At 39.2% G+C, this 288358-nt stretch overlaps 5 protein-coding genes and 1 long non-coding RNA gene across 7 annotated transcripts; 3 read left to right on the top strand and 3 right to left on the bottom strand.

Annotated features, from left to right (window-relative positions):
- Nucleotides 1–7701: 7701 nt before the first annotated feature.
- On the bottom strand, nucleotides 7702–62954 carry LOC111949093 (excitatory amino acid transporter 5-like). Its single transcript, XM_023965426.1, has 11 exons — nucleotides 62370–62954; nucleotides 48188–48267; nucleotides 24287–24502; nucleotides 18361–18403; nucleotides 16197–16428; nucleotides 15962–16061; nucleotides 15628–15861; nucleotides 14707–14901; nucleotides 10908–11042; nucleotides 10611–10710; nucleotides 7702–10510 (listed from the first exon to the last, which is right to left on the bottom strand). The coding sequence occupies exons 1-11, from the start codon at nucleotides 62508–62510 to the stop codon at nucleotides 10247–10249; spliced, it is 1740 nt and encodes a 579-aa protein (XP_023821194.1). The 5' UTR covers nucleotides 62511–62954; the 3' UTR covers nucleotides 7702–10246.
- A 36808-nt stretch (nucleotides 62955–99762) lies between these two features.
- On the top strand, nucleotides 99763–100442 carry LOC110016852. The gene is made up of 3 exons (XR_002292170.2): nucleotides 99763–99842; nucleotides 99911–99997; nucleotides 100083–100442. It is a non-coding gene; the product is annotated as an uncharacterized LOC110016852 (long non-coding RNA).
- A 3736-nt stretch (nucleotides 100443–104178) lies between these two features.
- LOC101174624 (membrane protein FAM159B) lies at nucleotides 104179–111052 on the top strand. Its single transcript, XM_004079073.4, has 3 exons — nucleotides 104179–105075; nucleotides 105460–105596; nucleotides 107834–111052. The coding sequence occupies exons 1-3, from the start codon at nucleotides 104768–104770 to the stop codon at nucleotides 108016–108018; spliced, it is 630 nt and encodes a 209-aa protein (XP_004079121.2). The 5' UTR covers nucleotides 104179–104767; the 3' UTR covers nucleotides 108019–111052.
- A 9395-nt stretch (nucleotides 111053–120447) lies between these two features.
- Nucleotides 120448–122745, bottom strand: LOC101174376 (transmembrane protein 125-like). The gene is made up of 2 exons (XM_004079072.3): nucleotides 122336–122745; nucleotides 120448–122257 (listed from the first exon to the last, which is right to left on the bottom strand). The coding sequence occupies exon 2, from the start codon at nucleotides 122207–122209 to the stop codon at nucleotides 121532–121534; it is 678 nt and encodes a 225-aa protein (XP_004079120.1). The 5' UTR covers nucleotides 122210–122257; nucleotides 122336–122745; the 3' UTR covers nucleotides 120448–121531.
- Nucleotides 122746–135123: 12378 nt separating this feature from the next.
- On the top strand, nucleotides 135124–269840 carry LOC101174135 (low-density lipoprotein receptor-related protein 8). Of its 2 annotated transcripts, none has more exons than XM_023964993.1 (18): nucleotides 135124–135287; nucleotides 135856–135972; nucleotides 184276–184398; nucleotides 196818–196946; nucleotides 232048–232434; nucleotides 234751–234873; nucleotides 236710–236832; nucleotides 243672–243791; nucleotides 244327–244452; nucleotides 250977–251148; nucleotides 252626–252853; nucleotides 255881–255999; nucleotides 256354–256493; nucleotides 261980–262121; nucleotides 263223–263375; nucleotides 263898–264188; nucleotides 265347–265415; nucleotides 267690–269840. In XM_023964993.1, the coding sequence occupies exons 1-18, from the start codon at nucleotides 135221–135223 to the stop codon at nucleotides 268010–268012; spliced, it is 2952 nt and encodes a 983-aa protein (XP_023820761.1). In that variant the 5' UTR covers nucleotides 135124–135220; the 3' UTR covers nucleotides 268013–269840. The 2 variants fall into 2 exon arrangements, with proteins under 2 accessions (XP_023820761.1, XP_023820760.1); XM_023964992.1 differs by having other exon boundaries at nucleotides 267672–269840.
- Nucleotides 269841–272196: 2356 nt separating this feature from the next.
- Nucleotides 272197–287374, bottom strand: LOC105356192 (KN motif and ankyrin repeat domain-containing protein 4). The gene is made up of 9 exons (XM_011486487.3): nucleotides 287169–287374; nucleotides 276463–277878; nucleotides 276008–276083; nucleotides 275329–275592; nucleotides 275123–275207; nucleotides 274144–274363; nucleotides 273923–274065; nucleotides 273561–273761; nucleotides 272197–272695 (listed from the first exon to the last, which is right to left on the bottom strand). Exons 2-9 carry the CDS (start codon nucleotides 277856–277858, stop codon nucleotides 272603–272605), a joined length of 2478 nt encoding a protein of 825 aa, XP_011484789.1. The 5' UTR covers nucleotides 277859–277878; nucleotides 287169–287374; the 3' UTR covers nucleotides 272197–272602.
- Between the last annotated feature and the right edge of the window lie 984 nt (nucleotides 287375–288358).

The raw sequence follows: 288358 nt of genomic DNA, 5'->3' as shown, positions 1-288358 counted from the left end.
CTTTCCACATAACGCCTGTTCCAAGTCTAACCATGAGTTGGTTTCTGGATTATTTTCTAACCATTTTAAGATGTATTGTAATCTATTTGCAAGAAAGTATTTGTGGAAGTTAGGTAATTCTAATCCTCCACAGTTTTTTGCAGATTTTAAAGTTTTTAGACTAATTCTTGCAGGTTTGTTGTTCCATAGAAAGCTTGATATGGATGAGTCTAATGTTTTGAACCATTTTAATGGCGGTTGTGTGGGAATCATTGAGAAGAGATAATTAACCTTGGGTAAGATTTTTATTTTAACCGTGGCTACCTTGCCCATAAGGGACAAAGGCAGGTTGGTCCAGCGTGTTAGATCGTCCTGTATGCTTTTCAGTAATGGGGTGTGGTTTAGCTGCACCAGTTCTGATAGTTTGGGGGAAAAGTAGATACCCAGATATTTGATATTTCCTGTTTTAACTGGAATTGTGAGTCTTTGTTCCATATTCCTGTTGAGTGGTAATAAAACAGACTTATTCCAATTAATGGAATAGTCTGATATGGAGGAGAATTCATTTATGATCATTGCTGTTTCATTTACAGAATGTAAATTCCTTAAAAACAGTAATATGTCATCCGCATAAAGACTAATTTTATGATGGCTGTGTTTGGTTTTTATTCCTATAATGCTCTCATTCTGTCTTATTGCTGCAGCTAAAGGCTCAATGAATATAGCAAAAAGAGAAGGAGAGAGTGGGCAGCCCTGTCTGGTTCCTCTTCCAAGAAAAAACCTGTTTGAGGTCTGTTTATTAGTTCTAACTGATGCATTGGGGTTGTGATATAATATTTTGATCCAATTGATGAATGCTTCTCCAAAACCAAACTTCTGGAGGGCAGCAATAAGGAACTTCCAATTAACTCTGTCAAAGGCTTTTTCAGCATCCAGCGATAGTACCGTCATTTCCTGGTTTTTAATGGTGGCAAAGTCTATTATATTAACTAGTCTACGGACATTATCATCCGAGTGTCTGCCTTTGATGAATCCAGTCTGGTCGAAGTGAATTATGTGAGGAGTGATTTTTTCTATTCTCTGTGCTAGTGCTTTGCAGATCATTTTTACATCTGCATTGATTAGAGAAATAGGGCGATAGCTTGAAGGACTAGTGGGATCTTTGTCTGGTTTTAGAAGAAGAATTATGTTGGCTGAGTTCATGTTAGGTGGCATTGATTGGCTCTCATTAATAGATGTGACAGTTTTATAAAATGTTGGTGCCAGTTGTTCCCAGAATTCTTTATAAAACTCAGCAGGAAAGCCGTCAGGCCCTGGTGCTTTACCATTGGGCATAAGTAACAGAGCTTCATGAAGTTCAGACGGCGAGAGCGGAGAATCTAAGTTTGTGATTTGATCCTCATTTAGCCTGGGTAGGTTTACATTATTAAGAAATGAGTCAATACTTTGCTCTGACGGATTGATCTGCGGTGTGTACAGGTTTTTATAAAAGTTTTCAAATGCGTTATTAATTTTGACCGGGTCATGGGTGACATTTCCTGTTTGGTCCATAATAGAGGTGATTGATGATTTTTCTCTGTTAATTTTAAGCTGATTAGCCAGAAATTTGCCAGATTTATTAGAGTTTTCAAATCTTTCAAGTCGTAGCCTTTGTATTTGAAATTGTGTTTGTTTATTAATGATGTCATTTAACTGCAGCTTTAAATTTTTCAGATCTCTCAGAATGTGTTCCTGTGCAGAAGCAGCATAAGCAGTCTCCAGGGTTTTGATTTTATTTTCTAATTCTAATAAATCTGCTTTCTCTTTGCGTTTTTTGTGCGTTGAATAAGAAATGATTTTCCCTCTCATGACTGCCTTTGCTGCTTCCCAAAGAACGCACGGTGGGATGTCTGGAGTATTGTTGAAGTCTAAGAAGGTTGCCCACTCTTTTTTAAAGAATTCAAGAAATTCCTGGTCCTTTAACAGAGACGTATTAAACCTCCAGGTTGTACCAGAGGGTGTGGATTTTTCCCTAGAAATGTTTACAGAGACTGGTGCATGATCACTGATAATAATTGGATGGATATTGGAGCTTTGAATATTTTTTAAAAGAGAGTTACTGATTAATAAATAGTCTAAACGGGAGTGTGAATAGTGAACTGGAGAAAAAAAGGTGAACCCTTTAGTGTTTGGGTGACATGAGCGCCACGCGTCGCAGAGACCCAAATCATTCATGTACTGCTTTAGAATACTTGCAGATCGCCATGTACGCTGATTTGCTGCTGTGCTGAGTCTGTCAAGTTCAGGGTCCAAAACAAGGTTGAAGTCTCCTCCTATAATGATTGTGGAGTCAGAGTGAACTGAGAGTGAGGTGAAGAATCTGTGAAAGAAGGAAGAGTCGTCAACATTAGGACCATAAATACTCACTATACAAAAGTCCTTATTCTGAATGGATATATTAATGATTACAAATCTGCCTTCTGGGTCAGTAACTGTATCCTTATGAGTAAAATTAAGATTTTTATTAATTAAAACAGCAACTCCTCGTTGTTTGGAGTTGTAACTGGCAGAGTATATAACTGGAAATTGTAAGCAGCACATAAGGTGATCCAAAGAATTTGATAAATGGGTCTCCTGCAGTAGAGCTATATCTGCTTTTAGACCATCCAGGTGATTTAACACTTTCAGTCTCTTTGGCTCAGAGCCAAGTCCACGCACATTCCAGCTAACGATGTTAAGACTGTTCATAACTGCTCTGACTGAAAAGGTGTAAAGCTAAGTAGTGCTTGTGTACCAGTCCGTGTGCGCGTGCCCGCATTGAGAAGCGCTGTGCGCGTGAACGTTTTCTGGCTATGTGAGCTGCGTGTCGCGTGCGTCCTATGAGAGCCTGTGTGAGGTGATTGCAGTATGTCGGCGTGTGTGTGCGGGATCGCATGTGCACGCCCCTGTGTGCGCTTGTGTGTGCGCGCGCCCGTTCCGTGCATAAATAAATACTTACCGAGGATGAGTTGCTTCCAGGTGATTTACATATAATGAGGGGGGAGAGGGGGGGGGAGAGTAAAGGAAAGAAAAAAAGAGATAGAAGGGAAAACGAAAACAACAACAAAACAACAATAGAAACATCAGTGGGACTGAGGTGACGAAGAAAAAAAAAAGACTGTTTTCCTGCGATCGAGGTGTGGATTATTGATGATCCGGTTTTCCATTCATTGAAGTAAGTTTAGCGGGTTTCTTCTGGGCAGCGCAGATGTTCTCAGCGCGGATCTGAAAGCCTTCAGCACAGCCAGGGGGTGATCTCCGGGTCCCGGAACAGCCGGCCGTCCACGTAAAGTTTGTCAACGGCCACAATCGCTCTCGAACCAGCAGCAAGATGCTTCCTCCTCAGCGGGAACAGGATCTTCCTTCTACGGAGGATTTCTGCCGGGAACTGGTCATTAACGCTGTAATGCGTGCCTCTCAGTTCCCGTCCGCGGCCCTTCACCAACTCCTTCTGTTTCTCCTTGCTGTAAATTCTTAAAAAAATGACTAAGACAAGACGAAACAGCAAAGAAAATCATTGATATATTTTCTTATGTTAAATCTTCCCTTTTTAGCCACTGTCTGAAATCAGTGATGCCAATATTGATGCTAACTAAGACATTTAAATAACTTTTCTAATTTGTATAGCCAAATGATCGTCCTGAAAGTTTTTAATGTTACATTGTTTTGACAAATGACCCCATAAAGGTTAGCACTTTCACAAAATTACTCAAAATACTAATATTATATTGACAATTATCAAACTATAAATATTCTAGGAACACTCTGAAATAGGAAAAAGTCAAAAACTCACCCATTCTTCTTCTTTTCTCTATCTATTGTTTACTAGCGCATATACAACATCTACAGTTGGAAGAGGCTTGGTGCAAATCTTGTGAATTTTGCTCCAGTTTTTTTCTTTCACTGCTCTATTCCCATAAATGAAAGACTTGGTGTCACAGAATTCCAGATGGGCACGAACTGCAATTAATAATTTCTCCATCACGATCAATTTTTCAAACGCTTGGCACTTGCGTGAATTAAAAGGGACACCAACCATACGTCGCTATCAAATCCGAGTCTCTGATCGTTCAAAGCTCAACTGACCGAGTAATAAACCTTTAGTACGGTAATTGAAAGCAGGCAGATTGAAGTTGTAAACTCTATTATATATTTGGGTGTCCGCATCGATAAGCAGCTGAAATGGACTGTTCATGTAGACTAACTTTGTGAAAAACTTGCCCAAAGACATTTTGAGATGGCTGAGGCTGTTAGGTGTCAGTTCCAAGATACTGATCACCTTTTTCCAATGCTGTACTGGAAAGTCTAGCGAGATACGCAATGGCAGCGTGGTTGGGGCACTTAAGTGTCAAAGATAAAACTAAACTTTACAAGCTACTCAACGTGGCTTTCACGATCTGTGGCTGTAGGGACCATCAAACATTGCAAGTGACATATCAGGAAACAACACTTCGGCTTGCAAAGAAAATAATAAACGACCCAGGTCATTTTCTGTTCCCTGAATTTGAGCTTTTATCTTCAGGCAGACGATTTAGAGCAGTCAAACACAAAGCGAATCGTTACAGATTTTCATTTTTTCCAGCAGCAGTCACCCTGCTGAATAAGAACTGATTAGTTCTTTTTGCAGAAGGAAATCTTTGTAGAGCAGTTGTCCTAGATAGAAATAACAAAATTGGCGTTCTTCTTACTTGTTTTAAGGAACATAATTATATGTATGCATTTATTATTTTGGGTACTAGTCCCTAGTTTTAATAATTGTTGTTGATTAATTTAGGTTTATTTTTGTGAATTGATAATGCATTTTATTGAAATTATTTTCAGCACTGTGGTTTTAAGGTTTCAATTAGATATTTAATTATTCATGTTCTTAACTGTGAGGGTCAGGTCTGGGGGAAATTCTTTTTAATTATGTATGATGTATTTGTTTTATGTACTTTTAGTATTCTCACTCTATGTATGTGATGTGTGTATGATGTTATACAGAGAAGTAGCTCTGTGGCCCAGAACAAATTTCCTCTTTGAGGACAATAAAGTTTACCTTACCTTAACTGGTTTAACTTTCATAGCGTTTTACATGGCCACACGTTTGTAAGTAGAGACAGAAAAAAAACAAAAAAAAGTACAATTAAAGTCACAATTTATAGAGTAAAAAAAAACCATAACTTTTAAGTATCCATGGATTTAATAAATAAATAGATAGATAGATAGAATTAATTCCAAACTCATGGTCCAATCAGTTATGGTGTTAATTAATGCCATTACTGCCATTTGTATCATACATTTGAACAAAGTTGACCAAACTGAGGCACGTTGCTTCTAGAACAGTAAAAAACACTTGTTCTAAAGGGATGTTCACATGGAACTCATATAAATAAAAGAACCAGATTTTTTGTTTATGTTCTATTAAATTTCCTCCATCCTGTCTGCTTTTTTATATGATAAATACAGAGACATTTCTCTTTTGGTTTTCTTTCAGTCCCGTTAACTTGGATCATGTTCTGCTTTCAGGGCTTATGTTTTCTCTCTCACTGTCACACAAAGGTCCAGTTACTAATTACCCTCCGCTGTCTTCATCAGGTTCATCATCCTCAGTGGATTTAAGTGTCAACTTTTCAGCTCTGTTTTGTCAGCTCATTAATTTTTATATTCTTCTGTCTTCTTCCTTTGTTCATTTTATTGGTCGTGCTTTAATGTTTTTTTTGTTAAAGGTTGAATTTTCTGCCTTTTATCCATCGTCCTGGGTCACGATCGATTATAACTGACACTTTTATTTCAACAAATAAGCAGAAACCATGAGACTAAAATCTGTAACATAAATGAAATAAAAAGAAAAAAAAGGGAATAAGTCTTCTTGAGGATTCACAAAATTCAAATGTAAATAAACATTTGGAGCTCCGGTAACTCTGCAAAAGAGCCAAAAAGTTGCACAAATAAAAAAGCAAAGCTTGACCAGTAAAGAATTTCCTCCTGCACACATAAGAGCATTCAATCAATCCAGGCATGTGGACATACACGTGCAAAAATGAACAGTTCATAAACCGAGACAAAGCTGAGAGTTCATGCTGCTAACTGTGTTATCACAGCTTTGATCATTTGGCATGCAATTAAATAATGTTTTAAAATATATGCATTTGACTTTACGAAACTATTAAAGGCATTAGTCAGTTATTACATTTTTTTTCTGTTGCACATTTACCTTTTTTTTAAAAATAAATGTATCTATTTGCATTACAGGGGGCTGAGGTGAAGAAGGTGCAGGAGTTTAAGTACTTGGGGTCAACAGTTCAGTGTGATGGAGAGTGTGGAAAAGAGGTGAAGAGGCGAGTGCAGGCAGGTTGGAGCGGGTGGAGGAAAGTGTCAGGAGTGTTGTGTGACAGAAGAGTGTCAGCAAGACTCAAAGGAAAGGTGTACAAGACAGTGGTGAGACCAGCTCTGCTCTATGGGTTAGAGACGGTAGCAGTGAGACAGAGACAAGAGGCTGAGATGGAGGTAGCAGAGATGAAGATGTTGAGGTTCTCCTTAGGAGTGACCAGGTTAGACAGGATAAGGAACAAGTACATCAGAGGGACGGCTCATGTTGCCTGTGTTAGCGACAAAGTCAGAGAAGCCAGACTGAGATGGTTTGGACATGTTCAGAGGAGGGATAGTGGATATATTGGTAGAAGGATGTTGGAGATGGAGCTGCCTGGCAGGAGGGCAAGAGGACGGCCAAAGAGGAGATATATGGATGTCTTAACAGAGGACATGAAGTTAGCTAATGTTAGGGTAGAAGATGTCCATGACAGAGTGAGGTGGAAAACGACGATTCGCTGTGGCGACCCCTGATGGGAAAAGCCGAAAGAGAAAGAAGAAGATTTGCATCAAAACCCCATCATGTTTATCATTTCACATTTGAACTCACATTCATTTTTAAAGCAGCTTTGATTCATTAACGTACATTTTTAGCATTATTATGCATAGATTTTATTTGTTGTGGTTTTTACCTCTTTTTGCTTATCTGTGGTTTCAATAAAACCACAATTTTTCAACTGAACAACATTAGGGGTTGGGATTTGTGTTTGTGTCATGTTTGTTGCACAAACAATGACAGACCCATCAGGTTTCGCAGTCAAGTAGCTTCCTCTTCCTATTTAAATGTCTCTGTATTCAGTCACGCCACATGTTCCATCTTAGATTCTGTCACATTTTAATTACAATTTTCCTCTTTCTTTAATGATCACATTTATTTATTAAAAATAGTTGCCAGATCTTTGTCACACATCATGTCTGACAGTTTTGTCATTTTCTTGCTTGAAAAAAGATTGAGGTTTCTTTGAGCATCTGCTTTGAATTCCTATGGGTTCTAATCGTTCACCTTCACATGTATCCCCAGTGCTATCTTAGATGACCCCACCCTTACATTGACGTGTTCTCCCTACCATGACAAAGGTGGATAAAGGTGGAAAGATTTCATGTAATCCATGGACACCAGTGAAGATCACAAATCATTGAAGAAAAAAGGTTCAGCGCACTGTCTAGTGGGGTCCAGATGACCCAACTCCCAATGTTAAAGGGCCTAGGGTAGCACAAGGGTTAAAAGTGCTATTTTAATAAAAATGACTATTAATAATCAAGTGTTGGTAAAAATGCATGTAAGTCAATTCTGTTGGACTTGTTTGTGTCTGTTGTGCCCCACCCCCAAAAAATGTACTACCTGAAAAAAAGTCCTTTCGATAAATATGTATATTTTTTCTTCACATTTCCCCACAATACAATAATGCATTTTGACATTTATACATGTATACAGTTTTGTGCTATGACTCTTTTTTTTTCTTCATACAAATACATGATTGCAGCTTTTGAAACACTCTAAAATGGTATTAAAACTACATAATGTACAGAGTATGTCACATCCTCTAGAACGGAGCTCAGTGTGGCCTGTTGTTGCTTCCGCTGGTCGTCTCGACTGTTATGGCAAACAGTGTGCTGCCCTCCTGAATGTTTCCTTTGGTTGTTTAAGGCAAAGACGGATACAGTGAGATTCAAAACAACAAGACTAAGTCGATGGCTCAGACACCCCTCTTTGTGATCGTCAGATACTTTTGATGGGAATCCATGGAGCAGAGGAACGACATGAGCTTGGAGAAGCATAAGCAGAGAAGATTGCGTAAGAAGGAGTGTTGTTGAAGGGAAATCAGGAGACAATTCCGTTTTTCACTCCCACTCTGCATGATTACTGAGCTTGCACCCCCTGTGTCATGGTGTGGTTTTGCAGATGATGCTGAATATAGTCGATTATTGTTCCAAACCCGCAACTTGTTGCCCAAAGATCTTCATAAAGTACGTGTTGTAACAATAAAAAAAAGCAAACATCCAGTCATGCCCAGGACACAACTTGCAGGAACATTCAGACCGTAATAAAAAAATTAATATTTTTTTGTCTTTTTTTAGTTCAAAAAAGGAACAAACAGAAAATGAAATTTGTCTTCAACTAAACAGACTCTCATTTTTTACAAACAGAGGTTTTGCTTGCAGCACATAAACTCACTCCTGCATCTGAAGTCTGCAACACATAAAACAGTGTGAGAAAGGCACACTGATGGGGAATTAATACATTTTTAACAAGGAATGGATATATAATAATCCATAAATTCCTTCATGTCAGAGATTGGCTCAAATAAACATGACAATAAAGAACTGGAGACCTAATTTATCAGTTAACCACTAATCATGGTCGATCTGGATTCTAGCTTTTTGCCTAAAATGTGGGGGTGTACCAGTCCTCTTTAGATTAAATGTAAGTGCTGAAGAAAGCACCCTGGAAACGTGTTATAATGAGCCACACTGCAATTGAACGACTGCACTTGTTCATTTTTATTGATCTAATTTGATTTAAAATCTGTTTTTATTTTGTATCTTGGAAACCGTTTTTGTGTTTTCAGCTCTAGAAACATTTATTTCTTTCAGATTGGCTTCAATAAAACAATAATTCTTGCTGTGTTACACAACTGGAGGAGAAATCTATGGCATAAATGAAAGTCTTAATTACGAGTATTTGGGCCACCATAATAAATAATTTAATTTATGAGAATAAAGTCATACAACTAGGAAAAAAACACGATAACATTATGAGTAAGACTTTTTCTTGTAAAATTATAACATTTATCTAATAATTTTACTATTTTATTCTCGTTCATTTATTTATCTTTTATTTTTATGGTGGACTTAATACTCCATTGTAATTAACTTTTCTAGATCCATTAAAAAAAAAGAAATGACAGTTTCATAGCAATTTCTGGTAACTTCTGACTCTCATTCTTATTTATTCAAAATGTTACATCAAGTGTAAAAATTTAGTAGCAGGTCCTGAACTTTCCACATACCTTACCATATAACGAACAAATTTATTTTTGTTTTTTTTAAGATTGAAAGATATTTACTGGTATGTGTATTAGGGTTTAGGGATCAAACTAGAAGAAGTAGGCCATAATCAGTTCAGATACATTCTGAAAAAAATAACATCATTTCAGGCCATCAGTAAATCCGCTGGTAGACTTTTGATTGAGATGTCTTTTACATTTGAGGCATTTTTGCGACTAATTTATGTTTGCCAATTTGCTTTCTTTCTAAAAAGTATTAACAAATCACTATTTACTTCAATAAAACTCCTTTCAGGAGTTTTCAGTTGGAACAAACAGCCAGGTGGTATTTTCCCCCCACTTTTAAGCAACCTGTTGTGTTTAAATTACAGTTTTCAATGGAAAAGTTCTTCAGGAACCATAGCTCTGCCTATTTTCACAGAAAAACTGCACCAGGAACTTTTAATATCCAATAAAAACATATTGGCAGAGGGACAGATTTGGGAAACCTTTGTTAAAAACATCAATACTTCATAGTCAAACTGGTGAGTTTGATGATAAACTCTGTCCCTGCTTGTTTGGAAATGTGTTGCAGGCTGGAAATGCAGGAGTGGATGCACATCAACCAGGTAAGAATAACCTCTAAGAATCCTTTTTGTTTGTTTGCATTTTTCAGGCATCCAAGCAATTAATATTATTATTTTTCTTAGTGGCTGTAAGTATTTACACAAAAGACAAAAGCAATAAAATGTGGGTTATCACATAAGGTTATGAAGTAAAAAAGAGTCTCAGTTTTGTTTGCATTTAACTTCTCTGGACCTCGATTCGTCTCGGAGGGAGGAAGCGTGGAAACTTGCAGCAGCTTTCCTCTCCTGCTGTTTCTGCAGATACGCTTTTGAAAGCTGCTGCTTTCATACGTTAGTCTCCAGGCCGTTCATGTCCACAGAACAGTGGTCCTTGTCCCTGTGCTCTCTCTTGTTGTGAGAGGCGTGAGCGTGCTTCTTCTTCTCCACTGGCCTGATGCCCTCCTCCAGCTGGATCAGACGAGCCACGTCAGGGGAGAGGTGGTCGTGCTTGCTGCCCGGCGGTGGCTGGTAACAGCCGTTCTTCTGGTTCTGGTACGTCATCATCTGCTGGATGCTTATCATGGGTTTTGTTTCACATATGAGTGGAACCTGGTGGACAAAAATACATCAAGAGGGACTTGCAAAATGATGAAAAGAACCACAGCCTTTTTCTTCCTTGCCCGCTGATTGAATTTTGTCTTCCTCTCACCTGCTCTCCTTCTTTAACAAAGTCTTTCCTGCAGATGTGAGCCATGATCCCCGTTGCCAGAGCGTCCCCCATCACATTCACCATGGTCCTGAAGCGATCCCTGAGTACAGCAGCACAAAAGACAAACACTCTTTTTTTGTCTGTTGACATCTTGATGTACTTTATTTAGTAACATCAGAAAGGCAGCAAGCTCAACTTCTCAGAAAAGAGCGGATCTGCTGTTTCGAGAAAAAAGTAACAGTCTCTGCTGCTTTTTTTCTTCTGTTTGGTTTACTTTAAACAAAAGCTTTTACTCACAAAGCCCAGTCGACGGCAATGATGAGAGTGATGTCATCGGTGGGCAGGCCCACAGAGGTCAGTACGATCACCATGGTAACAAGGCCAGCCTGTGGGATTCCAGCTGCGCCGATGCTGGCAGCCGTGGCAGTGATGCTAAGAAAAGAGAGAAGAAATTAATAGGACACACAGCACGACGGTGTGTTCCTTAAACTTTATGAGCCATTAGTTTTAAGTTACTAATAAAGGTTCTGGGACAACCCCAGGGTTATGCTAACTACACATTAGCTTAAGTAATTGTCAAACCAACAAGGGCTTTTTAAAAATGTCTTGATTAATTTGGAACATTTTTTTTTGTCAATCACTTGCCACTTTAGGAGGCACACCTGTCCAACGCCTCGTTAACACAAATTTGAATCAGCCAATCAAATCAACCATCTGTAGGTTTTACAGAGAATGCTCCATAAAAGAAGAAATATCCAGACAGCAACAGTTCTGTGGGTGGAAATGTCTTGTTGATACCAGAGGTCAGAGGAGAATGGCCAGACTGGTTCTAAAAAGACAGCAGGAACTCAAATAACCACTGGTTACAACTGATGTCTGCAGAAGAGCATCTCTGAACAAACAACACGTCCAACCATGAGGCAGATGGGCTACAGCAGCAGAAGATCACACCGGATGTCACTCCTGTCAGCTAAGAACAGGAAACTGAAACTGCAATTCACACAGGTTCATAAAAATTGGAAAATAGAAGATTAGAAAAACGCTGTCTTGTCTGATGAGTCTCCATTTCTGCTGCAACATTTGGATGGTGGGGTCATTGGATCCATCTTGCCTTGTATCAACAGTTAAGACTAGTGGTGCTGCAATAGTATGGGGGATATTTTACTATCACTCTTTGGGTCCTTTAGTCCCAACTGAGCAACACCACAGCCTACCTGCGTATTGTTGCTGACCATGTCCATCCCTTTATGACCACAGTGTACACATCATTCTGATGGCTACTTCCAGCAGGATGAGGCTCCATGTCATAAAGCTGGAATCATCTGCGTGATGCTATTATGTGAATATGGACAAAACTCTCAGGAAGGTTTCCAGTATCTTGTTGAATCTTTGCCACCAGAGATTAAGGCTGTTCTAAAGGCAAAAGGGGGTCCAACCCACTAGCAAGGTGTACCTAAAAAGTGGCCAGTGATTAGACAGTCATGGATGTGAAAGCTTTTTCAAATAGAAGCAGTTCTTCATAATTTCATGGTCCGATAATGTTCTTTTTTTCGTTTGGAGAATTTAAAAAAAATATCCCCTTCATAGTGTTTTGATTAACAAACCATAGAATTCAATATGATCCATTGTCCCTACGGGACTAAATATGATTAAATTCTGTCAAGGAGTTGATCATTTTACTAAATCGCCTTTAAGTTGTAGAACCTATTTTAAGAGAGGTGATCCGGGAGGAAAATCTTCGAAAATGGGCATTAACGTTTCCGATGTGGAACTGCATTTTATTTTTCTTCAATACAGAAAAAGAGATGAGGGAAGATGGAGTGGCTGTTCTTTTCAGACGACTTTCAGAGCAGACTGATGGTGTTATTCAGCAAGTTGGGGTTGAGGTTGGGTCAGTACACAGATGGAAAAGCGTACTGGTCAGCAGCCAAACGTCACGGGAACGGGGCACGGACACAGAAATTATTATAATTCTGCCGTGACATGAAAGATGAGCAATACAGGTCACATGGGATTTACCACCAGGGGATTATTCACTGGGGAATGTGCACAGACTGCAGCCACTGAGAAAATGTCTGCTCTCAATAATATTACAGTTGGGTCCTGCCACTGAATCAGATGGGGGTCAGGACTTTTTCTTAGAAATGGGTTGGGGGGCTTCTTGAGCTCGCAGCTGAAAATGTTGGTCTGCTGGTCGGGGGGTTCGTTGTTGACGTCTTGTCTGTTTGAAAACGCTGAGCTTCAGAAATCAGATCAAACTAAGCTCATGCGAGGCATAATCTGTGCGACATTTACATTTATGAGAATCTAGCTAATCCCATAATAGCTTTATTATTCAGAATTAAACTTAATATGCGAGGCGACGGTTTTCACATGTGGCCCTGATTGAACCTCAAGCTTGCTTTCTCTTTGGTTTGAAGTCCAGCAGAATAGTGAAACGTTTTCTTTGTCAAAGATTTGATTTCTTTCAAAATGATCCAGAAAATTGAAAAAAAAAGCTATTTCTCATAAATTGTCAGTATGTTCCTTTAATATTGCAGAAACAGAAACGCAGAAACTCATAACTTGATCCAGTCAGAAGTGGATTAGAACAACAATGCAAAAATATAAAATGAAATAACTCAGTAGGTGTAGGATTGTATATGTTCGCTTCTTGCCACTCCTTTTCATCAACAAATCAAACTCTGCTTGACTGTGGTTAATAATCATATTACATGACCCTAATGTGACCTTAGTGTGTATTGTATGCATTATTGCAATAAGTTCTATTTATGATTATAAGTAATTAAAGTACTTTTTTTTAATCAATGCATTTAATTATTTCTGTAATGGTTTTAATATATCTGTGGAATTTTTTTGTTGCTGTTTTGTCTACAATCAGTGCTTAAATTTAAACAATAATTAAATCAAATATTGTAGTTAATGTGAGGGAGGTGTCAATTATCAGAAATTAACGGACAACGCGGAAGCCTGAACCGTCCAACACGAAGCGCAAGACATTTTTTGTCCTTTATTCTTGTTATTTGTTCGGTTTCAATCACTTTTTCACAAAAAGCTGACTATTTGATACGTGGTGTGGCTTGTCATCATAATAACGATAACATAGCATCAGTACAGAACGTTCACCTCAACGCTTGTTTTTGTCCAGATGTTGAAGTAAAAGAGTTTTTTAATGAAGCCTGCGCAGTGATATAGAACATTTGAGCTATGCGATCGGAACTTCTTTTTTAGGTATACATTGTCACTTTCCATTATCACCTTTTATACCATGGTTGGGGTGAATACTCAATTCTGATTGGCTGCTGGGTGTGGATTAAAAAGTGATAATGCACAGGATGGTTCATGCTTCCACAGCGTGCATTCATTTCTGATAATGCACACCTCGTCGACCATTAACCCTTACTTAATCCACACCTAGCTGCCAATCAGAATCGAGTCTTCCCCCGGACCATGGTATAAAATATAATAAAGGCTGTATTTGCATTGCTTAACTGCAGTTAAAACATTTATGATTGTTTTGAAGTGAATTTTAGTGTGGGGGTTGAGGTAAGAAGACAGAAAAAGATGAAAAAAACTGTAAGTAAACTGTGCTGTGAAATGCAGTGTAATCAACAATGTTGCCACATCACATTTTTATAAAAATTCTAACACTGGTGCAACCAGTGCATAAAGTTTGTCTGGAGCCCCGTATGGACACCGCTAAAAATGTATGGAGCTCTGTTATCTTTTTGTTTCATGTGAAAGGAAAGGTCAGCATTCCCTCCTGCCTCTGTAGGCTAATATTCTCCCTTTTAAACTCCATTTCCACATCTTCACCCTGAATTTTTGCTGAACTCATGTACTACAATGCTGAGATGAAAGCTTTAGAAAACACACACAAAATAAACATCCATTAATGCGAATGAGAGACTGAATGATGGCCTGTAATTTCTTCGAAGGCTGTGCCAGTTTTTCTCTGTGTTTTTAGTAAAATGGTCTGAATCTGAAAGAGGTTTGCTTTCTTTACCCACATTTTTCTTTTTCATTAATATTTCTAAAAGGTACTGGGATGCAACAGGAACTAAAAAAGCTGTGTTTTCAACAGCGATCACCTCACCTGATGGTGATGATCTGGCCAAAGTCCAGTTCGTAATTGTTCACTTGAGCGATGAAGATGGCTGCCACCGCCTCGTAGAGAGCCGTGCCGTCCATGTTGATTGTTGCCCCGACTGGCAGCACGAAGCGAATGATGCGTCGGTCAATGTGGTTGTTCTCCAGGAGGCACTTGAAGGTGATAGGCAGAGTGGCAGAGCTGTAGAGACAATCAGCAACAAGCAGCTCAAAGACAGCTAAAAAAACGCATCTGTTCTACCATTATCCCATAATCACAATCAGCGTTTGAAGTCTCGTCTGGGTGTGAAGTATTGATTTCAAATCCTTCATCCCACCAACCAGTACCCCCTTATGGCCCTTTAGATCGTGCAATGCTTTGCATAAAAACCAGAAGATTCTATTTTAAAAACAGGATTAAAAACTTTCATGGTTCTATTACTATATTAGCAGCAGGCTGAATGCCAAGCTCTGACTGGCTCATTTGTTTTTTTGCTTTTATATCCCGTCAGCTGTCACCTTTTTGACAATTGTCACTAAACTTTTGCTCCCTACAACAAATACAGGAAGTGTCTTGCAGGTGGAGAAGAAAAAACACCAATCATTTTTCCTACACTACCGTGCTTTAAAAGTGGTTTAGAAGAATTTGTGTTTTCCAGAAAATGGGGCGCCCTGGGCTGTTGGCACACATTAAGAGTTTGTGTTTGTACAAATAAAGGACACAGTCTAAGATATTTACACACAATTAGCCCCAAACCGACAATGATCCTAATTTCATTTGTCTGGTTTCTCAGCATTTCTCGTAATTCCAGTAAAAACTGAAAAGGCACACTTTTTTATCATAACCTATTCGTGAAACACAACTTTTGATTTGACATCTAATAAGTTGTTTGATGTGCAGGAAAAGTGTTTTTCTGTTTTTTCGTACCTGGATGAGGTGGCCAATGAGATGAGCAGGGCCTGCAGAATGCCTCGGATATAAACGATAGGACTCTTCTTTGTGATGAAGAAGTACATGGCTGGGAGGATGAAGAGGCCATGTAGCACCAGTCCCATGACTACGGTGATCGCATAAAAGCCTAACTTCTTCCCCATGGCTGAGGGGTCATCCATTTCTAAGATCTTGCCAGCAACCAGGAACACAATGCCAAACGGAAAATACCTAAAAAGTGACAAAGAGGCAGCAGGCTATTTCAGAAACATTCTCTAAAGATCCGTTTGATAAAATGTTGTCCTTATTGGTTCTTGTTTGGGGCTCTTACCAAATGACAATGGCAACTATCTTTAGAACTGCTTCATTCAAACTCTGGCAGAAGTTTACCAATGCACTCCCATTGGGTCCCATTCTTCCCAGCATTATCCCTGAATTAAAAGGAAAAACGATAATCACATATGCAGACAGAATAAAAAATTGTACTCACAAACTAGCTGCACCATATAAACATGGTTTCCGCTATCTGTACTTTTTTTCTTTTTTCTGCTGCTTCCATGACATACCCATAGTGGCTGAGAAAATAACAATTCCCAGCACGTTCATGCCTTCGCTGGTACCAGGCGAAGTTTTCACAATGACATCAGGAGGCGGCGTCAGGTCCAAGGAGAAGTTCTGAATGTCTGTGCTGTTGTCGTCCTGGATGCCATAAATGTAGACCCTGCGCGTAGTGGTCTCATCCAGGGTCTGTGCCACTGTTGGTTTGGGGATGAGTTCTGCAACTCTGTGCGTTCGGTACTTAAAGCAAAAAGAAGCCTCTATGAGTAACAGCATGACAAGAAAAACGTGCAGTCATTTTAAAATGTGTAAAATTTAAACAGGGTTAATTAAAAGTGTTTGTGTGCCTGTTTGTATTTAGCTATATTTGCAGTTATATGTGTGCATGTGGGTCTCTGAAACTGAAAGTGTGCTTATTAGAGAGGGAACCGGAGTATAACGGATGTTGGCTGCACTGAGCGTGGTAATTAGTTTGGTACAGGGCATAGGGGTGAGAATTTATAAGGCTTTTATTTCGTCTTACTCTCTTTCAGATATTTCTTGTTTTCTTCTTCTTTTTTTTAAAATCTTGTCCTATTTTTCCTTTAAAATATATGTCCAAAATAAAATCCCATATTATATCATAACTACCATCTGCACAGAACAAGGCACTGTCTCCACATAAACAAGAACTTTCCTAATTAATAAAGCCAATAAGTGATGGTTGGAAAAAAAAGTAAGAACTTGCAGAAGTTCTTCTCTAAAAAAAATAGTAGCCCTGGAAAAGACTTACTATGCCATACTTTACACCTTGGTAACTTGCACCCACATGGGGGCTTGACCCGTATAGGTGCTGTGCATTTTTGGGTCACCGGGCTCATGAAGGGTCATAGACGGTACACATCTTAAGCTAGTGTGTCTTGCAGTTACCTGGAGGTTTGTGAGGCCACCTAAAGGGTTGGCATGAATCGTTAAGTACCGATATTCTTAAGGATAATGTAAGTTTCAAGCACTTTACAATGTACAGGTGATGCTGTTGCCCTTACATGGTGCCCTTACACCGCACTATTCTAGTTGTTATTAAGGTGCGAGTACTGGCACCATACTGATGGGATGTGAATGCTGCATGCATAGGCTGTGCAGGTGATTCATCAGTGCCCAAAGGACGCCCATGCTACCTACTTTTCTTATTTTTAACACTCCTTGCATGCAAGGAGGCCACATGTAGCCGCACTTATCATGTGAACAGTACTCCACAGGATTGGGGGGTAAAAAAAAGAAAAATCTTTATGACACACCTGCTTCTCACCCACTTCACCCTTACTTTACCCTTAGGTGTTGTATGAGTTCTCGCTACAATGCTCAAAATATGTCCATAGCTCCATAGGTTCACTGAGCGGTCCATGACCTTGATATTTTCAACGGGTTACCAGCGTGCCCCGTACAGGTGAACAACCACAACATTTGGGGTCTGTTACTCGGTGTTACATGTATGTCATCATCTCATTTTTTTTTGGTTTTTCATTCCTCAGGAATAGGTGTGATGGAACAATTTTAAACAATAAATAAGACATTATACATTCAAACTGTTACGCAGGTAGTTGTTTTAACTGTTTTTTTGTAACTGTTATTTTGTTTTTTTCCCTTTTGCTTTGTCTTCTTTATTTATGTGTCAGCAGATTGATCATAAAAAGCCGAGCTGTAAAACCTTTTGCTTGGACAGAACCAAGCATTCAGTTTTGCTGCAAATCTAATATCACATCATCTTTTATCTGGACCAAAATTGAGTCATACTTTTTATGAATTTGAGCAGAAATTACACTCTACAATCTCAGACCAAATTGCTCTCTACTTTCCCGTCCGTGCTCCTTTTATACAAACCTAAATGACTCTTCACTCAGCTAAATACAAATGTAACAATGCCACATCAGGCACAGAGATAATTATAGCATGGTACCCCCATCCAGTGTGTGAATGTGTGTGTGTATGGGTGAATGGGACTGTGACTGTAAAGCGCTTTGGGTCTTCGAAGAAGGTAGAAAAGCGCTAATAAAGAATACGCTATTTACCATTTATTCTTTATAGCAAAGCTGATTTACTTTTACATTACATAAAAGACAGCTACTAAATAAGTAAAAATCTAACTTTCCCTGTTTTTTCCCCAGCCTGGTTGTCTTTAAGGCTGCAGCTTACCTGTTGAAAAGTGGCCTGGACCAAGTTGGCCGGAAACATGTTGCTGTAAAAGAGAATTTGAGGTAAGTTGTTAGTTCAAACATTTGGCCTCATTCGTATAACGTGTCTGTGAAGGAATTTGTTTTATTATTATCATTGCTTAAATGTATTTGGTTAAATGTATGTTTAAATGTTAACTCAGATTGACCTTTTTACCTCTTCTGAAAACAGTTGTGTGTTTGTTCATCTGCTTCTCATCTCCCACCCAGGATGAGGGGTTTACGACACACTGTCCTGAGCTGATAAGGGATACTGTTTGAAGTTAGAATCCAACCAAATGGGTCATTATACGACACCCCCTAATGAACTTTTCCTCTTTGTCTTGAAAATGTTACCTCCTTCTTGTGTTCTTAATAAAAGGTGCACAGGGAGAGGCAGACCTTTGAGAAGAGAAACGTGGTGGACCTTTTCCAACACATTTGCTCCTCTCCCTCGTGCATGAGAAACTTGATTCTTGTTGTGGTTTGTTGTTTATAATTGTGTTTTTCTTTAATGTCTAGATGCATTTATCTGACAGTGTCTAAACTCCAAAAGGTACTTTTTTTTTTTAATACATAGTCATGGCTATGGGCTGCATGGTGGCGTAGTGTAAAGCGCTCTCGTCTCACAGAGAGAAAGCCCTGGTTCAAATCCTGGCTGGGATCTTTCTGTGTGAAGTTGGCATGTTCTCTGGTGTGGGTTTTCTCCAGAAACCCTTCCACAGTCCAAACACCTGCTAAATAACTGATGATTTGAAATTGTCCCTAGGTGTTAATTTGTGAGTATGTGACCCTGCAACAGATTGGTGACCCATCCAGGGTGTATCACATCTTCACCCAACAGCAGCTGGGACAGGCTCCAGCAACCCCATGACCCCAAAAAGGATTAAGTGGTTTTCAGAAGACGATGGAGGGATGGTAAAGACTGTTTCTGTATCTCAAGCATGAAACTGTCTTGTGAACAGAAAGTATTTCTAATTTAAAATAAATGAGCCCACTGTGACTTGCCAAATCAATAATCCCATTCAAGCTCCTTGTTCAAACAAGCTGAGAACTCCTGTGTTCTCTTCTTGGTAAATAGTATTGATTCTATCACTGAAAACTGGAGAGAGACCTGTCAAATCTTGGTAAAGAATCTTAAACATTCCAAGTGAATGGATAATGAAGTATCTTCATCAAGAACGTCATAGTCACTGCTGTGGAAAATAGTATGTAGAACCTTGATCCCTCCGAGGCCATCCTTCCCACCTCCAATGAACTGGCTCTTATGTTTGTATTGTTGTCCCCTGCTTCTCAGCTCCCATAATAATTCAAAACCTCTAAAGAAATTTTGTTTACAATGCGGCACACATTAGACAGAATCCTACATCTGAAGGCAATTTTTGCAGGATTTACGAAAGGCAGACGTCCTTGAGGTTGTTGGTAAAATGATGGCAAAAGCGTTCAGAAATTACTTCTATTGTTGAGAAACAGTCTTAAGCACATCTTTGGAATACTCGCTGCAAAACATAGTTATATAAAAAGAAATACCTAGGAAAGAAATACCTGCAAGCACGCTAATGGAGTGGGTTCAAGTTGTGTTCAGATTGGCTGTAGGTGAGTGTCCGCCCTAAAACTGGAAGGTTATGAGTTCAAATCCAGGCTGAGTCATACCAAAGACTCTAAAAAAAGGACCGCTTGACACTCCGCGTGAATGATTTGGATTGGGGGGTTAAACCACCAAATGGTTCACATATGTTCTCAATGAAAGTCAAATTTGCGTGTGAAATTCGCTGCTGTGTTCATAAACTTGATGCCCCAGACGTGTGTGGGAGGAGCTACTGTCAGCTCATCGCTTCATGGAAGATTTGACTGGTCATCTCATATACAGTCAATGTATGGAAGACACAAATGATGTTGAGGGATCAGGTTTATTTATTTTGAAGAGCTCTACAGCATTGGTAAGCCTTGGTAATCACGTCTCCACGTCTGGGTTCATGAGATCATTCAGACATTCCAGTACGATCAGCTTTGTCATCTACTGCAGGAGCTGCACCTGAATGACAGCCACTTTCAGCGTTAATTCCATGTCACTGTGACCTAGTTTGATGATTTAATGTCCCGTATTAGTGAGAGGAAAGAAAAGATAAAAATAAGAATAAAATTAAACTATCTTTTTGTATTGTTTCATACAAATAAGAAAAATGTTATAAAGTTCAGGAGGAGAATGATCTGAACCAAGGCTTTGTTCCTGATTGGTTGATGTGGCTTCTTCGCCAAAGCTCAGATATTTGAACAATATTTCTAAAACATCCTTCCACAACGCTCAAAATGTGCTGTGGGACCTGATATCGTGTCTGCAAATTGACTTAACGAAACTGGACACCCGCCGATGCAGAGATCGTGTTCGGTGTGAACATAGCTTTAGGTCATAAAGTAGGACCTGACATTACGTTTAGTGGTCTTGCAGTAGAGAGTCCGACCCAAGAGTGATCATGACTTCAAATCCACGCAGAGTCATACCAAAGATTATAAATGGAACCCAAAGCCTTCCTGCGTGACACTTTAAGGGCAATTCTATGATTTTATGAAAAAGTAAAAGTGCTTAAGTGTTTTTTTTAACCCTGAAAACAACTATTAACGTCAAACTATGTACAGAAAGGAACGATTATGAAAGTAAATTAGAAGGTCATCAAAAATGTGTTTGTGTCAAAAGACAAACGTAAGTTCAGAACACGGCTTTATACGATTATGGTGCCTGTTCATCTATGGACGAAAGACATGGCCTGCATGAAATGTTCATCATACAAAGATGAATGTCAAACATCAAGGTCAGCCCTGTATTAAACCTGACTTTAAATCTCATCCAGGGCAGAGCTCACATCACAATCGGAAGGAAAAATTGCACACTTTCGTGCACAGAGATTAAAAAAACATATTGTGTTTATTGTGTTCTACGGACAGAGCATTAAGGAGCTGCAGGTTTAGGCCCTTTAAAAAAAATGGTGTTACTTTACAAGTGACCTTAGTGATTGTTGTTGCCGGGGGAAACCCCCTGACCTTCAGCTCCGTGATAAAAACGACACATTTTATCACAGAGTCATTAGATGCAACTCTGGCATGAAATCATGCAAACAAACACACTTGACTGCAGATGGTGGACCCATTTGTGACTGTAGGACTATGGATGCATGATAGATGAAGGCTGTAAAGAAGCTTTGCAAGTTAAATCCAAAGCACAGCTGTGCTGTGGATACACACACGCCCACACACACACACACACACTCACGCACATGATCAGTACATTGCTGGATTTCCAAGAGCTCGACCATTTTTATAGTAACTCTTTTTCCCCCAATTTTTTTTAACCTTTATTTCAAGTAAAGTCTAAATGTGAAAATTTTGAAGAATATAAAATATGATGAATATACATATTAATTTTTTACTGCAATACTTTTGGAGTTTTGTATAAAAATGTCATAGAATCTTCTGACAGGAGTCTTTTTTTTGCAACCTCTTGGCTTTGACCATCAGACTCACAACATGCAGGAGAGACCCAGGTTTACCTTTAACATTGCAACCCAGTGAGGATCTTTAATTAGCTTAGCACCATAACCCACTGGCACGTAAGGCTTCAGGATTTAAACATTGATCTCAAGATATTCACTCAGCTGTCTTGACAAATGTGTCTGAACCACTTCATTTGTTATATTCTTTATTTTTCACTTTACTTTTCATTTCTGCTCATTTTTTAGCTTTGTCATGTGAGACATGCTAAGTTAGGTTCACTGTTCAACTTTGAAGATAATTTTTTCAATTGAAACACGCTTTCCCAAATCCCCTATTTCATTGGCATGATCCAAACTTTCCTTAAAAACCAATTTCTATATAAATTGGTTGATGTTGTCTGCCCATGTCGTTCGTCATCATTCCACTAGGGGCAGTAGAAGTTTTTTTTTTCTGCTCATTTGAAAATTGCTGCTTCCATGTAATCTCCAAAACACTTTTGACAGGAAAAAGTTTAGTGAATCTTTATGGTTAGAATAACTAATTTATTGTTTTTTTAATGACTTCTTGGTGTATTGAAAGAATGTAACATTTGTTAATAATTAATTTTATATAAAACAGTTAAATTCAACATCCCAATGAGAAGGATTAAAAAACAAAAACATTTAATTGAGTGGACACAAATCCAGCTTTTGTGTGTTACTGTTTGATTCCCCTTTTTACTTCAGGTTTCGTTTTAAAAATGATATCTCCACCCTTTGAATACATGTTCCCTTCAAGTTTCTTTTGTCCCAGTGATAGATGTGCTTACGCTTTTGGATTTTATCTGCTGTCGTGGTGTCTTTTGTTTAGTTTGAAATAGGTTAAGTTGCTAAGCTGCTCGTCCATCTGCCTCCTGACTGTAAATCCTGCATTTGGGACCTCGATCAGCCACTCGTGACAAACCCTTTTCAAACACCATGCATGTCACATGAATGACTTCATTGACTATCAGAGGCAACGTTTCCTTTGACTGCCGCTGTTTAGGCAGACAGCTGTGGGTTTTTCCCACAGAGGGATTTGACAAATTGATCAAAGTCAGTTTTAGACTGTAGTGGAATCACTGGCAACGTTCTCTCTTTGGGGCTGTCAACATTATTTTTAGTTGAGCTATATCCGATGTCAAAGCTAGTTCTATCTAAACAGTGGTAAATGAGTCATTTTAGTTTAATTCCAGTTAAACAGGTTGCATTCACATGGATTTTATTATTCATTCTGAAACAGAAATCTCATAGAAGTCCCACAGTTGGGACTAAAACAGTGACTTTATTTACATTATATTCAGAAGAAAGAGCATATTCTGAAAAAACAAAAATATGATTTTTGTGAGCAAATAGATTTGCTCACATTGAGAGAGATTGTTAAGAATTCTTCTTAAAAAAACAGCAGATTCTGTCAGCAGTCATAACTGTGTTGATTTTTTGCAAAGACCAAGCACTTGCTGCGATGCGTCCATTGGAGCAACAGAATGCAAAGCATCATTGACAACTCATTTCTATAACAACTAGCCTTCACATTTGGTTAGGTACAACATTTAAAGTGCTCTTAAGTCAAGTTACCTTGAAGAAAATAATCTGGTGATTAATAAAATAAGTATCATTAAAACATCCAACCATTCACTTTTCTTAATCTGCTGTATACAGTAAGGGTCAGAGGGCCATTGGAGCCTGTCCCGGCAACTGTTGGGCAAAGTAAGGGTACTTTACCATAGAACCATAGACTGTATATATCACTGGACATACTGACCCTTCCCCGTTTGAGTTCCACATATAAAGTACATGCTGACTCCAAGAAGCCAAAATCCCATGGACTTCTATTAAAAAAACAAACAGCTATAACTCAGTCATTCTATTTGTCAGAATACCCGTTCTTGCTCTGATAGCTCTTTCTTAACACCTTCTTGCTATTTCAATTTTTTTTTCATGATATTTCTTCCTTATTGCCAGTTATGTAAGTTATAAACTGGTAAATCAGATGCCTCAGTAGAATTTGTGGTGCTCGCTGGCCCCCACTCTGAACGTTTGATTGACAGATTCTCCCTAGTCGCTTTAAGTGGAAGTGGTGTAGACTTGGAGCAAGCTTACTCATAATTGGTTTCACTTCTTCACCTACAAACGTGACTCAGACCAACTCAGGCCAATCACTCTTGTTTGGCTCTAAATGGCGAATGAAGTCATTTAATTTCGCTGGAACCGCAGGTAAAGCATTTTGTATAGGTGACGTCAAAACCGTTTTGTCCAGTGGTACATGTCTATGCCCTGAACAGGTCGCCAGTCTGTCGCCTGGCCAAACTTTTATATTTATATGTAGACATTACAATGACTAAATCATTCAATGTGACCCTGATGTTACAAAATTCCCAGTGGTTCTTGAATGTATCTTACCGAATGAGATCCAGCAGGGCGTCAGCTGAGCTTGTCATTGGTTTCTTGCTCTCATCTGAATCTTCCTTTTGGGCGGCTCCGCCTGGGTGGATGATGTACACCATGAGGATGCCCACTACCACCGCGACAAAGGTGGTCCACAGGTAATAGGAAATGGTCATGATGCCCAGGCGACTCGAGCATTTTGCATCAAGGGCTGCGAGACCGGACATCAAACTGAAGTGAAGAGAAGACAGCAAAGGAAATAAACAAGTTAGAATGTCCAAAAGAGAACGTTTTGTGGTTTTAAATATGTTTTGGACTGGGGCACATGCATTCCCCCAGAAACAGAGAGAAATGAACCTATATGGTAGAAATTGATCATTCAATCTTGTAGACATTATTTCCTTATATTTCTGTTCATACATGAAAATAAAAACAAAATTATTCTACCAAACTGCTTTATTCAAAACAAAAGAGAAAATCCACATGGGAAAAGAAAGTATTTGATCAAAGTCAAGATTTGTCTATCAAGATTTAACAACTGAACTCATTAAGCAGTTTCAGAAAAAGAAAGTGTCTTCTGCCAAACGTCTCCTAAGCCTCTGAAAGCTTTCAAGCCTCCCCCGTGCTCAGGAGAAAAACAACTTTAACCACATGAGAAACAAAGTGAACACATTTGCATTTAAATAGGTCGATGCTTGAGATGCTTGATTCATTGTAGCAGGAATGACACTGTTACTTCAGCTTGAAACTAAAGGCCCGTACACACCGGGACGAATATTCGCCAGGCGTTATTCGCCAGCGTTTTTCGCCACGTTTTTTGTGTTCACACCCAGGCGATTTTCGCTGACGATGAGTGGAGTGAACATGCAATTTCATTCCCTGACATTAGATGGCGCTTAATGTAAAACAGAAATACTCCTGTACACAAGGTGGCGCTGCGCAACTTTACGCTTCTGAAAGTCGCTTTTCACTCAGAAGAAGAGAGCAAGTATTTACACGCTTGTCAGAATCAAACAAAGAAAACATGAATATTTCAAGCACCAGTAGCTCCAACTGGTGCTTGGTTCGGGGATATTTTAGAATGTCCGTCATTATTGTTTCGCGGCTGTGTGTAGACGCTACTTGGCGTCTATCTTCTTCGCTGGTATGTGTGCTCAGCAAGGCAGTTTTGTGTTTGAGCGCCCCCAAGTTGTGTTTTACTGTAACTTCAGAAGCTCCAGACACGTGAGCAAAAGCGCCGTTCTCATTGGTCGAGTAGATTTCGACGCGACGCGTCGAAAAAAAAAAACGAACCCGAGGCGTTTTTTTTTTTGACGCTTTTCGCGTCGGTGTGCACACTCTCGTTGGTGCCCTTTGTTTAGTCACGAGGCGTTAAACGTCGGCGAAAATCGCCGGCGAAATTCGTCCCGGTGTGAACAGGCCTTAAGGAACGCAAAAAGGAAGCTATCATTAGCCGCGTTTACATGGGCAAAAGTAATCGGAATGAACGCCTGATCGGAAAGAAAATGCGTCATGTAAACGCGCCGTTCGGAATACTCTGCCCCGGTCAGACTCATTCGGATCCGAATTTCTTTCCGATCGAGATAGGTGGGTTATACCGATCGTTTATCCGATCGTGGAGCATGTAAACGGTCATTCCGATCGTGTGTCACTGCTGCTCTGGTTTACGTCACGCATAGACGGTGTTTCGCTGAGAGAAAGTTTTGGGGCGCATACGGGACCGACCAGCTCTGCGGACGCCCCGTGAAAAGCGCCGCTCCGCTCTCGCCCCGCTGGCTCTCCCCTCTCTTACACCCCTCACGGGGGAGATTCGGAGGAGGAGCGCTTCGTGCCCCCTGATGCTCACTCGGTCCACTGGCACCCGAGTGAGCAGAGCAGCTGGATTAATAATTTTGTGTCGGGGGGGGGCTTTTTTACGTGTGCGTTTTGTTGTTTTGTTATGTGTGGGAGAATTCCGACTGCGAGCCGTCCCGCCGCTCTGGGTTAGCGGCTGCAGGACTCAGGAGGAACCGTGTTCGAACAGAGCTCGGGCCGCTAGCCCACAGAGTGGCTTTGGGGCGGTCTGTGTGAACTTTCAGAGCAGAAATAAATGTCGCTCAGTCCTTAGAAAGCTGCAGATTGCTGCGTTTCTTGCACGGTCCTGGATTTTGTGTCCATCCATCAGGCTAATGATGTTAGCCCGTGTTAGTCTGTCCTAAGCTTTCGTCCAGCTTAATTCTTCCACAAAAAAGCACTGACCACACAGATTAAATATAACGATGAGGGGACTTCCGGAAATGGCCGGTAACTAGAAAGTCACGCTCGACTCTGCTCTCTAACAAACACTGAACTATCCGTTAAACAGACGATTTGAATTGCTCCAAACAGCAAGATAGATCTGTGAAAATGCCCGCCACAGGCAAAGGAGGTAAAGACAAGCCAAAGCCATCCGCACAATCTAAATTGATGGACTTCGGGTCGCCAATGACGGAAAAGCTAACCGCTAGTGCTAGCACAACAGCTAACGCCGCGTGCGAGGAGGAATCTGCTACAGTCACCAGGAGAATGGCGACCGCTGCCGGAGGAAATAAACCGGGCAGCTCTGCTCAACACCAGATAAGCAACGACCAACTTTTTGCCTTCAAAGAGGAAATACTTATGGAAATATGGGAATTATGGGATTAAGGTCCGAATTTTCCGGAAGGTTTGACGGTGTTATGAAAGCCATTGAAGACACACAAAGGCAAGTGACTGAATGCACGGGGCGGATGGATGAGGCAGAGGTGCGTCTCTCTTCTGTGGAGGATATACAAACAGGCATGAATGCTGAAGTTGTGAAGCTGGTGAAAAGCAACAAGTATTTGGAGGAGAAAATAATTGATTTGGAAACAAGATCACGGATAAATAATCTCCGTCTTGTTAATCTGCCTGAAGGTGCAGAAGGCTCCAACATATGTGGATTTTTGGAAAGCTGGCTGCCTGAAGCCCTGGATATTGCTCAACTGCGACAGCCTCTAACCATTGAAAGAGCACATCGGGTTGGGCCGAAAAGGAGTTCAGATGCACCCCCAAGAACGCTGATTATGAGGTTTCTTAACTTCAGTCATAAGGAATTGGTGTCCAAAGCAGCAAGATCCAAAAAGGAAATCCTGTATAAGAACCAGCGTGTGAGAATCTACAACGATGTCGCAACAGAACTACATAAACAACGTAAGCAGTTCGACACCGCACGCCAGCATCTGCGCCAGCTTGGACTAAGGCATGGGATCCTATCCCCAGCTACACTGGTGGTCACGTACAAAGACGCTGTGCACAAATTCACCAACGCAGAGGAGGCCCAGAGCTTCATATCCAAGATCCAAGAAGACAAAGGGGTAAATTAAAGAACTACTTAATGGAAATTTTGCCTCACAAAGTAAATATACGGTAACGGCTTAATACATAGGATAAGTTCATTTTTACTACTACCACTCTTAACTAAAGTGTAAAGGAGACAGCTGGTTGAAGTAATAAAAAATACAGCTTGACCTTAAGTATTAAGAGTGTGGACTTGGGTTTGAAGTTTATTTTACCATGTTTGCAAGTACAGGGAAAGATATTACTATGCAGGAAAAGTTATTTTATGTTAAAACATTTGTCAACACTATCCTAAATACATTTAGAAAACTATAATATTGTATATATGTATGTATATATAATAATACTAACAATATACTTCACACAAAATTGTTAAAGGAGCAGTTGCATTTCTAAAGGATAGAATTTGCTCATAAAACTAGCAGAGGAGGGTGGGGTTAGGGGTTTGTTTCTACAAACAAATAAGTTCGTAATGGACTGCGGCTGGAAGCAGAATGTATCGGGGGGGCGCCCAGTTAGCTGGGAAAAAAGGGGTTTTGTTCTCTATGTTGTTCATCTCCTAGGAGATATTGTCCATGTGTTTTTTTTTTACCTCTCAGACCTGTTAATAAATGCAGCAAAGTTTATCTAACAGCGCTTAAGTGACACACAACTTTGAAATTAAATGCACATCTTGGAACTGCAGGGGCTTGAACAAAACAAACAAAATTAAACAGGTTATGAATAGGATAAAAGATATTGGGTCCAAAATTGTTTTCCTCCAGGAGACTCACACTCTGGAAGAGGATAATGTCAAAATAAGCAGAAGATGGCAGGGGTCTCTATATGCAGCATCTCATATCTCAAGAGCACGTGGCGTTATCACACTAATTCATAAATCTGTTCCTTTTCGAGTCCTAAATGTTATTAAGGACACACTTGGCAGATATCTGATTCTCCAGGGTTCCATCCTAAAAGAGACTATCAATCTGGTGAATGTGTATGGGCCTAACACAGATGATGACAAATTTTTTACAAACCTTTTTTTAACCATTTCTTCACTCCCAGGAAATAATATCATAGGAGGAGATTGGAATTGTGTCTTGGATCCCTCTTTGGATAGATCATCTGGATGTGACCAAACTCACCAAAGAAGTAGGAATATTATCCAGAATTTTATGAAGGAATTAAAAATTGTAGACATCTGGCGCCACACAAGACCCAAAGATATCGAGTATTCCTGTTATTCTAAAACTCACAACACATACTCTCGCATAGATTACTTTCTAATCTCAGCAGAATTATTATCCAATATAAAACAATGTTTTTTCGATAGTATAACAATATCAGACCATGCCCCATGTAACATCTTATACTCTCATAATAACCTTAAAATGGATCCACCCAGGTGGTGTCTGCACCTAAAATGGCTTAAAGATGAAAATTTTGTTGAATTTATAGGTAATAAAATCGATGAATATTTTACTATAAACACTACTCAAACTTCAGCCAGTGTAAGATGGGAGGCATTTAAAGCTTTTCTAAGAGGGCATATAATTTCCTTTACGTCATCAAAATCAAGAGAATTGCGCAAAAAAAGAATACAGTTGGAAGAAAAAATAAAAGCAACTGAGGAGAAAGTTTATAAAGAAAAAGATCAGCAAGCTCAAAAAGAATTAGAAATTTTGAGAGCTGAGTACAATAAAGAAACAACAGATCGTGCAGCCTCGGATATCTTGAGGTTGAACCAAACTTTCTATGAACAGGGAGACAAACCTGGAAAGATCTTAGCCTGGCAAATTAAACAATTGGAGGCCCAAAAAAACATAACATCAATAATTAACAAAAGTGGCATGACCATAGTGGACCCAAAGGAAATAAATACAGAATTTAAAAACTTTTTCTGCAATCTCTATAACTCTTCTGATAAAGTAAACCATGAAGCTCAAAATGCATTTCTTGATAGACTACCTATTCCGGTAATTCCAGGGGATTTCAAACAGCAGCTAGAAGATAATATAACTGTAGAGGAAATTAAAAAGGCCATAGAAAATACGTGCTCTGGAAAGAAGGCTGGACCGGACGGGTTTCCAATAGACTTTTATAAAACATTTCAACATAAAATTCTAAAGCCAATGTTAGACATGCTTCAAGAATCATTTAATAATGGAGCCCTTCCTAAATCTATGACCTGTGCTCTAATCATCCTACTACCTAAGCCAGGAAAGCCAAGTAATAAATGTGAAAACATGAGACCTATAAGTCTACTAAACTCTGATTTAAAAATAATCTGTAAAATTTTGGCTATGCGTCTGCAGAATACTCTCCCTCATGTTGTTCATAGGGATCAGAATGGTTTCATTTTAGGACGCCAGGGCTTGCACAATGTCCGCAGGGTGTTAAATATCATCCATGGACTGGAAGACACTGCAGACCAGGCCCTGCTCTCTTTGGATGCAGAGAAGGCCTTTGATAAGGTAGAATGGCCTTTTCTTTTTAATGTGTTGCCAAAACTCGGCTTCGGTGAAACATTCCGCAAATGGATTCAACTACTTTATACAAATCCAACTGCTGAAATTTTAACAAATAAAAATATCTCTGCTCCTATTGAAATTAAACGTGGGTGTCGGCAGGGATGCCCTTTGTCACCTTTGCTGTTTACCCTCGCAATAGAGCCACTCGCCATAGCAGTGCGTGCTCATCCAATCATCTCTGGTATTAAGATTAATCACGTGGAACATAAATTGTCACTGTACGCAGATGATATAATTCTATATCTCTCAAACTTAGACTCATCTATACCTGCTCTACTGCAATTAATTGAAGAGTATGGTCACATATCTGGCTACACCATAAATAAAACTAAATCGTCCATTTTATTGCTGAACGAGAATCAAAGAGAAGGGCCACCAACAGTAATAACGCATTTCAACTCAGTCCAAACGTTTACATATTTAGGTATAAACATTTTTCCAAATATAGTACAAATAGTTCAAAATAATTATGATTCCATAACAAAAGAAATAAATGACAGTATTAATAGATGGATGCAACTTCCTACGTCACTAATCGGTCGAATTAATGTCTACAAAATGAACATTTTACCAAAACTACTGTATGTTTTCCAAAATATCCCTCTGCCACCTCCTGACAGTTGGTTCAAAATTATAAAACAAATGATTCTGTGTTTTATATGGAAAAACAAAAAACCTAGGATACGGCTATCACTCCTCCATCTGCCTTACAATGAAGGAGGACTACAATGCCCTAATATAATGTGGTATTACTGGGCTGCACAGCTTAGGTCAATAAGATACTATTTTACAAAAAAATATGCCCCACAATGGACAGAAATGGAAAACCAAACTTTAACCCCACCCTTGCCTCTTTTTATATTTTCAGACTTGGAAGCTAACTTGAACAAGAAAACTAATAATCCAATGGTTAAAAACATGATCAATGTTTGGTATAGTGTAAAAAAAGCTATAAAAGAACAAAATACGCTATCACAGCTTAGTCCTATTTGGGCAAACCAGCAATTTACAGCGGGCAAAGCAGATGCAGTGTTCAAACAATGGGCAATGAAGGGTTTGGAAAAAATACAAGATCTGTATCCAGATAACTCCTCAGACATGATGTCATTTGAAATGCTACAATCAAAATATTACATTAATAGAAAACACTTTTACAAATACCTACAATTAAGAAACTTTATTAGAACAGAACAAAGAACCCTTTTAAAACCACAAAAATCTCAACTAGAAGAATTGGTTACCAAGGACAATAAGAGAGGAGTTATATCAGAATTTTATAATTTAATACTTACTAACTCAAAAGAAAATGCAAAAATGAAACTTGATGCATGGAGAAAAGACCTAGGAACAGATATATCAGAAGAAGAATGGCAAAAAGCCTGCACAAAGGCACAAAAGCAAACAATTAACTCAAGATTGAGGCTATTACAGTACAAGTGGCTGATGCGAGTTTATATTACGCCTGTTAAATTAAATAAATTCAATGCCAACATACCAGACTCCTGTTCAAAATGCAATGAGGAAAAAGGTACACTTTTTCATTGTATATGGGACTGTAGAATAATAAAGCAGTTCTGGTCTGTAATCAGAGAAACCATTAAACAAATTATCTCAAAAGAAATATCATTGGAACCAGCCTTTTATATTTTGGGAATCTATCCCAAAGACAATAGATATACCAGATCAGAAAAATCACTTATAGACATGTGTTTACTGCAGGCTAAAAGATCAATAGCAATTAACTGGAAAAACTGCTCAGGACCAACACTAAAACAATGGACTAAACTGATGCTAACTGTACTGCCGATGGAACGCATAACATTTTTCATAAAAGGAAAAAAGAACTCGTTTGAAGCAGTTTGGAGACCATTTATTACATTTGTTGAGGGGACCGATCTGTCAGACAGTGATGATTGAAACTTTAGCTTGTACCCTGTACTGTGAACTATAAGCTGAATTACTGTTTTATTACTGTTTTACTTTCTTTTTTCTGGGAAAGTCTCTGCAGAAACATATCAAGGTTTTGTGTTTAAGTATTCAAACTCATATTGAATATGTTATAAGACTAACAGCCTACGGTGTCTGAGAGGAAAATGTTTATTGTTTATTTTATTTTTTTTGTCCTTATATATTTTTATTTTTGTCTTTAATTTTGTGCTAGTTTGTGTTTGAGTGTGTTGGAATGTAAAAAAAACAACAAAAGAAAAAACAATAAACATATTGTTGGAAAAAAAAAATATAACGATGAGCGAACAGGCAATTCATAATATTCATGACATTAAAAAAAGCTCGTTTGGAAGATCGTCTCGTATGTTACCGAGCTGCTGCATAAATGTCTGGGGCAGCGGTTTGTTTACAATGGGACCTATTTCCGCATACGGATGATTTTTACACTACTGCGCATGCCCAGATGATTCATTCCGAACGAGAGTGTGCGCCATGGGAACGTTTGTTCTAATCGGAAAAAGGTTTTCTGTGCCCATGTGCACGGGTGAATTTTAACCCGACCATTGATCCGATCAAGATATTCTGCCCATGTAACCGCGGCTATTCAGATCAGCCGCCTTCTTCCAAGATGGGCTGACAAATGACACTTGAGAGGAAAAGATGAGAAGAGAGGGGAAGTGCTCCACAGGATAAAGGTCTGGCATGAGGAGAACTAGTGGACAGAGGTACATAAGCTTTTTCACCCACCGACTGACAGGGGTGTTAAAACAATAAAACAATACCCATGCCCATATTTGTGAAAAAGAGAGAAGGCAGGTGGGTTTAATGAATGTGTGCCTCTTAGAGTGTACCTTGATCACATTGAATGCTCCAGCAAAGGCAGGAGGCTCGGCACCCCCCAGCCCAGAGTCAGACAACCACCCTCATGTGCACCAAACTCCCAACATGGAGATAAAGCTGTAGTACTAGACCCGGCAGCCCCCCAGCAGAGGAGTAGAAGGAACAGATTTGAATGAATGCAGCCAAATTTCAGAGCCGGAGCCCCCGCCAGGGCAGGGACCCTCCCCACTTCAAGGCGATCCAGGGCCAGACCCAATGCCCTGACCACACGAGACTTAAGCCGTGCCAGATGAGAGACAAGGCACCGCCGGGAGTCATGAGCCCCACTGTCCCAGCTTTGCATGCTCCTAATCACTCGTTTTATTCTTGTCTTACAATCACAAAACATGAAAATGCGGCTGAGACTTAAAAAGCGATCATTCAGGACTGATAATCCATTTTGGGGAATCTTCTCATTGTTTACTTGTCATACTTGTCCAAGTTTCCGACAAATTTAAGACACCATGAGCATAAGGTAACTAGGAATCTAGTCTATAGGTCACTTCACACAGCCACTATGTACCTTTTGCGCATATTAAAAACTGATCATATGTTAATATACATGGAAAATGTGAGAAATTTTAAATCCACAGAAATATAAATAAATCAAGCAAAGAACATGTAAATCTACGTAGAATGTGTCTGATTATTGCGCTTTTTATATGCAATTTATTTGTGATTTGTGCATCAATTATGTAATTTCAAAGTAATACGTGTGCTGGGTATAAGATAACAGTGGTGGTACATGTATGAAAAGTCTGTTAGACATTCATGGAACCGTTGTGAAAAACCACAAATCTGCGAACGCATCTTGCAAAAATCCTGCCCAATTGCGTAGGATTTACGTGATAACTGTCCATGAACTACGTTAAAAACGAATAAACTGCGTAAGAACCCCTCAACGGACATCTGCACACATCGATGAATGACAAACGCAAGAAACACTTTTACGTAAATCACGCATTTATCACAAAACAAAACAGACTCACACTCACAAACAATTTGATTCGTGGAAAATACATAGAACGTACGTTATTGTTGGTAAGACTTAGGTGTTCAAGTCGAGCTTTTTGACGCTAACTCTGATAAACAAAACCTGATGTAAGAGGGTGTATCTGCATCTGACGTCCACAAAAAACATTCTTTGAGATTTTATTGAAACAAATTATCCCTATTATTTTCACTTTAATTCAATCTTATTCATGCAGCCCAATATTACAACACAACTGTCTCAATAAACTTCACTAACTGTACAAAACATTTTATAATCACTATTATCCAAAGCAATGTAAAATTGCCTCAAAAAACCTCATTTGAGAAGGAACTATTCACTTTTCCATAAAATAAACAAACAAACAAAGAAACAAAAAAACTCTATCCCCCATCGTCGCTGCATTTAATATTCAGTAGACCTCACTCATTCAGTGGGAGGAAACCCAACAAGCACAGGCTTGGAATGCGAGCAAATCCTTCAAATGGGACCAATTAGTAGAGAAGCTGCTCAAGCTGCTGTTGAGTGGCTTAAAACACCCTGGGAAGCTTGTAATGGATTACTATATATCTTCAGAGCAAAAGGGCAACAGGCTTTTTTGCTGCACGTGCATGTGCAAAATTATATGACCACCTTGATGAAGTTAACCTTAAAAAATCAATTAGAATGAGGATTGAAAATTTAAAAGTCATGTATTCTTGTATAGAAAAACATCATCAGGTTTGTGCCAGTCTGCAAACGGATGACAATTTTCAAATATGCTTCTTCTTTATAGTAAAAACCCACTCTAATGAAAATAGTGTATTGGTGTATTTAACATGTTCTTGTTGCATTTTTCTCATGGAGGGCAAAATGACGAAAATTAAGCTGAAAATTGCGTTTCTGAGTACTTTTTTCTTCGAGTTTAGGTGTATTTCTTATTCAAACTTATTCCAAGCTGGCATATGGCTCAAAACTGTACGGCTAGATGGCTTCAAAACTACTCAGCATTTACGTTGCCCTTGTAATTTTAGATTGGGGTTGTAAGGGGCTGTAAGCAAGCTGTGAGAGCGCGCCAACAGATGGATGACGGGAAGTAGGAGCAGGGTTACTCTGCACCAGCAGCCCTGCCCACAACTCAGACATGAATTTCTAATGGACTCCTGCCACTCTGCTGAAAAAAAACACACGTTTTGATTTAAAAAAACAAAACAAAAAAAAAAAACAACTTTTAAAATAGATCAAAAGATGATCAGAGTGGGGCAGTATGGGAAAAGCTGTGAGTAGACAGAAAAGGCCAGGCAGGCATCACCTGAGTCTCACCTTAGTCAGAGGGAGATTCTACAAGAGCAAAGACAAATAAATACTTATTTGAAACCACTGCAAAAAGAAAAGGATTGCTGAGGTAGAGATTTTGAAACCACAAGGACAAAATCGCACTGAGGATGAGCGAGAGGCGGGAGCTATATGAAATCTGCAGCAGGGTTAATCTAAATCCAGAGTGTACAGTCAGGGAAAAAGAGGCCATGTGCATATGACAGCTTGGACATAGATGATTGTTTTTGTGACAGTACCAGTACCCTAGTTATTTTTTCTATGTCACAGGCAAACACTTCGGTAATTTCTGGCACTTGCCACGTCAAATTGTTTGTTTATTTAGCTAATGTGCAACTGTATGTGGCGCTCACAAAAATAAACATAAATTTACATATGAATGTTTGACACCTACAGGTAAAGGAGGGTTTCCATATTGGCTTTTATTGCTGTAAGAAATGGTCAGTCACGTCCATGTGAGTCGCAGTTTAATGAAGGGGGGGGGGGAGTGGAAAAAAACAGAGATAAGCTTTTGCTGCAATTTAGCCTTCATGAGTTTTTGAAATTCATTCAATAAATAGTGCATGGAATAGATGCCTGCTGGCGTCACTGTAAAAGCCCCCCCCCCCCACACACACACACACAAAAACAAAGGTTACTGCAACAGATAAGCAGGCTGCAGCAGACTGCTTTCAATTTCATGTGCTGCACAGCGTTGATGGATGTAGCTACATGGAGAAGAAAAATGAAAGCGGCAGACATTTTATTTGTTACTTAAGGAGTACTGAATGTAGTGAGGCAGTTCATCTAAATTATGATCGATGCAATCAGCTTTCATTTCCACTGGCGTGGTAGTGAAGTAAAGGCAGAGGTATATTTTCATTTGAGCACAAGCAGTGGGTTGAAATAAGGAACATTAAGACCAACTTCACTGAAAATTTTGCTTTTCATGTTCTAGCATTGTTCTCATTATGGAGAACATAGAAACGCAGTTTTAATCTTCTTCATACATGTTCTCCGTGATGCATGTACATCTTTGTTTTCCTCGTCTAAACTGGCATCTGGCTCAGAACTGTACCGCTGCATGGCTCTGATATTGCTCGTCATTTTTGTTGCACCGCTAATGTTAGGTTGGGAGTGTCAGAAGCTAGTAGGAGAGAGTGTAAAAAATAAATCAAAAGATGTTCAGAGTGGAACTTTAATTTACATGTGTGTGGCTGATTGGACCAACATGCCAGATGTGACTGAAATTAAAGTTCTCAAGGCTCTTGCTGAAGGTCGTGAACCTTTGAACCTTTGAGATGTTGAAGTTGGGTTCAGATATAATCTCAGAAATATGCTCAGATAGTTTCATTGGGTATGTGGGACAAAAAATGACAAATGATTGCAACCATGACATCAAAGGGGCTTTCCTTTAGCTGATCAAGGATTAGATGATGCATGGAAATTAAGTATCCTGCTGGTGGTTAAACTGAAGGGAAGACAGGAAAAAATAGATAAAACTGTTAGACTTATTGCAGTTTCCTCAAATAAAAATGGTAAAAGCTCTGGGGTAAACTACGTTTTGTTAAATTTCAAGAAATGTGTTTTTAACAAGCCTAAAAAATGTATTAAAAAATGAACCCTGCAACCTATTTTTCATAATCCTGTTGAAGTGAGTGATCAGAAAAACACTACTCAAAAAGACTTGTGGAAGTGTGGGATGAGTATGTTTCTGTAGAACTAATTGCATAAAAAAATTATTAGAAACAAGACTGAGGTAAGGGAAAAAAGTTGTTTTTATTCTCCCCTGATTTTGTTATAATAAACTAAAATAACTCAAAAATAGTCAATTTGGGTAAGCACCTCTTTAACCCTTGTGCTATCCTAGGCACTTTAAGATTGGGAGTTGGGTCATCTAGACCCACTAGACAGTGTGCTGAACCTTTTTTTCAATGATTTGTGATCCTCACTGGTGTCCATGGATTACATGAAATCTTTCCACCTTTATCCACCTTTGTCATGGTAGGGAGAACACGTCAATGTAAGGGTGGGGTCATCTAAGATAGCACAAGGGTTAAGAATCTCACAAACTGATCCTCAGCAGGTGTTTGGACCTTTTTCAAAAAGCCAAAGCTTTATTTGTAATTCTGGAGCCTCCACAATCCCAACAGGTGAAGACATCCGCCATGATCTTAGAGAAGCTTAGACGTAATTAGGTCAGGAAACCAGAGACTGTCTGGACACAGGGTGACAAAGCAGAAGGGTTATTATTATTTACAATTGTGGTCTGAGAAGAAGCAATGCTAGCAAGGAAGGTTGTCCAAATGTAAAACTTAACAGTTTGGGAGAGCAAAATACATTATTATTGATTAAGTTAATGCTGGTAAAAGTTGATTCTCTTTTTTGATTTAAATGTTGTTTGCTTATGTTGACTATTCTTCTACAGAAATCATATTTTCACGCATATAGTTATAGTTTTACACATGACTGATTGTAAACTTCAAATTGAAGGAAATTAGCAAAGCTTAAAAAAAAGATTCTGCCTTTTTTTTAAATCGTTCCTTATGAGAATTTAAACTTCGCAGCTGTTTTGGACCTTTGCTCTTTCCATAGATTTTTGCAACAAATAAAATGCAAAATGGAGAGATTGAGGAGCGGCGCCTGACATGTGCCACCGCCTTGATCTGCCGCAAGATTTTTAGACCATATGGAGCTTATGGTTCTACCTTTGGCAAGCAAGAGCATTACATTAATCCCACACCATCATGAAAGAGAGAAGGTGGAGGATCCTTAGAGGAGCTCTGAGGAATGGCTGTGTCCTTTGCTTTGGCTTATCAGAGAAATCTGGTTCAAAGAAACACCCTTCTTTAATACTAGACCAACTCCTGTGTCAGTTCATGAGCAACAACAACCCTTAAAAGAAAACAGAGTAACCGTAAGGAAAAAGGCAGCGGATGAAGTACGGTGGAATAAGTTTGTGTAAATCATCATTAAAGTAATCATTTCAAGTGTTTTTGCTTCAGCGTCCTGAGCCAAAAGCTTCACAAATGCCAGGAAATATAGGCTTCAGGTGAGGCGTGTACCTTCTTTTAAAAGTTTTTTTAATAAAGCTGTTCAAACAAAAAATAGCAATATTGTATTTTTGTGTGACTGTAAGGCAGTTTAAAGGAATTAAAGATTAGTGATCCTTATTTTGTTGTTGCGTTTTTTTTTCCCCCAGAATTTTTAACACTGAAATGCATTTGTTGACTATAAATCTTGTGGGGTTTTCGCTTTTAAAATTTCACTTTGGTTTTTTGCGCAGATTTTCCAAAACAAAAGATTTATAAAAAAATATATTAAGAGAAATGGAAATACAATACGCAACTGATTATGCTTTTAGAAAAAAAAGGATTACAATAATAATAATAATAAACTTTATAGCACTTTTCAAGATAAAAATCACAAGTGCTTCACAGTAAAACACAGTAAAACACAAAAAAACACAATAAAACACAGTAAAACACAGTAAAACACAGAATACAGAGAATATTAGGAAAAAGCAATTTTAAAAAGACAGGTTTTTAGCTGCATTTTAAAAGAAAACACTGAGACTGCAGATCTGAGGCTGAGAGGAAGGGAGTTTTGTGGCGATGCAGCCACTGCTGCAAAGGCTCTGTCACCTTTAGTTTTTAACCGGGTTCTCTTAACAACCAGCACACCCTGGTCACATGACATCAGGGACCTGCTGGGAATGTACGGCTGCAAAAGGTCTTTTAAGTAGACCGGTGATGGCTATTGAGAGCTGTGTATGTTAAAACCAGGATTTTAAAATGCACACTGAGTTAGCGCTCTCGCCTCAGCGACAAGTTCCCTGGTTCAAAATCCCAGCTGGGGATTTCTGTGTGGAGTTTGCATGCTCTCCTTGTGCATGCATGGGCTTTCTTCTGGCACACCGGCTTTCTACCACAGTCCAAAAACATGTTTAATTGATGATTCTAAATTGGTTCTAGTGAATGTGAGTGTGTGTGGTTGTGGGGCCCTGTGACTGACTGGCAACCCACCAGAAAATGGATGGATGAATGTAACATTGGGCTAAACTGCAAAATGCATACAGTATAGGGTTGGATGATTAAAAAAAAAAAAGAACTTTACTTTTTTTGATTTATAAGAATCACAGAGATACTTTATTATAAAAGATTGAGTCAAAGCAAATTCAGCCAGTTAATCAGGAGACAAAAACTGTGTTCCAAAGTTTTAATCAGAGCACTGCAGGCCTTTTCTGTCTGAATATGACTGTCTCTGATCGAGTCTTACTTCCGGGTAGGAAATAAGCTGCGAAAATAACTCAAGATTAATAAAAAATGTGTTCTTTAGTATGCCAAAGGTAATATGTTTTCATAAATATGGATTTACTTTACTCTGAACGGCTTAGGAAAGCATGTTTTATGCAGAAAAATACTTTAAGCTAGGGGTGTCCACAGTTTTTTTGGCATGTGAGCTACTTTTGAGACGAAAATTGTCTTAAAGATCTACCTATGTATTTTGAGACTTAAAATACTGTTTAATAAACATAGAATAATGAAATATTGGTACATAACATTGTTTATGTACTGATAATTCAAAAACTACACAGTAAGAGTACACAAATCTTTGTGAGGAGATATTTTAGTATTAACAAATGAGGCATTATATTAGAAACACAGAAAGCAGTGACTATCATATTTCATGCTCTGCTGTAAACTGTGCAATGGGGGGAGCATGACATTTCTAAAGCACTGCAGGCTCCATGGGAAGCGCGTGCCACAGGAATACACAACTGCTTCAGTAAGCTCGGATCCATCGGGTGGGAACTGTGGAGGCACACAGGGCGATCCGGGCCTCAATAAACACTCCAGTGGGTTGGAGTGGTCTTCTGCCGGGGACTTGACGTGCCGTGGGGCAGGTAGCGACTTTCTGATGACGGACAGAAGTTGCGCTCAGTGTATTCAAACAGGCATGTGCAGTGTTTGAATACATCCTCTGACGTATGTATCAGGGGATGATCGATTGGCCGTTCTGCATGTCAATCAAGTCACAGTGAGGATTTTGTTTAGCTGACGGATTTTTTAGAAATATATTTTAAAGACTCTCGATAGCAGTCAAATCAGGCAATTTCAAATATCTAGGTATTTATTCTTCCCCCAAATGATCAGAACTAGTGCAGCTGAACCACACCCCATACAGGACGTTCTAACCTGCTGGGTCAGCCTGCCTCTGTCCCTCATGGGCAAGGTGGCCACGGTTAAAATGAAAATCTTACCCAAAGTTAATTATCTCTTCTCAATGATTCCCACACAACCGCCACTAAAATGGTTCAAAACATTAGACTCATCCATATCAGGCTTTTTATGGAACACTAAACCTGCAAGAATTTGTCCAAAAACTTTAAAATCTTTAAAACATTTACATTTACATTTTGTTAAACATTTATTAGCAGTTAACAGTTAAAAAACAGGACTGTTTCCAAAGTATTAATACAAACGCCGCTTTAACAGTCTGGTGGGAATTTCTCAAAATATCAAACTCGTCAATTCAACCGTGCGAAAATTACACCCATCTGGAACAACCCGAACATCCTTATAAACAAAAAAATGATACACTTCCCAGCTTGGTAAGCTGGGGGCGTAACACTACTAGAGCACCTAATTATTGATAGAAGATTCATAACTCCCCAGGAATTTCAAGACAAACATGGAATAAATAACTTCTTGGAATATCAGCAACTTAAATCTATTATTACAAAAAAGTTTAAATACAAAGACAACAATTTAAATTAACCAGAAGTAGTTACCTCTCTGGTTAATTTTTCAATGAATAAAACTCTCTCCAAAATATACAAAAACTCTTATGAAACCTAGATAATAACATTTCTTCTCATTTTACAGATAGAACTATAAAAAATCTTTTGAAATTTTCATGCAAAATCAGATGGATGTTGATTCAGACTGTTTTGACGCAATCTGCTTTTGTCATCTAAAAAAAAGGACCTCTGCGATAACCCAAAGCCCACCATGAAAAGATCTTCATCAGAATTTAGCAGTTGCAGCAACCATTGATTCTGCATGACGCATTCATGGGATAATCTGGTTTCCGCTCTGGCTGGCGCACAGATGGCAAAGGGAGAGGGAAAAATGGGGACAGACAGGCTAAAGGGCCAGGGAGCATATTCACCCCGAGATAAGCCCTACTGTACCACGTATCATGTCAACAGAGCGTCCCGGCTTGATCCAGCCTTTGCTTGTGTCAGAGCACAGAGAACAGCGTCATTCTCCCCTGCTGCTTTTCTTCCTACTGCCTCATTGGTGCACATTTTATCAGGAAGAAGAGGAAAAACTACGAATGATCTTAAGCAGAGTGAGAACAGATGGAGCATGATTACTCTAAGCACAGCAACTGTGTGGTAGCAAGCAACGCCTCTCACCTTCATTATATATTATTGTCTCTATAGATGGACACGAGGAACACTGAACATTGCATCACCTCCAACAGCCTGTTGCAAATTCATCCTGATTGCTGTGATTCATGTGCTGCTGTGAAACTTGCTGTAATTATCCCTTCTTCCTGTAGGTGTTGCATACATTTAGATGTAGTTGGTGGTCACACAGGGACAGGTTTCTGGAGGGAAACACGCTGATTCCCTGATTATGGGAAACCTTATTCGTGGATTGCGAGCACATTGTAATGTTTCTGTGACCAGCTTGTGCCTTGTGGATAAATTGAGAAATAAGAAAAAAGGCCAGGAGAGGAAATGTAGGAGAAGAACGCACACGAAGGCTGACGGAGATGCTGATTGAGAGGGAGACAGACAGCCAGGCACAGAGTGAAGAAGGATTAACTTCTCATCCAGTCTTTGCTGTTGCATAGATTGTAAGTAGCTTATTGCACAAAGCACCCTGCATGTAACTGGTGTGTTTGCATGTTTTTTTTCAGGGTGTATTTTGTGTTCGAGAAGTCATTGATCTAATGCTCGCAACCAATAGCTACCAGCCTAAAATAATTAAACTTTAAAGTCTGGTGGGCTGGGCTCTCTTGAGGTCGACAGCTTTTTCCACAAAAACACTGGAATCCTTGATAATAAAAAGAGGTAATTGAACACAAAAACCCATCTCCTTCACTTTCTTCTACTGTTCAGTTTGGCTCTCTGGCTTAATAACTCAGCACAAAGACAACGTGATCAAAACTGCAATCAGAGATGATTGGCTTGCATGCTCAATCTGGAATAGTCATTTACTTTTCCAGATTGAGAGTTACAATTCGTAGAATTGGGCTGTTGTTTATTAGACTTTCTGAGTTACTTGCATGCTTGGACATGCCTTTCATTTCTTTTTAATTGCTGTTTAATTCCTGTTTGAATTTCAGTCATGTTTTGGACTTCAGGCAGATTCTATAAAATTATAATTTCCTTTTTTCTCTTTGTAAAACGCTTGATCTATTTGCTCTTTCATTTTTCTTTCTTTCCAAACATTCATATTTAGTTGATTTACAATAGCTTTTTCTCCCCTTCAATGATTCTATTCTATCCATATTACAATAAATCCAAGACTTCAGGTAACGTTTCACGGAAATGTGGTTTTATTTTACATCTTAAATATATATTTTTTTAATTGTTGTATAGGCAATTTATTTTTCTCGTTAAAATGACTGTTTTTAAAATACATTTAGAATATAATTTCACGACAGTAAAATTAAATCACGTTTTTATAATAGATTAATTTAAAGAGAAATTTGTTGGGTTTTTGCAATTATAGGGTAAGAAAATTATAAAGCAGCTTATCCTTTTTTTATGGGATATGAGAAGCAACACACTGGCACTGAATGATAATATATGGACTTCAAAATAAATTATTAAAAATATATTTTCAGCCCCCAGCAATATTAATGCAGAGCTGCTGTGGTTTTAAACCAGGGACTATAATATATTTTATATCTCACATATGAGATGTGTACTCATGAGCGACGTTATGACTCACCGCACATTTCCTGGAAAGGGTATCTGCGATTCCAGCAAAAAAGGAAACAAGTGAATGAGCAGTATATACTTTAAGGGCTCCATGTAAAAGAAATTGTTTTTATTTTTAATCATTGTTTAAATGTTTTTTAATGTTAACTCAAGCTGTAGCTTACAGATAACTATTTTACCTTTTCAACCACACTTCTTCTGGGTTTCATTGCCTGCTTCTTACCCCAAACTTAGATGAGGGGGTTTTACGACCCCTTAGCAGATAAGGAAGGATGCTGCTTAAACTGAAAAAGTTCATTAAACGACACCCCTACTGAACTTTTTAGCTTTATTTCTCCTCTTGTAAATTGTGGCCTCCTGGTTGTATTCTCAATAAAAGCAGCACTGAGAGCAGCATTCCTTGGAGAGAGAAAAGGGTGTTTCTCCCTTTGTGCACAAGAAGCTTTGCTTGTTGGTGTGGTCTCTTACTGTGTTTTTCTTTTTTTTTGTCTAGATGAAATTATCTGACACTCCATACACTGACAGGTTTGATTCTCACAAGAGTTTTATTTGATTCTCTGCTTCACTTGGCAAGTGTGAAAGCTAAACCATGGTGCAAATAAAAAAGTGAACCCTGGTCAACTTTGGAATGAAGGTCTGCTTTCGATTCCACACAGATTTTGGGGTGTATGATTTGACACTGAATGTGTCACGGTTTTTCTGCGCTCTAGAGAACAGAAGAAAACCTAAAAAAAGGCAACGAGTTTGTGTGCAATAGAAGTATAAAAAAAACCACAGCAACAATCTGTGCAAGTTAAAATCTTTAGAAAGTTTAAAAATGATATCTAGTGCGTAACAGCGGTCAGACCCAGTTTGACCTTTTATTTTCCTTGGTCAGACCGATCCAAAGATCCTCTCCTCCTCTTGTGGGGATGCAACTTTTCATCATTTCATTTCTAAATGTTTGTGAACATCCACTCACCTGCCACTTAATTAGGCACACCTGCCCAACTGCTTGTAAATGCAGATTTCTAATCAGCCAATCACATGGCAGCAACTCAATGCATTCAGGCATGTAGACATGGTCAAGATGTGTACCAGAGGTCAGAGGAGAATCGCCAGACTGGTTCCAGCTGAGAGAGAGGCAATAACCACTCGTCACAACTAAGGTAAGAAATGCAAAAGTGATGTGTTGGGTATTGTGTACGGTAATAGTTTTATGTTAAAATGAAGCCCAGTAATATCAATTTTTGTAATTAAAACAAACCACTTTTGTATTTAAATTGCATCACGATTATTTAAAAAAACAGCAACAACAAAATATAGTTGATTCAAATTCAACGTAACTAGTTCATTTCAACAGCTATACTGCTTTGTTTCAAGAAGTTTGTCCTAATAGGCTTGTTGTACTCCTAACTCTGCACATGCCCGGTGTAGAAATATTTGCCCCTGCCTTTCGGAAGTCTTTTTGGAAGTCTAGTGGCATTTCTTGTCAGGAGAACAGATTGAATCTGCTGCCATCCACCGATAGTTTGGTAAGTACGATATTTAAGATGGATGATAAACTTATTCTAATTTATATTGGTATTCAATGTTTTTGATATTATTTTTGTGGATTTAGTCACATGTCAGAAAGTGTTTCACAAAGGTATCAATTTTTTCTTAATCAGGATATGCTATACGCCCTTCCAACTGTTTTATACGGGAAAATAAAATGTTTTACGTCATTAGAAGTACGGATAAATTAGCTTATTGTCAGGAATTGTCCTGTTATTTGTGTTGTAGTTGAGCATTTTTCTAAAATCCTCTAATCACCAGGGGCCTCATTTATAAACGTTGCGTACGCACAAAAGAAGGCGTACGCCACTCTTTACGCAATAGTTGAGATTTATAAAAGCAAACTTGACGGGAAAATGTGCGGTCCTCCACGCAAGCTCTGACCCAGGCGTGGACACAAAAACGGGTGAAATGAGAAACGGCGACGCCGTCGGCAGATGGAAGAAACACATGAAAGTGAAAATGACAATACTGCCTCTCATAAATTACATGACGACTTCACAAAGCAAGTCTTACAATTAACAGCCTACACGAAGACCCGTTTGATCGATCAGCAGTGAAACAAATAAAAAAAAAAATCAAACGAAAATTACAACAGAAATTCAAATGAACACTTATTTGGAAAAAGAAAAGTTATATATGTTCTACAATATTGGCATGTTGTGCAATTCATCCTCATAAATAATATATTTAACAGAACGAAATAATGTAAAACACTGATATTCTCGTCAGTGTGTCCGTCTGGCGGAGCAGATATAGGTGCGGGCGTGCGGACGGACGGACAGATGTACTAATTGTCCACTGGGGAAAGTTGTTTTCATATTAAAACATTTCTTCATAAGCAACAGAATTATGGTATTCATGCATATGCCTTTAGTTTGTTTTATTTTTGATAAAACAATGTATGGCGTATGTCTCAACCATTCAGAAAGCAACAAGAAATTACATTTGCGCTGATCAATTTCCCATTTCCACGTCGATTATTACCGACATCTGTAGCTTGTCAGATGTAATTTAATGGATGGAAATAAAATGCCCCATCACAATGCGTAATGACGCACAATGGCTGATCTTGCGCTCTTAGAAGATGTGGCAAATGGAAGAATTTGGAGTGAACGCATCTTTAGACAGCAAGAAGACTTGCTGGCAAACGAGGACGAGTGGCTTACTAGCCGGTTCCGACTTCCTCGAGCCGTCCTGTTGGACCTCTGCGGGTTTTTGGGAGTGTGTCACCCGGTGCATCTGGTGCGTCGGTGTTCCCCCTGCGCCTCAACCACCACTCCACTTAAGGGATTCCCCAATTATTGCCGCCAGTCTCTCATCAAGAGGGGTCAGCTCCAGTGTCCCCCCCCCCCCGTAGCAGACACACTCTGGCGATGCAGCGCCAGAAGTTTTTTTGCCTCGACTTTGATGTCCGACCATTTCTTTTTTATTTCGGCCACGGTCCGAGGTTGTGAGGCTACAGCATTTTCGGCGTCTGCCACCGTTTGCCACTCACGTGCCTTTTTGGCATTAGTAATGCCCACACTGTGCCCTCCAAACAACATTTTCTCCTCTATTCCACCTCGCCAACGATAACTTCTACTTCACATTAAGTCAAGTTACGTTTTTTTGATTTCCTCTCTGTGTTTGCCATGGTTTCGCAATTAATGAATATTCATTTGTGGGCGTTTCACGGACTATTTATGGGCAACTATGGGCGTGTCATGAAGCCGCAAAAGCTGCGCTCCATTTAGAATTGGTTGTGATTTATTAAGGGAAAGATGCGTAGGATGTGCGTGCGCACGGTTTTATAAATCCAAATATTTCTGTGCGTACGCACGTCCTATGTTTCATCCGTACGCCACTGACGCAAATCTTACGCAAAGTTTTATAAATTAGGCCCCAGGACATGGTAGCCCCTGCTTCCTCAGTTAAACTTGCCATTCCTTCAAGTGATTCTTCTATTCAACAGCATCCCCAAATACTTATCAGCCTTTTTATTCATTTGTGTTTGGTCTTTCATATAGATTTCATTGTTTTCTTTTTTTCTCAATTAAAAACCTATCTAATGTTTAGTCTTTTGTCTCCAACAGAATTCCTGCATTTAAGAGAGATGGGACTGGAACTTTGCTGTCTGTTTACTTAAATGAAAGCCCAGATTTCCAACATTGAGTCAGATGGGCTACAGCAGCACAAGACCACACCGGGTGCCGCGCCTCCCACAGTAATGGGAAGCGGAGGCTACAATTCACACAGGCTCACCAAAACAGGACAATAGAAGCTTGGAAAATACGTTGTCTGCTCTGAGTCAGGTTTTTTTTGCAGCAACACCCTACCTTGTATCAGCGGTTAAGGCTGCTGCTGGTGGTGGTGTAATGGTAAGGGGGATATTTTCTTGGCACACTTTGGACCATGTTGTGGAACGAGAGATTCATCCAAAAAATCTGCAGTAACTGCGTGATGCTGTCATGTCAATATGGACCGAACTCTCAGTACCTTAATGTTTCCAGTACTTTGTTGATTCTTTGCCACCAAGGATTAAGGCAGAACAGGGTCTAACCTACTAGCAAAGTGTACATTCCTTTTAAATGATACACTCTTTGTTATTTTACCTGGTTCTTTTTTATGAACCATTCTACACATTAGCTGATTGCTTTCGCTAATTGATTTTTGTTGTTTCCTTAAGCTCAGTTAAGACATACTAAGGTCTGGATTTTTTGTTTTTGTTGACCTTTTTCCTTTAAAATCTGATGTTTTGATTAAACTGGTAATTAGTTTGAGTTCTTACTTCCTATTTATTTAAAAAGTAATGACTGTTTTCTGATTGAGACATTTTTGAGTAACTTTTACTCAGATACAAGTTTGCATCACCCCTGAGTGCATTGACATTCTCAGTAGATATGAGGAAATCATAGAGCCTGTAACTCTGAAGTTTCGCTGAACCAAACTACCTTTTTTTTTTCAGTTTGAGCAGTTTTCACCATTACACAGGAAAATGAAGGACTCCACACCTCATCTCAATAATAGTAAACAGAAATCCGTGTTGTAATTCAGTGCACGCGGCCGAGTGGCCTTCTGGAAGCGCATTGTTTGCAAATGACAGCTCTCATTACAGACTTTCAGAGCAGCCAACTGAAACCCCCATCCAAACACCTTGACGGACACTGGCTTTTTATCAACAAAACTGCTCCCAGAGACTCAGATGTCTCTCAAAGTGCACATTTTAGAAACATCAATTCCTGTCAGAGGCTACAGCATCATGACAACACTCACTTTAGACCCTTAAAAGCACAAACAGCATTTATGTCACTGTTAAATGGCATGTTTTTGACTTCCCTTATTAGGCATTTTTCTAAGACATATGCAAAACCTGCACAGACGGCAACCAATTAACTCTTCGGACGTTTCTGTGCGGTTTCCACCGGGTCGAAGGTTAGCGTGCTTTTAATGTTGTAAACACTAAGAGCTGTTCTTACCTGGAAACAACGAGAGGCAGAATCAGCATCTTCAGCATCCTCATTAGCAGCTCTCCGGGAAACTGGAAGTACTTCACCTCCTGCAAACAGCAGAAAAAAACCCAGGATATTAATTTTTTAAACGGCTGATAATCAACAAATGAACAGGGAAGTCCACAGACCCTTGTGTTCCCTTTAACAAAAGCTTGACAGCACATCTGTAGAATGGGCTTAAAATACCCTGAAAGAAGTCCTCCTTTCATGCATTTCTCCTCTGATTTTTAATGTCAACTTCTGCAAGAATTTGTGTGATAATGAGGTAAAAAATCCAAACACATTTCCATCTCATAAGTGCTGCAGAGCAAGTTTGAGACTTAGTGAATTAGGAACTTTGTGTATTTCTGCATGCATTTAATTATCAGATCATTTCGGAACAATTGCTACAAAGCCAATTTTCTAGGTAGTAATACTTGATTGAGTCATTTGTCTATCGAGGTTAAAACGTCAAGAGCAGTTTCAGGATACAAATGCTGCAAACAAGCTTGTGTGCTTTTCATGAACTCCCTTGTCATAGGACAACTTAATTTCTGGAACTTTTCCTCCATTAACTTCTTGTTTTTGGCCTTTCCACATTCATTCTTTTATATCAGGCATGAGGCTTTGACCTAGTTATCAATTAATTACTATACCTACTTCTTATTCTAAGCTGGGTTTTCCAGCTTTCAGGGACTTGATTAATGGTCTCTCAAGCTGGTTAAACTTAAAAAGAAATGCTTCAAGAAATTGAGTATTTTCAGGAACTTTGGCTCCTGACTTCCCTTATTTCGCCTTTTTTTTAAAATTTTATTTACAATGTTTCCTGTTTACGTTTATTTAGGTGTCAAACTAAATGTCTAAAAGGGTCTAGATCAGGGGTGTCCTACCCTTCTGGAAAGAGGGATAGATTTTGTGTGGTGAGAATGTATCAGGGTCAACCATTCAACCATTAAATGCAAATCAACTATTTAATGATTTTTTTTTTTTATTGCAATGGATACTTTTCAGTACTTCACATAGAATAGCAACACATGTCAATACAGTTTTACCAAAATTACTGTGAATTTCTGATTTGAAGTACAAAACGCTGGTCTTCACCACAGAAACAAATCTTAAGGATCTTTGCTCAAGTTCATATCATTTTCCACTCTTCTCAAATAATTAGGTAAGTGGCGTCAGAATGCGCTTTGACGCAGTTGACATTTTATAAATGAGTTAGTCACAGAAGGGTCTCGTGACGGTGATGGCACTGGTTTACAATGGATAATTATGTTGTTAGCCAATCACAATTAAGATATCGTACATACAGTTCCTAGAAAGGGTTGGGGTCCACATATTGATTTTTTATGACGGGAGCCTGCGGGTCGGTGGAGATTTGAATTTGAATTTGGCTCATGGGCCGGACTTTGGACATGCCTAGTCTAGATTTTTAAGCCCAGACGCAAGTTCATGAAAGCACTTATTTCAAATCAAATCACTTGTGGCATTAAAACCACAGTGGAACATTTTTTATATATCATGTCCCTGTTATTTGTGGTTAACATGTTTATCTTCCTAGCAATGTGGTCAGAATACACGGGCGTTTAATTTGAAATGAAATGAAACGGGAAAGCAGTAAGTCAGCTTATGCATAGGTACCCTTGACATTAACCTGCTGTTGTTCCACTGTTGTATTTTTTTTCACTCAAAACAAGGCAAGTTCCATAGTTCTGCAGACAAAAATCCTAAAGCCTTAGCTGTTGGCGTTACAGATGAAACCATGAAGTGCACAGAATTTGTCACAGCTGAAATGCCTCAAAAAACCCACTGTGGTCGGTATTAAGACTCTGAGACAGAAAGTCAATAACTGAAATTGCAGCCATAATGTCAGACTTGCCCTGAACTGAACCTTTTCTTGTTTTGTACTTTAAGCAACAACAACAGACAGACTGATGGTATAATTCAGAAACCCTGCCTTGTATTCTGAGAAAACCTTTATAACTGTTTGACTAAAAGCCAAGCCATTTCCTCTTTCAGAAAGAGATGTCCACTTCTTTCATGCCATGAAAAGAGTTTTTTGTGTGTGTAAGAGTCCAAGTCAAAGTCAAAAGCCAAAGTCAGCTTTCTTGTCAATTCTTGTCATGTGCATCACATACAATGAATCAAAATTTCGTTTCTTACTCTCTCATGCCTGTCCAAGAGAAAAAAATAAAATAAAATAAAAATAAATGAATAAAAAGAAAAGACAAGGAAGACAATTGATATTGAATAAAAACTCCTCTCTGGCTAGTTCCAATTCCCCTCCATCAGGTCTGCAGTGGCTGTGATAATCCCCCTTTCTTTTCAAGAAAATGTGAAATATTTTTATTTTTGATTTGAAATGGTTTATTTCAAGCAATCAAATAAAAAATGCACAAAACAATACAATCAGCAGTTATAAATTCATACAAAGATTTATCAAACTTAGGATACTTAGACATTAAATCAAAGATTGCTTGAAAGGGAGAGGAAGGAAGTGAATTTATATAAACCCACCCCAGTTCAACAGTACCATTTTCATTACATTATTTATCATTATCCAATTTATAACTTCTATCAGACAGAATTAAGAATTCTGAAGTATTAATAATTCACATTACAAAGATTTATTACTTATTATGCAAAAATAGACATAACTATTTTTAAGAAATCAACATAGCAACTGTAGATCAGTTATCTAAAATATATGCAGATTTTATTCATTAGAAAAATCAGGACTATGATTAAAAATAACACTATCAGAAAAAATAGACATAACCCTGTTTCAGAAATCTTCATAGCATATGCAGATCAGGTATCAAAAGTTAAAAAGATATGGAAATTATTTATTGAAATATAAAAACTAGTTTTTCAAATCTTGCAAATTTTTAATTTCCAGCCTGTTAAGACTGTTAAGGCTTCATATTTGAGTGTCGTAATAAGTGCGATGCATCTCAATTTGCATAAAACCTTGCAGTGAAGCGGAAGGCTATCTGCTTTCTCAAACACGGTATTGACACAGCAGGATCTTTTGTAAATTACCCACTGTGCAGGTTTATTTTTCAACAGGACAATGACCCCAAACACACCTCCAGGCTGTGTGAGGGTTATGTGATCAAGAAGAAGAGTGATGGGGTGCTGCACCAGATGACCTGGCCTCCAAAGTCACTGAACCTGAACCCAATTGAGATGGTTTGGGGTGAGCTGGACCACAGAGTGAAGGCAAAAGGGCCAACAGGTGCTAAGCACCTCTGGGAACTCCTTCAAGACTGTTGGAAGACCATTTCAGGTGACTACCTCTAGAAGCTCTTGAAGAGAATGCCAAGAGTGTGCAAAGCAGTAATCAAAGCAAAAGGTGGCTACTTCGAAGAACCTACAATATGACATATTTACAGTTGTTTCACACTTTGTTGTTATGTATATAATCCCACATATGTTAAGTCACAGTTTTGATGCCTTCAGTGTTATTCTACAATTTTCAGTCATGAAAATAAAGAAAACTCCAGCTCAGAAGGTATGTCCAAACTTTTGGTCTGTTCTGTATATATATGTGTATATATAATCTTAATAAACATTTGGACAAAGGTTCTGGCCTCTTTACTCTGTTACAGTGCTGCACAGTTGCAGGTGCAACAGTCAAGAAACGCAGCTTTCTAGTTCCTGAAATATTTCAACGCCAAAAAAAAAAGTGTCAGGGTGCAATTCTCACCAAAAGCGCAACCTTTATTTTTATTTTTTCACGGAATTTTTTAAATTTATTCTCAATGTGATCTTTAATATTTGATGGTGTGCTTTGCACTTTAGGGCCACCGTACCTGATTTCTTAAGGTGAAAAAACAGAGGGTATAGTAAATAGTTCAGGAACATTTAAATAGTTTGATGAATGGATGCAGAATGGGGCTCCAGGCATCAGGTTTAAAGAGTAAGAAAGTAAGAAATGTAAAAATAGCAATGCAGCAGAAAATATTGGACACTGCAAATTGATCTTTGTTTTTGAATATTTTACTTGATATGTAAATCATTTTACCATCATTTTTTTAAATAAAGTAACATCAAACTCTATCTATATTTGCATGCCTCTTTTTTCATTGGCTGAGTATTATTAGTGTTGTCTTTGGGACCGGGAGAAGAGAAGAATGGGAACTGGGACAGCACCACTTTCACGAGACGACAAAGAAAAAGAAGAAAAGGTTAAGATATAAAAAAGAAAAAAAGTAAATCAGCAATACTGCACTACCAAGATGACCTCCAAATGCATACAGAGCACTTTGCTAAACCTAACAAATCTTTAATATTAACATTCTGCTTCTTTCACACACTGAAACCTTCAATTTCAAAGGCAAAGAGACTTATTTTGAACACATTCATTACTTTGCTTCAAAGTCATGTTTGACTTGTCAATTTAGAACTTCAGAGTGCTTGAATTCAAATTGGGGTGCTAAAGATTGAAAGTTAATGTTTCTCAAGGTCAGTAGTATAGTTTTTTTTTACAAGGTTTACAGAAAGTTGGTTTTGAATGTATTTGCATTGGTGAGGAGAAGGAAACTAAAACCTTAATATGTAAAGTGTTGAAAGGGGTTGCAAGAGCACAGGATTCATTTAGTGCCTAACGGTTGCCGTCCATTTTATGGATTGTCTTGGAAACTGCTCACCGTGCCTACATTTCAACCACATACATGAAACACCTGTACTCCTATATATCCACTTACTCCAGTGCTTCTCAATTATTATGAAGAAATGACCCCCCCCCCCAACAACGTTCTGCTGCAACTATCTTCAGTATCATTAATCAAGTTGCTCAAGTTAAAAGTGTTTATCTGCAAAGTATTGTTTCCTTATCATTAAAGACTGCAAAAAGGAAAAAAATCCATGGATCAACTTATTAATATTGAAAAAGTTGATTAACATTGTTTTCAGAATCTAAAAGCAAAAACAGACACATTTTCAAAAAATAAATTGTAATTTTTACATAAACTGAATTTTTTTGTCTGACTAATTGAACCATTAAATATAGAAAAATAAGACTAAATGAAATTTAACATGTTAAAACTTCAAATTGCATTAAATGTTGCAAATTTGGCGTCAAGATTTGGATGTATCATTGTGAAGAGATGCCATAATTTATTTAACTTCATGCTGTCCACTGTCAAAAGTTTTAGACAAAGAGACCGGTCTTGCCTAATTTCCCACCACAGTCACTGTAAATGCTGTATACGCTTTGGCGTATTTCCTCGTAATCGCTTTCGGGAGAAAAGTAAAGCAAGGGAAGGAATCAGAGGAGATCAAGCTTATGTAGGGTAAATATAGAGCACTTTTAAACCCAGGTAATAGCTAATTATTCTCGACTGTACCAACCTTAATCTCTGTAAAGTTGGGAAAAGTTTAACCCAACTGAAGTTTGTGACTGCTTACTCATTAACATAAACATGGTGATTCCAGCAGCCTTTTGCTCAAAGTTTGTTGCAGATTGAAGGCTACTTTGTGCATGCCTGTGAACGTGTCATGCAGTACATTCTTTTTTCAAACATAAGCTTCCTGCTTGTATCTCATGTTTTTTGAGATACCCTAAATTCCTTTTGCAATATGCAAAAGAAAACAGTGTACAACTACTTTAATGCATTTTATGGCTTAATTTTTTATGATATTTTATAATGCTAATGCATGTAAAAATTATGATTAGGAAATTCAATATTTTACAATTTTCTGGCATAATAGAGTTTGGACTGTGGTATTATTATTATTATTTTGATAAAAATAAGCCTTCTACAGTTACACAAAAATGGTGCGCATGGGAAGTTGGGACACTTTGTGTCATAATAGTGGAAGCACTCTATTGTTATGATTTTTGTTTCAGGCAGCAACATTTTTTGGTTCTTAGTGTGAAGTGGTATCTACTCTAAAAGCGTTCCCAGTGGTCTTTTAATTAAGATTATGCAGTTTTTTCAAAAATGAAAAAACAAAAAAAACAAAAAAACTTTTGGTTTCTTGGACATTTTTCTGTAACACTGCAGTAGTTTGTTAGAAATTTGGTTCTGAGTTGCGGAACTGTTGGTGCTCATTTTCCATCATCCATCTGTTTACATGCTCTCCTGCTAGCTTAGTCATTCACATCCCCCACCGAACATTATCCAGCATTATCCGTTATCTATCGCCGTGCTCCACATTGTCCTCAGCTGTGCCGATTTTTCTCACATCAGATCAAAGTCTTCACATTTCATTCAACCTTTGCTGTATTTCATGTTCCAGTCTCCACGACCCTCATCAGAACATTTCTGCAGGTCCAATGAATGTTTGTAGCAACGTCGACACAGCAATTAATGAAGCAAAACAAAGTAGAAGACTTGGGATTCATGATTTCAATTTAATACCCAACATCTGTGCGAGGAGATGAAGGGGGAATAAAAGCTATTTGTTCTGTTCCGGAGCAGGATAGCTTTTAGACCAAATGAAATGCATGTTACAATACGCGGGGTGCATGAAAAAATGTGCTCATGTATTCCTGTGTCCTTGTCCGAAGTGCGTGTGCACGCGCATGTGTCACTATGTCATGGCATTTGCTAACTGTGCTGGATATTTGGCAAATTCATGTAGACACACCAAACCCACATCTGTGCAGACTTTATTAGACATTTAGCTTCATGCACACTCCTTTGACACGAATGCCTTCAGACTTTCATTGAATTTTTTTATTTATTTATTTGGTCTTTCATTGAGTTTCTGTCAGAATAATTCCACTGTGAGGAACATTAATGGCTGTAGATCATTACATGGCGGCCCTCTAACAGCTTTATCTGCCTCAGCAAGATTTAGAATGTGTGGCACCATGGTCATTTTATTATTCATGTTCGGACTGATAATAACTCACATTACTTTAATAATAGCAGGCACTTAAGCAACATTCAGTCTTTAGATTCATTGGTGTTCAGTAGATTATCGCAGCTGTGACAAACACACCCCACAGGTACAGCAGTGTCAAAGCACAGAGACTAATCAGCATGTATTATTTAATGGTTAATAATAAAAAGATTTTTCATGAATTAAAATTCTGAGCTCCTATTTGGAGCCTAACTTCCTCCACAGCTTTTTTTCCACCCATTTAGTCAAACAATCTTTTTACTTTTTCAAAAATGTTCCTTTTTTCTTATTTTTTGGTGCACATCATGATGTGCTGCTGATCTTTTGTCTCAAAAAGATGAAAGGAAATGAATCTTCATACTTAAATCATCATGTAAGTATGAAGCTTACAAAGGTTACATTTGTTTATTTAAAATTTTTCTTGTTTTATGACTTTTTGGGAGAAATCTCACAAAAGAAAGCTGTGTAGACAAAAACAGCAAGCCACGGTGTTACTGACATGAATGTGTACTAAATGTGAACAACAGCTTTGCTGTTTCAAAAAGATAAACATGTTTCAGTGAGCTGTTATGCTCATCACCTTTGATGGAACCATTGGAAGGACGGTGGGAGTGCTGTCAAACCTCACATCTTCAATCAGTTGGATTCTCTTTCCCACGTGACTTTAACACTTTAAAAAAAGATGACGGAAGTGGGCCAAACTGCCTGCAGTAATCCTGCAGGTACAACAGTTGTTCACATGGGGGGAAGGGGTGGCTGACACAAACTCTGATCGGGATGAGGAAAAAATTCTTAATAGGAAAACTGGCTGACAGGCCTTACTGCTGCCTCGCTGACTATAGCCTTAGTCATTGGTTTTGGCTTGTCCAAGCCTGTAGAGGGTCATAGACAGGTGTGGCCGCATCTTAAAGGGAGCACAGGTGTGTCTTCCAGTTTACTTGATGCTTATTAGGTCACCTCAAGGGGCGTCACTAAAATGGAATGTACCATTGTCGCGCGCAGGATAATTGTGCCGTGAAGTATTTGTAAGGATAATGCATTTTGCAGGCACTTATGATGTACGGATGATGCTGTCATATGGTACCCTTTATATAACAGTCCAGTCGTGAGTAGGGTGCGTACTGGTTCCTTGTTGATCGTGTTCAAATGCTACACACACAGAGGTCTGCACGTGGTATGCAAGATGTTCATAGGATACTCACTCAATTGTTTATTTTTTAAAATAATTTCTAACATGCACAGACAGAGCGAATGTGAGAGGACAGCACACATCACTTGAACACCACTGAGAGGCCCTTTGCACAGTACGCAAGGCTTGAGCAGGTTGAAATAATGCCTGCATCCACCAACTTCACCCTTACGTGTTACGTAAATGTTTGCAAGACTTGTGGCCCGTCGCATGATTGCTTCTTTGGGCAACACCAGACTTCTGATTGAATTTTACCTTTTTTCACACAATTGGATATTTGGGTAACACTTTATATTAAGATTCCTTAACAAGCTCTGTTAACACATTAACGAGCATTATAAATGAATTTATAGGGTGTTAGTAAGACATTTATTAGTACAATAAGTCTAATAAGGTTTATTAAATTACTTAGTTAACACATTTACAAGCATTATTATTAGGATGTTTTTAAGATGCTAATGATGCATTTACTGATATTATAGGTGCTAAACAAATGTGTCAGTGTTAATAAGCTTAATAAGATTTATTAACAACCTTTGTTAACAAATTAAGAAGTATTATTATTGTTTGGGGTTCTAGTAAGATATTTATTAGCATTGTAGACGCCTGACACAAGCCTAAGTGTTCATAAGCTTAATAAGTTTTATTAATTAACTTAACAAATTAATAGGCTTTATTAATGTGTCAGATGCTAGTAAGATATTTATTAGCATTATAGATGTCTTGCAAATACCTGAAAGTGTTAATAAGATTTATTAACATCTAAAGTCAGACCATCGTCTTTTAAATCCATATTACTAAACTGCTTATAAGCTTTACAAATGTATTAATTAACTTTGTTAATAGTTTATTAATTGTTTTGCAGCACCTCATCTAAAGTGTGGACGTATTTTACCACAAACAACCACAAAGCATAAAGATTGTAAAAAGAACTTTATGACATTAAAACAGACTAAACATACACAAATCGTTCTGTAAAAGATATATAATAATTTAATTCAGACAAATAATTTTTTTTTAAACATATATACTGGTGTTGGATGACTAGCATCATAGCTAATAGGATAAAGTATTAGCATCTATCCTGAGTGAAACATTCATTGCAAATCCCATCACCAGGAGACAATTCTCTGCATTCAATGCCAACAGCATTCAACCACTGTTGCCTTGCTTCAAAGTCCACAAGAAAGTTGCACAAGCCAGTAATTTTAGAAGACCGAAGACAATAAACCAACAGGAGCCATGCTAAAGCTAACACGCTAACCTGCCCAGGTTAACTAATGTCACCATTGGCTAATGAATCTGTCAATCAAACTCATCAGCAAAACAGGCGTGCTCACTTTCAGCCAATTGAATGGCCTCTTAGACTTTGCTTTCACACAGGTGACGAAAAAAGCCCCGCCCATCTTTGATTCTGTACCGGTCGGTCGTTAGCGTGTTAGCTTTAGCATGGCTCCTGTAGGTTTATTGTCTTCGTTCTTCAAAAATTACTGGCTTGTGCAACTTTCTTGTGGACTTTGAAGCAAGGCAACAGTGGTTGAATGCTGTTGGCATTGAATGCAGAGAATTGTCTCCTGGTGATGGGATTTGCAATGAATGTTTCACTCAGGATAGATGCTAATACTTTATCCTTATTAGCTATGATGCTAGTCATCCAACACCAGTATATATGTTTTTTTAAAAAAATTATTTGTCTGAATTAAATTATTATATATCTTTTACAGAACGATTTGTGTATGTTTAGTCTGTTTTAATGTCATAAAGTTCTTTTTACAATCTTTATGTTTTGTGGTTGTTTGTGGTAAAAAACGTCCACACTTTAGATGAGGTGCTGCAAAACAATTAATAAACTATTAACAAAGTTAATTAATACATTTGTAAAGCTTATAAGCAGTTTAGTAATATGGATTTAGAAGACAATGGTCTGACTTTAGATGTTAATAAATCTTATTAACACTTTCAGGTATTTGCAAGACATCTATAATGCTAATAAATATCTTACTAGCATCTGACACATTAATAAAGCCTATTAATTTGTTAAGTTAATTAATAAAACTTATTAAGCTTATGAACACTTAGGCTTTTGTCAGGCATCTATGATGCTAATAAATATCTTACTAGAACCCCAAACAATAATAATACTTCTTAATTTGTTAACAAAGGTTGTTAATAAATCTTATTAAGCTTATTAACACTGACACATTTGTTAAGCACCTATAATATCAGTAAATGCATCATTAGTATCTTAAAAACATCCTAATAATAATGCTTGTAAATGTGTTAACTAAGTAATTTAATAAACCTTATTAGACTTATTGTACTAATAAATGTCTTACTAACACCCTATAAATTCATTTATAATGCTTGTTAATGTGTTAACAAAGCTTGTTAAGGAATCTTAATATAAAGTGTTACCGATATTTGGAGAGGAGAAACTGTGGTGCAAATCAAACGGGGACCAAACATGTCTTACTGCTCATGAAATGCCCCTGGACACGTCAGGGTTGCAATTGTGCAATTGCAATCTCTGAATACTCCCAAAGAAAATTACTTTCGTGGAAGCGAGGAAGATTTCTTGTTTTACTTTGTAAAGAGGAAAGCTGGGAAATAACCACCGTTAGGAATTTGTTCAGTGATTTTCACTACACTGTCCATTAAATCCCCTCTGTGAAGTTAGCAAGCATCTCAGTATCGCCCACTCATCGCCAATTTGAGGCAACTTTTGAGGCCAAACCTATGAAGGTAAAAATGCTCCAAAAAGAACGCACTTGTAGATTTGATTTGAGAACTTGTAATATAGAATGTGAAAACTTGTGCATCAAAAATCTGCATCTGTGTGTAAAAATCTTCTGCTGTGAACTGACAAATTTCCATTTGCATGTGTTCATTTAGAGTTACAACTTCAAATCTGTGATTAAAACTGCTCAAATGTGCCTCTGCGTGTGCTCGAATCTGCTGACGCAAATCACAAGTGCGCTACAACTGCGCCCTGAATTCTGACACATTCCTTGCGAGAAATTCGTGTCAAAAGTGATCTGTGTCCGATAATGGAACAAGGGGGGGAAGGAGGGTTAGAGGAGGCGGAGTCAACCAATCAGAATGCAGGACTTAGAGTACTTGGTAAAGTTAGAAAGATCTTCACAGATTCGGACTTCCTGCTTCAATAATTCTTCTAATTGACGTTCAAATGTGACAGCAAGTTTCCCAATCATTTTGTATTAACATGGAGAGTGAACTAAAAATGCATTTCTAAAGAAAAACACTCTGTTTTTCGTGCTTAAATGAAGACATGCAGCTAGACGGCTGCCAACAGGAAAATCATCTTTGTTGTAGCAGGACAATAGGGCCAGGGCTATTGAGCATCTTTATTATAAGTCATATGGATTAACATTTGAAAAAAAAGCAGATTCAAGCACACGCAGAAGCACATTTGAGCAGTTGTAATCACAGATTTGAAGTTGTAACTCTAAATGAACACATGCAAATGGAAATTTGCCAGTTCACAGCAGAAGATTTTTACACACAGATGCAGATTTTTGATGCACAAGTTTTCACATTCTGTATTACAAGTTCTCAAATCAAATCTACAAGCTCGTCCATTTTGGAACATTAATACCTTCATACAAACCTGACGTGGCAAACAAGCCGATGCTACTGGATCTTAAGCTCTGTGCAAACAATACAAAATAGGCAAATCTTTAATGCAAACATTGTGTCTATGGTAAATGGCATAGACTTGTATAGTACTTGTCTACCTTCCTCGAAGACCCTAAGCGCTTTACAGTCACAGTCCCATTCATCTATTCACACACACACATTCACACACTGATGGGTTAAGAGTCTTGCACCAAGGAGACTTTGACATATGGCAGGCAAAGCGGGAATCGAACCTGCAATCTTTTTGAGGCTCATTAAAAGTATAAAAAAGTATTTGTTGTCTGTGCTTTGGGCCAAATACACACCTGTCATTCATTGAGCTGGAATTCTCTAATCTGACTCCCCTTCACTATTATTTACCATCAAAGCCACGAACTTTTGGGTTTGACATACTTTTATGTAAAATAAAATAAAAAACCAAATAAACTGAAATTCAGGCTTTCTCAGATCGAAGGTTGAAATGGCAAACATAAAAATAAAACTTCTCACTAAGTCACTTATGGAGAAGCAGAAAGTACTGACAGACATAAAGATTATACATTCCTGTCTGTTCTTTTCTTTAACAGAACTCTTTGATCTCCAAATTATTTCAATGTAATTTCTGCAGGATGAGACATGAAGACATAAAAGGAGCTCAGAGCCTCTTGATTTAAGATCTTTGGATTACTGTGACATGAGGTAAGAATCCTTTTGAGAAGAAAAAATCATCACCATTCTACCTTTTTTCCCAGTGACTGCTAAACCTCTCATGTGCTAATTTTCTACTACTTTCTTAGTTCACATTCGAGAGCACGTGTATCAGCTGTGAAATCCTTCCACCTGACAAGGTTTGGAGAAACAAACACTATTTAACTATGTTTTCCGTGTCTAAACAGTGAGAACTTTATGTGTATATATATATATATATGTAAAACTGCGTGACATCTTTTGTAAAAAGGCCGTCTTGACATTTGGATTGGAGTCTGTTCGCAGCGGTCTCTAAAGTATTTCTCTAATTGTGGCTCTGTATTCTGCAGGTATGCACCCACAGGAATAACAAATTTAGAAACTTCCTCCTGAGGCTTTAGTGACCTTAAGCACCATGTGGTTGTGAAAATCTTAGATTTTTTTTCAGTGGACTAACAAATGTATGCTGTCTTCGAGCATGGCTTTGTTTCAGAATAAAGTGCGCAGCCAGCAGGGCATTTCAGTTTTATTTTTCGTCTAAGGCAAAAATATTCCTCTCACAAATTTTGAAACCTTATGTTTTTTTAGATGGTCTGATGGGTCGTTAGTTCCTTGCCTGCTTTAAGGTTAAAGCACTCTTTTATAAGGTCAGTGAGGCAGGACTTAAGCCTGATAAAAGTTTACTATGTTTTTGTTCTTTTTTTTGAAAGAAAAGAAAGCATTTTGGCTTCATTTTGTTAATTTTACTTTTATTTTATACGTATACAACCCTAATCTAACATTCTGCATTTTTGATCACTAACTCAAAAGCTAAAAACAGTGCAGTACATGAGCTTTTTTACCATCAAACAGTTTTTTATCTATGAGCCATTTTCATCACAAAATGTAATCTTTACACATTAAATGTACTTTGACCCATTTTCCTTTGGTTTTCAACTGTTTAGTTCCTTTTTTCACACAATGTTTGTTAAAATCGAAATAACTTTAGTTTTAGTTTTGCAACTGACAAATAATCTCCACTTAAGCAACCTCTTTTTATGGACTTGCTGGAGCGTTTGCAATTCAAATGACACATGGTGCACATGGTCTCACAGCCAATTAAAAAAACAAAACATGCCATAAAAAAAATCTTTTCATTGGTACTGCTTTTATTTCTTTGATGCAAGCAGATTTGATTTGAGTCTGAGTTTTAATCAAGTAATAAGCATGTCACAATCACACTGAAAATCGTGTGAATGAAGCTCCTTCAGGGGCTTTTGATTGTGCGTGTTTAATACAGCAGTGGATCTGTAGCATAAATAAAGCGCAGTGGCAATCAGTGCAGCCTGCTGTTGCAGCTCCTATCTGAAAAAAAACATCAGTCAATATGTTGTTGCAAAAAAATCTACTTTAATTAGATGGAGACAGAATTTCTTCCAAAATAAAAGTAATTTTGTGCATATTTCAGGACACATTTTTTTCTCATTCTGGGGTTAAAACCAACTTTTTTGGTTTGACAAATGAATCCTGGGTAAGGGGAATTATTTTAAGGCCATGACAACCTTTAAAGTGTGTGTTTTATGAGCCTTTTGTGGGAATGTTGGTGTGCAACACCAAACAGTAATTTAAAGCAGGGAACAGAGTATTCTCCTTAACATAAGCTATGGTGTTTGAATTCATCTCAGTGTTTAAGGAGACAGGGATCACGCTGAGAGGATAAAGGGGTAACAGGGCAAGCAGATGGTTGGGGAAAATGAACAATTTTGCAGGGGAAGCTGGAGAAGCGTGGGGTGGGCCGTTGGAGCACCTATCATTTGAACCAACCTGCTCGGAGAGCTGCTTGCCTCTGAGGAAGAATCCCAGCAGGCAGCCGATGACCACAGCCAGCACAGAAAGGATGAGCAGTCCGTTCTGCTTGCAGACATTCTTCACGCGGCCCCAAACTTCTTCCAGAGCCACCGCCATCCTCCTTCTCCGCCTGCTCCCCCTTTTTGTCTTAGTCTTGACTGCAGCTTTAGAGAAAACCACCAGAGCTGCCCCCCCCCCTCTTTTCACCACTTATTTAGCCATGTAGAACCAGCACCACAGCTGCCGCCAAACTGCAGCGGGATTCAGACTGTGGGTGCTTTAGTGGGGTGGGGGCTGGCTGGATGTCTTCTGATGATGGAAGTGGTCCCTTGAGAAAGAAACCAAAAAAGGAACCCCCCCCAAAAAAGAAAGTGACCACACAAAAGAAAAAAAAAATGTAACTGATAAATTTTGGAAAACTGGAGACACCGGTCTATAAATGTATAGAAAATTTCAGCTTTGTTTCTTTTAAGCTTTTCCTCTCTTGTTTCACATCAAACCAGAAGCATCTCATCTGTGTCTCTGCTGGTCCGAGTCTCCCTCCTCGTTTAGCCACTCCGTCCTCTCCCCTCCCAACAGACACACTTCTGCCAGCCGCCCACAGGGGGCTCTGCGACAGCTGGTGGTATTGTCGTCAGGGTTAATACTGCGATCCTATTAGGCTGCGCTGCACAACTCGGATCTGAGGCAGGATTAGAGAGCTCTCTGAACAATTGGACTGCAGGTTGTTCAACAGCGCCAGAGAGAGGAGAGCAACAGAAAAGGAGAGCAAAATAACGTTTAAAACTCCTGATGGGAGGGGAATAATTGTGCAAAACAAAACCACGCTTTAATAACCATGAGATGAGTCTTTGATTTGAGTAGAAATTCCCAGAATTCTGTATTTAGGACTACTGGGATCAATCCTATTCATTCAACAGGACAAACATTCACACTGACTCCTGCAATGATTTGGGACGTCCAATCAACATAACAAGCCTGCTTTTGAACCACAGGAGGAATAAGAGTACATAAGAAATACTGAAGAAACATAATGGGGAAAAAGGCAGTTAGAAATAACACTCACAGCAATTGCTGTGTGTGTTTGCTACCTGTTTGTGTGTGTCTGACGGCACAGGTGCAGTGAAGCGGCGCAAAGCCAATTTACAAGTTACAAGGGTGTACAACAATATTTCTCTAATAACGACCACACTTCACTGAACAATAGTGATTGCTTTTATGCTTTCTTTGCCACTCAGGTGTTTTCATAAAGTCTGTGACAAACTTAGTTTGGTATGAGTTGAGATCATTGACTGTATAAGAGAACTGGACTGAGTGACTCGTTAAAATAAGAAGTACCCTCATAAGGCCAAAATCCCAATAACTTATTACTATTAAGAAATAACCAGCTGTAACTCAGTCATTCATTTTGTCAGAACAACCATTCTTGCTCTGCTACCTTTTTCTCAACATGTTCTTGCCAATCCTGTTTTTTTTTCATTACTGCATATATTTTTTGTGGTGCAAGTTATTCATTTATAAACTGGCCAATCAGATGCCTCAATAAAAGTTTTTTTGTAGCATTAAATGAGTGACATCTGTAGGTGTCTCAGCTGGGAACTGCCGCTGCACATGGACCCGCCTCCCTCAACTGACACTCATGATGTCCACATGGACCCTTTGGTCACATAAAAGAACTGTCAGCTGTTAAAATATGTCCAACACAAGAGGCCTTCAGCTCTCATCTGTTTTCCCAGCTGTTGGACAGGACAAAAAAAAAAAAAACTGTCAGTGCTGTGCGAAGGCGGCAGCTTTTGTTAAAGTAGATTTCATGTTTAACCTGCCCTCTGTGTGACTGTGTACCATCTCTTATCCCCTTTGTCGTGAGTCGAGGCACTTGAAAAGAACTGTTAGAGGTTTGTTTTTGTGTTGTACTCTGTGCACTCTGTACCCAGGGTACCCAAGGTTCTACAGACTGAACATCAGAGCCTGGACCTTCAGTTATTCCTTTTATTTACTGTGAACTGCCTTTTTCACTCTTATGTTTTACACTTGACAGCTCATTCAAAGCTGCACTTTGCCTAAGCCTCTCCTGTGCCCAAGCCTCCAGCTCCCTAAGCCTCTCAAAATGATAAGGGAAACATTTGAAAATGGGGGTTGTGTGCTTCCATCTCAGAGTGCATGTTAAAAGGCAAAAAACACAAAACAAGAGTTTTAAAGTAACTGTAAGCGATTGAGTGTTGATTTACCAATACCACTTCGTAGAGCATCACAGTACAAATGTGTAGATTAAAATCTGTATCGCTGAATCAATATCTTTTATATTTACCTGATTTCTTTTTAAAACTTGTCCATGAAGACGCCAAGGATGTTTGCTGCTGGTCTGAAATTGAGTTGCCAATAGTCAAGAGTGTTACGGCCCCAGACAGGCAAACCTGTCACAGTCTAGAGGAAAATCACAAAGGGGCCAAAACATGGAGCTAGTGGTGCACAATATGCACATCTGTCTTTGCAAAAGTTCAGATGTTGTTTCTTTTTGTGGGCGAAACGCAGACACCCTGCCGAGGCCGACTAGGTTGACACCATGAAACGGGCAGCAGGCACAAGGAGCTAAAGCCAGAGCCTCAAAAAATGGATGTGGTTTACTGTAAAATGTTTAAGAATAGCATGATAATGCCCTTTAAGTTCAAGCCACTACCAGCACTTGATTTTGTTCAATCTCTGTTTTTAATTGTGTATTAAACACCCAGACTGTCTCATTAGCAAAGTATTAATTATACATCTTTTAGGAGACTGTGCAATCCTGAGAGTCTCCAACTTTTACTTTTCTGGTGGCCCTTTTCTGTTTTGCGAATTAAGGATCTTGCCTGTGACAATCTTGGAAAAGATCACTGCTGAAAATGTTCCAAGTCTGTTAAATAACTCATGGGTTTTAATAAACTTGAGTACAGAAGTATTTTTGACATCTGGCTAGAAGATGCAAGGTATTTTTTCACTGTAGTGCAAGGATTGATAACTGCATTGAAACATGTCAAGAACCCTCTGCTTATCTAAAACTGACTGTAATGGCTTGCAGACTGATTTATTAGCATGAAACCACCACTTACTGTTTTAAAAAAAGTCATATTATGTAAATTAAGACAAAAGAAATGTATTGCAAGAGTGAACAGAGGCTGCCAGAAATGGCAATTATTGTTATTCTCTGTGATAAATAAGCAATTTAAAAAAAAACACTGCCTCACTCAAAAATTCTTTTGTAATGCTAATCTTTTGTGTGGTTGACAGTTGATAAAAAATAAGACCTGCAGGGTTTACAAATTGCAGACAAGTTCAAAAAAGTTTTTGTTGTATATCATAGAGAATTGTGGGTGCCACCTCTGACTGCTGTCTAAAAAAAAGTGCAAATACAGTATCACAATTGTATAGTGACTTAGAAACAAGATTCTATGCAAATCTTTAACCAGAAGGTCATGTACATACCGCAGCCACTCTTGTCTGTGGATGGGCATTCACAGGAGAGTATATAGTCTATACTTTAGTATATTAGTATATTATGCTTTTTACAGACACTCTGCATTGTTAGGCCCTTGAAAACGAATCAGAAGACACAGCTTATGTTTGACAGATTTGAGACCCACTCTGATCATCTTTTAACCTATTTTAAAAGCGTTCCCGCTGGTCTTTAAATCATGATCATGCCATTTTTATCATGACATGGTTTTTGCAGAGTGGTAGTAGGTCATTAGAAAGTTTGCCTCTGAAATGTGCCCCCCCCGCTCCCTGTTGCTCCCAGGCGCTGTGCTGAAAGCTAGCTCTCCAAGCTTACAGCACTCCAACCTAACATTACCAGTGCAACAAACATGGCGAGCAATTCCACCCGTACAGTTTGGAGCTCAGATTAGGAAAACTAAGGTGGTTTGTTCAGCCACTGAGGAGAAGAGATTGGCTCTGTGGTGTTGTGACCATCACTACCATTTGCTGGCAGAGTGCAGTGGGCGAAGGGGTGGTAAATTGTTAAGGGTAAAAAGGTGCTGTGGAGGGAATAACTCTGTAGGCGAGGGTCAAAGCTTTGACACATTGAAAAAAAACAGACACATTTATTCTGTTTATAATTTCCTACCTCCCACTTAACTGCTCCTGCACCTCTAATGACTTCATGTTCCAGAACCAAAGCATGTCGAGGGAGCATATTTAGTTCTTGAGTGCACTTGCATCGAAAGGAAAGGAAATGACCTTTGAAGCATGCAACCTGCAATTGGATATACAGCAAAAGGTGGGGGGTCTACCACCCCTGTTGTGGTCTTCCTGGGCTTAAACTCATCATAGAAAGACAAAACATGGAGGAGATGTAATCTGGGTGCAGATGAGTCCATAGAAAATAATAATGGATGAAAAGGGTTTCTGTTACAAGACCATCACTTGTTATCATCAGCATTGAGAGACATCCATAAAAAGTAGATACGTTTTTCATGATGTTGCTCTGGGGGTATTCCAAAAAGCAGGTTATACTAGTTACCACGGTAAGTTTGAGGGTAAGGAAGCGGATAACCTTGGCTTTCGGTTCCAAAAACTGAGGTATGTTTAAGGGTATGTCAAGTTGCCATAGCAACTCATGCTCTGAACATAACCTGGTCAGGAGCAGGTTTAGTTGAAGGTTAGTTGGTTCCAGAGATGTGAAGCAGCATAGTGTGCCCATTTGAAGATGATTTAGTGGATGAAGAAGCTCAGATTATACTTTTTCCACCGTAAGAGGGTGATAAGACCACGTATGGATGTTGGAAACTTTTTTACATTGATCTAACTTAATTATTAACATCAGTTAAGATATATAATTTTTTTGAGTTCAGTCAACCTAAAACTAACACAGTTATTAGACATTTATTTTACTTTCATTCAAATTAATTAAATTAAGTTGGTGTAACTTTGGTGCTGCTGTTAAATCGGCAGTGCAAGGAATTGTGGGATACCAATCCCTTTGCCCGTCTGGACGGATTTGGGTTCAAGTGTGGGTTTTTGACCAAATGCGCTTAGTTGTCTAGCTGTTTTACTGTGTTTTGCCGAGTTATTTTATTCTGTTATATTTAACTATTTCTGCAGCATGAGTAAGAGGGAGGGAGAGGATGATGAGTTTATTTGGCAGCCCTGGAACATTATTATATTAAAAGCACTGAAGTTAATATCAGAGTCATATCAAAGAAATCTGTGTTTCATGTTGCTAAGTCACATTGTATCAGTCATTTGAATGTCATGAAAATGAGAATATTTGCAGCCTCAAACTTAGACATATGAGAGTTCAAGAAGTACAATAAATTAAAATGGAAAAACATTTAATTGAATTGGAGTCATATGACATTTAATAGTTGAATATGTAAACTTGAGTTGTATAAACAATTATTGAGTTGAGTAGACATAAGACATTAGGTTCAATAAATTTAACTCAATTACTTGTTACCAATTGAATCAATTCATTTAAGTTGGATAAGTTCTATATACATATATGCGTCACAATGAAAATGAGATAGAAACTCTTGCGTTTACTTTGTCCGTTATTTTTCTCCAAGCAGAAACTCTTTCTTTTGGTGATGCAGCCGCATTACTTTTTTTAGGGGGGTAAAATCTTCATAAGCCATCATTAAAATCTCCGACTCCGTCACACTGAAGTATAGTGCTCTCTTTTATTCTCTACCCGTTTCCATGGTGATTCCGGAAATCTGCGATTCATTGAGAATTTATGTACTTGCCGTGCACACGCATTAACCCAGGGTTACCAATTTGAGCGTAATTACGCTAACTCATATCCGGTCTTTTGGAACTGACATACCCAGAGTTAGCAAGTTCAGGCGGATTTCAGCCAGAGTTCAGTGTTAAAGTCAGGGTAGTTTAAACATGCTTTCTGGAATACCCCCCTGGTGTGTCCAAGTACTTTAACCCACTGTTTAGAGGAGAAAAAGGCAATGGCGCCAAAGGAAGGGACAGTTGTTGCATGCAAGGCGTTCAACTTTACCTGTGCAATAATAAAAAACAAAAACAAGACATGTAAGCCTTGCAGCATGGAGTCATACTACTTGATGTTGTAGCATGATGTCCTCACTCAATTTGTAAACCCTATGTTTTGCATCCGCAAGCAAAATTGCTTCAGCTGAAAAGAGAAAGTGCAGAATAATTTTTTGATTTTGCAAACCCAATTCAACCTTGTTTTTTTTTTAAATAAGCACGAGAGCAAGATGTCTACAGCTGTAAAAATGTTTAGCAAGAAAAGATTTTCTGCCTTCAGTGTTTTTTAAAGAGGGCATACACACAAAGATCTGCAACCAAGTTCAAAAACCTTGAATGTTGGATGAGAAAATTCCATCAGCTGTTCTGCTGTTGATGTATCGCCTTTCATGTGCCAATCAGACTGCAAAATGTTCCACTGATCAATTCAGACTGATTTTTTCTTCAATTTTCTTAGTCAGTTTTTGTCACCAATCATCATCAGATGTTGCATACCATCAAAACAAAACTGTTCAAAAACCATCTTGGGGAGAATCTACATAAACACCAACACTGCATTATCAGGAAATGTTCTTTTGGTGGAGTCAAACAGGAATAGTTTGACTCTAAAAGGTCCTTATGTTGAGAAAAGTTAGAAGTAAAAACCCCTGTCATTGAGCTGTTGCAGAATAGGGACAATTATGATCCACCTCCAACTGATTTGTAGTGACACTACCCCATAGGCACCCCATGGTTCCTGTTTGCTTCACGCATTTTTTCCCCCCATTTCCTTTTTAACGATTAAACACTTTTAATGCTCCTATCAGTCTAGAATTTTTTTATAAGGAAAAAGTTAAAAAAGATAGGAAGCTGAGAAAAACTGAATGTTTTGCTCAGACATGAACCTCACCATGTTTGAAGAAAAATCCTGGAGACACTTGACTTCCTGTCAAGTGAAATTTCCCAGGCTCTTAAAATGTGGGCGGATGAATTCAGGCTCAATAAAACTACTTTTAATGTGAAATACATTCATGTTTTATCTACAATCTATTTGAAATAAACACTTATCGAAGTATCTTCATAGCCGTTGTTTGCTTAGCAACCACCTTGCAGCACGCCTCCGCCGTGCCGAAGTAGCAAGTAAAAAGTGTTGTACCTGACCTCTGATACAGACGTTCAAAATTGGTCAGCGTAATACAAAGTTTGAATAAGCGAACTATCCCAACAAAGATTCAAAAGTGTAGGACTTTCATTATTCATTCTCTCGTTGTTTTGTCCCACCCTAATTATTCCTGGCCAATGAGTGAAGAGATCTTTAGTCACATGGAAGCAAAGTCCCTTTGACGGGAGTCTGAATACAGACCAGACGCAAGGTTCAGGAGTCAATCTGGACCAAATTAAGCAGACTTGGTCCGGATTAACAGACTTGGTCCGGATTAACAGACAATCTGAACACACCCTTAGATGTCATCCCATTCCAACTTACCAGAGTGCTCCCGTTTTGCCTCTGGGTTGCTTTATGAGACAACCTCTGCATCAGAGAGAAAAAGAAACGTTAGACTGTTAAAACTGTTAGACTGCTCAACTCAGTAAAGTTGAGCAGAGGGCACAAAAAAGATGCAATGGAGGGAGGCATCTAGAAGTTGGAGTCTCTACTTCTTTTCTTTGAGAGGAGCCAGCTGAGATGATTCAATTTTTGACAAAAATGTCACCTTATTATGCACAGCGTTCAAAAAAGCAGCTTTTTATGTGTCTTTATAATGAAAAGAAAGTTGATATGTACACACAACTTTAAAATTTGCATGGAAATATGTGGTAACGTGTGGAATTTTTCTTTTTCTTTCTTTTTTTTTTTTTTAATAACATCCAAGCTTTAAAGGCATAATCTAACCTCAAGGGGTCTGCAGTTATTTTAGCAGCATTTCGCAGTTTCAGTCTGTTCAGTGAAGCTGACAGTCTGGGCTGCTGCAATGCATTTTTTAAAGAAGGCAGCAAGGTGTTATTCCCTGTAGTACAAAGCATGTATGATGCTTTATGCCTCAAATCTGCCTTCTGCTTCCTCATCCTGCCAAATCCCCACCCATTATAATTCTCCTTATTGCTATGGGATAATGTTTTCACTTCGCAATCTTTTCTCACTTCATCTATTGCGCCATCCTCCTTTCTCCCTTGCACAAATCCCCCCTCTGTCCCACTTCCACCTGCTCCAAAACTTTTTCCTTGTTTTGATCTGCCGTGAGCCGCCGAAAGTGCAGGCGACATTTGAACGTTTCTTATTCAAGGCTTGAAAGCGTAGGTCCACGCTTTTGATTGTTTCTAACCCTCAAAAGGCACAGTCATTTCACAGATTGTCGCGCGATTTCAATCAGTGTGTTTTTAATCAAACAATCCTTGTGTTTGCTCTCAACACCTCTCCTTATTAAAATGGCATTAAGTATCCAAGCCTCACAAAGCATTTCCTTTCATTGTCATTAGCTGTTGGTTTGTCTGGCAAACGTTTACACTCGTCCGGCAAACGGGTTTTTGACATTTATGCAACAGTCATTAGCTTGTGTCAGAGTTTCCTGACTTGACTAGCATTTGAGGAGGAGCAATCTTCATGAAAGGTACATGTGCAGGGGGACTGGCGATAGACCTCGTAATTTCAGTAGAAAATTGTTGATCAAAGCTATTAATGAGATATTTCACCAAAAGACAAATTCTTTGCTTTGTTTCAGAAGTACTTTGAGATAGAGTTCTAATGCTGCTTTCTTCTGTCATGCAGCCTGTAGTGTTTTTTATGATACACCCTTTAACATGCAAAGCATGGCTTCTTGAATATGCAAAGCCACTGTAATTTTTTTCTTAATAACTGCGGCTTTGTTGTTAATTTCACACTGCTTTATTGTGATCACAGAGTAATTGTGTACCAGGATTAAAGAAACCCGCATCCCTCACACAAAACTCTTGTTATATGCTTATTATTACAGATTACACCCATGCTAAAAACTTGTTTCATTTTTTAAACAGTGGAGACAATTTAAAGGCTGACTTAAGAGACTTTATGCAAAATGCAGCATTAAAATGAGTTGTTTGATAAAATTGTCCACTGTTAAGTAGCAGGAATTGCCTGTTTTTTTTTCTTCCTTTTATGTTATGGACCAAGGAAGGACTCAAACAATCTAATAGAAGAGAAGAAAAAAAACAACTTACATTTTTGTTGCTCCTTGAAAAAACTAACTGCCTCCACTGCTGCCTGGTGTAACTATTCTTCAGGATTTAAAAAAGACTGTAATCTTACTTAACAAATTTAATGTCTTTTTTTTTTTCCTCTCCAGCAAATGAACACACAGATTGCAGCGAGAAATTTAAGATGTCTGATGCCTGAAAGTTACGCACTGGGTATGTGATCCGTGTTCAAGAATGCCCTGAATTCAAGTTCTTGAAATCGCTTTTAGCATAGTGCATAAATGCTGCATTTGGCACAAAGCATCTTCAATCAGACTTTAAATCGTCTCCACTGTTTAAAAAAAGGTAACAAGTATTGTGCATGTGCATAATCTGTAATAATGAGCACTGTAACCATGCATTTGTGTGTAACAAGAGTAATATGTTAGGGATGCGGGTTGCTTTAATTCTGGTTTACAATTACCCACACAGGTCTGTTGCTTGTCAAAACTAGTGGAAACCTGCTTTCTGAAGAGGCTTGGTGCAAATGGTCAGGTTTTTTCATTCATAGCTTTATTCCAAAATATGAAAGACTTGGTGTCATGTAATTACAGTCCGGCACAAACCACAATTATTCATTTCTTTTCCATTATTAATTTCCAAACGGTTGGCACTTCTGTGAATCACAAAAAAGGGATTTCCATCCATACATCATTACAACATCCAAGTCGCTGATTGGTCAATGTTCAACTTGTTTAACTTTTAATGTTTGGTTTTTGTACAGGGACCCCAAAACAATCTTAAAAACGTACATAGAGTTTTTGAAGGTGGAAGCACAAAGTGTGCATTGATGCCAACGTTGACTTTTCATTGGAAGTAGCTTCTTTAACGCATTTTGCCGAGGCCGGTGTGAACATAGCATTAGCGTTCCTCAAAAGCAGCAAAACAGACTCCAGATGAATCATTGGACCAACAAACAAATAAACTTTTTTTGCTATTTTAACCCTTGTGCTGTCTTAGATGACCCCACCCTTGCATTGACGTGTTCTCCCTACCATGACAAAGGTGGATAAAGGTGGAAAGATTTCATGTAATCCATGGACACCAGTGAAGATCACAAATCATTGAAGAAAAAAGGTTCAGAGCACTGTCTAGTGGGTCTAGATGACCCAACTCCCAATGTTAAAGTGCCTAGGATAGCATAAGGGTTAATGCCCTGTGTGGCTTTTTCAGTTAATATCAGTCAAGGATTTCTCGACAGTCCTTAGGAAGAAACTAGTTAAACTGACACAAGGTGGGGAGGGGGAAAAAAGGCTCGGAAAGAAGGATTTACATTCAATCCCGCTGCAATTTCTCAGGCTTCACCTCAGATTTAAATAGGTGGCTGTATTTAACAAGCTGTTGGAGTAATTAGTATCAGTTTCCTAACAAATTATCGGCTCATTTAGTCTTGATTCAGGGCAAATATTTCTTGCAAGATCATGACATTATGAATAGTTTACTTTAATAAAGTGGTGAATATAAAGAGTTTTCAGCTGGGGTTTATGCAACACAATGATTTCAGTTTGAAAAAAACATTTCTGCTGGCAGAACATAAGAAGTACAAACAGGTAAAGAGTTCAAGGAAACAGTTATGTTGTTTATTAATAATCCATTTATGAACATGAAAATAGAAAAACAAATATAAATTGTCAAAGCAGGGCGATAAAATCGTGTGGTATTAAAATGTTTATTTTATTTTATTTTTTTCAGGATTAACATCAGAAACACTCATTAAAAAAATTACAGTATAAAAGGGAAAATTGTTATAATTTAACAAACAAAATCCCTCAACTAAAGGTTATTTATAATCAGCGATCCTTTTGTCCACCAAATTATTCCGGGAGCAGCATAATTAAATCCTTTTATTCAAATTTATTGCTGGCAACTGGCATAGATAACATGCAATAATATGAATGAATTACCATATAATAATGAAGACAACAACTTCATACACTGATGTTCAGGGAATTGATCTATCTTATATCAGGTGCCAGACAAAACAAAACAGGCAGACGGCTGGTTCCAATTGCAGCAGGTTTATTAGCTCAGCTACAAGTTCACGAAACGAAACCGGGGTCAGGCAGGCAGAAGTCAATAACAAGCTTGGGAGCATCAGAGAAGAAACCAGAGTAGTTAGGATCCAGGCGAGATTCGGCACAGGCGGCAGGCAGGCAAACGGGGTCAAAGACAAAACAGGGTCAGAAACAGAAGATCAGGTCAGGATGTAACCCTCTGAGATGCACTTAAGAGTGGCTTAAACAAGACTTCACACTGTTTGAGGCTCAGTGCTTAAGTGTGAGTGATAGCACATGAGAGTCAGGGGTGTGGCATCCAGAAACTGTGCGCTGGGATTGCTGGGAGATGAAATACATTCAGAACTCTGCAGACGGCCTTACAATGAGGCTAAAATCCAATTTAGTATTCACAAATTCCTTGAATAACTTGAATTTAAATGTGATCATTTTAATTTATGGCTTAAATACAAGTTAAAACTCACAATCTATAAAAGATTAAGATGTTATCTTTTAGTCCATTATTTGGAGATAATTTGATCTACCTCCTAAATCATAAACATTATTGAGTCCTTTTAGGTTAACAGGTAGTAACAAAAACAACTTAGAGTACACGCTAAAACAAGACTTGTAAAAGCATTTCTTGGTGATGAGGAAAAACATTATTCTATTTTTGACTGAGCCTTTGAATATAAAAAAGCCAAAAAAGAAGGAAAATCTACCATTTTTTATGTACTCACTGACAGTATTTTGGATCAGCTCAAGAACTTTCTGCTTATCATTTAGAAAATCAGCAAACTTGATGTTATTGAAACTGAGGCTTGATGTCAGAAGGGCAGTTTTTAATGGAAAAGAATGTTTTGAGCATTATACATGTTGAGCAACTTCAGGCATAAGTAAAATCAATTAATACCAAACATGACTATTGTGATTTCTGGTGGTAATAATGTGAGCCACAGGTGTGCCAAGTACATGTGTTAGTTTTATTATTATTTTTTGCCGTTTGGCAATGCCTTCCTGTTTATTTGAAAAATAAGAATGCAAAAGGAGTTTACAGGTCATATCTAGGGCAGATTGCAATTTTAGTTGGTTACAGTATCAGTCCTGCATGATATTTCTTTATTAGCTTTGTTTCTACATGTATTGAAACTGTTAGTGGGAGTAACTAGCGGGGCAAAAATATATTTTTCACTTTTAAATTCTTCAAGTTGTTCTACTTTGTGTGGTAACGGGGGGACTGTCGAGAAATCCTTGACTGATATTAACTGAAAAAGCCACACAGGGCATTAACCCTTGTGCTATCCTAGGCACTTTAACATTGGGAGTTGGGTCATCTAGACCCCACTAGACAGTGCTCTGAACCTTTTTTCTTCAATGATTTGTGATCTTCACTGGTGTCCATGGATTACATGAAATCTTTCCACCTTTATCCACCTTTGTCATGGTAGGGAGAACACGCCAATGTAAGGGTGGGGTCATCTAAGATAGCACAAGGGTTAATGAGTTTGGTCTTTGATGTTCATCATAGATGCACTTCAACTGTAAGAATGCAAAACAGAATGTAAAAAAGTTTCAATAAAATTGCATTATATCATTTTTAAAGAATGACAACAGTGACTCATGTAACCACTGGTTACAACTGAGGTTGGCAGAAAAGCGTCTCTGAACGAACAACAGGTCTAACCTTGAGGAAGATGGGTACAGCAGCAGAAGATCACTCAGGGTGTCACTCCTGTCAGCTATGAACAGGAAACTGAGGCTACAATTCACACGGGCTCACCAAAATTGGACAATAGAAGATTTAAAAACCGTTGCCTGCTCTGATGAGTCTCTATTTCTGTTGCAACATTTGGATGTTAGGGTCAGAATTTGGTGTCAACAGCATGAAAGAATGGATCCAGCCTGCCTTGAATCAACGGTTCAGGCTGCTGCTGGTGGTCTAGTGGTGTGGGGGATGTTTTCTTGGCACAATTTTGGCCATCACAGCCTACCTGAGTATTGTTGCTGACCATGTCCATAGAACACCATCTTCTGATGGCTACTTCCAGCAGGATAAGGCTCCATGTCATAAAGCTGGAATCATCTCAGACTGGTTTCTTGAGCATGCCAATGAGTTCATTGGACTCAAATGTCCTCCACATTCACCAGATCTCAACCCAATAGAACACCTTTGGGATGTGGTGGAACGAAAGATTGGCATCATGGCTGAGCAGCCGACAAATCCACATCAACTACGTGATGCTATCATGTCAATATGGGCCAAACTCCCTGAGGAATGTCTCCAGTAGCTTGTTGAATCTATGCCAGCAAGGATTAAGGCAGTTCTGAAGGAAAAAAGGGGTCTAGTTCTATACTTGCAAGGTGTTCCTAATCCGGCATGAATAGATAATCATGTTTTTATAGTCTAAACTGGCTTAAGCTTCGGTTGGATCCTCAAATTCTGCCACTATGCTTTTTATTTTTTTACCCATTTGTCACTTCAAGGGATTTTATTCTAAGAGTCATGCAACTTAGTACATTTCTGAGACAGTAATGTTGTAAGATAAGTTACTTTTGAACAACATTAAAGAATCATCTCTAACATATTTCAGTATGGAAATAACTTGCAAGACACTGATTGCAACATTAGTTTTGCGAACATGAGCACATTCTGAAAAAGGTCTGCAAGGTCCCATCTAACATCTCAGCAGGGAAAATGACCATCATCTCATTTTCTCTGTGTTGCATCAGATATTTAGTTATTCTGTCCAACATAATTTTACACTGACTCAAAAGAAACTGAAGGCATGAAGCTTGTTAGAGTAGCTTTGGGTTTAGTTCACGAAAAACACTTTAAATGAACACCTTTGAGTTTATGAAAGCAGAAAAGATCTGCACAAATTTAATTCTGCAAATGCTAAAAACCATCAGAAAACATACTGCATGTGAAACCAACTGCAAGGGCATCGTGCTTTGGCGTCAGCTGTTTTAAGTCCAAAACTTGATCTGTTGCCAAGTATTTCCTTTTTTTTTTTAATACAGTCTCCAAGCGATCCAGAAAATTAGAAATGGGACAAAGTCTCTAAATTGGTAACACTCCAGACTAAATGCACTGGGTTGATTATACAAGAGAGGCAGGAATTATACAACACAAAGGCTTGATTTGGTTATATTTATGGAATGCTTAGTAAAAAATAAAGATCCACTTTATTTGACAATTTCTTTGATTTATTCGACAGAGATATGTTTTTGAGTATTTGAAGCTCCACCAAAGGAAAATATGTCAGAGGGAGGAATAACTATTCATCAGCTAGAAACAGTCAGAAACTGTCCTCAGATTTGGACCAAAGTCCATCATCAGAAACCCCATAAACTGTGATGTTTTTTCCTATGGTGACTGGAAATGTACTGGAATGTATCTAATGCTAGATTTGTGTAAAGCCTGCCTTTGTCTCCTCTGTCCACCTTAAATGGCTAAGGCCCCTCCTTTAGACATTAGGATGCTATTGGCAGGAAAAAAATGGAACACATTAACAGAAAATTCCTGTCATACCCCTAAAAACTCCCCAGTGTTTCTTTGCTAATGGTGTTAACCAAAACTTGCCAGCACAAACCTTGTCAACTGATTTCATCATCCCATTTTTAAAGAAATGCAGACCAGAAAATCAGTGTCAGGTTTGGTGAAAACAAAATTAGATGGATTGACAGGTTGCTCAGCATAGCTGAATATACCACAGTATCCCTTTCACATACTTCAGGTGCTCCTGTCAGGTGCTGTTAAAAATAACAACATCAAAATATGCTGCAGTCAACCTCTGGCACAGGGTTCAGGTACCTGAAGTTAATACAAATTCAACCACTCATGAATAGTTTAGTACCAAGTGAGAGCATCAAATCAGCTTCCTTCCTCAGGCCTAAAATTGATGTAAAACTCGTTCCACGGTCTGCTAGAAGCTCACAAGGAAGATTTTCCTCAGAAAAATTGCAAGAGACATTGAACATTGCTCTAGCTTTTTGCTGATTACAAAAAAAGATGCCTCAGTACTTTGGGGCATATTCGTTTCTTACCAGTGTATATTGGATGCTTTGTTTGCTTTTCTCCACTGAGTCACCGCTGCTCCAACAATGTATACTACAATACTATCAAAAATGTCCACACAACCAATAGCTTGTCAAGCCCGTAAGCATAGCTGAAGTTGTGGGGCTCTAAAAGCAATTTCTGCAAAACGAAACAATATGCTTATACAGGTTAGACGGGCAGCACTGTGTGTATCCGTATGGGGTCATAGATAGGAGCAGATGCATCTTAAGGGGAGAGTAGGTGTGTCTTGCAGTTCCCTTGAGGCTCGTGTGGCCACCTCAAAGGATGTCATGAAAGTGAAACGTAGAATTGTCGAGCAGGTGGTTTTTGTATCAAGAAGAATTTGCGAGGTTGCCCTCACTATCACATACGGGTGATTATGTCATACAGCGCCCTTACGCTACACTTTTGTTGTTAGTAAGGTGCGAGTACTGGTTCCTTATTAAGTATGGGGAGACGCTGCATGCAAGGGTTGTGCAGGTGATTTGTAAGGATGCCGACACAAACTACACGTTGTCTAATTTCCTAATTTACAACTTTCAGGCTGTGCAATGGGTGCGCTGTCTGCAGGGGAAAAAATGAGCAAAACCACTGCGGGGCACTTAAGATCGATAACCAAGTGAGCTTTTAAGGTGGAATTGTTCACACACATCTTTTCCACGGGCATGCTGAGGGTGTCAGGTTATAGTAAGCACTTAAGTTACACCTAAGGGTAGGTAAGGGTGAGACGCAGGCGTGTCCTAGAGATTTTTACCTTTTGTCTATGCCCCCTGAGCCCTCCACGGTAAGCAGGGTGCCCGTTATTGAAGTTCAAAGGCAAGGCGCATGCTCTTTGCGTGCATAATGTGCACAGCCTGGCTGTTAGAAATGAGGAAAATTAGACAGTCGGAGCATGGTTTGTGTGCTCGAGGTCATTTGTCATTTGCTTGCGGTCAGGAGCCAGTGGAAGCCCCACACTAAAAACTAGAGTGCAATGTAAGGACACCGTATGACAGCATCACCTTAATGTCATACATGTTTGTATCTTACATTATCTTCACACACACTTCACAATACAGTTATGTTTCATCTTCATGACGTTCATTGAAGCAGCCAGACGAGGCTCAAGGGAGCTGCGAGAAATACCTGTGCTCTCCTTAAGATGCAACCACATTTGTCTACAACCTCCCACGGGCCCGGATAACCCAAAAACCTGCAGCATTCGTACAGGTCGGTACTCCGTAGGGGTGCATGTGATTAAGGCTTAAGTCTTTAATGTCCAACCCAAGGACTGCAAAGTCTTAAAGTCTTCACAATTGATCTGACTTCTTCAGGAGCTGCATGTTCAACCCCTGCTGTGAAAAAAAGAATCCTACTATGCTGCAAGTTTTTAGCAATACATCACAGCAGCTGTAAACTCTTCAAAAATAAATAATAAGTAAATAAAAGTAAAGAGGTACGCACAAACGCTTGTGTTTTATTATTGTGAAGTTAATATAAAACATTGCCCAAAGCAACGTCAATCATCTGTTACTTTGGCATTTCTTTGATTCATGAGAAGACTACTCATAGAGAAAGGATCAGGATGTGCTTCCCAAACTGCACTCTAGCTCAGTTTGCAGTTAGTCTTTTGAACTCTAAGTGGGCAGTTTTGCTGTTTAACTGCATTAAGACCAAAGCAAGTTTCACAACTTCCATTACGCTTTGAAGAAATGTGGACATCTTATAAATCTGGAGTGCAGTGCAGTGCAGTGCTGAGAGCTGAGAAGTGTAGCGGTGGAGCAGGGAGTTAAACGGAAAGAAATATTGTGAATCAAATTTTTCCAATGTTTAATTATAAAATGGAAAAAGACAAATATGAATTCAACCTGATCCAAAGAAGAAATCTTAGAAGCATTCAAGTCTTTGTTATCAGATGTTGGGTGTCCATGACAACCAATTTACAACTGACCTGCACACAAATGTCATTGAAAGGAAATACGTTATTGGAAATTGGAAATGGAATTATGAAGGCAGAAAGATGAGAGTTGGATTACAAAAGAGTGTGTTTTTTTCAACTGCATTAGTCTTTTGTTAAATAAATGTGAGAAAACGGCTTTGAATTACTTCCATTTATTTCTTGAGTCAGAGTTGGGATCAGACTAACAGCTCTGACTAACCCGCACTGATCTCAGACATCCACCATCACAGTCAGCGTGAGTGCCTCAAAAGCTTCATTTCATTAGCATTAATGACCTGTATGAGACACACAGAGAGAAAAAAACAGAGGCTCCAGTCATTTTTGCATAACAAGCTTTTAATTTGTGTGATTTTACGATAATTATAATCCCCCAGGACACATCTGCTGCACTGTGTTTATATAATCTGTGTCAGGGCTCAGGGTGCGCTGCAGTTAAACATGTCAGTTGCAGAAAATATGCACAGCTGCATACCTGCAAAAAACTGTTGAAATCTCAAGGGCAGATCACCTGTGACATGCAAAAAAAAAATCACTCCACTCCACCCCACTCCACTTGAGCCACTGTTGGGGGGAAAAAAAGGAAAATCAAAGATGATCCTTTTTTAGTTTACAGGAAAATGAGACATCACATCAGCACTGGTTATATGAGCTATGGGAGACTGGGACTTAACTGGAATTAAAATGCAGTATGTGATGCACACAAGATGTGAAGCAGTGACAACAGAGTATTATCTCTGCATTCCCTATTTATATGTAATGATGGGCACTAATTATTAAAGCATAACAAACATCTATTGAGTGGTTTGGTTGCTTACATTCAGCAACACAGAAACTGATGCATCTGAAAACATGCAACACCACAGTCGACAATGAGAAACTAAAGGTGAAGAGATGTTGTCTGTTTCCTTTCATCATCATTTCTTCATTACATAAGTAAAGTACTTAAGGCAGCATACCGCAGCTTCGCGAAACACATCTATTTGCTAAAACCCTTTTTTATCCATGATCTCCAGAGTGGGGCACATTCCTGTGTTTTAATTAGAATGAAATAAAGTTTTTTTTGTTGTTTGTTTGAATAGATTTTTCCATAGAGGCAGTTCGAAAGATTAAAAGCTGTTGTGATGGATGTGGCAGCTTTGCAGAATCCAAGCGCGGACACAAAAATGGAGTGGCGAACAGGGTTTATTATGTGGCAGAGGGGATGAATGGACGGGAGGAGAACAGGCCGGCAGGTGAGCAGACAGGCAGGAAGGCAGACAGGCAGGAAGGCAGACAGGCAGGAAGGCAGACAAGCAGATGAGCAGACTGGCAGAGTTTGCTGATAGGCTGGGAGGCAAATACACGGGCAGGCAGATTCTCACTCATGAGGCACAATAATCTGGCGTTTGCCGACGGCTCCATCTCTGAATAAATAATCTCTGTAATGAGCTGCAGGTGACGAGATGATGAGAAGCAGGTGAGGAGTAGTCACTGCGGAGGCACGCCCACGGAACCACAACAGGCAGTGCCAATCGATGGGAACATCAGGAGAAACTGGAGAAATACCAGAGACTCAGAGAAGAACTGGAGAAAGCATGGAAAAGGGAAAATGAAGTGGTGCCTGTGGTAATTGGAGCACTCGGGGCAGTAACCCCAAAGATGGAGGACTAGTTACAGCAGATCCCAGTCCAAAAAGCGAAGGCTAGGAACAGCTAAGATACCGCGCAGTACCCTCGAGCTCCCAGGCCTCTGGTAGAGGACACAAGCTTGGGTGAGAAACCCAAGTTATATTACAAAGGGAAAAGAGAGGGATAAAAGTTTTTTTAAAAATTGAAGTAATTCTGAGCTGCTTTCTCACATTTATTAATTTAAATAGGTTATGATTTTAAGCTTCATAACATTTATACCAGACCTGCTGGAAAAGACAAATACTACATCCTAGAGTGAAAATCTGAAAATCTGATCAGTGGAATCTCGTGGTACCGGGCGGCAACCATTAGCCTCGTCACTGCAGGCCAGGCCCGGCGCCCAACCCAAGCAGCCCAAAGATCTGGACGCAACAACAGCCCTCCAGCCCTCCCCACTCTGCAAAAGGGGAGAGTGAGCCCCCAGCCCTCTTACACACACACACACACACGCACACACTTCTGGTTGCCCCGTTACCACACAGTAACGCCGACGCCCAGCCACTGCCCCGGCCAACAGAATCCCGACAAGCCAGACTTCCCTGAGAGGACCCAGGCAGATGAAAACCGGCCACCTCTCCCCAATCCCACTTATGTATTGTGGTGTGGGTGTGCAGTGTGTGTGCTGCAGGTAAAATGGGGGGTCTCCAGTGGGGTGACGGGCCCCCTTACCCTGGAGTCTTTCTGTATGTAGTGTGTATTTGTTGTGTGTGGCGTCTAGATATGATTTACAACATTTATGCTGGATCAGGTAGAAAGAAAAATGTTACATCTAAGAAGGTAGATGTACGTATGTAGCTGTGTCTCCTGATGACACTGGACCCCTGGATAGCCTTTTAAAATGTATTTTAGATATTAAAATGTGGATGGGAGAGAACCTTTTGCACCTCAATCAGAACAAGACTGATGTCTTGGTTATCGGTTCTGAAGCTGAGAGAGATAGGGTCCAATTTTATCTGTCAACCCACTTTACGAAGATATGTGATACAGTAAGGAACCTCTCTGATTTTAGATGCAGATCTTAGCTTTGAAAAACACGTCAATCAAGTAACTAAGACTGCATTTTACAATCTCAGAAATATCGCCCGAGTGAGACCCTTTCTCTCTAGAGCCAGTGCTGAAATCTTAATTCATGCTTTTATTTCATCAAGATTAGATTACTGTAATGCCCTCTTTTCTGGGGTAAAGAAAACAACTCTTAACCACCTGCAGCTAGTCCAGAACTCTGCTGCACGCCTTTTAACGAGAACCAGGAAGAGGGAACACATTACACCGATCTTAAAATCTTTGCAGTGGCTCCTTGTCAGCTTCAGGATTGATTTTAAGATTCTTTTAATAGTCTTTAAGACTGTCCATGGCCTTGGTCCTTCTTTTATATCAGATTTGCTTTTAGATTATGAACCTCCCAGAGCCCTTAGATCCTCAGGCGCGGGCTTGCTGAGGGTCCCTAGGGTCAGGACAAAAAACCACGGCGAGGCCTCATTCAGACACTACGGACCTCGTCTGTGGAACAGCCTGCCCGAGGATGTGAGGGCCTCATCAACTGTTGAGGTTTTTAAAAAGAAATTAAAGACTCATCGATTTAACTGAGCTTTTTATTAGATCTTATATGTGGTATCTTAACTCTTATATTTTATCACTTATTTATTTGTTTAAAACCTTTTAGTCCTTTTATATCTTAACTTATTCTAATTTATATTTTAGACTTTTTTATGCACTAAATCACCTCATCTTATTTTATTTTAAGTAACATTTTCATATTTTACCTGTATTTATATTTTAACTTTCTTATTTTATTACTTTTACATTTTAGACTGAGTGTTTTCTCACCCTTGGCTGGGATGTTAGTGTTCGGGCTCCAAGAGATTTTGGCCATAATTGTCCTCTGGCATCTCTTGTTTCGGGTCCTCCGGGCTGCCGGGCCTGGTGTTCCCATGTTGGGTGCACTGGTCCTGGGGGTTGGGGGTCTCTGGGGCGGGAGGTGCTGGGGATGAGTTGTGCTTGTGCTGCATAGATGCTGACACCCCGGCCAACAGGAGGACAGGGCGGACGGCGCCTTCTGGGTTCTCTTTTCTTAAGCTCTGTCATTTCACTTGTGCTTGTTTTTGTGTATTTTATTATGAGGGGCTTATTTAATTATTTTATTACATGTGTGGGGATTGGTTTTATTGTATTCTTGTTTTTTTTTTTTTATGGAAAGCATCTTGAGCCGTCTGTTTGACATGAAAGGTGCTTTATAAATAAAATTAGTTTGAATTTGAACAAAATTCTCACTCAAGGACGAACTTTTATAACTGACCGATCTAATGCATCCTTCACTATATTCTGGGTTAGGAGTGAGGGATATAACAGACAGGAAGCAGTGTGACAGTGTGCACATGCAAGTGGGGGGTGAAGATTTTAGCACACTGGGGGGGAGACTCTCCGGACCCAACACCCCCGGGGAAGGGAGCCATGCACCCTGAGTGAGGGAGACCGCTGTTGATCCAGAGCATTCCAATCAGGAGAGCGAGCAATCAACATTCATAAACCAATAGACAAATGAAATATTAAATATCAAAAACGTCCCAGGAGACTGAGTAATTGTTCTGCATGAAAACTGTTTTTTTCCCCCCTGAGATCAGTAATTATGTTCTCAAAAACAGAATGACTGTAAGTCATTTCCTGGTTGAGAATAACTTTTGTTCTGGTCTCCAAAATATGCAATTACACACATGATAAACTAGAAGAGGTGTCTCTTCTTTCAGGTAGGGAGGGCTGGTGAGCATGAAGGACCCAAAATGCAGGAAACCTTCAAAATAAAGCAGGAAACAGAACTCAAACATGACAGTGACATAACGGATGCAAAAACTAATACAAAGAAACCCAAACCATGACAGTACCCCCCCCCCCCCCCGCCCCTCAAGGAACCGCACTGAGGTTCCAAAAAGTCAGCCAAGTAGGAGGGGGCCCGGAGGACGAATTTGTGTGCCTAGCCACAGGCTGTGCACACCAGCAAGAAAGAGATTATGAGTTTGAAGGACGGCTGGGAGGCTGTACAGTCCTGCATGGGGAGTCCTGAGGACGGCCGGAAGGCTGCGCTGTCCGGCGTGGCAGACGTGGCGGGTCTGGCATAAAGTCTGGGGCTAGCGGGGCCAAATCAGGGTACGTTGGCGGTGTTGGGTCAGGCATAGAGTTCAGGGCCAGCGTGTCAGGGTGCGCAAGCAGGTCGGGCCAGAAGTTGGGCGCCTGCGGGTTGAGCCAGTTGTTGGGGTCAGTTGGGTCAGCAGTCCATTGGGCAGGGGGGGTCAGGCATAAAGTCTGGGGCAGGTGGGTCAAGTCACAGTCAGCTGGCTGGTCAGGCCAGCAATCGGCCGGCGGGTCAGGCCAGTAGTTGGCTGATGGGTCAGGCATGGCAAAGTGAGGGTTCGGCCAGTCTTCGAGTTCTGGCGGGTCGGGCCAGTCGTCGAGCTCCGGCGGGTCGGGCATGGAGTCAGCTGGCGGGTCAGGCATGGAGTCAGCTGGCGGGTCAGGCATGGAGTCAGCTGGCGGGTCAGGCCAGTCATCAGAGTCAGTCGAGTAAATGGCCAAGAGGGCAGGCGGGTCAGGCATGGAGTCTAGGATTGGCATGGTAAAGTCAGGGTTGGGCTGTGGTGCATCCGGGACCACCACTGGAACAGGCTGTGGTGCATCCGGGACCACCTCAGCAACAGGAATGGAAAGTCGAAGGGGGCAGCGGCAAAGACAACGACCCGCCCTCATGGCAAGATGACTCCCCTTCATGGCAAGGCTACTCCTCTCGTTAGCAGGAGCGGAGAACTGGAGTAGGTCAAGATCCCAATATGACCTGGTCCTCTCAGCTTCCAGGTAGTAGGTCTCCAGCAACCGCATCCCCAGCTCTGCTGGGTCCAGGAAAAAGTATGGCTGGTCCATTCTGTCAGGTAGGGAGGGCTGGTGAGCATGAAGGACCCAAAAATGCAGGGCAAGGGGTTTAAACTAACAAAAAGCACTGCAGAGCAGGGAAACAAAACTAAACTTACCATGGGCAAAACATGAAAACATGGCAGAAGACCATGACAGAAGAGACGGTATGGACCAGCACAAGAGGAAGGCAGAGACAGAGACAAGACCTGTATACAGACAGGACTGACAAGACACAGGTGACAACGATCAGGAGAGATTGGAACCAGGGAAGTAAAACTCAAAAACATGACATGCAGAAATCTTCAAAATAAAGCAGGAAACAGAACTCAAACATGACAGTGACGTAACGGAAGCAAAAACTAATACAACGAAACCCAAACCACGACATCTTTGTGTCTGGGAGCTCCTAACAGTCCATTCATCACATGTAAACATGATATTAAAACCAACATTAATGTTGTGTTTTCAGCTTCCAGGAATTGTGCAGATCCCAGCAACATGGGACTGTGAATTGACCTGCTGTCACATGAGAGGATGTTTCAGGATGAAAGGTACAACAACGGCATGTACAAACACCAATAATAAAAAGGCATCTATATTCATTGTTCATGCTATGCACCTCTCATTGCTATACTATATCCCCACCTACAACCGCTTGATTCATGACTTTGACGTCAGTACACTGCTCACCCACACAGCGCTAAACATGCTGTCTGCCACCTCCCCTGCACAGTGAAATCAAGAAGAGAACACTACTTCAAGGTGCCAGACCACATCGAACGAATGTGCTCCTGCAGCTTAAGATGGGCATGACCTCATGCATGCAGATGATCTGTCTTAAAATGGTTTTTGACTGTGGAGTAATTCTTTGACTAAGTTAAATTGTTAAGTAGATTTTTGCAGTGGCTGTCAGTGTGGCTGGGCACAGGTGATCCTGAAAATCAAGATAGGGGCTGTGGAGATCTGGGACAATAAGTCAATCTGACTTGTAACTTTGTTCGATGGTGGATGAAGAGAAGAGCTAATTTAAAAAATCTAATTTTATATTTAAAAAAAAGACCCACTGCAATGAAAATTGTGTTTTTTGTGTTTTTATCATATTCTTGTGACATTTTTGTCATGATGGGGGACGTATATAAAGAAAATTAAGCTTAAAATTGTGTTTCAGAGTATTTGATCAAATTGTTATCGATAAGATCAAATGCAGTTGGAAAAACACCTGTACCTGTGACATAGGAGCTCCAATCGGCGGGCCACAAGCTCCCTGCTCCACTTCATTCCGCATCCACTTGCAGACAAATAGATCCATGTACGTCTTTGTTTTCCTCGCGTGAGCTGAAATCTGAGCTGTGGTTCAATGTGTCCAGCAGTAAAATCCAAATATTTAAGTTTAGGGTTTGAGACAAGTTACAGGTAAAGTTACATATTTTTCTTTATTCTTTTTCTGCGAAAAAGGAATTCATTTAAAAGAACCTATTTATTCTAGAACTCACAGCAACCTGTACTTGTAAAATAGAACTTGTGTCCATATTTAATGGGGGAAAAGCCACAGATTTTTTATCTAATAAAAAAATATTATCAGCTGGATTAGAAAATAATTTTTTAAATTTATGTTGAAAAGGGAGAGTAGTTTCAGTTTTACAAGCCATTTCAATTTAATCTTCAAATTTAAAGCAGAGCTGAGAGGCATTTCAGAAATTTGAAGCAGAGCTGAGAGGCATTTCAGTTATGGAGAAAACAAACTTAATAGAGGGGGTGAAAGTTTCTGCACCTTTAAGCTGGAAGTAGATGTACCCTCTGGAACCACATAATGAGAAGCTATTGAGCTCTTCTGCTTGTTAAAATGAGGCTCCACCTGAACATGTTGTTTGCAGTGTGACCACTGTGTGAAACAGGCTATGGATTGGAACCATCTTTTACAGTGCCTTTTCTGGACAAACATATCTTAACATGTTTGCAGAGGAATTTTTTTGCATATTATGGAGTTTGTTCCGTAGATGAAAACAGTTCTGGTATGTTGGTTTTTACCTTTTAACTGCGGTTTCTATCAGAAATATGCATTCTTACAGACAAGACTGAGTGCTTGAAGGTGCTTTTACAGATCACAAGCAAAGACTATTTAATACCTAAAAATATTTGTACAATTCTACGAGAGACTTACCTGCTCTTTCTTTATTCCTGTCTACAAAGAAGTCTTTGTGCTCTGCTATATTGATACTTTCAGTCACATTTTAAGATTATAATTAAATGTATTGATAGGGCTGGGTAATATGGCCTAAAAAGAAAATCTGTGGTTTTATTTTTTTAAATTAGCTTTCCAATTTTTTTCCCGATCCCCCCCCCCACGTAAGAAAAGCAATAAGTACAAATGGCAGACAACTTACAGCAAATTTTGCTTATATTTAATCAGACGCAAGACGCAAAATAAATGAACACACTCTTGGAATCAAAGTCCCAGCTGTGTTTTAAATCACACTTTGTAGAATAAAAGGAGACAAACATTCACCTTGAGAGTAGCACCATTTTCTAAAGGATTAACAATACAGCTCATATCTGGGGTCTAAGGTTTTACTTAACTTACTAAACCCCGTGTTCTCCACGGTATATATGGGTACCATGTCTTTGGCTATATGCAAAGCGACTGCTTCTGTGATTGTTCTCCCCCGTGCCCCTTTCCTAGGGATGGGTACCGAGCCCTGGTATTGAACGATCCCCGGGGCAACATTCTTCAAGACCGCAGTATCTGTAAGATCTGACCTCCACGGTTGTGCTATCGGTACTGGAGAAGTCGCATTTTTTTGTGTGTCCCACAAGATATAAACTAGAGCTGTGACGGTGTGGGATTTTTGATCACCGCGCTGATGAAGCAGCAGGAGTCGCAGTAGACGGCCAGCCAGGTGCCCGAATGCCGGCAAGACAAGTTAAAGAGCTCTGCGGCGAAGCTAGGTGCTATGTCCGGAGAATCATTCATTTATCTTCTTTTTCTTTTTCTTTTCTGGAACGTATGTGGGTCACAGAGACACGCTGAAAGCGACTTTTGCGGTCGGATGGAGAGCATATCCGTGTTTATGAATGACTTCTGACGTGAACAATTGTTTCGTTCGAACCAATTAATTATTCCGAGGGACGAAATAGTATTTCGTAGAAACGGAATATTATTTCATACGAACAAGATATTAATTTGTGGGAACAATATATTAATTTGTGGTAACGAGATATATTTTATTTTTTTAATGTCAGGACACGGGTTCAGTAGGTTCCCCCAGGTGTTGGAGTAGGTTTGTGGTGCTGCTGCCTTTTACTGTGATGGGCTTTAGGCAAATGTTGCAGCGTGGGGTCTCTTCCTCCACGTCTGTGTCAGCAAACCCATACCAGTTCCAAACAACAGATGATTTTATTCCTTTCTTGGGATCAAACTTCCCACTCTCAACGGTAGCCATGTTGTCGCTTGCTGTTTCGTGTGTGCTATGTTGTTTTTGTTTGTCGCTTGCCATACTGCAGTGTGAAACTAACGCTACAGAAGCTCTGGGGAGCCAAAAATCCGCCATTACACAAAAACTCGATTTAGTTATTTTTTAAATTGCCTGTAACAAAGAATTCGAATGAATTCATTCAATCAATTTTTCACCCAGGCCTACGTATGGAAAGTGTTTTATGCTTCTTATAATGGTTTTAGATTTCTGCACTTATTTGGAGAATAAAAGTTTAGGAGGTTTTATGATGGTGTTTTCACTTGGAGCATGAGTTGTTGAATTTCCACATCAAACTCTGCTTTTTTGTTTAAATACAACTCAACCATTAGTTTATAATAAAAAGAAACAAATTAAATGTATTTATAAATTTGGCACATGTTTGCTATGTTTTATGATTGTTGCCAGGCAGCGACAGTCCACTGAGTCATGAGTGGCAGAGAGCACCAGAGAAGCAGTTTTTAAAAAAAAATTTCATTAGACTGACGCAAGAAAGACTAAAAAAGGCGGGTGGTGGATGGAGGGCTAGATTGAAAGGATTGCCCTGCTGTGATTACTTTCTTTTCATAGAAGCAGATTCAGGAATTAGGCGTTATTGAAAGAAAGTTGGTACTAAAACAAGGGTTAAGCATGGATCTTGTGTTTTGAGCACATTTATTTGGGGGGATTTCATTAGTTGTTGCAAAAAAAATGTGTATTTCTCCATTCCATATTTGCTCCCCTTCTGTCAATAATCCCGTCTTTAAATTTTTGCTTCTTTTCTATTTTTTTGCCATTTTTCCCCCACTGCCCCACACAGATAATCCCGGATTAGTACTAGCAGTCAGAAATGGTGTCCTCAACATTGGAGGTAGACATGTTTAACATGCACAGGTCTTCTGCAGAGAGCTTAAATATATTCCTTTTTTTTAAGTCCAAAATTAAAAGCCAGTCAGTCGCTTAACATAAAAATGTTGCAGATTAAAAGCAAAACTGACAGTAGCTGCAGTGATTCTGCAATTTTGGACATTTATTTTACCCGTTAACTTCAATTAGGCAGTATTTTTTCAGGCAAATGATAGGGCTCTTGTCTTTCACTGATGCTGGCTGATTTAAAATGCAGCAGCCAGAGTACTGACAGAAAATGACGAGAAACATTTTTTTCATTTCCTCTGTAAAAATGAACTGTTTGTTTGCTTTGTGTGAAATTCAATATTGAATTCAAAGCCTCTGTTTTACTGACAAAGTCCCTAATAATCAAGCAGCATAATTTCCTGAGCATGTCATTGTCACATTTTGTCCCATCAAAACACTTTATTCTCAAGCAGCAGGTTTATTTTCCATAAAGACAAATATTTTCTATCTTAGATCAAATTTCCCATTGAAACCTACAGCTCACACATCCTGTAGAGATGATGCGAATTTATTTATATAGCAGATTTCAGCGACACAGCAGTTCCAAATGTCTTTTTTTTACACAGTAATGAAATCCACCATCAAAAGTTGTACAATGCGCACAATTCTAAACCACTATGGAAGGAAGAATGAAAAACATACTAAAAAGTACTAAAATGAGGTTAAAAGATTTATAGACGCACTAGTATGTTTGCACAGTGACTTGATGCGAACATTAAAAAAATACAATATACATATATTTAAAGTCATGCCAGATAAGAAACAAGTACTTAGCTGACCAATACTTTTAATTTATTCATAGAGAGAAAGAAAACGTTGCTTTTCTTATGACTACAATATGGTAAAAAGTTGTGAGATAGTATAGAAAATGTCCTGCGACAGACTACCCAGGGTGTACCCTGTTTTTGCCCAACAGTAGGTTGGACGGGCTTCATCAACCCCAAAAAAGGGAAACAGCGGGTTAAGAAAACTGAAATATTTGTTATTTTCTGGAATTTCTTTTCCTACCCGGAAGTAAGACAACTCGGTCTCTGAGGCACCGACTTTCCGTCTGTGTTGGTGCTGTCCTGTCATGATTTCAACCTGGAGTCGGGCGCGGCAGCTTATCTGTGTTTTGCCCACAAAAACAAACAACATCCAAACTTTTGCAAAGATGGATGTGCTTATTGTGGAGTCTTACTAATTGTTTTGTCGATCACATCAAAAATGTTTATTTAACATGATTTAGGCACTTTAAAATATCCAAGCAATGTTGCTGTAGCTATTCAAAAGTTGCATGGCAGATACAACTAATGAAACTTTAAACAACAACTAAATAGATGTACGTCCTACAGAAAGAGAGTACACTTATTCCACATGATCTCAGATTGCAGGATTGTCTAATATTTGGCAAAAAAAGTATTTTTTTCAGAGCCAGTTAGTCCTGTATGAATCACATTGAGCAGTAAAGTTTATTGTCTCGACACCTGAGTGGTTTGTAATTGCTGTCCAGTTTTGATTGTCATTTCTGGTTGAGGTACATATAAAGAAAAACTGAACAAACATGACTTTCTAAATTCTGTTAAGACTGTTTACCTTTGATATATATTGAAAATGATTGCAGTTTGACTTTGTCTCAAACATTACTGAATCAAGCTGTTCAGAATCTTTCTATTGCGCTTGTGAATCTTTTCAATTCAATTTTTTTTTTTTTACTTGTCCTGTCCAACAGCTGGGCAGGCAGATGAGAACTGACGGCCTCTTGTGTTGGACATATTTTACTTTAACAAGAGGGGTTATTAAACTTCAGACAAACCAAAGATATGTCTGAATAAACCCCTTTTGTAATTGAGGCCAAACTTTATTAATTTCAATCATGTTTGAAAATCTTTGGTGTTGGACCAGACGGAAAAGGAAAGAAAGGAAGAAGAGAGAGGAATGTTAGAGAGAGGGGGGGATAAGACCATGAAGCAGCATAGAGCAGCAAGTTTACTCGTTGTTTATCGTTACGGTACGGTTCAAATGTAGTACAAAAAGGGCGGGGCCTGTCCACACACACACTCAAATGTTATCAACACACCTGCTGGCTGAAAAAATGTCCACATGTCAACATGTACCCAAAACAGATAGTGTTCACACACGCATACTTATGCCTTAAAACCAACTAGTGTGAAATATTTCATTCGTTCAATCATGCAAACTATTAGTGCAAAGGTGAGCTGTGCTCAGGTGAGTGCTTATGTTTTTCTAAAATGGATGGTGGAATGTGAAAAGAAGGAAGGAGAGTGCCCAGCCATCCCCACCCCAAGACCCCCGACGCAGCAGCAGCGGCAGCCGGAACCCCCCAACGCCACATGGCAGCAGGCAGGGAACAACCGCCCCCCGGGCGACCCAATCCGCCACCCAGGCCACAGCCAGCAGGACCGCCACTAGGCCCCCAGAGCCAGAGAGCAGGGAGGCACGGGGGGAGAGAGAGCGCTGCCCCAGCCCAACCAGGAGAGCGCCCCCCCCCCGCCGCGCCGGGAGAGCTCAACGCAGGGCCCCACCCGAGAAGGGCGCCCACAGCCCCAGACGAGCAGCCCATCCCCACCCAGGAGTTCTGGGCATCCCCCCGCCCCCAACCCCAGGTACGATCCAGGACCCCCCAAGGGAGACCCGCTCCACACCCCAGGCAGCCACCCACCCGGCCCACGGTTGGTCCAGGGAGGAGCAAGGCAGGGGGCCAGCCGACCCGCCCAGGAGGGGAGCACCCCGGGGAAAAAGGGGGCCCACCAGGGGTGTTGTAAACTTGGTCCGACCAGACTCGGCCAGAGTTGGAAATTTGGTGGGGCCCAGCGCTCAAGGGCAAGGACCAGAACCCACCCCCCAGGGACACGGGCACCCCCGGCTCAGGTGTAATGTGAACCCCTCCCGTGCGGAGAGAGCACCGCCGGGCCCAGGAAACCGGCACCCAGGGGACACGGCCGCCGTTGCCAAGGGCCCCGTACCCCCCACCAAGGAAGGGGTAGGGGACAGATAGTCCTAGGTCCCACCTTCCTTTCAAAATGTGTGTGCATGCATGTGTGTTTGTGAGGGTGTGTGCATGTGTGTGTGTTTGTGTTGGAATGTATATTTTGAGGGGGGAGGGGTGTGTGTACTAAGGGGGGTGCAGTTAAAATTGGCGGGGAACATCTCCTTATTACTCACAGTGATGTCCCCTGACCCTCCCCACCAAGGGGCCCTAAATGTCTAAGGTGCGGTTAAAATTGACGGGTAGGGTGCTAGGAGGACATCTGCTGCTTGCTGGCAGTGATGTCCAAGCACCCCCCCTACCAAGGACCCCACATGTCTAAGGTGCAAATAAAACCGAAAGAGGGGGGGGGGGCACTCCATACAGCAACCATGGGAGGGGGGGACCACTGCCAAGTAGCCCCCCCCCCCCCAAGGCACATCCCAGGCTAAGCCCCCCACCCCCTCACTCTAATATGAGGTTATATGAGGAAGGGGGTAAGTTGGGGACAGCTGGCAGACTGTCCCCCGGTGGTCGAACAGCTGCCCCCCAGCCCCCCCCCCCCCCCCCCAGCCCCCCCCCAGCATAGGGGCCCGGCCCCCCAGACCAGGGGCCCCATCCCCGGAGGCGCCGACACCCCAGGCCCAATTTTTTATATAACCCAATATTAACCCAATGTTACAACAATAGTCGTCTTAATGGGCTTCATACCAATAATTGTATGATAAACATGAAATCATAAAAAAACAAGAAGTCATAGAAATCAATAGGTTACCTTTGTGTCTTTTTAAAAAAAAAAAAAAATTGTCCTTGTTATGTCAGGTTTAGTTATTTAGGCATAGAAGAAGATTTAACTGAAGACAACTGTTTTTTTAAAGGGTACTTGATTCCATTTTACCTATCTTCAGGTTATAATTATTTATCTATTTTTTAAGTGATCTTGTTGGTTTTCTTACTATATACTATATAATACTATATATGCTATTTGAATCATTAATTTATCTTCTTCCGTTTGTCCCTTTCTGGGTTAAGGGGCTGCCGGAGCCTATCCCGGCCACTTGTGGGCGAAGGCAGGGGACACCGTGGACGGGTCATCAATCTGTCACAGGGTCACAATCACACACCTATTCACTCTGACAATTAATAAGCATATTTTCGGACGGTGGGAGGAAGCCAGAGACCCACGCATGCACGGGGAGAATATGCAAACTCCACACAGAAAGGTCCCCCATTGATGTTCTGGTTCAGGTCCCCCAGCCGGGACTTGAACCAGTGGCCTTCATGCTGTGAGGCAAGAGCGCTAACCACTGCGGCAACACACCACAGTGCAGCCGTATTTTGCAACAGGAGTGTATTATATTTGAATCATGTAAATGTTAATAAGCAGAAGCCCCAGACTTAAACCTTGTGGAACTCCATCTGTAATTTCTGTCGGCTCTTTTCTGTTGTAATTGTAAAACACTAACCAACATATGGATCAGTTGTCAAAAAATTCCACAATGTGTTTTTGTCTTTCAGTGAAAAGAATTGATCTCTAGAATCAAACAAAGTACCACTGAGGACTGAACGCAACAACTGGCGGTTGTTATTGCTGTTGTGATTGATTTTGTGATTAATCCAGTGTGTTAGACGTATGTTCATTTATTTGTTGTTTAAAGTTTCATTTTTTTGTATCTGCTGTCTATCTGAACTTTTTGATAGATCTATTGGCATTGCAGAATTTTCTGCTTTGTGATTTTAAAGGGCATCCTGTGTCAATATTTTCTATCTTATCTTATAACTTTTTTCCACATTGTTTTCTTTGTATTTTGATTTTGTATTCCACCTCTTCTTATTTATAGCAGGGGTATCAGTCTCCAGGCATCAAGGGGCCAGCATCCCGCTAGTTTATGAGAAATGCTGCCTTGTCAGGTGTGTTAACCAATAAAGAGCTTCAATGGCAGGTTGGTTAGAAAACATGTAGGACACTGGCCCTTGAGGCCTGGAGTTGGAGACCTGTGATTTATAAGGATAGACAAGTAAGATGACAGGAAATCTATTTTGTTTTGCAAAGCCAGGAAGTTTTTAGAAAAACACTGACTCACAGCCGTGTCTTAACCCTTGTGCTATCCTATGGGGTTGAGATGACCCAATCCTTACATTGACGTGTTATTCCTACCATGACAAAGGTGGATAAAGGTGGAGAGGATTTCATGTAACTCATGGACACCATCGAAGATCACAAATCATTGAAGAAAAAAGGTTTAGCGCACTGTCTTGTGGGGTCTAGATGACCTAACTCCCAATATTAAAGTGACTACGATACCACAAGGGTTAAAAGGGATGCTTATCCTTAAGTAACTTGAATGTATTATTAGATACACCATCTACTGATAACTTATGGAGACTTGACTTAAAGATCATGTAACATTTCACGCCTCTGATGGTGTCAATTAATGTAGACAATAGGATCTAAACTCTTTGATATGATGACTTATTTTATAAGCATGTGGTTATTAAAGGGCTAAACACCTTGACCTTGATTTGAAGAGCTCATTAAAACTTTGCGACTCAGACCACTGCATCATTTCTGACATGAGATTGATATCGACAATAATGTGAGAAACCAATATGTGACCTTCTATGTCTTCCATCTATTTGGAATCTGTCCGCCCCTCTAACCTTTTCATAGGAGACTGCTTTTACCACTGTTTCTAAAGTATAAACATTTATCTCTGACCCTTCTTTCTTACATGTAGTTTCAAAAGCTGTTGCTAAACTTCTTAACTGTGTCCCCACAAAAAACTTTCAGCAGCAAACTTACTTTCAACAGCTCTGACAGATTATATTACAAAAGAACACAATTTATTGCATTTAATACATTTCTTGCTGCGTGCTTCAACCACCCACACGTCTTTTCAAGAAAGTTTCTTTCTACATCCTCCATTCTCGTTCAACAAACCTGTTGCACCTGCTTTTGCATGTTTTGAGACACAATTTCTGTTCACATCTTCAACCAGCTCCTTCTTGTAGGCTAGAGATGCTGTCAAGAAATAACAGCTGGATGAGTTCAAACCAAAGACCCACATCCATTTTCTTCTCAGGTTTCATCATCCTAACTGCTGAGAGCTTAAGCAAAAGTACTTATGGTAAAAGACCTGAAATTCCAAAATAAAGAGGGGCTTTCATAAAATACTTAACGGCTGTGCGAAAGTGGTGTCATGATCCCGCCTCTCTAACTACCTGCAGCACCTGTCAGGTAACCTAATGGACCATGGCCACCTGCGTCACTCTTATTTTAAAACTGAAGGTGAAGGGAGGGAGGTCGGGTACTATCTTGCTCAAGTATTCATCCACATGTTCAGCTGTCATTTCACCTAAACATTTGAACACTTGAGCTTCACTGCCGTTGTATAGATGTAAATCCTGTTGAACACATTCTCAAATAACACTGCAATCGCTAAGTCCAAAAAAAGGTGTCTGTGTTTGACACAGCAGCCTTTTAGCAGATCAACCAGAACAGTGAAATACACCCCACATTATGATGCAAATCAATGCAATGTTAAAGTCCCTCAAAAAAGGGACTGGTGAACAGCCCAGAGGTGTTGTGCATAATTTCTACCTTTCAGCAGCAGCCCCAGTCTTTAGGTAAAAAAAAAATTAACACTTTAGACAGAAATGTACAGTCTGGCAGTCACAAGACGAAAATTCAGCCACCACTTGTTCTGTCTGGTTAAAAATAAAATATAAAACAACAGGGGACAAACAAGACAAATAACTATGCCTTCTGGCTTTGATTTAAAACAAGCTACCATTATTCTAAGATAAATACTTTTGCAGAAGACAGCTGGAGAATATGGAGGGGATCCCTTTTTGGCTGTGTGCTGCAAGCTCTTCATGTTGCAAAGTGTTAACTTCAGTTCCTGTCGTTGGCTCACATCTGAGTTTTGATCCATGCACTGGTGTCAAATCACAGGTGAAATAAATTGTTGTTGTTCTCACGCAGAACAGAAGTTACTTGCTTCATCCAAACCAAACTTCCGGTGAGCTTTCAATCTTGTTAATCAAAGTTTACTGCCCAACGTATTTTTTTGTGTTTTTTAACATGTTCTTGTAGGGTTTTCCTCATAATGGAGGACAAATATAAAGAAAATTAAGATTAAATTGCATTTCTGAGTATTCAAATTGTAAATCAGGAGCAGACAAAAAAATGTTGTCTTCTTTTTCCTTGTCTGAGCTGGAATCTGGATCAAAGCTGAACGGCTGGATGGCTCCAATATTGCTCGCCTATTTTGTTAGACCCCTAATGTTAGCTTGGGGTTATAAGGGGCAGTAAACTAACGTAACGAAAATCACGTAAACAAAGTGATTATGTGAAATGAGTGAGGGATTAATCCCCGCCAACATTACTGCCCAGAACTAAGAGGCGAAATTCTGATTAACAATTTTCACTCTCCAGAAACTAGAAAACGACACAGATTTTTAAAATTTGCCCCAAAAACTGCATAATCATAATTAAAAGTCCACTGGGAACGCTTTTACAATAGATGAAAAGATGACTGGAGCGGGACTTCAAACCGTGACTGTCACCAGTGTTTACATTCAACTACATTCTACTACTATCGCAACTCTTCATCTGTCTACAAAAGTAATTTCATCCAAGCAGATACTTAGGTAAAGAAAAGCAGCTTTTGCGCTGATATACCACACATCATCAAAGTAGTGAAGTGCTTAAGAAATTAACGTAAATCTGCTGATTTCAGCAGAAAATCGACTTTGTACTTTTATGCAACATTTTACGTTGCGAATGTGTTGCATACCAGTGCAAAGCTGATATGAAAAGCTGCTTCTATGTCATGGTGGCCTCTGTCAGTGCTCCTCCCCTCCCCTCTCTCTGTGCACCTGAGGATTGGAACCAGCTGTGGACACTCTGCTCATCACCTCTCTGCCTTCATAAGGAGATCCAGCCCAGCAATCATCGCCAGTCCATTGCCTACCTCGGTGCATGTCTGAACCTCAGTTCTTGCTCTGATTCATGTTCTGGCCTTTACTTACCCTGCTTATCGATCCGCCTCCAGGTTTCCAAATCCACAAGTGTCCACCTGGGAGATCTTCAGCTCGCTCCGCTCCGGTCTCGCCACAAGTCACGCCACGCTCCTCCCTCGCCACGGGTCCCAAGACATCAGGCAGTGCGCAGTGATCCTCACGCGCACGTCTCGCTCCGCTCCAGCCACGCTCTCAGCTTAGCTCCCAAGACGCTACGAGCTGCTGCTACGCTGACACCCCTCCAGAGCTCCAAGCTAGCAAGAAGTAACTAAAACCTGAACTGTTTATTTCCTGCTTGGAAATTAAAGACACTTTGTTTATTGCTACTTGCCTGAGTTTCCTTCCGGGGTTTTCAGCCTCTGGGTCTGCCTTGTCCAATTCGCCATGACATTCTATCCACATCAGAATCAGCTGATTTATGTTGATCACGCAAACAGTGGGAGTTATGACCTGTCAAAGAGTGTAACTTCGGTGTCACCGGCGACATCTCCAGTGTTAAAGAGTTAATTCCACCACGTTTATATTCCAGCTCAATCACGGCTTTGTGGTGTCAGATGCAAACGGTATGTGAGGTGAAAATCCATTAAATGATTTATCAAATATTCATTAAAACTCTTAACAATTATTAGGGGAAACCGTGGCATTTTTAGGTCCTAGCCGCCGCCCCCCCCCCCCCCCCCAAACCAAGTTTTTTTTTTTTTAAACATTGTTTTTCTGTATTATATAGCTAACCAAAATTTAACTACAAAAACATGGTTTAATTTTTCTTATCAACTCTGTTAAGATATATACCAAAACCTAAATTTAAAGGAAGACCACTTTTGCACCAATAGGTTCTGGTATTTTTTTGACACAGCTCTTGTGAGGGCAAGAATCTCAAATGCAGGCAACAAGGCCAAGCCTGCTGTCCATTGGGGAAACAGAAGAGGCTCAGGCTGTTTAAACCACCAAATATGTAGCATCACAAGAGAATTTGGAGAAGACATTTTAAAACTGTTCTGTTGCTAAATCGTTGATCTTAACAGGCTCAACAAAGGAGGCACCGTTCCTGCACCCAAGCACTCAATAGGCAAAAAAGCTTGGATATTTACCAATGAGTTGCTCTGAAACCAGTACAAAGTTACATTCTGATCAAAACGTGTTTTGTGTTTGACCCAAAACACAAGACCAACAGATCCACAGCGCATGGAGTCCCAGAGATTCTCCACAACCTGAAAGACCTTAAATCAACTGAACTGAACTCTCTTGAACTGCATGGGAATCCTCTGAGCTGGAGGATCAAAGACATTTGAAGTCACACACAGCTACTGCTGCAGGCTGTAACAATCAGCAAAATGAGATCAAAATAAAACTGTTAATTAAACCGTTAAATTCCAAATAAAGACATCCTTTTGATGCAAACACCACAACCATGGTCGATAGGAAGTTTCCCTCAGGGATCATCTAAGTACAAATAAGAGTGAAAAGCACTTCAGGAACAGTTTGTTAAAATCCCAATTACATAAAACAACTATTTAAAAAAAAGATTAGTAATGCAAGGGCCATACAACCCCTTACTGTCAGTTAAACTTGGAAAAAAGTGAAGAAAAAAAACTGGTTATGTGCAGAACAGGAATGATCATTTTTTTCCAGGCAAAATAATGTGTCTCTTTCATGGCTTCAGTTGTTCATAGGTCTGGAGTGCATCTCCTTCTGTCATGGCACCATGCTTTCACAACGGGTGAAGATTAACGTTTAGCACTGACCTGCTGAAAGAGGCGTAACCTTTCTAGGAAAAATAAATGTTGCACTGAAACTAGAGTAAACCTTTTCAGCATTTATATTTTCTGCTACTCTGCCCTGCACTAGCATCCCTCATTTTTATCAGAGATGCATTGTTTTCAGCTGAACTTTGACAACAACCCGGATGATCCGTCTCTTACTCCAAAAATGTTCCAGATATGCAATCTTCTGACCTATTTTCCATCCACCTATCTGAAATGAGCTTCTCCCAAACAGCTAGCAGAAGCAGCGGGGTTGTGTTCACATATTCTGTTTCATAAAATGGTGACATTCCCCACATTCAGTACCTGTTACATGGATTTTTGGGAGGGAGTTAGGACTTGAAAATGTGTTAATGCACCTATTCACTATCAGAAAAAAATCTAACAGTGTCAAGAAATGAAAAAAAAGTTAGTCAGTTTGTCTCCTGGCAGTCATTTTTCTCTCTCAGAAAATCCTATCTATATCTATATGTAGCAGGATGATGCTGCACAGCTGCAGGCAATCCCTACCTGGGAGCAGTTTAAAAATGGTTTGGCCCATCACTTGAGCACTTGGTGTGTAGTGCTCAAACCCTGCCCATTTCCTGGTGGCAGCCCTCTGTGCTTCCTGGTAAGTTTGGTGGTGCCGTCTCTGGTGAATCTGCTTTAGGCTTTACCTAAACAAATTGTGTTCTTTAGCTGAAAAAGAAAAGAGCTCTGGCATCCGGATCTCCCCTCTACGCCCCATGAGCTTAAGCCGTGGATGAGTTTCTCCTCACTGCTCAGGTGATCATCAGTTTGTTTGGTCTGAGCCTCTGCCTGTTTTTACATTTTATTTATTGTGTTTTAACAGATTTTTGTTTGTATTTAGTGGCAGCAGAGGCACACTGCTGCTTTTGTGTTGCTTTCCTGATTTTTAAGCACACAGCAAGTACACTTTGCTTCAACCAGTGCCTGCTAGCTCGTCTAGGCCTCGGTGCTCCAGCTCCTGCCAGTGGGCTTCAGGCCGCACTCCGAGCCCGAACTTTCATCTTCTTGGCCTTTGCGGCAGCCAACAGAGTGGTGTTAAGCCCTCTTTTTCTTCCATGGTCATTGGACTGAGGACCTGCTGAGAGGTGTTGCGCCCTTCCCAAGGGCCGCTGCTGTGTTGTGCTGGTTTTATCTGTTTTTTTTTATCTGTTTTTATTGTGTTTGTTTGAAGGTGGGCATTGATTTGTGTTTTTTTTTTTTTTTTTTTTTTTTTTTTTTGGGGGATTCTTTCAAACAATCTTGCCAACCCTTGTTTTTTTATATTTATTCACCCCTTCTTTTCTTGGGGCCAAGTGCAGGGACGGAGCGTATCGGGGGACAACAGTGGAGGCTCAATTGTGGCGTGTTCAGATTTAGTTTATATTTTGTTTTTCCATGTGTGTGCATGCCGTAGAGTGGGGTGTTTTGTTCTATTTTTTTTGGTTGCCAATCTCCTCCACGTGGGTCGGCCCAGCGCTCCGTTGGTAAGCCTTGGCCCTCGAAGGGTCTCCTCCCATTTCTCCCTCCCCAGTATGATTGAGCCCTTTGCTTTTAATACATTTTAGTGTAAATAAAATTACTTCCAACTGGTACCACGTCTTGGCCTCATTTTAAACGATAATCTGCGCGCCTGTGTTGCAGCGCTTTGGGTTCCCCGGACCCCATACCCTGGGTGGCGTTGTTGCTTTGTTTTATCTGCTACGACCACTTGCCACACATATTATACCTTTGTTCTTCATTCAGCTCCGGTATCTGAACTTGTGAAGGTCGTCTCGACCATATCTGTGTGCCTAAATGTACTGAGTTGCCGCCGTGCGATTGGCTGATCATACATGTGCGTCAGCATGCTTTTGAGTAGTTGTACCTAGCAGATGCAAGTGGATTTGAGCGAGATGTTTCGGGCTGTAGCATGTTGATGGACACAGAGGCTATTAGTTTGGACCATTAGCTCCGTGATTCAACAATGCAGCAATTTTCAAAGCAAAATTTCTCATCAGCATCTCTGTGCTGGCAGATGTTTTCTCTGATTTAATTTTGCTCTTATGTTTGCTGGGAATAAAAAAAAATCCTCAAGCCTTTATTTGGTCAGTCAATATCCTTGTATTCCATGGATTCTAGAAAATGTCTCAGTAAGAGGAACTTTTTTTTTTTTAAGTTTGGTTTTAAGGCTGCATCCCACACACTCCTGACATGAATTAAATTAGTCAGAAATGTGTTTCTAAACAGTGAACTGAGTCCTTAAAAAGCAATGTTTGGCGCACAAATAGTTTGAGTGAACTGTTAAGACCATAATCAATATGTTTGCTTTAACTGTTTTTTTTTTTTTTTTTTTTTTTTTTTTTAATGCAGTCCTAATGGGTTAAAATGAGCAAAGAATCAATTGAGGACTTGTGCCTAATTATTTTCTCATGATCCTTTTTAATGAAGTTTATAAAAACAGACAATCGCACAGAGTGCGTAAATTGCTCAATTTACATTCTCCATTTTCTTTTACCAGATGGCTAAAGATAAATAATGAATCATGGTCTTTTTCTTAAGGACACAAACTTTTTGAAACTTTTACCAATTTTAATAGGCTTTCACAAGGATATGTTCTTTCTTCTCTGTGCTTTGTTGTTGAAATTGTTTTCTATTTTACTTTTTTGCTCAGCAACTTGCAGTCCCACCCACCCGTGATTGTCTCATGCCTTAAATAAAAAAAATACACAGCCACCCTGCAGCTTTCCTCTTTGTAGCCTATGTTGAAAACAACTCCTGACAATCACATCGACACCAAACCGGAACAATGGTAACTTGTCAAACAGGTGTACTGTCAAAGGCTGGACGGTGGAGGCAGTGTGACGCACTGTTTAGTTATTGATCAGGCTGAAATATCATGCAGACCCTGTCAGAACAGACAGCCAGAGGAAGACGGGAAGGTTGCAGGCTGACCTAAGCATCATAAAGCATGGCATGGGCTGCAGCTGTAAGAGGATATTAAAGCTAATTTAAAGTACAGTTCAGGCTTTATCAGCATGATTTGGATTGAATTGGATTATAAAAACTTTGAGTCAGTGGATACCATTTGGTTCTAATAACTAATGTTTTTTTTATTGAAGAAATATAACTTGTAAAATGATGCTAATTTTAATTTGAGACCAAATAATCCTTTTTCAGAAAAATATTTTTTGTTTACTAAACTGCTTTATGAGTTAAGTAATTGCATCTCAGAAGGTAAGGATACACTTTCACTTGACTTTGGCTTAAACCCACAACTTAAATATTGGAATTTCATGGCAGGAGACATTGAACCAATGACAGATTTGAACAGAAGCAACAACCATGTGTTAAGCATAGTTGGTTCTGAGTAAGCCTGTCCCTACTTATATCCATCTGCTTGCATCCTCTCCCGCAAGCTTACTGCCCTCTACAGACGTGAGCTCTATGCCTTTTTTATTGGTCTTTGACGACACCCCAGTTAAGCAAAATTAACCGCTGTGGTAATATTATCCAAAACGTGATGTCCACAGATGTGGGGACCAGGGGCCTCATTTATAAAACTTTGCGTAGGATTTGCGTCAGAAGTGGCGTACGGATGAAACATAGGACGTGCGTACGCACAGAAATATTCGGATTTATTAAACCGTGCGCACGCACATCCTACGCATCTTTCCCTTTATAAATCACAACCGATTCTAAATGCAGCGCAGCTTTTTGCGGCTACATGACACGCCCATAGTTGCCCATAAATAGTCCGTGAAACGCCCACAAATTAATATTCATGGCTTGCTAAATCATGGCAAACACAGAGAGGGAATCAAAAAAACGTAACTTCACTCAATGTGAAGTAGAAGTTATCGTTGGCGAGGTGGAAAAGAGGAGAAAACGTTGTTTGGAGGGAACAGTGTGGGCATTACTGATGCCAAAAAGGCACGTGAGCGGCAAACGGTGGCAGACGCCGAAAATGCTGTAGCCTCACAACCTCGGACCGTGGCCGAAATAAAAAAGAAATGAAAGAAATGATCGGACATCAAAGTCGAGGCAAAAAAACGTCTAGTGCTGCATCGGCAGAGTGTGTCCGCCACGTGGGGGGGGGGGGTGGGGGGGGGACCGGAGCTGACCCCTCTTGATGAGAAACTGGCCGCTATTATTGGGGAATCCCTATTAAGTCCCCCTTATCGGCGTCCTCCTCCGCCTCAGTCACCTGACTGAGACGGAGGGGACGCCGACGCGCCAGGGTCAGGGTGACACAGGTAAGAGAAATAATTAAAATGAATGCAGTCAAGTCACATGTATGCAGGCTACACAATTACAGATTATTAATATAGAACAATTTTATTTTAGTTGCTGGGTGTTCCAGCGGGGCCAGTGGTTACGATGCTGCAGCTGAGCAGCCGTCTGGCCCCAGCGTCTCCACGGCACGCGGCTCTCAACCCTCCAGCAGTGGGCGAGTCCTCACCGATGCAGTCCTTGAAATGCAGAGGGAAGTCAGTAGTTCAATCAGAGAGGTGGCCAAGGAGTTGGGCGAAATCAAGACCGCACTGACTGAAATAAACTGCACGATGAGGGAATTCTTAAATAAATAATATTTTCCACACCTCTTTTTCTTTATAAGCGACGCATCACTTCCAAACGCTGGCGCACAGCAGCAGCATTTGGCTCAAATGCGTGGGGATGGGGTTCAGGGTCGGGGCCAACACAGCAATCAGCGCCAGGGGGTAGAGGCACGTTTTTAAGCTGTGCCACATTGTGTAGCACAGCACATGCCAGCACGATTTGGCACACACTGTCACTTTCACGTGTTTCTTCCATCTGCCGACGGTGTCGCCGTTTCTCATTTCACCCGTTTTTGTGCGTACGCCTGGGTCAGAGCTTGCGTGAAGGACCGCACATTTTCCCGTCAAGTTTGCTTTTTATAAATCTCAACTATTGCGTAGAGAGTGGCGTACGCCTTCTTTTGTGCGTACGCAACGTTTATAAATGAGGCCCCAGATCTTACAAGGTAAAATGTAAACTGTTCACTTCCCTTCTGTTCATAAACATTATTGAGGAACTTCACATTATGTCTTTTTATATGGATCACATGTTACAAATATGAGTCCTAACCTTATTTGCTGCATTCGTTTTAACAATAGCTGAATACATTTCTAGATATGCATGTGTCACATTTGCACAAGTCTTACACTAATGTTTCTTTCTTTCCAGAATTTTGCTATTAATTGTTGCATCTAAAATATTAAATTTGACATCATGAAAAGTGGGGTGCAAAACTGTTTGTCTTTTATTGACAGTGTCGGATTTGAACGGAATGTGAATCTCTAAGATAATAACAGCAGAGGTGAGACAGAGTTCAGGATCACATGGTTCCATTTTCTCTGGGGACATAGACCAGCTTCACAAAGTCTTTTGTCTAATGATTGAACTCATTGTAAAAAAAAAAAAAACGGAAAAATTGAAAAGTACCTAAAATAGGTTTTGAGCCAATGAGGTTTAGAGAGGGAGAGAGTTGCAGCTTTCTTTTTGATTCTTTCCTCCTCCTCCATCTCTCGCCGCGCGCTCATTCAGCTGATGAAAACTGGAGGAGCGCGCGCGCGCCCCTCTAATCCGCGCGGCCAGGGACCCCGTTCCTCTCCTCGCTCCGCTGGTCAGGAGCGCATCATCTTTGCCTTTTTTTTTCTTGGTTTCCGCTACAACATGAGCGCTGATTGCAGCAGTTATTACAACTCGGACGGAGGGTTTGTGGAGGGCTTCTCCTGCCCCAAACCGGGAAATGCTGCGTTTGCGGTCTACTGCTGCGGATTTAACGATGTCAAGTACTGCTGTGGTGACCCCAACAGCTTTTTCCCATACGAGTACAGCTACATGTGGTGGCTGAGGTGAGAGCAGGGCAGGTGTGGCTGCTGCTATTTGTATTATTTTAACGGGATAATGGGCTATACCTTTTTAACCTCTTACTTGGATGATAAAAAAAAGTTTAAAACATGTTTTAATGGGAATGAAATGTGTTCAATGTGTGAGTCAACTTTGTACTACTTTTAATAAGGTTCTAGAAAAATAAAAGAAACTGTTGGTTCTTTTGTAAATAATAATAATAATGTAACTAATATCTTTTTAACCTTATTTTTCCTTTGTGTTTTTTCTTTAAACAGGTCTTCTGCAGCTTCTATTCTTTATTTTAATGAGTGTAATCTCTTGAGTTAAATGCTAATTTTTTATTACATCACCCAAAAATCTGATGGTTTCCTGTCTTCTCCTCCCAGTATTGGAGCTCTGGTTGGTCTTTCAATTGCTGCAGTTGTGCTTCTTGCGTTCCTCATCACTGTGTGTGTCCTCTGCTACCTCTTCATCGCCACCAAACCCAGTCGCCTGGACAATGGCCTCCCCCTGAGAGCACCAGGTCAGGCTTCCACGGGAGGGTCTTTTATTCTTGGGAAGTCATTATCCTGCAAATGCATAAATGAAAAATATAGGGGGTGGGGTGAAAAGGAGGGTCACACTCAGTAATGTTTTTTTTTTGTAATAGGTGGTTTTAATTTTACTGACACTTAGAAAGCCTGCTGATATTGTGCACAGACAAAAACGTCAACACCTTTGTGTGCGGCAGAACTCACCACCAGAAAAGGATCACATTAAAACGCTTGTACAACAATGGCAGTAAACGGCTTTCACGTCAGGCTCTCAACTAGCATGTTGGCATTTTAACCCTTTTACACCAGGGCTTTAGCTCCAGTGTTTACATTCTTTGAATTACCGTCATTCTTCAGTTGTTTACGCTATGAATGTAAATCAGCTTATTCTGTTGTGGATAAAAGCAGCCTTTTGCTGATATACAACACTTTAAAGTAGTAAAGTGCTTACGTAATCAACGTAAATCAGCTGAATGTGTTGCAGAGAAACGTGGCTTTGCGCTGATAATACTTCTGTCGCTGCAAAGCCGATATGAAACGCCACTTTTCTCCGTGTCAGAATCAGATTCACACTGGTTGCATAAACGGTAGAAGAGTAACCTTGTGTCAAAGAGAGTGTTTGTTATTTAGGTGTTGCCGGCGACTTCTCTGGTTTTAAAAGGTTAAAAGCATCGCCTTGTCTTTTTTACTGTTTGTATCCAAACGCCCAACTGATTTGTGCATGAGTTCGGAACTGAAAAAACAGGAACCTGAATTATCTTATCAGCTGTTGATTTTTTGCTCCATATGTTTGTGTGTGGTATAAATAACACAGTACTTCCCACCATTGTTAAGACCCTTGTTATACTATATTGATCACCATTGACTGTATATGAGAACTGGACTGAGTGACCCTTCTCCCCCCGTGTTCCAAATAATAAGTGCCCATTGGTCCCAAAAAGCTGAAATCCCATAGAGTTCGACTGAGAAACAGACAGCTATTACTCAGATATCCTTTTTTTCAGAATACGTTATTTGCTCTGCAACATTTTTTTAGCATATTCTTGCTAATCCTAATTTTTTTATCACGATTTTTTTGCCGTGGCCCAAGTTGTTTAAGTTATAAACTGACCAATCAGATGTTTCAGTAAAAGTAGAAGCATCATATCGAATGTTCGAAATGTTTTAATTGACAGATTCTCCTGAGTCAGCTTTGAGTGGTAGGGGTGTGGCCTTCTAACAAACTCACCACTGATTGGAGAGAGTGGTTCCTGTAGAAATGTAGACTAAGACCGACACGGACCAATTACGGCTTACTGAGGATGTCTTGTCCCAACATGGTGATGGATATATAGCAGAAAAATGGTGACTAAATTGAAAACATTTTGTTGGAATAACCAGAAACTAAGTCATCATATTAGTAATTAGTGACTGAATTTTGTTAAAAATCTAGATTTAACCAACAAGGCAAGCATGGAAAATAAGGTTACACATGAAGAAAGACATGTCTTTATATTTGTACCAAACTTGTCATATTTTTAAGTGGCTCTTGTTAAGTTGAACACAAGTCAACAATGTTAGCAGCTGGAGACAACATGATGCTCTTCCATTCAGCTTGAAATGTGGTTTGATAAACAGCCCTTTCTCTATTGACATCTCACCCCATAGATTTTCTGTACACTGTTTCCACACTATATCATGGTTCATCTTTTGCTGTCTTGCGGATTTTTTGGAATGCAACTTTGTACATTTTATTGAAACTACATTTATAAACAGTGTACTGTGTTCTGCATCCTGATTGCTTTTTGATCTTTTCAACCAATCACTTCCAAATCTATATAAATATTTTATCACTATCTTTGTTTTCATTCTGCATTCTGTTTTCAATACTGGACTCATTTTTCTAAGAAGGTTTGAACTTTGAGGTTTTAAACAAGAGAGAAAAGTGTGAATATGTCTGCCTGGGAAAAGTATTTAAAGTGTGTAGTGTACAGCCTCAAAACATCTATAATCCTATTTTGTGGATTTTACCTATCTTATATTATTTATGGAATTTAAAAACAAGGGAAAACTGTAGATTAAGATTTATTTTTTTGAAGGCTGGGACACAATAGAACAGGCGTTTTAGAAAATGGGCAGGACAGCAGAAAAAGACCCATGAAGGGGTTCAGAAAAAACAAACCCAACAACAACCCAACTTGGTGTTTTGCAGCACAGCATTTTGTAAAAGTGCCTGTCTGTTTTTCAGCGGCGGACCCCAGTGACGGACCCAGTCACGTGAGAGTAACCAGTGCCTCTGGACCACATGGAATCCGAAAACACCTGATGACTCGAAAAGTGGACTCAGATAACGAACCGTCAGAGCCTGAGCGCCTGTTCCAGCGGTGCTTCACTGCCACAGTTACTGGAGTGAAAGTGGAAAGTCCTTCTTAGACCACTGAATAACTTTTAATCAAAGAATCAAGCCTGCTGTGTGCAATTCAGGAAGACTGTTAGACTAACCAGTTGCCAGAGTTTCCAAAGGGGAGTTACAAGTGGGAGGAGAACAGTAATTGCTAACGTGAGGTGTGGTCAAATGGAGTAGTCCGGTTGAAGTGGAATAACTACTATGTAATTCTTTCAAGTGGTGGAACAAACATCCAGAATTCCAATGACTACTCAGACAAAGAGCTTATTATAAAGGCTTGGAAAACGTTCTGCTCCTCATGGCTTCTGATGGGTGGAAATTAATTTTCTCTGAATGAGAAAACATAGTGTGCATGGAATTACAGACACATAGTCACCAAGGCTCTGCTTTAGGGCAGACTGAGTTTGTGTTTCTAAATCCAGAAAAGTGAGTGTGATTTGAAATGCAACAAAAACCAAGTATTTTGTTCAATTTCAAACTTCATTTTAGTTGTGAGCAGCTTGACTGTTATTAGAGGCAAATCTAAAGTACGGGAGGGTCATTCAAGCTCACAGACTCAGCATTCATAGAATCACGCTGCTTATCTTGTCCTGTGGAAACAACAATACAGCAAGCAGGAAGTGATTCCATGATTGTAGCTCCTCTCACATTCTTGGTGTGTTCACAAATGCTCAAGTCACATTTATGTTACCTCATTTGCAGCAGACACGTGCTTAAGTGGTTAGCAAACCACTCTGTGGGCCGCACAGTGCGACTGGAGGAAACATGGTTCAATAGGTCTGAAATATGTGACACCGCATTGAAATTGCTATGCAATCAAAAGACCCCAGGAAACTCTCTCTGACACTGACATTTTAAGAAATAGCCTTGACAAAACAAATTTTGATTCAAGTCAGTGTGATCTGATGCAGTTGGTTACATCTGTTTGAACAAAATGTGTTATTTTCCATTAGAATAAAAAAAGAGCCATTTCTATCAATAGTACAAGACATGGGTTTTCACATGAGTCTGTTTGAAATACATTTAGTGCAACAAAAGTATTTTTTGCCACAAAAAACATTTATAAAAAATAAAAGGAACAATAGCTCAAGGGTATCCTATATGTTTGCTGTTTCCACACCTCTTTGATAAATGACGGAAAGAACTTCACAGAATCTTAGACAACTTAAACAACATCTTAAACAACAGTTTTAAAACTTGGAAAATATATGTGAACCAGCAATATTAAGACAACTGACACTGTAATTTATCACAATTGATCTGACTCTTAGTAGTAATGTAGAAGTACCTTATTTGACTTTCATGCAGCGCTTAGCAGAGCTAAAATCAATGCCTGCAAAACAAGCAACATGACTTACTCACTGTGGAATACAAAGAAGACTAAGTTGCAGAATGCATAATGTTTGCTTTTGGCCACGTTTTCTCTTGGTTTGTCTATGTGCTTACATGCACTTTGTCATTTAAGTGTAGTTGAGGATAATTTAAAGATAATTGATTCAAGCTGCTCTGTGTGCATTTAATTAGGAGCAGTTTGAAGGGGTTTTGAATTTAAATTTAAATTCAAATTTTACCTGTAACTTACCCATATGACAGTCATCATGAATGTACAGTAACAAAATAAATAGAACATGAAATAAATTAGAAAGTGTAAACTAGTATACATATGTATAGGGATCAATGACAACCTGAAGGAGCAAGCTGACAAAGTTGAAAGAAAATTTGACAAGATTGTGGAAACTGCCAAAGATTTGAGGGTTGAGTACGGGTTGAAGCTCATGGATGCTTCTTTTCTAGCTAGTCTTGATGCCCTCACAGATCAAACATTGATCTCATGCATGTATTTAGGTGTGCTTCAGGTTCTGAACTGCAGGTTTGAAAGAACAGAAAGCCATGTCGTGTGATTCTGTTAAATTAAGATTCAAAATAAATTGAACATTTTAAATATAATTTGCTGCATTTCAAAAGGTAATTGTAGAAAGTGTCATTTTGTGTGTTGTAATGATGGGACATGCAGCTGTGTGCTGCATGAGCGTGGAGCAAAGCCGTATTGATCTCATATTCTATCTTATCTCAGGGACTAAAGAGAATGAACATAAGAGTGAAGTAAGACTTGCTTAAGCAAACATCAGTGTCAGTACTTTGAATGCATTGAATGACTTGTGATTACATTATTTCTACCAACATTTTCATGCAAATGTTCCGTAATGACTGGAGGCTAGATGCTTCCTGGCGGTTCTACTGATGCTTTGCATCTTTTACCAACTCTGCAGTCAATTTTCTTTTCAACGTTTCCATTACTGTTAATGAGGCTGGTGTTGCTAAACAACTGTGACAAAGCATCTACCATGAGATGCTGATGTGAGGAAGCAGCTGATAGTGTGGTGACTGACTGTATACCGGTGATGTATGAACGGATCAGGAAGTTGGCTACACAAATACTGATTAATGTCTCAAAGAAAGCACATGAAAAGGTTGAGTGAAAAATGAGCTGCCAAGGTCTCATATTTTATCATTATCCAGCAAGGTACAGACATGAGAGAACCTGGTCATTCGTCATGGTTCTTTGAAATACTTATGCTGTCTTTTTCTACATGTTGAATCACTTGTTTTTACTGTTTAAAAAAAGGGGAGGTTTGATATTTCTTTTTGAGTCTAAAGTTGTAACATTGTGGTGTTTATCTGTGAGGTTTGGACAGTGCCTTCAGACTTTAATATATTCCAAAGTTTGTAGATGAATTGTATTTGATGCACAAGCATAAGAAAGGAAACGGTCTCTTGGTGTCTATGCTGGAAGCTTATGGTAAAAGCCAGCATTATTTTTTTTTTTCAACTAACAAGTTGTACGAACAGAAATATGACATGAAAGGCTTTTCTTTGGTAAGTGAAATACAGATTTGTGCCTCCTTTCAATCACTATTTAGAGATCAATACTCTATGACTATTTTTTTTTTTATTAAGTTACATTTTAATTTTGTGCAAATTTGACTTACAAAAACATTCCACTGTCCCAGCAGCAAGCACGGAGGTGGGAGTATAATGACTAGTTAAAAAAAAAAAAAAGATGTTAAAAAGCAAATGTGGTCCAAAATATTTACACAAAATATGTAAAGAGCCTTGACAGAATGCAATCTAGATTAAACATTTTACTTAATTTTGTTGCTTTCAAACAACAGACCTCTGTTATTAATATGTCCGATACCGAGCTCGTAGTTTGGCTTTAATTTATTCAGTATTTTACTCTGTTCAGATAAGAAATCATGCATATGGAAAGAGGCAGCACAAATACAAACCACTAATCATTAAATGATACGCTGGACTATAGGATAAGACTTGATCTTCTTATCTTATCTTACCTTAATTCTGTGTCTCTGTATGAAGCTGTTATCTAATTTTACTTACACTTCAAAGACTGATTAAAAAAGGAAGAAAAAACCTTCAATGAAATGTTATTATTGTGTGTGTTTTTTTTCTTCTTTTTTTGTCATACAGGAGCATTCCATGAATGTATACTGTGATGTATTTACACAGCCCCACGGAGAACATCAATGAAAAATTCAATCAAACTTGATTCTTTATGCAGTGATGCTGCCAATTCCTGAGATCAGAGATTTCTATAGAAAGGAGGTTCAATACTGTGGAGTGATTCAGAAATTAGTCTTACCTTTGGTTTATATGTTTCTAATATTAAAAAAAAAAGGTTCCATAGTAAATACAAACATTTATATTTTGTAGTCACAGAACTGTAATTGCTTTTTTTCCTCTTTCATTTGATTATTTTCTTGTTTTTCAAGGATGCACTCTCCTTTTTAATCTATCTTTATGCCACAAACTCTAATATGACCCACCTTACTGAAATTTTCTTGTGTGTGGGGGGTTGAAAAATGATTCACTTTCAAATGAGACATTTGAAATTTGTCTCTGGGTATTTTTCTGTCCTTTTGAATAAATGTTAACTAAAGTGTAATCACATGTTGGGGCTGTCAGCATCAAGATTCCTGCTCAGATTTTTTATTTATATCTTAACATATAAAGTCAGAATAAACAGGCAACGAAACCAAAGTGGAACACAGGACGCTTTTCACAGAGGACAACTAAAAACAAAAGATTCATTCAGGTTTCCACTCAGCGCTGTATAATCATGGGACTGAAATGCAAAAATAACTAACTGGATTGGATAATCATGCCATTACTTTAATTCTAAATGTTTGTCAGTTTCACAAATTCAGCGTTTGACTGTCACACAGAATTTCTGTCTTTTTTATCTTCTTTCTTGCCTCAATCCACATCTTCTTACAGTTCACTGGATGAGTTATTGAGCTAAATCCCTCGTGAGAATTTGATGTTATCAGAAAAGGAGATGAAATGAGTTTGAACAGCTCACTTCAGTGCAGCAACGAAGATTTATCTGCTGTCAAAATTCCTCCTTCTCCACTGCACATCAGCTTTACAATAAAAACAGTCTGTCCCCTGTTTGCAGTAAATAGCAGTTTAAATATCCAATTTTATTTATATTTTCATTTGTTCTTTCCAGCAGATGAGCAAACACATTGGAGCTTAAGGCTTAAGAATAAAATACCTACCAGAGATTGTGTAAGACAATAAATGTGGTAAAGCATTTGCGCTTTAAGATAACCCTGATGACAGTTTTAGCTTCCCTATAGCTGAAGTTAAGTTTTATTCATACTTTGCACCTCCATCAGGCTTTATTCTGGCTGCCAAATCCTAAAATCCTTGCCTGACATTTTTTTGGCATTTTTTTTCTTGTCATGTTTGTGTAGTGCTACGGTTACTTAGACTCGCGTTCTAGATTGTCTCAACATGCATTCTTGAATTAAAGGGGACATCATCCGAATCTCAGTGCCTGATTGGTCAAAGTTCGACCTGGTTTAGCTTTCAACGCGTGTTCAATGGACACGTGGTCTGGATGTAGAGCCTGAAAACAATTGTGGAAACTTGCTCAGCAATGTGTGAACACGAGAATTTTGAACAAGGGGGAAAGATGCATAAACAGGGGTTTACATGGACTTTTCATTAGAAGTGGTCACTTGAACGCGTTGTCAAGGGGTGGTGTGAACGCAGCTAAATGAACTAAATCAAACCAAATCATTTTGTCTTGTCCAAGACAAGAAGCCATGCTTTTTCACTCTGTTTCAAATGTGTAATGTATTTCAGCCAACGGAAAAAACACAGTAATTTCTCTGTGTTTTCTACCTCAAGCTAACCAAAGTTAGGTTAACCAAAAAAAAGCCTTTCTGCCAGGTTCCATGACTGAGGGTTGGGCCACCACAGCACCTGCCTTTGACTGTCACCCAAATCCCATTGCATCGGCCACTCCTGAGCTCTCTTGCAGGTGAGGGATCCCATATAATCCCTTTCTTTATCCATTTCTTTATACTGTACATTTTCTTGAATATTTGGATATTTGAACATTGTTTGAGCTCCTTACTTATTAACCCGTTGCTAAGTTTAGTGCCACACACAGAATGTTTTCTTTGAGGTTCTTATCAATTTATGTATATCATATCAACAGGTCGGCTGACCTGAGGGACCGAGAGGGGGAATAAAGGTGAAGAAGTTCAGAGAGGTATGATGGGGCAAAAACGCCCCCTTAGCGCAAATCCTGGTGACGGCGCAAAGGAGAATTGACCGCGGAGGATCACAGCACAGTTAGGATTGCAGGCCTGCAGTTGTAAAATTCGGTGACGCTCGGGTAGAATTGCGCCTGCGCGGTTGTAAGGTTCTTCACTCAGTTCCTGAATACGCCCGCTCAGTTGTCCTTACGCCCTTTCACTTTATGGCAGAGATGAAATGCCATACCGTTTGCTGCTTCATTGATGTTATAGCTTTGACCCTTCTCATCTGTAAAGTAATCTGGGTATGTTAGCTTTTTTGTCCCATTTTTAATGATGTTATTTAATATTTCCCAAACTTCTTGGGAGATATCACGTTGTTTTTATTTTCATTCAGTAGATTACTGAAGTACACTTTCTTACCGTGCCGTGTTATTTCAGTTAATTTATTTTTATATGACTTGTGTCTTTGTTTAGTTTCTCTTGACTTTAGTTTCAAGAATTTTTTTATAGAGGTTACTTTTCTTTTTACAAGCATTTTGTATGCCGGTAGTTAACCAAGGGCATTTGGCAAATTTGTTCTTGAATTTATTAATTGGACAGTTCTTATTGTAAAGTGAGCAAAAAATTTCTTACAAAAATTTATAAGAAATGTCCACATCTTCGTATTAAGAGAATTAATCGTTTTTTTTTTCCATTTCTTAATCCTTTGTAGACTTTCATAAATTTATTTGTTTTCACATTGATGTGAAATAGTGCAAAAACTGGTAAATGATCAGTTATGTCACATATCATTAGTCCACTCATATGAGTGTATTATATTGTATATTGTGATATGTTGTATTATATATTATATTATTTGTAAATATATTATCAATAGGAGTGGTACTTTAAGCAGTGATTTTGCTGGGCCTTGTTATGGTTGGATATAAACTCATACCATACATTCTGCTGATAAAGTCGTCGGTTGCTGTATGTTTGCTGGGGTTTATCAGATCGACATGGAAATCTCCACAGATGTATAATATATTGTCATTTTGAGAGTTATATACAGTATATTTTCCATCCAGTCACTGAACACTTTTAAGGTTGACCCTGGCGTTCTATATACACAGCTTATAATGACATTTCCCCCTGAACCGTTACATATTTCATTTGTAACATATTCATTTGATTTGATTTGATTTGTAATGGTTTATTTCAAGCAATCAAACAAGAATAATACACAAAGAACAAAATACATTCATACAATGACGAATCAAACTTAGTATAATTAGACATATTAATAAATATTGCTTGAAAGGGAGTGGAAGGAAGCAAACTTATATAATCCCACCCCTGTTCTACCATAACCATTTTATTACAAGATTTATCATTATCCGGTTCATAACTTTTATCAGACAGAATTAAGAATCTTGAAATATCAATAAAGCACATGCCAAAAGGAATTACTTAATTATAATGTAAAAAATAACTTTTAGAAATCAACATGGAAGAAATTTGTATAGCCACCGTCAGCCCCACGCGTCCGTGCTGTAACCCGGAACCTGAAACTTTTCTATATATTCATATTCATGTTTTCCATCAACTACCACTGACAATTTATCAATTTTTGTAATCTTAGTATTTCTTTTTTACCTTATATTGCAACTCCTCCACCTATTTAGTTTACTCTGTTCACATAGTTCAGTTCAATGTTTTCTAATTCAAAGTTGGTGTCCTTGTTGCGGCTGAACCAAGTTTCATACACGGTTATGATATAAACCATGAATGCGTCCCTGACCTTTTCTGTAAAACTTTAGGAAGATCAGTTGAAGCATTGCTATTGTATCACTTTCAACTGATTTCCCAGCAGCATATATATCCTAAATTGTTGTATTTTACTTTAGTAAATAGTGTGGCGCTCCTGTATTCACTCTGAGAGTTTATTCTTTTCAAACAAACACTTGACTTTAGCAGTAAGGCTAGAGTGAGATCATATGAATCTTTGTCCTCTTTGGCAGCTTTCAAACTGTGCAATATGCGTGAAATATATTCACAAAGCTGACCTGCAAAACCCCGGAACAGCACAACAGCTATTAGCATCTGCCTAAAAGACAGTATATTGCTCAAGTACCAACTAAATGCGATGAGTGTGGGTGATGCAGTCATAATGAGACAAAAAAAAAACATGAAATACAAAAGTGCAGCAGGATTGTTTCTACTTTCAAAGACAGGAAAGGAAATCTAATCTTCTGCATTTGTGCTGTTATAACTCTTCTTTTTGGATTTCATTCTTCCTCTCTTCCTGTATTTGCACCATTGCAACCAATGAAGTGGAAAAACTCCCCCCTGTCACCAAAATGCATCAGTGTGTTATCTAACTGTAAATCTATGGCAAAATTATCCAACGTAAAGTAAGTTTTGTAACAATGAATGAACTTTTTAAGGGAAAAAGATATTCAAACCCCAATTTGCCCCAAATCAATGTAATAGTTAAATTATGCTAAATTACAAATAGACTGTAATTAATTAGATTTTTTGTAAAGGTAATATCAAATAAACTTGCCATGCTCAGGCCTGTTCATTATCAGACCTTTGAAAAATAAAAAAACATCACACTAGAATCTACAAGAAAAAAGTGAAGCAGTGTTCTTTTTTAAAGCTACAAATTACATTATTCTCTGCAGCAATTAGGTGATGAAATACAGGTTCAGGGTATTTTAAAAAAGCACCACAAATTAGATCTTAGCTTTTTGGACTTCAGACAGCCACAATGAAAGCTGTTCTAACAAATGAAGAGAAGTTGAAAAACTGGAACATTTTTAGGAGGAACTTCAAAAAACAAACAACAACATGTAAAGAACTGCAGGTATATTTGACCAAACAGAAAAATGTAGAACACGTGTGTCTTGCTCAGTAGAGTTTTTGTAGTGAGTCAGCCAAAGTGCAGACTTTTGCGTGATGCTTTTGTTTAATTTTGAACAGAATGTTTTTTCTTAAAAACATGATTGAATTATGACGTTGTCAAGGCGATGCTGAGAGAGTTAAACAGGAAACATGTGTATTGTGCTGACATTCAGGAAAACTTTATTCATAAATTTACACTCAGGGACATCTTTACGTTTTTTTTTCACTTGTTTTGTGACTGTGAAATGAAAAAAATAAGTCTAAATTGTAGCAACATTTGTAGATGTTAGACAGAAACACAAGAAACACATTGATGCTTGTTAATATTTTGATGTGACTCTGAGACCGCAGAAAACTTTTACCAAAGTTACTTTTTGTATTAGCCAGGTTCACTTTTTAAAAGTGTAAAACATTAATTATTGGCGTTTGAAAGAAATAGGGAGAATGTAATCTACAATGCCGATACATTTTTTCCATGAAATGAGAGGATGCCGCAAGTAAAGCCGAACTGAAAATGAACAAGAGTGTTAATTTTACAGATCACACGTGTTGCTTTGAAGTTAAAATTGTCCATCTGCAGTAGAACTTTATACCAAATGTGTGGTTTAAAAAAAAAAAAAACACCTCAGGCTTTCGTATATCTTAAAGACAAGCTTCAAATGTTGCCAAAAATCCTTTTAAAAGGTCTTCATTTTGTGTAATGTTCATTCTCAAGGCTCACATCCCTATTTCTGAATGCTCCTTGTGATTATCCCCAGTGAAGGAAGTCGTTTTGATTCAGATAATTCAGCCAGTTATAATAAACCATGTGTGGGGAAGGAGCTGCGGCCGTTGAGTTCCTTGATTCATCATGCGGACCTCATTATATTTTTCTATAGCGCCATTTAAAATGAAATCATGTAAAATTAGGCTTATTTTAAAGACTTGTATCTTTTCTTTTTGCTTTGTCAGGAGATAAAAGAGCAGAAATGTATTCTTCATTTTACAATGAGAACTTTCTTATCACTTGCATTTTATGTCCGTTGTTTCCATTCAAAACACACGAAGGACCAATAAAAGACAACCCTGTTGAAGTGCTGCCTTTGGAACATATTCTGATAAGCAAATGTAGTCATATTGTAGATTTTTTTTTAAATGAGGAAAATATCTGTTGTCATTTTTGGCAGAACTTTTAGCTGAAACCCACTGGCATGGATTAATCCTGTGTGATTACAGCGCCACCCTCTGACTTGTAAATGTAACAAGTCCAAAGCTTCATTTCCCTCTGCTTTTATTTTTTTGTTTTTGTTTCTGTTTGTCCCATAAGTTATAAATAAAAGTCAACATCAGACTGAAATATTTAGATTGTTTTTTCTTAAAATCTTTCAATGCTTGTTTATATTTATGGCCACTAAATGTGAGTTTTAAGGAGCCTGCAGAGGCAGAAAATATGTTACAGGCAAAGTTAGCCATTAACATGCCTGTCTTTAGAGCGTGGTGAAGGAAGGGTGGAATTGTGGCATGCCTTGCAACCTTTGCCCAGAAATGCTACTATTTTCAAAGGAGAGGAAGAGGAAGTCAATAACAAGAGTACAGTCTTGAAGAGAACCTGCTCTGATTGCTCCTGTGTACAGGTGAGACAAACCTTTCTGAAAACAGTTATTTGTGTTTTTGAAATCTGTGTGGTAGTATCATCACTTTTGTGTTTGTTGCTGGCAGTTCTTCTCTTGAAAGGAAAAGTGGCTCTACGAGGGTTAAATCTTCTGGAAAAACAGAAAATGAGCATTGGGACACTTTTAAAAAGCTAATTCTGAAGAAAAACAGCCGAAGATTCAGCTCAGGCCCACATTCTTGAGTCTCCCAAACTTGCAGCTAACTACTAAACATCATGTGACACTGCTGTGACAGAAAGGTCTTTTGTCTTTCTTCCACTGAGAAATTAGATTCCTTAAGGAAAATTGATTTTTAAACTTAAATTGACAGCCCCTTTAGTAAATTGTCATGGAGTCTACTATATTTTTCCATTTTACATTATTTACAATGTCTGATAAGCTGCTTATTAACATTGCTTCAATCGATTCAACATTTTAGTACATTTGTAATGTAATCAGGATGATAAAATATATATACGAAAGAAAAAGACGTCATTTATTTATATATTTACAAACAACACTCACTAATCTGGACCTCAGGATGAGGTCTATTAGAAGTTTAACAATCACAGATGAGTAGAAAACTGCTCACAGAAAAATAAATTATGATTGGCTGAAAAAAGAGGCAGAACAATGACAGTCTTTCAGTGAAGCAATCAAGTTCAAAATCAAATCATGTTTCTAAGTAATAAAGTTAACATCAAGGAGTTTAACAGTTTTGAAATAAACAGTATTCTCTGTGTCTCTGGTTGTGTTTCCATCTTGTTTAAACAAAGTTTAAGGGATGATCAGGCCTTCAAAAAGTCAATTTTTTCCTGTCAAACTAAAACTTTTTACTATTTAAATCCATGTCGGGTTCAATGAACACAAACGTTTTGGAAGAATGCAAATCAGGTTTGAATAAAGACTTTAAATGATAAAATCAACGGGGGGAAAAAACAGCAAAAAGAAAACGATAAACCCTTTTCAGGTGACCAACATGTTTGACATTAACCATCAAGCATGGATGAGGAAATATGATCATTTTGTTGATTCTGAGTTTTTGTCAAGTCAGAGACAATTGTGAGGAAAATCAAAGAACCTGAGAATTCCACCCTCTGCTGTGCTACTTCTCTCAGAGGTTTATACTGCAGAAAAATGAGCTTAATATGAGTTCCAGAACAAACTTTGGTAAACAAAACAGTAAAGTGAACCTTAAAGAAAAACAGGAGTGGCCAAAATATTTCCTGAAGAATAAACTGCACTACATGGACGCTGAAGCAAATGTCTATCAGATTCATCAGTTGGATTTTTTTAGACAATATGTCTTAAATGTAGCAAATTTTCCTTGTTCCAATTGACAGTTTTTTTTTTCTACAAGTAAAAGAATACTATGTTTAAAATTTTTTGTCTGAAAATCGATTATTTTATTCCAGTAAAGTATTAAGTTATATTACTTAGTCTCAAATGTTGTACTCATTTATCTTTAAGATTTTTGAGGGGTCCACATGCAAAAAAAAAAAGGGTTTGCAATGTTAAATTGCATTTTTCCCCTCAGGTTTGACCTCAGCACAGACAGACAGATGGATCGGTTGAGCAGCAGCGTCTCTGCTGCTGTCTTTTTCAGTGCAGTCTTCTTTACATGTGGTCATTCTGCTGCTGTCGTTGCTGCTGGGGACCATAAAGGCCATCCCAGGCACCTTTTGTGGGAGGAAGACGTTAGCTTGAACAAAACTCAACTTGCCCGTAAGTACAAAAATTAGGGCTTTCTTTCGGCAGCTTCACACTCTTTACAACAGCTGTTGCCTCAAGGACTTTGTATCTCTTCACATCACATGGATCATGAAGGTTTTATTGCATTTTTGTCCTCTGTTTTCCAGACGTTGACCGTTCTAAACTGCAGTGGTCTTATTTAGCAGCAGGTCTGGGCACAGTCCTTTCCATCTCACTCCTCATTGTGATGGGTGTTAAGTTTCGGGTTTTCCATCGCTTCCTGGCAAGCTACAGACACGCCCTGCTCCAAGAGGTAGACGGGGTCAGCCAGTATGGTCAGGATGAGATGTCTTACCCAAATGTGTCTGGCCAAAGGAGGGCAACTGGGCTGGAGGACGATGACGACGGCTTCATTGAGGACAATTACATCCAGGCCAGTGAGAAAGCGAAGGCAGAGAGAGAAAGCCAAGGAGGATTCAGAGAAGAGGATGACGACAGTGACGAAGATTTGCAATTCACAATAGGTTGAACATGTAAAAAAAGGGCAATTAAAAGCAATTTTAAAACATTTTTTAAACTAGTGTTTTTAGACTTTTCAAGTTTAGAGGAAAGTCATTACAACATTTATTTTGCTTTATTTTCTTCTTCTAATGAGATAGAAACTTTTTAGGTGTTTTTTTTTTTTAAGGGATCTTAACCCCTGGATTGAGGATTATTGAAGGTGTGCAAAGATTGATAAAATAATTATTTTTAGCTTATTATAGCTAAGGCTGCAAGCCTGGAAACTGATCTATCCAATACAATAATTAAGACTACTTAAACCAATGTTAACACCCTGAGTCATGAGATCATTCTAGTTTCTAAAAGCATCAAGCCTAATCAAAATAACGAATATAGCTCTATTCAACACATTGGATCCCAGATTTTAAGAAATCATTGCTAATTTGAAGGATTTCATGGTTTTGACACAAACCATTCTTTGTTTAATGAAATAAATGATTTTCAATGAATGAAAAGTTAGTTTGAACATTTCTTCCTGTCAAAATGTTCTGATTGTAATTTTGGTGTTTATATCCTAAATTTATGTCAAATTTGAATACATAATTAATTAAAATTTTGGAATCCAGCTGCTTGTGAAGAAACACTTTATTGAACTGAACATAAATCAATTTTAAGAGGATTTCTTATGTGCTCACATCAAATAGGTGATAATTTGAAGTTACCTGGTTAGTCAGATTTATTTCAGTTGTACTATGCATTCTTTAAAGATATAATAAATTATAAACCAACTTAAGTAACTAAAATAAGCAAAATAGTCAAACTAAGTAATCTGTGCAATAAAGTTTTACAAAGGATTATAATTATTTTCACTTCTTGTCCAAAATGTGTATTTTTAAAAGTTTATCTTTTTCCAAAACTTTTTTTCTTTCTGCTAAAGTAACTAGAGTAAACTGACAAAAGTAACAACAGTACTATTGGAAGTTCCTGTTATAATGATTTCTAAAAGTGCCTTTCACAAAAAAAAACAGCCCTATTAAATTAATTGATGTTTTAAATTGATTTAATGTTAAATAAATTGTTACTTTTGTGGTTTGAAATGAGCATTTAGACAGTAAAAATACTCTGAAAAATGTGTTGAAGCCTCCCTGACTAGAATTTGTGTTGTTTTGTGATAGTCTATATCTGACTATTATCTAACTATTATATATTCTATTTCTTTAATTTTGACAGTCCCTTTGCCAAAAGGCGTTTTCCTCTCAGATCAGACTTGTCCAGCTGGTAAAAGTCTCCCCGATTTGTTCGCCTGTAACGCTCAACACGCGGGCAGCCTGGCCATCCAGCCTCCTTGCTCGGCTCACTCTCACCCTCCTCCTCCTCCTCCGCTCTCGTCTTCTCTTAAATTGCATCAGGACGCCGTAAGCCACCACAGCCAGAGCCATGCTGGCCCCAGAAATCATAAGCACAATCCCAGACACCAGCATTCCTCTCCTGTCGTAGCGTTGGACGGTAAGTGTGGCCACGCAGAGCAGGATGGTCCCACAGACTGTCACTGCCAGGCCCACAGCTAAAATCAGAGCTGGGTCACCTCTTCCGCCGCTCTTTAGCTGCTCAATTCGGCTCCGGCTTCGCACACAGTTCATGTCCTGGATGGCAGAACTGAGGAGCTGCTTGAGGAGGACAGCCAGAGCCAAGAGGCAGAGAGTGGTGCCCACTCCGAGACGCCATGGCCCAGACAAACTGGTGGTGGTGGAGAGGAGCCCCACGCCGCCGAGGCCCAGCCCTACAATTAGGGCCACGGACACACTGTAGCAAAACAAGGAGTGCCGTGGCTCTCTGAACCACCACAGCTCCACTTGGTCCTCCAAGACTCGTGGGCGTATTCGTGCGCGGTCCAGGTAGAGGCTCGGGTGCATGCTGTAATACAAGGTCTGCATGGCGAGTCACCTCTCAGCATGTAAAACAGCACCTTTGACATGCAAAACCTGGGGCAAAAAGTCACATGAATAGACAATTTAAAGGTTATTTTTTAGAGAAAAAATGTTCTTCTAGAGGCAACTTACTTTGTTAAATGCTTGGAACTCCTGTCCATCCCTTTGAAGATTATCTGGCAACTTAAGTTGAAGCATTACAACAAAATTTATCCCAAAGTGCATGAAAGCCCTGGAGGAAAACCAATCCGTCCTGGATGAGACATCCAAAATGAACAGGTAGCTGTGTGTGCTTCCTATTCCACAGCTTGTTAAAGGAATCAAACTGAAAACAACTGGTAGAGGTCTCTTGGTTGAATGAGAGCGTAAAGAAAATCCTGCTGGAGCAACTTTTGCAAATCCCTGCATGTGTGTTTCCCCTGCCTGTCACCACAGTCACCGCCCTGGTGTCACACATCGCTGACCTCCTGTCGCTCTCGGCCTCAGTGCCAGGCAGACCACACACACATGCCCTCCTCTCATCACACACCTCGCCATGTCACGCCACAATAGCAGCTTTGGATCACAATATAGAAAAAGATTGGCAACATTGTCTGCAGAGCTCCAACACAAACAATGGGCTGAACCATGAACACAATGACTCCTCTGCAGAGGCCATGTGGCGGACGTGGCGCTGTTGCGTTGCTGTTGTGAAGAGCTGAGTGATGTCAGGGTGTAGTGATAATGCTGTGTCTGTGATCCAAAAACATAGCATCATTCACACTCAGGCTGCTGCCGTACAGCTGCTCCAGAGGCCGTGCTCTTAACTCTGACATGATTTTTAAAAAAACATCTCATGGATAAGATGTTTGCCAGTGATGACCACATTATTGAAGTGTTGATGTGTAGTCCTGCCAAGATACAAGACCACAGGCTAAACTATCAACTTCTGCAGATCTCTCACATTGAAATTAAGGCAACAGGGTTGTCTTCTGCTTTAGCCCTTATTTGTCCATTGGTTTCATCCTGTATTTTGTTTTTTTTTTACAATACAATAAGCTAAAAATTGGTCAAAAGGAGTGATGTTGAGGCCACTACAATGTATTCCTGGAACAACTTCTTTCAATTTTGTGACTTGAAATTTGTGAGAGCGATGACTGTTTGTCAAAAAGCAAATGTATTTGGTTATATTAACTTGAAATGAATGTGTTTAACATAAACTAAGTCATAAACTAAATAAAGGAAACATAAAATGTTTGAACAAAATGGCATAAAATCTAAAGGTGAAAGATAAGCATAAGTCAGAAAGTCACTCATTTAATTAATAAAAGGAAATGTTTGTTATTTGTGAAAAAGACACTTCACAGATTTTAAAGCCAGAAAGTTTTTCCTTCATTATTACTGAATAGGGGGGTTGGCTATAACCCTTGTGCTATCTTAGATGACCCCACCCTTACATTGACGTGTTCGCCCTACCATGACAAAGGTTGATAAAGGTGGAAAGATTTCATGTAATCCATGGACACCAGTGAAGATCACAAATCATTGAAGAAAAAAGGTTCACACTGTCTAGTGGGTCTAGATGACCCAACTCCCAATGTTAAAGTGCCTAGGATAGCACAAGGGTTAAGCTGCATTGAAAACGCCGTCCTCAACAGGTGACACCTTGTAAAGGTGATCACCAGTCACAATCGTGGAACAAAGTTTTTGCACCCTCTAGGGGTCAAGCTATATTCCTGCCACATGAAAATTTTAAACAAAAATCCAAAAAAATGAAAGTTACCTCAGCTGTTGACAGAATTATGGGGTTTAGATGCTAATTGCAGCAACCTTTGGTGAAAGCTTAAAGGTGCAGCAAAATGAAAATATGTCAAATTGAGAAGGAAAATGTTTTATTATTATCGTTGTTTAAATGTATTTATTTAAATGTTAACTCAGATTGACCTTTTTACCTTTTTAGAAAAAACAGTTGTGTGTTTGTTAATCTGCTTCCATCCACAGCTAGGAAGAGGGGGTTTTAAGAAACACTGTCCTGAGTTGGTAAAGAATACTGTTTGAACTTAGAATCCACCAAATGGGTTATTATACGAGACCCCTTAATGAACTTTTCGCTTTGTCTTGAAATTGGAACTTCCTTCTTGTGTTCTTAATAAAAGCAGCACGAGGAGAGAAGATCCTTTGAGAAGAGAAGCGTGGTGGACGTTTTCTGTCACACTTGCTTTTCTCCCTCGTGCATGAGAACCTTGATTCTTGTTGTTTCTAATTGTGTTTTTCTTTAATGTCTAGATGCATTTATCTGACACAAATATAGAAAAGTCACTAAATCGTGACAAGGCAAAGTGTGTAACAATTTAGTAGTGACATAATCTTATAAAAGGGAAGACACAAGATGTGACATTGGAAAAGTTTAAAAGTCAACATCTGACGAGGTATGAATAGATGACAAAAGGTTTTGGCCGCTCCATGCAGAGAAATGTATGAAGTCATCAGCAAGGCGAGCTTTGTATTGCACAAATAATAGACAGTAATTCAAAATGACTCACAGAAGCAAGAAAAACAAAACTAAAAACCAAGAATTAGAATTAAAAAGGTAAATTCTAATTAGAAATCACATAAAAAAAGAGAATTAAAGTTGTCAAGGATGAAGTAAAAAAGACTAGCTTTCCGCCTGTCGTAGTAGGAAATTGTTTAACATAATCAGGAAGAGCATTTCAGATTTGTAAAGGCTGTTTCAGCAAGTTTGTTTGGCGCCAGCAGAAGACGGACAGAGAGTATAGCACTTCTGATGCTCCTCAAAGAAGTATTGAACACTTCCTGGGGTAAGTTCCAATAGTAGGCAAAAAAAAAAAAAAGTCAAAACTAAGAGTGCACATTTGATTGACCTCAACATGTGCTCTACTGAATTTTAAGAGCTTTCCAGAACTGAGTCTGTCTCTTTCATACTTTTTTGGGACTCAAGAGAGACTCAATGGGAGTTTTTCATTTTACCAGACAGTTATGTTCTATTTGTGCCAAGTAAACATGCTTTCTAAAATCTAATTTTCTTTAAACTCATTAATTACTGTAATTCAATTACAGTGTCCAAAAATCTAAAATAAAAACATTGTGGTACTTATTTGTATCAGCCACAATGGAGCAGCAAATACTGGGGAAAACAAAATGAACAATAGTAGATAAAATTGTCCATCTGTGTTAGCTGTGTGTCACAACACTGTCAATTTTTAGCCAAGTGTATTATCTTATTAGTTTGACATTTAGCAGGGTGAATCTGTTTTGCATTTAGTCTAATTCATAGTAGTCATGGGGACTTTCAGAGCATTGTTTTTACCACTTTACAGTTTGCTCTAATAATTTATCTTGAAAAGAGCTTTTTGTGGCAGTGCTTAATATCCATCTTTTCAGTACAACCCCAGCTTTTTAATTGTATAGATGTTTTTCATCATATCACACAATAATTCCAAAATAAACCTGACACCGTCCAAAAAAAGTCAATTGTTTTACTGCAAAAATCACAAAATTTGAGATGAATACTTTTTTTAAACATTTTTCTAACAAAGATCAATTGTTTAGACACAAAAATAAAAAGGTATAAATCAAAAAAGGAAACAGGTCAAAACAATGTGAAAATGTCTAAAAAAAAAAGCATAGGCATACTCCACTGAACAGTAATGTTCTAAGAATTTATTCCAATAACCAGTAGTATCACAATTGTGTGTCCCTACTTTATGCTTTAAACTAAAAATTTCAAAGCCAAATTCTTTTTTTTAACCTTCCTGTTAAATTTTGAGAAAACAATTTAAATGTCAAAGGTTGGTCTCATTCATTCTCCTTTGTTCACTGCCGACATCAGCAAACTGACCAGTGAATTCAGAGACTATAAGGGTTGATCACCAACACTCCAACACTGCAGAAAAAGAAGCTTTTTGGTTGAAAAGAAACATACATTCAAGTTATTTTCTAACACAATTGATGAATTAACTTTAGTTCAGTTCAGGTCTAAAAGCAAAATGACTCCTAAACCTTTTGAAACCAAGTAACCTTGTGCCTGACAACTTGATTTATTCAGCTGAGGCAGGAGGCTAGTTCTGACAAACGTGCAGACAAACCAAAACTACAATTACAGTAAATGCGACATGCAGCAAGTAAGATGAGTTTTTGTTTATTAATTAGTTCAGAAAAGTAAGTTTAAAGCATAAAATAGAAATCTTGTGGAGAGAATTGATTTATGATTCAATTTTGTGAAACCATCAAAAAGGTAAATGTGAGAAGTGTTTTGCACCAATTTGCCTTCTATTAGTAAGTTCAAATTGGTAGTTATATTATGAATGGTTTAGATACCATTTATATTCTCTAGTTATATTTCTTATTTTAAACAGGTTAGACCTCTTTTTTCACATTAACCCTTGTGTTATCTTAGGTGACCCCACCCTTGCATTGACATGTTCTCCCTTCCATGACAAAGGTGGAAAGATTTCATGTAATCCATGGACACCAGTGAGGTTCACAAATCATTGAAGAAAAAAGGTTCAGAGCACTGTCTAGTGGGTCTAGATGACCCAACTCCCAATGTTAAAGTGCCTAGATTAGCACAAGGGTTACAGAAGATCAAGTTTGAACATTTGCTCCCCAAACTTTTTTCATTTTGTGACTCAAAGAGTACAGTTTGTTTTTCTTGAGAACTGTTGTAAAATTACTTTCATTGTTTACTGCCAGTTTTTCTTTGAAAAACTGTGATGTTCTGTTGTGGACAGAACAGAGTTGTGGACAGAGTTTGTGCTGCAGAGGGCAGCAGAGTCCTTGTTTGAGCAGAACTTGGCAGGATGCAGATTGTTAGACAAACTCCCTTCTTTATTCTGGGAGGAAAAAATGGAAACAAAACAAAAACGTGTTAAAACTTCTGCTTTCAAAGCTATTTTTATAGTTGATCAGATAAAATAAACACAAAAAAAACCTTTAACCCTTGTGCTATCTTAGATGACCCCACCCTTACATTGACGTGTTCTCCCTACCATGACAAAGGTGGATAAAGGTGGAAAGATTTCATGTAATCCATGGACACCAGTGAAGATCACAAATAATTAAAGAAAAAAGGTTCAGAGCACTGTTTAGTGGGGTCTAGATGACCCAACTCCCAACGTTAAAGTGCTTAGGGTAGCACAAGGGTTAACTGATTTGCATGGACATTTCAATTTCTTACAGTCAGAAGCCTTGCTAATACCACAAATTAGTATGTGTTTTGAGAGAAGTTTACAGGAATGAAGGAAAGATTGAATCAATGAATGGTTTCCTTTTTTACTTTAAGAAAATTAAAATGACAAAGATCTGAAAAAATAATTTTCTCATTTGTTTTTTGTAGAAAGATGCAAAGTGGAATAACTCAGAGCAGCAAATGTCCAACATCCATGACATCTCACACTTACACTTTCAAATAAACACTAACCACTAAAGCATTATGTTGTATCTACAGCTTTGGAATAGTAATAGTTACCACTCTGAACCACATAAGAAAAAAAGCTACACTATTTTTGCTTAATAAATTAGGGTAATTGTCAATTTATCCTATCTTATTGTACCCTGGAACTTTAGAAGATCAAGAGTGTCTGAAAAAAACCTTCCTTTACGTTACTTTCTGTGATATAAAATTCAACAGTTAATCTGAGAACTAAATGCAGACCATTAGGTTCTGAATCCACCCAGCATTTCAAAAATGCAGTTAGAAAAATACATTCTAAAAAGAAATGACCTATAAAAACATTTGCTTCTCATTAAAGACGAGAGCTTATTTTCAGATGAAATGATTCAATTTGTGTCTCAAATCCCATTTTTGTAACTTCTGTTTAATATCACTTAATGAAATCAATAATACTTTAAATTATTTACAAATTAAAAATGTTATGTTTGAAATATTCAACTAATTTAAGTTTATTAACAGATATTTTATTGTATGATTAATTACTTTCAGTCAAAACAGCAGCTTTGCGGTTTTAACCTCCTGGACCTCCACGGGTAATTTTTTTTAAAATGTTGATGTAACATCATTGAAACCTTTGAAAAAGATAGTATTGTTATTGTTTTTTAAACTTATTCTTAATTGCACTAAACACCAAGTCAAATTCCTCGTTTTGTAAAGTGCGCTCTACTGAACCTGGCAATAAAACTTTTTCTGATTTCTGATTCTGATTCTGATTCTATTAATCATTGTTTTTTATTCATTCAAAATGCAATTAAATCAATATTTTATCTTTTTCCTTTTCCTTTTTCTTTTTTTTATCTCTTATATCCTTTTTTATAATCAATGTTTGAACTTCTTTTCCTTTCTATACATCCAATGTAATTAAACTACAAATCAACAAACACAACTGATAACAAATGTCTCTAAAAAATAATGTGTATATATTTGCAGAACCTTAAAAACACCAAACAAATAACAAATGCTTCCCAATTAAAGCACAAAAAATGGAACACAAAATGTAAAACTCAAGTTAGAAATTGCAATTTGAAAAAGATACTTTTTTCGGCAGCTTTTCAAAATCAATCACCAATTCTACTCTTCTGTGGATGAAACAAAGAACTCCAGAACAATGAAGCCATTTCTCTAAGTCTGTCTCACCTTCAGTTTTAAACAAGGTCTGTGAAAATCCACCATACATTGGTCACATGAACTCAGAGACCTGCTAAAAGTGCACAATTGTAAAAGCTCTTTTATATAGACAACTGTTTGTTTGCTTAGAGCTCTAAATATAAAAAAAATGCTTTTCTATCATCTAGACACAGATGGAGAACCATATCAACTGGATTAGTAACAGGGTGGCATGTTTAGGTTTAAACCTACGTCAATAGACAACATGAAGCTGTTCATCACATTTTTGACCTAAACATGTAAACACATGCTTGGCTCTGTGGTTAGGAAATGGTATTTGGGAATCTCTTCATACCAGGAGCCAGCCTGGCCATTGGAACATCGCCACAGTGCCCATCCAGACTGGGACAGCAACGGGGTCCACTTCAGAGCCGTGAGCTGCTGTGTTTAACTCCAGCTGTCCCAGCAAGGGAGACAACTGCAGCAACATCCACTGACCAAGCTGACAAGCCCTGGCAGAAAAGCTCCCCACAAGAAAAACACTGGCTCAGGCAGGCTGGTCAAAAAAAATAGTTTTGCCATTGTCTTGCAGCTCGCAGATCAAGTGGTTTAGTTTTCCAGTAATGTCAGTCAAGAATGCAAGTTCAGATTCACCATGTTCATATTCACCATATTCAGCAGACATCTCCTCCAATAGCACCTTAAAAATCCTGTGCTGTTTTGCTTTGCAGCTGAGGTTGTTTATGATTTTCACAATAGGAGTCATTATATGTCCAGAGCCAATCACTTCTGCACATAAGGTCTACTGGTGAATGACGCAGCAGTAATGCAGACATTTTGGAAAGTCTGGGTCAGCTTTACAGTGATTGATGAAACCTGTTTGTCGGTCAATCATAGCAGGAGCCCCGTCTGCAGGTATGGCTACCAGCTTTTCTAATGGAACCTTTTTCTGCACAAAAACTCCTTCACCGTGTTATACATTTCAACTCCTCTTGTAGTTGTCTGTTAGGGCAGATGTGTCAGGAGTTCTTCTCTTGTGGAAACCAAAAGCTATGCTGTACTGTTGCCGTCCACAGACTCATCACACTGGACGTTAAACCACCTGCACTTTGCAAGATCCCGGTCCAGCTAATTGGCCAAGTTATCTGACATAGCTGACACTCATCTAGACATTGTAGTGGAAATTGAATGAGTTCTATTGTTCTCATTCTTAGGGACAGTGATAGCAATTATCATCATTGCCTATTTCTTAATCTGATAAAAACCTTCTTCTCCTTAATGAGAAAATGAGCAGGTCTAAACGAGGCTTAGATTTAAGAATTTTTTTCATGCTATATGCAAAAGTCTTTGTCCCTTAAGGCAACAGATTACAGTCCCCCCCCCCCCCCACCCCCCACAGGCTGCTGTCATATTAACATTAGCTTGGAGCTCCAGAATGGACAAGAAAGAACGACGAGAATGGCTCGAGCAGGGCGTTGCTCACGGGGCGGTCGCTCGTGCCAGGCGGTCGCACGTGCTCGGGCCCGCTAAATGCTACTTGTAGCTTTAATTTTTTATGAAACTTTTAACTGTAAACATTTTAAGTCTTTTTATTAAATCAGGGGGTGGTACCATACAGTCTTTAGTTAACACTTTTTGGTATCTTTTTGTAACATATTTTTGTACTTTGTCCACTTTCTTTTTTTATTTAGTTATTTGCTCACAGCAGTGTTTTGTTCAGATTCTTTAAAATGTTTTGGCTTAAATTGATTGCCACTAGTCTGTCCTAGTTAAATTGGGGATGTTTATATTCTATCAAGTTTGAGTTTTTCTCTGGTTTGTGATCAGGCTTTGAGTTTTTAGTGATCAGTTTATTTATTAAACGATCACGTATCTTCCATTGTTCTGCACTTTCATCCTCCATAACCATGCATCTGTGACGAGGATGGTACATTGTGCTTTTATGTGCATAACAGAACCCTTACTGCTTTTAGAGAGCTTTTTAAAAATCCTACTTTTATTTTTCCTCTTTCTTGCTGGCCCAAACTTCACAGTCACACAAAAAGGCAATACTTTTCATTTGTGATGCTTGCAGAAACTGAAATTGAAGCTTTGTTTTAAAAAAAACGAAACAACAACTGAGCATTAATGAGTTCTGTTCTTGGTAAGACTTTACCCGCATAACCTTCAAGAATTATTCTAGGAACGTAATAACAAACTCCACATCATGTTAACTCTAAATTCCTGTTTGAAGGTGGAACCGTTTATTTCAACTTTGGTTAAAAAAACTGCTTCAAACTGAAGAAGTACCTTGGAGGAGGAACAAAACCTTTCAACTCTACAGAGAGTCCACATGACATGCTTAAGCTCACAGATGACTGTAGAATTGATCAAAAACCTCAAAGGTTTGCCTTTATAGGGTATCAACATGCTGAGAGTGTGACACTCTTTCTGCAAATAATAGGATGGTTGAAAAATACTAGAACAAAGATTCCCCTATGTGCTCATGTGAAAGTGTTGTGATCTTGTATTGCACAGCCAGGATGGGATGGATTAAGTTGTCCTTTAGCTTATCACCGTTTAACATGATTGCGCTGTCGGCAGTGGCCTACATTTGAAAGACATGTGTTTGCTGTGGCAGCGAGCCAACAGTCTAAATACGATGGATGCACTTTTGTTTGCAGACTCGTGTTATCTCATCCTGTTCAGCAGGTGTAATAAAGCTGCAGTTCAGTTAATAAATGTTGCTGCTGCCCTGAAGGAACAACGGAGCCAAAGAGTTCAGCCAAACATTTGCATATAGATGAGGCACACGTTATCACTTACAGTAGGTACCTGTTAATAATAGCAGTAGCAAGTAAAAAGGCATGTGAACCCTTTGAGAACAATTCAATTTTTCGAAAAAACTGGACACAACCTGTGTTTTTATCGTCATGTAAGTCATAAAAATAGACAAAAACACAAGCAAGACTACAAACAATAGAGTCTTTCATGCTTTTATTTAACACAACATGCACATACTGGTGGAAAAAGTATTTGAACCTTTGAGTTTATACAATTAATTGACCCTATTTTGACAGCAATGACCTTAACCAAACTTTCCCCATAGTTACAGATCAGATCTGCTCGACAGTCAGGAATCATTTTGAACCATTTTTATGAAACTGTTTCAATGCAACATTAAGGGATGTCTGCTGTGAATCACTCTCTTGGGGTCGATACTGTTGCAACCTCCAGTTGGTGTCCGGGAAACACTTAAAATTCTTTTCTCCGATGATGAAGACAATTTATCCAGGCTTCAAGACGATAATTAGCCCTAAAACACTTTATTTAGTTGTAATGAAGTTTTGGAGACAGTATTCATATCTACACCATGACCACATTCAGGGAGGGAAGCAACATTTCTTGTTTTGTAGACACATGATCAGCGAGGCTTCAGGACATATTTGAAACTGCGTGAACTTAACCCTATGTGTATCACATTTGATACATGCTTTTCTGAGACCCTTACCTCCTGAACATGATCCAAATTTTCCTGAAAGAACCCATTGTATGGTCCATGTTTTCTCCCCAGTAGTTCAACATCCTTCCACTTGGGGAAGTGGAAAGGCTTTTCCTGATCTTTTTAAAATCGCCGCTACTTTGACAGGAAAGGTGTTGCTCGTTTTCTGAACTTTACAGTCAGAATAACACACCTATTGTTATTAATTTTCTTAAATGACTACTTGTTGTAAAAAAAAAAAAAAAATTCTTATAATACAGTTTCACCACTTAAAAATGTGTGGATTGAATTTGAGACCGTGTATAAATCAGATGATTTTCTTCCTAAACATTCATGTCAATATTTTTGCATTTCAAACTAAGGTTGTAAGCAAAAACTTACAAAACACCTAAAACCATTCGTTCTTTTGTGGCTTTAAAAGCTTTACCAAGGGAATGATTTTTATTTTTCACCCAAATGTATCATAATTGATACTATCTATACCTTGGACAATCGACAGAATATGGACCCTTCTTATTTTACTTCACAGAATTACTTTATCATAAAAAAAAAAAAATACAAAAAAATAATGATAAAACAAATGATTAATCAATTATTGAAAATGGTTAAATTGATTGACTTTTAATGATACTGCTTCACTTACTCCAAAAAAATTGATAAATTTATTCATGATTTTTCCTAATGTAACATAATTTTGCACATATTTTTAAGTTTTGATACTTTATCAAATTTTGCTATGAGAATTCCTGAAACAGTGTTATGTATATTTTACTGATATAGTATTATTTTGTAATCACATCAATTACTTTTATGAGTAACATAATGCATAATGCATATTCTTTGGATACTTCATTGCCAAAACTTCTCAAAATTACCTCACAACCACCAGAGTCTCTCAGTCCAGAAGGTATTTTTGATAGATTTTAAATGTAGACATTTTCTTAAACTGAAATATGGAGTTTTCATATTTCAGATCGTCGGATAATGAATTCCACATGTTGACCCCCTGAACAAAAATACTATTCCTTAATGCATTAGTTCTGACCACTTTCTTTTTAAACATATCTTTACCCCGAAAATCATAATTATCACCTTTTATTTCAAACAAACTCAGTATGTTGGGTATTTTGGGCTATACAAATAAAATTGAATTGAATTGAATGTTAACATGTCCTGTTAATCAGAAATGTGAAAATATATTAGGGTTATATATAATGATTACATGGTTTCAGTATAAGCTAACTTTGCTTATCTGTTGTTGTGATTATATGCTAAAGATCAGAACACAAATTGAATTATTTTCATGTAGAAATCCATGTAATCCAAGAGCTTTGCATACTTTGATTCATCAATTAGTTTAGTTCATGCAATTTTAGTGATAAAAACTAAAGACATATACATAAATAAAAGAAAGATATACTAAAGTACAGATATACTAAATATATTTATTTAATTCATAAATGGATAGATAAAAATGACGTTATATTGCATAAATATCCATTAAATAATTGTCAAATAGATTTTGACTAATTGCTTCCAGGGAGGGGAAAGAAGCAGATGTATCTATCCCATCTCTATTATGATCTGTCTTTTTTCGTGCAACTGAGCATGTTTGATGCAAAAATTCCTATCACAAACTGAAACAGTTTGGGCAAAGATTATTTGTTTCTGCCACATCAAATCAATCTGCTTTTACACCTTTCTCTCATGGTGGCCCAGACGTTCAAATCACATCAACAAATCACTCGATGCAAAAGAATTTTAAAGATCACCAAAAAAAAAATACATTTGTATAAAGCATTATTACATTTTAAAAAACAAAACCAATTTCCTGAAAACAAAATCTCCTCATCCAATTAGTGATGTCCCATAGTACCTACCTTTTCTGGTTTCTTATTGTGTTTCATTTTTTTAACATTTCATTTTCTTTTCTGTAAATTACTTTTGCTTTCTGAAATATTTCTTTCTTTTTTATGGAAACCAAAAAAACGTAAACATAACAAAATTGACAAAACTTAACAACCATAATTGTAAACCCAAGACTTAAAAAGGTATATTTCCTTAATTGTATCAAATTACATAAGATTAACTTTGTAGTTGAGTTTATATAATTTCAAAATGTGAGCAGGAATTCCTTGAGGTAGTTATAAGTTTTTGACTGCAACTGATAAAAGTGGCATTAAGTATTCGAACAATTTTATGGAAAGAACAGAAAAAGATATTAATTGTAAGAAGTCTTATCATTGTTTATACAAAAAATAATTTAATTAAATAATCACCTCCAAAACCTGTTTGTCAGTGTTTTTGAAAATGGAAATATTGTGCTTAGTATGTTTTGGGTTTTTTCTGTCACCAAATAATTTGAATCAATGAAAATTCTGTTTCCACAAGCTTTATTTTTTGATTTTGACTAATTCTTTACATTTTTTTTCATTTTGTTAATTAGTCAACGTTATTTTTTAAGCATATTTTTTTTGGAACAAAGTAAACAAATAATTGTTTCTTCATTAACATATCTGCTGCACCGGAAAGCTTATGGACTTTCAGTCAAGGCTTCTTTTTATGTTATTTATATAAATGTTTCATTTTTTAAATAAGAAGGTCGTGTGGGTGAAATTTTTCCCAATTTTCTGTTTAAGTTTTCTGGTTTCCATGTCTTATAGTACAGTATATTATAGGCACTTTTTGACAGTTTATGTAGGTATTACAATTCTATTCTATTCTATTCTATTCTATTCTATTCTATTCTATTCTATTCTATTCTATTCTATTCTACTCTATTCTATTCTATTCTATGCCGTTTCAGGTTTTATTGTAGTGGCTTGTGGCTGGGCCCCGCCCACTTGTGTCGTCACGATAAACAGCCAGTGAGGGGCAGAGAGGGGGGAGCTAGCGGCGGAGTCTGGCGGCAGCGTCGCGGCGCTACAGGAGCGTCTGTCGGGCTTTGTTTTGTGGATGTGACGGAGCTCCTCCAGAAATGTGGACGGATTTAAGGACACTGCTACTTTTTCAGGCGTTCTTCCTCGGGCTCGTTTCCTCGGAAGGTCAGAGTGGCGCTCGCGCCTCTTTGTTGCGCACGTGTGTGATGTTTGCTCGTTAATGAAATGCTACTTGGACGGAGCGGGGCTGATTGAAACGCTCCCGGTGCTCAGCAGCGCTTCAGCAGGAGCGAGAAAGGTGCAAGAGGAGGCCACTTTTCTGAATAATGCACGCGGAACCAGGCGGCTTCCCTGCCCACGAGTCTGTGTTGTCATGTTTGGGATGCTTCAGTGTGGATGCTCACTGCGCGCGCGGCAGGTGCTTCCCCGGCTGGAGCATCCTGCATCCGAAGCAGCAGTCTGTCTGTAGAGGCGGTCTCACGTTTGGAAGAAGTGTGTGAAGCTCAGAGTAGCCTCCTCCTCTGAGGGAGAAACTGTTACACATCCCGATAAGGGGCGGAGAGAAAACACAGCACGACGCGCGCGCGCTCTAATTGACCTGCATGAATGCTGCATAACAATTAGGCATTCATTTGCAAATGAAACAACAAGCGTTTACTTTAGCAGATCATCTGGCCTCTGATCCCCTCCTCCTCCTCCTCTCTCACCCCCTTATGTTGATCTGTTCTTCCAGGGACGGATGAATGCGAGGATGGACAGTTTCAGTGCAACAACAAGAGGTGTATCCCCACCATCTGGAGGTGCGACGACGACGACGACTGCTCAGACAACAGCGATGAGGAGAACTGCCGTAAGTGATGCAGGGAGGAAGGACATCAGCTCAAACCAAACTGACGAAGACGAGAAACTACATCAAATGAGAACATGGGTCACAATGACCCGCAAACATTTGATCAGATCCAACTTGAATGCAGTTTTTGGTATTGGAACAATATTTTTTTTAAATGGGATTTTTAAAGGTGAATTTGAGTCAAGTTTCCTTGTAAAATTAAAACAAGTTCTTGAAAATAGAAATGAAAACCATAAATAAACCAAAAAACAATGCAAAGTGGGAATGCCTCGATGAAAAGTAAGTTTCCAAACTAAATTGCATAACAAAACTAGGGTGGTCAGCTTTCCAGAAAAGTATTGAAAATGGATTATAGGGAAGCTTAATGGACAGTTTGGGGATTTTAGGCTGTTGTTGCAGTATTTGTGCAAGAATCTTTAGATTACAAGAATCTTAAAATAAAACGATTACCAAGCACAAAAGGTCTCAAATGTCCTTAAAACTGTCACTGAACAAGAAAGCACCACCTAACTGAGGGCTTTTACCATGTTTTAGGGAAAATTAAGGCAAGTGTTACACTGAGATGGTTCCATACTGATACCTTACTGGGATTTAATTAGTTTGGTTTTTTTAACACACACTTAGGAGGGACAAATACCAAAGTGAAGCAACTCGCTTTAAAGACCCACTCTATTGAAAATTGTGTTTTTGGTGTTTTTAACATGTTCTTGTTGCATTTTTCTCATTACAGAGGACATTTATAAAGAAAACTATGATTAAAACTGTGGTTCTGAGTAAATATCTGAGAACCTGCAACTCCTCATTACACAACCTTTCCTAATTTAACTACTCTCTTGGCAGTTTTCGGGACAAACTCAAATCTCATCAATAGCCCAAATGGCCCAGGTGGATATGCAAACTGTCTGTGGGTGAAAAATGGAGAAACCTGTATGAGGCATGGAGGTAGACCACTGGGTGAACCTGTATAGTAAAAATTATTTATACACATTTTTTCTATGGGCATACTGCAGGTGACAGGTTCTAGTGAATAACATGTAAGGGTGACGTAGGTGAGACGCAGACAAGTCAAATAGATTTTTCTATTTTTTTTAACCCCCTGAAATCTGCGCACTTTGCAAGGGACCTGTAGTGCTGCCCAATTAAACAGAGTGTAGTTTGTGTGAGTGTCCTACAGGCCCTTACGTATCACCTGCACACCCCAGGGATGCGGCATTTGCTCTTGGTCAGTATGAGGAGCCAGTACTTGTACCTTACTGACGGCTAGAAAGTGGCGTAAGGGCAACGCACAACAGCATCATCCGTACGTCTTAAGTGCATGCAACTTGCATTATCCTTACAAATACTGCTCAATACCCATAATACCCACACGCACAACAATGGTACATTCCATTTTCATGATGTCCCTGCAACTTGCTAACTGCAAGATACACCTGCGCTCCCTTTAAGTTGCAGCTGGTCCTGTCTTAAGACCCTTCATGGTCCCTGACAACTCAAAAATCCACAGCACCTGAATGGGCCATGTGACCAAAATATTAAGCAGTTTTTGACTCAACATGCAGCCATATAAAATATATACGCAAAAGTACAATAAATAATTTAATACAAGAACATGCAAATCTTCTAGATCACCATGCAGACTGTCTTGATCTGTGGATAATATATGAGGCTCGACTCTCAGATTAGGAAACACCTGCACTTTTCCAGCATTTCTTAGTTGTGTGTATTCCCTTTTTGCATTGTATCCATTTTTGTCCTCTGTTTGTTAACAGAGCTTACAGCGACACAAAGCAACGGCAGGTTTTGAATAAAAATGTGAGTGTGTGTCTGTGTGTGGGTGTATTTGCCTGGGGCTCAGACTGGCAGCTCGTAATTTCATGCATCTCCTCTGGAAAAAAAAGCATGTTTTCTTAAAGTGAGGGGTTGATTGAGTGGAACCATTTTCCAATCATCTTCAAATAAAAAGCTGTCCAGGTGAGAGACAGACTTTGTGCTGCACCTGTCTGGCGCAGCCCTGACTTGTATGCTGGTTGGTTGTGTTGTTTTGTGCCAGACTAGTGGAACTACAGCCTCCTTTTTGACTGTGTGCCAGTGGCCTACATTTTGGAAGAGTTATTGCGCCGAAAGCAGTGAAGTTGTGCCAAAGCTTTGCTCGTTCGGCGTGCAGCTTCATTCCTTTGTGTCTGGGTTAATTGTGACTCGGGAGGAAGTTCTGCACCCTCGCTATGTTTTTATGTGCACCCTGTGCTGTCTGCTTCTCTTTGTAAAATCTTGCTGCCATTTTTTTCTTTTCCCTTGTTGTTTTTGCCTCCAAAATCCTCCCACACACTGAACCACGCAGACCTGTCACAGTGTACACCCGCCTCACGCTTGTCTGGAGCAGTTGCAATCCTCAGGCATGTAAATGAAAAACAGGTCAATGTTTGCCCCTGTCCCTGGATTTCCTGCGCAAACACACGGCTAATGTGTGGAGAAAACCATTACTCTCCTGGGTTTTATCTTTCAGGCTTTCCTCTGCATTTCTTTCATGAATCAAACGGAAAATTGTTAGTGAGGTTTTATTGCCCCCCCCAGCTCTCCACTGACACATTTAGGGGTTTGAGTGAAAACACTCCCCCTGAAAGCCTTTTAAGCTCAGACAGTCCAGCTTTACGTGCCACAATAACAGCGGCTGGCCTTCACTCGGTGCACATTTCCTGGCCTTGTGTGGGTTGCTGCACCTACGTGGGCAGACGGAGGCATAGGTTGGTTTGTCTGAGCAAAAACTAAGCTCCTGAAATGGTGTCCTTGCAGTGTTAGACCACTGATAGGTCGGGAATACAGGCTTTTGTGAACATATCATAGTAGACGTCATCTTTGCCAGTTTCCAAAAGGTTTTTGGCTTCATGTCTGAAATTACAAGGTGTTTTAAAGATGCATAATTCCAGTTGAGTTCACTTTGTGGTCTCCCCTCTGGAGAGCACAGAGCTGCTTTGTTTTTAGCCATCTGTTTTTTTTCAAGTTTGCAATAAGTAATGGATTCGTTGGGATTCAAACTCACAACATTCTATATTAATAGGGTAAACAGAAAATGGGGCATACTTAAATAGTAATAATAATAATAATGGATTAGATTTCTCTGCAATTTTCCAGACGCTCAAAGCGCTTACAAATGTGTCCATTATTCATTCACCCCTCATTCATTCTTGGTGATGGTAACTACTGTTGTAGCCACAGCTGCCCTGGGGCAGACTGACAGAGGCGTGGCTGCCAGTTCGCGCCTATGCCCCTCTGACCATCACCGGGACATTCATACGCATTCACACACCAGTGGAGCCACACTGGAGGCAGGGAGGTTGAAGTATTGTGCCCAAGGACACGACAGTTGACTAGGAGGAGCGGGGATCGAACCCTTCCATCATTAAATAGTGCTTTCCTACCTTGATTAAAGCCCAAGGTGCTTCACAATAACAGTCCCATCATTCATGCCCACACATTCACACAGCAAAGGTGGTTCCAGTGCCTTACGTTGGCCTCAACCACAAAGTGCATTATGGGGTTCAGTGCCTTGCCCAAGGGGACTTTGACACATGGATGCACAAGGTGGGAGCCGAACCTGCCATCAATCCATCAGAGGTCGACCCCTCTACCTCTGCACCACAGCCGACCCCAATATGAGGATTAAGGGTATTCATTTGAGCAGCACTGTGACATAATTGCAGTGGTGCATTAAAAAAATAACATCAAGGCACCATGTGTGTGTCTATGATTTCATTTGCCTGTAGCCCACATCAGAGAGATGTGCTTCTCTCCAGTCTTCCCCGCTGCTCTCATCTGTTTTAGTTTCTAGAACAGATTTGATTCACATGTTTACATTTAGAATTACACAAGACAACCCAAAAACTTTTAAAAATTTGATTCACTCAGAGTGGAACTCATCCACCACCGTGGAACTCCTTGACTATCTCTGTGACTTCAGCCTGGGTGTTGGGTTGGCTCATTTCTGACTGGCACCAGATACCTTATGGCCACAGCTATAAACAGCTCCATTGACAGTGGAGATGGAAAACACAGTCCTCTCTGAATTAAAGTCTTCAGCCTTTCTATACCTGGTTAAATACTCCAATTTCTCCAATATATGGGAGTTGAAGCTCAGCTACAAATTCCCACAGAGTGACTGTATGTTTTGGTCTGTCCAGCCTGCTTCTCTGTGGGTGCCCCAACCTGCCACCAGGAAGTGTTGGGTTCAAAGCTTTGCCTCTGTCATTGCCCTACTATCCAGGACTCTGTAGACCTGGGGGACAATGAGCGAACACAAATCAGACTGTTACCTCAGTCTAACTCTTATCATAGAGTTGTGTCTTAGAGCTCATAATACATCTAGCCTTCTGCAGAAGGTTAGGATCCATCCCCCTCAGTGGGGTGACAATCTGTGGCCTGATGCTTAGATTCCATCTCTGCGGATTGGGCCATCAAGGGACCTGCCTTTGACTGCTGCCCAGATCACACAGCACCAGCCCCTTGCGCTCCTTTCTGTGGCTGGCCCCATGCCACAACTATCCCCCGTAGTTTTTTTTGGACTGAACGCAGCTGGATGGATGTCTGACCACCAGGTGCCCCCTTGCAAGCCCCAATACTTGGCCTGGCTACAGATTGGGACCCTGGTGATGTCATTCAAGACAGCATAATAGATGTGGCTATTAATTTATCCATAGGTTTCTTTAAAACCACTCTTAGTCTGGCTTGCTACCTATTTCCTACATTAAGGTATTGGGGCAAAGCTTACCCGTACTTGTATTTTTTAATATTTTATTAAATTAACTAAAGAAACATATAATAACATAGCTGGTAAATTAAACTGTGCAAACGCGCAATTCATAAAGATAAAATTGTAGAAGTTCACATTAATAAAGACAAAAAAGCAGTTTTCCACTGCAGGGTGACAATAAAGGTACACAAAAAAGTTAAGTTTTGGTCAGTAGTTCAACTGGCAACGCAGATTGAGCCAAATTAAAAAAAGAAACGTTTAAAAATCCTGTTCAATGTATTTTTTCCTTCAAACCTCAGCTAATAAGCGCAGATGAATGCAACAAAATGAAGACATGTAAAAAAAGATTAATTATGGAGCAAAAACATATTCCACAAACTTAAATTTAAAGGCCTGCACAGTCTTGCACTATTACAATCCTGTAATAGTTGTGCTGTAAGAGGAGGGCTGTATGGATTTGTATTACATATATCTTTTGCATGAATTTGTGCAGATTTATGTTAACTACAATGCAGCCATGTTTCCATATTAGAGATTAAATGCACAAATAGCAAAGATGAAATCTTATTAGTCTCCTCGCCCTCACAATGGTCTATTTTATAGCTCAATGCCAAGCTCCAGAATCCCCTGACTGAAGGTGCTCAATAGACTATTGCTTTAAATCTGCTGACAGCAAAGAAACCCTTTGCCGCAACCCCCTTTTCCCCCCCAAGTTGCATCATGTCTGACCTCACAGGAGCAGGTTGCTAAACTCGAACACTAATATGTCTCCCATTCCTTTTCACATCATCAATGTTCTTCTCTTCCAGCGTTTTTATTGAACCCATCCCCCACCACTGCCACCCTCAGTTGCACTTCCACGTTTCCATCCACCTCACCATCCCCCATCATCCAAACTGTATTCCCTGCTGACCCGCCACTCACTGCACAGACTCACGCTTGTGAGAATGCACGATCTACACTCACGAAAGCACGCAAGCAACAATTTCCGTAAGCAAATGTATGTCCATAAGCTACTTTATTTCTAGGGAACACATTTGGATCTGTTTGAGCCATAACATTTTTAATATTTGCATTATATTTCTTACAAGGATGAGAGGCAATGTCACCCTGTTCTTCTGTCTTCTGAAGTTTGCAGCTTCAGAGGAAACAAAAGAATCTTGACTGGAATTCTCAAAGTCAGATTTACGCCAAACTGGCACAAAGCCGCCGTTTAATCCTCAACCTGATTATAGACGCATATCACCCACTTTCCACCTATTTGTCTTACTTTTAAAGTCCAGAATGTCCGCTGCTCTCTTCTCATCCTCAGATGCGATAATCTGTTTCATCCGCACTCATGAATTTATCATTTATACCTGCAGGGAAGTCATGCTGGGCTAAAAGTCGGTTCTTCTGTTTTCCTCTGGGATGCAGAGTCAGCAGCAAACCGCATGCCTCCTCTCCTAATGCCCAATCTAACCTCCTGATTTCTGCATTGTTGGGTTTATTGTTGGGAAGTGCTGCTACTCTTTTACTAATTGTGCAAGTTGTGGAAAATTTCAGGAGCAGAGAAATTTCTCTGGAATTTCTCTTAACATAAATACAGTCTACAGGTTTGCTGCAGGTGGACGAAACTAAAGTCCGTGTCAGACAGCCACCATGTACATTTTGCGCATAGTCCACAGATGAAAATTGGTCATAAGTGAATATATGTAGAAAAAAATGAGAAAAAATTTGGTCTTTATGTAGAATTTTCACAAATATCTCACAAATGAGCCACGTTAAAACAACAGAAGAAGTACAAATAAACTATGCAAAGAACACGCAAGTTTACATTGAACGCTAACCATGCGTGATTATTGCAGTGTTTATATGCATTTCGTTAGAGATTCGTGCGTCAGTTATGTAATTTTAACATATGTGCGCCGTATACCCATATAAGAGTTGTGCATCGGTGGTACATGCATGAAAAGTCCGTTAGACATACGTGGAACGGTCGTGGAAAGCAACACATTTGCATATGGATCTCACAAATATCACGCACAGATATGTAAGATTTACCTAATAATTGCATGTAAATTACATAAAATATGGATAAATTGCGTAAATCTCAACTGACAAACATTTTTGAAAACTTATGACACTTATGAATTATGTATATCACGCATGCGTCACAAAAGACCAAAATTTCAAACGTGGAAAATGCTCAAAATGTACTTAGGGACACGGCCTTAAAGAGCTTTCTGAATCTGATCTTGTTGCAGTTTAAGGTTGCATGTGTGCAATCATATTTAATAGACTCCGTTTAAATAATGTAGTCCCAAACTGTTCATAAATAAATGAATAAATATGATCTTGTGCAATCACATAATCAACCAATAAATATCTCATAAATATATAAAAAGATCATGAAATTGTGAAAAACCTGCACACAGATTTTAAATTAGCCATTATATTATTAAATATATTTCATTTTGCTTCAAAAACCTGTGCATTATTTTAAACAGCATTTTAAAATATTCATTTTAATCATGTTGAATATTATTATAATTCTATGTTTTTTTTCAGAACCTCAGATTTCAAAATCAATATTTTCCAAAGTAGCTTTGTTTTTATTTTACATTGCTGTTTTTCAGTATGACTTATTTATTTCATAATGAGCTTTTTCAGCAGAATGAGTCTGTCTGTCAACCAAACCAAACAAGGCAGAGACACCTTTGTGATTGGCTACTTCTTTACTCAGACATAAGCAGCAGCACCCTAACTACATCGATTGAAGTTGCTTAACCCTTGTGCTATCCTATGACCCCACTCTTACATTGACGTGTTCCTCTGACCATGACAAAGGTGTAAGGTGAAGAGGATTTCATGTAATCCATGGACACCAGTGAAGATCACAAATCATTGAAGAAAAAAGGTTCAGCGCATTGTCTTGTGGGGTGTAGAATATCCAACTCCCAATGTTAAAGTGCCTAGGATAGCACAAGGGTTAAGCGAACGTGATGGCGCAATGCATACCCCTTAACACTAGGTGGAAGTATGCACCTCAACACATCGACAGTGTTGCCAGAAACTGGACGGTTTTGGTTCTAAATTTGCGGGTAAAAATGGCTTTGGGCGGGTAGGCATAATATGCCGGTTTTAGGGTCAGTTCGACGGTTTTCATTTTCTCATGAACATATAGCGGTGTAAGTTAGGCTGGGTGGCTGTTGGATTTCCACTAAGCTTCTATGTACTGGAGCTCCATAAACGCACCAGGCTGCGTGTGGGAGAAGCTACCAGCTAATATTTTTAGCCTGATAGCCACATGGAGCGGTGTCTGTGTTTATGTCATTTACAATGCATGGAAGACACTGAGAATGTTGAGAGATCAGATGTATTTATTTTGAAGAGTTCTACATGGTAATCCAGTTTCCATGTTTGAGTTAATGGGATCATCCTAGAGAGAGTCCCAGCTTCCGCTCCCTTAATGATGGCCGCTTCAGCGGTTTTACCATCTCTCTCTGACCGAGTTTGAAAGCTTGCTGTCCCGCCCGGGTTAACCGGAGAGGATATATAGAGGATTTATAATTATTGCCTCCGTGAAAATAAAAAATATCATAAGCAGGAGGCCCGAGCAGGCTGGTTCTGCTTTCCACAGCGGGTCTCTTTCTGGCCGCCAGCTCGCATCCTGGGAGCCGCCACAGTGATTGTGTGTAAGGCGAACAGATGTGACGACAGACTCGATCTGTGAGCACAGACAGCGGAGCTATGTTAGCTACAAAGCAGAGAAGAGCTCCAAGAGATTAGCGAGGAGGACACCGTGCATTTTCCAGAACACCCCTCCCCCAATGGTCGGCAGTCATAGAAAGGTCGGGCGTTTTTTTTTTTGGGGTTGGACGGTTTTCAGATGACTTTTGGGCTGGAAAACTGCGACACTATCCAGCAATCCTGCACAGAGAATGAGAGTCGGGAGTATTTCAACGGGAACTTCAAGACGTGGACGACCGATGCGTAACCCTTGCGCTATCCTAGGCACTTTAACATTGGGAGGATAGATTGAAAATACAAATAGTATTTTTCAATATCAATATCAATATAATCAATTTATTTCATTTTTAAAATGATATTTTAATGGTATAGATTGATAACATTAATAACTTGCCTCGGAGAGAGCGATCTGGTTGGATTATAGTAATAAATCGATTCATTGATTTAAGTCAATCAATTTTTGCACCCTTAAGTCTTACATTATTTATTGCACTTTCAAAGTAAATTTAGGGCTTTGATTATTTTATTACATAAGAGTGCAGGTTACCCGTCTCCAAACATGGTGGACTATCAGGGAGTGTTGTAGTGCAGTTGTAAATGCCTTTTCGTAGCTAACACCAAAAAATCTGTTCCAAATTGACAGTTCTCTTATTCCCTGGCAGAGCTAGAAAGTTTAACCTCCAACCTAAAGTTTGACTTCAACGACGGAGTTTTAGGGCCACGGGGAGGAAAAAAAATTCTGGCCAACATGACGAGATTAAAGTCGTCATATCGACTTTAATCTCGTCATGACGAGAAAAAACTCAACACAAAGTTTCGAGAAAAAACTCGTCCTGTCGAGGTAAAAGTCGAAATAAAGTTTCGAGATTAAAGTCGCAATGTTGCGCGCGAGCAGTGAAGCTGAGTCTTTCAGGAATATTCAGTGTTATGGCTAATGTTAGAGAGCTAGTGGCTTTGTATTTAAGAGTTTACGACAGAGTTTTATGGCCACCAAAAAAAAGAAATTTTATTAGGAGATAAAAACTCGTAAATTTACGGGAAAAAAGTCATAGATTAACAAGGAGAAAACCCCGAAGTTGTCTGTTTATCGGAGCATCGCTTGAAGATGAAATATGTGGAGCCTTTTGTGAAGCTTTATTTCCGGATTATAGGTTTAAAACAGAGATTCTGAGTCTTTTGGCGACTCAAAATCAGATTATTTTCCGTGTAGCCGTCTTTCCGGGGTTCGGTGTCGGTAAAGCGGACTTTCATATGTAAAATAAGGAGCTCAGAGACACGTTTGGGTGTAGAGCAGGGGTCGGGAACCTATGGCTCGCGAGCCATATATGGCTCTTTTGATGTGGCTCGCAGACAAATCTTTAATTATACTTTTTTTCTTTTCTTTCATTAGACCAGTCCTTCTCGGGCGCAATGCGATGCCAGAGGCGCGCAGTAGTAGTGGTGCTTGGAGAAAAAAATCTGCACCACCACTATCAGTTACTATTATCTATTATTTCACAGATTTTGTACCACCCGGAAACCTGTGAATTACCGTGCCTAAAACTGCGCGCTCCCGTCTCTGAGAAAGAGCGCGCAGATGCGAGGACGGGATGTGTGAGGGAGAAAGCAGAGGGTGGGGCTGAGGTGTTGTGGGGACAGGCAGCAGGTGAATCGCGCAGGGATTGTAAAAACCTAAAACCCGCTGCCCGTCACTCACTGCAGCGTGTGAGTGTGTGTTTGGCTCCGCGTCTGCATGTGAGCAGTCTGTCTCACATCTACAGAACATTCAGGCCTACGATCACGTTTAAAGTCTCAACGCCTGCATGAAGAAGAAACTCACCACGTATCAACCAGACTAGACCATCAGCAAAACTACCACGAGAAATACTCATCATTTATTAACAACAGCATAACAATGTTATTAAAAAGAATCCTCAGACTTATTGTACTTTAAAAATGTTGAAATTAAATCAAATGCACACATTCACTTGTATATTTAGTTTTAAACAAATTGTCGCGGACTGAGTTGGATGGCTGTTGGGCCGCGTTAAAAGTTCTGGAGTTCATGGAACGCATCGATCAAGCAGAGATCTGATTAATCCGAATAAGGAAAATGGGAGGGGCTGGAGCGGGTGAATATAAAGTTGGGAGAAGCTCTCTCGTCTCGGCGGGAGAGATTCAGGAGTTGCTGAATGAATTGAACGGCGTTTGTTGCGGTCTGCAGTAATCAGAATAAAGAACTTTAAAAGAGGTTAAGTCTCCGTGCCTCAGTGTGGGAAAAGGACACTACATTATTGTATGGCTCTTTCGAAATTACATTTCAGAATATGTGGCGTTTATGGCTCTCTTGGCCAAAAAGGTTCCCGACCCCTGGTGTAGAGGATCGCTGCAGCCTTTATTCTCCTTTTCATTCACATAACCTGAAGTTCATCTGTCACATTACGTCATGAATCTGTCATCCGATCACCAATGCGGAAGTAAACAGTGTTACATACGCCCCCTCCTGCAGATGAAGCGACCCGTTTGATCATTAAAAAACAAAGATGAATGAAAATAGTCTGTTATATTAGCATTACAACGTTGAAAAAGGCAAAAAGTGCTTCTCTTCCTCAGACGGAAGCATCACACAAACATAGAGATCTTGTCTTTGGTGGAGGAAGAAAGGATTCAAGCAAACAGCTGCAGGGACAACCGATGACGGTATGGGTACCGGTGTGGGTACCGGATGTTCTCGGGTTGCCGTATGTTCTCGGGGTCCTTCGGGGTCCTTCGACCAATGATGACGTCACACTATTTGATTGGCTGTAAGTTGCCACGACCAATGAGTTAACGTCGCTAAGTTTTTAAAAAAAACTTTATTGACAATTGCGGTATCATACATTAACAATGACATTAACGTTAACAACGAACAATAACAATGTAATCAATATTGCCTCGAAGATCAGTCACCATTGCCAAACATAACATATTAACATAGAAAATAAAGAATAGAGGGGGAAAAAGAAACACTAGCCGCGTTTACATGGGCAAAAGTAATCGGAATGAACGTCTGATCGGAAAGAAAATGTGTCATGTAAACGCCCCGTTCGGAATACTCTGCCCCGATCAGACTCATTCGGATCAGAATTTCTTTCCGATTGAGATAGGTGGGTTATACCGATCGTTTATCCGATCGTGGAGCATGTAAACGGTCATTCCGATCGTGTGTCACTACTGCTCTGGTTTACGTCACGCATAGACGGTGTTTCGCTGAGATAAAGCTTTGGAGCGCATACGGGACCGACCAGCTGCTCTGCGGACGCCCCGTGAAAAGCGCCGCTCCGCTCTCGCCCCGCTGGCTCTCCCCTCTCTTACACCCCTTACGAAGGGAATGCGGGGAAGGGGCGCTTCGTACCCCCCGACGCTCACTCGGTCCACTGGCACCCGAGTGAACAGAGGAGCTGGATTAATAATTTTGTGTCCGAGGGGGGAGGATGCTTTGTTACGTGTGCGTTTTTTTATGTGTGGGAGAATCCAGACTGCGAGCCGCGCCGCCGCTCTGGGTTAGCGGCTGCAGGACTCAGGAGGAACGGTGTTCGAACAGACTGAGCTCCGGCCGCTAGCTCAGAGTGGCTTTGGTTGGGGCGGTCTGTGTGAACTTTTCAGAGCAGAAATCAGAGCAGAAATAAATGTCGCGGGGTTTCACGTGGATTTGTGTTTCCAGTTGTGTCCCGACAAAATAAAGGCTGCTGTTATTTCCAGACATTTATGTGCGCTAATATGCAGATTGCTGCGTTTGTCGCACGGTCCTGGATTCTCGTGTCCATCAAGGCTAACGTTGTTAGCCCGTGTTAGCCTGTCCTCAGCCTTCTTCCAGCTGTTTCATTCACAAAACAGCACTGACCACACAGATTAAATATAACGATGAGCGAACAGGCGCTTCATAATATTCATGACATTAATAAAAGCACGTTTGAAAGGTCGTCTCGTATTACGGAGCTGCAGCACATGCTGTCTCTCTGTGGCAGCGGTTTGTTTACAACGGGATCTAGTTCCGCATCCGGGTGATTTTACACTACTGCACAATGCGCATGCCCAGATTATTCATTCCGAACGAAAGCGTGAGCCATGGGAACGTTTGTTCTAATCGGAAAAAGGTTTTCTGTGCCCATGTGCACGGGTGAATTTTAACCCGACCATTGATCCGATCAAGATATTCTGCCCATGTAACCGCGGCTACTGAACATAACACACAAATAAATAAAAACATAAGTAAAATAAAATAAAGGAACATAGAAAAAATCTAAATAGTCTAATACTAGTTAAGTTAGGGGTACTCGTGAAGTTTGTATTTCTGAACAAAACTAAGCAATTTCAAGCCATTCTTCTTTTTCATATAATGAACTGATTGAAAGTAAAAACAGAGCTCTTTATTAAATGTTATAAAAAGTGGTTTGGTCTTCAAAACTTGACCTCACCAAGATGGCGGTGCTCTCCTCGTGATGTCTCCTCTAGTGATATAACTCATTGGAAGGACCCCCGAAGGACCCGAGAACATCCGGCAACCCGAGAACATCCGGTACCCACAACGGCTTCATCGAGCTGCAGTGATCCTGCAAACCAACCATCAATAAATAAAACTTTAATAACTTGTAAATCAATCAAATGAGCCTCCAGACATTTGGAACGTTATCAATTAACATTCAGCTCACCTGTTCAACTACGTTTAGTCGGTCTGCTCTGCTGCTGCGCGGCGTTCACCTGCTGCTCTGCGTGCTGCTCACTTCCACAATAATCTCGTAAATTTATGAGGTTTTTTTCGCTCGCGCGCAACATTGCGACTTTAATCTCGAAACTTTATTTCGACTTTAATCTCGACGAGACGAGTTTTTTCTCGAAACTTTGTGTTGAGTTTTTTCTCGTCATGACGAGATTAAAGTCGACATGACGACTTTAATCTCGCCACGTTGGCCCGAATTTTTTTTCCTCACCGTGGCCCTAAAACTCCGTCGTAGACTTCTTATTAAATCTATCTGGGGTTTTTTTTCTCTTGAAGTGACATTAGCAGGGTTTTCAAAAATTGTTATTCTGGTAAAAAAAAAAAAAAAAGAGCCATAACTCCATAATAAACCTCAAGCTTTTTGTTTCTTTTGACACTGAAGGGTTCATCTAGAGGTCGGTCACTGTCACACTCACAAATTGCCTTTTAGTTTTTTCTCCTTTAACATCATTATTCTAGACAATCCTTACCAAGGAAACATGAGCGTTTGCTCATAATTTCACGAAGTGCCACTCATGCAGCTCTGCCATGTGTTATCCCGTTATGAAATGAACTCAAGATTTGTCTAGTTCTTGTATAATCAGAGTAAAACCACATTTATTTACACTACAGTGCCTGTGTTAGCTTGAGTCTCTTTTTTTGACAGCTGAGCTGATTTTATCAATGATCTCAAACCACAATGACAGCAGCATGAAAATGGGTGAAACACTGTTGGGCGGAAAAAAAAGAGGGAATCAAGTGAATTTTGATCTGCAAGGGTGTGTTGTGAGATTGTTTGTGTACCTTTTTATATTCTCTGTATAATCTGTGCAGCTTTTGACAACTGTACACAGCATGGAAAGGATTACTCCTTTATCTTTGCGCGCAATGAGGCATGTTTTTTCATTGGACCAGTTGAAATTATTTTATGTGTTTTCACTTCTTGGGCTCATTAGGAGCCTTTTTTGTTAGATTTGTTAAAGGCAGAATATGATGTCAAACACTGAAATTCTAACAATCAGAATACCTGAAGAAAACACACAGATCCATTTCGTTTTCTTAACCACTTTTGTCCATTTTCAGTCGAACGAGAATCCGAGAAGGCCTGATATCTGTGGGAATATAAATGAGTCGTGTAGATCGATCTTTTCCAGGCACAAGAGGAGATTGTATTGATACATCTGCCTTTTACACATTTCTCCTCCGTGTACAGAAGATAAAAGCTGCTTTTCATCCTTAAATTTTTGCACGAGTGCATTCCCATTTGTGTTTAGGCTCTAGCTACTTTTCCGTTTCTTCCTGCAGCTTTTAATATGCCATTATAGGCTCAAACCTTGTGTTCTTTTTTATAAACTTTTGTATGGCAATAATTCGTTTTGGATGAAATTGCTGCTTGACAAAAAAAGGTAATGTCAGTGCTGTTTTTTTTTCCATTGAACTTTACAAATATTACAAGCTGGTTATGGCCATGACAAACTTGATAGAGATGACCAATTGATTTTTTTAAATATGCTACTCACTTTGAATAGTCATCTGAAAATGAAATGTGCCATTGTGTTCTTTTAGCATAGAGACAACCAGGCTTTTAAAAAAACATTTCATAGAGTAAAAACTGAAACACTTCAGATCATTTGAACTGATCATTTTGTTAAACGGCAGAAAATAGATCAAAAGATTAAGATGAGAAAGAAAAGTACACTTTTATTTTACAAAATGAGCTCATTGTAGATCAAATACACTAACATAGCGCATGACTACAGCTCATTTTGCAAAGTGGACTCAGGTAATACGGATTAAGATTTGAATTTAGAAAACCCTGCCCAAATCCTTTCCTCAAATTCTAGATGGATCTTTATTAAACACAAGAGATCATATAGAATTGTTGATACATTTTTTTCTAGTTCATCTTTGATTTTTTTACATCTTTGTAGCTAGCCATATTCTTATTTTTTTCTCCAATACAAAAAAACTTTTCTAAAAGTAAGTCTATCCCTGGTATGTAATGGGAGTTTAACAGACAATATATGAGATATGTTTGTTTTATTTGATCATTTGTTTCCAACATGTGTGTCCCACTAATGCATCTGTCTGTTAACTGACTGAGCACTCTAGTAATTATCTCAAAAGGGGTTGAAGAACTGGCTCTCCTCGGTGCTTCTAATTGAAAGTTCAGAGCAAGTCTAACATTCTGAACATTTTTAACACTGTTTTGTGTTAATGTCCCACTGAGAAGGAGGGGATTCATGAAAATGAAAGCAAACTTTGAAGCATTAGGAAAATTCCTATCAGACGTTTTATTTTGGTCTGGGAAAGCTGCAATAAATAATCAGAAAAACAGTTAATTGTTGTTAAAACACAATTAAAGAGATTTGTGAGAGGTGCCATTTTTACTGATCACATAGATTATTTTTTGCCTTTGTTACAAACCCCCTAATACAGAGGAGGCAGGTTTATACTTTGCATCTGAGTGGAAATTTTCTCTGGCATGCACAGAGGAGCAAAGGCGGTGGTTTGTCTGGCCAGGATATTTTAAACTCCGGTAGAACAACACAGAGACACCAAGCAGACATCTATTTTTGAGTTGATTGGAGATCATCTACATTTGAAGCACTAGATGAAGATTTTTTGCTGTTTAACCCTATTTATTACGCTGAAGCTTTATCTCCTGCGTAGACATTCTTTCCACTTCCCTAACTCTTCAACCGTTGACGCAATTAACGAAATTCCAGCGGATTCTGAAGCAAAGAACAGCAGCCTTGAGCTGAAAAACACTTTACAGAAATGAAGCGTTTACGTAATTAATATATATCAGCTAATTCTTTCGCAAAGAAAAGCGGCTTTGCGTCGCTTTGCATCACTTTGCATCACTTTGTGTTAGTTATGTGTCGCAAACGGCGCAAAGCCGCCATAAATAGCCGCTTTTCTCCACGTCAGAATCAGCTGATTCACATTGGTCGCAGAAACGATTGAAAAGTAAGGTTATATCAAAGTTGTAGTGTTATCTCTAGAGAAAAAGGATCAAAGCAATTGCTATAGAAATACAGAAACAGACTATTTTGTTTAAACATTATGCCCGCATATCACCCCACTTTTGGATCCTAAAGCTTTTATGTCAAAGAAAATATGTTATTCCAATTGGACTACAGTTTCAGATAGAAGACCAGGCAATGATTGGGCAGGATGATGTGTCATAAAGAGACAGCAAAAATTCTATATTTGGGACATTAATGCGAAACAAAATGAACGTCACCTCTGGCGAGCATACTTTTTTTTTCTTGTTAGATACAAACTTATCTGTACACATTTGTTCAAATCTAATGGGCGGCTAACAAAAGTCGATGATGCACTAAGCTGCAGTCACTTTTGCCAAAAGTTTATTGAAGTTTAAAAAAAGGCAGAATTTTGGCCTAAAAACGCTAATTTCAAAACACATCGTGTTTACAAGAAATTGACTGGATGATTTTTGTGTCCACTAGTTGTTACTAGACAACAGATCTGGCCTTAAAATGCTTGTCTGCCGTCCCCCAGCTCAGCGTTCTGCATGTCTCTGAGGTAGCTCTACCAAAGTGATCATTAAGAATCTGGAGCTCCAATTGAGCCATTAGCTCAGATTAGTGTTTGCGGGTTACAGTGGGGGGAGGAATTAATGTTAATGCCTAAAACTCAGCTCCTGCCTCTCACCCACATCTGTCACAGACTCCCCCTCAACCACACTTGATATTTAGGAAAAAAAATGTCTGAGGGTTTGTAAAGCAGATTATAATCCAAAGACAAACTCTTAAAAATATAGAGCTCAGGGACACAGATTGATCCTTATGTTATAGGAGAAACAGAAGCTGATCTGAAATGATATTTGAAATATGACTTTCAAAACATTGTTTTCCTGCTTTGACATAAAAGTCAGCAGCTTTAGGATCCAAAAGTATTTTTAGTAAATATATATAATTAGGACAGAAAGTTATAAAAAAGGTTTTCTGGAATTTTTTTTTTTTTTCATGGCAAAATGTCTAATTTTAACTGAAGCACATGACAAGTGTTTTGGTGGAGGAGAGCCGAGGGGCAATAAGACTCATGCCGCTGGATCCATTCCCAAACTGACACAATGAGCAGGTCCACTTGGAAGAATGTAGCATCTGGTGACTCATTGTGCTGAAAAGGACTATTTTCTGGGACTCATCAGGCAAGTTTGTGAATCGTTGCCACAGCTCCAGCAGTGATGAGATTCAGAGTGTTACTGCAAGTTTTTCTTTCTTTGTGCACAAGTGAGCCTGTTTATCCCAGAACTATAGAGGTCAATATTCCCCTCTCATGTCGAGCCAAAGTCAGAGAGAGAGCCAAGAACAGCTGGAATGGTGAGCAAACAGCCATGATACAGCACCCAGGACAGCGGCGTCTTTATTGTTATTGATGATTCAGGGTGACTGGATGAGTTTTGCGTGTTGTCTTCACTCTCAGTGGCCTCATTTACCTCCTCCTGCTGAGCTATGGAGTCACCAGTGTTGAAAACTTCGTATGGACGCTGCCTCTGCGTCCATATCACTCCACCAGGCCACATTAGTGTAACCACTGTGCCTCGTCAAAGATGAGCCATCTTCATTGTTTATCAAGCTTTCAAGACATGCAGCGGAAGCAGGTTGTTAAGAACTTGCTGAACTTGTCTCGCACATATCCTAAAATAGATAAGGGTGGTCAGAGGATTGCAATTATATAGACAACTGGAGAGATTCACCAAAGAGTTTATAAATAAAATATATATATATATATATATATATATATATATATCTTACACACCACCATGCGGTGCTGTCTGGCTACACTCTCTCCTACCACCACTTTGCAGTCATTAACCTCTCTTAAATGACCTCGTCTACGTAGGATGTAGTCCACCTGAGTACTCCTACCTCCACTTCTGTATGTCACTCTATGTTCCTCTCTCTTCTGGAAGTAAGTGTTGACTACAGCCATTTCCATCCTCTTTGCAAAGTCCTCTATATATATATATATATATATATATATATATATATATATATATATATATATATATATATATATATATATATATATATATATATATATATATATATATATATATATATATATATATATATATATATAAATGCTGAAGGAGCTTAAATAAAAATGCTCCAAGCACTCAATAGTAATGTAACCATTTAGTTTATTTTTCATCTTTTAAAAGTAAAGATCTTTGAGAAAGTTTCCAGATTTACACAAGAAGACCTCAAAAACTTATAAGTCTTATAATTCAAGTAAGTGGACATCCACTAGTAATTGTAAACACGTTTTTCAGTTACCTTAGGTTTGTTAGAAAAAAAATACTTAAACCATACAAGCAACGAAAAGAAAAAAAAACAATTTTTTTTGTAATTAATTGATGTCTCAACTCCTGATGCAATGGAAAAACACAGTAATGTATGGACACAAACTTTATTTTGCAGAAAAGCAGGATTAAAAATCTTGATTAAAATTATGGTAAAACAATTTTCAACTGAACAGTTTTTTTTCCTTTTTTCTTCTAGAATTCAAAAGGAAAGGAATTTCCATCAATCCTACTATTCATCTGTTTTCATCAGCTTTTAAAAAAATGTTTTCTGATGTAGAATATAACCTAGATACAGATTTTTTTATGTGTTCTAGCTACAGTAGTATTCCTAACCCTTATGTAAGGTTTGATGTCAATCACTTTTTCTTAAAATTACAAATATAGACTGTAAAAGACCTTTTTCTTCATAAACGATACTAGTTGATGGTTGAGTGTTCTTTGTGTTACTTCAAACGAGAGAACTATATTTTAGAATACTTTCAGTAAATTATAGCAAACCAAATCTTATATATGTTGCCTGGACCTTAACTTTATTCCAGAAATGACACTGAATGAACATGTTCACATGTTTTGTTCAGGTTATGAGTTTATCTGGGTTCAATGTGGAAAACGGTTCACTGTTCCTTTCACAAACATCCCTGCTCCTGCAGCTTCTTAAAGTGTGGGTGACATGGCCTATTTTAATAAGCCAAAATATAGTAAATAGTTTCTATTTCATGTTGCGATTGTTTTTAATATTTTTCGAAAAAGAATAAATAGCGAAAAACGCAATATAAACAACGAGGACGGCCGCCGGCTTCACGCATTCCGCCGAATTCGCGCCGCCCTGTTTGTGACGTAACGAAAGGAAGACAAGGCAGACAACATGGCTAGCACCGATAGCGAAGCACAGAGTGATGCTACCGTCTCTATTAGCGATTTATCATCAGATGAACAGAAAGATGAAGAGGAAAGTTGCGGAGATTATCATGATGATGAGTCACTTTTGCAACCGTATCGATTCGAACCCTTTTGCGAAAGTGAGGAGGATATAGCAGAAAGTAGTAGGTCTAGTGATCATGCCGATCATGACGATAGCCAGCATGAAGATTCGGCTAGACTCCAGTAAGTCTAAAAAATGTATAAAATTAAATTACTCCACTTACCCTAAAATATACTCAAAATGTCCCCTTTTGGCCTAATCTAAACAAAGGTAAACACTGGTTTTCAACCCAATTTACAAAATAAATGTCACAAAATAAAAGTTTCCCAGATGGTACTACTCTTTAGTTAACAAAGTCACTGTATACCATTAACAACTGTGGAACATTAACAGTTTTACCCGTTTGAACCCGTTTGAAACCTTTTCTCGTGCGCGCGCGCGCGCTCACACACACACAGTTCAGTTTACTCACGGTACCGGCACCTCAAAAGCAAAAGAAAAAAAACGTTGCAGGCCTGTTGCTTCTCTTGCAAAACATTGAGTGCGTTGAAATACTCCAGTTGGATCCAAGGACAACAGAAAACACGACTACTTCGCCTCAATGTGATCCATCGTGATGCACACTAGCTTAGCAGCCTCCGCTCCCGACTCCAGCGCCGTCCTCTCCGACCCAGAAAACGGCTCGCTCGCTTCCAGCTCACCCGCCTTTCCTCGACTCAGAAGCCAAGATCCTCCTCCCAACTCTCCGTTCAAAATTCTTCGTTTGTGTCCCGGTTTTTGTCCCTTCGAAAACGCAGACTTCTCTCCTGCAGATCTGGAGGGAAAAATCCTTCGCCGTCCACCTTCTTGAACTTTCCCCTTTTCAGCAGCGTTTCTTGTTTGGGAATTTTATACACAGATACACTTTCAGTAGATGTATTGCTACATCCAGCTGCCACACAACGACTTGGCATGTTGATGATTAACAGATTTAAACACGAGAGAAACGAAGACTACCGGTTTTGTTTACATGCTGTCCGAAGCGGAACTGCGAAAATCAACGCCTTTCATGACGTCACAGGTCATATCGGGTTCACTTCCAGCCTGCGCTCTAGCGGCAGATCCAAATCTCTGATTCCTTCGAAAGATGTCTATTATTCATATGCTTCGGATTTTTTTCGACGCGAACTATTGGTATCAATAGAATCAGCGTTTAAAGGGCTTTTTTATTTGACAAAGTTGTTCAAAGCATGGCATCCACACTTTAACAGAACACATGTGAAAAAATTCTGGAAAAGAAGTGGGATAGCGGCCCTGTAGGATTAAACAGCCATGGACGATGTGGTCACTCTCATTACTTTAGTAAAAAAAAGAAAAAGGTGCAGGTCAACTTTGACATTCTGCTCTTAGAAACAAAGACATCTGGGTTGCTTTGCATCAGCCTCCGTCACTGCACAGCTTATGGTCAGTTAGAGTCAGAGCTTGCTGCCCTACACATTGGTTTGCAACTGTAAGAAAGTTTTACAGCCTCAACAATGGTAGTTCAAGCCAAAACTGACAGACATGTGTAGCGGCGTGACGCTAATGCACAAGTACTGAAATCACTGTACTGCATAGAAAGTGCAGTGCAAATATATATCTGGCTCATCTGTTGATTTATGGTAAATCTTATTTGATCTGATGATCTACATGCTGATGAAAATACAGTATAAATGTTAAAGCAGAGTTCTAGATTGCATCAGTCCTTCCTCATGTCTTTCATGCTTTAACATTTTCATTCCATCCGAATCACACGTAATTCATTTTCAATGGCCATTAACAAATGATTGAACATTTTAAAGGATGTAATTGCACTTGCTTGTTAAAATAATACTGTTTAATGGGTAAAAAGAACTACCTGCAAAGAATTGTGAAGACAATCTGGTCTGCACAGAGACAGTGTTTCAGCAGACACTTGATAGTAAAAGATGCATAATCTCAGTCCTGCAGGGAAAAGGCTTCATTTCCTTTTTGTGCAGGTTTTCTGCACCTTTTAAATGCAATATTCAGTAGACATTTAAGTTTTTCAAGTAAAGTGAGAAATTTAATAATTGCACGACTGAACTTTGATTTATTCTGTCAATCTGTAGGAATTTTAAATGTATTATAATCCACTCTTTTAAATTGGCATCTACAACTGCAAAAGAAAAATTGTTCCTAATGAAGTGAAGGAAGAGCAGCTTTGATTCAGGTATTGATCAGATGTCTGTTAATGGAACAGACATCTGCTCTGATCCATGAGTCCTTCGTTCCACATGCTAAAGTGTCTGATCTTTTAAATTCTGTGTTTTTTCCGATACACATCCTCAGTAAACTGAGAATTAAATTTGACCTTCAGATTCAACCCACTTAAGCCATTCCTTTATGACTCTACAGTCATAATAAACGCCATTTTATCATTTATTTCAATATATAATTTCAATTCTGTTTCAAATTTGCATTTAGTAAACAATTTTAGTTTCGGAATTGAAAACTTTTTCAAACTAATTAGTAAACCAAACTTGAAAAAGATGGGACTTTCATTCTAAAAGTTTAAATTCTGACCTTAACAAAAAAATAAATGTTTTTGCATGAAAAATTACAAGAAATTAAATTTAAAGGAATGAATTGTATTTTCTATATTGAATTTTGGTTGGTTGCTCTGTTATTTCAAAACACAATCCAAAAATTTATGTATGAAATAAAAAAGCATCAAAATAAACACTCATGACCTCATCATAAGATGTTGCTTAAAATGCAGTCATACAAAAACACTATTAATGTGTGAACACATTTTTAAGATGATTAACTTATCAGAAATGTGCACTTTATTTAGTAAACCCTGCAGTAGTTCACAAATACAATAGATTTTTTTTGTAGAGGACAATGTATCATCAAATAGAATTGCGTTTTATTTGAATTTAAAAAAAAGTTAAAGATAGAATGGCAGAAGTGTTGATGTGTTGACTGTTGTAAAGAATAAAATCAAACAAAAACTTCAATTTGATTGATACTGAATCACTGGTCACTAAACATAATAGAAATGTGTAAATGCTCATCCATACAGATGCAGCAGTTTGTTTTAAACTTTTGTTTTTGGCATTTTATTTCTGAGTGAAACTGCAAACATAAACCTAGGAATATTTTTTTATTTAAAGATGAGTGCAAAAAATCATAGTGTTACTTGAAATTATAATTTTATCCTTTTTGATTTTACAATATTCTGCCAAGCTGTTGGTATTAAATGGGAATGTGGATTATAGAGCTGTGACGGTGTGGGATTTTTGATCACCGGGGTGATGAACAAGCAGGGGGCGCGGCTGCGTCGCAAATGAATACAATTACAACACAGTATTCTTTATCAACAAATAACAGTAACCACTAACTACTACCTATCTAATTAATGAACTAGCTATATATACTATATAGCTCGCTGCGTGTGTAGAAGGTAGTTGAGCGCACAAGTGTGTTGGGGGTGCGTGTTGATTCTTCTGCAATGGACTGCTCTCGAGCTGCACGTGTGGCTTCACCTGTGCTCTCTGGTACAGACATCTTCTCAGAATATTATACATTGCCCAGTAATAAACAAGACTGCAGACACTTTCCGGTAGCCATGAAGCCTGACACCCATGAAGAACATCGGGCAGGAGGCTCCGCCTTTATTTATACAGACACGTAACTATGCGCTGCACAAAATAGTTCCCAAACAAAACATGTAGTTATAGTCATCGCACTCTAAGAGTGCGCTTTCATGTTTGGTGTTACTGGGTGAAGGAGAACAGTATTAAACCCGCACGCACCTTGTAATGGAAATGAATACAATGGAAATTAAAAATTAGAACGCAGTAAATTTGTCGTATTTCCTCGCTAGACGGAAACTTCTGTTGTAGAATGAGGATGTGTATGTGCTGCTGAAACCGCGAGCGTGTGTGTAAGAAGAGGGAGCTGCGTGCAGCGTAGAGGGAGTGAGAGCAGCCGCACAGGGAGTGAAGGAGAACAGTAATAAAGGTTCCCCGCAGAAGCCCTTAAAGTCTGAACACAGGACTAGCAGAAAAAGTAACTCATCAGCAAAGATGAATACGTTTAATGTGTTGATTATAGTTCCAATCACGCACAATATGCAAAACTTAAAAAAAAAAAAGAAAACGTGCTGTTATCGTCACACCCCTAGTGGATTGAACACAGACTTACATGATATTAATAGCAAATCTCCTACTGTTTCAAATGTAATGATCTAAGTTGGGTATCAAATAAACTGTGGCAGTGCAAACTTTTTTTCATAAAGGAAAAAAAAACACTGAACATTATAAAAAATTTCAGTCCTCAAATCACCAAACAGCTGTTTTATGTAAATCATTTTATGTTAACATTCAGCTTTGATTTTTAAAGTACCTCATTTTAAGGACAGTTTTTTTTTTAATGAAGTCGTTAACTTTTTACAATTATAAGAATAAATTCTAAAATAAGCAACAAAACGTTTGAAATGAAAAAAATAATTTAGAGGAGAATTCTTTGAAACTATTGGGATATTTTATAGAGAACTTACTAGAAAAAACTATTTCTAATGGTTTTTTTTTTGGCTTTGAAAGATAATTTTTAGTCACAATAGCCACTGTTTTGCTGCACAATATATTTTATAATTGCAGCATATTCCCCCCAAAAATGCCACAGTGCATTCTAGCGATTCCAGTCAATTATGGTGTTTTTGCTCGGTTACTCTACCCAAAACTGCATGAAATCAGATTTACTCTGACATTTTAGGCTTCAAAATCTAGTATTCTGCAGCCAATTAGGGTTTTAAAAGAGACCTAGTGAAAACGGCTAATAAATCACCTCACTCCTCCATTTAATTTGAATAAAGCCAACCAGACTGCTGCATTTTGAAAGTGCAAATATCTTTTAATGGGGTCAGGAGCTTTACGTTTATGAAAGAGTCTGCAGTCCAGAGTCACCTTCAGCTTGGAGATTTGACGGATTTGTTTTGTTAGCGCTGCATGGAAGACATGCAGGTATGAGGTCTTAGACATGCAGAAAAAAAACTATATTTGTTGAGAGAAATAATGCTTCGTTTGTTCTTCTCCGACTACACTTGCTCCTCTAATTTTTCAGCCTTACAGTTTTTAATAGAACAAATAAATGTAAAGCTTCTGCACTGCACAGAAGCTCCAAACGTTTTAGCCTGAGATGCTGAGAAGGAAGCATTTAGTCACAGTGTTTCTGCAGTGCTGGATTCATGGATTGGACAGCAGGCATTTCTTTGGCGCACACTTAAGATTTATTGTCCCTCACTTGAAATCATGAGTCACTGTCTCAGAGTGTTCCCACCATCCGAGGGTCTTCCGTTGGTGGGTGAAATGCTGGAAAGGTAAAGCTTGAGAAAATTCGAAGTATGTAGGCGTTGGAACAATTCATGTAAATGTGGGGCAATGTTCAAACAGCAGCTGGGACTTGAAAGCGAGTGCATCCTAATTACACTTCTGTTAACAGAGGCTGATGTCTAGAAGAAGAAATTTGACCTGAGGCAGCATTACAGCTATTTCAATTTAGCTCTGCAGTGGGAAATGTAAAAATGTTTGCTCTCTGTGCCTTGTCACAGCAGTTTGAATGCTTTAATCCGCAGGTCAGTGAGGGTCTTTCTGAAAGACGCATTGTGCAGTTTTTGAAGTAACCGACACGAAGGAAAAATAAATAATAAAGACGTTGCTCATTTTCGGCTGGGGGTAAAGGCTAATCCCCTCACTTCCAATAACAGTCCTTCCATTAGTGGGCAGACAGTGCTCGGTAATCCAGCGGCCGCGTGTTTCCAGGAGTGGCTCCTCTTTAAGCTCTTTTAATACTTCTTAGAGCGACGTAACTTACAGCGGTGGGCGTGTTTTAACGTTCATTCTTAAATACAGGACGCTTGTGAACCCGAAAGGCACAATAAAAGGTTACTTAAAAGTACTGAGAGCAGACTTCAATCATCTTGAAAGCTTTAAGAGCAGCAGACCCTGAACATTAATGTCTGCTGTCTTGAGTTAAGACTTCTGGAAGTCTTCTTATTTTGTAAAGTTTTAAAAATCTGACATGAAAAGTGGTGGAAAGGCAAGGCAACGGTCAGAACCCAATATGTTTTTAGAGTAGTTGAGGAACACTTTCATTAAAATGATAAAAGTAGAGTGTTTGTTGTTGGTAAGAACATTTCTGAAGAATAACGTTAAAAAAAGATTAAAAGCATTTTTATCCTCAGCTTCATAAATATTCAGTTGGGCCTCCTGAATAAAAATGTTGCATGTGTAAAGTTAAGGAAATGCACATCAAAAAGGTTCATTTTTTAAGATGTCTTATTGGAAGTGTGGAAGTTGAAGAAGTTGTAATGATTTGGTGCTTACAGATCACATTTTTATGTTTTATGGAAGGTAAGTACCACTCAGTTGTCTTTATGATCAAAACCAATTCCCAACTATAACAATGAAAGAGAAAGCTTAAAAAAAACTTTCGTTTATTAAAATGTTGTGCAAGAACTGAGAGATTTTAGCCTCCACAGAGTAGATGTATAGAGAGGTAAGTAAGTGAATGTCCCATAAAATTATGTTGACTTTTTCCTTTAATTGAAGAAAACTGCACTAAATTTTTAATCTGCATCAGAAAAGTTCTCAAAATTCCCAGAAAGCTATGCTGTCCACATAAAACCAGATTCAATGTTTAAACTAGTTGTTTATTATTTAGAGAACGGGTACAAAACTACCAAGAAAATTCCGCAAATTTGCTTATGCACCTTACAAAAATCACTCACAATTTTGTAAAATGTATATAATAGTTGCGTATAAACTAATTTAAATATGCATAAACTGCATAATTCATAACTGACCATAAATTTTGTACAGCTCAAAATAAAATTCACGGAAAGACCTGTTTGCCAAAACACTCAACGGACATCTGCGCACATCAACCAACGCAAGAAACACTTAGGAATTCTGTTTATCACGCATGTATAAAGAAAGATCAACATTTCCTACGTGGAAAATGAGCACTTTTTGTTCCCTTCAAAGTGCAGCAGTTGGACTATAGGACAAGTACTAGACAATCTCAAAATGCAGCATTAGTAATCTCCAGTGACTGTGAAGTGAAGTAGGTTGTCCCCAAGTTCTTTCACATGTAGAATTTTCCTCCAAAATGAAGTAGTTATTCAGTGGAAGCAACATAATTATCCGGCAGTCACAGATTCTGCAAGTTGTTCCACTTAAAAAGATGAGAGAGCTCTTTGCATAGATACACTTCAATTGTATAAAACAGAACATAAAAAAGAATCCAGGAAATCATGTTGTATGATTTTTAATGGATTTGTTTGTATAATGGTGCAGTAAATAAGTCTTTAGCTCCTAGAGACAAACACAATTTCTCACAAACTTTTAAGAAGTTTTTCTATCCTACACTTGTCACCTCTATTGATGTCACCTGTTTGAACTGGTTCTCTGTAATAAAGACACCTGTCCACACCCTTAAAAGGTCAGACATCAACCTCTCCATCATGACCAAGACCAAAGAGCTGTCAAAGGACACCAGGAACAAAATTGTATATTTGAAAAAGACTTTGATGAACCTGATCTTCAATAAACAAGCAGATTTGAGAGAAAAGATAAACAATTAACATGCGTTTAATCAACTTTCATTTACATCTCACTAAGATTTATCTTTTAAAAAAGCTTTGGGTTTTATTAAACAAATATTTACTAAGTCACTACCTATCACAACATTCTTCCTGCGTTCAAACAAGAAAATTCTCTATGGCAAGAAAAATATATATAAATATTCTGAAGCAAACTGTTGTAAGCAGTTTCCCTGCTTGAAGCAGCTTTCAGTCTTTTCTGTTGCGCTTTCAGGATATTCTGCAGATATCAGCATACTTCAAGTCGTGACTTTGGGGCCTCTGCAAACTTTCCCAGCTTGGTGCATGGCAGCAAAGACATTGATGGGGCAACCTGCAGCTGCCCTGCATGTGCAGTTATTCTGTCAAAGGGAGGCTTCTACCATCTTTACAAAGTCATCGCATAAGGATAGAGAAAACCCTCTTCAATGCAAAAACAAAACCTGAAAACTGTAAGACATCAATCTCACTCTTAAATGAAAAGTAAAACAGAGTTGCACATTCTCTGCTAAACATAAAAGGAACAATATCTAAGTTGTCCAAGTCTCACGGCTAAATAAAAGAGAGATGTTTGCTTTGGATCTTCTTTAGAGGCTGGATGTGATGTGATGATTTTAGCATAGCCCAGAGGTGGGCACTGAGGGCCGCATTCCTGCATGTTTTCCAGCATACCCTGCTCTGGCATGTTCTGATTGGCTGGACACACCTGAACCAGGTAATCAGCCATGAGTAGGGCAAGGATGTCTGGAAATCATGCAGACACACCGGCCCTCGAGGCCTGGAATTGCCCACCCCTGGCATAGCCATATGGATGGCTTTGCTATAATGCATTGCCCTAATCAAACTGAAAAGCATCAAAAGCATGCAGAAGAAGCTAAAGACCCACTTTGATTATTCATTATCTTTTTATTTATTTTAAAAGCATTCCTAGTGGTCTTTAAATTAAGATTATGCATTTTTTAAGGCCAATTTAAAAAATCCTGTGTCATTCTCTAAGACATAGTATCTGCAGAGCGACATTAGTTCATTAAAAATTCACCTCTGAGTTGTGGGAGGGATGTTGGTGCAGAGTACCCCCCCCCCCCCAATGTATTGTATAGTGAAATGAAGCAGTGAGCTTGTGGCCCACCCAGCGAATTTTTTTTCTAAATACAATATTTTTAGAGAAATACTCAGAAATGCAATTTTAAGCTTAATTCTACTTATTTACAGTTACATTTATTTTTAATTCAATTTTATTTGTATAGCCCAAATTCACAACAAGTCATCTCAATGGGCTTCAATAATATGTCCTCCATCATCAGAAAAATGCCACAAGAACATGTTAAAAACACAAAAAAATTAATTTTCATTGGAGTGGGTCTTGAAGTCGGGTGAACTAAAAAGTAGGGTCAGATCATTATGATGTAGTGGAGGGAAAGTCTACATGCCTATGATGGGGAGTTGTTTTCTTTTTAACCCCTGTGCTATCCTATGACCCCACCCTTACATTGATGTGTTCTCCCTACCATGACAAAGGTGGATAAAGGTGGAAAGATTTCATGTAATCCATGGACACCAGTGAGGATCATAAATCATTGAAGAAAAAAGGTTCAGTGCACTGTCTAGTGCAGGGGTGTCAAACTCATTTTCACTGAGGGCCACATCAGCATAGTGGCTGTCCTCAAAGGGCCAGATATAACTCATACATGTAATCAAATAATGAAAAATAAACACAACTACTCCTTAATGTTAAATAACTCATTATTTGGTTATTATGAAGTGACAATTCCAGTTGCATAGAAACATATGTTTGCTTTTTACTTTAGCATAAATCCTTTTACATTTGATTCTGTCAGGTTAAGTTATAAAGACAATGTTTAAGTCCTAATGTATAGTTGACCAATCCCACATATAGTGCTAGATATGAATAAATACACACCAATATTTATTTTTATTTTAAGAGATTAAAAACTTGTATCCTCTCGCGGGCCACATAAAATGACATGGAGGGCCACATTTGGCCCCTGGGCGTTGAGTTTGACACATGTGGTCTAGTGGGTCTAGATGACCCAACTCCCAATGGTAAAGTGCCTAGGATAGCACAAGGGTTAATACATTTGGTTGCAGACCTTGTGCAATCACAGAACTTTAAACTGCTCTGCAGAATGGCTGGCTTAAAAAAATTCTGGAACTCTCTTTAGAAAAGATTAAGCTAATTAGGGTTTTTTTTCACAGCAAAACATACAAAAAAAACACCAAAAATGAAAAATGTTGTGAATTCTCAACCTAAGTGAGTCCGCTGCAGCTGTAACCTGACTCCACTCATGTATAGACTGTGATTTTTTTTAAGATTTACCTGGACAATGTATTATTTTTGACTTCCTTTTTTTAACTTAAGAAGTGTGAAGCTGCGGAAACAATGCTGGGAGTAATCTCAATACAAAAGCAATGTCTCAAATCATAGTTACTGTTTGCGGGGAAAAAAAGTTAAACAAAGGAGCGTGAGGGATCAATAAAGCATATTTAGAAATGTCCAATAACTTGTGTATGTAAGTGTTCGAAGACATGACACCATAAGGGATTTTTGTTGCCTTTTGTTAAATTATTTGGACTTAAATGAACTAGTAAATATATTCATGTTGGTTTTCATACCAAAGAACACAAATAAAAGAGACACATCTATAAATAGATAAATGGAATCCATACTTTCAGCTTTTCTGAAGTACACAGGCCTTTGGTTCTGTAGTCTCTAGTTTTTTTCAGCTAAATAGCCAGTACCGTAATTGTAGGCCAAACTGACTAAGGCTTTCACTTTACTTTCCCTATTTTCCTGCTATATTATATCCTATAATAATCATTATTACAACATACACCCCATCACATAAAGGAGAAATACATTTAAAAAACATAAAAAGTATTTTTTTTCTCCATTTGAACCACAACAAGTGATCTGTAATATATTGTGTTGCAAACAACTATTAAAGTACTTGCAGGCATGTATGTTACCACACACCATACTGTCCAATTAATTTTCCTAAAACTTTAACTTCTTTGCTGGTTCTCCTTATTTGACATTTGTTGTTTTCATTTCTTGTTGCTGACATGGTTTTACCACAATTTGTTGCATTTTTGAAAGCTCGGGTATAAAGCTGAAGACATACAGAATTGTATTTTTTAATTTCATGTATTTATAGACTAGTAGTCACGTAGAGGCGACCATTTTGGAATTCCCTGACATGAAAAATGCTGATTAGACAAAAAAAGGGGAGCTCTCACTATTTTTTATAGAAGAATTTGGGTTTATTTGAGCATTGCACTGTTCCTATGAAAGTTGCTAATGTTGGTGTTCACTTCAAAGCATTTCTCTGAGAGGTTCCAATATGGCTGCAGTTTTATATTATAAGAAGAGTCTTTACCCGTAAGCTACTTTATTTATGGATAGTTCCAGTGTAGACTTAATGGTGATTGATTGAAGCGATTTAGTCCAGGAGTCATAATTACTTTTGTCAGATTATGAAAGGTAGCTGGGAGGAAAGCCTCCCGTGTTTAAGCCACATTTAAGCACTGACAGTAGATTTCTTAAGTGAAATGGGGAAATTGCTTTGGGATTCTTTTTCACTTTTTCAATTAATCGGATTGTTCAGTAGTTCTGGGTCACATGTTTCCTTAGATTCCTTTTAAAAAAGGTTAAAGACCAGGGACCTGCACAGTATTTTATTAGAGGCAGGGGCTCAAAGTCGGAAAAGGGCAGCAAAAACACATTTTTTGACCTTCAAACAATAGGAAATTTAAATAAAATTTGAACTACTCAGCTATGAGACCCATGTAGGGGAAAGTGATACAACTGTAATTTTTTTATGTTTTGACAACATGGTTCTCGAAGGCATTGAACACAATAAACCACTGGGATTGTGCTGCAGGCATAATCAACATGAATAAAGTTTAATCCAGCTGATAATATTTTAAACGCAGACTTTCAAAAACTTTTATCCCCAGAATCGTGAACATATTAACAATATTCAGTGTTTTTTTTTATACTGCTTCTGTGAGGATTCTGCAGTTTATGTCAGTTTTTCAGTTGTGTTTTTGGTCATGTTCTTTCTGTCAGTCACTCCTGGTTAATAATCTTAATTTCTGTTAACTGTCCTCTGTGAGTAGAAGTGTCTGGTTTTCAGTTCTACCTTGTCAAGTCATCTGCTTATCTGCTTTTTGTTTCTCTATGTTTGGATTCACAGCTAAATTCTCTTTTGCATCTTATCCTCCAGACAAAGGCTTTTGTTGGGATTGGAAAGATCTTAATACAAAAGATGGTGAAACTGAATGACCGAGTTTTAAGAAAGCGTTTCTAATAAAAGAAAATACGTAAAACAGATGCATTTAGTTTACAACCATAAATAATTTATTTTGAAAATTTCTCTGGTGTTTTATTTTGAACTTAGTATCCAACTTCCTGTCCCTGCATGATCTGCTGTTGACGCGATGCGCCGCTCAGACCTCTGGCAATAGCAGAAACTGACTCCCTGACTAACATAGCACTTTTTTCTAAAATATTAACCATGTTCAAGGTTGTTCAAAACCACAAGTAGTTATAGCAGAACTCACAAGTTTAAGTTACTTCACTATCTCATCTTCAGTTCTCCATGAGACACAGTCTCTCTCACTGTCCCTCACTCTCTCTGAGTCTGAGTGGACCTGCTAAAAAACAGAAGTGGAAGCTCAGAACCCCCGGATTACAAGACAATGGCTTCGGTAAAATACCAGTGGATTTTGTAGTGAAGTTAGTTTTCTGGTATCTCTAACTGGAATTTATTAACGTTAATACAAATAAATACTTTTAAAAAGAGGGCACTTTTTAGTGTGAGGCAAAAAATGCTGGTGCTCAAGCACTCCTAGGGCCCCATGAGTGCTCATGCCTGTTAAAGACCTTTGAAGATTTGGGGTTACAGTAGAATCCTAAACTCATAGTGCAATATTATAATTGTTCATGTTGAGAGGTTAGTAGTTTCAAATTCATCTTGCATCTTAAATGTATGGGTAGATTTAGATATTTAGCACGTGTCATGTTGTTATTTCTGTCTTTTTGCTGAGATCTCTTTGAATATAATCCCTAAGGAAGTGTCTAAACCCCCTGCTAGGCTGTTGGCTGGGCTTTAAAAGATTGCACCAGTGTTAGATTTTTCCAGGGTTTAAGTCTGTGTGAGCTGTTTGACAGTGAAGGCATCACTATGGAAAAGCTCTCTGCATACAGTCAAAGTTTCCTTCTATTCTCTATCATTAAGGTTAAAAACAAAGAGGCAGAATAACACATCTTAATAGAAATGGTCTCAATAAATAAGCACTAGCAGACCGGAAAAGTCGCAGCCGGTCTACAGTGGGCATTTTCTTTTGACAGGATGTAGATCTGAATTCCAGACGGCGAATGTGTTGTCAGGCTGTGAGGATGGAGCATCTGGCTGTTGTGGAATTTTCACTGAAGCATGTAAAGGAGGCTACGTGATGAGGAGAGTTGGTGAAGAGCACCATGTGTTTCCCAACCCGGGAGCATTTAGGACCGAAAACTCTGGGGCAGGTGACAAACGGAATCAGCCAGCTTGTTTGTATTCATTCTAAAAACAACTCATTTTGGATGATGATTAAATGTGTGCTTTCCTTTAGAGGTGGGACGGTTAGTAAAAAATGATAATAATGAAAATGTGATAGAACATAATTGATTTATGATCATGTCTGTAGCTTTTTACTTTTCTATTGCATACTCTTGTGTTACTGTAGAATTTGAAAGATTTTTTCAATTTAATTGAGTTGAATTTAATTTTTTTTAAACTAACAACCTAATAAGTATTAATTCAATTAAGTTCATAGTGTCTACAAGTTTAAACTGCGTTCTTAAATTATTTTTTCTCAGACGCGGTTTGTTTTTGGCAAGCGTACCTTACATGTTTCAACTGATGAAGGCGGAAGGTATTCTGCCGAAACATGTAAGGTGCGCTTGACAAAAACAAAAACACAAACTAATAAGTAGTTTAGTTTTTATTTCTACTTTGCCAGCTCCTGTCAAAGTGTCTTATGGAAAGACACTGAACAAGGGGTGACTGTGGATAGCCTGGCTTGTTCCTTGTTCCTGCCATCAGTGTGAATATGCGTTCAAGAATAAGCTGAACGTGTGTTCCTGAACGCGCTTTGTGCGTACAGTGTTCACACTGGCATGTCGCTACCCGATACCATAGCTCATGTACCTACAGTTGGAAGAGACTTGGTGCGAAATGTTAGCTCTTTGGTCCGTAGAATTTAGCCTGCATCCACACTAAAGCGAACCACAACAGAGTATGTTAGAAAACAAAACAGAGACCTTTGTTTGGAAAGGGGCCGAGGTTTGCTAGTCTTTTATTCTTGACACATTTATATTTTTTTTAAATGAAAATCTCAAATAGAGATTATTTTTGTTGCATTATTGAAACTGATTTGGTTGATTAAACACAGGACAATCCTTTTAAAGTACCTGAAACAATTGATGCTTAAAGTCAACATTTTAGTAATTTTGCCTATTTACTATTGTTTTTTTTTATGATTTCACATATAAGCAGTTGGAGCCACTTTTATTTTATTTAACTTCTGGAGTCCAACAGGAGTGTTAAACTCCAGTCTTTATGATTTTAAATGTCCCTGCACAACCTGTTGCAGACTATGTGCTTTATAAAAAAAAGTTGTATTTACAACAAAACAGAAGAAACTCAAAACACCATTGAAGTGAGTTTGGGAATAAGTGGAATTTCAGTTTTTCTTTATTAGAATGCAGTCTTGGTTGCACTGATGTGAGAACAAAGAAAAGACCAATGTCTCTGGAGACCAACAGTCTTAAAGGAATCCACCCACTTTTCTTATCTGTGACAGACGTACGGTAGTTTGATTGAGCACATGTGGTGGGAAAAAAAATTATCACAATATATCTAGACAAGACCAGAGAACATCAAAGAGTTTCTGCAGCTCTACCTCGACCTGAAGTGAGGAGGACAAAAACTGCTGCAGCAAATTGAGTAAAAGGCAGTTTGCAGAGTATTTTGGGGAATGAGGAACAGACAGCACTTCTAACTGACTGACAGCAAATAAAAACAGCTCTGAACCATTTATTAAAATAAACTGATTGACAATCAAATCTTAAAACAGGCAGAGGGACACAATAATTTAATCACAGAGATTAACTAAAGCTGCTAATTGTTGCCTAACTGGGAGGCACAGCGGGGCAACTGGTCTAGCCATGCATAGAGGTTAGAGGTGGAGACCAATCGTGGATAGGAACTTAATCAATGAATTGATTTGGATCTGCAGCTTATTTAGTCCTTTTTTTAATAATAAAAAAAACATTATTTTGGCAGGAATTATACAGAATTTAAAGCAGCAACATTCTTTCCATGAACCTCCATGGCCTGATGAAGCTTAAAGTCCCAATCTTCAATCATTTTTTTGTGTTATTTTAAAAGTGTTCCTAGTGGCCTTTTATTTTGGACTATGCTGTTTTTAGGCTAAATCTAAAAACCTGCTACATTTTATAGGACATAAATTCTGCAGAGCGGCAAGAGTTCATTGGAAATTGGTCGGGCAGGCGCCAAAGTCTAACCCTTCGCATTCCCATGATTTCTTTGTTCTCACTCTCTCCCGCTAGTTTACAGCACCGCACAACCCGAAGTGGTGCAACAAAAATGGCGAGCGATATCGGAGCCATCTAGCCGTGCAGTTTTGAAACAGATACCAGCTCGAATAATGAAAACTGGGACAAACACGGATCTATTTGTTTACAGAACGGAGCGGAGCAGGAGGTGTGGTCTGCCGATTGTAGTTTCTTTAATATTAAGCTTTTTCAAATAGCATTTTTTTGTCTGCTCCTGATTCAACTTCATTTGAAACATATGTCCTCCATCAATAGAAAAATGCTACAAGAACTTGTAAAAAAACTGCGAAAGCACAATTTTCATTGGAGTGGGTCTTTAAAAACCACACTAAGTATATGAAATAATCAGTCATTTGAGTTTGCTTTCTTATTGTCTGTGCAGTTTGAAACAGTATTAGGAAAAGTTCAAGGTTAGTTTTAAAGCTGAGTCGTGTAAAGAATTTTAACTGAAGTTTCAATCATTTATTTAAAAAATATTGAATCAAGCTTAATTTATTTCAAGATTCCTTCCATTTTAATGTTTTGAAAATCAAAAATGTGATCCTTGAAATGATCAACAAGTTGTGTTTAGTTAGTCAGAGCTATACGTTTATGTATATATGGATACTGTGTGCAAAATAATACATTATTGATGGTTTTTAGGGTTTCTTTGAATTGAAAACGGATACATGTTAAATAGTTACTATAGTTACTTGTTTGAATCTTTACGATTATTATTTTCCGTAATTAATCAATTTATTTTATCTATAGAATTTTTTTACTTGACTGCCTGAATGACTGTTTACCTTGACCTGCTCTACACCTTCATTTCATTGTACATGTTGTTTATTACAATGACAGCACGTCTCTTCTCTTCTCTTCTCTTCTTGCAGTGGCTGCTGTGATGTCAGTTTTTTAAAGCTTCTTTGCATCAACAGATGTCTGTCAAGTTCAGGCAGGGCATTTGAGTCACTGGGTGTGGGGGCCATCAACCTCTTTTGTCTGACTTATGGAACACAGCTGTTATTACCAGAAGCTCTGCTTTTGGGTGAAAATTCGTTTTTTCACCCTCAAAAGTTCAGATCTGTGTCAGCTGCTCTCTTTCCACACTTTGTAGTTTTGTTGTGCTCTTTGCTGAATCATTATCTGCATGCTAGCATTCAGAAAGCAGAGTGTGTACCGTTTGTGCACCCATTGTTATACCCACATAACGAGATTTGTCTTTTATTGAGGTTTAATCCTTTTGTAAGTAGTGGTAAAAAAACAAAAAAACATTACAGCTTGGTTTCGTCACTGATGGTGGCATAGAAATGCCATAAGGCATAACATAAAAGGAACTGTTCTGTGTTAAAGTCACCTTGAGCTGTCAAACGTCTCTTTTTTTTACATATTTATAATAAAATTCCTTAACCTCCCCCCACCCACACACAAAATGATCAATGCCACATAAATTAGATGCACAAAACAGGACATGGCTCTTAAAGGAAAAAGATAGAAGCCTGTTATTTTGGGATTACATTGAAGTATTACCCGCTGATGTAGGTCAGTGCATTATCTGCCTGCACTCTGTTTCAACAGCCTGACACGAATCACAAAGAGTCGGTGTGTCCAGCTCTCTTTCTGTGACAACTCTGTCTCATCACAGAGCTCAACAAGGTTTAATTGCCTCCTCTTCTGAGATCTGATGAGTCAATCTTGCTCAGTCTAACTTTCTTTTCCATGAGTTGACAAAAAGGTCAAAGGGAAATGAGAGAAGTTTTGTGAGGAATTTTTGTTCTGGTCCTAACCAGATTTTGAGTCTGATGACATTTAAGAAATGAGGATACTCCAGAATGAGATTTAAACTTGGTTAATTAAGCTCATGCTACATTTAGGGTTCTGATCAGCTTTTAGAAACCAAACCTTTCTGTGTAGCCAAATAGCTGATGGGTTTCAAATTTTTAAGTCGGAACCTTTTAGCTCTTGCTGGTGAGGTTCGTAACTAAGTGCGAAGAAGCCAGGACGACAAATAACCTCCACATCTGAGAACAGTTTTCACCTGACAAAAGGTGTAATGAAAGATTCTGCCCCAAATTGAGAAGTTTAAGTATCAAGACATTGTCCATTGAACTCCCCATTGCAGACTCTGGTCAGACTAGACAGATTATGTTTCTCAACTTGACATTTCTCAACCTTGGTTTTCCACTTTAAGAGCTGGGAGAGGTGGTCAGAAAATGAGAGTCTGGAGATGTTTGCTGAAGTTGTTTCAGCTTGATAGATGGTGTGGCCTTCAGTTTCATTTGATTTCTTCAAAAGTTCAGTATTTATGTTTTATGAAGATTCAGCACCACTTGAAATTGATTTTCTATGAATTCAGAATATGAGTTAAAAATAGAATCTGCAGTAAAAAAGTGACTTAAAGTTTGCGACATGTTTTTCTTATTTTTAATACTCCGCTCGACCCACTGTGCCTTCCATTTAGTCAACAAACTGTGAAGGTAAAACCCTCACATTAGAGACTAGATGAAATTGTTGTTTTATTCAAATGTAAGTATTTTAATGTAGGAAACACAAGGGAAGATTCTCATGAAAACAGGTTAGACACATGATGGGTATCTAATCTGATGAAGGTTGTTTGTGTGAATGTTTTGAAGTACTTAAGCATTTTATACTCACACTGTGAGCGCTTGTTCAATGGAAAAAGTAGTTAGAGGTTTTGTGTTTATGGTTTTCTTTATTTTAGGTTAATCTTCTACTGGTTTTTAAATGTTTCAAGCCATGAGTGACTTGTTTTCTTAACAATTTTAGAGCAAACTGCCCACTTCAGGTTCCAGGTTTGCTCCTTTCACAGATAAACTGAATCCCACTTGGGGAAAAGCCCTTAAATTTAATAGGATTATTTATGAAGATGCTTACGTATGCCGGTTTTATGACATCAGGCTGCAGGATAAATCTTTAGGACAAAGCTGCGTTTTGTACACCCTTATCAGAAACTCCTTTTGGGTTCTGTCAACGTTTTGAAGGAGCTGTGGTACAGTTTGCTCAGCTTCTTGCTCGAGCAGCTTTTGCCAATGTGACCTGACAGTGAAAAAAAGAAATGAAACATTTCTGGAAGCTGAGGGCTATATTTAACCCAGTCTGTGTGTCTTTGACCAGAACACAAGGTCAGGGAAATTGCTGAGCTGTAAAGTATTTCCACCCTCACACCTTATACAAAGCATGCATTGTGATGGGAACCTACTGGTGTTTTTTATTTTTTATTTAATTTAACTATTTTTGGTTCATGTCTTCTATATAATCAAGTGTTTCTGTCCAAAACATAGACTTTTTGGAGCTTTTTCAATGGTAATTGACCACTTCACCAATTATACTTTATTTTCCTGCCACACTCTGTTGATAGAGAAAATACAGCTTAATATGAATCTTCAATGTTTTGATAAAATTATGCAAATGTTGGCACAATAAAAGATAAAATGAAAAGCAATTTAAGCTTTCCAGGCGGAGACTGTATAAGTGTAAGTTCTTTTGTATACATAACCCCTGCTGCACACCAAATAAGATTTAATTAATGCAACAAAATAATGCATTGATGTGATTGTATGATAACCTTCTGTACAGGCAATTTCAAATTATATAGAAGCATTCCAATCTTATACATTTATTTATTATTATTTTTTTTTTTTAACTTGTCCTGTCCAACAGCTAGGCAAACAGATGAGAGCTGAGGGCCTCTTGTGTTGGACATATTTTATTTTAACAAGAGGGGTTATTCATCTTCAGACAAACCAAAGGTATGTCTGAATAAACCCCTTTTGTAATTGAGGCCAAACTTTATTAATTTCAATCATGTTTGAAAATCTTTGGTGTTGGACCGGACGGAAAAGGAAAGAGGGGAAGAAGAGAGAGGGACGTTAGAGAGAGGGGGGGGTAGGAGGGTGATAATAGGAGGGGAAGGGGGGTAAGACCATGAAGCAGCATAGAGCAGGCAGGTTTACTGGTTGTTTATCGTTACGGTACGGTTCAAATGTAGTACAAAAAGGGCGGGGCCTGTTCACACACACTCAAATATTATCAACACACCTGCTAGCCGCAAAAATGTCCACATGTCAACATGCACACAAAACAGATAGTGTTCACGAACGCATACCTATGCCTTTAAACCAACTAGTGTGAAATCTTTCATTCATTCAATCATGCAAACTATTAGTGCAAAGGTGAGCTAACACCTGTGCTCAGGTGAGTGTTTATGTTCTTCTAAAATGGATGGTGGAATGTGAAAAGAAGGAGGAGGAGCGCCCAGCCACCCCCACACCCATACCCCCGCCGCAGCAGCAGCGGCAGCCGGAGCCCCCCCAACGCCACACGGGAACAGGCAGGGAACAACCGCCCCCCGGGCGACCAAGACCGCCACCCAGGCCAGGGCCAGCAGGACCGCCGCGAGGCCCCCAGAGCCAGAGAGCAGGGAGGCGCAGAGGGAAAGAGAGCGCCGCCCCAGCCCAGCCAGGAAAGCAGCCCCCCGCCGCGCCGGAAGAGCCCAACGCAGGGCCCCACCGGAGAGGGACGCCCACAGCCCCAGACGAGCACCCCACCACCACCCAGGAGTTCCGGGCATCCCCCCGCCCCGACCCCAGGTACGAGCCAGGACCCCCCAAGGGAGACCCGCTCCGCACTCCAGGCAGCCACCCACCCGGCCCACGGTTGGTCCAGGTAGGAGCAAGGCAGGGGCCCGCCGCCCCCGCCCAGGAGGGGGGAACCCCGGGGAAAAAAGGGCGGCCCACAAGGGATGTTATAAATATGGCCCGACCAGGCTCGGCCATGTTGGAAGTTTGGCGGGGCCCAGCGTCCAGGGGCAAGGACCAGGACCCACCCCCCAGGGACACGAACACCCCCGGCTCAGGTGTAATATGAACCCCCCCACCGTGCGGAGAGAGCACCGCCGGGCCCAGGGAGCCGGCACCCAAGGGACACGGCCGCCATCGCCAAGGGGCCCGCACCCCCCACCAGGGAAGGGGTAGGGGACAGATGGACCCAGGTCCCACCTTCCTTGTAAAATGTGTGTGCGTGTATGGGTGTTTGAGAGGGTGTTTGTGTGCATGTGTGTGTGTTTATGTTTGAATGTATATATTGAAGGGGGAGGGGTGTGTGTACTAAGGGGGGTGCAGTTAAAATTGGCGAGTAGGGCACTAAGGGGACATCTCCTGATTACTCACAGTGATGTCCCCTCACCCTCCACACCAAGGGGCCCTAAATGTCTAAGGTGCGGTTAAAATTGGCGGGTAGGGTGCCAGGAGGACATCTGCTGCTTGCTTGCAGTGATGTCCAAGCACCCCCCCTACCAAGGACCCTACATGTCTAAGGTGCAAATAAAACCGAAAGAGGGGGGGCCCACTCCATACGGCAACCATAGGAGGGGGGCCACTCCCAAGTAGCCCCCCCCCCAAGGCGCATCGCTGGCTAGACCCCCCACCCCCTCACCCTAATATGAGGTTATATAAGGAAGGGGGTAAGTTGGGGACAGCTGGTAGACTGTCCCCAACATTTATTTTTATTTTTAGGAGATCAAGCAGCGACACAATCTCTTTAGCACTTGGAGAGATAATGAAGCCTGTCTTGGTATAAGAGCCTCAGAATCTGGCTCTTAAAGGGAACTTGCACGCTCAGGTGAACCCAATTAAAACCACATGGTTGCAAAACACTGAAGCTTGCTGTAAGTTTGGTCAAAATTGTTCTATATTGAATCTGCTGCTTTGACTTCCCATTCATCTGGAACGAGTAGTCATTTGTATGGTGGTTTGAGCCAACAGGATACATCATGTTTCCCACTCTGACAACACTCCCCGACTTCAGTCTGAGCTAATGAGACCATTTGTCTTTTGGTACCCAGGAGAAAGTGCTTCTTGTTTCATTACCTGGGACGCTTCTCAGTCACTGGAATGTAGCAGCTCTCATAAGAAAAACCTGATGGAGAAAGAAAAACAAAAGGGACAAATCACTCTTTGCAGGTGTGAATGCTTCTGTGATGGAGTCAGATTTTCCATTGTGAAACTTCACTAAATGAGCCGTGTCAGTCTTTTAAATGGTGCTTTTCACATGATGCACTTAAACCAAAAGAAAAAAAAATCAGGAAACAGAATTTTAATTCAATATATTATCTGTATTGCATATATTCCTCGTGTTGTACAACTTTCAATCAGATTGGTTGTCCATATCAAAGATACACAGCCAAGCATGCAAATATCAGCCCTGCAGAAAATTTAATTCAATTCAATTTTATTTATATAGCCCAATATTGCAACAATAGTCGTCTCAATGGGCGTCATACCGGTAACTGTATAATAAACATGAAATCATAAAAAACAGGGAGTCATAGAATTCAAAAGGTAATGGCTAAACTAAACAGATTAGTCTAAAGTGGGCATCCCTGCCCTTAGAACCTGCTTCTCGGTAAGGAAAAACACCTTTAAAAAGGCGGATTCCAGAAAAAAAAAGAAAAAACCTCAGGGATGTCCACATGAATGAGGGATCCTCTCCCAGGACGGACAGGCAATGTACCAGAACTCTCACAGAAGAATTAGCTTATCTAACTCTGAACTCTATTAGCCAACAGATGATTGAAAATATAGGAATGGTAAAAACCAGATAATGTACTCCTCTAATGCTAGAATACCTTTTTTTCTGCTGAATGACATCATGGTTTATTAGATAAATTTTTGGGTAGCCTCTTGTACAAAAAAAATTGTCTTTAGGTTTGAACTTTGAACTATCATTGAGCAAACTGCATTGTTTATGAGCTAACATGTACATTCCTCTCTTCAGTTTATGTTCCCAGATAGTTTGTGGTGTTTGGCTGCTGTGAAAAGCTCAGCTGAACCTGAGAAACACAGAGTTTTGATTCACTTGCAAGTGAACACTGGTGCGGTTCAGAAGCAGTGTAAAACCAAATTAACTTTTCAGTATACCAAAGAGTTGAAATAAATCAAAGAAGCCTAACTGACAAAAGCAACGCACATTTTTGGGCAAAAAAACCCGCCCAATAGCATGATTCCAACCATCTGTTTTCTAAACCTGCTTAAACTCCTTTGAGAGCACAGGGAAAGTGAAGCCTATCACCGCTAATGAAGGTTGTCACACCTAGGGACAACTTAGAACCAACTGACCTAAAATGGATGTTTTTGATATATGGGAGGAAGCTACAGTGGCTATAAAAACTCATGTATGCACAAGGAGAACATGCAAACTCCACACAGAAAGAACCCAGGTGAGGGTTAGGTGAGGGTGCTAACCACTAGCATATTTCCAAAGAACTGCACATTAGAAAAAAATAGAAAATCTCTCATTGGAACTAAAAAGCAGCAAACCAATCACTCAAGGATCACTCTGATTTTTTTAGACTAATACAAGATTCCCATTCCTTCATGGTTCATCTTTCACTCAAAGTATTTAGGGATGGCAGATGCAAGACACAAAGGTGGCAACGCAAATGTAAACTAACATGTATTTAAGTTCCTTCTCAACTATTTTTTGTCTCCTTGATGCTGACTGGAACACTTTTTTAAATATAAAGTGAAGAGTCATTTCTGGTTTCGGCATACATTTGAGCTGATTGTTGAAGTTCAAGAGTGAATTAGAAAGGAAAATGTGAAAGAACAACTTCAGACCAAAGTGGTGGCACATCTGACTCACACCGTGTTATTAGAGCCTCTTGAAGTAGGCAGCTGTCTTGGTTTAACTTAATAATAGCCCATTAGATGCAGCTCAAGGCCACGACATAGGCAGATTTCACGCTGGCAGTTTTTATATTGACAGATCTTCCACTCCGGAACATCTGCAACTTTGGTGAAAAGCAAAACTGACATCCCAAAACCTGATATACATACAGAGCTCGGGATCGATCTCATGAAGCAGCAAAGCTGCACTACAGCTTCGACCTACCCATTCATGTGCATGTTGTTCAAAGAAGATGAAAAAGAGCTGAAGCAAAGGAATGGTGTCTGCGTCAGCCCCTGAGGAGAAGCCTGCAGGTGGGGTCGCTGGAGCGTGAAGCTCCTTTTCATTGCACCTCCTCCAGGAGACACAGCATGGGTGGCTGAGCTCCCCTGAAAACAGCCTTCATTCTGTCTTGAGTCACATCTCATTTGTAATGTTCATGTTCGGCACAACGCTGAGCTGCGGCTGTTGTTGATTTTCCTGTGATGTACTGAGGCGGCGCGTCTGCGTGCGAAAACCTGCCATCCGCAGTTGATCAGGAGGGCATGGCTTGCATGTGACTAAGGTTACCCACAAAGATGGAGACAATTTTTGTTTTCTCAAAGATGACATAAAAACTGCAAGTAACTCTCTGTCATGGCTGCTGCTCACTTCTGTCCTGCCTTTGTTCTCTCATTCTCTTCTCTTTCCTCCTCGTCCCACCATCAAGCTCACCCCCACCCAGCTCCCATGGGCTGTTCATTTAAAACTGCCCCTAATTAAAGCGGAAAGTCATTTCAAGCAGATGGCATGAGCCGGCCTGGGTAAATTCTGAACCACAGCCCCTGCAGACCTTGACTGAAAGGAGTTGAGAGCTCAGCTGGACTGGAGAAGGAGCGTTCACTGTCAGAGAAGCAGCACGCCATGCAGGGTCACAGAATGGATCAGGGGAAGATTTTTAGAGACTTTGTCATGCAATCAAACAGTCTTCAGCAATGCTTGAACCAGAGTGCTGCTCTGTATTAACTTAGTCTGCAGCCTAAAGACCTTGCTCTGTTCTTTCCCAGGAGTCACGTTAATTAGCGTCATATCAGTAGGAATGCATAGGTTCAGAATTTGAGGAAGAAACTGTTTGTTTGGGGGGGTTAATATATTCCAGCAGGTCTTCAATTTTAAGTAGTTTGTGTAATCAAAAGCTATTGCCTTTTAAAACAAAATTTTATTAGATTAAACAAAACACATGCTGTGTTTTGCTCATGCATATGGATCATGCTTTGGAAAAAGCTTAAGGGAAAAAAGGAAACCTTTTAAAAAATTATATCTTCTATTGACGAGTTTCGATTTCATTTTTTTGGAGAAACTCTGGTTTTAAAACATGTTTTTTTTGGTAATTCCGAATTTCTTGATGACTCACTCAGATGAAAATTGTGTTTTTGGTGTTTTAACATGTTTTTTATTTTTTGTATTTTAATCATTTTGCTGATAACAGATTCTAAGAAAAATAAGCTCAAATCACATTTCAGAGCATTTCTTTTACATACATTTTGATTCAGAAGTGGGCAAAATAAGAAAGTGCAAGACGAGCCACAAGCTTCCTGCTCCGAACCCTCAGCAAAGGGGAGGGTGGTGGTGGTGGAGGTGGTGGGGGGCTTTGTGCCAATAGTCCTGCACACAACTCAAAGGGGAACTTTTACTGAACTACTGCAGAAACAATGTCCAATGAAACAACACAGGTTCATGGATTTTGGCTAAAAAAGCATAATCATTATAAATTTCACTGGGAACGCTTTCACAGAAGATAATCGGAGTGGTTCTGTAAATCATTTCAACTAAATATTTCATTTAAACATATTTCTGTTGTCTTGCGAAGTCATCAGTGATCATTTTTGTTTTGCCCTCCATAGAGGCATAAAAGCAAAATATGTAATAAAAAATGTTTAGTAGTGGCTTTGTTACCTTTGAATTGTTCATGTTCTAATACAGCTGTTTTTGAACATCCAAAGCAGTTTCTTCTGCTAATTGTTTTGTCGTTGATGGGTAAAACTTTCAAGAATTCCAACAACCCTAATGTAGATACCCTGAGCATTAAAAAAAAGCATTTTAAATGTGAAAATCTGTTAAGAATGCAGTCCTCACTGTCCCAGTTGCTGTGGGACAAAATAATGCCTAGAAAATGCACAGTACTTAAACTAAGCATGTTTTAAAAAGAAGGTTTAGCAAAGATGCTGCACATGCTGGATAACTGAAACATTAAAACAGATCTTACCCAATAACACCTCTGATAGACCAGGAATGATGATGTAAGAATTTGTCAGTAAAATTCTGGGCTACATTCTTGGTTACCATGGAGATTACTTAATGTCTCATCTGATCTATTCATGTTTTTTTTTTCTGATGCTCTGGTGTAAAACGGCGCTACGATTTGCTTCCTGCTTGGTACATTTATTTGAATGGTTTCTTTTTACTCTTAGAGAGAATTTTATGAGACATTCAACTAACAAAGGGTTCAGTAAAAGGAAAGTGAAGGGTAAATAAAAATGCTCTAAAATGGATGAATCAACTTCACCTTCCACAGTCACTCGTCTGCATCTTCAGTCAGAGGATTGTAAATTTGTGTGGTTAGATTTTTTCCAAAGACTTTCTAAGGCAAAATCGGTTGAAATGACACTTTATGTAATAGTTTTTTTAAAGGGTTATTCTTTAGAATAACTTTGAAGGACTAATAATCCCTAATTTTTAATGTTGTTAAACTTTTGGTTTTATGAGGGCAGCAGAGAGTCTTGAGAATTTCACTTTTACTGGCCGCCTGTCAGGTTGGCTTAAACCCCCCTCATGTCTCTAAATGCTATATCTAATTTGACACATCAGAGCCAAGATTGGGGTCGACTTAGCAACACGTGTGGCTTGGCAATAACACCAGACAACTCTGCTGAGGCCTTGTAAGCCAGTGATTTATTACTGCAGGTCCTGCTGAAATAAGAACGCTAAGGAAATTGATTGGCTCTGACCTCTGGCTGTGTCTCAGTCTGCCAGAGCTGGACCTCATGGAGGTACAGCCCTTAGAGTGTTTATGTCTGCGGCTTATGGGTTTCAAGATGCTGTGAGCAGATAGGGTTGGAGAGAACTTGAAACCAAGGAAATCATCTTCTTACTGCCTTCTTCTTATTGCTAACATGGCTTGAATAATCAGCCGGTGGCCTTTCTGCTTAACAGCTTTCAGGTAAAAGGTTTAACCCCCCACCTTTGTTTGCAAGCTAAGTGATTAGCGTGCATTTTGCTGCTCGGTGGAGAAAACCTGAATAAGGAGATTTATTTATGACATGAAGAAAATGAGAAGTCAGGAAAAAGGTAATTAGTGAAAGCTATAAAAAAGAAGGTGAATAGACTGTAAATGAATAATGAGGGAGAAGAGGACACTGATCTCTTCTTATAGAGGAAGGGCAATTTCTGGAATTTAGATTAAGTGGCCAGGTTCTCAAAGATTAAAACGTTTTTTAAACACCAAATCCACCAAAAAGTGAGAACTTTGTATACCGTAGATTTGAGTAAAAGGAAAATTAGATGACACTGTAGACTTGCTTCTGCAAGGGTGGTTTCTGCACATCTGCACACGTGTGCAGGCCTTTACTCCATTACTCTGTGAAAAAACTATAAAAGATGCAGCTTAAGATATTTGTGTAGATAGAATATATGCTAACATAAAGACATAAAACACTACAAAGTTTCTATTTTTTTTAAATATAAAAGAAAAACCTTGCATTCTTCAAAGTTTACCATACTACGGTAGTCAGAACACACGTCAGTCAACACCTAATTCCTACTATATTAGACAACTGAAATAAAATTAAGATTTTTAAAAACCCCATTACTAATCAAACCATATAATTAAACTCAAAACATTATCAGCTATGACTTGTGAGGATATTTCATCATCTAGTACACGTTTTATTATCAAAAGAACTGGTGTCTGTAGCATGCAGCAGTCCTGCAACAACCCCTCCTTATATTTTAAACTGTTTTAAGTTAAGAAATTCTGTCTTGGATGTATTTTCATTTATTAATGCACCAAATTCTCTTTAAAAGGAAAACTTTGGACTCCATCCAGGTCAATTTAGGACCCAGACTCTTCAAGGATGGCGCCATGCTATTGGAATAGCTGCAGTCTGTGGTTTCACATTATTCTGTTGAAAAAAAGTCTTTTCTAAAGCAGAAATCACCTGAAAAGGTCATATGTTCAATGAAAAACTTTATATACCTTTTGACTTTATATAATTTCTCTAAAAACATGCAAGCTGCCTTTTCTGTAAGCACCCCCACACCTTCAGAGGGCATGGACACACAAGACGGTCCCTCTGGAGGACACAGTGGCTACCAATAAAAACGTCAAAAAGTCAATTTTGAATTAGTCTTGGTCCATAGAACTTTCCTTTTTTGCATGATAGAGCTTTGGTTGGAATCCACTGATTGCCAACAAAGCTTTCTGAAGGAATTTTTTGTCCCTATTTTGCAAAATCTTTGACACCTTCATGCTGATGAGTGATGCAGTGTCATCTGATAGCCTCAAGACACGGATGTCCAGTTTCAGTGTAAATATTGGCATTTGTGAAACCTTTTGTGGTTCACGTGAAGGAATATTGTTTTTGATCTGTCAACCTCTGCCATAGATTTCTGTCTCTAAGATTCTCCTTTTCTTGCTTAGTTATATAGCAGATTTTGGATAAATGGCTGATATTCTCATTCTTGGGGTTATTTTTAATCAAATGTGATGCTTTCCAACCCACTTGTGTTACCTATACAAACTATGTTGAGACCTGTTTCAGGCATCACATTTTTAGGAATCTTATATTTTCCATCATAAATGTAAAATTTCCCAACGCAAAGGGGGTTCTTAGGACGGAGTTTTAGGGCCACCAAAAAAAGAGAAAAAAGAAAAAAAAATGTACTAGATTAGTCAAAATTAGACAAAGTGAGCACACAGTGCAACAAGTGAACGCCGTGCAGCAGCAGAGCAGACAGACTAAACTAAGTTGAACAGGTAAGCCGAATGTCTATTGACAACGTCAAAAATGTTTAGAAGCTCTTTTGTTCAATTTATGTTTTATTAATGTTTTATTTATTGATGGGTGGTTTGCAGGATCTCTGCAGTCTGTTGATGAAGACATCGGTATCCCTGCAGCTGTCCACTTCAATCCTTTCTTCCTCCATGAAAGACAAGATCTCGAAGTCTGAGTGACGCTTCTGTCTAAGGAGGAGCAAATTTTGGCATTTTCAACGTTCTAATGCGAATATAACAGACTATTTTCATCTTTGTTGTTTTATGCTGAAATGAGACGTTTCATCAGGAGTAGGGGGCGTATGTAACACTGTTTACTTCCGCATTGGTGTTCTACGCATCAGAGGTTCATGACATAAAGTGACAAATGGACTTCTTGGTATGTGAATGAAAAGGAAATAAAGTAGTGATCCTCTACACCCAAATGTGTCTCTGAGCTCCTTATTTTATATATGAAACTCCACTTTACCGACACCGAACCCCGGAAAGCCGCTACACTGACAATAATCTGATTTTGAGTCGCCAAAAGGTTCAGAGTTTCTTTGTTTTTTAAACCTATCCGGTTTCAAAAACATCTGGTTGAATCCTATGCTTCGCATCTTTGATCTTTAAGCAAGGCTCCGATAAACAAACAACTTTGGGGGTTTTTCCTCGTTAATTTATGACTTCATTTTTTTTGTAAATTTACGAGATTTTTTTCTTGTAAATTTACGACTTAAAAGTCGTCGTTAAAAAACAAAAAGGTTGTAAACTTGCCCTAAAACACTGTTGTAGGTATTACTTTGAGAAAAAAAAAGGTGCACGTTCAGATTGGTAATAGTTGTCTTTTTTCCATACAAATCAAATTGCTCATGTGTTTGTCGCTTTGTGTCTTTGAACAGCCAGGAAAACGTGTGCCCCAGCAGAGTTTGCCTGCTTTAATGGACAGTGTGTCCCGGGGCGATGGCGGTGTGACGGGGAACCAGAATGCCCAGATGGTTCTGATGAAGCCGAGGAGACCTGCAGTAAGTAACGCCCCCTAACTCATTAATTCATCTTCTTCTTCTGCCATTGTATTGTCTTTTCGGGGTCATGGGGCTGCCAGAGCCTATCCCGGCCACTTGTGGGCGTAGGCGGGGTTCACAAGGCATTTCTGTCGCAGGGTCGCAATCACTCTCACACTCACACCTAGGGACAATTTAGAGTTGCCAATTGGAGGAAGCCACTCCAATGCACGCAAACTTAACTCCCCCAGCCGGGACTTGAACCGGCCTTCTTGCTGTGAGGCAAGAGCACTAGCCACTGCGTCACCGTGCAGCCACCCCATAACTCATCATTAAATTAATTGAACAGAAGAATGGCAACTGAGGATTTTTTTGTGTCCACTCTGGATGATAAAACAACTTATTGTTAAGGCTTCCCCAGATCTATTTTGCTTTGTTGATGTTTCTTTGATTTAAATCATCTCCTTTATTTATTGTGCTGTCAAGAATCACATGTTTAAGAAATCCCCTCATGCTGCGCTTATTGTTTTGCATTTTAATTCAGCAGCTGTTGCTTAGTAACAAGATGAAGTTTGTTCCTTTATGTTGCTTCCTAATTTAATTTATTAATTAAAGTAATGTATTCCAATCAACCCAACTATTTCATCAAAGCAGCAGAATGACAGATAAAGAGTCCCAGGGTGTATTATGTATTGGACCTTTAGTGCCCTGTCTGCAGAAATGATCCCCCTTTGAAGATGTTTAAAGAAATTGAGCTGAGGTGAATCCAAAACAAAAGGAAAAGGTCAGTTCAAGTTCTACAAACTAAGGACGGTTTAATTGTCTGATGCAGTTAACTGCTACTGTGCTTGGTTTTCAAATCATCACATCTTAACTTTGGACAATTGATTATGTCTGGTAAACCTAATTTGGGTTCCCCAAGAACCATGGCTTCCATTAAATAACTCATGCGTCATTGTCATTGCAGTCATAGTCACCCCAGTTGAGACTGAAGTTTTTTTTACCTCAAGATAACAGGGCCTAAAATTACTGGGATAAAAGCATAGTAAAAAAAAAAAAAAAGGAGGGGCGGGGGGCAACATTTGTATCTGGATAAATGATCCTTTTCATTGGTAATCAAATATGATTTAGTTGTTCGTTGGTCATAAATGTTGGGACTTGAGTGTATGAATATGTGTATCAAACAGGAATGATAAACAGAGAAGCAGTGTGGTGTGTTTTCATTTCCACCAGTCACGTTCTCCCTCCTGCAGATTAGTTCCACTCAACTCCACTTCATCTCCGTTTTTTATGGATCCGATTAATTGTTCCTGTTAACAGATCGGGATACGTTTTTGAGTTGCTTAAGGAAGCAGGTCCTTTACTAATGATGGTTTACTTTTGGTTTTTGACACTGACCAGAGCTGTTCCATTCTTATTGTCTTGGACAGTTTCCTAAATCTCTGCTTTGAAGACTTATACCATAAAATGCAATAATCAAATAAATGACTGTTTGTTAAAAAGAACTGACAAAATTACAAAAGAAATCTAATTTATTCTCAAATAAAGGTTTATTAAAAAGAATAACTTAAGTCACTACTTAACTACTTGTGTTTTTTTTATTGAAATATTGCACTTCTTGGCTCTAATTGTAATTACCGTAATTTATTTGATTTTTTATGTTATTATTATTGTTATTCTTCAGGATTTTTTTAACTTAAGTGATTTTAATTCACTTATGTTAAATTAATAAAGGCAATTTATCTTTATTTTTTTTACATTTTATGTCATGATTTATTCAACCGATCTTTTAATTCAATTTAATTTTTATCTTTTAAGAAAAGCTGTAACTACCGGTAGTTTAATTTTCTATTTGTTTCCTCTCTGTCTTCCACGACAAAGTTCCATTCAGCATTGAGGTATGCTCAGCCACCTCACCAGTGTCTTCTCGCCCACACACTCCAACACTGTGTGATGGCGAGAGCATGAAAGGCTACGATTATCTGCCAAGACCCGATGATTGCTGACCGGCATCCTCTTTAAGTCGCTCCCACACACAAACCTGGAGCTGTGCAGCACAGGGAGGCTGTTAATCAGTTACTTTCTTTCTTTAATGTTAATTTTCATTTCCTGCCCCGCCTGCTCTGGTCTCTGCAGGGGCTGCAGACATCACATGGAGCTCTTGATAAATGACACTGCGTTTAAAGGCCGCAACTCCACTATGCAAACATTAACACTCAATATAAATTACAGCGTGGGCTTTCTTTACTGGACTGACGTAAAAAAAGAAAATTAAATTGAAATACAATCAATCAGAGACAGATCTTTGAATCCTTCATACACCTGTGTCTTTATGCTAATGCGAGGGTCAGCTGATGATGTTAGCTTCAGGTGTGAAACTTTGACCCTGCGTGCCCTTATCACTTTTTGAGGGAGGGCATTCAAAGTGATAGGAAGTGGGACAATCCTTCAAAAATATTTGCATTCAGGTTTTGGTTTTTGCTGTGTGGGTCGGTTCAATGAATAATGAAGCAGTCGTTCAAAGATCCTGGAGTCACTCACCGAATGCAAGCAGAGGGAGACGTAAAGAGGCTTTGGCAGGATGAAACAACAAAGAAAAAGGAAGGTTCTGCCTTTATTGGCTGGAGAAGAAAGATCTTTTTTTAAGGAGAAATGCATATTTATGGAAAGCCCTCAAAAAAGCCCATAAACTGGACATATAATGAATAAAGAAAATTGTTTTTGGATTCTTCAAAAAATGTTATTTGAGAAATATAATTCCGCTTCATATTAAAATTTTCGGTAGACTGTTTTATGTTGCTTTACATCAACCCAAAGGTACTTACAGTCTACACTCAGTCAGAAACAACAGCAGTTCAAGTGTTCCTACGGCTATCCTGATTATGTGTTCAGGCGAGAACAAAGACAACTAATGAGCGCTCCTTAATCAACTGCTGCTTCTCTGTTTGAATCAAACTGTGCATTAAAAAGACATTTTAACAAATGGTCCTACTCAGATTTGTAGAGTCAGGTTATTGGTATAATTTTCCTAAAGATTTTATGTAAATATTGTTTTTTTTAATGTGTTCTTGTCTTTTGTTGCAATAAATACTCTTCTGTATGTTGTATTTAATTTTTCTCATTTATTACGATTGACTCTGATCAGCACACACAGTTTTTGCACTGTACTCTTTTTACGGAAAGACATTGAATGCCTCTTGATGGCAGTTTTTGACCTGAAGGATATATCATGGGTGTGCGAGATGGAGCATTGACTTTTTAAGACCTAAAAAGAAGTTGAAATGCCAAAACAAAAAAAGCCGAAAACCCCTTTTGTTTGTCCCTAGTTACAAAACTGCAGTTTTGGATTGGGATCAATGGGCAGCTGTTGTAACTGCGTGAGGTTTTCCAGCAGCTCGTTCCAGGAATTTATATAATGACAGTAAAAAATCTACACTAATTACAATTTTTAGGCTTCTCTGCCAAATTGAACCCAGTCTGGGAGACTAACCAAAAATGCAATCCCTGTTTTTGTGCATTTTTAAGTCATGTTTTTCTGAAGAGCTTTGACAAAAGTTGGAATTATAAAATTTAAACGAAAACTTTATATATGTTAAAGAAAAATATATACTGTCTGACAAAGCTATTTATTATTTATTTAAATCCACATGGATGTGGAAAAGAGTAAAGTAAAGATTTGGCTTCTTATAAATGTGGCACCAATTAAAAGATAGGAAATACGCATGTCTGTTTTGTTTTTGTTTTTACTGATGAGCATGTAGCAACAAAGAAATCATCTAGATATACTTTCTTGATTTGTTTGTATCACTTACGGATTGTATCCGTAAGTAAAAGCTTAGGTTTAGCAGATAGTATAGCATTTGCATAATAAAGCACTTGGGGCCAGTCACAAAAAGTCTTCAACATTAAAAAGTTCTATGTGTAAAATTGTTTTGCTTTGATTTGATTTGAAATGGTTTATTTCAAGCAATCAAATAATAATACACAAAAACAATCCAATCATCAGTTATGCATTCATACAATGACGAATCAAACTTAGGATAATTAGACATATTAATAAATATTGCTTGAAAGGGAGTGGAAGGAAGCGATGAAGAAAATAAAGAACACTTTGGAAAAAAATGCAGATGAAGAAATCTGGACATTGCATCATGTGTAGACATCATCAAGAAAAATAAATAAAATTTATATTTCAGAAATATTCTTCTTAATATTGAACTCAATTTATAAATATAGATTAAAAGGTTAAATTAAAAAATATTCAGAGAAAGTTAACTGTTTTTAAAGTCTTTTGGCATGATCTACTCCACAGAAATGTAATATTTTACCAATACATGGTTTATTTTTACATGTAAAAAAGTGTTTTTCTTTGGTATTCTTCTTATTGCAGGACATAGAGGTTAAAGGACATGGACTTCCTGTCCATTTGAGTTCTTTTCCAGCTCTCTTTGACAATGTTGCCATCCGTTTTGGTTGTGTAAAACACACAGGACACATACAAGCAGCTGCACAGCCTCTGCTGAGATGCTGAGAATCTGCTGCTGTTGGATGACATCTGTGCCGCAATCATTCTGCTTCACTGGGTGAATTCCCAATTACACACTGGAGTAGCATCACACAGCTAAATTAAGAATTCAAATAAGGGCAACGTGGAGCAAGTTACCCATAAACTCTGGAGAGAAAAAAAAGGATCATGAAGATGCGTAAGCTTAGGGTTTTACAACGTATTAATCAAGGAGGGTCAAGGACACTGCAGCTACTGTGCAGCAGTTTTTCTGCCCCTCGCCTTTGCTTTGTCTCATGAGTCTCTCGTAGAGAGGATGCTGGCTGCCTGACATTTTCTGCCAAAGTTACTTATCTCATCTCTGGACTGCCTTTCAGCAAGATTTCTTTTCTCCTTTTAGATTCACTTTGATGCGTTGACAGGTGTGAGGGAACTTCTGAATGTTTCGTCGTGGAGACTTTCATTATTCACAGAAATAATCTTGAATATTTGGGATATTTGATGTCCTTTAACACATTTAGTCTTTTTTTTGAATCATTTGTTTTTGCTTTCTTTTCACCTTTTTGAAATGCTATAACTCTTTACTGTTGGCATTAGCAATTTGCAGTCAAACCAACCTTAGCAGGAAAATAATATTTTATTATATATATATATATATATATATATATATATATATATATATATATATATATATATATATATATATATATATATACACACACACACACACTCACATCACTTAATACATAGCAGAAGTTCACTGTGAGATGAATTATTTGCCCCTGTCTTGGTATTCAAATGTAACTTTAAAATTCACAGGAAAATAAATGCAGAACACACGATACCTTACAGTAGCTTAATGATATTTTAAATTCCTTTTTTCTTGAGTGTGGCACGTTATGTGTGAGCTGTTTTTTAATCAGAAAAATGTATATGAGTAATAAAAAGTAATGATGGGTTACTGGCTCATTTCCATAGTGTGTTTTGGCAGAGAACGAGATTTGTCCTTGTTGAAGTTCGGGGTTCTTCTCATGCGTCCATGTTTTCTTCCTCGGCTTTCCAGATATTTAGCCAAACCGCTGTTAAACTTTAAGATGTATTTTTTGTTAATTACATATTATTTACACTAAAGTTTGTTACTTGGGAAGTGAGGAACAAATGAGAAACTATCAGGTACTTCCTCTTTACTTTTTCTTAATGAAAAATCCATAAAAGGCAAAGATAAAGTTTTGCAAATACATTGAAACAAATTAGAAACTATATTATGTGGTTTGTAATATTTACCTCTTGGTTAACTTACGAGCAGGATGGTTTAGAAATGTAATAATTCGGCAACAATGAGCTGACCAGCCTTAGTGTCAGTGTGACTTAAACCTACTTGTTTTATATTCTTTGTCTTGGTGTAGGCCTACGGCCCCTTGTGTTACCAACTCACAAAATGTCATACAAATAAAGATTGATTGGTTGATCTGCAAATTAATCACTAAAGTTACATCAGCATTTCACCTAATATTTATGGTTTACTATAAATTTGTGCATCCGTATTGTCAGAGTTAAAGTTTTAGTTTTTGGGGTAGCTATAGTTTAGTGGGTTTAGCTTAAATAAGTTGGTTTTGGGTTCATGTGGAGACCTGAAGGTCAACAACCTATGAGCTGTTTTAAAAATTTGAGTTTAGATTTAAAACCAGCTGGAGAAACATTGTTCATGATATCAGGAGCGTTCCAGAGTTTGGGCTTTGATTGTACTTTTTAGATTGTTTTGATTTGTTCCCATTAAATGAAATAGGCAGCTCTTGTCTAAGAACAAAAGACAAAATCTAGATTCCTAAAAATATTTTATAAGTGTAAAGGGAAAGTATCTGGTAGTTTCTAGTTGCTTACTTGATACCTTTGCATATATCAGTATATTTTTATCAGTAACTAAGCAGTGGTTCACCCAAAATGAACAAATATGGATGAGCCACATTCTATATTCAAATAAGAAGTCAAACACATTTTACCTACCGGTACTTTTACAGCCACATGCAGCTATAGTTCCATTCAAAATGTTGACAGTTATTTCACGATCAGATATAAAACACCTGCTGGTTCATTGGGGTCTTTATAAAAAGTTAGTAGCAGAAGTTGTGGAGGAACAGAGCTGCCGCTTCACTGAGGAGGTGTCAGTTAAATGGACAGGACAGCTTGCCCTTCATGGATGCACCATCGCAGATTCTTCTCCAGTTGCAGTGCAGCCTTTCTTCCTTTCTTCATCTCTTTACACTTGGTATGGATGACTTCTGTTTGGCTCCAGGGGGGAAAAATTTCGAAAAGGTTGTCCAGCAGTTTGTCTCTGGATCCCTTCATCCTTTAAACCAGTCTTTCATATGTATATCTTCTTAGGAAGCACCAGATGATTCATATCTAGTATTCATTTATTCGTTTCTTTTCAGTTTCTGCCACATATAAACAAAAAGTTTGATCATATTGTCCAAAAAGTCCGTTTTTCTTTGATTTCTGTGTAGTCATTGAGTTGAATCTACTTTGCATAGATTTCTATAAAGTGGGAAGAATAATAAATCATGTTATCATTAGCATGTCACATTGCCTTCATATCTATTTAGCTTCCCTACAAATAAAACAGCTGAATGTTGGAGCAGTAGACCATTAGAGACCCACAGAACTACAGTTGTAAAATGTCAAGATGCGCCTTCAGAGAAATGTAACTCAAGCTATTCTGAGTTGGACGGGTTTGCTGACATGGAAGGAGAATGTGAGCACTGCAGAGGCTACTGCTGTCTTTTTCTTTTTTCCTCTCTAATGGGTCACGGCCCCGCCGCATCTCCTACCGCTGCCTGTTCTCCCCAGGCACCAACTAGATCCAAAAGTACCTCTCTGAGCCTCTTTGTTACCACCTGTGTGCTGTAGTTGCACAGTTGCACACCCATGCAGGGAAGAATGATGGGCACTGATTACTCCATAACCACTTGCGCTTACAGTGAATTACTCTCAAAATGGACAAATTGATTTGTTTGTTTGGAGTAAAGGAAAGAATGCTCTGTCCTTTGTGCTGCACGGATATTAGTTTTTGATACTTTAATCTCTCAGATTATCTTTTTGTTATTTATTACAAAACCCCTTTGAAATAAGTTTTTTTTTTCTTGTAATCTGATCAAATCTGAACAAGCCGACATTGTATCTGAACAAAAGTTGGTTTGTAACAGCTCTTCTCACCTTTATGCTTCAACAGAGACTTGATATTTTTGTGACATGCAACATCCTCGCATCAACTCAGTAGCTTTAAATATGAACTCTTTTCCTGACACCATCAGGCTGTGACTGTTCTTGGACTCAAACCTGCATCTGCTAATTGCTGACACTGAAGTACCCACTGCTCCACAGCCAAAGAAATAGATCCAGTCATGGACTTTTCTCCACAATTCACCTTGGTCAAGAAAGGTTGATGCCATCAGGCTTACAGGCTGTTTCAAGCTGCAACCTTTCTTCTGATAGATAATTAGCTGTTGTGATCAAAGGAACGCCCGTCTCCTCCTCCTGGCTTCCAACAGTGTCTGTTTTAGCTAAATTAAGGGAGGAGTCCTGAATTTACTTCTGTTGCTTTTTATCAAAAATTAAAGAACAATACTTGGATCTAGGGTTGGGTGATGTCCCCTAAATTGGCCGTTGACGATGTTTGCTGTCAACCATCGGGATGGACGATGACATCGTCGGGGGGGGGGGGGGTATTTTTACATTTTTCGTTCTTATATAACTGCTATTCGTTATTTTACTTTTTTTATTTTATTTCCCAACTAATGACTAATCTGCAATGATCCAGTATAAACTGCGGGAAGTGACTTTAACAAAAAAAGTAACAAACAAAATAGAAAAGAAGTAGTCCGCTCCTGCACTTAACTAGTGAAGTGGACCGGCGGAGTGCGAACTTAAAGGTTTGTGTTTGATGGGAAGGTAGGGGGGGTGCTTTGTTACATGAGCGGGATGTGTGGGAGATTTAAGACTGCGATCCGTCCCGCAGCTCTAGGGGTACGAGCTACCGAACTCAGAACCGGGTCTAAAAGTGTGTGTCTGCAGAGCTCGGATCGTCAGCACACAGACACAGGGGTTTGAGCTTCAAAGCAGAAATGTCGCTCAGTCCTTAGAAAACATTCAATCAATCACGTGGATTTGTGTTTCCAGTTGTGTCCCGACTAAATAAAGGCTGATGTTATTCCCACATGTTTACGTGCAGCGCCACCCAAAGCTAACGTTGTTAGCCCGTGTTAGCATACTGCTAATCCTGGCTACGTTCAGAAAAAGCACTGACCACACGGATTAAAATTCAAATGATGAGCGAACAGGTGTTTCATAATAACCGTAACATTATTAAAAGCACGTTTAGAAGATCGTTTCGTATTTTACCGAGCTGACATGTCAATGTATATAGCCGCTCGGCGCTGTTTAACATCGTTTTGTATTGAATTGTTACATTCAATAAAGTCTGAAAAAAAACCGCTCGGCGGAATTTATATCCCCTTCCGGTTTTCAAACCCCACTGCGCATGTGCGAATGATTTATTCCGACCGAAAGTGTGACCTTAGTGAATGTTTGTTATATTCTGAAAACATTTTTCTGTGCCATGTACACGGTTGGATTCTAATCCGACCATTGATCCCATCAAGTTATTTTGTACATATAACCGCGGCTTGTGGTGTCGACTCGCAACGTGGCGGGGGCGTGGCATCACAATGGTGTCTCTCCATCGGGATGTCAGTCACCCATCACCGTCCATCGGCACAACCCTACTTGGATCCATTCAGATCAATCAGATATTGCTTTATTGTGCTCCTGGACTGTGGCGCTGCACTTCTATTCAACAAGTGGCAGGATGAAGACCATAATACAGTCCAGTAGTCATGAGGGAGTTCCAAAATAGGCTATACCAAATCTAAGACTTTAACATTGTGGAAAAACAACTGCCAGAAGATTAAAAATAGAAGTAGTATTATTTGGTTTTTTTTTAAACCTTGAGGATTTATACACTTGCTCCAATAATAATCACAACAAATGACATAGTGAAAAGTCATGTTTAATTTGTGATATCAGAAACTCATGGACTGCAACGGAGTCAGAGTTACACTATTATATAGCAGAGTTGGTTGTTTCTTTCAGTGTCAGTGAAATTCAAAGGTCTGTTTAAGCTGAAGTTTCAGAAAAAACTCAGTTTTTCTGTCCGTTCTGCTCTTTTTTCACCTGCTTTTCTGTGTTTCTGTAAATTTTAAAAGCTAGAATGTTAGTCGTAAGAAGTTTATTCATGCGTCTGGTTTTAATCATTTTTATGGCAATAAAGCATGACATGACACTGTATGGTTGTAAATATATTACTGGCCTTACGGGTGGATATGAGCTATCTGCAGGGAAAAATGGGCAAACTTGTACATGGCCGGTACGAAATTAGAAGATCATAGACCAGTTGGCGAGCCCGAAAGTGAATATGTTTATGCACATTTTTTTCTACCGGCATTCTGCGTGCGATAGGTCGTAACGAACACTTAAACAACACATAAGGGGAAGCAAGGTTTAAGTAGGTGAGATGTGGGGATGTCGTACAGATTTTTCAACCCCTCAAATTCTGCACAGAGCACAAGGAGCCCGTTAGTGCTGTTGAAGAGGTAAGTACATTATCCTTGTGTGCATCCTGACTGTTAGAAATAAGGGCATTGAACAATCAGAGCATAGCTTGTCTTTGTGTCCTACGGGCACTTGCGTGGCACCTGCCCACCCCATGCATGCAGCATTTACGTTCATTTAATAAATGGCCAGTACATGCACTTTATTTATGACTAGACTGCAGTGTAAGGACACCATGCATCAGCATCACCCTTACATCCTAAGTGCGTGTACAGTATCTTATATTATCCTTACAAATACTTTAGGATACACTTAACATATGCACGACAATGGTACGTTCCATATCATCACGTTTCTTAAGGAGACTGCACGATCCCCCCCCCACACGCCCCAACAACACCTGTATGAGTCAACTTCCTTACAGATGGTAAAATGTCATAAAACTAACTTATTATTCTGCGTTCAAAAGGTTTGTGTTCACTCGTCGCTATGCAATTTTTCGGGCTCTATATACAAAATGTGTGTTCAGAGTTAAGCCTGTGGAACTTTAACCTATCAGGGAGTTGGATTTGGTGGGCACATATGGATAGCATCCTTTTTTTAATTCACAGAGATGCCATTTGTTTGAAAACTGATCATGGAGGAGAAATTAATATTTGCAGTTTTTGCCCAGGTGGAATTATAAAACTCCAAGTCTTTCATACATCAGAAAAGAACTGTAAAAAAAAGCCTGAAGCGAGATTCCAGAGATTTGCACCGATTTGACATTTTGCAATAAGCCTTTTCCAACTGTAGCTACATGCGCTAGAATCAGGCAGAGACAGTCCAGTGTGACCCCCGTATTCAAGAAGCCCGGTCAAGAACACACGTTCATTCGTTCTTAAATGCACCACACATGCCCGGTGTGAATGTAGCTTAATAAAGGAAATTATTCTTATTAGTGAAGTGGACTTTTCCATTTTATTTATTTCTGAGCTCTAAATTGATCAGATTTTTTGTTTCAGGAATAAAGACATAAAGAAGACTAGGCCATTACTAAAGTACAGCTAACTGTGACTCGAATCGACTTGCAGGACAAATTCCTACATTTTCTTCTCTGAATTTACTTTTAGCTCTGACTTTGTCAAAAGGCTTTAAAAAAGAATAAAAATTACACACCATTCAGTGTGTAATACAGTCTTCATTTGAGTAAAAACGAATGCATTCTGAAGGGATAGTGCCTAACTAATAGTCCATAAACTGCACTGCACCATAAGCTCTTTGCATAATTGATATTCAACCTAACATTAATCTATCCTGCCCATGCAAATATGCACTTTGTGATTCATTTTTGTGAACGCCACAGACGATGTGACTCTTTGAATATTAAAGAGAAAAATCCTTTTTAACAGATCAACAGAAGTTCATTTGCGGCATCATTGCAATGTTCCTACATATGAACATGTGTAGAAGCATGGCCTCTGGGACTTTCTTTCTAGTCCAATTACCTGCAACCCAATTCCACCTAATATCGCCCATGGCAGCATCAGAAATTCTATTATCCTCAAAAATTGTGCTCATTGTGGAGTAAGTTCTCACTCTTCACACTACAAATAATCCTTTTACCTCACTGTTTGCGAGCTGCCGCTCAGAGAGCCTGAAAAAAAAAAAAAAACAGCGGCTCTCTTGAAAGAGTATAGTGTAACCGATTTCGAAATGACAGAAATTGCAGTCTAGTTTAAATTTTAAGATTATAATTATTTTTAATTAGATTTTGACTGTTTCAGATTGCCTACATTTTGGATAAAAATGTTTTTTGATCTGAAAACTGGGGTTCCTACGTTCATCTTAAAACACCGCATGGCAGAATGGGATTGAAAATAGGAAACTTAAAAGACCAATTTTGTTTTAGGTCAAGATCTTGATTTATTTATTTATGTTTTTGTTTGGTGGAAAGCTTAAGGCTACACTACCAGCAAAGATTTATAATTAACAACATGCATGGTATTAAATGCTTAGGATACGGGATAAAAAGCAAAAAAAACAAATTTGTGCCAACTACAACAGATTGGCAAGAAACAAAGGAGGGAGTCCGGCTTGTTCTTTATTTTTTATGGCAGCCAGATAAGCATTAGTTGTGTTTTAAGGTCTTTCTGGGATTTTTCTCTGTAGAAACAGCCCAGACAAATCAATTGGCAAGAGAGGTCCAATTTGGGATCAGTTTTAACTGCACCACCGGGTGATAGGAATCTGGTCATCAATGTCTTTGTTGTTGTTGTCTTCTTCCTGCATTTATGTGCCCATAAAACCTCTGCAGTAACCCCACCGTCTCGTTCATCTCTGTCCACAGGCAAACAGACGTGCCCTCCAGAGAAATTTGACTGCGGGGGATCTGCTAACAAGTGTGTCTCGTTGTCATGGAGATGCGACGGGGAGAAAGATTGCGAGAACGGGGCGGATGAGGAGGACTGTGCTGCTGGTGAGTTTTTCCATAGTCAGTCGGTGATTGTTAGACAGTAAAAAAAAAACATGAACTCACCACCACTAGTTTATTTCTGTCTTGAAAAGTTTGACAGTCGACTTTTTTGTTTAGTTTACACGTTTTTCTTACTTCACCACAAAAACTGGCCCCTTAGAAATAAGCCAAAAATGTTTTAACTATTGGAAGAGCATCTTAAAAAAAGCACAATGAAGAAAAATGATCTTACCAAGAATAAACTAATTTTATTTTGCTATTGAATTTTTTTATTGCAAAAGAAGAAGATAAGACATTTTTTCTTGAAAGAAAGTTCTTTTGACTTTATGGATTCTGTTTTTTGCAGTGTGGGTGCAGGTCAGTAGTGCACCCACCAAAACTGATGTCTTTGCAAAATGTTTCAGCTCTTGTTTGGTCATTTTTTTGTCAAGGAAATCTCAGGAGAACTTATCCTGAAGGCAGCATATGCTGCCGTACATCCCACTGTATTTCTGTGTTGCTGCCGTCAGAGAGGCATAACTGAGCTTTGTCAGAGGCTTTGATACACCAACACGCCATGACAAACCCTGACTCATGGCCTTGATTTCGTAAATGTTGTCATAGAAACTTCTTACAGTGGAAGTTTTGATTGAACATTTTAAAATATTTTGTAAAGAGGTATGCTTTTTTTTTAGTCAGTCTTTGTTTTGTTTTTTATTACAAATCACTATTCCCCTTAAATTGTAACAGAAAGATGCAAATCAAATGGTTATTTTTTAAGAATCATTGGAATCTTTTCTTCAACTACCTTTTATAAGCAAACAGCAGCTTCTAGGAATTACTTTATAAAGACTAGAAAACCAGCCTTGAAATCAGTGTTCCTACTGTTTGATTAGCTCCTTTTGAACTGCATTGAAATTAATGTTAGGATAAGAGAAGGGCGACCATGTTTTTATGGTTTTATTATTTAGTTTATACCTCAAAAATAGCTGTTAGGTTACCCAACCAGCCCAGTTTACCAATTCAGTCATGTTAGAGAATTCTATTTGGTCATCCAGTTAATGCTGGTTATATGCATAAACGTACAATAAACCATCAAATCATCATAACTTTAAACTTTCATCATAACTTTTTAAATAAGCATCTGAAAAAAAAATCCATAAAAGTAATTTTATTTTATTTGTATTGATCTGTATTTAATGTTTACATTTTGGAGAAATTACTAAACCAGTTCTTTTAATGATATTGAGGCTCTAATACCTAAATATTTTGCGCAAGTAGGAGCAAAACCAGTTTGAAAGCTGCTTTTTGACAAATTCTAACCGACATATTACCTTTTTTGGAACGCTTCTCCCTCTGTGTGGCAAAATATTTATTTTTTCATTAGATTATTCTCTATTAAACAAAAAATTGGATTTTTAGTACTTTATTCTTGTTATTTTTTCAGTTTAGATCGCTTTTTTCACGTAAAGCAGACTATTTGTTACATGGTGCTACGCGTTGTCACGGTAACGTGTCAAAGTTCACCTCTTACCGCTTGTTTTTGTCCAGATGGTGAAGCAAAAGTTTGTTTTAAAGAAGCCAGTACAGTGATGCAGAACATGTGATCAGAACTTCTTTTTTAGGCGTGCATTATCACTTTTTAGCGCACGCCAAGCAGCCAATCAGAACCGAGAATTCACCCGTACCATGGTATAATCAAGTTTAAAGCTCTGATATTTGGTCTTTTTTCCTATATGTGTCACTGTATCTCTTTCTACTATCTGTCGAGGTGCCTCTGAACTGGGACGGCTCCATTTTATTTATTTTTTTCAGCTCCCCTGATGTTTTGTCATAAAAATGCTGCCAATACCTAGTTAAACTTTTACGTTGGCACTACATTCAGTAATCTATTTTACATGTATCCTCAGACTATTCAAACAGAACAGGCGTTTCCCAAAACATGCTTTATTTATGCTGATGATTTAGTATTCTGTCTGCTTTTGCTGCTGTTTAACTGTGTATTTAAGTAATTTAAAATGTTTAAGGTTATTTCTTTTTATTGAACTCTACCTGTTTTTTGCACTGTATATTTCCTGTTTTTCATGTTATTTTTTAACCAATTTTTGTTTTAAAAAAATGGTTGTAAGAGGTCAGAGCAGGGAAAAAAATGTTCTTCCTTCAGCAAGTCACAAGCAGTTTTCCAAGTCCTCTGAGCAAATATCAAATGAGCGCTCCACCATGTCTGCACTTGCAACGTTTTCCACCTCTGTCTGAAGTTTTGCATCTGGTCTGTTCAGTACAGTACAGTACATATTCAGTATGCCACCTTCAAGTTTTTACTTTGGCTCACTAAGATCAAAATCTGACAAATGGTAGTCTTTATTTCTTATGGTAATTTTGAAGCAGTGCACAAACAGGAAACTAACTTAAACACGTGTGTAATTGCAGCATGTTATATGTGTAGAGCCTGACAATGGACCTAAAAACTTGCGTAGCGATGCGTGAACGTGAGAGTTCTTGCTATGCGCGCCCGTGTGTTGAAGTACAAGATCCTGAACCTGGTGATTATAGGTTGTTTTTGCCAGCAAAGCCGCCATCAATGTGAACGGGACCAACACTGTAAAGTACTTTGGGCCTTTTAAGAAAGTAGAAAGGCGCTGAATAAATCTATGCCATTTACCAGTTAATGGTAACTTAGTGAAACAAATACTTAAAACCTGGTTTCAAAAATGGTTGCTGCCCTTGTGACTAAGATGTATATTCTGCCACTCCACTGGAGGTTGTTTTCCTTTTAATTTCACCTTAAAATTCCCGACATGAGAATATGTAGTGTAGCACTATCATGTGCTATCTAGTGGCTAGTATAGTAACAATAAGGCATTATTATTTTTTAACAGATTTCTTTTGTTGCTTAATATTCACAAAAATTATGGTGACCTTGTCATTTTAATGAGAAAATCTCATGTAATACCAAACTCTCTGTTGACTTAGTTCTTTATCGTGTAAAAATCTGCGACAGTCTGTCCCGCGCTGTTCATCTCTGCTGGAGGCTAAAGCACTTACAGTCATTTTGTCATTCTCAGTTTGACAGCCTCAGTTTTTATGAAGAAAATGATCTGAACAACACTGAGCTGCAGAGAGGCATCACCGTGGAAACGGACAGACATGAGGGAGCTCCTATTCCAAATGTTTGCTGTCCCTCACTGACTGACATTATTTCACACTGAATTGCCAGTTTAGGGCACCATTCCTTTATCTGCTGCCCACAACAAGCAGAGGTGTCAGTGCTGCTCTGCAGGGTACTGGATCTGGATTATGAATGGTTTATTTGATTTACAGTTTAAACTATATTACAGCTTTTACTTGCCAGGTTTTATGACATTGCAGGCTGTGAGATAAGAACAATTCATTTTAATAAAACTTTTATTTTAAATAGTAACTTTTAGTTTTGAAAGAGTGGATTTTAGCTTTCAGCTTTCATGTTAGAATTTAAAGCTGCTTTACTTACCTTAGGAATGCCAGTAGTAAAAAAAACATGTTTACCTTTCCCTTTTTTTATTTTGTAGCTGTGCAAAAACTGACAGATACAGCAACAAGAGTAAAAAAAACACACTTTTTGTTTAAAAAAGATCAAATGTATTTGGTACTTATCGCAAATAATTTTATCTGCTGACACAGATTTTTGCCTCTTACAGTTTTCTTTTTTAGAACAATAAATGAGGGCATAAAAAATCTAAATTGTTTTGTACCTGCTAAATCCCTTTCGGGATCATGGGGCTGCTAAAGTCAGCCCAGCCACTGTTGGACGAAGTCAGAGACCCTAAACAGGTCGCTGCCCTTCGCAGGGCCAAAACACTCACACATGCACTCCTACGGGCAATTTAGAATCACCAATTAATTAGTGGTGTAATGGTTCATTTTATCACTGACTCGATTCATATCATAGTTTGTGGTTGTGGATGGAATTCATAGTAAATTAAAGCTACAAGTAGCATTTAGCGGGCCCGAGCACGTGCGACCGCATGGCACGAGCGACCGCCCCGTGAGCAACGCCCTGCTCGAGCCATTCTCGTCGTTTTTTCTTGTCCATTCTGGAGCTCCAAGCTATTGTTAATACGACAGCAGCCTGGGGGGGGGGGGGGGCTGTAACCTGTTGCCTTAAGGGACAAAGACTTTTGCATATAGCATGAAAAAAATTCAAGCAATGATGATAATTGCTATCACTGTCCCTAAGAATGAGAACAATAGAACTCATTCAATTTCCACTACAATGTCTAGATGAGTGTCAGCTATGTCTGATAACTTGGCCAATTAGCTGGACCGGGATCTTGCAAAGTGCAGGTGGTTAACGTCCAGTGTGATGAGTCTGTGGACGGCAACAGTACAGCATAGCTTTTGGTTTCCACAAGAGAAGAACTCCTGACACATCTGCCCTAACAGACAACTACAAGAGGAGTTGAAATGTATAACACGGTGAAGGAGTTTTTGTGCAGAAAAAGGTACAATTAGAAAAGCTGGTAGCAGTGACTGCAGATGGGACTCCTGCTATGATCAATAGACAAACAGGTTTCATCACTCACTGTAAAGCTGACCCAGACTTTCCAAAATGTCTGCATTACTGCTGCGTCATTCACCAGCAGGCCTTATGTGCAGAAGTGATTGGCTCTGGACATATAATGACTCTTATTCTGAAAATCGTAAACAACCTCAGCTGCAAAGCAAAACAGCACAGGATTTTTAAGGTGCTATTGGAGGAGATGTCTGTTGAATATGGTGAATATGAACATTGTGAATCTGAACTTGCATTCTTGACTGACATTACTGGAAAACTAAACCACTTGATCTGCGAGCTGCAAGACAATGGCAAAACTATTTTTTTTTGACCAGCCTGCCTGAGCCAGTGTTTTTCTTGTGGGGATCTTTTCTGCCAGGGCTTGTCAGCTTGGTCAGTGGATGTTGCTGCAGTTGTCTCCCTTGCTGGGACAGCTGGAGTTAAACACAGCAGCTCACGGCTCTGAAGTGGACCCCGTTGCTGTCCCAGTCTGGATGGGCACTGTGGCGATGTTCCAATGGCCAGGCTGGCTCCTGGTATAAAGAGATTCCCAAATACCATTTCCTAACCGCAGAGCCAAGGATGTGTTTACATGTTTAGGTCAAAAATGTGATGGACAGCTTCATGTTGTCTAAACATGCCACCCTGTTATTAATCCAGTTGATATGGTTCTCCATCTGTGTCTAGGTGATAGAAAAGCATTTTTTTTTATATTTAGAGCTCTAAGCAAACAAACAGTTGTCTATATAAAAGAGCTTTTACAATTGTGCACTTTTAGCAGGTCTCTGAGTTCATGTGACCAATGTATGGTGGATTTTCACAGACCTTGTTTAAAACTGAAGGTGAGAGAGACTTAGAGAAATGGCTTCATTGTTCTGGAGTTCTTTGTTTCATCCACAGAAGAGTAGAATTGGTGATTGATTTTGAAAAGCTGCTGAAAAAAGTATCTTTTTCAAATTGCAATTTCTAACTTGGGTTTTACATTTTGTGTTCCATTTTTTGTGCTTTAATTGGGAAGCATTTGTTATTTGTTTGGTGTTTTTAAGGTTCTGCAAATATACACATCATTTTTTAGAGACATTTGTTATCAGTTGTGTTTGTTGATTTGTAGTTTAATTTCATTGGATGTATAGATGTCGTGTGGGGGGGAGGCTCGAGAGCAGGTAGGACCCAGGCGCAGAGACGGGAGGCAAACGGGTTCAGGGCAAGTGGGTTTATTTAACTAACAAAAAGCGCTGCAGAGCAGGATGACAAAACTAAAAACAAAAACTTACTGTGGCATGGCAAGGGACATGGACGCCAGACAAGAAGACGTGATCAACATGAGCAGAAGTTAATGGACCAGCACAGGAGGAAGGCAGAGACAAGACTTATATACAGACAGGGCAGACAAGACACAGGTGAACACGATTAGGGCAGATGGGGACCAAAGGAAGTAAAACTCAAGAAACATGACAAGACAGGAAACCTTTCAAAATAAAACAGGAAACAGAACCAAACAAGACAGAACAAGAACTAAAGCGAAAAAAAAGACAACAAACTGAAACCATGACAATAGAAAGGAAAAGAAGTTCAAACATTGATTATAAAAAAGGATATAAGAGATAAAAAAAAAGAAAAAGGAAAAGAAAAAAGATAAAATATTGATTTAATTGCATTTTGAATGAATAAAAAACAATGATTAATAGAATCAGAATCAGAAATCAGAAAAAGTTTTATTGCCAGGTTCAGTAGAGCGCACTTTACAAAACGAGGAATTTGACTTGGTGTATAGTGCAATTAAGAATAAGTTAAAAATTAAGTTAACAACAACAACACACTATATACAGTAGAGTAAGGTGAATTAAAGTGGGAGCACAGATGGGCTGGGATGGTGGGGCCTGTAAGTGGCACCGACAGTCCTTTGGTGGGCGGGGGGGGGAGGGGGGTCACCTGGGGGAGTTGGGGTACTGTTCAGCAGGCTGACTGCAGTGGGGAAGAAGCTGTTCTTGTGGCGCGAGGTCCTGGTCCTGATGGACCGGAGCCTCTTGCCAGAAGGGAGGGGCCGAAAGAGATTATGTCCTGGATGAGAGGGGTTGGCTACAATCCTGGCTGCCCGCCTCCAGGTCCTGGAGATGTGCAGCTCCTGGAGAGACGGGAGGTGGCAGCCGATCACCTTCTCTGCTGAGTGGATGACGCGTTGCAGCTTGGCCTTGTCTCTGGCCGTGGCCGCAGCGAACCAGACTGTGATGGAGGACGTGAGGGTGGATTCGATGATGGCGGTGTAAAAGTCTACCAGCATCTTTTCAGGGAGGTGAAACTTCTTCAGCTGCCTCAGGAAGTACATCCTCTGCTGGACCTTCTTAGTGATGGAGCTGATGTTCTGCTCCCACTTGAGGTCCTGGCTGATGATGGTTCCCAGGAAGCAGAAGGACTCCACAGAGGTCACCGGGGAGTCACAGAGGATGACAGGGGGGAGGGGGGCTGGGGCCTTCCTGAAGTCCACTGTCATCTCCACTGTCTTCAGAGCATTAAGCTCCAGGTTGTTAGCGCTGCACTATGACACCAGCCTGGCTATTTCACTCCTGTAGGCCGACTCATCTCCGTCAGAGATGAGGCCGATGAGTGTGGTGTCGTCAGCAAACTTCAGGAGTTTGACAGACAGGTGACCAGCTGTGCAGCTGTTTGTGTACAGGGAGAGTAACAGGGGTGAAAGGACACAGCCCTGGGGGGATCCGGTGCTTGTGGTCCGAGTATCTGAGACGAGCTTCCCCAGCCTCACATACTGCTGTCTGTCCGTCAGGAAGTCTGTGATCCACCTGCAGGTGGAGTCAGGCACATTCATCTTGGAGAGTTTTTAATACTAAAGATGTATGAAAGACATACCGAAAAATATGTCTTTCAGTGTTTAACTGGCTGTCTTTGGATTATGCATGCCTGAGTAATGGCCATTCTTACTCCTCATCTCTCTGTTCACTGCTTGCTAATTTACATAGCAGGGGTCCCAGCAGGAGGGGGCGGGGTTGTAACACGACTCCTTCAGCAGAGCAGGCTGAGAGAGGCTTTGACATGTAAGATGTTAGATGTTAGAATGCAGATGTTAGAATGACCAGTTCATTTTATATCTATGAAAATATTCAGGGAGCTATGGGACATGTTCAGCTATAGGTTGTGAAAATTGGTGTCGATTGTTGAAACATAAGTTACCATAAAAAAATGTTTGTTTGGAGTCTAGACAGATTTAACACAGGTTTTTGGATGAAAAAGGATTTTTTATAAATCATCTGTTACACTTTTAAGTCTGAAAAAAATATGGAAGGCAGCAAACACAGATCCCTACCGTTTTTAATTTTTTTGTGCTGATATTTGAAAGATAAGTTATGCAAAAAAATAGGTGTTTGCAGTTTTGCCTAAAAAGACGTTTTCGGACCTTTTTGGATCAAATGTTGTCTAAAAGTTCACCTGTAACTTCAATCATTCTGAATTTTTTTAGGAAAACTAAACCACTTCAACTGTGATCTGCAAGGCAATGGTAAAACTATATTTTTTATGGAACAGCCTGCAGTGTTTCTTGTGGGGATCTTTTCTGCCAGGGCTTGCCGGCTTGGTCGGTGGTTGTTGCTGTTACCAATCCAGTTGATATGGTTCTCCATCTGTGTCTAAGTGATATAATCAGAATCAGAATCGTTTATTGTCATTGTACATGGGGATACAATGAAATTGCAGCAGCCTTGGAGTGAAGGAGTTACATAAAATAAAAATAAAAATAGAATAGAAAAAGAAATACTGTATTTACAACTCTTAACAAAAAATGAACAATATGGACAGAAACTGTTAAATATTAAATATTTGTGAATAAAATAGAATGGAATTACATGAGTTGCTGTGAGCACAGCTTAATAAATATCAAGTTATTGCACAGTGACCCGGTTAGACAGTCAGGATATTGCACGCATTGTAGTAAAATTAGAGTGAGGTGTGGTTGGTGGACGTATGTGCATTCCGTATGATAATTGCCTGTGGAAAAAAGCTGTTTCTTAGTCTGTTTGTCCTGGTTCTGATGGACCTGTACCTCCTTCCAGAGGGCAGCAGTTCAAACAGAGGGAAAGCAGAATGGGTGGAGTTAGTGGTGATGCTAGTCACTCTGCTGAGGCAGCGAGACTGGTAAATGTCCTTCAGTGAGGGGAGGGGGCAGCCGATGATCCTCTGCGCTGTCTTTACCACTCTCTGGAGACTCTGCCGTTCTGCTTCAGTGCAGTGGGAAAACCACACTGTGATGCCATAGGACAGAATGCTCTCAATGGTTGAGCGGTAGAACGTTACCAGCAGCTCCTGGCTGACGTCGTTCCTCCTAAGTTTTCTCAGGAAGTGCAGGCGTTGCTGGGCCTTCCTGATGACAGTCATGGTGTTGTTAGACCATGTGAGGTCAGCAGAGATGGTGGTGCCCAGGAGGGTGAAGCTGTGGACCCTCTCCACACAGTTTCCATCGATGTAGAGTGGGGGTGGATCTGTTCTGTTTTTTCTGAAGTCCAGGATGATCTCCTTGGTCTTGGTGGTGTTCAGGATGAGGTTATTAGCCTGACACCACCTTGAGAGTTTCAGGACTTCGTCTCTGTAGGCCGTCTCGTCGTCCCCAGAGATCAGCCCCACCACAGTAGTGTCGTCTGCAAACTTCACCACGGTGTTGCTGGTGTGGGCTGGTCTGCAGTCTGCTGTGTACAGTGTGTACAGCAGAGGACTCAGCACACATCCCTGTGTGGAGCCTGTGCTCAGCGTCCGGGTGGAGGAGAGGTGGGGGTCAAGTTTGACTGTCTGTGGTCTGTTTGTCAGGAAGTCCTTGATCCACGAGCAGGTGAGTGGGTGGAGTCCTAGTTCAGACAGTTTGTTGACCAGAATGTCAGGAATGATTGTGTTAAAGGCTGAGCTATAGTCCACAAAGAGCATCCTGGCGTAGGTGTCTCTGTGTTCCAGGTGGCTCAGCGCAGTGTGGAGGGTGATGGAAATGGCATCATCCGTTGATCTGTTTGCTTTGTAAGCAAACTGGTGGGGGACGAAGATTGGAGGGAGGGAGTCTTTGATGTGTCCCAGGAGCAGCCGCTCCAGACACTTTGTGATGACAGCAGTGAGTGCAACTGGGCGGAAGTCCGTGAGGAAGGCTGTGGATGAGGACTTTTTGGGTATCGGGATGATAGTGGATGACTTCAGGCAAGCAGGGATGAAAGCCTGAGCTAGCGACAGGTTGAAGATTTTTGTGAAGACCTGGGAGAGTTGATCGGCGCAGGCCCGCAGAACCTTTCCGGGAACTCCATCAGGTCCCGCCGCTTTCCTGGGGTTTACCCTGCTGAACATCCGTGCCATCCGTGCCACGTCCATAAAGGCATTGTTTTTATATTTAGAGCTCTAAGCAACCAAACAGTTGTCTATATAAAAGAGCTTTTACAATTGTGCACTTTTAGCAGGCTGAAAAAATTATCTTTTTAAAATTGCCATTTCAAATTTGGGTTTTAAATTTTGTGTTCCATTTTTCTGTGCTTGTATTGGAAGGATTTGTTATTATTTTGTTTAAAAGTGCTACATATTGTATATACACATAATTTATTTAGAGAAATTTGCTATACGTTGTGTTTTTTGGTTTTGTAGTTTAATTTCATTGGATTTATATTAAGGAAAAGAAGTTGCAGCATTGATTAAAAAAGGATAAAAGAGACATTTACTGTCTAAGTCTTATGTTACATCTGTAGAACTGTACTGAGAGTTGGGTTTTGTTTTGGAGCACATTCATATGTTTTGTTTGTAAAAAAAAAAAGATAAAATATTAAGTTAATTGCATTTTACATGACTAGAAAAGCAATGATTATTCATAAAAATCTATGAAAGACATACAAAACAAATGAAAAAGCAGTCTGCCCTCCCTCTTGTGTCTAAACTCTTGTCACCTCACTTCTGGGTTAGTTAGCATATGAACAGGCAGCTGGTGTGTGTGTGTGTGGGGGGGGGGGGGGGGGTGAAATTTGACTCCAGCAACAGGGCAGATTGAGGAGCAGGCTGCAGCATGAGGAAAAGACTGAAGCATGTAAGAGGAAATGACATCCTACAGTTGACCAGTTCATTTTATATCTGTAAAGAATATTCAAGAAGCATTTAGACATGTTCAGCTATATGCGTGTGAAACTTGGTGTGGATATTTGAAGCATAAGTAATTTTAAAACACACTTGTTTGGAGTCCAGACGGAAAAAGCACAGGTTTTGGGATGAATCAGGATTTTTTTAAAATCATCTGTTTCACCTGGACTTCTGAAAAAAATATGGAAGGCAGCAAACACAGATCCCTACATTTAAAAAAATAAATGGTGTTGATATATGATGATTAAGTTATGAAAAAAAATAGGTGTTTGTAGTTTTGCCTAAAAAGACGTTTTCGGACCTTTTTGGATGTAATGCTCTCTAAGATGTCACCTGTAACTTCAATCATTCTGAATTTTTTTAGGAAGCAGTAGCACATAAATGCCTATGAAAGTTGAATTCTTGGTGCTGATAACCTAAACAGAATTTATGCTAAAAATCTTTGTTCAGTCCAAAATTTCATTAAAAAAATCAAGTGATGAAGTTTCTCATAGACCCTATAGTGTTACATATCAAAGCTGGAGGTTATTAAAGGCATCTAATTCTGAAATCTCAGCTTCCTGAGACAAACGGCTGATTTATAATAAATTTCTATTATTTGGGTGCACATAATCGACCACTTCCTGTTACGCAGGCACCGTCAGGTGTACACCCATGAAACTTCAGATTATGAGAGAGGACCCTTCTGAGTATCTCCAGTTTTAATTTCATGCACATCGGACAAAGCAAAGAGAAAATACAGGGCAGAATGTGCCCAATGCAATAACTAGGTGGCGCTATAGAGCTCGTCCAAGATTGTCATATCCATGGGTTCAGAATAGAAGCTTCATCATATCCATTGAATTTCAGTGAGATTGGACAAGGAATGTGCACGTGAGAGCAACTTTTGTGTGCATGGCGAGATGCCCAACTTTGCCGCTCTGTCACGACCACACCCCCGCATTGAAAGTTATGGTTTTTTGTCAGAGTAAACTTCAATGGCTTTTCAACAGGTGGATGTCATTTTCAGGTGTGTCGGCTCATCCTACTCAGAGCAGTGATGCTCCAAGTAAAACATGTCATTTCATCTTGCCAGCAGGTGGCGCTACACTTTTTCCAGATTCTTTCACTGCAGATGTGTTCAGAGTCAGACTACAATCATGCATATCAATTTTGGATCAGATTGGATTATGCATGGCTGAGTAATGGCCATTTTTCTTTTCATGGCGTGTTTTCGAAACGACCTCCAATTTTGACGCGCCGCCACGGTCACAAACATCCGTAAAAACTTAAAAGCTTCGCAATTTAACATCGGACATGTGTTTAGTTTACAAAACCAAAGTTTGGAGTCATTATTCAAAATCTCTAGGAGGAGTTCGTTCTAGAAGGAGGCCTGCAAATGACCAAAATAGAGCAAAAATGACATATTGACATCAATATAGCAGACTTCCTGTGCGACTGACAGCTTGGTCCCAAGAGACTTTTTTGTAGGTTTCCATCTGATGAACATGCCCTGTTAAAATCAAGCTTGTACTATAAAGCATATGCGGGGGCTCGGGACAAATGTCACTGTAGGTGGCGCTGTCGAGCCATTTTTGCGACCCATGCCAATTCTCCTATAAAATACGAAATTTTTCGCGACTCCTGATGTGTGTGCCAAATTTGGTGAGTTTTGGGGTATGTTAAAGGCCTCAAAAAGGCGACTCTTCCGTCGGAAGAAAAAGAATAATAATAATTAAAGCTACAAGTAGCATTTAGCGGGCCCGAGCACGTGCGACCGCATGGCACGAGCGACCGCCCCGTGAGCAACGCCCTGCTCGAGCCATTCTCGTCGTTTTTTCTTGTCCATTCTGGAGCTCCAAGCTATTGTTAATACGACAGCAGCCTGGGGGGGGGGGGGGGGGGGGGGCTGTAATCTGTTGCCTTAAGGGACAAAGACTTTTGCATATAGCATGAAAAAAATTCAAGCAATGATGATAATTGCTATCACTGTCCCTAAGGATGAGAACAATAGAACTCATTCAATTTCCACTACAATGTCTAGATGAGTGTCAGCTATGTCTGATAACTTGGCCAATTAGCTGGACCGGGATCTTGCAAAGTGCAGGTGGTTAACGTCCAGTGTGATGAGTCTGTGGACGGCAACAGTACAGCATAGCTTTTGGTTTCCACAAGAGAAGAACTCCTGACACATCTGCCCTAACAGACAACTACAAGAGGAGTTGAAATGTATAACACGGTGAAGGAGTTTTTGTGCAGAAAAAGGTACAATTAGAAAAGCTGGTAGCAGTGACTGCAGATGGGACTCCTGCTATGATCAATAGACAAACAGGTTTCATCACTCACTGTAAAGCTGACCCAGACTTTCCAAAATGTCTGCATTACTGCTGCGTCATTCACCAGCAGGCCTTATGTGCAGAAGTGATTGGCTCTGGACATATAATGACTCTTATTCTGAAAATCGTAAACAACCTCAGCTGCAAAGCAAAACAGCACAGGATTTTTAAGGTGCTATTGGAGGAGATGTCTGTTGAATATGGTGAATATGAACATTGTGAATCTGAACTTGCATTCTTGACTGACATTACTGGAAAACTAAACCACTTGATCTGCGAGCTGCAAGACAATGGCAAAACTATTTTTTTTTGACCAGCCTGCCTGAGCCAGTGTTTTTCTTGTGGGGATCTTTTCTGCCAGGGCTTGTCAGCTTGGTCAGTGGATGTTGCTGCAGTTGTCTCCCTTGCTGGGACAGCTGGAGTTAAACACAGCAGCTCACGGCTCTGAAGTGGACCCCGTTGCTGTCCCAGTCTGGATGGGCACTGTGGCGATGTTCCAATGGCCAGGCTGGCTCCTGGTATAAAGAGATTCCCAAATACCATTTCCTAACCGCAGAGCCAAGGATGTGTTTACATGTTTAGGTCAAAAATGTGATGGACAGCTTCATGTTGTCTAAACATGCCACCCTGTTATTAATCCAGTTGATATGGTTCTCCATCTGTGTCTAGGTGATAGAAAAGCATTTTTTTTTATATTTAGAGCTCTAAGCAAACAAACAGTTGTCTATATAAAAGAGCTTTTACAATTGTGCACTTTTAGCAGGTCTCTGAGTTCATGTGACCAATGTATGGTGGATTTTCACAGACCTTGTTTAAAACTGAAGGTGAGAGAGACTTAGAGAAATGGCTTCATTGTTCTGGAGTTCTTTGTTTCATCCACAGAAGAGTAGAATTGGTGATTGATTTTGAAAAGCTGCTGAAAAAAGTATCTTTTTCAAATTGCAATTTCTAACTTGGGTTTTACATTTTGTGTTCCATTTTTTGTGCTTTAATTGGGAAGCATTTGTTATTTGTTTGGTGTTTTTAAGGTTCTGCAAATATACACATCATTTTTTAGAGACATTTGTTATCAGTTGTGTTTGTTGATTTGTAGTTTAATTTCATTGGATGTATAGATGTCGTGTGGGGGGGAGGCTCGAGAGCAGGTAGGACCCAGGCGCAGAGACGGGAGGCAAACGGGTTCAGGGCAAGTGGGTTTATTTAACTAACAAAAAGCGTGCAGAGCAGGATGACAAAACTAAAAACAAAAACTTACTGTGGCATGGCAAGGGACATGGACGCCAGACAAGAAGACGTGATCAACATGAGCAGAAGTTAATGGACCAGCACAGGAGGAAGGCAGAGACAAGACTTATATACAGACAGGGCAGACAAGACACAGGTGAACACGATTAGGGCAGATGGGGACCAAAGGAAGTAAAACTCAAGAAACATGACAAGACAGGAAACCTTTCAAAATAAAACAGAACCAAACAAGACAGAACAAGAACTAAAGCGAAAAAAAAGACAACAAACTGAAACCATGACAATAGAAAGGAAAAGAAGTTCAAACATTGATTATAAAAAAGGATATAAGAGATAAAAAAAAAGAAAAAGGAAAAGAAAAAAGATAAAATATTGATTTAATTGCATTTTGAATGAATAAAAAACAATGATTAATAGAATCAGAATCAGAATCAGAAATCAGAAAAAGTTTTATTGCCAGGTTCAGTAGAGCGCACTTTACAAAACGAGGAATTTGACTTGGTGTATAGTGCAATTAAGAATAAGTTAAAAATTAAGTTAACAACAACAACACACTATATACAGTAGAGTAAGGTGAATTAAAGTGGGAGCACAGATGGGCTGGGATGGTGGGGCCTGTAAGTGGCACCGACAGTCCTTTGGTGGGCGGGGGGGGGAGGGGGGGTCACCTGGGGGAGTTGGGGTACTGTTCAGCAGGCTGACTGCAGTGGGGAAGAAGCTGTTCTTGTGGCGCGAGGTCCTGATGGACCGGAGCCTCTTGCCAGAAGGGAGGGGCCGAAAGAGATTATGTCCTGGATGAGATGGGTTGGCTACAATCCTGGCTGCCCGCCTCCAAGTCCTGGATATGTGCAGCTCCTGGAGAGACGGGAGGTGGCAGCCGATCACCTTCTCTGCTGAGTGGATGACGCGTTGCAGCTTGGCCTTGTCTCTGGCCGTGGCCGCAGCGAACCAGACTGTGATGGAGGACGTGAGGTTGGATTCGATGATGGCGGTGTAAAAGTCTACCAGCATCTTTTCAGGGAGGTGAAACTTCTTCAGCTGCCTCAGGAAGTACATCCTCTGCTGGACCTTCTTAGTGATGGAGCTGATGTTCTGCTCCCACTTGAGGTCCTGGCTGATGATGGTTCCCAGGAAGCAGAAGGACTCCACAGAGGTCACCGGGGAGTCACAGAGGATGACAGGGGGGAGGGGGGCTGGGGCCTTCCTGAAGTCCACTGTCATCTCCACTGTCTTCAGAGCATTAAGCTCCAGGTTGTTAGCGCTGCACTATGACACCAGCCTGGCTATTTCACTCCTGTAGGCCGACTCATCTCCGTCAGAGATGAGGCCGATGAGTGTGGTGTCGTCGGCAAACTTCAGGAGTTTGACAGACAGGTGACCAGCTGTGCAGCTGTTTGTGTACAGGGAGAGTAACAGGGGTGAAAGGACACAGCCCTGGGGGGATCGGTGCTTGTGGTCCGAGTATCTGAGACGAGCTTCCCCAGCCTCACATACTGCTGTCTGTCCGTCAGGAAGTCTGTGATCCACCTGCAGGTGGAGTCAGGCACATTCATCTTGGAGAGTTTTTAATACTAAAGATGTATGAAAGACATACCGAAAAAATATGTCTTTCAGTGTTTAACTGGCTGTCTTTGGATTATGCATGCCTGAGTAATGGCCATTCTTACTCCTCATCTCTCTGTTCACTGCTTGCTAATTTACATAGCAGGGGTCCCAGCAGGAAGGGGTTGTAACACGACTCCTTCAGCAGAGCCAGGCTGAGAGAGGCTTTGACATGTAAGATGTTAGATGTTAGAATGCCAGATGTTAGAATGACCAGTTCATTTTATATCTATGAAAATATTCAGGAGCTATGGGACATGTTCAGCTATAGGTTGTGAAAATTGGTGTCGATTGTTGAAACATAAGTTACCATAAAAAAATGTTTGTTTGGAGTCTAGACAGATTTAACACAGGTTTTTGGATGAAAAAGGATTTTTTATAAATCATCTGTTACACTTTTAAGTCTGAAAAAAATATGGAAGGCAGCAAACACAGATCCCTACCGTTTTTAATTTTTTTGTGCTGATATTTGAAAGATAAGTTATGCAAAAAAATAGGTGTTTGCAGTTTTGCCTAAAAAGACGTTTTCGGACCTTTTTGGATCAAATGTTGTCTAAAAGTTCACCTGTAACTTCAATCATTCTGAATTTTTTTAGGAAAACTAAACCACTTCAACTGTGATCTGCAAGGCAATGGTAAAACTATATTTTTTATGGAACAGCCTGCAGTGTTTCTTGTGGGGATCTTTTCTGCCAGGGCTTGCCGGCTTGGTCGGTGGTTGTTGCTGTTACCAATCCAGTTGATATGGTTCTCCATCTGTGTCTAAGTGATAAAATCAGAATCAGAATCGTTTATTGTCATTGTACATGGGGATACAATGAAATTGCAGCAGCCTTGGAGTGAAGGAGTTACATAAAATAAAAATAAAAATAGAATAGAAAAAGAAATACTGTATTTACAACTCTTAACAAAAAATGAACAATATGGACAGAAACTGTTAAATATTAAATATTTTTGAATAAAATAGAATGGAATTACATGAGTTGCTGTGAGCACAGCTTAATAAATATCAAGTTATTGCACAGTGACCCGGTTAGACAGTCAGGATATTGCACGCATTGTAGTAAAATTAGAGTGAGGTGTGGTTGGTGGACGTATGTGCATTCCGTATGATAATTGCCTGTGGAAAAAAGCTGTTTCTTAGTCTGTTTGTCCTGGTTCTGATGGACCTGTACCTCCTTCCAGAGGGCAGCAGTTCAAACAGAGGGAAAGCAGAATGGGTGGAGTTAGTGGTGAAGCTAGTCACTCTGCTGAGGCAGCGAGACTGGTAAATGTCCTTCAGTGAGGGGAGGGGGCAGCCGATGATCCTCTGCGCTGTCTTTACCACTCTCTGGAGACTCTGCCGTTCTGCTTCAGTGCAGTGGGAAAACCACACTGTGATGCCATAGGACAGAATGCTCTCAATGGTTGAGCGGTAGAAGGTTACCAGCAGCTCCTGGCTGACGTCGTTCCTCCTAAGTTTTCTCAGGAAGGGCAGGCGTTGCTGGGCCTTCCTGATGACAGTCATGGTGTTGTTAGACCATGTGAGGTCAGCAGAGATGGTGGTGCCCAGGAGGGTGAAGCTGTGGACCCTCTCCACACAGTTTCCATCGATGTAGAGTGGGGGTGGATCTGTTCTGTTTTTTCTGAAGTCCAGGATGATCTCCTTGGTCTTGGTGGTGTTCAGGATGAGGTTATTAGCCTGACACCACCTTGAGAGTTTCAGGACTTCGTCTCTGTAGGCCGTCTCGTCGTCCCCAGAGATCAGCCCCACCACAGTAGTGTCGTCTGCAAACTTCACCACGGTGTTGCTGGTGTGGGCTGGTCTGCAGTCTGCTGTGTACAGTGTGTACAGCAGAGGACTCAGCACACATCCCTGTGTGGAGCCTGTGCTCAGCGTCCGGGTGGAGGAGAGGTGGGGGTCAAGTTTGACTGTCTGTGGTCTGTTTGTCAGGAAGTCCTTGATCCACGAGCAGGTGAGTGGGTGGAGTCCTAGTTCAGACAGTTTGTTGACCAGAATGTCAGGAATGATTGTGTTAAAGGCTGAGCTATAGTCCACAAAGAGCATCCTGGCGTAGGTGTCTCTGTGTTCCAGGTGGCTCAGCGCAGTGTGGAGGGTGATGGAAATGGCATCATCCGTTGATCTGTTTGCTTTGTAAGCAAACTGGTGGGGGACGAAGATTGGAGGGAGGGAGTCTTTGATGTGTCCCAGGAGCAGCCGCTCCAGACACTTTGTGATGACAGCAGTGAGTGCAACTGGGCGGAAGTCCGTGAGGAAGGCTGTGGATGAGGACTTTTTGGGTATCGGGATGATAGTGGATGACTTCAGGCAAGCAGGGATGAAAGCCTGAGCTAGCGACAGGTTGAAGATTTTTGTGAAGACCTGGGAGAGTTGATCGGCGCAGGCCCGCAGAACCTTTCCGGGAACTCCATCAGGTCCCGCCGCTTTCCTGGGGTTTACCCTGCTGAACATCCGTGCCATCCGTGCCACGTCCATAAAGGCATTGTTTTTATATTTAGAGCTCTAAGCAACCAAACAGTTGTCTATATAAAAGAGCTTTTACAATTGTGCACTTTTAGCAGGCTGAAAAAATTATCTTTTTAAAATTGCCATTTCAAATTTGGGTTTTAAATTTTGTGTTCCATTTTTCTGTGCTTGTATTGGAAGGATTTGTTATTATTTTGTTTAAAAGTGCTACATATTGTATATACACATAATTTATTTAGAGAAATTTGCTATACGTTGTGTTTTTTGGTTTTGTAGTTTAATTTCATTGGATTTATATTAAGGAAAAGAAGTTGCAGCATTGATTAAAAAAGGATAAAAGAGACATTTACTGTCTAAGTCTTATGTTACATCTGTAGAACTGTACTGAGAGTTGGGTTTTGTTTTGGAGCACATTCATATGTTTTGTTTGTAAAAAAAAAAAGATAAAATATTAAGTTAATTGCATTTTACATGACTAGAAAAGCAATGATTATTCATAAAAATCTATGAAAGACATACAAAACAAATGAAAAAGCAGTCTGCCCTCCCTCTTGTGTCTAAACTATTGTCACCTCACTTCTGGGTTAGTTAGCATATGAATAGGCAGCCTGGTGTGTGTGTGTGGGGGGGGGGGGGGGGGGAATTTGACTCCAGCAACAGGGCAGATTGAGGAGCAGGCTGCAGCATGAGGAAAAGACTGAAGCATGTAAGAGGAAATGACATCCTACAGTTGACCAGTTCATTTTATATCTGTAAAGAATATTCAAGAAGCATTTAGACATGTTCAGCTATATGCGTGTGAAACTTGGTGTGGATAATTGAAGCATAAGTAATTTTAAAACACACTTGTTTGGAGTCCAGACGGAAAAAGCACAGGTTTTGGGATGAATCAGGATTTTTTTAAAATCATCTGTTTCACCTGGACTTCTGAAAAAAATTTGGAAGGCAGCAAACACAGATCCCTACATTTAAAAAAATAAATGGTGTTGATATATGATGATTAAGTTATGAAAAAAAATAGGTGTTTGTAGTTTTGCCTAAAAAGACGTTTTCTGACCTTTTTGGATGAAATGTTGTCTAAAAGTTCACCTGTAACTTCAATCATTCTGAATTTTTTTAGGAAGCAGTAGCACATAAATGCCTATTAAAGTGTAGTCTTTGGTGCTGATAACCTAAACAGAATTTATGCTAAAAATCTTTGTTCAGTCCAAAATTGCATAGGAAAAAAAGAGGTATGAAGTTTCTCATAGACCCTATTGTGTTACATATCAAAGCTGGAGGTTATTAAAGGCATCTAATTCTGAAATTCTCAGCTTCCTGAGACAAACGGCTGATTTATAATAAATTTCTATTATTTGGGTGCACATAATCGACCACTTCCTGTTACGCAGGCACCGTCAGGTGTACACCCATGAAACTTCAGATTATGAGAGAGGACCCTTCTGAGTATCTCCAGTTTTAATTTCATGCACATCGGACAAAGCAAAGAGAAAATACAGGGCAGAATGTGCCCAATGCAATAACTAGGTGGCGCTATAGAGCTCGTCCAAGATTGTCATATCCATGGGTTCAGAATAGAAGCTTCATCATATCCATTGAATTTCAGTGAGATTGGACAAGGAATGTGCACGTGAGAGCAACTTTTGTGTGCATGGCGAGATGCCCAACTTTGCCGCTCTGTCACGACCACACCCCCGCATTGAAAGTTATGGTTTTTTGTCAGAGTAAACTTCAATGGCTTTTCAACAGGTGGATGTCATTTTCAGGTGTGTCGGCTCATCCTACTCAGAGCAGTGATGCTCCAAGTAAAACATGTCATTTCATCTTGCCAGCAGGTGGCGCTACATTTTTTCCGGATTCTTTCACTGCAGATGTGTTCAAAGTCAGACTACAATCATGCATATCAACTTTGGATCAGATTGGATTTTGCATGGCTGAGTAATGGCCATTTTTCTTTTCATGGCGTGTTTTCGAAATGACCTCCAAGTTCGACGCGCCGCCACGGTCACAAACATCCGTAATACCTTTAAAGCTTCGCAATTTAACATCGGACATGTGTTTAGTTTACAAAACCAAAGTTTGGAGTCATTATTCATAAATCTCTAGGAGGAGTTCGTTCTAGAAGGAGGCCTACAAATGTCCAAAATAGAGCAAAAATGACATATTGACACCAATATAGCAGACTTCCTGTGCGACTGACAGCTTGGTACCAAGAGACTTTTTTGTAGGTTTCCGTCTGATGAACATGTCCTGAAAAAATCAAGCTTGTATGTCAAAGCATATGCGGGGGCTCGGGACAAATGTCACTGTAGGTGGCGCTGTCGAGCCGTTTTTGTGCGCCCATGCCAATCTCCTGTAAAATACGAAATTTTTCGCGACTCCTGATGTGTGTGCCAAATTTGGTGAGTTTTGGGGTATGTTAAAGGCCTCAAAAAGGCGACTCTTCCGTCGGAAGAAAAAGAATAATAATAATTAAAGCCGCAAGCGGCGTTGTATGGCCCGCAGACGCAAACCGCCTTCCACGCCCAACTCTACGCACCACCGCCCTCACCGCCCACTTTTGATAATGGCTAGTCAAAACTGCATATGCTAATTATGCTAACTATGCTAGCTATGCTAATGTGGCTAAAAGTGCTAGCATAGCGATCAGCATCATCAACTGACTCAGAAAAACACATTACCTAAAATGCTAATTATGCTAACTATGCTAGTAATGCTAATATAGTTAAAATTGCTAGCATAGCGATCGGCATCATCAACTGACTCAGAAAAACACATTCCTCCATTGGTGAGAGCTATATGTCATAAGTTGATAAAAAAACCCACTTTTTCCAAAATGGCGGCTTTTCTGTTGATTTTATCTCCATAGCAACCATTTTATGTTTTGGTCCCCATGGGAGGACGAACAGATTGACGTCAGTTTCGGACAAATCGGTAAAAGTAAACTTTTTGTTGTCCTTAGCAACAGTGGTTTTATGCTAACCACGCCCACATTCCTTATATGTCCATATCCAGTGTTTTTCAATGTATTCTGATTCAGGCATTAATGCATGCATTCAATTTTCATTGTATTGTATTGAAATGCATGGGAGTTATAACAGTGCGCCACTTTGCTAGCTTGCCACGCACACGCCGTTCAAAATCTACAACTTCTAATTCCAACATTTTTTCCACAGTAGCTTGCCATTGATGCCCAAAAGGTTTCGTGACGATCAATGAAAATTCCAACGACAAGTTTACGTTTGAATCCAGTGGTAAAGGTGTTTTTTATAGAAAATTCAAGATGGCCGCCTTTTCCCGAGGTCAAAGGTCGACGAAACTCCAGAGGTGATTGTAGACTTATGCTAGGGACATGCGCGTCAAATTTCATGAAAATCGCTCGAAAAAAAGTTCATTTTTACATATTGTGTAAAAACGCGAAAAACGCAAAATGGCAGATTTTGGCACAAAATGGCCGCCAAACCGTAGGTCGTGTCGCCATCACGTAATGATTTCAAAACTTTGTTTGGATATACCCGACAAAGTTATCTGGGTTTCGTTAGCCGATTCTTAAAAATAAAAATCCGATATTTTTTTTTTAGCCGAGTCAGCACTTTTTTTTGCGATCGTTTTTTGTTTACCACGGCCACATTCCTTTATGGATTTTGTAGTATGTGACATCGTTTTGTTCAGTGTGGGCCATGGTATCGCATATTTCAGTTTCAGGCTATTCCGATAAAATATGTGCGAGCTAGCTAAAATGGCGACGGTTGCGAATTCGCCACGCGCACGCGTTTCAAATTCTACAACTTCTAATTCCAACATTTTGTCCACAGTAGCTTGCCATTGATGCCCGAGAAGTTTCAAAAAGATCGATAAAAATCCCTAGGACGAGTTTTCGTTTGTATCCGTTACTAAAGGTGCTTTTTTATGAAAATTCAAGATGGCCGCCCCTTGCCAAGGTCAAAGGTCAAGGAAACTTCTTTTGTTATTGTAGAATCATGGTCTTGGCATGTGTGTGCGATTTTGTGAAAATCGCTCAAACAAAAGTGTCGTTTTCCCATATTGTCAAAAAACACGAAAATCGCCATTTCTCTGAGTTCGCCACAAAATGGCCGCCAAGCCGTAGGTCGTTTGGCCATCCCATAATGATTTCATAACTTCTTTGGGATATTTCCAACACGCCTGTTTTGGTTTTGTAACTGTATTTCAAAATATTTTTTTTTGGCCCCATAAGCGATTTTCGGCCCATTCATTTTTTTTACGGGAACGCTCGCCGTGATGTCATCGTCGTGGGGGGGTTGACGTTCTCTTTGCCGAAAATTCATTTTCAATTTATCCCAGATGTGTGCCAATTTTGGTGAGTTTTCGGGTATGTGGCGGGGGTCAAATTTGAGCTCAACGGATCCGTAAGAAAGAAGAAACGTAAAAAAAAAAAAAAAAATAATGAAACAAAGCAGAAACAATATAGAAGTTTTTGCAGTCAGGTGGCCTATGTATTTCAATGCGGCCTGTCTTTTACTATAGGCTGGGCATGTCTTTTTGGCTTTAAACCCGTCTTTTGAGGGCTTTTTGGGGCTTTTTTGGGTTTTTGTCGTCATTTTTGCGACTACAATTTTTACGTTTTTGCGTTGGTGTTGTGCGTGTGTGTGTGTATTTTTGTTGCGTTACACAATTGTCGTGTCGTTTTGTGCTTTGGGCGACTTTTGACCCCATTTTTTGGCGTTTTGACGCGTTTTTTTGACGTTTTGGACCTTTTTGAGTGTTCGACTCTCGTACCAGTTACAATATGGTCCTTGCACTCTGTGAGTGCTGCGGGCCATAATAACTCTTACAGATACAATAGGGTCCTTGCACTCCGTGCTCGGGCCCTAATAACTCTTACAGATACAATAGGGTCCTTGCACTCCGTGCTCGGGCCCTAATAATACAGGTTATGAGTGGAGGACAGAGGATCCTCTTACAGAAGAAGTTACAGGTCTGTGAGAGCCAGAAATCTTACTTGTTTGTAGGTAATCAAATTCTCATTTTCCACCATAATTTACAAGTAAATTATTTAAAAATCAAACAATGTGATTTTTCTGGATAATTTTTTTCATTTTGTCTCTCATAGTTGAGGTATACCTATGATGAAAATTACAGGCCTCTCTCATCTTTCTAAGTGGGAGAACTTGCACAATTGGTGTCTAAGTAAATACTTTTTCGCTCCACTGTAAATACCTGGTACTGAACAATGTCTCCCCTTTTACTGAACAGTGCAGGTGAAGTTTCCAGATTCCTTGTATTTCTTGCAAGATAATCAAGTGTAAATTAAGTATGTGAACAAAAAAGAAAACAATAATTAATGGCAAATCCATTCACATTTTAATTTCATGAAGTTCAGCTCACTGTTGTTTTTGCACATCAAAATAATACAAATGGAACATGATACCACACCAGAGCCATGCATGCACAGGGAGAACATGCAAACCCACGCAGGACGGTCCTAGCTGGACCAAGGCCTAGTTGCTGTGAGGCAAGAGCGCTAACCACTGCCCCACCATGCAGCCCACAAAGTTTCTTTTTATTTAAAAAAGTGGTAGCGCTGTCCTAAAGTACAGTTTTAGCTCTTTGAAGTTAATTAACTTTAAAAGTATAATACATTTACTTTTTATTTAGTAAATGAAAACAAACTGCATAGGGATTACTCACTTTGATTTTTATTGTATTTTTTTGTATCTATTATATATTTATGTGACCGTGAACAAAACTGTTTCTGTCTGGACCTAAAGGATGTTCTGCTGTGTGGACAGGAAGGACTGGTCCAATCTTGATTATTTATAGGTACAAATCATTTGGAGCTAGGCTGCACGGTGATGCAGTGGTTAGCGCTCTTGCCTCACAGCAAGAAGCCCCTGGTTCAAGTCCCGGCTGGGTGACCTGAAACAGAACATCAATGGAGGACCTTTCTGTGTGGAGTTTGCATGTTCTCCCCATGTATGTGTGGGTTCTCTCCGGGGACTCCGGCTTCCTCCCACCATCCAAAAACATGCTTCATAAGTTAATTGGCAACAATAAATTATCCACAGGTGGGAATGTGTGTGCATGGATGTGTGATTGTGGTCCTACGACATACTGGCGACCTGTCCAGGGTGTCCCCTGCCTTCACCCCCGTAAATAGGCGGGATAGGCTCCAGCAGCCCTGTGAACACAAAAGGGATAAACAGAAGAAGATGAATGAATGAAAAAAAAAAATGGAACCAGTCCCTGGTTGGTTTACTAGTGTAGTCCTTGTGTTCCAACTATCTCTAGCCTAATAGGTGAAAAGAGTTTATGGCTTTGAAAAGAGGACACAGAGAAAGTACATAATGAACACAAATTAGATGTTTTTTGTGTGTTTCATATTTTGCAATTCTCTGTGAGGAAAAGAAAAACTATCTGCAGTCACAGATTATACAAGTTGTTCCACTTAAAAAGATGAGAGGTCTGTGATTTTCTTTATAGATTAAAAAAAATCAGGAAATCTCACTGTATCACTTTTTAAGAAAGTATTTGTATGTAAGTATTTAGCTCCAAACAAGCAAGAATTGTATCCCTCACAGACTTGTTACTTCTGCTTTAGGAAGCGTTTCTATCCTCCACTCGTTACCTTTGTGAATGGCAGCAAATATCTGCAAACTCCCCAGAGACGATCTTAGAATAACATCTCAGATCTGAACACTACAGACATGTTAAAGGCTTCCTGGCTTTAGTTATTGGCACCTTTAGTCATCACACTTCAGGGCTCCGAAAACCATCAAAAATGACTCCATTTTAGAGCCACCAATCACACGGCTCGCTGTGTGGCACCCCCACCCCCTAGCCCCTGTGGGGACTATGCTTGCCCTACTTCTGAGGAGCCGTGAAGAATCAGCCCCATCTCTCCTCTGCCTCCACATCTCATTGTTATCTTCTATTGACAGTGCTGGTATTTTTTTTTTTTCTCCAATACTGGCAGGTGAGGTCACAGGTTGTGAACTATGTGGTTTTTAGGAAATTATTTAAAAAGTGATCTATTTTTTAGAGGAGTTTTAACCAATCATAAATATGCTTTTAGGAAACTATTATTACCGGTATGTGTGACTGAAATATTTCGCTCAAGAGTCCTCTGTTTAACTTCCAGACCTTCAAATGGCCCCAGCAACCCCACACCAGTCAGCAGTAGTGATTCTATTGACTTTTGAACTAACGGCTTTTTAATTCGGATGGATTTTGGCTGCGCAGTTCATTGAGATCCAGTCTGGCCTGCACTAATCCCTCTTTCATTCTAATGTCTGTATTGATGTGGCAGTCTTAAGCCTCTCAGTGGTGAAAGGCCTTCAGATGACACTGAATAAAAAAAAAAGCCTCAAAAATCCCTTCCATGGTAAACAGCATGAACATGACCAGATAAGAGAGGCTGGCTGTCACACCTGCAGAGAAGAGTGCTGGATATTTTCTCAAATTAGAGCTATTATGGGTTACTAAAGCTGGTTTATTTGAAGATAGGTTGGCAAGATGCCAGCCCTAAAGATTATGTCTGAACCAAGGGAAAACACATTTTCATTTTTTAACTTTTCATCATTGGCCATCGTTGGCCATTTTTTAACATCTGGCTTGTTTTTCTTAATTATTACTTTTGGAAAGCTGTGGGCTTGGTGGTAATACTATACAGCCAAGTTAAGATAAGCAGAGACTTGAAATCCTTTTGCAACAGTTAAGCTAGCTGCTCATAGCTTTGCATCTTCATTGGCAAAGCTCCGTAAAGCAACTTGTTAAAAAAAAAGTTAAGTTTTCCTATAAATGTTTAAAAATTATTTTTATACTAATATAATATTATTAGCATCATGGCTCATGAATCCATATTATATCACTATAACTCCACAAAGATAAAATGTTTTTCTTTTTTACTTAAAGGAAATTGAAGTTTAAGGCAGTCAAAGGTGAAACCTTGAGTGAATAGTGTAGTTTTTGATTTTGCTTCTTTCATTAAATCCGATAATTTCACGGTTTACGTTCAGAAATACCAATTTGAAAAATACTTTATAATACAAACAGTTCAAAGAACTGTTCCAGATCAAACAGAAAAATATGTTAAAAGGCTTGGAAGTGATAACAAGTCCTAGTTTAACTGATTGTATTTGTGCCTTTTGCATAAGTCAGTTAAACCACTGATTTGGGTGTAGTGAGCCAGAAAGGCACATTGAGTTTTCCTTGAAACATATGTTGCCTTGACATGAGCATCTTTTCTTATGCCATTTTCAAATGAACCGATGCGATGCACTCTGCATATTTTTAAAATACAGATGAAGAAGCTTGGATGGGTTTTGGCCGCAAGAAAAGTACAGAATTTTTCCCAAAATTCTGTAATTCTTGAATATCTTGTTGCCAAAAAGAGGATTTAAAGTGTTAGGGCAAAAACTGGCAGCACAACCAAGTTTTAAAGGCTTCATTGTGGAGGTTTTTTAAAGCTACAGTTCAATGTTAAGCCAGGAACCCCCCCCTTTCCAAAGTTTTCTTCTGTAAAACCTCAGGATGCTATATCAACAGCAGGGTTCTGTCTTTTAGCTTTGAGCTCATCCAAAAAACAAAAAACAAACAAAAAAAATACTTCTTTCTGTTAAAACGGAATATTTAAAAGGCAAACACAATCTTGATCCTGCAGCTGCACTGCAGCGGTGGCTTTCACCGGACTGAAATCACTCAAAGACGAAAACATATTCGCTGTCTGATTTACGTCTTAAGCTGTCAAATGAAGGAGGATTTTTTTTCAAACAATAAGAACCATTTATTAAAATCTACGAAATAATTTTTTTCCTCAGTATTTAACATCTAAATAGCTTATGAAAAATTCACATATTTGTTTTAAAGACCATAAAAGATAAAGTATTTTTGAGTTCATTGTAAAAATAAATAAAAAAAAACAAGTTTAAATAGAACAAAGACTTTCATCAAATATGCTGTTTGAAACTTGAAGATTTCTTTTTTTGCTGAAGCAAAATTGTCAAAGAGTCAAAGTTCAGTCGGTTAAATTGATGAAATGGCTTTCTTGCCAGAGAGACGGGAGACACTTAAGGTAGAGAGCAGCTTTTAAGCACTACTGACTAAAGGCAATACGAAGGGAAGGAAGAAAAACTGAAATCTCTGTGCTTGTGTAGATTATGTTGGCTTCAAAACCAACATCAAAGCTGCATAAATAAATGAGGAGCTGGAGAAAGAAAAGTCTAAACGAACATCATGTTTTCAGTTGCATTGTGTTGCCGCCAGCGACTGCTCAGCTGTTAAACATTGGCACACGTATCTCCAAATATTGTTTTATTCTTTTCTTGTTCACTCCGGCACTAAAATGCTCCTGATATTAAAGCAAAAGTAATCAGTAAAAACCTTCAAGCGTCATTAAGCATGCAGGTGAAGGGACCCACCAAAGCACACGCATCAATCAAAAATGGTCCAGCACCGTTTTTTGTCAAAAAGTCAAATCAAAGCTAACATTGGTTTTTACAGTATTATCCAGCTTGGTTTGGTTTTTGGCCTTAAGGCGACTTGCGGGTGAGCCCATTTCATGACGTCAACGTAGAGACGGCCTCTGCAGCGTGTCTGTGTTTTGCCCATGAAGACAAACAACATATGAACTTTTGCAAAGTTGGAGTCAATGCTCAAATGAAAGTGTTTTGCCGATCAAAAGTGTGTGTTAGCCCGGGGGTGGTGCTGGCAACAAAGACTCTTCCTGGAAGGGGCTGTTCGTATGAATGTGTGTGGGGACCCAGGCACATTGAGGAAGATTTATAATTATGTTGTGTTTCTTCTTTTTCCAAAGAACCACAAACTTTCACCAATTTCACTGAGCAGCTTCATTTATCCCATTTATACTCATTAAAACGTTGGGATTCTTTTTTTCTGTCACAGTTTTTTAAACTAACCTGCCAAAGTTGGAGACGGATCCTCGTTTTACTAGTGAATAAATATGTCCAGTAGATCAGATACCTTAAACCTACAACCTAATTCAAACTTATTGCAAAAAATGTTCTGTAATATTTTTAAAATGTAGAAAAACAATAAATGCAAATTTAACAAATGCTGCACATGATACAACACACAATGCATTTCCAAATTGCAGGCAATTAATCAATTGACGACCGAAATCATTGCCATAACAGCCAAAGTCACTTGACTTTTCTTAATCAGTTTAATAAGTTTCCACTGTGAGGAGCCTGATGCAGATACAAAGTGAGGAAATTTGTTAAAATTTTACTCCCCATTATTTTGTCACACATTGAAAAATGAGGACAGAAAACCATGTAGATTATTTTTCTTGTCACGAGCAAGTGAGCAGAACACAGCACTGGTTTTGTGTTTGTTTTACAAAATGAATGTGTGCTGACAGCTGACCATTCATTCTCAGTGCAGATGAGTGAGGTTTGGGTTCACAAGGAAACAATTGGGTCATATTTCACACAATTCCCTTTCTTTTTCTTCTTTTGAACTGCACCAAACTACCTAGTCAATGCATAAGCATTAAGGTTTTTTTTTCTTTGTCTTTCCCCTGTAAAATGTTCTCAGATTCAGAACGTTTTCATTTAAGAACTGTGAAGCCGCCCTTGAACTGTGAAGAAACATCTGAGAGAATTCTAACATAATGTGATGTCACAGACTGAACCTTTTCTCCATTTCTAATCTGCATGTTGTGCTAATGTGTGGAGCAAAAAGATAAACATGTTGCTTTTTTTTTCTCTCAAAATAGTACAGAGCGACCTGTTCTCCGTGTGTCATTTTTTTATATAACATTTTAAAAAATGGTTTCAGTGTTTTTTAGCCCCATCATGTGTCCTTAATGCTAGAAACAGACCAAAATCCTGTTTATGGTAGTGTTCAGTTGAAGAAAAAGTGCGGCTGGACATTTTCCTAAAATCTGCCGTCCGTGTCTGCCTTATGTGCAGATACGCCATTTGTGTAGAAGGGAAAAAACAGAGGAAAGACTTTTGAATGCTATTTTAAATGATTTAATGACAATTCCTACTTCAACAAGAGAGAAATATGCAGTTAGGCCAGTAGCTAGGAGTTTTGGTTTTTAACATTTGGCCCACGTTTAAATTTCTACTGGCTGGCCCACAGACTCCTGTCATAAAATCAATAATATGCGGCCCCCAGCACTTTAAAAGAACTGCGCGTACTATTTCTTGATTGTGATTGGTTAAATAATACTAGAAGAACATGTGGATACTTGACCTTCAGAGCCTTAAAGGCCAAATGAGAAGAACAGATTAATTTGCTTCTGAGATCAAAAAAGTATTTATTTCATTTGTGTTATTTCCATGTTCAGATGATTTAAATTTAGAAGTCTACAATTAACATTTTATAGTGAATATTATGTCACATTTCAGATGAACCCAGATTTAATTTTGGCAAAAGTTTTTTTTTTCTTTTTTTTTTCTTGACAGACTTTTTCTTTTTTATTTCTGGTCTTTAAATCGAAAATTCACAGTAATTTTAGTAAACATATATTTAAATATATTCTTATTCTATGTGAAGAACTGAAAAGTATTCGATAGCAAGAAAACAAAGTACATGAAATATTTAAATTGCTTTTTAAATTATTGTAAGGGTTCAAAGAATGTAAGCTGAATCTGGTCCTCTTTGCAAAAAGTTTGGACAGCACTGTTGTAAAATTTGAAGACAGATTTTTTTTTAAATATGTTTATCATTAAAAATAAATCAGAATAAAAGGCTGAAGTCTTAAAGATGCATTTTATCGAACTGGGCTGCCAGTACGATAAAATCTGGTGCCATATATATAGTTGTCAGGGCAGATCTATTAAATGTAACTGGGTCTTCTCTTAATCATTTAGTGGTAAGAAGCTTCTTTGACAGCCGGCCTGTGTTTCTTTGAGCTTGCTGCACACTGTACTATGCACTTCATTCAAGCTTCCTTTAGCGAAGTTACTCAGCCAACAACTGATTCCACTGGAAACCATCATATAAAAATAGCACTTTGTAGGGTGCATACATTGTGTGGTCCAGTTTTAAGTGGAAAACAAAAATTAGAGCAATGTCCTTCTAATTAAGTTATTCACACTTTGAATATTGTATGATGTTAAATGTTTTATTCAAATTATTCAGAGTGTTGGCCGTCAGGATCAGACAAGTTCCTCATTTTAATCGGCCCAACTAAAAAATCCTCTAAATTCGATAGAACAGCTGAAACTATGTTTAAAGAAGAGGAAAGACAACTCCAATATTCTGACCTTAAAGAAGATCTTATAAGCTGCGACCTCCCATCACTACAGGAGCTGTGTGTCCAGAGACGAGCAGTCAGGATCACAGCCCTCTCACCCTGGACATGTACTCTTTCAGAGCCTCTTCTTTGGCAAAAGAAATGGTTTTTTAACTGTAAAAAAAAAAGGAATAAAACGTTTTATTTTCTTCACTGCAGTCAGCCGGATCTGGTCCCCTGCATGACACCCCCTCTACAGACGATAGCTCTCATCTTTATCAAGTTGCACCACTCTTGTTAATCTTTACAGTTTATTCTCCTATTCTTTTACCATCTTATCTTTTTTTAATTCAAAATTTAATTACATTTGAATTGAAATCAGCCACTTTATATTTTGTCCTTGCAGGTTCCTGTTTGCATTCTGTGCAGGCAAAGTCCTTGGACTTTAGTGTGGCGTTTATGCTGCACGGACATCTTTCTGATTCTGCTCTAAAAGTTGTTGCATGTCTGTTTGTAGGGTAAGGCTGTGAAAAGGGTTTAATGTGAAGATTTCATTACTGTTTATAGCAACTAACTGAAATAACTCAATGTATAGATGGATTTCTTTTGCAGAAATGTGAGCGTTTTAGTTGCTCTTTGTCCTGTGCACGTTTAAGTTGTTTCTTGTTTCTGTATCAAATAGAAATAAAAAACCTTGCGTTCTGTTTTACCCACTAATTTAATTTATATTCATCAATAACTGTATTAAGAAGTTGCAGCATCTTCATATGTCTTCATTTTACTGTTGCAAAACTCATCTTGACAGAAATGTGCTGTTCTGGTCGCTTTTTCATTCAGAAAGCTGAACTGCAGGCAAGTTTTTATGTCAGCAAAATGGAGTTCAGTTTCGTGTCAGGACATCAATAATGTCTTTGTCCTGATCTATTGATCAAACTGTAGATTTGGGCGGCATTGGTACCTCATGTTACTCTGTTTTAATGTGTGGCGACACAAGATAGAGCAGCCATTAAACTGGTGACCAGCAGAGAATCACCTTTGGTGAATCTTTTACATCTGTATGTCTGAGAGGGACTTTGGCGTTTTTGTGAATGCAGTGGAACTTGTGTGTGTGTTTTTTTTTTTTTTAAATGTGCCTACATCTGTAAGGTTTGTTTGTATGTATGAACACCACAGAAGAAGTCAACCTGGAGGGGTACCGTGATATTTTATCTGCACACACAGTAATAATAATAATACTAGTTTTTCCACTGCCTTCATCAGAATTTCTTTTTTACTCTTCTTTACACTTCACTGTTACACAAACACGCCTGCACTTGTTATATTTGTCATTTGCATTCTAATGTGAGCAGAAGGACCATTCATATCCTTGCATCATAACTGAGTCATTAGTTGCCGTTGGCAACAATCTCCTGTCATCAAAGCTGCCAGAATAAATAGAATGTTACTTCGCCAGATTCTGACTCCCGGCGCATTATTCATAGAAAAGGTGTTTTTTCTGAGGAATTCAACTGAAAGAGCCAACAAGTGACTGCAACCCAAACAAATATTCTACAGTTCATCTCTCAACAATTCCGGTTAGGAGAAAATGTGTTGGTGTATTGGTCATTATTTTCTGACCAGATAATTTTTGATCTCTCTTTCAGTTTTCCCCATTATTTTAAGTTTTTACACGTTTCTGGTAAACTTCTTCATATTCTTCTTTTCCTTTCTGCTTTGCCCTTCAGGGGTCGCCACAGCGAATCAGTCTTCTGCATCCTGCCCTCTAACACCAGCTACCTTCATGTCTTCATGCATCCACAAACCTCCTCTTTGGTCTTCCTCTAGACCTCTTCCCTGACAGCTCTGGACTCAGCATTCTTCCACCAATTAGAAATTCCCTCTGAGTTATGGGTGGGAGTGTTGGCATGGAGCAATCCCGCCTCCGCTTCCTGTCACCAATCTATTTACACTCTTTTCTGCTAGTTTACAGCCCTACAGACCCCCAACCTAACATTAGGAGTAATATCGAGCTATCCAGTCGTACAGTTTTGAGTCAGATACCAGTTTAGACAAGGAAAAAGTAGATAGTAGATCTACAAGTGGATGTATCAGAACGGGGAGTTTTTGGCCTGCCCCTCTTTTTTAAAAAGCATCAAACCATCCATCATCACCAATCCATTTAGAAAAAAATGTAATAATCCAACAGTTGCTTGTTTGGGAAAAGCATTAAGCTAACTTTTTCTTAAAACATGTTTTACTCTTAAAAAGCCAAGTTGCTATGGGTTGTTCTAAAACAGAAAACGTAAAATAAAACTGCACACTTTACAAACTGCTGGGTCTTACCTTTATTTATTTATCACTCAAAACCAACTTCCTTCTACAACATCATTAGCAGATGACTTGTGGGCTCAGAGTTGCCTAAAGTCTTAAAATACATTTACTCATCGCCCCAGCTGGAAAACAGTCTCTGAAGTGTAGCCTGGCCACTCGTGTACATTGCTAATGGCCTGCCTCGTGTGTAATAATACACGTTTATTGGATCTTTTTAATTATTTAGAGCTAAATTAGGATCCTGGGTGGGTCGGACCATAACCAGGGCAAAACTCCAGAACCAGCAGCAGCTTGTTTAATATTAATGGAAACAAAGTCTGTCACTTATCTGAAACCACTACATTCGTTTCCCTTTTTTTCTTGGATAACCCATTTTTGCGATCATGTTGGAGGCAGCAAATTCATCCCAGCCAGATGTTTGAGGCAAAAATAGAAGCTGATGTTGACATATGGTGTATTGGATGAAATGGTAAGCAGGATTCTACTCTGTTGTAAGGAGATTAGAATGTTTTGGTTTTGTGAAGCTGGGGATGTTTTGTTTAGAATTATCTTTTTGGTAGGAAATAAAAAAAAAAAAGAAGATTTTTTATAGCCCTATTTCCAGCAGTCTACTGACAAACAGACACCTATTCCACTGGCTTGGTCTACTTCATGGAAAATGGCTTTTGATGTAAAAAAAAAAAAAGTGGCAAAAGGGTAATGCTTTGGAAATGCTGGATGTCATAGACAATATGCTGAGGACCTGCAGAGATTCACTTTAAAGTGACCAAACAGCAATTCCTTCCTTAAACCAGCTGTAACAGCCCCAGGCTGGGATGTGGAAGCTGAACTCCCTGTGGTTTGTGCAAATATCAAATTCTTTTCTTCCCACTGCTGACCTCAGCACAGCTTTGGGCTCACAGCGAGAACCCTCATTCACTTCCCACTTTCTGAGCTTTTAGCTGGAGATGTCTAGATACAGAAAATCCTGGAAAAGGTAATGGGGGGGGAGTGCCTTACCATCCATATGAAAGTGCTTTTCCACTAAAGTTCGGAACAGAATTTGGCACCTACAGCTACAGTATGGCACATTTAAACAGTACTTGAAGTCAGTTTTCTGCTAAAACAAGCCCATGTCAAATAATAATTCAGTATGCACTTAAATTCCTAACCTGCCCTGTGAGCCGTCGGATTTCCTTCCAGTTTGGTCATCTACCAGAGTTTATTTGGCGAGCTGTTCATTGGGCTGCAGTCTTCTGGACAGAGATCTCAGATGGTATTCTTGAAATCTCCTGGAATCGTTCTCCCAGTTTGGGGATCACAGCCCCAAGGGTTCCAATCACCATGACGAGCACCATTACCTTCACCGTTCACATTTTCCAGCTCTTCTCTCACTCCTTGGCATTTCTCGTTATTCCATGTTCTTTCTCACCAATGCTGCTATCACTTGGGATTGCTACATCTAACACCACATGTTGGTCTGTTACCACTGAAGAGTTACCAGTAAAGGGTCGTAGATAGGACTGCTTTTTAAATTGTGTCTTGCAGTTCCCTTGAAGCTCATGCAGCCACCTTAAGGCACGTCATCAAAATAGAACACATGATTGTTCTATGTGTGGTAAGTGACACATGAAGTATCCATATGAGTAAGACACAAGCACATGTGGCATACAGCTGATGCTGTCCTTTGGTCCCCTTATGCCACCTTCTAGTCAATCGTGAGGCACGCGCACTGGCTCCTTATTGACTGCGCGCAAATGCTACATGCCCTGGGTGTGAAAGTGCTACATAAGTGCCTGTAGGACCACCGTTAGATGCCCACATAAACTACGCTTTCATTGCCTAATTTCCTAATTTTTTAACAGTCAGGCTCCGTGAAAGAAGCACATATTTATCACGTGAAAAGCACTAATTGACTCCTTGCACAGTGTGCAAAATTTGGTAGGGTTGAAAAAAGAAAAAAAGTCATACGTCTGCGTCTGACCAACTTTCATCTTATATACCAGATGTATAAGTGTTTGCTAAAACCTGTCACCTGCAGTGTACGTGTAGAAAAAATAGTATGGTATTTTTGCTCTACAGGCTCACCAAGTGGTCTACAATGTTGATATTTCATGTGGGACATCTGCGTGCCCCGTACAGGTTTGCACATTTTTTACCCGCAGACAGCCCGAATCTGCCCGTAAGGGCAGTAATGACTAAGGCCTTGATGTCTTTATACTCAACTACCTTCTATATCTTCTTGAAGACTGTCAGAAGGTACTTTGCCCAATTAAACAAAAACATGATGGATGTTTAAACAATAAAATTGTAAAATATATTTAAAGTGTATATAATTTCTTCATATTTTTTAAGCACCTGCTCTTGTTTGTTTTGTTGTCTAGATGCCAAGGCCTGCCCCAGCGGAGAGTTCATGTGCGCCAACCGCAAATGTTTGGCCGCCATCTACGTGTGTAACGGTGACGATGACTGCGGAGATGGCAGCGACGAGCTCAAGTGTGGCTCCCCACTGACCTGCGGGCCCAACCATCTCCGCTGCAACACCTCCGAGTGCGTGCCTCTCATGTGGAGCTGCGATGGAGACCCTGACTGCTCCGACGGTTCGGACGAAGGGCCGGATCGCTGCGGTGGCGACGGGGCCCCATATCTGCACCGCAGAGCCAACTGCACCGCAGGCGAGTTCCGCTGTGCCAATGGGGAGTGTATTCGGCTGACCTGGAAGTGTGATGGAGATCCCGACTGCAAAGACAAGTCGGATGAGTCCGACTGTCGTAAGTTTTTCTTTGCGTATTTTTACAAAAGCTCCTTTAAATGTTCTTTGAGGTTTTTATATTATAGGTTCTCTTTCATTCAAGACGGTCTTTGGTTAAGAAAATTCTTTACCGTTTCAAAATCTTGGTGGAAAACTGTTAATCGCACCAAAAAAATGTGTCTAACTTCAAGTCAAATTTACATATTTTACTATAGCTAAGACACAGTGACGGTTAATAATTTATTATTCAAAATTACTTTACTTAAGCTTGAAAAGAAGCCACCAATTTTTGTTTTTGTTATTTTTGTTGATTGATAAATGAATGCATTTTTTGTGACAAATTACCATTAACTAGTATTTTTAACCAACTGTCCATATGGTTGTAAAAACTTTTTTCCTTTTGAAATTGTTCATAAAAATGCATGCAAATAACTGTGCATGCAGTAGAGAAATATTATAAAAGCAGAAACATTCATTTAAGTTATACGTTAAGCTTAATGGGGACCATGGGGAGCCGGGCATTCAGTTGCTCTACTCCCCGGCTTTGGAATTCACTCCCCCCTGACCTCCGCAACACTGACACACTCCCACATTTCAAATCAAAGCTAAAAACTCATCTTTTCCAAATGGCCTATTCACTTAACATGGGACTTTTCATGTTTTTATATATTTTTTATTTAATTGTGTATTTATTTAAATTGTTGTTGTTGTTTTAACTGTTTATTGTATTTTATACTGTATACATGCTGTGCGGTGACCTTGAGTGCCCAGAAAGGCGCCTTATGAAAAAAATGTATTATTATTATTATTATTATTATTAAAAAAGAGAGCAAGAAAAAAAAGACCCTCTATTATTGATTTGCTCTTTAACAATACTGTATGTTTGCAGTTTAAGGGAAATATTTATGAAGGAAAATATTTAGAAAAATATATAATTTTCTTGTAAAGGTAAAGAACCAGATAGTGAGTTATAAGAGTTGTTTTACATCACATGATTTTGACCGACTGCACTTAAGTTTTCTTAAGTAAAGCTTTCAAAATCTGTGTGTTATTTATTAATATAAACAAAAGCATTTCCAGTTTTTCTCTTTAAAATAAAATAAGTATTCCAGTGCTTATTGCCATCCTAATCTGAGGTAGGGATTTTGCTTATTACCACCCTGTGTGGTTGTTTATATGTATGGAAATGATTGTTGTGTGAGAAAAGCTGTGAGAAAATGCAGCTTTGCGATGAGAAAGGTTTTCCTGCAGTTTGAAAAACCCTGCAGCTTTTGTCTCACTTACGCAGAGTGTGAAGCCCAGACAGTCTCACTATTCATTATTAAGATGTGCGGTGCACAATTCATCTGCTGTGGTGTGGGCTGCTGGACAGGCTGGTTTCACAAGAAAGTGCTTTAATAAGCCGGCTCGGTGTCTCTTTCGTTTTTTTTTCGCTTGAAACTACTGAGGACAAGAATTATTTGCCACAAGAAAAACTTTCCTTTGGATATGACATTAAAAAAAGAAAAAATGTTTCCATAAATGAGCATTTTGTGTGCATGAAATTTGTATTTTGATTAGTAGTGCGAATTTGGGCCTACAAATTAGTACTTTTTTAGCATTTTGTTTGAACAAGTTAGCATTTTGCTAATTTGTGGCCCCAAAATAGCAATTTGTGTACACAGACTAGTAATGTGCGCACAAAATGTTGATTTTAGGGAACATTGTACTATTTTTTTTATTGTCATGTCTCAGATGTCATTTATCTGTTTCATCAAAAATTACTCCTATTCTCACCAACGCCATGTATCTGTATTTCATCCCATATTTCCAACTCTCTATAGTTGCCTCTAAACTAAAGCACCGTCTAGGATGGATCACACATGCATGTGTTTACAGTCCTGTCCAGGCAAACTGTGCAGCCTCCATTGTGTTCCCTCTGTGCTGCTCATCTCGTGATAACACTACATCACACCCCCCTGTCACGTATATTGGTTTTCAGTGAGGTTTAGAGGGGAGTTATATGAGCATCCTGTGCACCGGTGAAGAAAAGCCTGCCTGTAGTTGGGATGTTAATAACTTTTCACGTGACTTTATGTAGCTTCACTCTTTGGGAGACGATATTGGAAGTCATTCCTCACACACCCTTAGGTTGACTATTTCTTTCCCTAGCTGATCTTAGCATAGAGAGGGGATTAAAGCAGCTGAAGGATGTGAGAGCTCTGTGCTTTTCACTTCATGACTGCAACGAATTTCTGTTTTGGGGGAGTTTGGCACAAAAGTTATACTTTGAGTTCTATTGGAGTGCAGCAGCTCAGGAACACATGAAATATGAACACATCTGTTTGTTTTGCAGCTCTCCTGACGTGTCGTCCCGATGAGTTTCAGTGCGGTGATGGTTCCTGCATCCACGGCACCAAGCAGTGTAACAAAGTCCATGACTGTCCCGACCACAGCGACGAGTCTGGCTGTGTCAATGGTGAGCCGTCTTTTCTTTGTTTTTCTCAGTTTCCTCACCGCAGTCGCATGTTACACTCATGTTCCAATCATTTTGAACAATGTGTTAAACAAATGTCCCATCACAAAACGTATACCGTTGTCGTAAGTGTTGTAAAAACCCTTTAAAAACTGTGTTCTTGGTTTAAGGTTAAAGAGCGCGACAGCTTTCAGAAAACTCAATCACAAAGTTACAAAAATGTCTCTGTTTCTTCACATCAATTTTACTCTCTTGTTCGTGTGTCACTATAGTTTGAACATGTTCTAAAATAGGAATACAGTGTTACCTTGTTCATCACAGAGGTTACGTTCCGTATGTAACCAGCGATAGGTGAAATCCGCAAAGTGGGATTACAGATGTTTTAAGGCAATAAAGCCCCTCCTTCCACACTTATTACGCTCATATGTAAACTCTCAAAGGGCAAACCATCATAGAAAAAAATCAATTCAGTATTAGAGAATGAAAACAAATATCTGCCCATGATCAAAGATTTGGCAAGCTGCACGTATCTGTACCAGAGACATGGCATGGAGGAGATTGATTGAGATTGACTGACAGGGTCTCCAGCCAATCAGGAAGCAGAACACAGTGCTGTTCAAACAAAAAAAACATGCAAAATTACACTGAAAAATATAATTGAAACTAGAGAAAGATGAATCACAATATAGTGAGGGAGCACTGTAATGAATCTTCTTTCAAGCTGTTTCTGATGTCTCCTTTTCAATTTAGGAAATTGATTTCTGTTCAGAAAAACGTTTTCAGAAAATATGTATTTTTTCCCCATTACTGTTTGTCACTGGGATATGTTCAAAAGTGTTGGAAAATATAATCTGTGGTTTGGTGTTTCAAACAACAACCAGTCCTTTCAGATGAGAGCTTTTTTTTTATATTTAAAACAACATTTTTATATTTTCAAAAATCTTGTTAAAGACCGATTTTGTGACAACTATGCTGGAACTTTAAAAAAATAACTAAAATAAATAAAGAAACATATTGTGTGTGTGATTATTTTAGGCATTCAAGGGTTCATACTAAAATATTTAGACTTAGGACTTAAATTAATGTCATGCAAGATACAAGTGAATAACTGGAAGGAAAATGTAATAACTTACTGATTAGACTGAAATATGATTTAAACAAAGAGCATGCAGACACAGCAAAACAAAGAATAAAATAATGCTGAATTTGAGACATGACATGAAAAAGAAAATTAAGGAGAACACAGATGATTTGACAAGGAGAAACCTAAATCATGGACTTAAAGATGCATAAGGACAATTTGAACAACAAAAATGTAAAAAAATAAAATAAAAAAGTTAAACTAAAAGTAAAGATTCTTACAACCGCTGATTGGTTGCTCAAAGATTTTTATCTCACAATACTGACCTTTTTTTCAAAACACAGAGATTTCGTCCGGTTCTCAAAATTTTTATTTGATAAATGAATACTGTTAATAACGAGAAATGTAAATTGTCAAAAGTTCATTTTCCTATGTCACATACTAACTATAATAACCATTTCTCTTAAATAGGATGTAAACTACTAACTTTTAAAGCTTACTAATGAAAATACAAATCAGGGAAGGATGTGGTCTGCTTTAATGTCTGTTTTATGAGAAATACCAAATCTTAATGATCCAGGGTGAAAAGAATTGCAAGGAAAACTGTGCTTTGATCCGGCTCAGTGTAATTCATAAGCCATTTCATATGTTCTCCCCTTTTTTTATGGTTGTGATGCATAATTCAATGCTTAGAAATATAAAAATGAGACTTTCTATTATAGTTTTAGAATTCTGAAGATTTCTTTTGTACTCTACAGCCACCAAGTGTGAAGGGCCCCTGAAGTTTCAGTGTAAGAACGGAGAGTGCATCGAAAGCTCCCGGGTGTGCGACTCTGTCAAGGACTGCAAAGACCGGTCGGATGAGCCCAAAAAAGAGTGCGGTAAGAAAACGTTCTAAGTGCCAAACTGCCTATCATGCATTCCAGTTCGGAAACTCCAAAAGAAATAAATGGCAAATTTTGTTGTAGCATTACAGGTCCTTATATGGGAGATGTGAAATAATGACTATCTAAAAAAAACACTTTTAGACCGTATAATTGTGTCATTTTGATGTCATTATTTTCTGAAAAATCCAACAAAACTTGCTGCTTTGTTTGGACCCATAAGTTCAATTCAGTTTAATTCATGTTATCAACGATTTTTTTAAAGTTACGCTTAAATGTTTTTCTAGGAGATTGTTGTACCCATTTTGCTTCATTGTTCAAGCGACCTCACAGAAGTGTATTGTTTATGTGTTAACAAATAAAAGAAGATTAAAAAACAAAAATCGGGGACGGTCTGAATCGGTTTATTACATCTGTTTACTTTTTAAACGTGTTACAACAGATCAGAATCAGAATCAGAATTCGTTTATTGTCATATGCACAGCTTACACCGACATACGAAAACCTGAACAAGATCAGACATACAACAGATACACATATACAGTTCAGAGTTGACTGAGGCTGCAGCAATAAATGGGCTGCCTTACTAGGATGGGTGTAGATGGGTTACCAATGGGGAGGGTCTGGGTCATTGGTGACAGAAAAAAAGTCGTATCTCAACACTGTTGTTACAATGTGTAGATACAAGAAAAAAAGTACACCGTCTAAACACAAAAAGCACATATTATCACGACAACGCAGTACACAAGGATCACTGGGAAGGTTGGATAGGTGAGCCCCCCCCCCCCCCCCGTGTTCCACTCCGGTCGCAGCTGCTCCTCACGGGCGCTCGCGTCTCCAGGAGTGAGAGATCAGGACTCTATTGGCAGAAAGTCAAAATCAAATCAGATCTGGGGCAAAATAAACCGATAGGGACATCCCTAGTCTTTAATGATAAGTTGAAAATCTGAGAATGGCTCGGTTTCTTTATCACTGTCAAAACATAACCCATATGTCACATCTATTAGCATTTTTGCTGCATCAAACGGTTAATTTAATGTCAAAGGTGGTGCAAAGGAGGCTTTGAGCTATATTGGGGCGGTACTTTGAATGCATCATCAGACAGACATAAAGGAAGTATTTTTCTGCACTGTTTGAAGAAAAAAACTTCCTTTATGTTCTTTTGCATTATGGAGGGCTAATTGGTTTCTTAGTTGCAAGGATTTCATTGCTGTTACCAACTTGAAAAAAGTCATTTGGTTGTGAGGAGCTGCAGGATGATTTAATTCTGAGCATTCAAGCTGAATTTTTTCTGCTGCATTCACAGAAAGGATTAATAAATAAATATCCTCTTAATGTTCCTGAGTTTTAAACAGTGCTCCAGCAGAAATAGAGTTTCATGAAATTACATTTTTTCAGTGCAGGCTGCGTTTTACTCTGGAAAAAGACAGATTTTTTGCGAAAAAGTAAAAGGATTCCACACCTCTCATTTTTTCTTTCTTCTCTCCTTTGAATCTCATTCTCAGCTCATTGCTGTCTCCTTTGTTTTGCTTTGCTCCTTCACACGATGCCCCACGCAGAGAAGAAACACTGGAAACGCTCTGCTCCCAGCTGCACGCAGACACACTCTCACACTCAGAGTGATTGCGTTAAATGCATCACTCTTTCATTAGAGGCACTAAAGACGAAAAATTTCCCCCGACACTCAAGCAAATGTTTTCCTGTCTCATTAGAACCAGTAAATATTACCATAGCACTGAACCATTACTCAACGCACAATTAATTTCGTTAACGCTGCACCACATTCTCTGAGAGACATGTAAATAGGCTATGCTTGTGAGATGCCATGGCGACAGAAAGCCTCCGATTGAGGATGGGCAGGCGGGAAGCGGAGACGTGATGTTTTTGCACCCCTGGGAAATGGGAAGTGGCCTCTAAATCACGTTCGTCCTTGGATTGACTCTAGAAAAATCTCTTTGTCTTCACTAGTCTCTTCTTTGTTTAGACCCTATGCCCTTCTGAATGTAACAAAAATGAGTGACATCTCATATTCAGCTTCTTCTCTGCTTTCTCTCCTGTCTGCAGGCCATTTGAGCGGGTGGTGTGAAAGCGGGGTGGTGGGTGCCGCTATGAGTGGTGGATTGCTGTCACTCATCAAGGCTGAATTATAGACAGGAATTTCATAGCGTGGGGTTGCAATGCTTGGCAGAAGTTTCTGGTTTAGTTCACCGCAGGGGGTTTTCTGTGAAGTTGAAGTTCTTGCAGTGGTGATTATTTTGTGAGAAATGTTTTTTTTTTCTGTGGGATAAAACCATGCATGTAAGGCAGACGAATTCCAAGCAGAGTGTAAATCCTAATCTACTGAGGACTGTAATGAAGACCCTCACCACTCATGAACTACTGTGATCACCGTTCTAAAAATGAACGCCTGTCATAACTCCCACTCCAAACACCCGTCCAATTGCCTTGGCTTTTTTAAATCAAACATATCAGCCACCAAATCAAAATCAAAATCAAAACTGCCCTAAACTACGAGTTCTTTTAGAGCCGCTGTTGTTAATGAGTCTTATTCTTTAGCTTTTTTATCACTTTTGATTTTGTTTTTAAAGAGATATTGATTTATTGTAAAATTAAAGTCTCCCATGTGAATCCAGTTGTGCTTTTAATATTTTTAACAACCCACTCCGATCATCTTTTGACCTTTTTTAAAAGCATTCCCAGTGGTCTTTTATTTATGATTATGCTCTATGTCCTCCATCATGAAAAAAATGCCACTGGAACATGGTAAAAATACCAAAAACACAATTTTCATCTGTGTGGGTCTTTATTAATCAGCTGATGTTGGAGACTCTACCCCTCCCACAATTATTTCTGGATTTCTGGTTTAAATTTTTTTTTTCCTTTTTTTAACATTTACCATTTTACCATTTCCTTATTTATTAACAAAAAAATTCTTACTTGAATGGATAAAGCTTACAAGCTCCAGTTTAAGATTTTTGACTGTTTTCAATCTGGATTAAGTTACACCATATCTATTATGTGTGGTTCTTTTAGGGGTGAACTTATCTCCACCATTAAAAACCTTTTTTACAGTTTGTTTTCAGAATCAAGTAATAAAAACAACAATGTCTCTTTATGCTATTAATAATAATAGACTAATATAGCAAAATTTAAGCTAAAGGGTTTTTAAGTATTACATTTACAATTGTCAAAACACTAAAGCAACATCTAAAAACAGAATTTTGTTCTCCACTTTAGGATGCTTTTTCCTTTAAGATATTATAGTTGGCTTAATTTGATTAGATAGGAAATGTTAAAGAATGAAATTAATTTATCTGGTCTGGTTTGTATTCACACTGCACTTTTAAGATTGGACCAAAGCTCCTATAAATGTCATAGATTTCCAAAAGCTCCTCGTTTTGAGGTACTGTAAATATATTCTTTTCCTGACTGTCACAAATTAATACCCCACCTCCTCAGTTAGTTACACCATATTGTCCAACTGGAAATTTTCCAACTTTTTAAAATAGTTTTTAGATTTGCTGTGTGGAGTTTTACTCTTTTTGTGGTTTTTCATTACTGTGTTTGCGCTGTGCTTATTAGTTTACTTACTCTAGTCGATTTTTCCAAACCAATCACTTTGAACCTCACCAGGATTTGGTTTCCTTAAAACCAATGCTGGTTTTTTGGTGTGAAATCACATCAATATTCATCATCAAAGGGTTCAAACCCTCTGCATCTGCTAAAGAAAATCTTCAACCAACAAACAACTTATTTTACCGTATTTTCTGGACTATAAGTCGCTCCGAAGTATAAGTTGCACCAGCCCAAAAATGCATTATGAATTAGAAAAAACACCGATAAGTCGCACTGGACTATAAGTCGCATTTTGACGGGAAATTTATTTGACAAAATCTGAGACCAAGATATAATAACTTGCACAAACTCATATGACACAATCATAGCAGACTGTTTATCTCATAATTTCACAGTAATTCTTTCTCATACTTATTTATTTATGCCTTTCATGAAGCATCATTGGCCAATTAATACTCTGTTTTTATCCTATATTTGTAGAAACAGTTGTCATTTTTATTGCATTTCTGAATCTATGAAATCATTGGAAAATAGAATATTATGTTTTCAGCCTTCAAGATCTTACTGTATAAAAGTTTGCTGATTCTCTGAGTCACTTAACATACTCTTAACACTTAACATACCTCATACATCAAATTGACCCAGGAACATCATCTCTGTTCCTCACAAATGAACATAACAGGAGGGTTAACAATGTATTTATTTCAATTTATTTATATACGGTAACTGTGAGAAATTTGACTGATACTCATCAAAGAAAGTGTCAAAATACTGTTTGCTCTTAAAACGTGCGGCATTTCCTTAGTGCCCTACCCGCCAATTTTAACTGCACCCCCCTTAGTACATACACCCCTCCCCCCCTCAATATATACATCCCAACATAAACACACACACATGCACACACACACTCTCTCAAACACACATACACGCACACACATTTTGCAAGGAAGGTGGGACCTAGGACCATCTGTCCCCTGCCTCTTCCCTGGTGGGGGGTACGGGCCCCTTTGCAACGGCGGCCGTGTCCCCGGGGTGCCGGCTTCCTGGGCCCGGCGGTGCTCTCTCCGCACGGTGGGGGGGTTCACATTACATCTGAGCCGGGGGTGTTCGTGTCCCTGGGGGGTGGGTTCTGGTCCTTGCTCCTGAGTGCTGGGCCCCGCCAAATTTCCAACTGTGGCCGAGCCTGGTCGGGCCATATTTACAACACCCCTTGTGGGCCCTCTTTTTCCCCGGGGTTCCCCCCTCCTGGGCGGGGGCGGCGGGCCCCTGCCTCGCTCCTCCCTGGACCAACCGTGGGCCGGGCGGATGGCTGCCTGGAGTGCGGAGCGGGTCTCCCTTGGGGGGTCCTGGCTCGTACCTGGGGTTGGGGCGGGGGGATGCCCGGAACTCCTGGGTGGTGGTGGGGTGCTCGTCTGGGGCTGTGGGCGTCCTTCTCCGGTGGGGCCCTGCGTTGGGTTCTCCCGGCGCGGCGGGGGGGCTGCTCTCCTGGTTGGGCTGGGGCGGCGCTCTCTTTCCCTACGTGCCTCCCTGCTCTCTGGCTCTGGGGGCCTTGCGGCGGCCCTGCTGGCCCTGGCCTGGGTGGCGGGCTTGGTCGCCCGGGCGGCGGTTGTTCCCTGCCGGTTCCCGTGTGGCGTTGGGGGGATTCCGGCTGCCGCTGCTGGTGCGGTGGGGGTCTTGGGGTGGGGATGGCTGGGCACTCTCCCTCCTTCTTTTCACGTTCCACCATCCATTTTAGAAGAACATAAACACTCACCTGAGCACAGGTGTTAGCTCAACAGACTGAATGACTGAAATATTTCACACTAGTTGGTTTTAAGGCATAAGTATGCGTGTGAACACTATCTGTTTTGTGTACATGTCGACAGGTGGACATTTTTGCAACTAACAGGTGTGTTTATAACATTTGAGTGTGTGTGTGGACAGGCTCCGCCCTTTTTCTTTTTTTTTACATTTAAACCTTACCATAATGATTAACAACCAGTAAACTTGTTGCTTTATGCTGCTTCATGGTCTTATCCCCCTTCCCCTCCTATTATCACCCCCTACCCCCCCTCTCTCTAACGTCCCTCTCTCTTCTTCCCCTCTTTCCTTTTCCATCCGGTCCAACACCAAAGATTTTCAGACATGTTTGAAATTAATAAAGTTTGGCCTCAATTACAAAAGGGGTTTATTCAGACATACCTTTGGTTTGTCTGAAGATTAATAACCCCTCTTGTTAAAGTAAAATATGTCCAACCCAAGAGGCCCTCAGCTCTCATCTGACTGCCCAGCTGTTGGACAGGACAAGTTAAAAAAAGAAAAAAAAAGAAAACGTGCGGCATTTCTTTGGCTTTTACAATCAGTAAAAACTCTTTTTTCTCACCTTTGTTTTGCTGTGAAAATCCTAAACTAATGTGCTCTGGCTCCACAACATTGACTGTCAAACAGATGCAAGACTTTGCTTTGGAAGTGTTGCACAGTAGCTCACACACTGCCTGACTGAAACTCGCCTTTCAGTGATGGATAAATTCAAACTCACAGTTTGCTGGCAAATGTGTTGTTCTGAATTGGGTAGCATGTTGTTAAATAAGCACCTGCCAATACTTTCAAGTTCTCTGCGGTGTGATTCCTTTTTTTTCTATCATGCTTTTTCAGTTGCCGCTGTTCATTGCTTTAGGTGTTCTCAAAGCAAGCCTGCTGTTAAATGATATGTTGTGTTTTAATCTTTGCTACTGAGTTGCCTCTTTTTCCAAACAATGTTGTATAGAAAACAGCTTTAAAAGGCAAAAAAAACCAACAGTGTTTAGAATTGTATTATTTTAGAAGAAAAAGAAAATATAGCCACTACTTTATTGGTTAGACACTTCCTCATCATATATTTGGGCAAATCAAAATGAATATCTTTATTTGCCACCTCTGTACCAGGAAGATCCTGTTTTTATTCACTTCCTGTCATTTTTAGGATCTCTCTGCAACTATTCCAGCTTCCTAATTTAGCTGTCGCCTATCACTGCTCTGACAGATCTTTATTCTTGTAGCCACATTTCACTGCATTAATTCTCTCCACACAAATATTTGATGGGTGTTGCAGGTGGGCTTTATCCTTCCGAAGCTAACTTCATGTGGCTCTGCATCTTCTTGACTCCCTTTATTTTGAGAGTGATTCAGAAAGGGTGGAAAAGATCTCAGATCACACAAATGGATTTTTTCTAGTTGTGTGAGAAGTCAGAAAGTAGAAAGTAGAGAGCAAAAAATATTTAGTGATGGTTTGTCTTTTGCAGGGCTGAATGAGTGCATGATCAATAATGGCGGGTGCTCCCACATCTGCATGGACCTACCGATCGGTTTTGAGTGCCAGTGCCCCACCGGCTACCACCTGCTGGACAAGAAGACGTGTGGAGGTGTGCCTGCATACATTCCCTATCTTCCTAATTAACTAGCATTTAAAAACATTTGTGAGTTTTTGTTGTTGTTGTTTTTTTATTTTATTCTGGGCATCACATAACTCTTAAGCTGTCTCTTTCCACCCTGCCCTTCACTCCCACAGGGAAATAAAAGTCTTCACCCCTACATGCACACAGTATTTTTTCACACAATTTCCCTTCATTTTAACACTTTTTCTTCACACCAGATGAAAAAACAGAACGGGAAGAGGTCGGCAAAGGTTGAGGAGAACACACTTCTTTAAACACCTTCCTAAAAGCTGAAGTGACGGTCCTCTTGCAACATTAAATGTCAGAAGCCAACATTCATAAGAGTCAAATTACTGTCAATCGTATGAAAATAACTTTTTTCTAGCATTTTATATTTCATATATATTATTATATTTATTATCTTGTTTTATTTTTTTCATTGTATATTTTGTTTCCATTTGAACAATTGTTGTCATAAAGGATTTTTCCTCTCCTCTTTCTTACTTTCATGTCTCCTCTGCAGACATTGATGAGTGTGAGAACCCTGATGCCTGCAGCCAGATCTGCATTAACTACAAGGGGGACTTTAAGTGTGAATGCTACGAAGGGTACGAGATGGACCCCGTAACAAAAACCTGCAAAGCAGAAGGTGAGTGATCATAGTAGCCCTGCTAATGTACAGAACTGCCATAGAGAAAGGCTTGTTTGATTAGCTTAAAAAAATATGCCATATGCAGCATAGGAGGGTTATGCTGATTTCTTCTGAACATTCTGCCATTCAAAAACCTTATCAGCAATAATAAGAAGCGTCGGAAGAGGCCATAAAGTGCTCACCGTTTTCTAAATTTTATGACTCGTTCTATAAGCTGCCAGAGTTTACAAAAAATGGGTCTCTACAGTCTGCCTTTTTTAAGGGGGGTATAACTGTTTGAATATATCTGAATATATCTGGAAACATGTCAACAGGAAACACATTTCTTTTTAAATATCGCCTTATTCAAACGATGCTTTGTGTGCATCATAATGTAAATATAACCAATTATTGGAAACTACATATAAATGTACAGTGATTTAAAATTTGGACCGTACAATAAAAAAAACATTTAAATATAAATAGCATATAAAGGAAGCTCTTTTTTTTACATCTGAAGACAGAAAAGTTACCTTTTTTAAAGTGAGAATAATTTTACCAAGAACATTCTAGTTTATTTATTTACTTTAACTTGTCCTGTCCAGCAGCTGAGCAAACAGATCAGAGCTGAAGTCCTTTTGTGTTGGGTAGGCCTGCACAATATACCGCAAATTTATCGTTATCGCAATATCAAGCAGTGCAATATCCATATCGCAAAAGTCAGCAAAAATCGCAATAAATAGTTACCTTAAATGTGCTAAAACAATCCTATGGCAGCTTGAAGCATTTAACGAATCAAATAAATCCATTTATGCATTTGACCAATTGGGTGGACCCTTTCCGATGTTGACCAATCAGATGAGCCCTTTTATGTTAGATGTTTGCCTCCTACATCAACGAGGGTCATTTGGAGTATCATTTTTTTAAACTGTTGCAATGAGATGGTAATGATGTTTTTGGTTGTTTTGCTATTTGTTTATATACCGCAAATTATATCGTTATCGCAATATTGATCACTAATATCGCACATCGCAAATTTTGCTCATATCGTGCAGCCCTAGTGTTGGGCAGATTTTACTGTGACAATAGTGGGGTAAAAGCTCTTCAGACACACGAGGTGTGTATTCAGATAAACCCCTTTTGTATTTGAGGCTAAACTTTATATTAATTATATTTGTATGCATTTGTTGTTGGACAGGAAATTCTAGTTTAGTTTTGGATGACATAAATAAATCACTAAAAGCTTGGACATGGGCAAAAGAAAAAGGAAAAATCAAACATCTTGTAAATATTTAGGTCATATGCTAAAAAAAAAATAGACGAGGAATTTGGCAATCACTTTCGGAGTATCAAGGGACTTGTAATATATTCATATATATATATATATATATATATATATATATATATATATATATATATATATATATATATATATATATATATATATATATATATATAAAGTATTAAGATTAAAAAGAATTCTGTGCACAGGGGGTAGAACTTCAAATAAGGGTTGTAAACATGTGATCCAAGATATAGAAATTATCATTTTTTCCATTTTGACACTCATAAATGCTGATCTTATATTAAATTATTAAATTTCTTTTATGGACCAGTAACACTTTGCTTTCACTAAATCTGAACAAAAAAATGTGTTGCACTGTTGATAACAAAGGCTTGCATTCCTATCATTACTTTCACTGTGAACTAAATTACTCTTTGTTCATGCAGCCTAATCAAGCCCTCTTTCGCTTCTTATTTCAAATATTTTGTAATCTTTTTTTTGCAGCTGCTTGTATTTAAAAAGCTACTAACAACACAAAATGGACAACAGAAAATGGCTTATCTATTCCCTCAAACTAAATCAGTCTTCTGTCTCATATCCACCGATCATTTTAAGTAATTTTCTGAAGGACAAATGGACGTGTTTAGCCACGTAGCTCACTTATCATTAGGTAAAGCTCCTCTTCATGGTACCTGTCTGTGTCAAGGAGACTAATTACATCAGTTTGATCGAGCTCTTATTAGGCCTGGTAACAGAAATAATCATTTAAAAACAAGGAAAGCAGCTGAGAAGTCGTGTTGATGTTCATTTGCTTTCAACTATGACTGAAAGCTGTAATCAAGAGGATTACACATGCAGACTAATTTTAAAAGTTTACACTTCATTTCCTCTTTAAATTTGAATCATGTAGGCAGTAAACAGTGAGTCAATGAATTGTGTTGATTTTTTTTTTCCTTTTTCCCTGTGGCTGTCAAACGCTCCAACTTAATTTCCCTCAATTAAACTGTGCTCATATCAAAGCTGAGCCTTGACGTGTTTGTGCACACCATATGTGTGTGTTTAGCCCGCTGCTGTGCCTCTGTCAGCCCTGATGTATTTTTCTGTGCGTTGAATCTCTGCAAGCTTGCTATCAGTTTATACGAGCCAAAAAAAGGAGCGGCGTGTCAGAGACGGAGTGGCAGCGACAGATGCACCTCTGCTGTTTGCTGGAGCAATTTCCCTTCCAGACCATTTGTCGGAGTAATGAACAGGTTCTGGGAAGATTTGGTTTTGATGTTGCGTTCAGAGTTTTTAAACGGGCAGTGACAGAAAAAAACAACAGAGAATATGCAGAAGTTTGATGCTGCAACAAGGTTATCATACAAAACGCTAAATGGAAAACTGGCAAAAGTAAACCAGTAGTTGACGACAGACTTATGCCTCTGGAGAAAGTCGAGTCTTGCTGCTGAGCTCATGGCATACCATAATGGTAAATGGCGTATACTTATATAGCACTTTGTTACCTTCTTAGAAAGCCAAAAGCGGTTTACAGTGACTGTCCCATTCACAGACACATTTACAAACTCTGCTGCACCAGGAGCAATGTGGGGTAGAGTGTCTTGCCCAAGGGCACTTTGACACATGGGTGGGCAAGATGGAAACCGAACCTCCAATCTTCCAATTAGAGGTTGACTGCTTTACCTCTGCACCATGGCCGCCCGGTTTACACTATAGTGATTTGTAATCGCTCGGGTCACATTGCTCACCGAATTATTGGAAGGGAATCGCCCCAGACGCTGTGAAACGTAACACAAGCGGATGACATCATCTGCATCACCCACAGTACAATTGCTTGCAAATCACATTATTTGACTGGAGTAACCTTGATCCAGGAAAGTGTCTTTTTAATAGTGGAGATGATGAAAACTTAAATTAAGATGCTAAAGTTGTTCCGCAGGAGTGACGGGCATACGGTGTGTCCCAGTATAGGTAATACGTGCTCCTACCCTGTAAAGAAGATTATCAAACCTGTCAACTGACATACGAAAGTACCTGATGTGCACTTGGTCAACTTGTAAAGTATGTAAAATACACATATGTATTACCTGCATCTGTTCAGTAGAAAAACATATAACTTCCTTCTCTGCCTCATGATGTACCGGTGCATTTGCCGACACATCAAATGTATGAGAAACATGTCGTCCATGTTGAAACCAACAGTGCCAAACCACTGAAACGCTGGAGACAATCAGCCTTGAAAAGTATAAACGCCACTCAGCATTTTGAGATTTCAGTAGGGACGGCATACGATTGATGTGAGGTCTGATCGTTGTGAAAAATGAACCAGGCATAAAGGACTTAAGTTAAGGGGAACTACTCTAAACTCACAGATGACGGACTTGTTTGTAACACTCATACATAATGCCTGACATTTAAGCATCCACTTAGATAAATGGATATACTGTTATCTCATGGGGCCATCTGCAAGTTAAACAACTTCCTGACGTGTATAAAATACAGTAGATCAGGTCTTTTAAATGTGGAGGGTTTGTTTTCGTCTGTATCTATTTTTTTTACAGAAATAAATCCACAAGGAATCGAACAATTGTCTTTCATTGACATTTTGAGACGTGCATAAAATATAGTAGCTGAAGTCTAAACTTTAACCTATCCTAACCTACATTGTTGGTTCTGTTTTTGAAAGTTTCTATACTAACGCGGTCAAATTTGCAACATTGAAGTTTATTTAAAAAGTCTCGATTGAACTGTGTACAACTCTTCGGTCTAAATTGGTTCAAATCCTTTTAACTTATTTTAGGTATAGACTTTTAGGTATAGATTATTCCACAATTTCACATTATTGACCTGCATTTAAACTTATTATTATTGTGACCAACTAATCACACGTCCCATACATACATTTTAAGACTGCAATAAATATTTTGATACTTTTTCTTACTGAAGAATGAAACTAATTCCTTTTTATTTGAAAGTGTCTTTCAAAACCTTCGAGGATGATAAACAGAGTAAAATATGAAAAAGCAATTGCAAGAAAATATAAAAAGTAAACGAGAATGGGAAAGAGCAGATGAAATTGTGGTGAAGGCTAACCTAAAGAACTTGGACTGTGGATCAATGCCAATGTCTTTTGCACTATATACTGCTTAAGCGTACAGCTTGACGCTCCAGAGCAACGACCTGAAAAACACTTAGCAAGTACCAACCTGCTAATGGTTGATTGTTTTAGGCAATTTTCCTGCTGGAATTTATAAAGTAGTTTAAAATCTGACCATCAAGGCCTTAAAGTTACCATTACCTACCTGGCACCATAATGTTTATGAGACTTCAACATGCACATTTCGTTGTTTATATTTTATTTAATAATCAATGAACATTTTCTTTCTTATTATATATGTACATGAATATTTTTACATTGAATTCTTCATTCTGCATAGTATTTTCACCATAAATGATTTTTAAAACCACTGAAAGGTGTATGAAATACAAATATTTTGAATTGTTTTATCTATAAAGTGGGTAAAAGGGTTCATATGTTGTTCATCTGAAAACATTATAAACAACTGAACATTCAGAAACACATGCCAGAAAAGAGTGTCAGCTTGTCCTCCTCACTGTAGAAAATCACAATTTTTGTCCAATTATGAGATCATCAGGGAAGATTTAAATAATTAGACACAGCTGTGCATAGCTTTCAATGCTAATTAGCATACGTTAGCATGTGAGCAAACCCATATTAGTGTCTGGCTCAAAGCACAGCCTCAAAGCTGCCTGCATGGCTGTGGAAATTATAAATAGAGCTGGCAGAGGTGGTGTGTTTTTTGTTGATAAAATCAGGAAGAAAAGGAAAATATAATTACTCTGTATTCCAGATGGATGCAGGGACCTCAATTTTTCCAGATGTGCAGTAGAGGGAAAGCATGCATGCTCTGGACACAATTCTGTAGGTTCAACTGCAATTTTGCTTTGTTTTTTAAAATGCAATGCTGTTTTGCTTAAGTAGCTTTGAAACAGCCTCTAAATAAGTGCAGCAGAATGCAAAACACTTCTTATCTGCATTTGCAAGGAGAAGGCATTAACCAGCATGCAATGTAATGATGCATGCAGATACAGTGATCAATACACCAACCAGTCACCCATTCTAATGAAGGCATATCATTCAAGCAGGATCTTTGCAGAAGTTGATATTGACGTGATAATTACAAGAAGACAAGTTTTGATCTGTAGAGCATTTTAAAATCTTATTTTTCTGTAGAGCATGAATTCTAAGTTGACTAGTTCTAGTTTTTTTTTTTTTTTACATTTTTTATGTCCAGACATTCTTTCTTAAGAAATTGATCTCATTGGAAAAAGGTTAAATTACTTTGAAACACTGCCCTTGCTGCCTCAGTTTAATTATACTAATGGCACAGTGTGCATGTGAGCAGTTTTTTAATAAAAGATACCATCTCGAGTCCTTTCCTTTGCCCTCTACCAAACTGTCAAAGCTAATTCTGCTCTGCATTAGTGGAAACCCAGCTATCCCACGCTTGTACTCATTTTCCTGAGGAGGTTTTTTGAACTACCTTCTCTGTTCCTCCACAAATAATGGCTTTTTATTAAACATTTAGGCACAAATTCAGGTTGAAGTAAGAAATGAGTGTTGAGGATAATGTTTTTGGCTCACAGTGTCCATTCTGCCTCATGTAAAAGGTGGTTTGATAGTCAAATAGTTGGTGCACAGCAGGTCATTAGTTACAGTATGCACTCGAAAACATGTAAACAGGAATAATCCAGGTGGAGCAACACATAAATACAAGTTATCCCTAAAATGTACTGTTAATTTTGGGATGGGCTGTGCATGTTAAGCTATTCATTAGTTGCTCCAAAAGTTACAGACCACAGTCTTTTTTAAAAAGTAATGCACAACAATATTCTGATAGTTCTGGAGACTCTGTGGCAGCAGATTAACATGAAGGAAACAGTTAATGTTCATAATTTAAATGGAGTTTAAAACCATTTTACAAGATTCAGGGCAGTTACACAATCTGATTGCCAGCGCTAATCTGAAAGTTCCAATGAACTTTCAGATTTTCTTTCTTTTTAAAGTAATAGAAGATTTAGTATGCCTAAATATTTCAGGAAGGGTTTAAGTCAAATTTTTTATGAGCCCTCAGATACAGGATTAAGACTTTGAGAAGGATATGTTTTTGAATCAGAATTCTTTTCATGCTTCTTTTGGGTTATTTCTTTCATCCTAAGATTGCTTTCTTTCCTGCAGGGAAAAGCCCTTACTTACTATTCACTAACCGGCATGAGATCCGGCGCATCGACTTGGTGAAGAGGGATTATAGTCAGGTGGTGTCTGCACAGAGGAACGCCGTGGCTTTGGACCTGGACGTGGCCAACAACCGTGTTTTCTGGTGTGATCGGTTTCACCGCAAAATTTACAGGTAGACAAATGTATTTCCGAAAAACCAGCATTCCTATGTTCCCATGCATGCTTTACCTCTACCGCACATGAAAAAAAAATTTAACTTTAGAACATTTATCTATGAATAGCTTCTTGCCCACAAATGTAATTTAGTTTAAAGACCTATTCTGATCATCTTTTGATCTATTGTGTTCTTTTAATCTATTGTGTTCTTTTAAATCAAAAACGTGTCGTTTTCTAGGACATAGCTTTGCTCCGCCTATTGTAATTTCTACACTTTCCACAAGACCCCTTTTTTTAAACAGCATTTTTTCTTCTGCTCCTAATTCTCAATGATCAAAACTAATAAATACTCAAAAATGCAATTATAAGCTTAATTTTCTTCATATATTTGTCCTACATCATTAGAAAAATCTTAAAAGAACATGTTAAACACACCAAAAACAATTTTAAATGAAACGGGTCTTTAAATACAGTCATACTTTAATAACTAAACTTTTAAGACACTCTCATGTATGAGTTATGGTTTTATAACTAAAATTTTATAGCCTACTTTATTTATTTTTGAATCAAAGGGGTTGCAACCTAAACAGCTTTATTCTATTATTTACATTTTTTTTACCATTAAATTATTTTTACAGATCTGCCTTTGAGTTGTAATGGTTCACCCTTCATCTGAAGAAAGATTAAAAAAATTCAGTATTGATGCACTCCAATGGGATTTTCCTGTATTTTATTGTGCTGAGAATAGTTTGGATATCAGTTCTTCTTTTGTATCCCAGCTATGGCTTACTCCCCAGAGACTTTTCTAATTAGAGGACTTTGCTCCCTTTATAAAAATGAATGTTGAGATGAAGAAGTCTCCAGGGAGATTGAAATAGAAATCCCTGTTGCGGTGGGGAACAGCTGTCTTACCCTCTCCTCACACCTCTGCTGGGTTCAAATCAGCAGGGAGAAGGAGGAGGAGGAGGGATGGGGGTACTGAGTGAGGCCTTGTCCACTCTGATCAGTGATCCTCTGAAGAAGGACACTAACCGTCTGATGAACCTGCTTAGCTTGTAGCCCAAGGCTTTACTCCCCATTGGAGCCACACTCTGCACTGTTCTGGGATTCCTTTTTAAAGGACAATGGCCAACAGATATTAGCTGTCATCACAATTAATCACCTAATCTGTTGGTTTGTATGCCTTCATGATATTCCTTTGTATGGTTTATTGAACCATGGATACAAAGGCAGCATTGGATGCGTCCAAGCTAATGGGATGCTGTCGAGTGTTTGTACCAATAGTGGGGATTTAAACAGGAAGAGCAGCTTTTTAAACCTTTGTGTTTACTTTGCCACTAATAACATGTCCTCAATATGTAAAAATTGACTTTTTTTCTTCAGTTTTTAAGCCTCATCCTAGCACCCCTTTAACAGACTACCCTTGTTTTTCATTTTAAATGTTTTTAAATGTTTTTAAATTTTAAATTTACATTTTTATCATGCTTTCACAGTGCGTTCATCCACGAGGCCAACGACCCGTCCCAGCAGGTGCCGCTGGTTGATTCCTCTCTGCAGACCCCTGTGGGTTTAGCTCTAGACTGGCTTCAACACAACCTGTACTGGACAGACTCTGGGGACAAATCCATCTCTGTGGTGTCGGTGGACGGCACCAAGAGGCGCGTCCTTATCAACTCTGACCTCAGCGAGCCGCGGGCCATTGCAGTAGATCCCCACCACGGGTAAGGAGCCACAAGACTGCAACTTTTTTGTCTTTTTTGTCTTAAAAATAAAAGTACGTGGAATTGCCTGTTTGAGTCGAGCATGAAAGCAACAGTGTGGGGATTTAAAAAAATAGTGTCACTGGTAGATAACTTACCCCATTGGAACCCTGACCCATTTTTTCTTAAAAATAAAAATATGTGGAATATACCACAGGCCACATTTTGGATGTTTTTCGGTTACACTAATGTCCAGTGGATTAAAGTTACACATTTCTGACTCGTGTATTTTCCCTGCATAAGAAAAGCTGATTTAAATGGGGTCCTTTTTTGATGTTAGCTTTCAATTTAAATGACCACATTATAGCAACCGCCATTGGCTCAATAGTCTGTGGTTTTTATTGTCTATACATGGGTGGGGCATTCATGGGTCCTCTAAAGGTTTATTAGTATAATTGTTCCTTATTATCAGTAAAGATCTCTTTGGATCAGTTAGCTACCTAAAAGCTTTAATGACCCCTACTAATTTCCATCTGATTGCTCCCACAAAGCAAGGAATTTAGATACTAAGTGAGATTATATCAGCATTAAAGGAAAAGCAGAGCTCATTGTTTTGTTTTTTTTTCCCCTCACAGTGAGATCTCAACGACGATAGCCATGATTATAAGTAGAGTTCAGCCTGCAACCCAAAAATTGGATCCACATAATCTTTGTTTCTTTTTTGGAACCACATCTAATGAAAAACGCACCATATGTTTGTGAGGATTCACAGTAAAAACACTTGTGACCCATTTTTTTTGCATCATGACTCAATGTTTTAAGAAATTCTGTCCTAGATGATCGCTGCTAATCTGGGAGGCTCAGTGAAATTCTGTGAAATGGTGCCAGCTTGAGCTGCCGCAGCCTTATTGTTTTTATGATAGGTGCACAAATGACAGGAAGCCTAAATTAAGCCACAAACACATGCACCACACAATGAAGCTCAATCTACAAATCGTGCCTCTGCAGTCATTTTCCGCTTGTTTTCCTCATTGTGATTAGGTAGCATAATATAATTGTTTAATTTGCTGTTTACTTCTGTATTTGTGAAGGAACATCCTGAGAATAACAAAAGACTTCTGTACCACCCTCTCGAGTAATAGAGTAATAGACATTTCCTTAAAGAAAATAATAACAAAAAGATACGAACTTGATAAATATTGTCTTAACTGTTATTATGAAAAACTTTAGGATTCTAAGTCACTTTGAAATTTCCAGCAAGACAATTGTTTCACTTAAAGTGCTTCAATTTTGAGAAGTTGTGAAAATGAGTTATGAAATCAAGATACAATTAGAAAAGTAAAGTAATGAAAATTAAGAATTTATGGATTTTCTTTTAACTCAGCAGGGTCCCAAATCTTATTTCTCTCTGGCAGAATTCTCCTCTCTGGTGAGCCAGAGCCTCATGTACAAGATGGTTAACTTGTTCAACCATAGAACTATATGGTTGGATTTAGAATTTTCAGAGGTGTTGTTTTTCCTTCCCTCATACATCCAAACGCATTCTCAAAAGCAGACACCAACCTGCCCATATCTGATATGAAACACATTTTTCTTTAAATACAATTTTTGATCAAATTTCCTCTATTGAACGGTCTTTGGTTGTAAATACTGTTTTCACAAACTACAACTGAACAACAATGAACCCATCATTACTAAAATTATGAGTGGCTTGCAAGAAAATGTATTAACAAATTATTTTCTGAATAAAGATCGATTCAGTTTCAGTAAATTATAATTTTTTTAAATCAGTGAAAGTATGTTTCCTATCACTATTAATGCTGTGGTGTTTTTTGGTTGAATTTCTGTAAAATGGTTTTGCAAGGCACTTACAGTTGGATAGTTTAGATATAGAACAGATTACTTGGATTACTTACTGTTATATTGTATTAGCATTAGCTTGTATGTGGAAGCTAATGCTTTTGAAAAAATGAATTTCTTTGATGCGATAGTCGCTCAATAAATATGCATCAATGGAAGTTGAGCAGGGATTGTGATGTGAATGTTTCTCTGTGGCCTGTGGGAGGGTAGGTGTTACTAGTCTACAATTACCACTCTTTCTGAGGGCACTTTGTTTGCAATATAATCTCATCTTTGAGCCGTGTAAACAAAAATGTAAATACATGATATTTTTTGACGTGCAGACACTTGACCAGGGAATGATAAACATTTTTGTGTTCTTAAAATTTGAAAAAAAGAAACTTTACTGTGTTTGATCCATTGATTGTATACGAGAACTGGACTGAGTGACCCGTCCTCCCCTCGTGTTCCTAACAGGAAGTACCTGCTGGCTCAAAAAAGCCGAAATCCCATAGATGTCTATTAAGAAATAAACAGCTATTACTTAGTCATTCTATTTGTCAGAATAACCATTCTTGATCTGCCAACTTTTTGTAACAAATTCTTGCTAATCCTATTTTTTATTTTTTTTTGCTGTAGTATTAGTTATTCAAGTCATAAACGGACCAATCAGGTGCCTCAATGACAGTATGTGGTCTCACGTCAAACATTTGAAACAACTGACAGTGTCTTCCGTGTATAAGTGAATAAGTAGAAGGGTGAAGTTTTCCAATAAACTCACATCTGATTGGGTAGATTGGTTGCCATAGAAATATTGACTCAGACTGACCAATTACTGCTTACTCATGATGTCTGGTTCCAACATGGCATGTCTGTTTTGCGAAAAAATGGCAACTGATTGACTGTATTTGGTTGGACCCAGAAGAAGTGAGCAATTTCCTATGGGTGACGTTGCACTCACTCAGTCCAGTTCTCATATACAGTCAATGGTTTGATCTTGCATCTTTGAGAACATGATTGATCTACAAGTTCTCCTTTCTATACAGAATTAACATGATATTTATAAAAGTAGAAGTACCCGATAAGCATTTTAGTTGAAGGGATGCAAATCCTGAAACTGGTGGCTACAGCACAAAAATCCACAATAAATCAAAAGTAAAGAATTCTCAAAGCAAAACCTTTGTGTGAGCTCATTCTATCTACTTCCAGATTCATGTATTGGTCAGACTGGGGCACACGGGCCAAGATAGAGAAGGCCGGTATGAATGGAGTGGACCGACAGGTGCTGGTGTCCGAAAACATCGAATGGCCCAATGGCATCACTCTTGGTATGAAGAGATCAGTTGCTTTTCTGTACTTCTTTCGTTATTTTTTAAAACACTGCTGTATTTAACAGATGTGTGTAAAAAGGCTGCCCTCATGTACCACTAATGTATTAACCACCAAATTAGGGTAAACCTGGTTAAAATCTAAAGGAATCATCAAAAACAAGTCAATCATGGCACTGTTACTTTGGAATGATAACGCCTTTCTTAATTCCCTCAGCAAAACCTGTGCAATTTTGAGAATCTGACATTTCAAGAAGAAAATCAATATCACCTCAAGGGATTTGTTACCAAGCTGATTGATTTCCGCCCAGCTTGGAGAAATCCCGTTTCCATGTGCATGTGTCCTCTCCTCAGATTTGGCCAACAGGCGTCTGTACTGGGTGGATTCTAAGCTGCACCTCATTGCCAGCGTGGACCTCAACGGCGCTCACCGCCGAACGCACCTCTCCTCAGCAGACACGCTGGGACATCCCTACTCTCTGGCTGTTTTTGAGGTTCGTGCGCAGCTGCATCGATCTGCTTCCATGCTTTGTGATGTAACAGTTAGAAACGAATCTCAAACTGTGAGCAGCCGTTCATGAAATCATTCAAACCCCCCTGACATGTCATCTCTTCAGTTCTATGAAAAGCTTTTGTAGAAAGAGTCAGAATGAAATCACTATTACATACCAGTTTATTTGAGGGGTGTCTGGAATCTCTCTTGCGTGTTTGCTCAACTCAATCCGCTGTGCCATAAAGAAGCCATCTTCATCTTCCCTGTGTGTGTCATGGTCTGTGCTTCAGAGCCTCAAACTGGAACTCTTTGCTTTTCTGTGTTGGCAAAATGTTGCTTGCTGAATCTGCCATGTGTTCCTGTGGCTGCTGGTTTAAAATCCTGCAAGAGTTTTATACGTCTGTGGCTCTCCTCCCAAGAGAAACTAATCTTATTGAAGCCAGACACTGGATTTCATTCAGGAGTCTGCTGAATCTGTGCTCAAATAAAATCAAACAAAGAAAATAACAAAACGTTCACTTCCTCTTCAAGTCTTTACCCAAACAAAATGGCAATTCAGCTGTATTTTGTTTGTGCTAAAACATTTACTGATTAGATAGCATAATATAATTGTTTAATTTGCTGTTTACTTCTGGATTTGTAAAGAAACATCCTGAGAATTACATAAGACTTCTGTACCACCCTCTCGAGTTATAGAATTTCTTTTAGAAAATAATAACAAAAAGCTATGAATTTAATAAAAATTGCAATAAAAACTCTGATTATAGGCTTTACTTTGAACAACTTTAGGATTCTAAGTCACTTTGAAATTTCCAGCAAGGCAATTGTTTCACTTAAAGTGCTTCAATTTTAAGAAGTTGTGAAAATGAGTTATGAAATCAAGATAAAATTAGAAAAATAAAGTGATGAAGATCAAGAATTCATGGATTTTCTTTGAACACAGCAGGGCACCAAATTTTTTTTCTCTCTGACAGAATGCTCCTCTCTGGTGTTGTCATACATAAGAGTAACGTTTTATTGGTGTGAGTAAAAAACACAAAAATTTGAATATTTTAAGGTTTGAGTGAGAAAAAGTATTATTACAAATTAGGTTTTGGCATTAAAGTAAAGATCCCCATAGTCTTTAAGGTCTTGTTTAGGCTTTAAATGTCTGGGTTTACATACGAACAATGTGTTAAAGAAAAGGCAGGAAATACTGTAGTGTTCATGGGAAATGAGTAAAGTTGACCATTTAACACCTAGATTTTGCTTCTTATTTCATCTTGTTTTAGGTTATAGAGTCAAACTACTCCACTACAATAAAAAACTGAACCTGTTATTACACTTGGCCACTCAGATTTTAGTTACAGTTCTAAACATTTTGTGTGCAAAAGGAAACAGTAGGAAAGTTTTTGTTGCAACCTTTTTTGGTTTAATTTTTATTAACATACAAAAAGCACTCATATTTTATGTTTTAATCAGGGAGCCAAAAGAAAACCTGAAGATTACATGACATTTAAAATGAAAAACTGAACTGTTCCAACTCTAGCATCCCTTTTTTAGAAGTGTATGTCAGTGTTCTATGGTCTGTTTTTGAAAAACTCTATTTAAATGCAGAGAAATTGTACATCTACTATTGAATGTAATGCTAAATTGAATTACACAGTTCTTATTTCTAAACAACAACAGTATTTTTTAGCAGCAGCCAATCGGTTATTATTATTATTATTATTATTTGTAAGAAAAACATTTATGAATATACAACAAACTCAATAAAGGTAAAAGATATTTATCAAATACATTTTAATTCTAAATTATTGCATCCCTCTTTTTCTGCAAGTTTTTGTCATTGATTTTAAGCAAATATTTATCTTAGCCTAAAGTTTTATCTTTGTAAAATAAGCTCAGTGCCCTTGTGGCTGTGACCAGACTGGAAGGTCATGAGACTGGTCATGAATTCACATCCTAGGCCAAGTCACATTAAAGACTAAAAATCAGCATTACCGGGTGAGATTTTAAAGTTAATTTTAACTTTAAAATGATATAATGTCAGCTCCTGTCTTTTGCTTTGTTTCTAACTTTTTTGTGTTTTTTTTTTAATTCAGACAATTAAAGGCCTTTGATATTCTTCATTTTTTAATTAAATCCCCACATAAAAACATGTTGTTGCTGCCGCTTACACAAAGCAGGTGTTATGTTTCAGACGAGAGGAGTTTTGACCTAAAGCTCAGATTATGCTCTTCATCTTCATCGTGTTTTATTTTGATACTGTTGAAATTGGCTATTGAGTTTTAAACACCACGCACCCCTGTGGCTCCTCCAATGTCATTAAAGTAATGGACAACCTTGACAGCCATAATGTTCTGCCTGGCCTCTAATGGGATCACTTAGTTGTAATAATCCACAGCGCCACAATGATTGTCTGGTTTGCTGTCAGGCAGCATCTGAAGCTTCTGTAAAGAATGTGGCAGTTGAATGGGGGAGTTTTTAGAAGTTACTTGTTTAATGCCTCTCGTAATTGTTTCCTCACAGACAGGTTGTCTGTGTCTTTATTTTAATGCTTTTGTATTCCTTTATTAAAGGTACAAATTGTTCTAGTACTTCTTTTGTACTCACTTAAATTGTATTTTTATAGAGTGCTTTTGTACTTCTATGGACCATATAACACACTTTTCTACATTTATTTCTTTAATTGGTTTAGAAAATTTTAGTTTTTCTCATTCAAGCACCAATTAAACACATCAGAGGTAGGAGTGGGCTCAGTCTACAGTGAAAACAGTGTGTGGACATCAAAGATGTGTAATCCATTTGCTTTGAGTCCACAACAGTTGTTCCCCAAGGATCTGTGCTGGGCCTGCTGCTTTTTAATCTTTAACTGCATCTAAGACTGCCCTGTTTTTCAGGAAGTAGATGATAAAATATATGCTGATGACACAGTTTGAGTCACAAACATCCAGAAGGAGCAACTCTGTGTTAAAGCAAAATACACACCTTTAAATAAAGCAGCATATTCGAATGAAATTAATTTAAGCTTGTTTTATTTAGTTATTGCCCCGCAAAAACCATGTTTACGCCACTCTTTTCCACTTGCCTTTGAAAAAATGTTTTGTCTCCGCCAAATATTCAAAAACTTATCAAACTCTATACAGTAAACCCTTTTTTTTCGCGGGGGTACGTTCCAAAAAGAACCTGTGATAGGCAAAATCCGTGAAGTAGAATCCTCTATTTTTTTTCAATTATTATACAATTAAATACTCTATTATACATTGAAAAGAAAGAACAAACCATTTTACAGGCTCAAACATTTTTTTCACAAATAAAAGTACTTTAGAAACGTTTTTTTCAACAAATAACTGTGTACTGTACTGTCAAATATTAATTTTAATCATCGATGTGAACAGAAGGCTTCAAATCGCGGAGATTAGCCCCGCCCACCGCGACCCGAGTAATTGGATTAAACGGGAGAAAATTTAAAAAACAATTATGAAAAAAATACGAAGTACAGTGGGACAAATAGTGACTCAGGTGTATTTCACTGCTCTACAGACTGAGCCGCTGCATCCTGACTCCGCTCTGCAATGTTTTCTTCTTTTGAAGCCCGCAGTGCAGCTGTGTTTGTTCGGGAGAAGAACATAGTGATAGCCAGTTGTTGTCGCTCTTTTTTCTATTGGTTTTAGAGAAACTCGAAAATGCAAGAGAATTTGCACGAACGTGCTGTAAATTTGGCAAGCTGTTTTACCTACGTGTACATATTAAACTGCAACGTTATTGACGCACAGGTAGAGAAGAAGCTGAGTGACTTTTTAGCCAATCAGAATGCAGAACATAATGCATGATGCAAATCCGTGAAGTAGCGAAACCGTGAAAAGTAAACCGCGTTATAGCAAGGGATCACTGTATACACCTAGTACCCGGTGATAATGAAATGCAAATACATGTCACAAGCCTAAATGTACAACTACAATTAAAGTTTTGTTGACCTTTGACCTTGCAAAGAGACTGCCATCTTGAACGTAAAAAAAAAGCATCTTTAAACTCCAGCTACAAATTTAAACTCCTCATAGAGATTTTTGATCTCTCTCCTCCTAACTCTTCAAAGATCCTTGGGAAAAATACTGGAATCAGAATTTTTAGACTTTGAACTGCGGTAGTGTTGTTGTTTCCCCTTTTGCATGCACATTTATTACTGGAATATTGTTAGAGTTTAGGACACCTTGCCTCAAGGTGAACAAAACAAAATACAACATTTTGTTTTGTTCACCTTGAGGCAAAATACAGTATGACTATATAAGAAATGTGGGCGTGGTTGGCAAAAAACCTTTGTTACCAAGGAAATTCAAAGGTTTAATTTGGCAGATACTTCTAAAATTGACATAGACATGTTGCTATGGAGATAAAACCTACAGAAAAGCCTTCGTTTTGATAAGGGATTTTTTCATCAATTTGTCACGTGCTGCTCTGGCCAGGGCATCAGGGGGGTGGGGGGGGGGGGCAGCAGGTGCCACCTGCGGGTCTTACTACGCTGCTCGCGGTTTTAATTTTATGTGCCTATCTATAAATACATATCAAATTAGAAGTCTTCTCTACACTTAGGGTCTGTAGGTCCAATTTTTTCAAAGACATTTGCTCTTTATTAATGATTAGGGCGGTTTGAGGTTGACAGGAAAGTCATTTGTGACTGATGGCACCGAACATCTTTGTTACTCTGTTCCATCTGATTGCCAGATTTGTGAGTGACAGAGCTGGGCCGGTTTAATTCTGATCAATGTGGTTGCGCAAATCAAGGCTTTATTTTCACAGTTTGGGTAAAACCTCAGTTCATAAGATACACATTGCAAAATGTAATTTTTATAAAAAATTTGCATTGAAACACAATGCATTCCAGTATTGCATCAGAACTTATTATTCCTTGAGAAATGTCTTTTTTTTCATAATTTACTAAACTGAGTTAAACAGTATTAACTCCTGATCTTTTTTCTCAGTCTCCACACTCATTTGTGAACAATTAATGTCAAACAGTTCTGCTTACTGAAGAGATGTTTTCCAGTTGGAGGAAACATGCAAATCTTTTTGGCAAATCCTCAAGGGAGCCCGATGTCTGCATTAAACAAATTGCTGAAATATTACAGCCTCAAGCATCATTTGAGCAACCAACCGCTGATGCTGGAATACTTGGAGCATATGAAAGCATTATAATGCACCATCATACTAATGCCACATCATGGTTCAGGGTTGCAGGGAGGCTGAATTTTATCAGCTGTCACTGGGCGGTAGGCAGAGTGGGGTTCAGATGGATCACCTGTCCATCACAAGGCCACAGAGAAAACCATTAAACTACGCACGTTTGTTTGTGGCTTGTTGTGGCAATTCAAATTCAAAATTTATACTGATGTATCTCAAAGAAAAGTCTTGGTTTGGGTGCTAACCACTGAGATGTCGCAAACAGAGCAATGACGTTCAAGCCCAATTTTTGCCTGAGTGAGACCCGATGTTGTTGTTTTTTTACAGGATCGGATCTACTGGACGGACAGAGACAGGGCAGCAGTCTTCATGGCCAACAGGCTAACCGGCCAAGACATCCAGGCTCTGGCTGAAAACCTCAATGACCCTCATGACATTGCCGTCTTCCACCAGCTCCGACAGCTGCAAGGTGTGTGTGTCTTCATCATTATGTATTACAAGTCACAGAGTGATTGCGTTTGTTTAATCTCGATCCAAGGCAGGGTTTCCTTTCAGTAAGCCAGGTTGCATAGGCCCCCTTGAGGTTTGACGTGCACTGCAACTTAAGATTCATTTAGGAGAAAGTTGTACCAGGAAGTGATGTTGAAAGTGACATTGATTCAACAAGTTAAAACAACTGGTTTCTGTGCTGTAACGTCCCTATGAGCCACCTTGTAAATGGAGTAATGTGATTCTTGAATGACTGGCGAATGACTGACTAACACTGGCGAATTCTAATCCCAGGTATTTAGAAGACTCAACTAGCTCTACCAGCTGACCAAAGATTCTAAGACTCTGCCACAGGGCTGCTACCCTGCCTCTGCTCTCACCGCACACCTCCTTGGTTTTTCACATCCAGCTCCAGATAGTGGCCATGGAATGTTTCAGTGTTAACTGCCTCTTGATATCAATGGAGATTGCCTGCTGCTTTGAACCTCAGTCACAACAGCTATTATTGGTGGTTATGGACTGTCTGCGGGTGAAAAACAGGATGACAGGTTGTAGCAAACACCTAACACTTAAAGATAAGTAAGGGGTAAAGTAGGTGAGACGCAGGTGTGTCGTAATGATTTTTCTTTTTTTTATACCCCCCTCCCAAATCCTATCTACTGTGCAAGGAGCCTGTTAGTGCTGTGACAAGTGTGATTTCTTTGCGTGCTGACTTACTTAGAAAATGAGAAAATAGGACGATCAGAGTGTATTTTGTGAGTGCACCCAACAGGCATCCTACGGGAACACGTGTGCAACCCTGTACAGGTGGATGTGACAAAGGCTTTAGCTTTGTTAAATAAGAATACACATTTTTATTATGCTATGTTTAGGCCTTAAAAACTGTTCTGTGTTGGAAATATTCACAGAAAATTAACCTTTCATGTAAATTAAATGTTCAGTTGTTTGTTTTTTGACTTTCTAGTTGCTCCCTGCGGGGTGGGGGTATGGAGGCATGACTTTTGCTTCTGTATTACAGGTCTTTTGTGGTTTTTAATGGATATTGACCAAAAAAATCATTCTTTGCTGTCTCTATTTCCAGGCCCTGACAGCTGTAACCTGGGCAGTGTGGCAAATGGAGGTTGTGAGTACCTGTGCCTGAAGGCCCCACAGATCACTGAGCACTCGCCCAAATATACCTGCGCCTGCCCGGACGGTCAGGACCTGGGGCCCGACATGAGGGGCTGCGTGCCAGGTGAGCGCTGCAACTTACAGACCGAAAGTCTTTTTTAAAGATGTTTTGGGGTTTCATTAAGCAAATGATGTTTGTTGGGAAAATGTAGAAAGTAAAAAGATACAGAGATAAAAATCAATCCTGTGGAAAAAACTTTTTTTTGGGTAGATGTGCTGTACTGGGAAAACCTTGCTGTGTATTGATTAGGTTTGAAGTAAAACATCTCAGACGGTGAAGAAAAATCCAATAGGGCTTGTTTTGATCCTTTCATCATAAATAGATTCACTCATTTTAGACAGTAATTCCTGTTTTTCTTTCTTTTGACAGAAAACAATATATGGATTAATTTTTTAAATTATTTTACCTCTTATACTGTATTCTAATCCTTTAAACTTAACTACATGGCAGAATTCTTGCTTGGCTCTCAAAAGTCTGTTGGTGGAAAAGGAAAATATTTATTAATCTATTTATCTTTTCTGGGTAAGAGGGCAGCTAATGAACCTTGGATTTCTGTTGAGAGATTAAAAGTATCCATTTGTATAGGAGCCGAGCGTGAGGATGGGACACAGACTCCACCACCTCCCTCTGCAGTCTCACCCGACAGTGGATTCACCGCGCCGGAAGGCTTTCCTCCACCCTCACAGGGAGTCTCTCAGGCAGATGCAATCCCCTATTTGACCACTGCTCCCTCTGCTTCCCCTGAGCCTCTCACAGCCCTCAGCTCCCTCAAGCCTGTGTCCTCACAGGAGTCAAAGGCGTTGGGCTCTCACTCCACAGCAACCGCCATGGTGATTTCCACCACGCCTGCAGGGGACAGCAGCATCTCCCAACACTGTAAGTGACCCGGGAAGAGTCATAATCCATAAGAACAGATCCAGAATCCAAAAAACAACAGTCATCTATCTTCTAAACCAATGGTCTCACTGGACTGGTGGAGCCTAACCCAGTTACTGTTGGCAAAGGTGGATTACACTCTGGACAGGTTGCTGTGCAAGAAACAGAGCCAATAAAAATCAAAGTTTCATCACCATTCCTCTCATATAGCACCTCTTTAAGTTGATCCTCCACATCTCCTGACAAGTACGTTTCATCCGCCACTTATATTCTAGACGACCACCTCACCCCATTTGAAATGATGACATTAAAGTGAAATTCAAACAAGCTCTCATCAACTGACTGGGATACAAGGATGGATAGGATCTCATCACCTTGAAAATGACCTTATTCTTCATAAAACGTTACTGTGAAAGTGTGCCGAGTAAAAGCAAATGACTACTAATGTGACTCTGAAGCCTAATGGAGCCTGTATAGAAGGAGAGCAGGAGGTCAGGGAATGTGTCAAAGTCACACTCAGGCAAATAACACAGCTTTTTTTCCCATCATCCCTCTCACTGCATTTTTTTTTTTTTTTGTAAAATGCTCACGGCCATACACGCATGGTCACCCACTCCTCGCCTCTCTGTTTTATCTCACCCACTCCTCTCTGCTCTACTTATCTCTCACTCAGTTCCTCACATGTTTCATATCCTGGATGCTTTGCCTCACTCACGCTCCATCCTTTCACTCCTCATTTCATGTCAGACAGCAACGTTCCTGCACGCCGTCAAACCTGGAAATACTAGTTAGGAGCGTATTGATGGCAGATCTTCATTAGATAGATGATCTTGTGGGAGTTGTGCAGCCTGTCAGGTTCTAAAGAGGCACAAAAAGACATAAATGTCAGGTAAAGTTTACAATTTTAAGATCAGAACAGTTTTTTTTAAGAAATGAAAATGTAGCAATTTAACAGAAAGGGTTGCTTAGGCATTAAACTAGTATCAGTGCTCATTAATTTCTTTATGAAGGGTTCAATTTTTAATTCTAAATGAATTATTTGTGCTTGTAAAATTGGAATTTTATTTATTTACATGTTGTGTGTTTATTCATTTCTTTTTGGTTCCACTAAATCAACCAAATAAATTCTTTAATTCATTTTTTTTTACTCCCCCACAGCTGGAGGTGAGCATTTCCTTATGGGTGAGAACCTGACAGTGGCAGTGCTCGGAGTTGTCATTCCCATTGGTAAGACGCCGGATTTGTTGTCCCTTGTATGTGTTCATTGAAAGCAAAGGCCTGCAGGTTGTGCAAAAAACTGCTGATTGTGCACTGGTTTCTGCATCCACAAACTGACTGGGATTCTGCAGCTTTTCTGCATCAAAACTTCCTGTACGTTGGGACTTTTTCCCTCCCCACTAATCTAATTTCTTCTCCTTGCCTTCTCCTGAGGTTTTCACTGAGTAGGAGATAATCCTGGCACGTGCTCGGTTGTCACTTTCAGTCGAAGTGAAAACATTTTTTCGGCGGAATGCCAGAAAGCTGCAGACTGTCCCAGTTGGTCCTTGTGAATGGTGGAGGAAATGTGCATCACTCATGGGCAGAGAAGCCTTGAGTCTACTCAAGCTCTCCTGCAGCAGGACTGCAGTCGCATGATTCACAGGTCCTTATCACTGAGCGGACTCTCACAATCCTGACCCGTAACATTTCCCCCCTCACACCTGCTGGTTGTGTCGGGCTACACCTGGCAACAACAGCGAACCTTTTCTCTGCTGTCAGCATACTGTGGAAGGCGAGATAAGTTCATTGCCATAGTCTAGTCAATGTCATTAATCATTGTGCCTTTTTCATGTCACTGCAAAAAGAGACAAGCTAAATAAAGGAAAGAAGAGAATTTCTTCTTTCAGAAACAGAAATGATCTGTCTATGCAGAAAGGGATTTTTACTGAACAAGAAATCTTGTAAGAAATCAAAATCTAGATCCAATGATTTTAGCAAAGGAAGAATAAGCTAAAAAAAAAAGCTAAAGGTAAGATGGAGAAACTTTAAATATGATGTTATTCAGCCTAAAAATAAGTATTTTTTGGTCATATCTAAACAAATTGTTTGTATTTTCTGAGTTTTACGCACCTACTTATTATTGTTATTTTAGTTTTTTTATTACAAAAAAAACTAAAATAACAAGTGAAAATTCCTCATTTTAAAATAAAATATGAACAAAATTAGAATAGGATCTTAGTACAAGTTGGTCCATCTTAATAAAAACTCATAAAATCTAAAACTAACACTTAGTCTGACAAAATAAATTTAAGTTTTTGTTTCCAACAAAATGACAATGAATGCCACTAACTTGTTATTATTTATTGAACATTAAAAAATACAGTGCTTCTTATTACCTTCAGAAAATAAATATAATTTCAGCACTTGAAAATGTAAATCAAATGGCATTTAGCTTTTCTGAATATTTTTGTGTCCATCAACTAAAAATAGTTCTCATAGAAACATGAATGAAATAAGCACTAGCAATAAGACATTTGCATTTTTCTATTGTGTAGAGTAAAAGGATTTTGATTCATTTTAAAATTAATTTCCTTATTTCTAGATCATGTCTCTTAATTAGACCAAAACTTCTCAAATGTACTAATTTTCATAAGAGCTTGAAAAGTGTGGAGCAAAGAGAAGATAAAACTTAAAATCTGATCAAATATCTCCAATGTTTAAAATCAAGGTTTGAAATCTTTGCAAGTATCAAATAGTTTGCAATGGGGATGACAAGTTTGGCAAATTATGATACGTCAAACATACTAGAAGATATAAGGTTAACTGACACACTTTTAATCTCTAATATAGTATAAAAATACCTTCCTATAGCTTCCTAATCTCTAAAAGAGATGTCCAAATAGTTTTTTCTTTCTTTCTCATAGACGTTATCTTGCAGGTATTTGTCCTACTTCATCGTTTTAGCAATTACGCAATGACAAGTACTTGAGCACAACAGGGACATCCATGATCTTGCTGTAGGTTTTCCACCCGAGGAGGTTCTGGGAACACAAAGGCACAAATTACTTTCAAGTAAAGACATTAATGTTAGTTTATGTGTAGAGGACACATCAGCCTGTTAGGTCAGATTATGTCAGACGAGTTTGAACCTTCCCGCCACAGTTTGTGTCATTTTTGGTTTTCATTCATTTGAAATGGCCTCTTTTTGTTGGCTGGTGCCACTAGGCAGCTATGGTTTTTGTGGCCCAAAGAGTTTTAGCCTGAATGTCCTCCAAAGCTTTGAGGCTTCATAACAGTTGGGTCAGAATTTGGTGTGTTCTGTTAGTCCCAGCTTTGAAAATAAAAATGAGCCACCCAAACACAAGTGTCCCACATCGTCGCCCTCACTGTCCCTGCATGCCTGTTCCGTTCGTCTCTGAGCTTTCATTTCACTCCATGGACTCGCTGCGCCTTGTTAACGCTCCCCTTCCCATGTCCCTGCCACTGTGTGTTAAACGCATGCAGTTCCTATCGTTGCCACAGTGGTGTTCGGCCTGGTCTGCGCCGGAGTCTACCTGGTGTGGCGTAACTGGCGTCGCAACTCTACAAAAAGCATGAACTTTGACAACCCAGTCTACCGCAAAACCACCGGCGAGGGCGAGGAGGACGAAATCCACATCGGGCGGACTGACGCCATGGGACACCACGTCCACCACCACCCATTCCCGCAAGGAGTTAGCATGGGCGTCGTAGGGACAGGAGGGGGCACCTGCCCGCAGTTCATCGCCCTGCCACTTGGAAGCAGCATGCCCGACCCCGGGACTCACTGGTACACGGAGCAGCCCATGCTGTCCACGGCAAAGTGACCCGCTGAGGCCACAGCCGGAGGAGACATCTGCTCAGGCCCGCAAACACACGGGGAAAGCGAGGAAATTGGATGGAGGTTGTGGAAGCAACGCGTCACCGAGTCACGCGGCCATGTCCTGTGCCAACTTTCATTTGACAACCACCAGTTCTGATTAAACAAAGACGGTTTTCCAGCTCCGAGCTGGAGATCAATCTCTTCACTGAATGCAGAGAACTAATTAAGATACTATCCAGGCTTTCATCTAAGTTCGATTTCGGAGTCAGATGCTTTGATCTTTTCCATGACAGCTGAGTGAGACGTGTGCTGTGCTTCATGTTTTTGTGTCACGATTCCCCTTTGTCCTCAATGGGTTCAGTTTGGGCTGAGTTATTCCTGCCCGGCCGTGGAGCTCCGGGAGAAGCTGCTAGGGAGGGAAGAGCTGTGAAAGTGGGACAGCCCGAGCGTCGGTGGGACAACCTGTACAGATTAAGAATTGATCACACGTCTTCACTTGAGTTGTGTATTTACCATTTCTACTTTCTGGAAGTTTAGTTTATGATGATCACAGAACCTTTCACGGGTAACTGCATCGACATTTCAAGTTGTATTTGAGCACAGTTTGGTTTTTATTTGGTGTTTGAATCCCCGGAGGTTCTGCAGAGCGGACAGAGGCGTTTGCACAGAGGCTCTTTCTTCTTTATCGTGAATTGTTTAGATGGTAAATTGTCTGAGAAAAGCAATAGGTTGTAGCTGTCAACCAGCTGCCGTGTCGGGTGGCTGACAGAAGCCACTGAGTGTTAATGATTTCCTTTTGATGACCTGCTTTTGACTGTGACACACGCAAACACACACGCACGCAAATTGGCGGTACTCTGCAGAGGACACGCGCACCCCCCTAAAGCATAATCAGCATGCACTAATGATTGCACCCGGTCCTCCGTGGGCGTGCACACCTACAACACACCCGGCTCTCGAGGTGGCCATGACCGGCACTGACAGCTCCGGATGGTGCTGTGCTGCAAAGTCCCGGCTGGTGGCAGAGAAAGACGCTTCATGTTACAAAACCTTCAGAAGCAAAAACTCTGACCCACCCGTCCTGTAAAGCGAGCGCGTGCCATGCTGGTTAAGTCTTTTCATGCACTCTCAAACGTGCGTGCGTGTGATCGTTAGCATGCACGTGTGCCAACTTTCATCCCACAGCCATATTTGAACTGTTTGTATGCTCTTTGTTGCACAGCCCTCTTGGAATGCCTTCTGTGTTGTGCTTTGCCTGGGAAAGATGTGTGGAAACACAGGTGTGTGTCCTGCGTGCGTGAGAGCGTGTGACGCCCAAGCTCTGAGGGTTTTTTTGATTTTGTAAATATGTTTTCATAAGGTTTTTGATAATGTATTCTGTAATTATGTAAAAGAAAAGTTGTATATAAGATTTTAGATAAAGTGTTGGTTGGAATATTAATTTATTTGTACAAAGAGAAGCACTGTTTCCCCTGATTGGGAGAAGTTGGCATTTGCCCACCAAAGTGATTTGTTTGGTTTGTGTTGTTTTATGCGGTGCAGTTTTTTGTTTGTGTGTGTGCAACTCCTCTTTCTTTGTTTTCACACATAAAACAAGGCCTCTGTCTTAAAAAGAACACATTTACATTTCTTAGTGATATGTTTTGTTGTATGTGCCTTTTTTGTTCAACTTTTGACTTTCTCTCATGAACAGAGCAGGGATCAACTAACTTCTTTACATGCAACGATGAGCCGTGTGAAAAGCAAACTGGTTCCACTTTTTCATTTTCTGTAATGGACAACTTTTAAATATCTCTATATATTGATATATAAAGATCAATGAAAAACGCCTCTATTTGTGGTCTGATTCTTTCTGCAGGTTATGTTCACTCCCAAAACCATGAAGAAAATACTACTGACAGATGACTGCAGTGATCCAGATGTGTGCATGTAGTCATGGATCACTATGCAGCTGGATCATGGATCTGATTGAATTATTTAGCAGATTTATGTTGTTTTCACAAAGGTTCAAATAAATGTAGCTGTTTTTTTTGTCTTTAATTATATTTTAGCACCAACTAATGCTGTGCTTAGTCTTTTCATAAAAGTCATGTTAATGGGTTTCGAGACTAAAATGCAAAAAGTAAAACATTTTATTTATCAAGTTGATGGACCTACTCAGATGAAATTTGTGTTTTTGATGTTTTTAACATGTTCTTGTGGCCTTTTTAAAGTATGAACGAGATTTATTCAAAAGAAAAATCAAGAAAATCATGTTTTTTGATTGTTTGACACGTATGTGTGGCCTTTTTCTTATGAAAGAGAAAATGTAATTTAAAAATAGTCATTTCAATATAGCATTTCTGCTATATAGCAAACTGTCGCACCAACAGACGCTTGATTTGAAATCTAGAAGATGGCCTTTTTCATTTTGCCTAAAAACTGCATAATCATTAAAAAAGTAAAAAAAACACTGGGAATGGTAAAATAGCTCAAAATATAATCAGTGTATCTTTAAGAAAAATGTTGATGGGTTTTAACTCAGGATCTTTTCTTCTTTAATTTTTAGGCCCTTTTGTTGCAGTTGATGGTCAGGTATATTAGTTTATTATTTATTTTTTTTGAGCAGTCTTCCCAACTGGCTTCAAAGAAGCAAAGCAATCAGACTAGTTCTCTGGAAATCCAAAATTTCCAGAGAACTAAATCCAAATCCAAAATTTCCTCTACATGAAGCCAGTGAGCTTTCAACTACTTTGATGCAGTTGAACAGGTAAGTTTGCCTCTGATTGGTATGATATTATTTCATAAATTAAATAGTTAAATAATAATGCATTTTTTTAAAGATGATTCTAGACTGAATCTCAAAACATAAGTTCCTTTAAGATTTAATAAAACTAAATCGGAAGCAAAGAAAAATCAAGAGGCAGTACTTTTTGTTTTTTGTAACTCACAAAACTGCATGATTCTATGGATGGAAGCAGAATGATGAATATTTTTAAGTGTCTAACTTAGTGGACCAAACCCAGACACTGGATGTGAATATTAGAGAATATAGTTTAAGCAGTGGCCCTTAGCAATTGAGTTTCTAAAAGATAAACTGTTTTAGAAAAATTCATTATCATCATAGAACGGAAGCTGAAGCAACCGTCTTCTTTACTAGTTTTCCAAAGTCGATTTCATGTATTTTTCTTGACACTTTCGTCAAAATATTTTCTCCTACAACAAGCTGATTTTAGTTCCTTTGTTCCTTTTTTTAATTAAATGCATTGTTTATAGTTTTTTTTTTTTACCTTCAATTGTTTCTGATGCGTAATACGTGATTTATTTAATGTTGTTTTCTGTGCTGATTCTTTTATTTGAGACAAACATTCATCCATCCATCTCTCCGTCCTGAGATGTGTTTTCTCACAGGGTCAGCCAAGCAGGAAAGCCAGCTTTGCTGAAGAGAGACTCGAGGGAAATGACAGGGCTTTGCACCGTCGGACAGACATCCTGAGTTTTCTATCCTTATCCCCTTTATTTTAAAGGCTTTTTTAAGGAACAAGGTCTAATCTAAGAAATCAGCTTTCATGAAGTGATTTCAGCCCCAACAGTCATCACACAGCTGGAGTTCAGCTGAATCTTATCGTTTTCTTTGTCAAGAAATCCACAGGTGATTTTTCTATCACAATTGAAAAGAATAGAATGAAAGACAAAGACTCAAATTTATCTTCTTTTTTTTTTCTTTAATAATTGGTTCCGGGTTTGGGCTCTGACGTGATTGTGTAGTTGACCTTAGTTTTCAAACATGGAGGGACTGCGCCACCCTTTGGTCAGGTTTGTCATTACAGATAAAATATAATTCTGTTTAGCATTTTCTAAATCAAATTTATTTAGATTTCTATTAAATATTAAATTGAAAGGGTACAAATAGGAAATTATATAGTGACTATTTAAAGTAAACAGGTACACTGCAAAAAAAAAGATAAAAACTGAAAAGACCCAGACTCCAGTCTGATTTAAAAAATTAAAACTACTTAATAGAAGAATTGTCTACAATAAGTAAATAGTCTGTCCAAGGTAAATTGAGTTTACAGAGTTTTAATCATTTTTCTTTAAAAAAAAAAAAAAGTACCCCAGACCTTTGAAGACGAGATTAGATTAGAATCTTAACACGAGTCACATAATTCATTTTTTGTGTTACTTATCTGACACGCATGAAGAGACGAGCAATCTTTACAGCTTTATTTAACAGAATCTCAGTTTCGGCAAAAAATAAACTGTAAGCTTTACAAATGAAACATTACATACAGTAATTAAATGTATATGTGGCTTATGCAATCATTTCTCAATAAACACTTTGGTATAATTTGCAGAGCTAAGCTGCGACATTAGTGTGCAATCAATAGAGATGGCTGTAGTTATAAAGAACAAAGACAAAAAAAATCAGCACATTACCTGTTTTGACAGCCAACAGATATCCAAGTTTAAAGCCCCGGATTACCTACAATCTCCCTCTGACAAAGTCAACATCAGGAAATTCAAACCAGTGCTAATGCAGGAAAGGTATTTTTCAGTTTACATTTGGAAGTGCTTCAGACAGAAAAAAGTACATTTGTCCGCAGATCTTCCTCTTTTATAGAGCTCGAGCTTTAGCATGGGCCTGGAGCAGGGCCGCTGTGTCCGAGTGGGAGCCTTGCAAGGCGATGGAGAGTGCAGTTCGCCCCCGCTGAAAGAAAAACAGAAAACATACAGATTTTGTACTTTTATATTATAAACTTTATCTTATGCTACTGAATGAATGTATAAAGATATTACTTGACATTTTTGTTGCACCAGTAATGTTAGGCTGTGGTTGTAACGGGTAAGCTAGCAGGGAAGCGTTTAAATAGATGAATGATGCAAAATGGGGCAGGCTTACTCGAGGTTATTTTTTCTTATAAAATTCTGCCTCTCTGCAGAAACTTTGTCCTAAGAAAATAGTTTTTTTGATTTTTGTCTAAAAACGGCATAATCATAATTGAAAGACCACTGGGGACGCTTTTACAATGGATCACAGGAGGATGGGTGGGTAGTAGATGTGGGTAGTAATTACTTTATCTTGTTGGTGTGTTAGAGTGTCTTTTATTACGTTAGTACCGTACTTACATTGGTTTTTGAGCTAAAATTGCAGAGACAAAAAGTATTATTTTATGGCAAATTGGTAATATAAGCAAATTTTTTGTTTAAATATAACCATTTGTTCAACTCAAAAGAGAGGGCTGGGTAAAACTGTGAATGTTTAATGATATGAGATTCTCTAAGCTTGAGATAAACCTAGAACACCTTTTGCTAAATGGCAATCAATATGTCCTTAAATACCCCTTTTTCATCATTTTTGCAAGGAATACAGCACTTAACATGTCGTTTTCCCCTCAACAATTCACACACAGATTTGTACACTTCCATGGGAGCTGCTACACGGGGGCCAAATTATGAGAAACTTAAAATATCAGAACACAGGCTTTTGAAGAGAAAGGCAAAATGTACAAAATTGGCCCCAAAAGGGATATACCAGGTAAAGAAAAAGGATGGAAGGATGAATGAATTGGTACCTTGTCAGTAAGTGTCAGGTCGCTCTGGCTTCTTTCTAAAAGTAATCTCGCTACGTGTGTGTGACCCTTCTCAGCTGCAAACATGAGCGCCGTTGTTCCCTGATTGTCCTGGATGTTGGTGTCGGCGCCGCAGCTCAACAGCAGGCGGACCATGATGTCTCGACCGTGTCTGACCGCCAAATGTAGAGCTGTTTGACCTGTCTGAGTTCAGAAAAAGAGTTTTAAATATTTTATCTTCTCTAGAGTCATCTTTATTCACTAAAGTTTTAATCTACGTTAAACTGAAGACGAATGAACTCCCTAAAATAATAGAAGACATGCTTGTGAGTTTTTTTTCTCAGATTATTTGCATTGACTGTCACCTGACTGGAACGAACGTTGAGATTTCCCAACTCCATCAGCTTCCGGACTGTTTCCATTCCATCAGGTCCATCGGGAGCAGTCAGAGAGGCCAACATGACTGCTGTGTAACCGGCTTTGTTCTGAACGTTCACGTCCGCCACGCCTGTAGAACAGAAAGAAAACAATGATTATACAGTAATAGCATTCACGCACAGCAAATCTGTCTTAACAGGGATGTCACCTGTGTCCAGCAGCAGGCTGACAATGCTGTAGTTGCAGTGAGATACGCTGTAGTGCAGCACCGTGTTGCCATTGTCATCCGGAAGGTTAACCAGGAAGGCCAGGAGGGACGGCGTTTCTTTCTTCACTCCTCTTACGCATGCGGCCACATTGCAAGCCTCAGAGGCCTCCTCTGCTGCGGTGGTGAACCAGTGCTGAAATAAAGTGACCAGAGCTTTCCTCTGGGGTAAGATGACAGAAAAAGAGACATTGGTAAATGGTAATTACACAAAAATGACACTGCACACGTAAAGACACAGCGCTTAAAAATCAGCGGAGAACATTTCTATACCGAAATATCTCTGCACTAATGAATTAACTTCTTTTAGCATCAACAGAGGACATTTAAGACTTCTCAATGATACCAAATATGAAGGGGCGGTGCTCTGGGATTTGTCGTTTTTGTTGGATTTAAAAAAAAATTTGACTGGACTAGATTTTCTTTCTATGGTAGTCAGGAGTATATATTATGTACACAACTTTTTCCTAAAATAAAATCTTGAGTCATTATTTCAGCAATTCTTTTAAAATTTCAAAGTAAAGCATTGACTGCAGACTTATTCATGTAAAAGTAGGATCTCAGATGTACGGCATTTACCACCACCACACTGTCTGGACACTACTTCTGCCTTGATTACTGTTCCTTCACGGGTGTCCAGAGCATGTCTTGTCTTTTTTGTTGTTGTGACCACCTTTTAGCGTGAACACTCACTATTTTTGAGAAGCCTTGCACAGACACCTGCAAGAGCCCCAATGACTCTGAAAATACTTTTGCTTTCTGAAATGTTGCAACATATAGACCAATCATCGATCACCCACCCGAACTTTGCAAATATTTCATCTAACAACCATAATTTATTATTTCTGAAAGCAGGACATATTTCTTATTTCAATTTATAGATGCAATCCAGCCATAAAATATACAAAAAAAATCTGCCCACCATGTCTTCACTAGGGTTATCCATGTTGCCCATGTGCGCTTTGACAAAATGACATGCCGACACAAAGTCTGCATCGTTGGCCTCCCTAGCAGGAAAAAAAAGACACGCTACAGAATAAACAAGTGAAAGAATAATGAAATTCAAATATGTCCCTGTTTTATTTTGTTTTTTCCCACACAGTGACATGGTGGTTGCGGTGCCCTCACCTAGCTCTGGCTCCTGAGCCCGAGTTCCCCTCCTTCTGTTGTCTTGGAGGTTTTTTTTCTTTGCCGTCAGCTCCTGCTGTTACTGCACCTCCATCTCTTTGACCATCTTTCCTCTCTACAGGCGTGACGGGCTTCTCTGGCTGTTGCTTTGCCGCCATTCCTGTCTGCACAGACTTGGCGTCTGTTTGAGCCGCATCCACTCTTCTGGCATGAAGACTTTGGATCTTACAGTCTGAATCTGAGAGATTTCCTTTAGCAGTCAATCTGTAGAAAAATTAAATGAATTTAAGCCCAGATAAACAGCTTTGTGTTTATAAAGAATTGTTTTAGAATATTTTGATTATTGTCGTTTTATAAAAACTTAGAAGTTACATTTAACAGAGTTTTGGTGCAAAAACATTGAATTTTCCCCTCTTTTTATTCTTTTCCGACCACAGAGAGGTAATTTGCCATGTGTGCATTCCTCCTGTGATTCTAAAATAAGGTAAGGCATTTATATTTAAGGCTTTAAAATATGGCTTAAGTCCTGTGTCAAAAAACAGTTCCTGCACTTTAAATGAAATCTTCTGATGGGGTGAGATAAATGCCATCGGCTGAAATCTCCATCTTTTTTGTTTTTTTTTGGTCTGATTAGCTTGCAGCTCAAACACACTAAAAGCAGTGGGAGTTATTTACGGACCTTTCATTAGGCACCTCAGAGCGCAGGGTTTCTGACTTCTGAGCACATGTGTCTGTCTTTATGGTGGATTTTGAGGCTAAGAGAAATACATAAGAAGAGGATGATGAAATGCTAGCAACGACATACTTTGCACATGAAAAAACTAGAGTAGAATCAAAAAATAAAACATTCTTCATGCACATAAAATAAAAATGTATTTTATTTTTAGACTAGCATATTTTATAAAAGAAGATTTTATGTGCAGTGAAGCAATGACAAGAGGAAAAAATGCTTCACTAAAGTGGAAAAAAAAAGGAAAAAAGAACTTCCTCAAATTCCTTGGATCTCTTTGTTTACACAGCTGTAAAACTACATTGGTGGTTAGATCCAAGTCTGTGGAAGTATTCCTGCTCTCTGTCCCATTCCTTATACTAAAGATGTTACACTACTGGATAAATGGTGGATCCCCTACTCACCATCACCATTCTGTTGATAGTGTGACAGAAGAATGTCCACAAGTTCCATCATCTCCTCCTGCAGGGAGTTGACTTTTGGATCTAAGTGCTTTAAAGCTCGTCCCTTATCTCCTGGTTTCCCTTCTGCACAAACACACTCCCATTGCTGATCCAGAAGATTCTTGATCCTCCTGATGTGATGGAGCACTGCTGCTGTGCTCATGCTGTCAGCTGTACCATCAGCGGGTTCCACGCCTCCTCTAGAACTCATTTTCTGTGGGGGGTGTCTTAGAGCCAATGAGCATCCTTTACTATAATCTGGTTCCATAGATCTCACCACTGTCTCGTCTCCATCCTGCTCCACCATCACTCGTTCGGCACAGACCCACATCCCAGGGTTGTTGATGAGGTTCTCTATCTTTTTGTCTTTGGTTCCACTCTCTGCCTGCTGCTCCCTCAAAAGCCCTGTCACCTTCTGCAGCTCCAGGCTAGTCTCATGGAGCTTCTGCTCCAGTGCAGCTACTTTGGCCTGCAGGGACGTCACCGTCAGCAGCTCATCCAGGTCTGTACTTGACTTCCACTCGTGCATCGGCTGGGTATTGTCATCTGAGGTGCTGTTCCTGACCTTGATGGGTCTTTTCATGTCCACTATGCTGCGGTGAGTCAACGCAAAGCGTTTTGTGGTTCCATTCTCTGTAGAGGATATAAGATGCGGGACCAGGCCCAGACGAAGCCTTTCTCGTTCTTCCTGAAGGATGCAGATCTGTGCTCTGAGTTCAGGAATGACCCTCACTTCCATCTCCAGCTCCCCAACCCGCTCCAAAGCTTCAGACAGCCGCCTCAACAGCCCTGAGCAGTCCTGGGGCTGCGGGCTGTCTGGAGGATTGAAGACATCTTCACACGAGGTGTTTCCTGCTCTCAGGTACTCTCTTGAGCTCCAAATGCTGCTTCGATCATCAGCGCACTCTGATTCTTGCCTTAGCAAAACCGTCAGCGGCAGACTAGAGGCTCGGAGGAGGTGAGGTCTGATGTGCTCTCCCAAAGGCTGTTCATCAAACTCCTTGATTTTTGCCTCTAGTTCTGCCAGAGACCTGGGATCTGTGGGAAATAAAGGCGGCCTGTGACTGTGCGCCCACAGGGAATAGCCGTGATGATGGGTATCTGACGGTGGTGATCGAGGGCCAAGAGCCCCAGTGGATCCCCAGGGACTCGGACGGTAGCCGCATCCAGAAGGGTTAAGGTTTCTGGGCAGAGTACTCGCTCGAGGTCCCTTACTTCTGCGCTGAATCGGAACACGCTTGATGGTGTTCCCTTTCTCGATATCCTCCACGTATTTCAGGAAGTCCAGATCGATTTGGAAGCCATAGGGTGTCTCAACCGAGTACGGTGGCTTTCCTTTGACCCCGTTCTCTGCCATTTTAAGAGGTCCAAGATTTCCTGTAAAATTCAAAATATATATATAAATATATATATATAGATTGAAAGAAGCATGTTGTGATTTTTTTTCTAAGATTCATCAATTACACCAACGGTAATAGTTCTTAATAAATACATCTGGAATCACTGACACAAAAGTTTGTAATAACTTATAGGAAAAAACTAAAAAAAAATCTCAAAGCAGCCTTGCAGTAAATCTTATAATTTCAGTCTCTGTGTAAATATTGCATTCAGCACAGGGATTACACCTTATAAATGTCTTTATTACAATGCAATGTAGAAAAGAGGTAGAACTGAGCTTTAGCCTTTAAACGACCTTTACGTTTTTCTAGTTATTTCTATGGTGGTCTTTGCTCAAAATTGCTATTGGTTTCCACCAAACTTTATGCTTTGGACTGATATGCACAACTTGCATAGAAAGGACAAGATCATGTCAGTGACCCCAAACCTTATAAATATGAATAATATTTATATCAAATGTGTTGACGCTTAGAAGATGTGTCTGCTTTAGAGGAAGGTAGTAAAAAATGACCTGTACTACAGTAAGTTACATTTACTTAAATAGCTTTCTGAAATACTTTTAAGAGGTTTTACTTTGTGATGCTTTTATTGATGCTCTAACTGAGCAGCAATGGGCTGCGTTACTTTAATTGTTTTTATCTTTAACACGTCAGTTATTTCTTTAAGCTAGAAAGGTCAAAACAATGATTTTATTCATATTTCATGTTATTCTGTGTTGTCAAAAAAGGTTTTCAGTCCTAGAATGGGGCATTGATTGTTCTCGGTTTATAACCTTTAGGTCACTGTTTGGACCTAAGCTTATGGTTTGGGGTATTAAGGGGTAAAACGTCATGCTCCAAACTGTTCTTTAATTTAATATAGTTCCACCCTAAAAGTTCCAAACACTGAAAGCCAAAGACATCTGCACCTGAAGGTGTCTTTCCTAACGGAAAATCTGTCATTGCACAACAGTAGACATCCCATTTAGAAAAAATGCAGAGAAGGTTTCAGTCCCTTTTAATAGGTTATTGGCAGTTATTAGCTACTAGAAAATCTGAGTTATAGTTTACATCCAAACAGTATCACTACGTTTTTATTGCAACATACTTTGTATTTTTGCATGTTCACTCATTAATTCTTGTGGTTGATTGGAATAATTGTGTTGTTTTCTGTTGTTGTTGTTTTGCCAAAAGAAAGTGTCCATCCCAAAAAAAAAACTATTACAAATACACGTGCTTATTTTTCCATCATCTTTATGAAGTTCTTGATTTTCATTGATTGGCAGTAATTGTGTTAGGTAAAACTACATCTTCTTAGGACATAAACTGTTTGAGTGACACATCTTTTTTTTACTCTAATCTAGGGCTGCACGATATGAGGAAAACTTGCGATATGCGATATTAGTGATCAATATTGCGATAACGATAAATTTGCGGTAAATAAAAAAATAGAAAAATAAACAAAAACATCATTCCCATTTCATTGCAACAGTTTAAAAATTATACTCCAAATGACCCTCATCGACATGGGGGACAAACGTCAGGGTGGCTAACCCTGGTCCTCAAGAGCCTCAACCCTGTCTGTTTTCCAATTCTCCCTAGACTGCTCGATAATGATAACCAAAATCAGGTGTGTTCAGTCAATCAGGATGTGAAATCACTTGAGTCAGCCAATCAACAGCAAGCTGGTTAAGGAGAGCTGGAAAACAGGCAGGGTTGAGGCTCTTCAGGACCTGGGTTAACATAATAGGCCTCCATCTGATTGGTCAACAATGGGAAGGCGTCCATCTGATTGGTCAAAGCATAAAGGGATTTATTTGATTCGTTAAATGCTTCAAGCTGCTAGAAGATTGTTTTAACACATTTTGGGTTTGCGATTTATTGCGATATTCGCCGTCTTTTGCGATATGCATATTGCAGAGCTGGATATTGCAATAACGATAAATTTGCGGTATATTGTGCAGGCCTACTCTAATCCAACACAACGCCTTAAAACTTTTCAGCAGTTTTTCCGTCTTTTTCCTTTTTTTCCTAAAGACTTTCCTCTTTTTTTCCACTCTCTGGCTGCTTCATTTCTTCCGCTACTTCCAGTTTCTTCCATTTCTTCCGCCACACAGCCATTTTTCAGCAAGCCTGATCTTTGCTTGATTACAGCCCTGCTGTCCGGCACTGGATCTGAAAATAGTTTGTGACAGTTTTGCCCAGCAGCTCTGGCCTGCGGTGCAAAAATATACTCCTACAGACATAAATACAGACAATCATTGTTCTGACTCACTACTTTCCCTCCCTGCTTTTCTTTCTGTGCGCCTCCTCTTGCATGCTCATTATACTTTAACTACTTTCTATAATTTATGCAGTCTGTCTTTAAGCTGCTGATTTTGTTTTTTATTTTACTCAAAAGGTTTTCTTTTAATGTATTGGTTTATGTACCTTCCAATAAGACCCTGTTGCCTTTTTCTTACCCTTCTCCACTTCTTTCCAGACTGTCATCCATTTGCGGTAGCGTGTTGCCATATCGAGGCACCACAGCCACCAGGCCACAGCCCCCTAACAATGTCAGCAATGCAGTAAACAGACAAACGGGGCCAAATGGCCCTGGAAGTAATATGAACCCCTGTCATTCACACATGCTTCGATAGCCAACCATAAACACAAACAAATCTTCTAATTAAAGCTTGGGTTATGCACATTTGTGCATGCTACGCCAAAACAAATGAAGTGTGAAATAAAGATTTTGCAGATTCACACGCATTCTGCACGTATTTAAAGCCTTCATCGGTTTTAAACGACTTCAGATCAGTTTGAAAGAAAAAGCTTAAACTTAATTATGGCCCGCAGCAGTCATAGACTGCAAGGACCATATTGTAACTGGTACAAGGGTCGAACACTCAAAAAGGTCCAAAACGTCAAAAAAACGCGTCAAAACGCCAAAAAATGGGGTCAAAAGTCGCCCAAAGCACACAACGACACGACAATTGTGTAACGCAACAAAAATACACACACACACGCACAACACCAACGCAAAAACGTAAAAATTGTAGTCGCAAAAATGACGACAAAAGCACAAAAAAGCCCCAAAAAGCCCTCAAAAGACAGGTATAAAGCCCAAAAGACATGCCCAGCCTATAGTAAAAGACAGGCCGCATTGAAACACATAGGCCACCTGACTGCAAAAACTTCTATATTGTTTCTGCTTCGTTTCATTATTATTATTATTATTATTATTATTCTTGTCCTATAACGGCGTCTTTGAGCTTAATTTTGACCCCCGCCACATACCCGAAAACTCACCAAAATTGGCACACACCTGGGATAAATTGAAAATGAATTTTTGGCAAAGAGAACGCCACCCCCCCGAAGTCGATGACATCACGGCGAGCGATCCCGTAAAAAAAATGAATGGGCCGAAAATCGCTTATGGGGCCAAAAAAAAATATTTTGAAATACAGTTACGAAACCAAAACACGCGTGTTGGAGATATCCCAAAGAAGTTATGAAATCATTATGGGATGCCCACACGACCTACGGCTTGGCGGCCATTTTGTGGCGAACTCAGAGAAATGGCGATTTTCGTGTTTTTTGACAATATGGGAAAACTACACTTTTGTTAAAGCGATTTTCACGAAATTTCATACACATGCCAAAAACACGATTCTACAACTACCAAAGAAGTTTTGTTGACCTTTGACCTTGGGAAGGGGCGGCCATCTTGAATTTTCATAAAAAAGCACCTTTAGTAACGTATACAAACGAAAACTCGTCCTAGGGATTTTTATCGATCTTTTTTAAACTTCTCAGGCATCAATGGCAAGCTACTGTGGACAAAATGTTGGAATTAGAAGTTGTAGAATTTGAAACGCGTGCGCGTGGCGAATTCGCAACCGTCGCCATTTTAGCTAGCTCGCACATATTTTATCGGAATAGCCTGAAACTGAAATATGCGATACCCTGGCCCACACTGAACAAAACGATGTCACATACGACAAAATCGATAAAGGAATGTGGCCGTGGTAAGCAACAAACCGTCGCAAAAAAAAGTGCTGACTCGGCAAAAAAAAATTTTTTCGGATTTTATTTTTAAGAATCGGCTAACAAAACCCAGATAACTTTGTCGGGTATATCCAAAGAAAGTTTTGAAATCATTACGTGATGGCCACACGACCTACGGTTTGGCGGCCATTTTGTGCCAAAATCTGCCATTTTGAGTTTTTCGCGTTTTTACACGATATGGAAAAATGAACTTTTTTTTGAGCGATTTTCACGAAATTTGACTCGCATGTCCCTAGCGTAAGTCTACAATCACCTTTGGAGTTTCGTCGACCTTTGACCTCGGGAAAAGGCGGCCATCTTGAATTTTCTATAAAAAACACCTTAACCACCAGATTCAAACGTAAACTTGTCGTTGGAATTTTCTTCGATCGTCTCAAAACTTTTTGGGCATCAATGGCAAGCTACTGTGTAAAAAATGTTGGAATTAGAAGTTGTAGATTTTGAACGGCGTGCGCGTGGCAAGCTAGCAAAGTGGCGCACTGTTATAACTCCCATGCATTTCAATACAATACAGTGAAAATTGAATGCATGCATTCATGCCTGAAACTGAATACATTGAAAAACACTGGATATGGACATATAAGGAATGTGGGCGTGGTTAGCATAAAACCACTGTTGCTAAGGACGACAAAAAGTTTACTTTTACCGATTTGTCCGAAACTGACGTCAATCTGTTCGTCCTCCCGAGGGGACCAAAACATAAAATGGTTGCTATGGAGATAAAATCAACAGAAAAGCCGCCATTTTGGAAAAAGTGGGCTTTTTAGCAACTTATGACATATAACTCTCACCAATGGAGGAATGTGTTTTTCTGAGTCAGTTGATGATGCTGATCGCTATGCTAGCAATTTTAGCCACATTAGCATAGCTAGCATAGTTAGCATAATTAGCATTTTAGGAAATGTGTTTTTTTGAGTCAGTTGATGATGCTGATCGCTATGCTAGCACTTTTAGCTATGTTAGCATAGCTAGCATAGTTAGCATAATTAGCATTTTAGGTAATGTGTTTTTCTGAGTCAGTTGAAGATGCTGATTGCTATGCTAGCACTTTTAGCCACATTAGCATAGTTAGCATAGTTAGCATAATTAGCATTTTAGGTAATATGTTTTTCTGAGTCAGTTGATGATGCTGATCGCTATGCTAGCACTTTTAGCCACATTAGCATAGCTAGCATAGTTAGCATAATTAGCATTTTAGGAAATGTGTTTTTTTGAGTCAGTTGATGATGCTAATCGCAATGCTAGCTCATTTAGGCACATTAGCATAGCTAGCATGGTTAGCATAATTAGCATTTTAGGAAATGTGTTTTTCTGAGAGAGTTGATTATGCTGATCGCTATGCTAGGACTTTTAGTCACATTAGCATAGTTAGCATAGTTAGCATTATGAGCAAATCCAGCCTTGATTAGCTTTTAATTTGTGGGCGGTGAGGGCGGAGAGGGCCGCGGTAGTGCGTAGAGTTGGGCGTGGAAGGCGGGTTGCGTCTGCGGGCCATACAACGCCGCTTGCGGCTTTAATTTGATTTTAAAACTTTAAAAACATCCCAGTTTTTCACTGATCCTTTTTGCTACTTACACTAGTCTGTTTATGTGCGTGAGAACAGATGAGGATATCTTCATTGTACTTTCTAAAATAAAATAATTAGGTGACCAAATTAGATTGGAGAGTTGCAGGAAAAAGAAAATGTAATGGTTGCTGCAGGTCCAAATTCTGCCTGCATGCCTTTAGAAGAATTAAACACTTTAAAGACATTCTTCTACATTTGTGTTCATCTTTTCAATAGTGTTAATTGATTCTACTGTTGATTTCTTTAGAGAAAAACATGCCTTACTGTTTTTCTTATGCTTTTAAAATGAAAACTCTTACTGGTCAAATATTTGGTTGTCACTGATGCTGCATTCAAAGCAATCAGGGAAAACAAAAACAAAACTAGTTGTGTCCAAATTCCTTCATTACTCACTACTTAGTGCACTATAGTACGTTCTCCATTTTGAAGAGCTGTTTGAAGCTACAATTCCGAAATCCAGTGCCATAGAAAGTTCTCAGAATTCTCTGTGAAAATCCAGTGTCCATCAGTGTTCCCTAGATTGAGGAATATAGACCACAATGCATTGTGGTTGGATGACCTGTGATGTCACATTTGCTTTTTGTAAGAATAAAAAAGTAGTGAACATGTTTTCCTAATTAAAATCCACTAGATAGTGGCACTAGATAGTCCTGCAGTGTATAGTTTTTAGTAGTTGGGGAGTAGGGAGGGATCTCTGACACAGCCTGTGTGGCAGGACCTCCCTGGAATGGGTATCCATGGCCAGACAGCTGCACGGAGGCCTCGCATCTCTAAAGTTTCAAATGGAGCGATGCAAAGCACACCACCACTTCTCTGTGGAGCGGCAAAAATGTTTTCTGTGATGTGTTGAGTCACGTGTCTCCATTTGGAAATCAGATGGATGTCTTTAGGGGATGGTGGGAAAAAGGACACCTGTCTTTGTCAGCTGGAAAGCTAACGTGGTGATGCTGATTTTCAGCCCCCCCAGTCTTAAATCTTAAATCCTTTCCACATAATAACATTTCTCACTTTGACTTTGTTAAACAGTTCCGATGAAGACCATTTTCTCCTGCCTGTGCCTCAGTTTACAATAGAACAATCCAGGAGATCATGGTTAGAGAAATCCCACATGAACCATCTTAACCAACCCATCAGACATCCAACCTCAAAGCCATTCAATGACTTTGGATAACTGAGGCCGGCTTTCTGCGCCAACATCCGATCCTGACCTCAAAATTGCTTCTCAAAGTGAAAGAATGCACATTTCCACACTATTTAGGACCGTTTAAGTTCCAAAACGATCTTTCCCAAAAGGAAATTAAGCAAGCACTTTGTGAAAGCCTTCCAAGACATGAACTACTGCGTACTAGTCTTTGGATTTATACGCTTTTTCCTTCAAGTGTCGCTTAAAACGTCAGTCTGTACGGACTGTGCGTCATATATTTACCTGGTGGGCTTTAATTTAGACCTGTGGTGCATCATTTTTTGAAATGTCATGCAATTCAGAATTTAATTGAAAGCCCATAAAATGGTGTTCTGACAAACAAAGCTACATCCAAACTGCCCACTTCACACATAAACATGGACCTGCTCATTTCCCCTTGACCAGTTTACCACAGAGGAGGCAATCGAGCAGAAATGGAGTTAGGTAATTCCCCAGAGCTGTTGCCTAACTCACCCCCTCAAAATTTCCGTGGTACATGGTTTAGTTGTCCGCGCTTGGAGCAGTAGGTCCAACCTCACAGGAAACCCAAGAAATGAAACGTAAAATATTTGCTTTCCCCAAACAGGCCCCAGCCAAACAGGAGTCCTGGGGCTGCTGCTTCTTTGTACTGAACTTCATCCAGAAGTCATGTAACAGAGCAAACTCAAGGTTTTTTGAAGCTTTTGAGGTTGTCTTTGCATTAAATATTAATAGTATTTTTATAGCCTACAGATGCTGCTCTTCTTTGCTGCCCTTTCTCTGAGCATGTTAACTATCTTTATTATACTCTATACTCCAATTTGGGACATCTAAGAGTGCAAACAAATACCCCTGATTATAAGTGTTTGAGGCATTTTCTTAAAATCCCACTAGGATCATCTTATCATCTATTTCAAAAGCATTCCCGGTGGTCATTTATTTATTATAATGCCGTTTTTAGCCAAAATCAAAAGAACTTTCCCCTTTTTCTAGGAGATCATTTTAGCAGAGCGGCAATAGTTTAAACGAATTTTGTCAATGCTGCCCCACTTCCCATCACCCATCGGTTTACACATTCTCCAGCTAGTTTACAGCCCCTAACGTCCCCAACCTAATACGGGTGCAACAAAAATGGGAAGCAATACTGGAGCTATCCATCAGTACAGTTTTGTGCCAGATACCAGCTCAGACGAGGAAAACAAAGACGTACGTGGATCTTTTTGTCTGTAAGTGGATGTATCGAAATGGAGCGGAGCAGGGAGCTGCCGATTGTAGTTTCTACGTCACAACTAATAGCTTTTTCAAAAAGCCTTTCATCTGCTGCTGATTCACAAAAATTTGCATAAAGAAACACTCAGGAATGCAATTTTGAGTTTATTTTTCTTTATATATGTCCTCCATCATGAGAAAAATGCCGCAAGAACATGTTCAAAACACCAAAAGCACAATCGCAGTGGGTCTTTAGTGTTCACCTTAAATCCAGGTATAGGAAAATGAAGCCAACCATAAAACTCCAAACAAACATTCCATCCAAAAAGGGAGCAAGTCTGCAAGAGGCTTTAAAACCAATCTTTTAAAAATAAACAAATAATAACAAAATTCTTCTCATCTCTTGATGTCTATGTAAATATTTTTCCCAGCAGGCTAACCTTTGGAGCATCTTGAGCATCACTTTGTTTCTTAATCCTATCCACCTTAAACTTTGAAATGGAACAAAGTTGGCCAAATTAAATCCCAAACCTGAATACCATGTCACACATCTTCCTTTTTTAGAGTGCCCTGTAAAAGTAATCAGGTACAGGGATTTGGGATTTCCCTGTTCCTTTTATGTAATATGCAATCAATTTGAGTACTTTAGACATCCCACAAACCCGAGAATGTTCCATTTAGCAAAATGGTTTAGAATCCATAATAGAGCTCTTTTGTATGTTTCAAAGGTCTCTTTTCCACCATTTCTTTTTCACCCACCATCTCTATCACAGGCTGAAATCTGGCACTCCATGTGATTGTTCTTCATCTTTTGTGGTTTTTTTCTTTTTGGTGTGGGACTTCTGGAATTGCCCCTGGTCTTCGTCCAACAGCAACAAGATCAGAATTGCAATGCGGCAGCTAAGACCTCTTTACACTGCATGCTGGGTCGTAGCTCTTGGGATAAAATAGCTGCCCCCCGAACGAAAGCTGTGGCATGTTAACATGGCAAGGTTAAAATAGAAAGTGTGTGCTCTCTCAGCGCGTGTTTACATGCACACGTGTGTCAGTCTTGAGTGAATTCCTTCACATCATGTGGACGTTTAAATCCAGTGAAATGTCAGAGCTGGAAAGCCTGGATAATCAGTGTTTGTGGTGCAAAAGGCCGTCTCTCTAAATCACATCAGATCCTGAATTTGAAGCAGTCACCTCCTAATCCACAACCGTGAAGGTCAGCGCTTAGCATCTCAACCTTGATTAACTACCTGCTCCAGCAGCTCTCCAGAACCTTGAGAAATTATTTAAAAATGGTCTCAGCTCTTACCTTGTGATTCCTTTCAGTTTCAGTGGATTTGAGGGAGCGTCTGGCACACAGACGGCTTCGGCCTTCTCTGAGCTGTGGTCGTTGGTCTCCTGTGCAGGCAGGGAGGAGATGTTGGCGAGAGTGGCATGCCACGGCTGTTTGGTAAATGCCACTGTGCAGCCCCTGTCATAACACAAGCTGAGTTTGCTTCTGTATGAAAGTGAGCCTGACAGGAGGGAGGCTAGACGTGTGTAGCCACACCCTCCCCATCGGGCGGCAGCCAATGGGAGCCCAGAGGTGCAGTCTAGACAGAAAAAGCTGCTCCTGTTGATAAAACTTTCAAGTTCGGCACTTGGAGAAAGGCAAAACCAGACGGAGCAAAGTCTCTGTAAAAGGTGATCATGCAGGACTGGACAGATAAACTTCTGTCAGAATATAAAACTACATATCCTCAGTGAGCATGTCAGGCAGGGGGTAAGTGCCGTCCACATGAGCCGGTTCTGTCTGTGCATATTTTGGTGTGGATCCTCTTTCTGTGTGTCACCAATACCCTTTCTCTGATTAATCACTAGCATGTGAGGAGAGTTCTCTGCTCCCACAGTGGTTTACCCTTCACAAATTAGTTAAAGGGCCTTTTTCACGTTATTATTAAGCCTTTTATAGTAAACTATATCCATATTTATGATGATATATACCTTTGGCACACTAAATAACACCTTTTAAGAAATATGAGTTATTTTTGCAGTTCGTTTTCCTGCCTGGAAGTAAGACGACTCGATCTGTGAGGGACCACCTTTCGCTCCTTGTGGGTGCCGCCCATTTCATGACCTCATGCTAGAGTCAGCCTCAGCAGCGTGTCTGTGTTTCACTCACGAAAACAAAACACCATCCAAGCCTTTGCAAAGACACGGAGCCCGTGACCTGACATGGGTAAAAAAAATACTAATTCGTTCCCACGAAATATTTATCTGTTCCCACGAAATAATTGTGACCTTTTACACACCCCGCATTTTCAATTGGACATAAACTTCAATGCATCCGATTACGTCTTTACTGTATAAATGATCATATAAATGATAAGTGGTTTAAAGTAATATTAAAATATATTTTGCCATTCCATCATTGATATTTCCGTTGACTATAGCGAGGTGATTGCTATTCCGGGCAGCTGGCTGGACGACAGACGGAGAGCTGCTGCAGTATGGGGAAGC

The sequence above is a fragment of the Oryzias latipes genome, chromosome 17 (assembly GCF_002234675.1).
Source record: "Oryzias latipes chromosome 17, ASM223467v1".
NCBI lineage: Eukaryota > Metazoa > Chordata > Actinopteri > Beloniformes > Adrianichthyidae > Oryzias > Oryzias latipes.
The sequence above is the reverse complement of the archived record's forward strand: the minus strand, read 5'-3'. Positions and strand labels throughout refer to the sequence as shown.

Coding starts and splice junctions, on each gene's coding strand:
- LOC111949093 (XM_023965426.1), bottom strand. CDS start 62,510: ATGGCGGTGGCTCTGGAAGAAGTTTGGGGCCGCGTGAAGAATGTCTGC. Junction 15,862..15,961: donor ATAGTTGCCATTGTCATTTG/GTAAGAGCCCCA, acceptor GTCACTTTTTAG/GTATTTTCCGTTTGGCATTG. Junction 14,902..15,627: donor TCATTGGCCACCTCATCCAG/GTACGAAAAAAC, acceptor TTGTCTCTACAG/CTCTGCCACTCTGCCTATCA.
- LOC101174624 (XM_004079073.4), top strand. CDS start 104,768: ATGAAAACTGGAGGAGCGCGCGCGCGCCCCTCTAATCCGCGCGGCCAG. Junction 105,076..105,459: donor AGCTACATGTGGTGGCTGAG/GTGAGAGCAGGG, acceptor TTCTCCTCCCAG/TATTGGAGCTCTGGTTGGTC. Junction 105,597..107,833: donor CCTCCCCCTGAGAGCACCAG/GTCAGGCTTCCA, acceptor TCTGTTTTTCAG/CGGCGGACCCCAGTGACGGA.
- LOC101174376 (XM_004079072.3), bottom strand. CDS start 122,209: ATGCAGACCTTGTATTACAGCATGCACCCGAGCCTCTACCTGGACCGC.
- LOC101174135 (XM_023964992.1), top strand. CDS start 135,221: ATGTGGACGGATTTAAGGACACTGCTACTTTTTCAGGCGTTCTTCCTC. Junction 244,453..250,976: donor AAAAACCTGCAAAGCAGAAG/GTGAGTGATCAT, acceptor TCTTTCCTGCAG/GGAAAAGCCCTTACTTACTA. Junction 262,122..263,222: donor CCAGCTCCGACAGCTGCAAG/GTGTGTGTGTCT, acceptor CTCTATTTCCAG/GCCCTGACAGCTGTAACCTG.
- LOC105356192 (XM_011486487.3), bottom strand. CDS start 277,858: ATGGCAGAGAACGGGGTCAAAGGAAAGCCACCGTACTCGGTTGAGACA. Junction 276,084..276,462: donor CTATCAACAGAATGGTGATG/GTGAGTAGGGGA, acceptor TATTTCTCTTAG/CCTCAAAATCCACCATAAAG. Junction 275,593..276,007: donor TCTGAGGTGCCTAATGAAAG/GTCCGTAAATAA, acceptor ATTTTTCTACAG/ATTGACTGCTAAAGGAAATC.